The following is a 288,358-nucleotide window of genomic DNA, read 5'->3' on the forward strand; positions in this document are numbered from 1 at the left end:
AGTGCAAAAATGGAGGCTCTAGCCCCTTCCAGAGCTGAGATATCGAAACTCAAAAATTCGGCCCGAAAAAAAAAAACGACAGTGGTACCCCTTACGGTTTTTTTTTTTTGCGCGAAAAATTAAGTTTCTCCAATCTTCCCAAAACTCTGGATTCTGATAGAGGGCCATGAGACTTAGACCTGAGTGCAAAAATGGAGGCTCTAGCCCCTTCCAGAGCTGAGATATGGAAACTCAAAAATTCGGCCCGAAAAAAAAACGACAGTGGTACCCCTTACGTTTTTTTTTTTTGGGCGAAAAATTAAGTTTCTCCAATCTTACCAAAACTCTGGATTCTGATAGAGGGCCATGAGACTTAGACCTGAGTGCAAAAATGGAGGCTCTAGCCCCTTCCTGAGCTGAGATATGGAAACTCAAAAATTCGGCCCGAAAAAAAAACGACAGTGGTACCCCTTACGTTTTTTTTTTTTGGGCGAAAAATTAAGTTTCTCCAATCTTACCAAAACTCTGGATTCTGATAGAGGGCCATGAGACTTAGACCTGAGTGCAAAAATGGAGGCTTTAGCCCCTTCCAGAGCTGAGATATGGAAACTCAAAAATTCGGCCCGAAAAAAAAACGACAGTGGTACCCCTTACGTTTTTTTTTTCGGCGAAAAATTAAGTTTCTCCAATCTTCCCAAAACTCTGGATTCTGATAGAGGGCCATGAGACTTAGACCTGAGTGCAAAAATGGAGGCTCTAGCCCCTTCCAGAGCTGAGATATGGAAACTCAAAAGTTCGGCCTGAAAAAAAAAACGACAGTGGTACCCCTTACGTTTTTTTTTTGGGGCGAAAAATTAAGTTTCTCCAATCTTCCCAAAACTCTGGATTCGGATAGAGGGCCATGAGACTTAGACCTGAGTGCAAAAATGGAGGCTCTAGCCCCTTCCAGAGCTGAGATATCGAAACTCAAAAATTCGGCCCGAAAAAAAAACGACAGTGGTACCCCTTACGTTTTTTTTTTTTGGGCGAAAAATTAAGTTTCTCCAATCTTCCCAAAACTCTGGATTCTGATAGAGGGCCATGAGACTTAGACCTGAGTGCAAAAATGGAGGCTCTAGCCCCTTCCAGAGCTGAGATATGGAAACTCAAAAATTCGGCCCGAAAAAAAAAACGACAGTGGTACCCCTTACGTTTTTTTTTTTTTGGGCGAAAAATTAAGTTTCTCCAATCTTCCCAAAACTCTGGATTCTGATAGAGGGCCATGAGACTTAGACCTGAGTGCAAAAATGGAGGCTCTAGCTGAGATATGGAAACTCAAAAATTCGGCCTGAAAAAAAAACGACAGTGGTACCCCTTACGTTTTTTTTTGGGGCGAAAAATTACGTTTCTCCAATCTTCCCAAAACTCTGGATTCTGATAGAGGGCCATGAGACTTAGACCTGAGTGCAAAAATGGAGGCTCTAGCCCCTTCCAGAGCTGAGATATGGAAACTCAAAAATTCGGCCCGAAAAAAAAAACGACAGTGGTACCCCTTACGTTTTTTTTTTTCGGCGAAAAATTAAGTTTCTCCAATCTTCCCAAAACTCTGGATTCTGATAGAGGGCCATGAGACTTAGACCTGAGTGCAAAAATGGAGGCTCTAGCCCATTCCAGAGCTGAGATATGGAAACTCAAAAATTCGGCCCGAAAAAAAAAACGACAGTGGTACCCCTTACGTTTTTTTTTTTGGGAGAAAAATTAAGTTTCTCCAATCTTCCCAAAACTCTGGATTCTGATAGAGGGCCATGAGACTTAGACCTGAGTGCAAAAATGGAGGCTCTAGCCCCTTCCAGAGCTGAGATATGGAAACTCAAAAATTCGGCCCGAAAAAAAAACGACAGTGGTACCCCTTACGTTTTTTTTTTTTGGGCGAAAAATTAAGTTTCTCCAATCTTACCAAAACTCTGGATTCTGATAGAGGGCCATGAGACTTAGACCTGAGTGCAAAAATGGAGGCTCTAGCCCCTTCCTGAGCTGAGATATGGAAACTCAAAAATTCGGCCCGAAAAAAAAACGACAGTGGTACCCCTTACGTTTTTTTTTTTTGGGCGAAAAATTAAGTTTCTCGAATCTTACCAAAACTCTGGATTCTGATAGAGGGCCATGAGACTTAGACCTGAGTGCAAAAATGGAGGCTCTAGCCCCTTCCAGAGCTGAGATATGGAAACTCAAAAATTCGGCCCGAAAAAAAAAACGACAGTGGTACCCCTTACGTTTTTTTTTTTCGGCGAAAAATTAAGTTTCTCCAATCTTCCCAAAACTCTGGATTCTGATAGAGGGCCATGAGACTTAGACCTGAGTGCAAAAATGGAGGCTCTAGCCCCTTCCAGAGCTGAGATATGGAAACTCAAAAGTTCGGCCTGAAAAAAAAACGACAGTGGTACCCCTTACGTTTTTTTTTTGGGGCGAAAAATTAAGTTTCTCCAATCTTCCCAAAACTCTGGATTCGGATAGAGGGCCATGAGACTTAGACCTGAGTGCAAAAATGGAGGCTCTAGCCCCTTCCAGAGCTGAGATATCGAAACTCAAAAATTCGGCCCGAAAAAAAAACGACAGTGGTACCCCTGACGTTTTTTTTTTTGGGCGAAAAATTAAGTTTCTCCAATCTTCCCAAAACTCTGGATTCTGATAGAGGGCCATGAGACTTAGACCTGAGTGCAAAAATGGAGGCTCTAGCCCCTTCCAGAGCTGAGATATGGAAACTCAAAAATTCGGCCCGAAAAAAAAAACGACAGTGGTACCCCTTACGTTTTTTTTTTTTGGACGAAAAATTAAGTTTCTCCAATCTTCCCAAAACTCTGGATTCTGATAGAGGGCCATGAGACTTAGACCTGAGTGCAAAAATGGAGGCTCTAGCCCCTTCCAGAGCTGAGATATGGAAACTCAAAAATTCGGCCCGAAAAAAAAAACGACAGTGGTACCCCTTACGTTTTTTTTTTTTTTGGGGGGCGAAAAATTAAGTTTCTCCAATCTTCCCAAAACTCTGGATTCTGATAGAGGGCCATGAGACTTAGACCTGAGTGCAAAAATGGAGGCTCTAGCCCCTTCCAGAGCTGAGATATCGAAACTCAAAAATTCGGCCCGAAAAAGAATCGACAGTGGTACCCCTTGCGTTTTTTTTTTTGGGGCGAAAAATTAAGTTTCTCCAATCTTCCCAAAACTCTGGATTCGGATAGAGGGCCATGAGACTTAGACAGGAGTGCAAAAATGGAGGCTCTAGCCCCTTCCAGAGCTGAGATATCGAAACTCAAAAATTCGGCCCGAAAAAAAAACGACAGTGGTACCCCTTACGTTTTTTTTTTTTTGGGCGAAAAATTAAGTTTCTCCAATCTTCCCAAAACTCTGGATTCTGATAGAGGGCCATGAGACTTAGACCTGAGTGCAAAATGGAGGCTCTAGCCCCTTCCAGAGCTGAGATATGGAAACTCAAAAATTCGGCCCGAAAAAAAAAACGACAGTGGTACCCCTTACGTTTTTTTTTTTTTTGGGCGAAAAATTAAGTTTCTCCGATCTTCCCAAAAATCTGGATTCTGATAGAGGGCCATGAGACTTAGACCTGAGTGCAAAAATGGAGGATCTAGCCCCTTCCAGAGCTGAGATATGGAAACTCAAAAATTCGGCCCGGAAAAAAAAAACGACAGTGGTACCCCTTACGTTTTTTTTTTTGGGCGAAAAATTAAGTTTCTCCAATCTTCCCAAAACTCTGGATTCTGATAGAGGGCCATGAGACTTAGACCTGAGTGCAAAAATGGAGGCTCTAGCCCCTTCCAGAGCTGAGATATGGAAACTCAAAAATTCGGCCCGAAAAAAAAAACGACAGTGGTACCCCTTACGTTTTTTTTTTTCGGCGAAAAATTAAGTTTCTCCAATCTTCCCAAAACTCTGGATTCTGATAGAGGGCCATGAGACTTAGACCTGAGTGCAAAAATGGAGGCTCTAGCCCCTTCCAGAGCTGAGATATGGAAACTCAAAAGTTCGGCCTGAAAAAAAAACGACAGTGGTACCCCTTACGTTTTTTTTTTGGGGCGAAAAATTAAGTTTCTCCAATCTTCCCAAAACTCTGGATTCGGATAGAGGGCCATGAGACTTAGACCTGAGTGCAAAAATGGAGGCTCTAGCCCCTTCCAGAGCTGAGATATCGAAACTCAAAAGTTCGGCCCGAAAAAAAAACGACAGTGGTACCCCTGACGTTTTTTTTTTTTTGGGCGAAAAATTAAGTTTCTCCAATCTTCCCAAAACTCTGGATTCTGATAGAGGGCCATGAGACTTAGACCTGAGTGCAAAAATGGAGGCTCTAGCCCCTTCCAGAGCTGAGATATGGAAACTCAAAAATTCGGCCCGAAAAAAAAAACGACAGTGGTACCCCTTACGTTTTTTTTTTTTTGGACGAAAAATTAAGTTTCTCCAATCTTCCCAAAACTCTGGATTCTGATAGAGGGCCATGAGACTTAGACCTGAGTGCAAAAATGGAGGCTCTAGCCCCTTCCAGAGCTGAGATATGGAAACTCAAAAATTCGGCCCGAAAAAAAAAACGACAGTGGTACCCCTTACGTTTTTTTTTTTTTTTGGGGGGCGAAAAATTAAGTTTCTCCAATCTTCCCAAAACTCTGGATTCTGATAGAGGGCCATGAGACTTAGACCTGAGTGCAAAAATGGAGGCTCTAGCCCCTTCCAGAGCTGAGATATCGAAACTCAAAAATTCGGCCCGAAAAAGAATCGACAGTGGTACCCCTTGCGTTTTTTTTTTTGGGGCGAAAAATTAAGTTTCTCCAATCTTCCCAAAACTCTGGATTCGGATAGAGGGCCATGAGACTTAGACAGGAGTGCAAAAATGGAGGCTCTAGCCCCTTCCAGAGCTGAGATATCGAAACTCAAAAATTCGGCCCGAAGAAAAAACGACAGTGGTACCCCTTACGTTTTTTTCTTTTGGGCGAAAAATTAAGTTTCTCCAATCTTCCCAAAACTCTGGATTCTGATAGAGGGCCATGAGACTTAGACCTGAGTGCAAAATGGAGGCTCTAGCCCCTTCCAGAGCTGAGATATGGAAACTCAAAAATTCGGCCCGAAAAAAAAAAACGACAGTGGTACCCCTTACGTTTTTTTTTTTTTTGGGCGAAAAATTAAGTTTCTCCGATCTTCCCAAAAATCTGGATTCTGATAGAGGGCCATGAGACTTAGACCTGAGTGCAAAAATGGAGGCTCTAGCCCCTTCCAGAGCTGAGATATGGAAACTCAAAAATTCGGCCCGGAAAAAAAAAACGACAGTGGTACCCCTTACGTTTTTTTTTTTGGGCGAAAAATTAAGTTTCTCCAATCTTCCCAAAACTCTGGATTCGGATAGAGGGCCATGAGACTTAGACCTGAGTGCAAAAATGGAGGCTCTAGCCCCTTCCAGAGCTGAGATATCGAAACTCAAAAATTCGGCCCGAAAAAAAAACGACAGTGGTACCCCTTACGTTTTTTTTTTTGGGCGAAAAATTAAGTTTCTCCAATCTTCCCAAAACTCTGGATTCGGATAGCGGGCCATGAGACTTAGACCTGAGTGCAAAAATGGAGGCTCTAGCCCCTTCCAGAGCTGAGATATCGAAACTCAAAAATTCGGCCCGAAAAAAAAAACGACAGTGGTACCCCTTACGTTTTTTTTTTTTGGGCGAGAAATTAAGTTTCTCCAATCTTCCCAAAACTCTGGATTCTGATAGAGGGCCATGAGACTTAGACCTGAGTGCAAAAATGGAGGCTCTAGCCCCTTCCAGAGCTGAGATATGGAAACTCAAAAATTCGGCCCGAAAAAAAAAACGACAGTGGTACCCCTTACGTTTTTTTTTTTTGGGCGAAAAATTAAGTTTCTCCAATCTTCCCAAAACTCTGGATTCTGATAGAGGGCCATGAGACTTAGACCTGAGTGCAAAAATGGAGGCTCTAGCCCCTTCCAGAGCTGAGATATGGAAACTCAAAAATTCGGCCCGAAAAAAAAACGACAGTGGTACCCCTTACGTTTTTTTTTTTGGGCGAAAAATCAAGTTTCTCCAATCTTCCCAAAACTCTGGATTCAGATAGCGGGCCATGAGACTTAGACCTGAGTACAAAAATGGAGGCTCTAGCCCCTTCCAGAGCTGAGATATCGAAACTCAAAAATTCGGCCCGAAAAAAAAACGACAGTGGTACCCCTTACGTTTTTTTTTTTTGGTGAAAAATTAAGTTTCTCCAATCTTCCCAAAACTCTGGATTCTGATAGAGGGCCATGAGACTTAGACCTGAGTGCAAAAATGGAGGCTCTAGCCCCTTCCAGTGCTGAGATATGGAAACTCAAAAATTCGGCCCGAAAAAAAAACGACAGTGGTACCCCTTACGTTTTTTTTTTTGGGCGAAAAATTAAGTTTCTCCAATCTTCCCAAAAACTCTGGATTCTGATAGAGGGCCATGAGACTTAGACCTGATTGCAAAAATGGAGGCTCTAGCCCCTTCCAGTGCTGAGATATGGAAACTCAAAAATTCGGCCCGAAAAAAAAACGACAGTGGTACCCCTTACGTTTTTTTTTTTGGGACGAAAAATTAAGTTTCTCCAATCTTCCCAAAACTCTGGATTCTGATAGAGGGCCATGAGACTTAGACCTGAGTGCAAAAATGGAGGCTCTAGCCCCTTCCAGAGCTGAGATATCGAAACTCAAACATTCGGCCCGAAAAAAAATCGACAGTGGTACCCCTTGCGTTTTTTTTTTTGGGGCGAAAAATTAAGTTTCTCCAATCTTCCCAAAACTCTGGATTCGGATAGAGGGCCATGAGACTTAGACAGGAGTGCAAAAATGGAGGCTCTAGCCCCTTCCAGAGCTGAGATATCGAAACTCAAAAATTCGGCCCGAAAAAAAAACGACAGTGGTACCCCTTACGTTTTTTTTTTTGGGCGAAAAATTAAGTTTCTCCAATCTTCCCAAAACTCTGGATTCTGATAGAGGGCCATGAGACTTAGACCTGAGTGCAAAATGGAGGCTCTAGCCCCTTCCAGAGCTGAGATATGGAAACTCAAAAATTCGGCCCGAAAAAAAAACGACAGTGGTACCCCTTACGTTTTTTTTTTTGGGGGCGAAAAATCAAGTTTCTCCAATCTTCCCAAAACTCTGGATTCTGATAGAGGGCCATGAGACTTAGACCTGAGTGCAAAAATGGAGGCTCTAGCCCCTTCCAGAGCTGAGATATGGAAACTCAAAAATTCGGCCCGAAAAAAAAAAACGACAGTGGTACCCCTTACGTTTTTTTTTTTTGGGCGAAAAATTAAGTTTCTCCAATCTTCCCAAAACTCTGGATTCTGATAGAGGGCCATGAGACTTAGACCTGAGTGCAAAAATGGAGGCTCTAGCCCCTTCCAGAGCTGAGATATGGAAACTCAAAAATTCGGCCCGAAAAAAAAACGACAGTGGTACCCCTTACGTTTTTTTTTTTGGGCGAAAAATCAAGTTTCTCCAATCTTCCCAAAACTCTGGATTCAGATAGCGGGCCATGAGACTTAGACCTGAGTACAAAAATGGAGGCTCTAGCCCCTTCCAGAGCTGAGATATCGAAACTCAAAAATTCGGCCCGAAAAAAAAACGACAGTGGTACCCCTTACGTTTTTTTTTTTTGGTGAAAAATTAAGTTTCTCCAATCTTCCCAAAACTCTGGATTCTGATAGAGGGCCATGAGACTTAGACCTGAGTGCAAAAATGGAGGCTCTAGCCCCTTCCAGTGCTGAGATATGGAAACTCAAAAATTCGGCCCGAAAAAAAAACGACAGTGGTACCCCTTACGTTTTTTTTTTTTGGGCGAAAAATTAAGTTTCTCCAATCTTCCCAAAACTCTGGATTCTGATAGAGGGCCATGAGACTTAGACCTGAGTGCAAAATGGAGGCTCTAGCCCCTTCCAGAGCTGAGATATGGAAACTCAAAAATTCGGCCCGAAAAAAAAACGACAGTGGTACCCCTTACGTTTTTTTTTTTGGGGGCGAAAAATCAAGTTTCTCCAATCTTCCCAAAACTCTGGATTCTGATAGAGGGCCATGAGACTTAGACCTGAGTGCAAAAATGGAGGCTCTAGCCCCTTCCAGAGCTGAGATATGGAAACTCAAAAATTCGGCCCGAAAAAAAAAAACGACAGTGGTACCCCTTACGTTTTTTTTTTTTGGGCGAAAAATTAAGTTTCTCCAATCTTCCCAAAACTCTGGATTCTGATAGAGGGCCATGAGACTTAGACCTGAGTGCAAAAATGGAGGCTCTAGCCCCTTCCAGAGCTGAGATATGGAAACTCAAAAATTCGGCCCGAAAAAAAAACAACAGTGGTACCCCTTACGTTTTTTTTTTTGGGCGAAAAATCAAGTTTCTCCAATCTTCCCAAAACTCTGGATTCAGATAGCGGGCCATGAGACTTAGACCTGAGTACAAAAATGGAGGCTCTAGCCCCTTCCAGAGCTGAGATATCGAAACTCAAAAATTCGGCCCGAAAAAAAAACGACAGTGGTACCCCTTACGTTTTTTTTTTTTGGTGAAAAATTAAGTTTCTCCAATCTTCCCAAAACTCTGGATTCTGATAGAGGGCCATGAGACTTAGACCTGAGTGCAAAAATGGAGGCTCTAGCCCCTTCCAGTGCTGAGATATGGAAACTCAAAAATTCGGCCCGAAAAAAAAAACGACAGTGGTACCCCTTACGTTTTTTTTTTTGGGCGAAAAATTAAGTTTCTCCAATCTTCCCAAAAACTCTGGATTCTGATAGAGGGCCATGAGACTTAGACCTGATTGCAAAAATGGAGGCTCTAGCCCCTTCCAGTGCTGAGATATGGAAACTCAAAAATTCGGCCCGAAAAAAAAACGACAGTGGTACCCCTTACGTTTTTTTTTTTGGGACGAAAAATTAAGTTTCTCCAATCTTCCCAAAACTCTGGATTCTGATAGAGGGCCATGAGACTTAGACCTGAGTGCAAAAATGGAGGCTCTAGCCCCTTCCAGAGCTGAGATATCGAAACTCAAACATTCGGCCCGAAAAAAAATCGACAGTGGTACCCCTTGCGTTTTTTTTTTTGGGGCGAAAAATTAAGTTTCTCCAATCTTCCCAAAACTCTGGATTCGGATAGAGGGCCATGAGACTTAGACAGGAGTGCAAAAATGGAGGCTCTAGCCCCTTCCAGAGCTGAGATATCGAAACTCAAAAATTCGGCCCGAAAAAAAAAACGACAGTGGTACCCCTTACGTTTTTTTTTTTGGGCGAAAAATTAAGTTTCTCCAATCTTCCCAAAACTCTGGATTCTGATAGAGGGCCATGAGACTTAGACCTGAGTGCAAAATGGAGGCTCTAGCCCCTTCCAGAGCTGAGATATGGAAACTCAAAAATTCGGCCCGAAAAAAAAACGACAGTGGTACCCCTTACGTTTTTTTTTTTTGGGCGAAAAATCAAGTTTCTCCAATCTTCCCAAAACTCTGGATTCTGATAGAGGGCCATGAGACTTAGACCTGAGTGCAAAAATGGAGGCTCTAGCCCCTTCTAGAGCTGAGATATGGAAACTCAAAAATTCGGCCCGAAAAAAAAACGACAGTGGTACCCCTTACGTTTTTTTTTTTTGGGCGAAAAATCAAGTTTCTCCAATCTTCCCAAAACTCTGGATTCTGATAGAGGGCCATGAGACTTAGACCTGAGTGCAAAAATGGAGGCTCTAGCCCCTTCCAGAGCTGAAATTTGGAAACTCAAAAATTCGGCCCGAAAAAAAAAAACGACAGTGGTACCCCTTACGTTTTTTTTTTTGGGGCGAAAAATTAAGTTTCTCCAATCTTCCCAAAACTCTGGATTCTGATAGAGGGCCTTGAGACTTAGACCTGAGTGCAAAAATGGAGGCTCTAGCCCCTTCCAGAGCTGAGATATGGAAACTCAAAAATTCGGCCCGAAAAAAAAAACGACAGTGGTACCCCTCACGTTTTTTTTTTTTTGGGGCGAAAAATTAAGTTTCTCCAATCTTCCCAAAACTCTGGATTCTGATAGAGGGCCATGAGACTTAGACCTGAGTGCAAAAATGGAGGCTCTAGCCCCTTCTAGAGCTGAGATATGGAAACTCAAAAATTCGGCCCGAAAAAAAAACGACAGTGGTACCCCTTACGTTTTTTTTTTTTGGGGCGAAAAATTAAGTTTCTCCAATCTTCCCAAAAAACTCTGGATTCTGATAGAGGGCCATGAGACTTAAACCTGAGTGCAAATATGGAGGCTCTAGACCCTTCCAGAGCTGAGATATCGAAACTCAAAAATTCGCCCCGAAAAAAAAAAACGACAGTGGTACCCCTTACGTTTTTTTTTTTTTGGGCAAAAAAATTAAGTTTCCCCAATCTTCTCAAAATTCTGGATTCTGATAGAGGGCCATGAGACTTAGACCTGAGTGCAAAAATGGAGGCTCTAGCCCCTTCCTGAGCTGTGATATTGAGATCCCACGTAGCACTTATCCATTATAAAATTATTCGCGGACGGTGTAATTTCAGGATGGCCCTATACTACGTGGGATCTCAATATCTCAGCTCAGGAAGGGTCTACAGCAGGGGTGGGCAAACTACGGCCTGCGGGCCACATACGGCCCGTTAGGATGTTTAATCCGGCCCGTCGAGTATTTAAAATATTGTTTTAAAGATTGCATTCTGTGGCGAGGGGGGCGTGGTTCAGCGAGGTCTGTAGCGGGAGAGCGAGGGCGGAGCCGAGTGGTAAGCGGGCGTGCTGACAGAGTGGGGAGAGAGAGACTGGGAGCTCATGCACGCGCTGTCGAGACAGAGAAAACGCTGGGCTGCAAGCTGTATTCAGTGGAAAGAGTGTTGCTGCATTTGTGACCTGAGAAGCTGTATCCAGCGGGAAGAGTACTGTTTTATATGTGATTTATTTTGAAATATTCTGAATTAATTGTGTGAGCCCGAGCAAGCGCTGCGGGGAGAGAAAGTAACTCAATAAAGTGCACAAGCCCCAGTATTCGCCAACCCTGTGTCTCCTTCCATCACCCATTCACCAAACCAACACCTCTTTCACATATTCATTTTGCATTTTTCCTGCAATACTTGAATAAAGCAGATCATCTTTCTTTCAGAGCAGTTGTAGCTGTGCTGTGGTGTGTCATGTGACAAGCAATGACGCGTCACCATGGAAACCATACATTGAATAAATAATGGTTGCATTGCAAAGCTCATGCTGCAGTCAGACCGTTTTTTGTAATTTGTCATATGCAATTTATAACCAATATCCCAGGAAACAGAACGTTGGCACGATTGAATCATTGACATTGATTCTTTGCTCCTCTGTCTCTTGGACTGCTTCCGGTTACCGACCTTTATCGCCCGGCTTTCGACTACGCTCACGTCTCTGCCATGTACAGAAACCTGTTTTGTTCAATAAATTTTCTTATCTGCTTTTGATTTTTATGTTTTATTTATCATACTTAAAATAAATTGGTAAATTTGTTTATTTTTTTTTATTGTTTCACAAATGTATGATGTTTGTGTATTAAGTGCATTTTGATTACCATGTGGAGTTTTAATAAAGTTTAATTTATGTAACCTTCTCTGATTTTTACTCTACTAAGTGTACACTTGCTGGTGTTTTGTTTCTAATTTACTGTTAGGCTCATTAAATTATACTAAGGATAAGCAATATTTAAAAAGAATATAAATATATATAAAATTAAAATAAATATAAAATTAAACCAAAAAAATAACCCCAAAATATAACAATGTTAAATGGGGATATCTATAGCATATAAATTAATATACCACGTAAATTACATGATCCACGTAAATGTGATTGCTGGTATAATCTGCCACTGGGCCGGCCCTCTGTCAAACTTTAAAACCCAGTGTGGCCCTTGAGCCAAAAAGTTTCCCCACCCCTGGTCTAGAGACTCCATTTTTGCACTCAGGTCTAAGTCTCATGGCCCTCTATCAGAATCCAGAGTTTTGAGAAGATTGGAGAAACTCAAAATTTCACCCCCCGAAAAAAAAAACGACAGTGTTACCCCTTTTGTTTTTTTTCGGGGGGCGAAATTTTGAGTTTCTCCAATCTTCTCAAAACTCTGGATTCTGATAGAGGGCCATGAGACTTAGACCTGAGTGCAAAAATGGAGGCTCTAGCCCCTTCCAGAGCTGAGATATCGAAACTCAAAAATTCGGCCCGAAAAAAAACGACAGTGGTACCCCTTAAGTTTTTTTTTTTGGTGAAAAATTAAGTTTCTCCAATCTTCCCAAAACTCTGGATTCGGATAGAGGGCCATGAGACTTAGACCTGAGTGCAAAAATGGAGGCTCTAGCCCCTTCCAGAGCTGAGTTATGGAAACTCAAAAATTCGGCCCGAAAAAAAATCGACAGTGGTACCCCTTACATTTTTTTTTTTGGGCGAAAAATTACGTTTCTCCAATCTTCCCAAAACTCTGGATTCTGATAGAGGGCCATGAGACTTAGACCTGAGTGCAAAAATGGAGGCTCTAGCCCCTTCCAGAGCTGAGATATGGAAACTCAAAAATTCGGCCCGAAAAAAAAACGACAGTGGTACCCCTTACGTTTTTTTTTTTGGGCGAAAAATTAAGTTTCTCCAATCTTCCCAAAAACTCTGGATTCTGATAGAGGGCCATGAGACTTAGACCTGAGTGCAAAAATGGAGGCTCTAGCCCCTTCCAGAGCTGAGATATCGAAACTCAAAAATTCGGCCCGAAAAAAAAAATGACAGTGGTACCCCTTACGTTTTTTTTTTTGGGCAAAAAATTAAGTTTCTCCAATCTTCCCAAAACTCTGGATTCAGATAGAGGGCCATGAGACTTAGACCTGAGTGCAAAAATGGAGGCTCTAGCCCCTTCCAGAGCTGAGTTATGGAAACTCAAAAATTCGGCCCGAAAAAAAATCGACAGTGGTACCCCTTACATTTTTTTTTTTGGGCGAAAAATTAAGTTTCTCCAATCTTCCCAAAACTCTGGATTCTGATAGAGGGCCATGAGACTTAGACCTGAGTGCAAAAATGGAGGCTCTAGCCCCTTCCAGAACTGAGATATGGAAACTCAAAAATTCGGCCCGAAAAAAAAACGACAGTGGTACCCCTTACGTTTTTTTTTTGGGCGAAAAATTACGTTTCTCCAATCTTCCCAAAAACTCTGGATTCTGATAGAGGGCCATGAGACTTAGACCTGAGTGCAAAAATGGAGGCTCTAGCCCCTTCCAGAGCTGAGATATGGAAACTCAAAATGTCGGCCCGAAAAAAAAACGACAGTGGTACCCCTTACGTTTTTTTTGGGGGGGGCGAAAAATTAAGTTTCTCCAATCTTCCCAAAACTCTGGATTCGGATAGAGGGCCATGAGACTTAGACCTGAGTGCAAAAATGGAGGCTCTAGCCCCTTCCAGAGCTGAGTTATGGAAACTCAAAAATTCGGCCCGAAAAAAAAACGACAGTGGTACCCCTTACGTTTTTTTTTTTGGGCGAAAAATTAAGTTTCTCCAATCTTACCAAAACTCTGTATTCTGATAGAGGGCCATGAGACTTAGACCTGAGTGCAAAAATTGAGGCTCTAGCCCCTTCCAGAGCTGAGATATGGAAACTCAAAAATTCGGCCCGAAAAAAAATCGACAGTGGTACCCCTTACATTTTTTTTTTTGGGCGAAAAATTCAGTTTCTCCAATCTTCCCAAAACTCTGGATTCTGATAGAGGGCCATGAGACTTAGACCTGAGTGCAAAAATGGAGGCTCTAGCCCCTTCCACAGCTGAGATATGGAAACTCCAAACTTCGGCCCGAAAAAAAAACGACAGTGGTACCCCTTACGTTTTTTTTTTGGGCGAAAAATTAAGTTTCTCCAATCTTCCCAAAAACTCTGGAATCTGATAGAGGGCCATGAGACTTAGACCTGAGTGCAAAAATGGAGGCTCTAGCCCCTTCCAGAGCTGAGATATGGAAACTCAAAAATTCGGCCCGAAAAAAAATCGACAGTGGTACCCCTTACGTTTTTTTTTTTGGGCGAAAAATTAAGTTTCTCCAATCTTCCCAAAACTCTGGATTCTGATAGAGGGCCATGAGACTTAGACCTGAGTACAAAAATGGAGGCTCTAGCCCCTTCCAGAGCTGAGATATGGAAACTCAAAAATTCGGCCCGAAAAAAAATCGACAGTGGTACCCCTTACGTTTTTTTTTTTGGGCGAAAAATTAAGTTTCTCCAATCTTACCAAAACTCTGGATTCTGATAGAGGGCCATGAGACTTAGACCTGAGTGCAAAAATGGAGGCTCTAGCCCCTTCCAGAGCTGAGATATGGAAACTCAAAAATTCGGCCCGAAAAAAAAAACGACAGTGGTACCCCTTACGTTTTTTTTTTTGGGCGAAAAATTAAGTTTCTCCAATCTTCCCAAAACTCTGGATTCTGATAGAGGGCCATGAGACTTAGACCTGAGTGCAAAAATGGAGGCTCTAGCCCCTTCAAGAGCTGAGATATGGAAACTCAAAAATTCGGCCCGAAAAAAAAACGACAGTGGTACCCCTTACGTTTTTTTTTTGGGGCGAAAAATTAAGTTTCTCCAATCTTCCCAAAACTCTGGATTCGGATAGAGGGCCATGAGACTTAGACCTGAGTGCAAAAATGGAGGCTCTAGCCCCTTCCAGAGCTGAGATATGGAAACTCAAAAATTCGGCCCGAAAAAAAAAAACGACAGTGGTACCCCTTACGTTTTTTTTTTTGGGCGAAAAATTAAGTTTCTCCAATCTTCCCAAAACTCTGGATTCGGATAGAGGCCCATGAGACTTAGACCTGAGTGCAAAAATGGAGGCTCTAGCCCCTTCCAGAGCTGAGATATCGAAACTCAAAAATTCGGCCCGAAAAAAAAAAACGACAGTGGTACCCCTTACGTTTTTTTTTTTTGGGCGAAAAATCAAGTTTCTCCAATCTTCCCAAAACTCTGGATTCTGATAGAGGGCCATGAGACTTAGACCTGAGTGCAAAAATGGAGGCTCTAGCCCCTTCCAGAGCTGAGATATGGAAACTCAAAAATTCGGCCCGAAAAAAAAACGACAGTGGTACCCCTTACGTTTTTTTTTTTTGGGCGAAAAATTAAGTTTCTCCAATCTTACCAAAACTCTGGATTCTGATAGAGGGCCATGAGACTTAGACCTGAGTGCAAAAATGGAGGCTCTAGCCCCTTCCAGAGCTGAGATATGGAAACTCAAAAATTCGGCCTGAAAAAAAAACGACAGTGGTACCCCTTACGTTTTTTTTTTTTGGGCGAAAAATTAAGTTTCTCCAATCTTCCCAAAACTCTGGATTCTGATAGAGGGCCATGAGACTTAGACCTGAGTGCAAAAATGGAGGCTCTAGCCCCTTCCAGAGCTGAGATATGGAAACTCAAAAATTCGGCCCGAAAAAAAAACGACAGTGGTACCCCTTACGTTTTTTTTTTGGGGCGAAAAATTAAGTTTCTCCAATCTTCCCAAAAACTCTGGTTTCTGATAGAGGGCCATGAGACTTAGACCTGAGTGCAAAAATGGAGGCTCTAGCCCCTTCCAGAGCTGAGATATCGAAACTCAAAAATTCGGCCCGAAAAAAAAAAACGACAGTGGTACCCCTTACGTTTTTTTTTTTGGGCGAAAAATTAAGTTTCTCCAATCTTACCAAAACTCTGGATTCTGATAGAGGGCCATGAGACTTAGACCTGAGTGCAAAAATGGAGGCTCTAGCCCCTTCCAGAGCTGAGATATGGAAACTCAAAAATTCGGCCCGAAAAAAAAAACGACAGTGGTACCCCTTACGTTTTTTTTTTTGGGCGAAAAATTAAGTTTCTCCAATCTTCCCAAAACTCTGGATTCTGATAGAGGGCCATGAGACTTAGACCTGAGTGCAAAAATGGAGGCTCTAGCCCCTTCCAGAGCTGAGATATGGAAACTCAAAAATTCGGCCCGAAAAAAAAACGACAGTGGTACCCCTTACGTTTTTTTTTTTTGGGCGAAAAATTAAGTTTCTCCAATCTTCCCAAAACTCTGGATTCTGATAGAGGGCCATGAGACTTAGACCTGAGTGCAAAAATGGAGGCTCTAGCCCCTTCCAGAGCTGAGATATGGAAACTCAAAAATTCGGCCCGAAAAAAAAACGACAGTGGTACCCCTTACGTTTTTTTTTTTGGGCGAAAAATTAAGTTTCTCCAATCTTCCCAAAAACTCTGGTTTCTGATAGAGGGCCATGAGACTTAGACCTGAGTGCAAAAATGGAGGCTCTAGCCCCTTCCAGAGCTGAGATATCGAAACTCAAAAATTCGGCCCGAAAAAAAAACGACAGTGGTACCCCTTACGTTTTTTTTTTTGGGCGAAAAATTAAGTTTCTCCAATCTTACCAAAACTCTGGATTCTGATAGAGGGCCATGAGACTTAGACCTGAGTGCAAAAATGGAGGCTCCAGCCCCTTCCAGAGCTGAGATATGGAAACTCAAAAATTCGGCCCGAAAAAAAAAACGACAGTGGTACCCCTTACGTTTTTTTTTTTGGGCGAAAAATTAAGTTTCTCCAATCTTCCCAAAACTCTGGATTCTGATAGAGGGCCATGAGACTTAGACCTGAGTGCAAAAATGGAGGCTCTAGCCCCTTCAAGAGCTGAGATATGGAAACTCAAAAATTCGGCCTGAAAAAAAAACGACAGTGGTACCCCTTACGTTTTTTTTTTGGGGCGAAAAATAAAGTTTCTCCAATCTTCCCAAAACTCTGGATTCGGATAGAGGGCCATGAGACTTAGACCTGAGTGCAAAAATGGAGGCTCTAGCCCCTTCCAGAGCTGAGATATCGAAACTCAAAAATTCGGCCCGAAAAAAAAAAAACGACAGTGGTACCCCTTACGTTTTTTTTTTTTGGGCGAAAAATTAAGTTTCTCCAATCTTCCCAAAACTCTGGATTCTGATAGAGGGCCATGAGACTTAGACCTGAGTGCAAAAATGGAGGCTCTAGCCCCTTCCAGAGCTGAGATATCGAAACTCAAAAATTCGGCCCGAAAAAAAAACGACAGTGGTACCCCTTACGTTTTTTTTTTTGGGCGAAAAATTAAGTTTCTCCAATCTTCCCAAAACTCTGGATTCGGATAGCGGGCCATGAGACTTAGACCTGAGTGCAAAAATGGAGGCTCTAGCCCCTTCCAGAGCTGAGATATCGAAACTCAAAAATTCGGCCCGAAAAAAAAAACGACAGTGGTACCCCTTACGTTTTTTTTTTTTGGGCGAGAAATTAAGTTTCTCCAATCTTCCCAAAACTCTGGATTCTGATAGAGGGCCATGAGACTTAGACCTGAGTGCAAAAATGGAGGCTCTAGCCCCTTCCAGAGCTGAGATATGGAAACTCAAAAATTCGGCCCGAAAAAAAAAACGACAGTGGTACCCCTTACGTTTTTTTTTTTTGGGCGAAAAATTAAGTTTCTCCAATCTTCCCAAAACTCTGGATTCTGATAGAGGGCCATGAGACTTAGACCTGAGTGCAAAAATGGAGGCTCTAGCCCCTTCCAGAGCTGAGATATGGAAACTCAAAAATTCGGCCCGAAAAAAAAACGACAGTGGTACCCCTTACGTTTTTTTTTTTGGGCGAAAAATCAAGTTTCTCCAATCTTCCCAAAACTCTGGATTCAGATAGCGGGCCATGAGACTTAGACCTGAGTACAAAAATGGAGGCTCTAGCCCCTTCCAGAGCTGAGATATCGAAACTCAAAAATTCGGCCCGAAAAAAAAACGACAGTGGTACCCCTTACGTTTTTTTTTTTTGGTGAAAAATTAAGTTTCTCCAATCTTCCCAAAACTCTGGATTCTGATAGAGGGCCATGAGACTTAGACCTGAGTGCAAAAATGGAGGCTCTAGCCCCTTCCAGTGCTGAGATATGGAAACTCAAAAATTCGGCCCGAAAAAAAAACGACAGTGGTACCCCTTACGTTTTTTTTTTTGGGCGAAAAATTAAGTTTCTCCAATCTTCCCAAAAACTCTGGATTCTGATAGAGGGCCATGAGACTTAGACCTGATTGCAAAAATGGAGGCTCTAGCCCCTTCCAGTGCTGAGATATGGAAACTCAAAAATTCGGCCCGAAAAAAAAACGACAGTGGTACCCCTTACGTTTTTTTTTTTGGGACGAAAAATTAAGTTTCTCCAATCTTCCCAAAACTCTGGATTCTGATAGAGGGCCATGAGACTTAGACCTGAGTGCAAAAATGGAGGCTCTAGCCCCTTCCAGAGCTGAGATATCGAAACTCAAACATTCGGCCCGAAAAAAAATCGACAGTGGTACCCCTTGCGTTTTTTTTTTTTGGGGCGAAAAATTAAGTTTCTCCAATCTTCCCAAAACTCTGGATTCGGATAGAGGGCCATGAGACTTAGACAGGAGTGCAAAAATGGAGGCTCTAGCCCCTTCCAGAGCTGAGATATCGAAACTCAAAAATTCGGCCCGAAAAAAAAACGACAGTGGTACCCCTTACGTTTTTTTTTTTGGGCGAAAAATTAAGTTTCTCCAATCTTCCCAAAACTCTGGATTCTGATAGAGGGCCATGAGACTTAGACCTGAGTGCAAAATGGAGGCTCTAGCCCCTTCCAGAGCTGAGATATGGAAACTCAAAAATTCGGCCCGAAAAAAAAACGACAGTGGTACCCCTTACGTTTTTTTTTTTGGGGGCGAAAAATCAAGTTTCTCCAATCTTCCCAAAACTCTGGATTCTGATAGAGGGCCATGAGACTTAGACCTGAGTGCAAAAATGGAGGCTCTAGCCCCTTCCAGAGCTGAGATATGGAAACTCAAAAATTCGGCCCGAAAAAAAAAACGACAGTGGTACCCCTTACGTTTTTTTTTTTTGGGCGAAAAATTAAGTTTCTCCAATCTTCCCAAAACTCTGGATTCTGATAGAGGGCCATGAGACTTAGACCTGAGTGCAAAAATGGAGGCTCTAGCCCCTTCCAGAGCTGAGATATGGAAACTCAAAAATTCGGCCCGAAAAAAAAACGACAGTGGTACCCCTTACGTTTTTTTTTTTGGGCGAAAAATCAAGTTTCTCCAATCTTCCCAAAACTCTGGATTCAGATAGCGGGCCATGAGACTTAGACCTGAGTACAAAAATGGAGGCTCTAGCCCCTTCCAGAGCTGAGATATCGAAACTCAAAAATTCGGCCCGAAAAAAAAACGACAGTGGTACCCCTTACGTTTTTTTTTTTTGGTGAAAAATTAAGTTTCTCCAATCTTCCCAAAACTCTGGATTCTGATAGAGGGCCATGAGACTTAGACCTGAGTGCAAAAATGGAGGCTCTAGCCCCTTCCAGTGCTGAGATATGGAAACTCAAAAATTCGGCCCGAAAAAAAAACGACAGTGGTACCCCTTACGTTTTTTTTTTTGGGCGAAAAATTAAGTTTCTCCAATCTTCCCAAAAACTCTGGATTCTGATAGAGGGCCATGAGACTTAGACAGGAGTGCAAAAATGGAGGCTCTAGCCCCTTCCAGAGCTGAGATATGGAAACTCAAATATTCGGCCCGAAAAAAAAACGACAGTGGTACCCCTTACGTTTTTTTTTTGGGGGGCGAAAAATCAAGTTTCTCCAATCTTCCCAAAACTCTGGATTCTGATAGAGGGCCATGAGACTTAGACCTGAGTGCAAAAATGGAGGCTCTAGCCCCTTCCAGTGCTGAGATATGGAAACTCAAAAATTCGGCCCGAAAAAAAAACGACAGTGGTACCCCTTACGTTTTTTTTTTTGGGCGAAAAATTAAGTTTCTCCAATCTTCCCAAAAACTCTGGATTCTGATAGAGGGCCATGAGACTTAGACAGGAGTGCAAAAATGGAGGCTCTAGCCCCTTCCAGAGCTGAGATATGGAAACTCAAAAATTCGGCCCGAAAAAAAAACGACAGTGGTACCCCTTACGTTTTTTTTTTTGGGGGCGAAAAATCAAGTTTCTCCAATCTTCCCAAAACTCTGGATTCTGATAGAGGGCCATGAGACTTAGACCTGAGTGCAAAAATGGAGGCTCTAGCCCCTTCCAGAGCTGAGATATGGAAACTCAAAAATTCGGCCCGAAAAAAAAAAACGACAGTGGTACCCCTTACGTTTTTTTTTTTTGGGCGAAAAATTAAGTTTCTCCAATCTTCCCAAAACTCTGGATTCTGATAGAGGGCCATGAGACTTAGACCTGAGTGCAAAAATGGAGGCTCTAGCCCCTTCCAGTGCTGAGATATGGAAACTCAAAAATTCGGCCCGAAAAAAAAACGACAGTGGTACCCCTTACGTTTTTTTTTTTGGGCGAAAAATTAAGTTTCTCCAATCTTCCCAAAAACTCTGGATTCTGATAGAGGGCCATGAGACTTAGACAGGAGTGCAAAAATGGAGGCTCTAGCCCCTTCCAGAGCTGAGATATGGAAACTCAAAAATTCGGCCCGAAAAAAAAACGACAGTGGTACCCCTTACGTTTTTTTTTTTGGGGGCGAAAAATCAAGTTTCTCCAATCTTCCCAAAACTCTGGATTCTGATAGAGGGCCATGAGACTTAGACCTGAGTGCAAAAATGGAGGCTCTAGCCCCTTCCAGAGCTGAGATATGGAAACTCAAAAATTCGGCCCGAAAAAAAAAAACGACAGTGGTACCCCTTACGTTTTTTTTTTTTGGGCGAAAAATTAAGTTTCTCCAATCTTCCCAAAACTCTGGATTCTGATAGAGGGCCATGAGACTTAGACCTGAGTGCAAAAATGGAGGCTCTAGCCCCTTCCAGAGCTGAGATATGGAAACTCAAAAATTCGGCCCGAAAAAAAAACAACAGTGGTACCCCTTACGTTTTTTTTTTTGGGCGAAAAATCAAGTTTCTCCAATCTTCCCAAAACTCTGGATTCAGATAGCGGGCCATGAGACTTAGACCTGAGTACAAAAATGGAGGCTCTAGCCCCTTCCAGAGCTGAGATATCGAAACTCAAAAATTCGGCCCGAAAAAAAAACGACAGTGGTACCCCTTACGTTTTTTTTTTTTGGTGAAAAATTAAGTTTCTCCAATCTTCCCAAAACTCTGGATTCTGATAGAGGGCCATGAGACTTAGACCTGAGTGCAAAAATGGAGGCTCTAGCCCCTTCCAGTGCTGAGATATGGAAACTCAAAAATTCGGCCCGAAAAAAAAACGACAGTGGTACCCCTTACGTTTTTTTTTTTGGGCGAAAAATTAAGTTTCTCCAATCTTCCCAAAAACTCTGGATTCTGATAGAGGGCCATGAGACTTAGACCTGATTGCAAAAATGGAGGCTCTAGCCCCTTCCAGTGCTGAGATATGGAAACTCAAAAATTCGGCCCGAAAAAAAAACGACAGTGGTACCCCTTACGTTTTTTTTTTTGGGACGAAAAATTAAGTTTCTCCAATCTTCCCAAAACTCTGGATTCTGATAGAGGGCCATGAGACTTAGACCTGAGTGCAAAAATGGAGGCTCTAGCCCCTTCCAGAGCTGAGATATCGAAACTCAAACATTCGGCCCGAAAAAAAATCGACAGTGGTACCCCTTGCGTTTTTTTTTTTGGGGCGAAAAATTAAGTTTCTCCAATCTTCCCAAAACTCTGGATTCGGATAGAGGGCCATGAGACTTAGACAGGAGTGCAAAAATGGAGGCTCTAGCCCCTTCCAGAGCTGAGATATCGAAACTCAAAAATTCGGCCCGAAAAAAAAAACGACAGTGGTACCCCTTACGTTTTTTTTTTTGGGCGAAAAATTAAGTTTCTCCAATCTTCCCAAAACTCTGGATTCTGATAGAGGGCCATGAGACTTAGACCTGAGTGCAAAATGGAGGCTCTAGCCCCTTCCAGAGCTGAGATATGGAAACTCAAAAATTCGGCCCGAAAAAAAAACGACAGTGGTACCCCTTACGTTTTTTTTTTTTGGGCGAAAAATCAAGTTTCTCCAATCTTCCCAAAACTCTGGATTCTGATAGAGGGCCATGAGACTTAGACCTGAGTGCAAAAATGGAGGCTCTAGCCCCTTCTAGAGCTGAGATATGGAAACTCAAAAATTCGGCCCGAAAAAAAAACGACAGTGGTACCCCTTACGTTTTTTTTTTTTGGGCGAAAAATCAAGTTTCTCCAATCTTCCCAAAACTCTGGATTCTGATAGAGGGCCATGAGACTTAGACCTGAGTGCAAAAATGGAGGCTCTAGCCCCTTCCAGAGCTGAAATTTGGAAACTCAAAAATTCGGCCCGAAAAAAAAAAACGACAGTGGTACCCCTTACGTTTTTTTTTTTGGGGCGAAAAATTAAGTTTCTCCAATCTTCCCAAAACTCTGGATTCTGATAGAGGGCCTTGAGACTTAGACCTGAGTGCAAAAATGGAGGCTCTAGCCCCTTCCAGAGCTGAGATATGGAAACTCAAAAATTCGGCCCGAAAAAAAAAACGACAGTGGTACCCCTCACGTTTTTTTTTTTTTGGGGCGAAAAATTAAGTTTCTCCAATCTTCCCAAAACTCTGGATTCTGATAGAGGGCCATGAGACTTAGACCTGAGTGCAAAAATGGAGGCTCTAGCCCCTTCTAGAGCTGAGATATGGAAACTCAAAAATTCGGCCCGAAAAAAAAACGACAGTGGTACCCCTTACGTTTTTTTTTTTTTGGGGCGAAAAATTAAGTTTCTCCAATCTTCCCAAAAAACTCTGGATTCTGATAGAGGGCCATGAGACTTAAACCTGAGTGCAAATATGGAGGCTCTAGACCCTTCCAGAGCTGAGATATCGAAACTCAAAAATTCGCCCCGAAAAAAAAAAACGACAGTGGTACCCCTTACGTTTTTTTTTTTTTGGGCAAAAAAATTAAGTTTCCCCAATCTTCTCAAAATTCTGGATTCTGATAGAGGGCCATGAGACTTAGACCTGAGTGCAAAAATGGAGGCTCTAGCCCCTTCCTGAGCTGTGATATTGAGATCCCACGTAGCACTTATCCATTATAAAATTATTCGCGGACGGTGTAATTTCAGGATGGCCCTATACTACGTGGGATCTCAATATCTCAGCTCAGGAAGGGTCTACAGCAGGGGTGGGCAAACTACGGCCTGCGGGCCACATACGGCCCGTTAGGATGTTTAATCCGGCCCGTCGAGTATTTAAAATATTGTTTTAAAGATTGCATTCTGTGGCGAGGGGGGCGTGGTTCAGCGAGGTCTGTAGCGGGAGAGCGAGGGCGGAGCCGAGTGGTAAGCGGGCGTGCTGACAGAGTGGGGAGAGAGAGACTGGGAGCTCATGCACGCGCTGTCGAGACAGAGAAAACGCTGGGCTGCAAGCTGTATTCAGTGGAAAGAGTGTTGCTGCATTTGTGACCTGAGAAGCTGTATCCAGCGGGAAGAGTACTGTTTTATATGTGATTTATTTTGAAATATTCTGAATTAATTGTGTGAGCCCGAGCAAGCGCTGCGGGGAGAGAAAGTAACTCAATAAAGTGCACAAGCCCCAGTATTCGCCAACCCTGTGTCTCCTTCCATCACCCATTCACCAAACCAACACCTCTTTCACATATTCATTTTGCATTTTTCCTGCAATACTTGAATAAAGCAGATCATCTTTCTTTCAGAGCAGTTGTAGCTGTGCTGTGGTGTGTCATGTGACAAGCAATGACGCGTCACCATGGAAACCATACATTGAATAAATAATGGTTGCATTGCAAAGCTCATGCTGCAGTCAGACCGTTTTTTGTAATTTGTCATATGCAATTTATAACCAATATCCCAGGAAACAGAACGTTGGCACGATTGAATCATTGACATTGATTCTTTGCTCCTCTGTCTCTTGGACTGCTTCCGGTTACCGACCTTTATCGCCCGGCTTTCGACTACGCTCACGTCTCTGCCATGTACAGAAACCTGTTTTGTTCAATAAATTTTCTTATCTGCTTTTGATTTTTATGTTTTATTTATCATACTTAAAATAAATTGGTAAATTTGTTTATTTTTTTTTATTGTTTCACAAATGTATGATGTTTGTGTATTAAGTGCATTTTGATTACCATGTGGAGTTTTAATAAAGTTTAATTTATGTAACCTTCTCTGATTTTTACTCTACTAAGTGTACACTTGCTGGTGTTTTGTTTCTAATTTACTGTTAGGCTCATTAAATAATACTAAGGATAAGCAATATTTAAAAAGAATATAAATATATATAAAATTAAAATAAATATAAAATTAAACCAAAAAAATAACCCCAAAATATAACAATGTTAAATGGGGATATCTATAGCATATAAATTAATATACCACGTAAATTACATGATCCACGTAAATGTGATTGCTGGTATAATCTGCCACTGGGCCGGCCCTCTGTCAAACTTTAAAACCCAGTGTGGCCCTTGAGCCAAAAAGTTTCCCCACCCCTGGTCTAGAGACTCCATTTTTGCACTCAGGTCTAAGTCTCATGGCCCTCTATCAGAATCCAGAGTTTTGAGAAGATTGGAGAAACTCAAAATTTCACCCCCCGAAAAAAAAAACGACAGTGTTACCCCTTTTGTTTTTTTTCGGGGGGCGAAATTTTGAGTTTCTCCAATCTTCTCAAAACTCTGGATTCTGATAGAGGGCCATGAGACTTAGACCTGAGTGCAAAAATGGAGGCTCTAGCCCCTTCCAGAGCTGAGATATCGAAACTCAAAAATTCGGCCCGAAAAAAAACGACAGTGGTACCCCTTAAGTTTTTTTTTTTGGTGAAAAATTAAGTTTCTCCAATCTTCCCAAAACTCTGGATTCGGATAGAGGGCCATGAGACTTAGACCTGAGTGCAAAAATGGAGGCTCTAGCCCCTTCCAGAGCTGAGTTATGGAAACTCAAAAATTCGGCCCGAAAAAAAATCGACAGTGGTACCCCTTACATTTTTTTTTTTGGGCGAAAAATTACGTTTCTCCAATCTTCCCAAAACTCTGGATTCTGATAGAGGGCCATGAGACTTAGACCTGAGTGCAAAAATGGAGGCTCTAGCCCCTTCCAGAGCTGAGATATGGAAACTCAAAAATTCGGCCCGAAAAAAAAACGACAGTGGTACCCCTTACGTTTTTTTTTTTGGGCGAAAAATTAAGTTTCTCCAATCTTCCCAAAAACTCTGGATTCTGATAGAGGGCCATGAGACTTAGACCTGAGTGCAAAAATGGAGGCTCTAGCCCCTTCCAGAGCTGAGATATCGAAACTCAAAAATTCGGCCCGAAAAAAAAAATGACAGTGGTACCCCTTACGTTTTTTTTTTTGGGCAAAAAATTAAGTTTCTCCAATCTTCCCAAAACTCTGGATTCAGATAGAGGGCCATGAGACTTAGACCTGAGTGCAAAAATGGAGGCTCTAGCCCCTTCCAGAGCTGAGTTATGGAAACTCAAAAATTCGGCCCGAAAAAAAATCGACAGTGGTACCCCTTACATTTTTTTTTTTGGGCGAAAAATTAAGTTTCTCAAATCTTCCCAAAACTCTGGATTCTGATAGAGGGCCATGAGACTTAGACCTGAGTGCAAAAATGGAGGCTCTAGCCCCTTCCAGAACTGAGATATGGAAACTCAAAAATTCGGCCCGAAAAAAAAACGACAGTGGTACCCCTTACGTTTTTTTTTTGGGCGAAAAATTACGTTTCTCCAATCTTCCCAAAAACTCTGGATTCTGATAGAGGGCCATGAGACTTAGACCTGAGTGCAAAAATGGAGGCTCTAGCCCCTTCCAGAGCTGAGATATGGAAACTCAAAATGTCGGCCCGAAAAAAAAACGACAGTGGTACCCCTTACGTTTTTTTGGGGGGGGGCGAAAAATTAAGTTTCTCCAATCTTCCCAAAACTCTGGATTCGGATAGAGGGCCATGAGACTTAGACCTGAGTGCAAAAATGGAGGCTCTAGCCCCTTCCAGAGCTGAGTTATGGAAACTCAAAAATTCGGCCCGAAAAAAAAACGACAGTGGTACCCCTTACGTTTTTTTTTTGGGCGAAAAATTAAGTTTCTCCAATCTTACCAAAACTCTGTATTCTGATAGAGGGCCATGAGACTTAGACCTGAGTGCAAAAATTGAGGCTCTAGCCCCTTCCAGAGCTGAGATATGGAAACTCAAAAATTCGGCCCGAAAAAAAATCGACAGTGGTACCCCTTACATTTTTTTTTTTTGGGCGAAAAATTCAGTTTCTCCAATCTTCCCAAAACTCTGGATTCTGATAGAGGGCCATGAGACTTAGACCTGAGTGCAAAAATGGAGGCTCTAGCCCCTTCCACAGCTGAGATATGGAAACTCCAAACTTCGGCCCGAAAAAAAAACGACAGTGGTACCCCTTACGTTTTTTTTTTGGGCGAAAAATTAAGTTTCTCCAATCTTCCCAAAAACTCTGGAATCTGATAGAGGGCCATGAGACTTAGACCTGAGTGCAAAAATGGAGGCTCTAGCCCCTTCCAGAGCTGAGATATGGAAACTCAAAAATTCGGCCCGAAAAAAAATCGACAGTGGTACCCCTTACGTTTTTTTTTTTGGGCGAAAAATTAAGTTTCTCCAATCTTCCCAAAAACTCTGGATTCTGATAGAGGCCCATGAGACTTAGACCTGAGTGCAAAAATGGAGGCTCTAGCCCCTTCCAGAGCTGAGATATCGAAACTCAAAAATTCGGCCCGAAAAAAAAAAACGACAGTGGTACCCCTTACGTTTTTTTTTTTTGGGCGAAAAATCAAGTTTCTCCAATCTTCCCAAAACTCTGGATTCTGATAGAGGGCCATGAGACTTAGACCTGAGTGCAAAAATGGAGGCTCTAGCCCCTTCCAGAGCTGAGATATGGAAACTCAAAAATTCGGCCCGAAAAAAAAACGACAGTGGTACCCCTTACGTTTTTTTTTTTTGGGCGAAAAATTAAGTTTCTCCAATCTTACCAAAACTCTGGATTCTGATAGAGGGCCATGAGACTTAGACCTGAGTGCAAAAATGGAGGCTCTAGCCCCTTCCAGAGCTGAGATATGGAAACTCAAAAATTCGGCCTGAAAAAAAAACGACAGTGGTACCCCTTACGTTTTTTTTTTTTGGGCGAAAAATTAAGTTTCTCCAATCTTCCCAAAACTCTGGATTCTGATAGAGGGCCATGAGACTTAGACCTGAGTGCAAAAATGGAGGCTCTAGCCCCTTCCAGAGCTGAGATATGGAAACTCAAAAATTCGGCCCGAAAAAAAAACGACAGTGGTACCCCTTACGTTTTTTTTTTGGGGCGAAAAATTAAGTTTCTCCAATCTTCCCAAAAACTCTGGTTTCTGATAGAGGGCCATGAGACTTAGACCTGAGTGCAAAAATGGAGGCTCTAGCCCCTTCCAGAGCTGAGATATCGAAACTCAAAAATTCGGCCCGAAAAAAAAAACGACAGTGGTACCCCTTACGTTTTTTTTTTTGGGCGAAAAATTAAGTTTCTCCAATCTTACCAAAACTCTGGATTCTGATAGAGGGCCATGAGACTTAGACCTGAGTGCAAAAATGGAGGCTCTAGCCCCTTCCAGAGCTGAGATATGGAAACTCAAAAATTCGGCCCGAAAAAAAAAACGACAGTGGTACCCCTTACGTTTTTTTTTTTGGGCGAAAAATTAAGTTTCTCCAATCTTCCCAAAACTCTGGATTCTGATAGAGGGCCATGAGACTTAGACCTGAGTGCAAAAATGGAGGCTCTAGCCCCTTCCAGAGCTGAGATATGGAAACTCAAAAATTCGGCCCGAAAAAAAAACGACAGTGGTACCCCTTACGTTTTTTTTTTTTTGGGCGAAAAATTAAGTTTCTCCAATCTTCCCAAAACTCTGGATTCTGATAGAGGGCCATGAGACTTAGACCTGAGTGCAAAAATGGAGGCTCTAGCCCCTTCCAGAGCTGAGATATGGAAACTCAAAAATTCGGCCCGAAAAAAAAACGACAGTGGTACCCCTTACGTTTTTTTTTTTGGGCGAAAAATTAAGTTTCTCCAATCTTCCCAAAAACTCTGGTTTCTGATAGAGGGCCATGAGACTTAGACCTGAGTGCAAAAATGGAGGCTCTAGCCCCTTCCAGAGCTGAGATATCGAAACTCAAAAATTCGGCCCGAAAAAAAAACGACAGTGGTACCCCTTACGTTTTTTTTTTTGGGCGAAAAATTAAGTTTCTCCAATCTTACCAAAACTCTGGATTCTGATAGAGGGCCATGAGACTTAGACCTGAGTGCAAAAATGGAGGCTCCAGCCCCTTCCAGAGCTGAGATATGGAAACTCAAAAATTCGGCCCGAAAAAAAAAACGACAGTGGTACCCCTTACGTTTTTTTCTTTGGGCGAAAAATTAAGTTTCTCCAATCTTCCCAAAACTCTGGATTCTGATAGAGGGCCATGAGACTTAGACCTGAGTGCAAAAATGGAGGCTCTAGCCCCTTCAAGAGCTGAGATATGGAAACTCAAAAATTCGGCCTGAAAAAAAAACGACAGTGGTACCCCTTACGTTTTTTTTTTGGGGCGAAAAATTAAGTTTCTCCAATCTTCCCAAAACTCTGGATTCGGATAGAGGGCCATGAGACTTAGACCTGAGTGCAAAAATGGAGGCTCTAGCCCCTTCCAGAGCTGAGATATCGAAACTCAAAAATTCGGCCCGAAAAAAAAAAAACGACAGTGGTACCCCTTACGTTTTTTTTTTTTGGGCGAAAAATTAAGTTTCTCCAATCTTCCCAAAACTCTGGATTCTGATAGAGGGCCATGAGACTTAGACCTGAGTGCAAAAATGGAGGCTCTAGCCCCTTCCAGAGCTGAGATATCGAAACTCAAAAATTCGGCCCGAAAAAAAAACGACAGTGGTACCCCTTACGTTTTTTTTTTTGGGCGAAAAATTAAGTTTCTCCAATCTTCCCAAAACTCTGGATTCGGATAGCGGGCCATGAGACTTAGACCTGAGTGCAAAAATGGAGGCTCTAGCCCCTTCCAGAGCTGAGATATCGAAACTCAAAAATTCGGCCCGAAAAAAAAAACGACAGTGGTACCCCTTACGTTTTTTTTTTTTGGGCGAGAAATTAAGTTTCTCCAATCTTCCCAAAACTCTGGATTCTGATAGAGGGCCATGAGACTTAGACCTGAGTGCAAAAATGGAGGCTCTAGCCCCTTCCAGAGCTGAGATATGGAAACTCAAAAATTCGGCCCGAAAAAAAAAACGACAGTGGTACCCCTTACGTTTTTTTTTTTGGGCGAAAAATTAAGTTTCTCCAATCTTCCCAAAACTCTGGATTCTGATAGAGGGCCATGAGACTTAGACCTGAGTGCAAAAATGGAGGCTCTAGCCCCTTCCAGAGCTGAGATATGGAAACTCAAAAATTCGGCCTGAAAAAAAAACGACAGTGGTACCCCTTACGTTTTTTTTTTGGGGCGAAAAATTAAGTTTCTCCAATCTTCCCAAAACTCTGGATTCGGATAGAGGGCCATGAGACTTAGACCTGAGTGCAAAAATGGAGGCTCTAGCCCCTTCCAGAGCTGAGATATGGAAACTCAAAAATTCGGCCCGAAAAAAAAAAACGACAGTGGTACCCCTTACGTTTTTTTTTTTGGGCGAAAAATTAAGTTTCTCCAATCTTCCCAAAACTCTGGATTCGGATAGAGGCCCATGAGACTTAGACCTGAGTGCAAAAATGGAGGCTCTAGCCCCTTCCAGAGCTGAGATATCGAAACTCAAAAATTCGGCCCGAAAAAAAAAAACGACAGTGGTACCCCTTACGTTTTTTTTTTTTGGGCGAAAAATCAAGTTTCTCCAATCTTCCCAAAACTCTGGATTCTGATAGAGGGCCATGAGACTTAGACCTGAGTGCAAAAATGGAGGCTCTAGCCCCTTCCAGAGCTGAGATATGGAAACTCAAAAATTCGGCCCGAAAAAAAAACGACAGTGGTACCCCTTACGTTTTTTTTTTTTGGGCGAAAAATTAAGTTTCTCCAATCTTACCAAAACTCTGGATTCTGATAGAGGGCCATGAGACTTAGACCTGAGTGCAAAAATGGAGGCTCTAGCCCCTTCCAGAGCTGAGATATGGAAACTCAAAAATTCGGCCTGAAAAAAAAACGACAGTGGTACCCCTTACGTTTTTTTTTTTTGGGCGAAAAATTAAGTTTCTCCAATCTTCCCAAAACTCTGGATTCTGATAGAGGGCCATGAGACTTAGACCTGAGTGCAAAAATGGAGGCTCTAGCCCCTTCCAGAGCTGAGATATGGAAACTCAAAAATTCGGCCCGAAAAAAAAACGACAGTGGTACCCCTTACGTTTTTTTTTTGGGGCGAAAAATTAAGTTTCTCCAATCTTCCCAAAAACTCTGGTTTCTGATAGAGGGCCATGAGACTTAGACCTGAGTGCAAAAATGGAGGCTCTAGCCCCTTCCAGAGCTGAGATATCGAAACTCAAAAATTCGGCCCGAAAAAAAAAACGACAGTGGTACCCCTTACGTTTTTTTTTTTGGGCGAAAAATTAAGTTTCTCCAATCTTACCAAAACTCTGGATTCTGATAGAGGGCAATGAGACTTAGACCTGAGTGCAAAAATGGAGGCTCTAGCCCCTTCCAGAGCTGAGATATGGAAACTCAAAAATTCGGCCCGAAAAAAAAAACGACAGTGGTACCCCTTACGTTTTTTTTTTTGGGCGAAAAATTAAGTTTCTCCAATCTTCCCAAAACTCTGGATTCTGATAGAGGGCCATGAGACTTAGACCTGAGTGCAAAAATGGAGGCTCTAGCCCCTTCCAGAGCTGAGATATGGAAACTCAAAAATTCGGCCCGAAAAAAAAACGACAGTGGTACCCCTTACGTTTTTTTTTTTTGGGCGAAAAATTAAGTTTCTCCAATCTTCCCAAAACTCTGGATTCTGATAGAGGGCCATGAGACTTAGACCTGAGTGCAAAAATGGAGGCTCTAGCCCCTTCCAGAGCTGAGATATGGAAACTCAAAAATTCGGCCCGAAAAAAAAACGACAGTGGTACCCCTTACGTTTTTTTTTTTGGGCGAAAAATTAAGTTTCTCCAATCTTCCCAAAAACTCTGGTTTCTGATAGAGGGCCATGAGACTTAGACCTGAGTGCAAAAATGGAGGCTCTAGCCCCTTCCAGAGCTGAGATATCGAAACTCAAAAATTCGGCCCGAAAAAAAAACGACAGTGGTACCCCTTACGTTTTTTTTTTTGGGCGAAAAATTAAGTTTCTCCAATCTTACCAAAACTCTGGATTCTGATAGAGGGCCATGAGACTTAGACCTGAGTGCAAAAATGGAGGCTCCAGCCCCTTCCAGAGCTGAGATATGGAAACTCAAAAATTCGGCCCGAAAAAAAAAACGACAGTGGTACCCCTTACGTTTTTTTCTTTGGGCGAAAAATTAAGTTTCTCCAATCTTCCCAAAACTCTGGATTCTGATAGAGGGCCATGAGACTTAGACCTGAGTGCAAAAATGGAGGCTCTAGCCCCTTCAAGAGCTGAGATATGGAAACTCAAAAATTCGGCCTGAAAAAAAAACGACAGTGGTACCCCTTACGTTTTTTTTTTGGGGCGAAAAATTAAGTTTCTCCAATCTTCCCAAAACTCTGGATTCGGATAGAGGGCCATGAGACTTAGACCTGAGTGCAAAAATGGAGGCTCTAGCCCCTTCCAGAGCTGAGATATGGAAACTCAAAAATTCGGCCCGAAAAAAAAAACGACAGTGGTACCCCTTACGTTTTTTTTTTTTGGGCGAAAAATTAAGTTTCTCCAATCTTCCCAAAACTCTGGATTCTGATAGAGGGCCATGAGACTTAGACCTGAGTGCAAAAATGGAGGCTCTAGCCCCTTCCAGAGCTGAGATATGGAAACTCAAAAATTCGGCCCGAAAAAAAAACGACAGTGGTACCCCTTACGTTTTTTTTTTTGGGCGAAAAATCAAGTTTCTCCAATCTTCCCAAAACTCTGGATTCAGATAGCGGGCCATGAGACTTAGACCTGAGTACAAAAATGGAGGCTCTAGCCCCTTCCAGAGCTGAGATATCGAAACTCAAAAATTCGGCCCGAAAAAAAAACGACAGTGGTACCCCTTACGTTTTTTTTTTTTGGTGAAAAATTAAGTTTCTCCAATCTTCCCAAAACTCTGGATTCTGATAGAGGGCCATGAGACTTAGACCTGAGTGCAAAAATGGAGGCTCTAGCCCCTTCCAGTGCTGAGATATGGAAACTCAAAAATTCGGCCCGAAAAAAAAAACGACAGTGGTACCCCTTACGTTTTTTTTTTTGGGCGAAAAATTAAGTTTCTCCAATCTTCCCAAAAACTCTGGATTCTGATAGAGGGCCATGAGACTTAGACCTGATTGCAAAAATGGAGGCTCTAGCCCCTTCCAGTGCTGAGATATGGAAACTCAAAAATTCGGCCCGAAAAAAAAACGACAGTGGTACCCCTTACGTTTTTTTTTTTGGGACGAAAAATTAAGTTTCTCCAATCTTCCCAAAACTCTGGATTCTGATAGAGGGCCATGAGACTTAGACCTGAGTGCAAAAATGGAGGCTCTAGCCCCTTCCAGAGCTGAGATATCGAAACTCAAACATTCGGCCCGAAAAAAAATCGACAGTGGTACCCCTTGCGTTTTTTTTTTTGGGGCGAAAAATTAAGTTTCTCCAATCTTCCCAAAACTCTGGATTCGGATAGAGGGCCATGAGACTTAGACAGGAGTGCAAAAATGGAGGCTCTAGCCCCTTCCAGAGCTGAGATATCGAAACTCAAAAATTCGGCCCGAAAAAAAAACGACAGTGGTACCCCTTACGTTTTTTTTTTTGGGCGAAAAATTAAGTTTCTCCAATCTTCCCAAAACTCTGGATTCTGATAGAGGGCCATGAGACTTAGACCTGAGTGCAAAATGGAGGCTCTAGCCCCTTCCAGAGCTGAGATATGGAAACTCAAAAATTCGGCCCGAAAAAAAAACGACAGTGGTACCCCTTACGTTTTTTTTTTTGGGGGCGAAAAATCAAGTTTCTCCAATCTTCCCAAAACTCTGGATTCTGATAGAGGGCCATGAGACTTAGACCTGAGTGCAAAAATGGAGGCTCTAGCCCCTTCCAGAGCTGAGATATGGAAACTCAAAAATTCGGCCCGAAAAAAAAAACGACAGTGGTACCCCTTACGTTTTTTTTTTTTGGGCGAAAAATTAAGTTTCTCCAATCTTCCCAAAACTCTGGATTCTGATAGAGGGCCATGAGACTTAGACCTGAGTGCAAAAATGGAGGCTCTAGCCCCTTCCAGAGCTGAGATATGGAAACTCAAAAATTCGGCCCGAAAAAAAAACGACAGTGGTACCCCTTACGTTTTTTTTTTTGGGCGAAAAATCAAGTTTCTCCAATCTTCCCAAAACTCTGGATTCAGATAGCGGGCCATGAGACTTAGACCTGAGTACAAAAATGGAGGCTCTAGCCCCTTCCAGAGCTGAGATATCGAAACTCAAAAATTCGGCCCGAAAAAAAAACGACAGTGGTACCCCTTACGTTTTTTTTTTTTGGTGAAAAATTAAGTTTCTCCAATCTTCCCAAAACTCTGGATTCTGATAGAGGGCCATGAGACTTAGACCTGAGTGCAAAAATGGAGGCTCTAGCCCCTTCCAGTGCTGAGATATGGAAACTCAAAAATTCGGCCCGAAAAAAAAACGACAGTGGTACCCCTTACGTTTTTTTTTTTGGGCGAAAAATTAAGTTTCTCCAATCTTCCCAAAAACTCTGGATTCTGATAGAGGGCCATGAGACTTAGACCTGAGTGCAAAAATGGAGGCTCTAGCCCCTTCCAGAGCTGAGATATCGAAACTCAAAAATTCGGCCCGAAAAAAAAACGACAGTGGTACCCCTTACGTTTTTTTTTTTTGGGCGAAAAATTAAGTTTCTCCAATCTTCCCAAAACTCTGGATTCTGATAGAGGGCCATGAGACTTAGACCTGAGTGCAAAATGGAGGCTCTAGCCCCTTCCAGAGCTGAGATATGGAAACTCAAAAATTCGGCCCGAAAAAAAAACGACAGTGGTACCCCTTACGTTTTTTTTTTTGGGGGCGAAAAATCAAGTTTCTCCAATCTTCCCAAAACTCTGGATTCTGATAGAGGGCCATGAGACTTAGACCTGAGTGCAAAAATGGAGGCTCTAGCCCCTTCCAGAGCTGAGATATGGAAACTCAAAAATTCGGCCCGAAAAAAAAAAACGACAGTGGTACCCCTTACGTTTTTTTTTTTTGGGCGAAAAATTAAGTTTCTCCAATCTTCCCAAAACTCTGGATTCTGATAGAGGGCCATGAGACTTAGACCTGAGTGCAAAAATGGAGGCTCTAGCCCCTTCCAGAGCTGAGATATGGAAACTCAAAAATTCGGCCCGAAAAAAAAACAACAGTGGTACCCCTTACGTTTTTTTTTTTGGGCGAAAAATCAAGTTTCTCCAATCTTCCCAAAACTCTGGATTCAGATAGCGGGCCATGAGACTTAGACCTGAGTACAAAAATGGAGGCTCTAGCCCCTTCCAGAGCTGAGATATCGAAACTCAAAAATTCGGCCCGAAAAAAAAACGACAGTGGTACCCCTTACGTTTTTTTTTTTTGGTGAAAAATTAAGTTTCTCCAATCTTCCCAAAACTCTGGATTCTGATAGAGGGCCATGAGACTTAGACCTGAGTGCAAAAATGGAGGCTCTAGCCCCTTCCAGTGCTGAGATATGGAAACTCAAAAATTCGGCCCGAAAAAAAAACGACAGTGGTACCCCTTACGTTTTTTTTTTTGGGCGAAAAATTAAGTTTCTCCAATCTTCCCAAAAACTCTGGATTCTGATAGAGGGCCATGAGACTTAGACCTGATTGCAAAAATGGAGGCTCTAGCCCCTTCCAGTGCTGAGATATGGAAACTCAAAAATTCGGCCCGAAAAAAAAACGACAGTGGTACCCCTTACGTTTTTTTTTTTGGGACGAAAAATTAAGTTTCTCCAATCTTCCCAAAACTCTGGATTCTGATAGAGGGCCATGAGACTTAGACCTGAGTGCAAAAATGGAGGCTCTAGCCCCTTCCAGAGCTGAGATATGGAAACTCAAAAATTCGGCCCGAAAAAAAAACGACAGTGGTACCCCTTACGTTTTTTTTTTTTGGGCGAAAAATCAAGTTTCTCCAATCTTCCCAAAACTCTGGATTCTGATAGAGGGCCATGAGACTTAGACCTGAGTGCAAAAATGGAGGCTCTAGCCCCTTCCAGAGCTGAAATTTGGAAACTCAAAAATTCGGCCCGAAAAAAAAAAACGACAGTGGTACCCCTTACGTTTTTTTTTTTGGGGCGAAAAATTAAGTTTCTCCAATCTTCCCAAAACTCTGGATTCTGATAGAGGGCCTTGAGACTTAGACCTGAGTGCAAAAATGGAGGCTCTAGCCCCTTCCAGAGCTGAGATATGGAAACTCAAAAATTCGGCCCGAAAAAAAAAACGACAGTGGTACCCCTCACGTTTTTTTTTTTTTTGGGGCGAAAAATTAAGTTTCTCCAATCTTCCCAAAACTCTGGATTCTGATAGAGGGCCATGAGACTTAGACCTGAGTGCAAAAATGGAGGCTCTAGCCCCTTCTAGAGCTGAGATATGGAAACTCAAAAATTCGGCCCGAAAAAAAAACGACAGTGGTACCCCTTACGTTTTTTTTTTTTTGGGGCGAAAAATTAAGTTTCTCCAATCTTCCCAAAAAACTCTGGATTCTGATAGAGGGCCATGAGACTTAAACCTGAGTGCAAATATGGAGGCTCTAGACCCTTCCAGAGCTGAGATATCGAAACTCAAAAATTCGCCCCGAAAAAAAAAAACGACAGTGGTACCCCTTACGTTTTTTTTTTTTTGGGCAAAAAAATTAAGTTTCCCCAATCTTCTCAAAATTCTGGATTCTGATAGAGGGCCATGAGACTTAGACCTGAGTGCAAAAATGGAGGCTCTAGCCCCTTCCAGAGCTGTGATATTGAGATCCCACGTAGCACTTATCCATTATAAAATTATTCGCGGACGGTGTAATTTCAGGATGGCCCTATACTACGTGGGATCTCAATATCTCAGCTCAGGAAGGGTCTACAGCAGGGGTGGGCAAACTACGGCCTGCGGGCCACATACGGCCCGTTAGGATGTTTAATCCGGCCCGTCGAGTATTTAAAATATTGTTTTAAAGATTGCATTCTGTGGCGAGGGGGGCGTGGTTCAGCGAGGTCTGTAGCGGGAGAGCGAGGGCGGAGCCGAGTGGTAAGCGGGCGTGCTGACAGAGTGGGGAGAGAGAGACTGGGAGCTCATGCACGCGCTGTCGAGACAGAGAAAACGCTGGGCTGCAAGCTGTATTCAGTGGAAAGAGTGTTGCTGCATTTGTGACCTGAGAAGCTGTATCCAGCGGGAAGAGTACTGTTTTATATGTGATTTATTTTGAAATATTCTGAATTAATTGTGTGAGCCCGAGCAAGCGCTGCGGGGAGAGAAAGTAACTCAATAAAGTGCACAAGCCCCAGTATTCGCCAACCCTGTGTCTCCTTCCATCACCCATTCACCAAACCAACACCTCTTTCACATATTCATTTTGCATTTTTCCTGCAATACTTGAATAAAGCAGATCATCTTTCATTCAGAGCAGTTGTAGCTGTGCTGTGCTGTTTCATGTGACAAGCAATGACGCGTCACCATGGAAACCATACATTGAATAAATAATGGTTGCATTGCAAAGCTCATGCTGCAGTCAGACCGTTTTTTGTAATTTGTCATATGCAATTTATAACCAATATCCCAGGAAACAGAACGTTGGCACGATTGAATCATTGACATTGATTCTTTGCTCCTCTGTCTCTTGGACTGCTTCCGGTTACCGACCTTTATCGCCCGGCTTTCGACTACGCTCACGTCTCTGCCATGTACAGAAACCTGTTTTGTTCAATAAATTTTCTTATCTGCTTTTGATTTTTATGTTTTATTTATCATACTTAAAATAAATTGGTAAATTTGTTTATTTTTTTTTATTGTTTCACAAATGTATGATGTTTGTGTATTAAGTGCATTTTGATTACCATGTGGAGTTTTAATAAAGTTTAATTTATGTAACCTTCTCTGATTTTTACTCTACTAAGTGTACACTTGCTGGTGTTTTGTTTCTAATTTACTGTTAGGCTCATTAAATAATACTAAGGATAAGCAATATTTAAAAAGAATATAAATATATATAAAATTAAAATAAATATAAAATTAAACCAAAAAAATAACCCCAAAATATAACAATGTTAAATGGCGATATCTATAGCATATAAATTAATATACCACGTAAATTACATGATCCACGTAAATGTGATTGCTGGTATAATCTGCCACTGGGCCGGCCCTCTGTCAAACTTTAAAACCCAGTGTGGCCCTTGAGCCAAAAAGTTTCCCCACCCCTGGTCTAGAGACTCCATTTTTGCACTCAGGTCTAAGTCTCATGGCCCTCTATCAGAATCCAGAGTTTTGAGAAGATTGGAGAAACTCAAAATTTCGCCCCCCGAAAAAAAACGACAGTGTTACCCCTTTTGTTTTTTTTCGGGGGCCGAAATTTTGAGTTTCTCCAATCTTCTCAAAACTCTGGATTCTGATAGAGGGCCATGAGACTTAGACCTGAGTGCAAAAATGGAGTCTCTAGACCCTTCCTGAGCTGAGATATTGAGATCCCACGTAGCACTTATCCATTATAAAAATAGTGGGTTTGCGGACGGTGGAATTTCGGGACGGCCCTATATGGGATCTCAATATCTCAGCTCTGGAAGGGGCTAGAGCCTCCATTTTTGCACTCAGGTCTAAGTCTCATGACCCTCTATCAGAATCCAGAGTTTTGAGAAGATTGGAGAAACTCAAAATTTCGCCCCCCGAAAAAAAACGACAGTGTTACCCGTTTTAGTTTTTTTCGTGGGGCGAAATTTTGAGTTTCTCTGATCTTCTTGAAACTCTGGATTCTGATAGAGGGCCATGAGACTTAGACCTGAGTGCAAAAATGGAGTCTCTAGACCCTTCCAGAGCTGAGATATTGAGATCCCACGAAGGGCCGTCCCCAAATTTCACCGTCCGTGAACCCACTATTTTTATAATGGAGAAGTGCTACGTGGGATCTCAATATCTCAGCTCAGGAAGTCTGAGGAAGGGTCTAGAGACTCAATTTTTGCACTCAGGTCTAAGTCTCATGGCCCTCTATCAGAATCCAGAGTTTTGAGAAGATCAGAGAAACTCAAAATTTCGCCCCCCGAAAAAAAACGACAGTGTTACCCCTTTTAGTTTTTTTCGTGGGGCGAAATTTTGAGTTTCTCTGATCTTCTTGAAACTCTGGATTCTGATAGAGGGCCATGAGACTTAGACCTGAGTGCAAAAATGGAGGCTCTAGACCCTTCCTGAAGCGGTGGCTGGTCGACGAATAGTGGGTTTGTGGGACGTCTCGAGGGTGGCTCCACCGAGGGGGCTTTGGCGGAACTGCCTCCGGGGTCCCGAAACTTCGGGCCCCTCCCATCGGCCCCCCTTAAGTCCTTCTGAGATTCTGATGAAATGCACATTTTAAAGATGATCTTGAAGGTGAAGCTGGAGAATGCTGTAGTTCTTTCACAAAAACATTCACAACAGATCATCTTTAAGAAATACTCCAGGCGTTTCTCTCGAATACAAACATTTCAATACAAAATGTGAGCATCAGTTTAACTTTAGTAGGCTAATGTTAATTTCCATCATGTAAGTGTTTGTAAAATCCCATCATGCAACAGGAAGTTGCATCATTTTCACGGGAAAAGTAATAGAAATACACATTACGACACAAACATGTTCATTTTTCCAAGGTTGAGTCACTGTTCTTATAATCATCAGGTTCATACCATCATAAATATATATTTATAATCTAAAGTTCTTGATAAACCCTCGAATGTCCGTCTCTTCTGAAGTCAAACCTAATTTCTAAATGATTTATTTTGTTTCAGATAATGTTTATTTCAAAGAATGAATATGTTTTATTATTAGTTTTTCAGTTATGATAGCTCTGTTTCAGTGCAGTGCATTGTGGGACACAGATGCATCACAATCCCTGATCGCACAGAAAACACACACACAAACCAGGCAGCTTTGGCAGATATAGATATGTATTTATAGGTTTTGATTTTTTTTTCATACCAGATAAATAAAAAGTTACCAATACAATCTGGTCACTATTATATGTGGAGTCCGTGTGATAATAATGACCAAATCAAAGCATGATTGTCACTCAGTGTGCTTCACAAAAATCAGTCAATGAATAAATTATCTGGTGAACTTCAACTATTTACAGTATAAACAAGTGATCACGAACACAAGCTTTGGATCTTCGGACGATTTCAGCAGTTTTTCCATCATCGTTCATCACGAACACAGAATATGAGAATATGACTGGACTGTACATGCCTAGAGTTAATAAACCAAAGTACAAAAGCAAACCGACAGAAAAACAGTGAAGAAAATGAACATCCACGTGACGTCGCATTCCACACAAACACCGAGAGGAGACGCAGGAGAAGTGGAGGATGAGGCAGGTCTCTCTTCCTCAGGATCATCTTCATCAAGCGCTCGATCCCGTCGCAGACATCCGTGCGCTTCAGTGTCCAGGGAAAAGGGGAAGAACGGGACGCTTCCACACACTTTACCCAGAATTCAAGTATTCCAGAGCCACTTCATAGCAGAACTTGTACTGATCCTGCAGAACACACACACACCAGCAGAGGTCACTGTCTGCACACACACTGCAGATCGTTCACTCTGAGAAATACAGGCTTTTATTTCCACAAAGAACCTTTCAGTGATCAGTTGTTAAAGTCCCCCTGTGGTGCGTTTAATGTTGTTTATGTGTGTGTGTGGTGTGTTTAATCCGCTTTAACACACACACACACCGTGTGTGCGTTGATAAGTGGACAGCATTGCTGAGTATTTCCTCCTTAAAACTGCAGTGAACCAAAGACAGTCTCAAAAACACGCTTTGGTGTTTCTGACGTCACCTTGGAACCAATCAGATCAACGTGTGATCGACAACCGGTGGATCTCTGAGTGGAGGCGGGGCTCATTTGCATATTCATAGAACCGTGCATACTAAATGAGGCAAGGGTGTCGAGTTACACTCAAGATGTTTTAAGGCATGGAGTATGTAAGTATGTAATTTTGCTGATGAAAGATGAGTTAAAGGATAGAAGGATCGACTGCAGGACTTTAAGAGAACGAGTGTTTCGTAGTGCGAAGATGATGATGATGGTGGAAAGAAGATTTTGTAGGATGAGGGAATGTTAAAGGTTTTTTATGGAAATTGTCAATGCCAACAAACAAAGCTTTACAAATACAGACATGAAACAAACACTAATCTTATATTGACGAAACATGTTCAATGTTTCTGCTCTCATTGATTGATATCTCTTATGATTATGATGCAGTGCGAGTGTGTCCGACACTCACCAGGAGGTCCACCATGTTGGGTTTGTTGTTTCTCAGTGTTTTGACGGCGTGGAAAACGTCCACCGAGTGCTGGTGTCGTAACATCTCACACACGATGCTGATGGCACAGAAGGTCCCGCTGCGTCCGCCACCGTTCCTGAACAAACACACACTCTACAGTTATCAAGACCTTCAACACATGAACATAAGCAGCATTAAGAGCGTGATGATGTGTTTCAGGCTCGACTAGAACAAGTTTTCCTGCGTAAATGTTGATTATTCTCCTCGTATTCTCCATTGTTGCGGCTCCTCTCTTCCCAGTCTGTCAGTAACGCTCTGTTTACTTCCTGTCTCTATGAAGCCCCTCCTCCTGAAAGCACACTGTGCTCTGATTGGTCGGCTGGAGCAGTGTGTTGTTTGAGTGTGTTTGGGGAATGCCCCGCCCCTTTCCATAACCGCCAGTTTAACACACTCCTAACTAACTCACCCAGGCCCCGCCCCTTTATTCTGCGCATTAATTATTATAATGAGGAATATAGTGACGTGTTCACAACTCGAGAGTACAATGGAAGCGTTTCAGGAGTTCAGACACACTGACACTGATATAGAGGAGAACTGGAGCAGCAACATCATACACACACACACACTGATATAGAGGACATACTCTAATACTCTAATGGACTCTAATGGCTAGTGGACATGGAGTTGCAAAATTACTTGTAGTTACTAGAATGTGTGAAATGGACTATTGAAAGAAATGTTTCTGTGTGTGTGTGTGTGTCCTGTGTTGAATCTGGTCTGTGAACACTAGGTGTCGCTGCAGAACTGCTCATATACCCAGCAGAGCTCAATCACTCCAGTGTGTGTGTGTGTGTGAGACTCACAGGCAGTGAACGACGGTCCTCCCCTCTCCTCCATCGTACTCCTCCTGCCATTTGTCCACCTGTCGGATGAGTTTGAGGAAGGAGCGTTTGGACACCGGAGTGTCCCGGTACATCGGCCAGCCCAGAAACTGGAACTGCTGGACCATCCGGTACCCGTCCTGCGGCTGCGGGACAACAACATGCATCAGTGTGTGTGTGTGTGTGTGTGAGAGTCCTGAAGCTGTGGGAAAACACGCATCTGAGTGTGTGTGTGTGTGTGTGTACTCACCCTTGCCGCGTTATAAATGCGGAAGATCCTGCTGATAATGTCCTCCTCCAGATCCGCCGACACAAACTCCACCTGGATCGGGCCGTGCCGATGAACACCGTTCTCAGGCCAGTATTGAGGACACAACTGAGGAGAGAACACACACACAACTGAGCAGAGAACACACACAACTGAGGAGAGAACACACACAACTGAGGAGAGAACACACACAACTGAAGTCTGTCTGATGCTGGTGTGTGTGTGTGTGTGTGTCGCACCTGCGCAGGGTCCACGTCGTTCAGCATGACGATAGATGTGCAGTGATAGTCCAGCACCAGCCGCCAGAAGTCCTTGACGGTGTTGGGCAGAGGATGCTGGGTAACGATGAACGCCGACGGCTGCTTGTAGCTCTGATGATGATGATGAAGATGAGGAAGATGAAGAGAGGAAAACATCTTATTAACATCTTCAACATCTTATTTACACGCCAGCGTCTGCAGAAGTGTAGCGCTCCGTTGTTCACACACACAAAAACAAATGCCGTCGCCCGTTTAGCAAACAGACACACACACAAACAAACAAACACACAAACGCTTGTGTTCGTTCGCTGGTCGCTTTTAGACATTTTCCTGGCAGTGAAATGAATCAATGAATCTGGTTTTGAATATTTTCATTGATCACATGACGGCGGCGGCGATGTCGTTGCTGCTCTCCCCCTCGATGGAGATGATAACGAAACGTTATCGTAAAACGAAACTTTTTTTTTTTTATCGGAATGGTACGAAACTCGGTCATGGTTTTGGCACTTGCTGTGAGAACACAAGAAACATCATGTGCAGATCTGAGCAGGTTAGCCGTCTCACTCGCGCTCCTCTAGTGGAAGCGTGTGGAACTGCAGCCGAACACACTCTCACTGAGAGATCAGGGGAACATTTTTAACTTGTTTAGATTTATGGTTTTGATTTTCTTGCAGTTTTAGAGTAAAATATGTTTTTAAAAGTATGAATTTCATATAAAAATTGAAAATAATATTTTTGTGCATTTTTCGCCTGCTCGCTTGTTTTCGTTCGCCAGTGAAATGCACCCATTCCACCCGTGTTTGAGCGTGTTCGCTGAGCACATGTGGCGTGAGCTCGGGTGACGTACGTCCATGAGCGCGGCGTTGATGTAGTTGCTGCTCTCGCCGTCGATGGTGATGAGGAAGGGCAGGCATCGGTCAGGAGGAAGGACGTCCATGCATCGGTTCTTCTCGTGGTTCCGCGGCAGCAGAGCGATGCTACAGTCCTCCACGCGCAGCGTCGGCGTCACCATGTTCAACGTCTGCCGAGGGAAACACAACACATCTTTACATCAACTTATTCTACTCTATTACAGCGTTACCCTTCTGGTGCTCTTCGGTCATTTTTGATCGGAAAATTCTACATATTGTTTTTTTACTTGGTACAAAACTTGGTAAACACTTGCTATGTAAACTGAAATAAAATGATGGACATGATGTGAACAGGTTTATTGTTCCTGAAAGCAACAGTCACTCTTGTGTTCCTCGCGGTCAGAAATGACACATTGGAAATGACTGAGAGTTTCCTCTAGTGGAAGCCTGTGGGACTGCAGCTGAACACACACTCACTGAACGCTCGTTTACTGAGAGATCGGCTCACACGCGGAACACACACTTGTGTAGAGCTATGGCTTTAATTTTCTTGCAGTTTTAGAGTAAAATATTTTTTTAAGATTAACAGTTTTAAGTTGGAAATGTAATTTTCAGGTCTATGCTCAGAAAGTGAATAAATGGATTATAAATACAGCGCAAATATAAATTAATAACATAAAATGCCCTAAAAATACAAAATATTTTAAAAAAAAATATATTTTTTATCAAACTTATCAAAGTTTCTTTTATCTTCTATCTTCTAAGATTAGTTAAATTTCATTGACGAAGAAAAATAGAAAAAGAATTGGGTCATTTTTGACCGCGACGCGAAGAACACCAGAGAAAATGTTTTACTTCATTGTTCGATGTATTGCAGCTTATCATCTGTGTTTCTGTGGTTTACATGCTGAGCCACACTGACCCGGAACTCCTCCTTGATCTGGCTGGAGTTAGTCTGCGGGTCCAAGCGGTTCATGTCGTAATACACAGAGCGAAGCTGATTGGCCGGGATTGTGGTGTCGCCACAGAGACACGCCTCCAGGATGGCATCATGGATGAACACATACTGCTCCTGAAACAGCAATACACCAATGACAGATCAATACATCCATCAATACATCCATCAGATCAATACATCCATCAATTCACCCGTCAACACATCCATCAATACATCCATCAACACATCCATCAATACATCCATCAATGCATCCATCAATACATCCATCAATAAATCCATATATTCATCCATGAATGCATTCGTCAATACATCCATCAATGCATCCATCAATACAGCCATCAATGCATCCATCAGATCAATACATCCATCAATGCATCCGTCAATACATCCATCCATACATCCGTCAATGCATCCATCAACACATCCATCAATACAGCCATCAATGCATCCATCAGATCAATACATCCATCAATGCATCCATCAATCCATCAGATCAACACATCCATCAACACATCCATCAACACATCCATCAATACAGCCATCAATGCATCCATCAATACATCCATCAATGCATCCATCAATACATCCATCAACACATCCATCAATACATCCATCAATACAGCCATCAATGCATCCATCAACACATCCATCAATACAGCCATCAATGCATCCATCAATCCATCAGATCAACACATCCATCAACACATCCATCAACACATCCATCAATACAGCCATCAATACATCCATCAACACATCCATCAATACATCCATCAATGCATCCGTCAATACATCCATCAATACATCCGTCAATGCATCCATCAACACATCCATCAATACAGCCATCAATGCATCCATCAGATCAATACATCCATCAATGCATCCATCAATCCATCAGATCAACACATCCATCAACACATCCATCAATACATCCATCAATGCATCCATCAATACATCCATCAACACATCCATCAATACATCCATCAATGCATCCATATATTCATCCATGAATGCATTCGTCAATACATCCATCAATGCATCCATCAATACAGCCATCAATGCATCCATCAGATCAATACATCCATCAATGCATCCGTCAATACATCCATCAATACATCCGTCAATACAGCCATCAATGCATCCATCAACACATCCATCAATACAGCCATCAATGCATCCATCAGATCAATACATCCATCAATGCATCCATCAATCCATCAGATCAACACATCCATCAACACATCCATCAACACATCCATCAATACAGCCATCAATACATCCATCAACACATCCATCAATACATCCATCAATGCATCCGTCAATACATCCATCAATACATCCGTCAATGCATCCATCAACACATCCATCAATACAGCCATCAATGCATCCATCAGATCAATACATCCATCAATGCATCCATCAATCCATCAGATCAACACATCCATCAACACATCCATCAATACATCCATCAATGCATCCATCAATACATCCATCAACACATCCATCAATACATCCATCAATGCATCCATCAATACATCCATCAATAAATCCATATATTCATCCATGAATGCATTCGTCAATACATCCATCAATGCATCCATCAATACAGCCATCAATGCATCCATCAGATCAATACATCCATCAATGCATCCGTCAATACATCCATCAATACATCCGTCAATGCATCCATCAACACATCCATCAATACAGCCATCAATGCATCCATCAGATCAATACATCCATCAATGCATCCATCAATCCATCAGATCAACACATCCATCAACACATCCATCAATACAGCCATCAATACATCCATCAATACATCCATCAATGCATCCATCAATACATCCATCAACACATCCATCAACACATCCATCAACACATCCATCAATACATCCATCAATGCATCCATCAATACATCCATCAGATCAACACATCCATCAACACATCCATCAATACATCCATCAATACATCCATAAACACATCCATCAATGCATCCATCCATCAATGAAATCTCAGAAAATGTAATGTTTATGAAAACTTCAGATGGTCATATTTCTCTGGACGGACACACTCTTATATAACGGATCAGACTGACCGCTTGACGCAAATCATTCATGAAGTGACATTTGGAATATCCTCAGGTCGTGTCTCTCCATGCGACGGTCAGATCAAGTCTCCGGCTAGACATTCTTTACGGTTCTTTATTGTAACTTTATTTATAGACGCACAAGGTCTGATATCTCAGAGTGGGCGGAGCTTGAGTGAGAGGCAGCGTGTGATTGGCTCTGGCGGATGTGAGGTGTGTGTGATTGGTTGGTGTGAGGTGTGTGTGTGATTGGTCACCTCGGTCTGGACCATGTTAACCCTGCGAGAGCGCAGTTCTCTGACGCAGTTGTAAATGTCCACGACTCCTTCTCGCTCCGCCATGTCCAGCATGATGTCGATGACGATGAAGCATCCGGTGCGTCCGGCTCCAGCACTGAGGACACACACACACACACGAGTTTAACAGAAAACACACACACACAGGTGCTGTGCGGAGAGAGGGTCGAGCGTCACCTGCAGTGCACCACCATCGGCCCGGCGCTCGCAGGACTCTTGGCTTTGACCCGGCGGATGAATCCCAGCAGACCCGTGGAGTGATACGGCACTCCGTGATCCGGCCAGCCGGTGAAGTGGAACTGCCGGATCTCTCTGATCTCATGAGCTCCTCGCTGCAGTCAACACACACACACACACACACACACACACACACACACACACACACACACACACACACACACACACACACACACACACACACAGATTAAGTCATGGCATTGTGTTCATAGTCACTCACACTCTCTCTCACACAAACACACACACACACATACAGTTGAAATTATTCAACTATTTGAATATGTGTGCCCATTGCAAATCAGGTTTATTGGCAACATTTACGGACTTTCAGATGTTTGCAATTAACAAATTAAACAAAAGAAATGGAAATAGCTCAACAACAACAAATGTTTCAAGTGGTTTCCCCCACTTTCCCCAAGTGGTTTTATTATCGAAAGTAACAAAACACGGAGCTTGTTATTTGGTGTTAATGGTGGTTGGGCTACAAAACTGAATTCATTGTGTACTATATACTATAGACAGTCCCTCCAGAAAAACGCGATTATGCGATCGCTGAATTCAATGCAAAATCAGCCAAAGTCCGCATATTTATGCCGGGGCCGCATTTTTTCAAATACGCCGCACTTTCGCCGCATAAATTGCCGATTTCCGTGCAAAATATGCGGGGTTTGCATAATTTCATAATCCTTGCATTTTCGTTGCAAAAAAAGTCACATGTATCTTAGCAGAAAGTTGAAAAATGTTGCGTTTGCTTCACACAAGAGCAGCCATTTCCCCCTGTTTCCATGGGAACGTTATGAAGTGACGGAATTACGCGACGCCAGACAGACTCACGGAGGCGATTGACATCTCACAAATCGAACTCGTATAACTGTCTGTCACACGTTCTACCGTCACATCGTTACTTAATAAATAACATAAGATAAAAGAAGTAGCATCAAACAGAAATTACCCGCACACATGGGGCGTTCGAGGCGCACATATAACACTGCAGAGAGTTCAACAGGGAGCGCGCAGCTCTTAAAGGGGCCACGCCTTATTTACACTCGTTACAGTCTGAAATAAAACAAGATGAGAAATTAAATATTCCCAGCGCTTTCTATGATGTAGTATGCTTGCTTATCAAAGGAAGTAATAAGAAATGACTCTTACATTAGCCTAGTGAGAACAGGATGTTGGGGGAATCACTTTTTTTTTCTCTTTTTCATCAAACTTTTTGCAAATTCCTGCAATTTCATCGCATAAAATTGCATAAATATCCCGCATATTCCATTGCATTTTTAAAGAAAACGGGCCGCGTAATCAATCAATTTTTTGCCCACAACAATCACAAAAAAACTCAGTGTTTTTCTGGAAGGACTAAATACTATTATGGTAAATGTTATATATAAATCGCAAATTTTTTCACAAATTTTTGGAAATTACCACCACAAAATCGGTCATTTTGATCGCAAAAATCACAAAAAAAAAATCGTGAAATCCTGGAGGGACTGTATAGACATGAGGTCCATTGAGCCGGGCTGGTAGCAGGGGGCGGGGCGGGGCGGGGCGTGTTGGTACACAATGACAGTATCGCGATTCGAATCGTGAGTTCAGTATGGCGGTTTTTCGGTTCGGTTAGAAAATCGTTACACCCCTAGCGCTTACTCTCGCTGGACGGGCAGAAGGAGGAAGTTATCGACGGTTCGGTAAACCCCGAGTGACTGCAGAAGAGCTGGTGTCCACAAACACTGATGTACACACACCACTGACCTAAACACACGGCCACTCGACGCGGAGCCGAAGATGAAGGGGGTGAATAGATTTGAAACGGCAGAAGAAAGTTGCATTTTTAGTTGAATTTGGGGAAACCATTAGAAACATTTGTTGTGTTGAGCTGTTTCAATTACTTTAGATTGTAACTGTATATGAAATGATAGTGTGATGTCACTAATGTCGAACCTTTTCCACAGCGAAGGTCCGAATGACGTATTCCGAGAGAAGCTGCGTCTCGATGAGCGTCACCTTCATGTCCCTGTAGATCTCAGTGTCGTCGGGCCAGTACTTACAGCACTTCACCTGCACACACACACACACACACACACAGCCTCATGAGCAGCTGATGGTTCAAACACACACCAGTTTATAAACAACCTGCTTAAACACGAGATCATGTACAGACACATACACATCATTTAATCAGGAGTTTCCAGTGGGATCTGAAGTGTCCCGGATCCAGGAGATTATCCCAGACTAATTAACCAGGTTAACCCCTTCATAACCAGACCACACCTCCTGAGACACACACACTCGAATCAGTCAAACTCATTAATGAAGTCAAGCGCTCTCTCCCTTTATCTGTCCATCTGTTTGTCATCCGTTTATTAGCACCCATCCGTTCCTCATTATTATCCTGTTTTCTCTCTATGAGTCTATTAAGACGGCTCTAATTGGCGGGATAATTGCGCTCTAATGGCGGAGCATACTTCGCCTCAGTCGCCGCCAGGCCGGAAAAACAAAGGGCCGCGATGCTATCGGCTCCGTCCTAATTATCATCAGAGCATCTCCAAACGAGGGAGCATTAATCACGTAATGAGTTATTTACATATTCAGTCACACACATCCTGAAGCGACACACGGCATCCCGGGATAAAACAACAAACACACATTTTTATATTTGTCATCATTTGATAACAAACAAGTGTAAGCTCATTGTTTAAATCAGTACATTTTTAGGTAACTGTGATTTAGTATATATACATTTCTGAAATACATAACTCTATAATAATAACTGTAATATTTTGTCAAAACACTTCTGTTTAGCTGTGCATTTACTGAATGAGCACTGTGCCACTGTTTTAATTATGCTTATGATTATTTTAATTTCTTCTATGTAAACACTTTGAATTACCATTGTGTATGAAATGTGCTATATAAATGCCTAATTTGGACTCGTGCATTTTCTGTGAAGCTGCTTTGAAATGATGTGTACTGCTATACAAGCGCTATACAAATAGACGTGAATTGAACTGAAAAATACATCCAAACGTGTGTTCTAATGATTGAGGGCGAATGTCATCGGAGAAAACTAATGAAGTTTTACTAATGATGTATTTTTGCATAATGCCAGTATTTGTGACGAGTGATTGACAGGTTCGAGCCGCTGAACGGCGTGACTTTGTGAAGTTCAGGGTTTTTCTGGCCTACTTTTATCCCACTCTAATTTTAGCCGTCAGCGAGCAGCGAATCCAGCAGTTTTCCTCTCTTAATGGCTTATTAATGACTGGAATGTGATTCCAAACGAGACCCTTTTGTTCTCGTCAGATATTAAGATGGGGTTTTAAAATCCCATTAGTTGCGAGCGTCAGATTTCCGCTGAGATTTGATCCTGGTTCCGCCACAGGCTCTTCCGGCACAATGGTGTTGCTCGCTCGCCTCGTCCCTCTGCGAGTTTCTTCCCGACCCGACGCAGAGATTCGGAGATGATCACAGCGCTGCTGTCTCCAGATTACAGCGGATGAAGTCAGTGTTTTATCCGGGATAATCTCCCTCTAACAGGGCTAACTTTACCAGTCTGAGAACAGCAGTGCTGACGCTTCACACTCACACTAATCAGCTTACAGATGACCAGCATTATAGAGGAGTTAGCAGAACACACACACACATTATGGAGGAGTTAGCAGAACACAAAAAAACATACACACATGCATTATGGAGAAGTTGTCAGAACACACACGCATTATGGAGGACTTATCATAAAACACACACACACACACGCATTATGGAGAAGTTGTCAGAACACACAAACACACACATTGTAGTTAAAGGCAGGTGTGAGGCTCAACAGATGTCCAGAAGCCTCGGATACAGTGAGTGTTTTCCTGTTTACCGGCTGGAAAGAGTATTTTCCGACACACAGATCTGGTGTTGCTCTTAATTAGCAGCTCAATGAGATCAGGGTGAAACGAGATCACACACACCTTTCATGTCTGTTCTCAAACTAATCCTTTAATGTGGATCCATAGATTGACTTTGTCAGCAGAAATTAAATACACTGGCTTTGATTAGGATAAGCAGTGTGTGAGTGTATGTGTGTCTGTGTGTGTGTGTGTGTGTGTGAGTGTGATTGTGTTTGGACAGTGTCCCGGTCTTCTCCAGTTGTTGGTGGCATCTGTGAGTCCGGCTCATATGAATATGGGAGAATACGGGATAATATGGGAGAATACGGGATAATATGGGAGACTACGGGAGAATACGGGATAATATGGGAGACTACGGGAGAATACGGGATAATATGGGAGAATACGGGATAATATGGGAGAATACGGGATAATATGGGAGAATATGGCACAATATGGGAGACTACGGGAGAATACGGGATAATATGGGAGACTACGGGAGAATACGGGAGAATATGGGAGAATACGGGATAATATGGGAGAATACGGGATAATATGGGAGAATATGGGATAATATGGGAGAATACGGGAGAATACGGGATAATATGGGAGAATATGGCACAATATGGGAGACTACGGGAGAATACGGGATAATATGAGAGAATACGGGAGAATACGGGATAATATGGGAGAATACGGGATAATATGGGAGAATAAGGGGATAATATGGGAGAATATGGGAGACTACGGGAGAATATGGGATAATACGGGATAATATGGGAGAATACGGGAGAATACGGGAGAATACTGGATAATATAAGAGAATACGGGATAATATGGGAGAATACGGGATAACATGGGAGAATATGGGATTATATGGGAGAATACAGGATAATATGGGACAATACAAGAGAAAATGGGAGAATACCGGAGAATATGGGAGAATACAGGATAATATGGGAGAATATGGGAAAATATGGGAGCACACGGGATAATGTGTGAGAATATGAGTGCATTTGGGTGACTATGGGAGAATATGGGAGAATATGGGTGACTACAGGATAATGTGGAGAATTCCCAGAGTTCATCAGGAGCAGATGGTGGCGTTGATGAAGCAGCGGAAGCTTCACTCTCTCAGACACTCGAAAGCTGAGGCTGAGAATACAGCGGCCCGTCGGGAGGAATCGCACGTCTCCTGAACAATAGCAGTGACCAGGTGTGTGTGTGTGTGTGAGTACACCAGCACTGCGCTTTTAATTTGCTTTTAGCCAGAGATACTGTGAGTCAGTACGTCACCCGTCATACATTAATAAGCTTTTATCGTAGAACGTGGCATATATACAAAACAACATCATTATATGTTAATTACGTTTGTTAAAAACAACTCAAATGATAATAATTGAATACATATAACTATCTACAATAAGCTCTTGGTCAGTCAAACCAATAGCTCCGCCCAAAACTCGTGATTGGTTGAGTGAAATTGGCATCATACTGACATTGTTAAAGTGTCATTTCAATTCAAAGTTGTGGATTTAACCTGAAATTTGTAACAAAGTTGCAAAACTGGAATATGGCGTAAAACATCCCCAAATAAAGCAGCGTTTCAGACTCATCACTTCCTGACGCAAAATAATGGTCTCTTTCTGCATCATAAACGAGTCTGTCGAGCGTCAGACCAAACTCCGCTAACTCTGCTAACTATGCTAACGCTGTCGTGTTCTCTGGCGCTCGGATGCTGGTGTTCGGGAACACACTCGTGTGTGTGAAACGCTTCACACAATCACTCTGAACACACACTTCCACTCCGGCATTTCACGAACACCAAACCAACATTAGAGACGCTGCGACGCCATTGGTTACTCCAGTTATCCAATCACAGCCTGGCTGTCTTCTCATCAGTCAGGTTCATTGGTTAACATGAGTCATGTGTCACTAACATGAACTAACAGGAGTAATATATTACTGTATTACAGTATACTAATGTTAACTAATGAACCGCTGAAATCTTGCGCATGCGATTAAAATGCACATTTTTTGAATTTATCAATATCACATGTTGGTTTTCCATCCAGCGTTATTCATGCGACACACACACACATTTTCACGGAAGGCATCTGGAATCAGGCTTTCCTCCATCAGTGTGTTGCACTCTGAGTTCTCGGAGATTTCTTTCATTTGGTCTTTAATAAAATCACCAGAACCAGCAGATCTGAGATCAGGGAAACACCAAACTCAGGTTCACTCACCCGGCCGACCTCCACCAGATTGGTAACCATGACGATCGTCGCGGTGTTCTCCTGCCAGATCATCCTCCAGAAGTCGTAGACGGTCTCCTGCATCGGGCCTGTGTGTGTGTGTGTGTGTGTGTGTGAACACGACAAACACAAGAACAGAGACTCGTTTAACATTCAGCAATATTATTGATCTCCTGCATTATATGAGAACTGAGCTGGACGATGACATCACGGTTTACTCCAGAGCCACTGTATATATATATATATATATATATATATGAACTAAATTAATAACTCTTTTACAGCAGAAATGAGCCATCACTGAACTGACTTCAGCTGGACGGAGACGCTGTTCTCTTCGGGAAACACACTGTGTCATTATTGTCCGGTAAAACGGCTCTCACAAACTCTTATTATAAAGAAACATGACTTGACACAATATTCGGACTATTTATTCTGACTAAAATATTCAAAATTCATGTCAACATACTAATAAACATCATATTCCTAATGCAAAAACTAACATTTTTATACTTTTGATTTCTGGATGAAACGAGAGAAACGTCAGTCAGGACGTCAGGATTACGAGTCTGAGCCGCAGGAACACGAGTCTCAACCGCAGGAACACGAGTCTCAACCGCAGGAACACGAGTCTGAGCCGCAGGAACACGAGTCTGAGCCGCAGGAACACGAGTCTCAACCGCAGGAACACGAGTCTCAACCGCAGGAACACGAGTCTGAGCCGCAGGAACACGAGTCTCAACCACAGGAACACGAGTCTCAACCGCAGGAACACGAGTCTCAACCGCAGGAACACGAGTCTGAGCCGCAGGAACACGAGTCTGAGCCGCAGGAACACGAGTCTCAACCGCAGGAACACGAGTCTGAGCCGCAGGAACACGAGTCTCAACCGCAGGAACACGAGTCTGAGCCGCAGGAACACGAGTCTCAACCGCAGGAACACGAGTCTGAGCCGCAGGAACACGAGTCTCAACCGCAGGAACACGAGTCTGAGCCGCAGGAACACGAGTCTGAGCCGCAGGAACACGAGTCTCAACCGCAGGAACACAAGTCTGACCGCAGGAACACGAGTCTCAACCGCAGGAACACGAGTCTGAGCCGCAGGAACACGAGTCTGAGCCGCAGGAACACGAGTCTCAACCGCAGGAACACGAGTCTGAGCCGCAGGAACACGAGTCTCAACCGCAGGAACACGAGTCTGAGCCGCAGGAACACGAGTCTGAGCCGCAGGAACACGAGTCTCAACCGCAGGAACACGAGTCTGAGCCGCAGGAACACGAGTCTCAACCGCAGGAACACGAGTCTGAGCCGCAGGAACACGAGTCTCAACCGCAGGAACACGAGTCTGAGCCGCAGGAACACGAGTCTGAGCCGCAGGAACACGAGTCTGAGCCGCAGGAACACGAGTCTCAACCGCAGGAACACGAGTCTGAGCCGCAGGAACACGAGTCTGAGCCGCAGAGGAGCCCCCTTAACACCACTCCTTAATTCATTCTAATTAGCATTGTTTTTAATCAACACGCAAATTCCAAAATGACTTTTGACAAGCTAATTAGCTCATGCAAATCTGCACTCGTGTCTTGAAGCTCCGAGCCGCCGGAGAAACACCAGCTTACATATTCATACACACACACACACACACACACACACTCTCCCTCTCACACACACACACACACACACACACTCTCTCTCTCTCTCTCACACACACATTTGTGTGTCCGTGTGTCCGTGTCTGTGTGTGTGTGTGTGTGAGAGTGTGTGTGTGCTGATCCAGTGAGTGTATCAGCCGACAGCAATTATCACCAGAGCGATCGGAGTGTTCCCGCACCGATCTCGGAATAACACTTTCATCCTCTCCCGCTCAACTCAACGACGCCGCCGGGATTCGGGACATTAGACGAGTGCAGCTCTCGCTCACGCTCACTCGCGCACGTCACTTACACACATCATGCAGATTCCTAGTGTGTGTGTGTGACTGAGTGAGTGAGTGTGTGTGACTAAGTGTGAGAGAGAGAGAGAGAGAGAGAGATAGAGAGAGAGAGAGAGTGTGTGTGTGTGAGAGAGAGTGTGTGTGAGTGTAATGAGACACTCACACACAACAACACAAAGTAATGAGTGTGTGTGTCTCACCTTGTGTGGCGATGTAGTGGTTGGGTCGATGGTAGCCCTGCACAGGAAACAAGAACATCATATTATAGAATATGAAAAAATAACATTTTAGCAAGATTAAATAAATTATTCAATTATCTGATATTTAAATTATATTAACAATTATTTAAATATAATTATCAATAATGTAATATTATATATCTAATCATTCACACACACACACACACACACACACACACAGTATTCTCCTTCACTGCACATATCTACAGTAACGCCTCCAGCACAGATTGTGGGATTATGTTCGGGAATAATGGAGCAGAGGCTCAGAGTCTGTGGGATTCGGATAATCCACTCTTTCCATACGTCAAGAATCTCATTTCCCAGTGAAGCTCAGGAGGAAGAATCTCCACACTCTTCTTCATCATCATCTCCTCCTCTTCCTCATCTTATCTCTTCGAGGTGTCCATGAGCAGGACCCCTAACCTCGGCTGCTCCGACGGGTCTGTGAGAGCGCTGTATAAATGCAGTCCATGTACCATAGCTGATGGTTCTGACCCGCTTCTGCCTCTGCCTCCTCAAAGCCTGAGCAACACGAGCAACAGAAGCACACCGGGAATGCTGGGAACGCTGGGAACACTGGAAATGCTGGGAACGCCGGGAATGCCGGGAACACTGGAAACGCCGGGAATGCTGGACACGCTGGGAATGCCGGGAACGCTGGAAACGCTGGGAACACAGGGAATGCCGGGAACACAGGGAACGCCGGGAATGCTGGAAACGCTGGGAATGCCGGGAACACAGGGAATGCCGGGAATGCTGGGAACACGGGGAACGCCGGGAATGCTGGAAACGCTGGGAATGCCGGGAACGCTGGAAACACAGGGAACGCCGGGAATGCTGGGAACACGGGGAACGCTGGGAATGCCGGGAACACAGGGAACGCTGGTAACACGGGGAACGCCGGGAATGCTGGGAACGCCGGGAATGCCAGGAACGCTGGAAACACAGGGAACGCTGGGAATGCCGGGAACGCTGGAAACGCTGGGAACACAGGGAACGCTGGAAACACAGGGAACGTCGGGAATGCTGGGAACACGGGGAACGCCGGGAATGCTGGGAACGCCGGGAACACAGGGAACGCTGGTAACACGGGGAACGCCGGGAATGCTGGAAACGCTGGGAACGCCGGGAATGCCGGGGACACTGGAAACACAGGGAACGCTGGGAACACAGGGAATGCTGGGAACGCCGGGAACACAGGGAACGCTGGTAACACGGGGAACGCCAGGAACGCCGGGAACACAGGGAACGCTGGTAACACGGGGAATGCCAGGAATGCTGGGAACCCTGGGAACGCTGGGGACACGGGGAACGCCAGGAATGCTGGGAATGCCGGGAACGTTCACTCCACCATCACTGATTGATCATCATGTCAGACTTCATTTCTATGTGGATGTTCAAAGATATTTAAAACAATGTGTGTTTTTTAATCGATGTGTTGAGGAAGAACACACACACACACACACACACACTCGCTGGTGTCTGAGACTCTATAATGATGGGATTTTTTAAAACCATCAACTTTAACCGTTACCAGTTCCCAAAGGACACGAAATCTTCAGATGTCCCAGAGTGAAGTATCAGCAATCTCTAATACAAATATGTATTAACTATACAACACATCACATGATATAAAATAATCTAATATAACACACAGCCGTGTGTGTGCAAACCCACAGGTGTCGTGTGTGTTTACATCCGGGGCGGGAAAATCTGATCCTAAATCTGCTGACGTGCGTCTGGATTAACTCTCTGTGTGTGTGTGTGTGTGTTTGGTGAGACGAGACAAGAATAAGAGGAGCTGTGATCCTGATACTGACTGAGAGAGTTAAAACACACACACACACACACACTTTGACCTGTAATGTAAGCTCTGGCTGGTGTGTGTACTTGTACTTACATCAACATAATTAGCATTGATGTAATCGGAGCTCTGCTCTCCGTCCAGAGGCTGCAGTCGCACACGCGAGTGATCGTCTGAAAACACACACACACACACACACACACACACACATTACATTATATTACATTATATTACATTGGGACTGGTTGCCAGAAGGAAAGGTGTAAAAGTGGAGTGAGACCTGATCACAAAAAGTACCAGAAGTGCATTTGTAATCCCAGAGACGGTGAGATTGAACAGTGTTGCTTTTCTGTTCATGTCTAAGTTTGGTTCGTCTGGACACTGAAGTCACGCCGCTTCACACACACACACACACACACATCTCGCGGCTCCTGGGAAAACTCTTACAGCAACGTCCAGAAAAATCATCCTAATTATTATAGCTCATTTTCATAATGACCACTGACGCTGCGTGTGTGTGTGTGTGTGTGAATCTCTGCTGTAAGAGTGACTCTCATCACACACACACGCTCGGAGGAACACGCTTCTCTACGTACATGCGATGATGTTCCCGTAACGGTTCTTCATCCGGTTCTCGTCCTTCTTGGCCGAGTCCCACGGCGCCGCCTGTCCTTCGAAGAAGCTCTGAAACACAATCAGACAGAACCAGGGTCAGCAGAGAGAACGGACGACAGGTCAAAGGTCAACACAACAGATCCTGATGAAGTGTGTCAGGGGGAAAAGCCGATCCGAGTTCTCGTGCATCCGAACACAGTTTCAGCTTCGGCTCATTTTACCCCGAGTGTTCACCGGAGGGTCCGAGATTTGAACCACGAACACACACAAAATTGAATGGGGTTTTGAGGTTGATATTAAAAAGAGAAATAAATCTTCCCTCACGGCTCAATCTGAGAACGCTTCAGAACAGAGGCGAACCGGACATGCTCACAACGCTCAAACTTCACCTAAAATCTCCTTTTTAATAATGTCTACATGTGTATTTGAACACACACACACACACACACACACACAATGTAAGATATTTTAAACTGAATTAAAATGGTTATGCATGAAATTGTGAGCTATTTTGAATTTAAATTGAAAGAATGTGGTTAAATGACTATTTATTTATTATTTATTGACCAAATCTAGTCATTTAAAGGTAAATAAAATAAGAAATATGATCAAAATGAAATAAAATAAAATTTCTGGACAGAAAAGAAGAAATGTAATTGTAGGGCTCGAGGGACAGATGTGTTATAACAAAGGGTTAATATTTATTGCATCATCCACACATGAACATTACTCCACTAACGCGCTTAACGAGTTTAACTTCACAACATCTCTGCACATGATGTACATTGGAGGGAATTAAAGAGCGAGAAAGGCAGGAATGAAAGCAGACGTGTGTTCCTCCTGAACCGATGCTCATGAAACATTAATGAAGGCAGAGCAATTACAGATGATTATGAAAATAAACGTCAGCGCCGCTTCTGAAGGCCAGCCTTCCAGCGGATTCTCTCCAGATCCACACACTCGTCATCATGGTCTCGCAGCTGTGACGATGCCGACTCTGCGCATTTGTGTCGACGGAAAAAATTCAAGATCTCATCCTGGTGGAAAGGATTTTTAATGTTTTTCACAAAAAAATTGTGAAATATTATTGCACTGTTTTCTATGTGAATATACATCATCATTACTCCAGTCTTCAGTGTCACATGATCCTTCAGAAATCACTCTAATATGAGGATCAAGAAACATTTATGATTATTATCAGTGTTGTGGAAACGGTGAAGCATTGTATTTTTCGGGGTTCTTCGATGAATAGACACTTCAAAAGATGCATTCATGAGGGGTTCAGGCTCAAAGTGCTTCGTAAAACTGATCGTAAGAGCTAGAGACTTGAAGAATTTGGGGAGAACCTATCTAGTATGACCCGACTGGCCCATAGGTGGCGCTATACAACTCCTAGACCGTTTGTCGTAGAATCAAAGTTGGCTACAGTTTAGATTTAGGCAGTAAAAATGTTCTGCTCTGTCGAATTTTGTCCGAAACCTACTTTTGCGAACTAGTCGGGTTTATCACCCGATCGGAACCAGACCAGTCAAAGGCAAGATCAATAACTATCGGAAAAAAGTTAATCTTTTGCATCTGTGATAGGGTCATTTAGTGACAAAATACACCCAAAAGCCTATAAATCCTAAAGGAAAACTCACAAAAATAGATGAGCATGTGTGACATAACATGCAGAAGAAACACGCCAAATTTTATAGAGATCGGACCAAATGTGGCGCTATAACTGTCAAAAACCATTTATTTCCTGTGTAAATGGTCTTTTCCATCTATGATGTCAGTGGTTAAAAGCTTGCCGTATAAAACTTAAAGGATTAGTTCACTTTTGAAAAAACTTTTGCTGATAATTTACTCACCCCCATGTCATCCAAGATGTCCATGTCTTTCTTTCCTCAGTCGAAAAGAAATTAAGGTTTTTGATGAAAACATTCCAGGATTTTCTCCATATAATGGACTTCAATGGGGACCAGACAGTTCAAGGTCCAAATGAGAGTTTCAGTGCAAACTGTTCAAATGTCTTTAAACGACACCAGACGATGAATAAGGGTCTTATCATGCGAAACGATCGCTTATTTCAAAACTTAGTCCAAAAACGTAACTTTTCTAAGGACAAATGCTAGCCTTGCTCTATTCTGTGAGGCGCGTTTGTAACGTCACGTAATACGTAATTACGTTCAAAAGGTCACGGGCGACGTAGCCGGAAGTACAGAATCAAAATCGTCCGACATCGTTGTTTTACCTTTTAATTCCTTTTTTTGTAAACGGCGTTTGAGTTAGTTTGCACGTTCAACCGATGCGTTCAACTTGTAAACACTGACTCTGTACTTCCGGCTACGTCCCCGTGACCTTTTGAACGTAATTGCGTATTACGTGACGTTACAAACGCGCCTCACAGAATAGAGCAAGGCTAGCATTTGTCCTTAGAAAAGTTACATTTTTGGAATAAGCTTTGAAATCGCATGATAAGACCCTTATTCATCGTCTGGTGTCGTTTAAAGACATTTGAACAGTTTGCACTGAAACTGTCTTTTGGACCTTGGAGCGTCTGGTCCCCATTGAAGTCCATTATATGGAGAAAAATCCTGGAATGTTTTCATCAAAAACCTTAATTTCTTTTAGACTGAGGAAAGAAAGACATGGACATCTTGGATGACATGGGGGTGAGTAAATTATCAGCAAAAGTTTTTTCAAAAGTGAACTAATCCTTTAATGTTTTAAATGCTGGAACCCCGCTAAATGCTGCTCGCAGCTTTAATTTTGTTTGCATTTGCTCTCGCACATCAACAGAGACGTATTAAAAGCGATGTAATGCATGTTGACGCCTCTTCTCCAGCGTGTTTTGCTCTGCGCGGCCCGGTGTGTGCTGGTGTGTGTGTGTGGAGACGCTGCTCCTTTGACGTCTCGTAAGTGACAGTGTGTGGAAGCGGGCGAACGAGTGACAAGCACCTTCAGATAATGAGATGCGGGAGTCCGAGAATAATGACGACTGAGTCAAACTGCAGGAGACGGGTGTCAGACGCTGGAGTCAGCAGAACACACACATTTAAATATTCACACGCCTCGAGAGCGTTTACAAAGCCAAGGCGCGTTATGAAGTGCAGAATCTGTCAAACAAACCCTGGCGCCGCTTCCGTGAGGATATGTGGATGCAGAAACACACACACACACACACACACACACACACACACAGCAGAGAATAATGATGATTCTCAGACTGTGCGTGATGGAAAATAATCTTTTGAAATATAGAAATGTGGTGCTGAATAAATAAGCTTCATGGGTCGAGATGGAGCAATGGCTGATGGGAAGCTCCAGGCTGTTTCTGTCCCTCGAGGACACTCGCTGTGATTGGCTGAGCCTCCAAACCACAGCCAATCAGACGCAGGCCTGGAACTATGAGCTCAAACTCACAACTCTAAGAATCAGATCTGGATTCCTTTAGACTCAAACTCAATAACGTTAACCTTTCTCGTCCTTCGGTGGCGCTGCGGATGAAGGAGAACTCAAGTCAAATAAACAGTTGTGCCGAAACCGATGCCGATTAACACTCGCTCTCTGGAAGATGTCAAAACAAGCATGAATAAAACAAGCATCAGATTTAATAATGCATGTTGTTTCTAGGATGCAGTTGTCGATTCCCAGCTTCTCTGTATTGTTATGCATCATTACTGCGGATGGAGGAGAGAAGGAACCAGAGTCGACGGTGGTTCTAGTTCACCCAAAAATCAGTATTTAAAAATCAGTCAGTATTTACTCACCCTCATGTTGTTCCAACCCCGTAAGACCTTCGTTCATCTTCGCAACACAAATTAAGATATTTAAGATATTAAGATCGCTCCTGCATACTAGTCCATAGGCTTCTTGAGGGAATGACTCGAAAAGTCATTAAAGACATCGTTAAAATAGTCCAAGTGACTATTTTAAGTTTATCAAACGACGAGAACACTTTTTGTGCGCAAAAAAACAACAAAAATAACGATTTTATTTCAACTATTCGTCTATTTCTCCCTCTGCGCGAGTCAGGTTACTAGTTTAATAGCGTAAGCTTCTGTTATTGTACATCACACGCATCACACACACATGACCAGCGTCGCCCAATAGTGAGCCTACGTGTGACGTAGCTTTACGCAATCACACTACGTTAACTGACTACAGGCCCATGGAGAATTGAAATTGAAATAAAGTCGTTATTTTTGTTTGTTTTTGCGCACTAAAAGTGTTCTCGTCGTTTAATAAAGTTAAAATTGAGCCACTGTAGTCCCTTGGACTATTTTAACGATGTCTTTAATGACTTTTCGAGTCATTCCCTCAAGAAGCCTATGGACTAGTATGCAGGAGCGATCTTAATATCTTAAATATCTTAATTTGTGTTTCGAAGATGAACGAAGGTCTTACGGGGTTGGAACAACATGCGGGTGAGTAAATACTGACAGAATTTTCATTTTTGGGTGAACTAACCCTTTAAGCTCCGCCCCCACCCTTGGTTACAGTCGCTAACTTTAAATATGAGACACTGGACCACAAAACCAGTCATAACTCAATGAATAATATCCTTTGATGTGTGGTTTGTGGTCTGGAAATGAATCTGTGGAGCTCCCGTTTCATAATTGATAAAGTGTGTAACTCCGACACTGTTATTGACACTTCACTTCAGATGCGTATTAATCTGTCACTCGATGAACACGACGGTTCTGTATAAAGCTGTTACTCTTTAAGAAATAGTTCAATTATGCATTGGCTTGACTCAAACTTCTTACAGACAAAATAAGAGCCACTAAGTTTTATCCTTCTCTCCGTGTAACTCTGCAACTATATTTCCCATATGGTTTAAAATGTGCTGCTGAGGCGCAGATGCTGTATTCCCATTCAAATTACAAAAAAATCAATTAGCTATGATTGGTCAATGAGTGCTTTAAGGCTTAATCTTTCATATAAGCAACTAACAAGCAAGCAGAACATCTTACACACATCCAGAAAGGCTTGCTTACCTCGTTGATCTTTTCCAAAGTTAATGTATGGAATAACAAGAAGCATGGAAAGATAAGGAGGGAATATTTTAGTGCTGGTCATCTCAATCATTGTGCGACTGTCATTCAACATGGAGGGTAAAAACACAGTTAAGACAAGATGGAGTGAGTGCTGAACTCTACATCTACACAACTCTAAAACAATCTCTATCCATAATGAACGAGCCCTCGGGGCGGCTCCGAGCCACGGCTCGCCTGAAATATTTACTTCATTGAGATGTGAGGGATCAAGCTGTGAGTGAGAGGATGGCACATACACACACAGAGCCGTGGATCAGCGCATGTGTGTGTGTGTGTGTGTGTGAGGAGATCGGGCCGGGACAGAACCAACACTGGAGCGGGTCGGAGATCATGAGATCACGGTCTTCTGTCTCGTTTCCAGCACAAACATCTAAACATATTAAATCTTGTTTACTAATAAAGTGAGTTTGTGCTTAAAACAAGAACAGAAATCTGTCAGTGGAGTCGGAACAATAATCTTGTTTTCTCTCTGAATTAAGTTGATTGTTCTGTTCCTGTTTTAAGCACAAACTCACTTTATTTTGATAGATTTTACTAGTAAACGAGACTTCTTATCTTTAGTCATTGTGCTTCTCAAGGAAATGAATCTTGATTTAAGATTGTTTAGATGTTTGTGCTGGAAAATGAGGAACGCCGAGGAAGAACATACATTTTTGTTGTGAACATGAAAAGAAAAGTAGAATCATTTACTCATCCTCATGTCGTTTCAAACCTGTTTTACTTTTTTCACATTAAACACAAAGAAGTCCTTTTGTTGTATGCATAACAGAAGCTTAAACATTCTGCTAAACATCTCATTTTGTGTTTCCCAGAAGAAATAAAGTCAGGTTTGGAATGGCATTGTTTTAAAGTGCCCTATTAAAGTTTCCAAATGTTGTTTCTGAGTCTCCTACGACAGATTCACATTCACCCACGCTCAGAAACACTGTAATGTCCTCATAATCTCCACTGCAGCTTCAGCTCTGAAACGCTTCTGTGTAGATTCAGTCTCTCTAAGCCCCGCCTCTCTGAGCGCTGCTCTGCTGTGATTGGTCAGAAACACTGTAATGTCCTCATAATAGATTCAGTCTCTCTAAGCCCCGCCTCTCTGAGAGCTGCTCTGCTGTGATTGGTCAGAAACACTGTAATAGATTCAGTCTCTCTAAGCTCCGCCTCTCTGAGCGCTGCTCTGCTGTGATTGGTCAGAAACACTGTAATGTCCTCATAATCTCCACTCACACTGAACAACACGAGCAGCAGTCTCAGATACACTAGTGTTTGAGGGCGGGGCTAAAAGACGCTGCTCAGCCAATCAACACCAGAGGTGGGCGTTATGCTAATTACCTACATTGTAACAGGAAGTGGAATTATTAACTACTCGTTTTAGTTCAGAATCAGTTCTTTCTTTTAGTGAACAACGTTATCTGCACTTTGAGCTTTAAAACTTTGCAGACTTTTTACACACAAAAATGCATAATAGAGGCACTTTAAATGATTTTTCAGGATGAATTATTCATAATAAGCAAACAGCATGCAGTGATGCACAAACACGTGACAAAACAAATGATATTAACCCTTGTGCTGCATTAGATTTTTAACACCGTTGAGTGCATTAAGGACCAAAAATGGCCACATATTAAACATTGCCTAAAATATTATATATTATTATTATTTTCCACTTTTACCAAGTTAAATCTTTTAACCAGCATCAGTCCTCATCATAACTACCAAAAATGTATTCAATTTCAGGATTTTAACCCTTTAATTACCAGTTTTGTTTGCGAAACCATCGATTTGTATAAGAGGAAAAAACACAAAAATTCAATTATTTTCAATAAACTAAATGCAAAGAGAAAACTTTAGATTTGGATTATCACAGTCCCACTTTGCAAAAAATCCCACTTAGCGCGTTAGAGACCAAAAATGGCCACCTATTAAACATTGCCTATTGCCTAAAATAAGGTGCATTTCCACCCATAGGGAATAAATATGTAGTGACGTCATCTGGTGGAATACACTATATAATGCAAATATAATGCTTTTGCTTCAAAATGAAAGGATGTTTGTGCAAAAATCATGTTTCATGTATTACTGACAGCCTCAGATTTAAACAACGTTTTAATGGGTTTCAATGGGCCATTTTTGGTCTTTATGGTGCTGAGTGTTACTATTTGATCTACACAGTGTGTGTGTTATACATATTTTGCAAAATGGGATCACATTTTTTACATGTATCCAAAAAGTCACAATTTTGCCAAATTTCATACCATTTGCATTAAAACAGCCAAAATGGTCAAAGAAATTAAACTGCAAAAGACCAAAAATGTCCCTAATGCAGCATAAGGGTTAAGAGAGTACACTGCACAAAATGCTTTTCTTACTTAGTGTTTTTGCCTTGTTTCCAGTCTAAAACTTCTTAAATCACGAAGCATTTACAAGATGCGTAAAATGACATAAAAAATTCTACGTTTTCCTCTTTTATAGAAAACAAGATTCTGTTTCTAACCCCATTGGCAGATCAGTTAGCTTGTTTTACTTTTACTCATTTTACTCATCCAGTCAACGCATCTCGATTTAATATTTGGACTGGAATGCCCCGTGAGGAAAGCATGTTTTCAGTGTGTCCTGCAGAATCACCTCGTACTCCTCCTTGAAGCCGTAGCCCTCGGCACACTTCATCTGTGTGATGTGTTGCAGGAGATCGGCCACTCGGATGGCCGGGTGCAGCTGTCCGGTCTGGTACGGCACGTCCAGCGCCTCGCGCTTCTTATAGGAGTGTGTGTGTGACTGCACCAGGCTGCTGGTCTCGCTGGTCATCGTCTGGCTCTCATCTACACCAAAACCACAGAAAAACGGTCAGCAAACATGGGCGAACGAAGGGTTTCGGCTGCTAAACGACGACTACATGAAGAGATGAGCACAACAACAACATCTAATCCGACATGTGCATAAACAGAGCGCGCACCTCCAAGATACACACCAAAACAAAGCCGTCTGTTCTCATAAACTAGCTTGCTAGAGATCGCACGAATGGTGGAATGGTGTCCGAATGAAGGGTTACGTGATGTGTGGATGTGGACCTTCACAACAGGGTTGGGGACCAGAATCAAAAGCAAAAGAAGCACATGTGCACAGCCAAAACATGATCCAACCTAGGATTCTGCCTCGTTTCCGGGCCAAATATCGAGATGCATTTACTAGATGAGCATATTATGGGGTTTAAAACAAGGCGAATTATCTGCCAATGGGGTAAAAAATGATTTTAATTCAAACGGAAGCAAGATTGCCAGATAATTTAGCTTGATAGCTTTCCCCAAGAAATGAGACATAATATCTCTACTCATCTAGTAAATGCATCTTGATTTTTACATATTTGCATTGGAAACAAGACAGAAATGCTCCGTAAGGCATGTTCTGCTGTGTGAGGATGCAGGTGAGAGGAGGATGTGTGTATGACGAGGCCATGCTAGCTAATGTCTGCACAGGTGGACGGGGAGGGGCGTGCGACACCAGGCCATGCCAGAGAGAGAGAGAGGGAGAGAGAGAGAGAGAGAGGGGGAGAGAGAGAAAGAGAGAGACACGGTTTGAGGGGGGGCGGATCCCACTGACAGTAAACCCCCAAAAAACACAGGGCCGATTGGCGACTTACCATTAATGGGCACTTTTTAAGAGGATACATAACAGGTTAAATGTGAAGAAAGAAAACAGGAAGAGAGAGGAAAAAGGGTGTAAGCAACAAGATAGATTGAAGCAAGAGCAGCTACACATGAAGACTATCTGAGGCTCTGACTGACTACCGTCCGCATGAGAGAATGAGACGAGGCCGGAAGTAAAAATCCCATTCTAGACCCGACGTCTGTGTGGCGAAGACTCTCCGGAGGTTAGCCCGCGTCGTGAACCGGCTGCAGTTTGGGAAATCGAATCAACACTGATTCGGAAGTGTTTTGTTCACCACTTTACGTTAAAAGCCATTGTTTTCAGTGTCGAGGCAACAACTGACATTATTTCAACCATATTTCACCGCTAATTCATGAGTAAATCGAGTCAAGGTTGAAGTTTCAGATTAGCAGATCGAACGAACGTTGATATCGCAACATTGTTTCAACGTTCTATTTTCTGTGGAGATTTTCAATGTTGATTTACGGTGTTAATTTAGCGCTAAACGCTGAAACATCAACTTACATCATTTTTTAAACAGATTTTTTCACATCACAGTTGAATCAGGGTTAGAACTGCTTTCAATTCTGCAGATGGAATGAATGTTGATATTGCAACATTGTTTCAACATTCTATTTTCTTTCAGTGTTGATTTACAAGTGAATTAAACTAATCTATCACTAATAGAGCCAGACCGATATTAGGCATTTTCCATAATATCGCTATCGGCAGTTATAATGGCCGATAAATTAATATTTAAATAATAAAATAAAAATGGACGAAACACGCTTCAATCATCTCTCCTTGGCCTGTTTTACAATTTGCAGTATGATGTTATCTATTGCTAAATTATGGCTCATCATAGACTAGCTAACCACAAAGCCAGATAATGCCACTATCATCAGTGGAAGACCGCTAATGTTAACATTAATGAGCTTGGAAACCACAATGAACTTTTTCTGCCTAAATAAAGTAATGATTACTGTATTTATAACTAGCATATCTCTAGTTACAGTCCCTGCATTGTAAAATGTAAGTTATACTTGCGAGGAGTGAACATTTAGACATAGAGAAAAAGTATCAAACGTATCTTGTGCAGAAAAGTTCGCTTTTCTTTTACACGTGTGTGAAATCCAACAATATTTAAAAAAATATATATATATATCGGCCGATATATCGGAATATCGGATTTTAAAACCAAAAAATATTTGTATCGTATCGACCTTCAAAATCCTTTATCGGTCGAGCTCTAATCACTAAACACTTTTCCAACGCTGAAACATCAAATGACAGTATAATCAGTATTGAATTTCGCTAATTATATCAACGTTTTACTTCTCGTACACATCTTGCTGTAATTTAAAGCATTTTGTAATCTAACCTTTTTCTAACAATAAAACAACTGACATTTTTAAAGCACATTTCAATATTTATTAACGGGTGAATCAACGTCATGAATCACGGTTATAATTGATTTAAATTTTGCAACATTGTTTCTGCGTTACTTTTCATGTAGATCTTGCACTAAATGTCCATGTTATTTTGCTAACTTTTTCGTAAAACAGCTTTCATTATTTTGATCACCTTCAGAGAGTCGCGGGGATGAGATCTGCCTAAATCAGTGCGCTTAAAAAATAATCATGTTGTAATTAATGCAATTCAGAAAAAAATTAGAGACCGTTTTATAACTAAATAGCTGCCTACGTAAAGTCAGTTAAAGCAATCGTTCACTCTAAAATGGTCACCATGTGTGTTCTCTGAAGTCAATGGGGTCCAAAGTTATTTGGTTTCCAACGTTCTTCAAAATATCTTCTTTTGTGCTCCACAGAAGAAAGAAACGACACGAGGGAGAGTAAATAATGATAGAATGATCATTTTTGGGTGAACCGTCCTTTTAAGACAAAAAACCCAGTGCTTTATGGGACGAGTAGGTCATTAATTTCCTCGTTGGTACGCGGTCTTGAGTCTTTGAATTGAATGAATGGGAAATATACTTCCTGAACCCAATCTAATATATTCTACACTGCAAAAAAATGCTTTTCTTACTTAGTATTTTTGTCTTGTTTCCAGTCCAAATATCAAACATTTAACTCTTTAATAAACACTTAAATCAAGATGCATTTACTAAAGTAGTAAAATAAAGATATTAAGTTTGTTTTCTGGGGAAAACAAGCAAAATGATCTGCCAACGGGGTCAGAAAAAGAGCCGCGTTTCTGTTTAAAATAAGATTATGTTTCCACCCCATTGGCAGATCATTTTGCTTTTTTTCACTACATTTTGATGAATTCCTCCAGAAAACAAGACATAATATCTAATATAGTCTACTGCAGCCATTCCGAAATGATAGTAAAACTGAGTTCTGTTGTAAAAACACATGCACGTTATAATGAGAAAGTGTGTTTTAAAAACCATCACTAGCATAACGAACTAAGGAATGGAAATGATTGGTTTATTGTATCGTGCCACACTGTCACTCCCCCCTCATCCGGTCCACATTATCTGTCCATGCACATGAGAGGTCATAGACATACGTGACGTCACACGCACGACACCGAATGCGGATGGGATGGGGTGAAGCCTCGGCTCGGGAGGAATAACCTCAGATCTCACACACAAGAGAAAAGCAGGCAGGAATGAATGTGAGAAGCGTCAGATCTACCTCCTGTCTGTCTCTCAACAACACACACACACACACTGAACACACACGAGCGTCTTCCTCAAGGTTTCGGTCTCGCTTTCCAGCACAAACATCTAAAACATTCTTAAATCAAGATACGTTTACTGGAGAAGCAAGTCTTGTAAGTGAGTGTGTGTTGAAGTTGTTATCTCAGAATAAACCCGACGGGGTGTTCAGGATCAGGTCTTCATCAGCCTGAAGGGGTTTATTCTGAGATAACAACCGGCTAGATGTAGATTATCCCACTTATTACACGGCTACTTGCACATAATTCTGTTAGGACCATTATCGTCAAATATGATTGACAGTTAGCATAGGAATGGCGGTCTGGTTCTGTTCTGGGCAGCCTAGTAAACAAAACAGAACCAACACGAACGTATTGCAGATATCGTTCATTAATTTTAGTGCACAACATAATTCGAGACTTTAGTCTGATTCGGGGGATTGCCAAATCCTGACTGAGACAGGTGGAGCTGGGGATGGGCTCGACTAACACTACGTTTAATGTAAATAATTAGACATAAAATATTGATCTGAGTTGAAATACTTTATTGGCTCTTTAAAGCGTCCGTGGAGAGATCAGTTTCAGCGGCAAGATCAAACTACACTGTAAAAAAATATTGTTGGTTTAACTTAAAAAAGTAAGTAACCTGGGTTGCCTTAAAATTTTAAGTTGATTGAACTGGAAAAAGTGAGTTAATACAATGAAGGAGATTAATTTAACCATCAGAAACTCAAAATTATATGTTATCTGAACTAAATAAATTATTTAAGTTGATTTGACAAAATAAAAAATGGTGTGATTACTACACTGTAAAAAAATGTTTTTGGTTTAATTTAAAAAAGTAAGTAACCTGGTTGCCTTAAAATTTTAAGTTGATTGAACTGGAAAAAGTGAGTTAATACAATGAAAGAGAATGATTTAATCATCAGAAACTCAAAATTATAAGTTATCTCAACTAAGTAAATTATTATAAAGTTTATTTGACAAAATAAAATATGTTGTGATTACTACACTGTAAAAAAATATTGTTGGTTTAACTTAAAAAAGTAAGTAACCTGGGTTGCCTTAAAATTTTAAGTTGATTGAACTAGAAAAAGTGAGTCAATACAATGGAGGAGATTAATTTAATCATCAGAAACTCAAAATTATATGTTATCTGAACTAAAAAAAATATTTAAGTTGATTTGACAAAAGAAAAAATGTTGTGATAACTACACTTTAAAAAAATATTGATGGTTTAACTTAAAAAGTAAGTAACCTGGTTGTCTTAAAATTTTAAGTTGATTGAACTGGAAAAAGTGAGTCAATACAATGAAAGAGATTAATTTAACCATCAGAAACTCAAAATAATAAGTTATCTCAACTAAGTAAATTATTATAAAGTTGATTTGACAAAAGAAAATATGTTGTGATAACAAATCTTAAAAATATTTTTTTAAGAGATACGGTATTCAGTCATACGACGCATTACACAGCATTTCAACGCATAAATAATCTCGGAGATTAGCATAATTAAAAAACATGAATAAATAGTTTTAATATTTCCAAAAGCAAATCTTTCAGAAATAGCGTTTCTAGACTTCAGTGGCCCGGATGAGCCCGAGTTTCTGTTCTCTGTTGTTATCTGGGAATAATAAACCACTGGATGTGCCATTGACCAATCAGAATCGAGTATTCCACAGAGCCGTGTAATAAAACGGTATGAGAAGAGAATCGTCTTCAGTCTTTGTTCTTCTCCTGTTAATGTATCTGGATTTAAGAATGTTTAGATGTGTGTTCTGGAAAGCGAGACCGACACACTGAGGAAGACGCTCATGTTCTGGAGTGTATTCTCATCGTCATCGTGTGTGAAAGAGAGAGGAGGTTTCCTCACCTAAGATGGCGGTCGGCACAAACGGGTCTGTTCACCGGCCGAAGATGAGCAGAGTTTAGAGGAGAGAGAAGAGATCCAGCCACAGTTAGTTCTGCATTAGTGAAGTCAAACAGGAGACAGAACTCGTACACACACACACACACACACACATTAGAGATACAGACTGCAGGACACAGTTAGTTCAACCGATCACATGTTAATAGTTCGCTTCCTTGCCCATAATGGTCACACTACCATTCAAAAGTTTGGGGTCGGTATCAAAAATACAGTAAAAATGTGAAATATTGTTATAATATATATGTGAATATACAGTAAAGTGTAATTTAGCATCATTACTCCATCCTCCAGAAATCACTCTAATATGAGGATCTGACAGATCCTGAGACAACTGAGACAGTACAGGTCTTTTAATGCATGACCCCAAACCTCTCAAGCTTCAAGGGTCTCTTATTGTCATTCCACACACACATTTACATGAAGGAATGAAGCTAAGTACTAGTGTCCCGGTCAAAACACGAGATAAAAACATTAAAGGGTACATATCATGCTTTTAAATCATTCATTTTTACATATAAATCATACTGTTGTGGTCTATTTAAAACATAACTGCAATGCTTGGGTCTGAATTCCTCATTATTATAGCTCCACAAGCCCCTTTTCTGATGAGCGACCCGTTTCAAAGCGGCCCCTTTAAATAAAAAGGAGATGCGTCACACCCCGCCCGCTCTCCGGGTCGATGAGTTCACGGTCGGTTCAACCCCCCATTATTGTAGTTTGATTAGAGATATACGATTATATACGATACCTTCAAAGAACATTTTTATTCACACGTTAATAAAATGTCAACAACAGAAGACTTGTCCATCAAGCCAGAGCGAGCGAGTCGATAAAGACGACGACGAACCTGCATAACAACGTCTTCATCATATGGATGTATTGGTATGTGAGTTAACTGTTTTGTGTTATTAGTGAAAGTCGACTATTTCTCTTGTTAAAACAAGATAAATGACTACGGTCTAATCTTACCACAAACAATCTGTATTGATAATATGATACGTTTAGAAAAGCAGCTAAATGAGCATTGACGAAACTCAAGAACAATAATACTGCAGACGTGTAACGTTACTTCAAAACCAAAACAAAGAAAGACAAAGATACTGCTGAACCATGACCACCATGTGTTTTAAGAAAGTAAAGTACTTTATTTTTATTAACGATATTTACAGCTTATGGAAATGCTCTGTTCGTCGTCTCCAAAGATAGAAGAAATTTACCCCTCATTCAGACGAAGTCGATCGGCAAACCCTTCTGTATAACGTTACTGGCGGAGGTTGTTGAAGTGGGAATCCTTGAAGGTCACTACATCCAACAACCGAACATTTTGACTTGCCCTCTCGTAACTTCTGCATCATTGAGCTCGGACTACAAAATCGGAGCGAGAAATAATAATGGTCGGACCGGTAGTCGATGTCCTTATTCGTCAGTTCCGCTGCAAATACGGTGACGTGATAGTTCAAAAAACGTCATAGACGATCTGAACAAAATCTGAACAGGTTGAAAAATATGACCAACACAGAATATAAAGATATAAACGAAGCACCTGAAGAGAATAATTCCATCTTTTCTGTACTTATAAACACTCCAAATATACAACAAAATGCATTTAAGGGCTAAAAAAGTGGATTTTGCATGATATGTCCCCTTTAACCAATGAAAACATTAGAAACTAGGGTGTGTGTCTGAGCAGCTTCGTCAATAAATAGCATAATAGCAATAATAATAAAAACTCGAATAGGCATTGCAAGAATAAAAACAGTGCAATAATTAGTAATAAATAAGGACATAAATAGTCAAATATTATTGCACATAAAATGTCTAAATAATGCTGTTGAATGGTATTTGTTCTGAAAGAGATATTTTTATCCGTGTGTGTGTGTGTGACATTCAGAGGAGCTCAAAGCCAGAAGAACACACAAGAATACACACTCGGTGGATTCATGGGGTTTCAGAAGTGACCGAAGCGGAGCCGTTCCACACACACACACACACACACACAATCTGACGTGCTTTACCTGGATAGTAGGAGTTGGGCACGGATGTGCTCAGTGTGTTAGTCTTCACGGTGAACGAGGACGGCGACGACACAGCTTTCACAATAAACAAGCAGGCAAGACGTCATAAGCATATTTGAGTATATTTGAGTTCACGTCACTAACATTATTATATACAGTCAAACCACACATCATCCAGACACACTATAGATCATTGTGACATATTACACCCAAATATTCTTCAAACGTGTGTGTGACCAATAATGGTTCCTGATGATGTTCTGCTGAAGTGTGTTTTCTGTAATCGCTAATGCTCTTTTACACACACACTGAACAACATGAAGCATTGCTTGAGCTAAACTGCTATTATCTAATTTAACAGCTGACAGATATTCAACATAATTCAGACCAAACCAGTCAAATATCATATTTCCTGTCATATTTGATCACCGTTTTCTAAAGTATAGCGAATAAACTGTGATAATGTGAGATACTGAGTGATGTTGGTCTGACTGTATATCAAACATGAGCTTTGAGCTTAAAAACAGTGTTATGGACGCAGTATCATGGATGCACAACCCTGTAATGATCCACACACACTTGTGTTCACCGCTCACGTTCACTCTGGTAGTGTGTGTGAATGATGAAGCGTTTCTCTCGGTGTGTGACAGCAGTGACCCGTCTGTCACTCACACACACCGCAGGATAAGGTCACGCGTGAGCATAAGAGCCGTGTTGATTTATTTATCGCTGTTTGAGGCCACTTCACACCGTGTTTAACAATGCTGTCATGTGATCAAAGAGGCGTGGCTTCACTGGACACTGCACACGGCCCACAGTCCGGCGTTAAAGGAGTAGTTCACTTTTGAAAAAACTTTTGCTGATAATGTCCTCACCCCCATGTCATCCAAGATGTCCACGTCTTTCTTTCCTCAGTCGAAAAGAAATGAAGGTTTTTGATGAAAACATTCCAGGATTTTCTCCATATAATGGACTTCAATGGGGTCCAAACGGTCCGAGGTCCAAAAGACAGTTTCAGTGCAAACTGTTCAAAGGGCTTTAAACGACACCAGACGATGAATAAGGGTCTTATCATGCGAAACGATCGCTTATTTCAAAACTTATTCCAAAAATGTAACTTTTCTAAGGACAAATGCTAGCCTTGCTCTATTCTGTGAGGCGCGTTTGTAACGTCACGTAATACGTAATTACGTTCCGGAAGTACAGAGTCAGTGTTTACAAGTTGAACGCATAGGTTGAACGTGCAAACTAACTCAAACGCCGTTTACAAAAAAAGGAATTAAAAGGTAAAACAACGATGTCGGACGATTTTGACTCTGTACTTCCGGCTACGTCGCCCGTGACCTTTTGAGCGTAATTATGTATTACGTGACGTTACAAACGCGCCTCACAGAATAGAGCAAGGCTAGCATTTGTCCTTAGAAAAGTTACATTTTTGGAATAAGTTTTGAAATAAGCGATCGTTTCGCATGATAAGACCCTTATTCATCGTCTGGTGTCGTTTAAAGACATTTGAACAGTTTGCACTGAAACTCTCATTTGGACCTTGAACTGTCTGGTTCCCATTGAAATCCATTATATGGAGAAAATCCTGGAATGTTTTCATCAAAAACCTTAATTTCTTTTCGACTGAGGAAAGAAAGACATGGACATCTTGGATGACACGGGGGTGAGGGAATTATCAGCTTAAGTTTTTTCAAAAGTGAACTACTCCTTTAAGATCTCAACCAATCGTGATATCAACTCGTTTAGAACCTCGGGACTTCGGCCGTGTGGGAGAAAATGGAATAAAAATGGAATTGATTGTTTTAAGTAATTTTTGGTAAAAATATATTATAATAATACTAATAATATATAAATAAATAAATTGATCAGACATCATTTTTTGGAATAAAAACCACAACAAATTCCTTGTGTGTTCTAATAAAGCTCAATCAGATTTTTTACAAATTAAAATTTAATGACAAATAGAGAATAGAAAAAATGAAACAAAACAAAAATTGTTAAAAAGTCAAACGGATAAAGACGTCCTGAACCGGAGAGTTGACGACGCTAGAGTTGGCGGGAAAGAGAGAAGAGCTCTGATTGGCTGAGTTCAGCAGGTGGGCGGGGCAGAATCAAACACAAACACACTCTCTTCCTGAAACCTCATTCACGTTTATGTGTAATTCAGGATCGTACGCATCAGGTGTCTCACATCTGAATGAAATGTGAATGAGATCTTCAGTGAAAGATGACATTTGAAGGACTTTAGAGTGCTAAGATGGCAGATCGGGAGCGCTGTGATCATGTGACTCACGTCTGGCGTTGAGGTTGTGTGTGTCCATGAAGGAGATGGCCTCGTCGCAGCTGGTGCCCTGCTCCGCGTAGCTCTTGTCCATGGAGTTCACCATCACCGTCATCTCCTGCCTCGTGGTGCTCAGCGTCTCCTTGCGCTTCTTCGCCAGTTTCCTTCAACGACATCAGTGACACTCCGATCAAACAACGGCTTTATTGACAATATTGACAACGCTTGGAAAGAATAAAAATAAAAAAACATCAAAATTATAAAATATTTAAATAAACAGTGCACTCAGTCTTTCTCTGGTTTCTCCATTTTTTTTTTTCAATGAAAGGAATGTAATATATTTTAGTATCATAATGTTTAGTTTCATATTTAATATGTTTTTATATGTTTTTTTTATTGAAACATATTCAAAGAAAACAAACCAATAAACAGAAAAACAAACAAAAACAAAACAAAAAAAAGACTACAAGACAGGGGTATATAACTAATCAGAAAAACAAAATCAAAGGAAAAGATTAAAAAACTTGCATATTTCAACAGTTTTTAAAGCCTTCTTGTTACAAGAGTCAAAGATAGTCCCAAAGTAGTGTTGTATTTCAATAAGTAAAACATTGAAAAGTGGTATCTGACCTGTAAATGTACATTTATGCATATAAAATTTTGTCAACAAAGAAAGAAGATTAACGTTTTTTCCCCCGTTAACAAATCCAAACAAAACACTTTCCCAACGTAAAGAAAATTCCTTATCAATGTTCTCAATAACAAATCGGGAAAAGTCTTTCCACAATAAATTAGAATAATGGCAAAGCCAAAATAAATGCACTAGTATTTCTAATCCATTTATTCAGGCTGCAGTTCCACAGGCTTCCACTAGAGGAAACTCTCATTCATTTCCAATATGGCGTCTCTGACCGCGAGGAACACAACACACCATGTCACATCATGTCCATGATTTTTCTTTGTGTTCACACAGCAAGAGCCAAAACCTTTACCAAGTTTCGTTCCGTTCCGATGTGTGTTATCATAGAAGGCTTACGTTTATTTCATTAGTCACAGCCTTTTAATCAGATATGTGGAATAAGAAAGTTATTAGCATTAGTGTGTTGGTCAGAACAGGTTCATCAACAGGTCGTCCTCATCCTGACACTCAAGATGGCGACCCCATTACACCGCGTCAGGATGGCCCTTAAACACACGTCTCGTTCCCACTAATGCACACTCCTGAGAGCGGTTGTCACGGGGAACTGGAACTGACTGTCTCTTCCCCACGACACACACACACACACACACCATCTCTGGGAGCGTTTGCCTCAGGCGCCGGCACTTCTGGGACAGACCTGAGCTTCGACTGCTCAAACACACACACACACACACTCTCTCTCTTCAGCTCAAACACACACACACACTCTTCAGCATTAATTAAGGGAGTCTGCAGGCTGGATGTGGTGTGTTTGGTGATGATGACACTCAGTCATGGGAGGCTGATGCAACTTTAGTTTGTAATTGTGCTAACAGTGCTAAAGTAACAGATATACAGTACGTGATAATCTAGAACACTGTCTAACACCAAGTCTTCGTCCTCAGTTAGGAACCTGTGTGTGTGTGTGTGTGTGCTCTTTGATACTAGAGCCCGACCGATAAAGGATTTTGAAGTCCGATACCGATACAAATATTTATTGGTTTTAAAATCCGATATAGCGGCCGATATTTTTTCTATTATTATTTCAGAAACGCACAACAAATTGTAAAACATACATTTTCAATATAACAGGCCAAGGAGAGATGATGCGTCTCATTGCGATAACTGTCACGCGCTATTAAAGAAATACTTCAGTCACATTGGCAAAAGTTAAAATGACTACAGTGTAACAACATAATGTAACTATTACTAGCAAATTCTGCTTCATTCTCAGCTTATTTAACAGCACCAACTGGACATGATAGTCACAAATTGTGTTAAAATATTCATTATCAAAATATGATACAAAATATTCACTTATCGGCCAATATAACTGCCGATACCGATAATTTGGAAAATTCCTAATATCGGCCGGCCGATATATCGGTCTGGCTCTATCTGATACCAATCTCTCATTTGAAAGTCATGTGTCTAGTATCTGTAAAACTGCATTTTCCATCTTAAAAATATATCTAAATTACGCCATATGCTCTCATTGTCGAATGCAGAAAAGTTAGTTAGGCTTGATTACTGTAATGCTGTACTGGGTGGTCGCCCCGCACGCTTAACAAACAAACTCCAGCTAGTCCAAAACGCAGCCGCTCGAGCTCTTACCAGAACCAGGAAGTATGACCATATTAGCCCGGTTCTGTCAACCCTGCATCGGCTGCCTATTAAACATCGTATACATTTGAAAATATTGCTGATTACTTATAAAGCACTAGGGCTGGGTATTGACACAAATTTCACAATTCGATTCGATTTCGATTCACAAGCTTGCAATTCGATTTGATTCCAATTCCGATTCGATTCAATATCGATTATTTTGGATATCAGTTCCAATAAATGGCAAATTTTCTCAAGGAAATCAAATCTCTGAACTAATGCTGTAAACTATGGGAGTCTAGTTGTAGCCTATAGGCTTCATTAGCCTAATATGAAGGTAATAATGAACTGTTTTGTAGCTATACAAACACTTAAATTACACTTTTTTATTTTTTATAATAATAAGATTATATAAGATATAAACATTTATATGGTGGCTGTCATAAAAAACTTGCCAGATTTATTCAAATATGCATTAAATATTGAAGAACATTAAGATTATAATGCATATGTAATATGATGTATATATTTAGCAAAATGCTCCTCTCTAGAGCTATCTAGAGCGATTTTTTGGATGCGCGCAGCCGCGATACAATGATCCATTCATTCAAATGAAACAGGATGACTAATCGATTCATGAGATTTAAGAATCGATATCGGTTCGTAAAAATGAGAATCGATTAGTATCAAGAAATCGATATTTATTACCCAGCCCTATAAAGCTTTAAATGGTTTAGCTCCAGTACTTGAGCGAGCTCTTAACGCATTATAGTCCTTCACGTCTATTGCGACTATTGCAGTTGATAATACCTAGAATATCTAAATCGACTGCTGGCGGGAGATCCTTTTCCTATTTAGCACCAAAACTCTGGAACAATCTTCCTAACATTGTCCGGGAAGCAGACACACTCTGTCAGTTCAAATCTAGACCAAAAACACATCTCTTAGACCTAGCATACACTTAACACACTATATCAGGTCTTAAAGTGACAGCAGCCTAATATATTGACTGCCAAAATTCTGAGATAATATTAAAAATATCCCGACATTATCGGTCACAACTGTGGCCAGTGAAAACCTCTAGCCAGAGTGGCTGGTGGCAAACCTAATATATATATATATATATATATATATATATGTGTGTGTGTATATATATGAAGAGTTCAGATGCAAAAGCCTCTAAGTGCCATTTGAAATTTTCTTCTAAAATGATGATTTTTATCAAGCTTGTATATTTAAGTTCAGTAATTTCACCTAAATGGCAATGAAGATTACCTATTAATTGTCATTTAAGTGAAATTACTGAACTTAAATATGCAAGCTTGATAAAAATGAGTCATTTTAGAAGAAAATTTCAATTGGCATTTAGAGGCTTTTGCATCTGAACTCTTCATATATATATATATACACAAATTGCAATTTTTTTTTCATTATATCCTGAATCATACAGGGAAATGAAGGCGAGCGAGTGCCAGATTTCCGGCTCTGGCACAAACTCCTCGAGCCCATAATCAACACACCTGGCCGCGCGAGCGCAACACACACAGCCTGACAAATGTGTTTAATAGGAACTTTAATAGGCCATCTGCACACGGCCGTGAGTGTGTGAACCTCTCCCGAGTGTTGGGCTCTCGGCCCGTTTCAGCGGCTCTCAGGGGTCTGCCGGAGGGGACCGCATCTTTAATGGAGACCGGATGGATCGGGCCCAGCATTAAGTGGTCTAAAACAGAGCGCCGAACCCGCAGCCGCACATTAAACATAAATAAATGAAAGTGAAGCCATTTCTCTGCTCTCCGCTTCGCCCGCTCATCTGCAGAAGGTCACGGCCATCTGAGCTTTTACAAATGGAAAAAAGATGGATGCTCGCCATCAGTCCAGAGGGGATTTTGAGTGAACGCACACACACACACACACACACACACACACACTCTTATATATAATGGCTGATCGCTACTCAGACCACATGTCACAGGAGCGATACACTCGCCAACTTGAAGTAAAAATCACAAACATTACCCTGTGCACCTGTAACTGGCGTTGGTACATAATTTTCACTTATCAGAAGGATCTTTGTAGGGAGAATGTAATTTTTATATTACACATGTAATATTTTTCAATTCATATTATTTTAATTAATTTTTTTATTATTATAATATTTTTTTTATATTTTTATTTTACTTATTTCTTTTTTTTGGTATTGGATTGAGTAGGGAGATCATGTAAAGGGATAAATAATGGACAATATTTTACTGTCTACCATTTATGATGTGTTATTTTGCATTGTCATTTAACACCAATAAAAACATTTGGAGTAAAAAAAAAAAAAAAATCACAAACATTTTCTGCATAAAGGAAAATATTTGTGTGTGCTGGGACACAATTAATGAAAATATGTGTGTGCACTGTGTATATTTATTTTGTATATAGAAACACACACACATGCATTTATATACCTATTTAATATTTTATATATAAATAACACATTTGTCTTTAATGTATACATGCATGTGTGTAATTATATATACACAAAATAAACACACACATATATAATGTAAACACAAACTTTTATATTGGATGCGATTAATCGTTGCCCAGCCCTCATTTCTTTCTGATAAGCAGGCAAGTTTATTTATAAAGCACATTTCATACACAGTGGCAATTCAAAGTGCTTTACATGGAAGAAATTAAAATAATCAGAATAATTAAAACAGTTTAGAATAAAAAAATAAATCATAATAATAAAAATTAAATACAGTAAATAATTAAAACAATTTAGAATAAAAAATAAAATGAAGTACAGTAATAGTCAGTCATTTATTCATCATTTATTATGATAAATAATAATTGTATATCAGTTAATTTTTCCAATGTTCTTTATAGTGTAAAAAGGTCCTTTTTATTAATAAATGTTCCTCACAGCGGGTCGATGGATGGGATCAGTGTGAAAACCCTCTTCTGGAAGCTTTACGCACAAATATATTCAGGATTTATGCTATAAATCTTCAAATATTCCTGCAAATGAACTCGGTGCAAAAACACAAAGCAAGCCGTATATTTTACTCTGCGTGCATGCTAATAAGGCCGTTCCCGTATGCTAATTTATTTCCCCAATTATTGCGATCTGATTTACAACAATGGGATTTGTGAGTTAATAACACTTCAAAGTGCCGAGATCTGGAGAGGAATCTCTGGTGTGACTGAGCAAACAGCGCTTCAGATTTACAGCGCCTTGTCATCATCTAAATTGGCATACATTTCAGAGGCCGGTATCAGCAAAGATTTGTCTTCGAGCTGACGTTCTCACGCTACACTTAAAAACAAATTAGAGTCTGTACAGAAAGCCCTGGAACATGACAGAAGCGCAGCAATTACCCCGCGCTCGTGCTGTCGTATCAGTGTGTTCAGAGACACTCGTGAAACACTAATGACTCTGGAACACACACTCGGGTTACACACGCTCACACTCCCTGAACGACAACAATACTAGTGATGATGATGATGATGATGAAGAGTCACAATAACATCGTCATCTCTTCCGAGGGCCAGCCCGTTCTCATCCCAAGGCGTCATATACGACGCTTTTGCAAAAGCGTAAACATACAGCGCACATGGCACCCTTTAACGTCAAATGAGACGCAGATATATTTGGCCAGAAGGCGCCTCCTAGTGGTCTAACCCTACCCCATACCTAACTAGGGCTGGGTATTAAGACAAATTTCACAATTCGATTCGATTTCAATTTACAAGCTTGCAATTCGATTCGATTTCGATTCGATTCAATATTGATTATTTTGGATATCAGTTGCAATAAATGGCAAATTTTCTCAAGGGAATCTAATGTAAACTATGGGAGTCTATTTGTAGCCTATAGGCTTCATTAGTTTTGTAGCTACACAAACACTTAAATTACACTTTTATTTATAATAACACTTTTATTTTTTATTACTTTTATTACACTTGTATTTTTATAATTATATGATTATATGAAATAGCCTATAAACATTTAAATGGTGGCTGTCATAAAAAAAATGCCAGATTTATTCAAATATGCATTAAATGTTGAAAAACATTAAGATTATAATGCATATGTAATATGGTGTATATATTTAGCCAAATGCTCCTCTCTGGAGTTATTTTTTCTAGCTGACTAACGAGTTTATGTGGGTTTTCTGAGGTAAATATGACGATACATTGATTACAAGCTGTTTAACTGACGTCTTTCCACGGTTGAAACGCTGATTGAGCGAATCAATGTGACATGATCCGGATTTGGATAAGTTGTACTGTATCTTTAACACACTTTCAGATGCTCATTCATGTTTATTTGGCGCTGTGACTGGTATTATTAAGCCGGAAGAGAGATCAGCGCTGCTGCTTCTCCAGAGCGATCTCACGCCACAGCGACAAAACGCTATTTATGTTTTTGAATTTCTAAAGAAAATGGACGTAATCTGAAAATTGAGACTTTGTTTCATATCAATAGTAACAAAGAACAAAGATTATTGCGATGTTTTGGATGCGCGCAGCCGCTATACAATGTCCCATTCATTCAAATGAAACAGGATGACTAATCGATTCTTGAGATTTAAGAATTGATATCGGTTTGTTAAAATGAGAATCGATTAATATCGAGAAATCAATATTTATTACCCAGCCCCATACCTAAACTTAACCATAACCGAAGCGTCTCATTTGACGCTAAAGGGTGCCATGTGCGCTGTATGTTTACGCTTTTGCAAAAGTGTCATATATGACGCCTTGGGATGAGAATGCGTTGCGAGGGCGGGGCTAGAACCCGTCACTCACAGGAGATCAGCCAATAGCAAACCACAAAAGTCCTCGCTATTAAAGGCTGCACACATTGGAATAGTATGACAAAGGAAATTAGAGATAGCCCTAATTTTGTTTCATTAAGAAACAGCTTAAGAACAAAAATCAAAAATGTAATCATTTAGTATGAGGGTTAAATTTGATAGGTAGATTTATAATAAGCATTTTCGAATGTCTACGTATAGGCATTTTTGTAATGGGTATTACAATACATTCTCTATAAGATATAGGAACTTTTATGATTATTATTATTTTTTTAACTTCATATGGGTTTTGTTGATATGTATATTGTGTGGTTTTTTTTTTGGCTTGTATTTGTCTATGTTTGGGGACGACGGATGGAAATTAGCGGGCTAAATCCGACGTATTTACGTTTAACTATGCTTGTACGTTCATTAATATGCATTGTTCCATTTAAATAAAATAAAATAAATAAATAAATAAAACCCATTCAATCAATTCCCCACAGACACAATCAAGCCCCGCCCACATCGTCAAGCCCCGCCCTCCTGAAGCGTTTCACTCGATATACGACACAATAGAGGAGAAGAGACCAGCGCAACTTCCCTTTCATGCCGAATGTAAAGGCTAAACTACACAAACTACTACTAAAACACAGGTGTGTGTGTGCGTTAGACACCATAAACGACAACGCTGGCATCTGTTTATTTTAATAGTAGGAGAAAACTGGATAATTGTTGTAGTTTAAAATTTCATGAGGCTGCGTGTCCTCATCCAATGAGAGGACGCTTCTCTTAACGGCACATTCGCATAATACTTGCATGTAATGATGAACTGCATGTTTTTGGGGGGAAATCTGAGATGCTTTTAACTCAGCGAGAGCAAATGCAATCGGCAGCTGACCTTTGACCCCATGCTAACACGCTAACAAAGCTCCCCGTCGCGGATCCATCTTGTTTATTCAGTGGCGTTCCATATGGCGTTCCGCTCGACGGCTCTGCCCAACGGGACGCTAATCACTTCAGCGGTTCCTTCTAATCGCCTGCCACACCAGTCAAACGTAATGGATGTTGTCATCTAAAGTGTGTTCAAACGGCCTATTGAGAGCGCGTCTGCTAACCCTCTCGAGCGAACACCAGTCCCACACACTCATATCGCAAACATTAACATCACATTACAAACAGCAATACTAGGATTTGTGGAGCAGAATTGAAAAATCGAAGAGCAAATAACTCCCTCTGTGGGGAGAATCCAGCGTTTAATGTTGTTTATGTGTGTCAACCAGTGGATCTCTGAGTGAGGGAGTGAGTGGAGACGGGGCTCATTTGCATACTAAACGAGGCAAGGGTGTCGAGTTACATTCAAGATATTTTAAGGCATTTTTTCAAGGTAAAAAAGTTTCAATCATTTGGTGATTTGATGAGTTATAAGGGATAAAATGATCGACTGCAGGGGACTTTAAAGGGATAGTTCACTTTGAAAATAATTTTTGATATTTTTTATCTTAACTCAAGGCCATCCAAGATGTAGGTGTCTTTGTTTCCACAGTATTTTCAATTTTGACATTTTTCAGTCAAACCGTTGAGAAGTCCAAATTAACCAAAGAGAAGTCCAAATTAAACATGATTTAATGACTCGTAAATGTAAGTACACACTGATGGCCTAAGACACGAAACGAGCGGTTTGTGTGAGAAAACCAACAGTGTTTATATCGTTTTTACCTCTTGTAATCACAGCCACGACAAAATGATCTGACGGCACGGGCGCTTCGGTCTGGAAGTGATCGCTCGCGCGCCGACGTCACTCTTTGTTTATACAGAGATTTGGGAAGTTTTACCTTTCCCTAAACATATTTAGATATACGGGAAACCGCAATGGAAGACGATTTCGGTATATCTAAATATATTTAGTAAAAGGTAAAACTTCCGAAATCTCCGTGTAAATATTGAGTGACGTCACGCAAGCGATCACTTCCGGCGTAACATTGAACTGATTCAGATCACTATGATTACAAGAGGTAAAAACGATATAAACACTGTTGGTTTTCTCACACAAACCGCTCGTTTCGTGTCTTAGGCCATCAACGTGTACTTACATTTACGAGTCATTAAATCATGTTTAATTTGGACTTCTCTTTGGTGGACCCCCTTAGCCTCCAGTGTATGACTGATAGACAACAACGGTTTGACTTGAAAATACTGTGGAAACAAAGACACCTACATCTCGGATGCCCTTGAGGTAAGATAAAACATATCAAAAATTATTTTTTTATCGCATAACTATCAACACTAGTACTAGTGTGTTAGTTAAACACTACTAATAAATCACACTTATTATGATATAAAGTATTCATTACTTCAGTAAGCTCATTGTTTCTGCCTTAAACTATTACACATTTTTTGCATAAATTATTGAATTAATTAGTACATTTCTGAAATGCATAACTCAGACAGTCCCTGATCAGTGTTGTAGTCGAGACCACCTCACTCGAGTCCGAGTCGAGACCGAGACCAGTGAGGGTTGATTACCTAATTTACTTTTATTTACTTAGAGAAATCCTTTTTTTTTTTTTTTACTGAATTTACTTAGAGTTTAAAAAATATGATCCGTTTAGGGTAAAAAGGCCACATAGTGGCGTTACAAGAAATTTTATTACAATTTGTCATGCGCAGTTGCGCACTAGAAAATCACCAATCACTGGGCGTGTCAATCAATTTAAAGAAATATTTTATTCACATACATTAATAATCATGAAAAATATTTTTAATTGAACTCGAGTGGACTCGGGAATAATTCCGAGTCCTAAAAAAAAAATGTTCGAGTACGAGTCAATTCCGAGTCCAAATGCACACGAGTCCATGACAAGACCAAGACCATTAAAATATGGTCTCGAGACCGAGTCCGAGACGAGTCCGAGTCTCGAGTACTACAACACAGTCCCTGATAATAACAGATCACAGATGTGTGTTGTGAATAGTGCTACACAAATACATCTTTATTGAATTGAATGTACACTTGGGAGACTGTACGAGGTGTCAGATAATCTGTTTACGATGCAAACGCAGCTTCACACTGATTTCTATTTCGGCTGCTGACAGACTCATCACTCATGGGTTTCCCACTAACTCATGCCAGCCAGTCTTTGGTGGGATCGTGTCTATATTTTGTCAGACACTTGTCTACAACTCTTCTGGGTCTCAGAGTGGTTTGGATCCATCATATTTTCCATTACAAAGCAATGGAGTCAGGACACATCATGGTTATTTCACGGGCGCCTCGGCGCTGAAGTCTGACAGAATGGAAAAGCCGATTCCTCCTCATCCGACGTGTTCAGACTGTCTCTGTCGCTTATGCATCTGGGACCGAGAGGGATTGAACACCGGCAACAGCCTATTTCCTTGCAAATATCACTCTCGCAGTAAAACTAAGAGCGAACCGAGAGAAAATGGGAAATAAATGTGGAATTGTGTTACCGAGGTCATTCAATAAATGACAAAAACAAAAGAGCCAGAACCCAATCAATGAAAGTAGCAGCACACGCGGGAAAAGCAAGGAAACGTATTTACAATTAATAAATAACCCAAAAAAGCTGCTTAATGTTGTTTATCTACTTCAAATTTCACGTTTAATTCAATCCAATTCACAATTATTCATATAGCGCTTTTCACATCACAGCTTTACAGAGCGTGCACGACATTACAGTTTACACTGATCTGTTATGTATTTCAGAAATGTACATATGAAGAGTTCAGATGCAAAAGCCTCTAAATGCCATTTGAAATTTTCTTCTTTAATGATGATTTTTATCAAACTTGTATATTTAAGTTCAGTAATTTCACTTAAGTAACAATTAGTAGGTAATTATCATTGCCATTTAAGTGAAATCACTGAACTTAAATATACAAGCTTGACAAAAATGATCATTCTAGAAGAAAATTTCAAATGGCACTTAGAGGCTTTTGCATCCAAACTCTTCATATACAAAATCACAGTTAGTGAAAGATGAATTTATTTAATGCAGGAACAACTCACTGAAGTGACGAATGTTTGTTAACAGGCGATTATTCAATGTTGCCATTTCTTTTATTTGTGCAAATCTACCCCAAGTTTCTTCAGTCTTTAAATAACATTCGTGTCCATGAACTCCAGAAGTTCAGTTTTATATGGAGACGGTTTAAAAAGAAAGTTTTAGCAGATAATCTGTGTTATTCTTCAGGAATGGCCTCCAGTCATCGTAGGACAGAAGGAAGGACACGGCGGAGAACACAAGCACCTTCCCGCTGCGCTTCACACACACACACACACACTCGGTGATTCAGCGCTCATGCATATCTAACGCCGCTGGGCTACTTTAGTCACTGTCCCTGCAGACTCAATCCTCAGACCTTTCCATTTCTATTTTCTGGTTTTATTTCTTTCAAACATAACCCGAGACATTTTCTCTCTCTTTCCTCTCCACTTTTCCAGGCGTAAACACATCCATTTGAAGTTTAACCTGAACCCCTGCAGATAGAGCGAGTCTGCGCTGATAGCCCTGGAAAAAAGGCTCTTTTAGACACAAGTTTCTGCAGGAGAGAAGCGTAAATAAAAGCCCCCGCAGAGAACCATCCCGAGTCTCTGTCCCGAACAACAGAGGAAAGCCTTTCCGTTCCTCATCGACAGATTTAAATCTAACGCTAATGTGAGACCACAGTAATAACTCGAGACTATGATCTGTGTTTGATTACGTATAATCGGAATATTACAGATGTGACTGCACTGATCTGAATGAGGACACTTCTGTCTGTGTGCTTGCAAAGACCAACACAAACATGCTGGCTTAAAAACAACAAGTTAAGGGAAATAAGTAGAGTAGGAAATGTTTCATTTGGTTGTGAGAGCGTAATGCTGTTTATTAGTGTTACTAAGGCAACATCTTCACTAGTCACTATTGCATATTTGTACGACATTCATGAATGAAAACATACACAATAAACAAAACAGATTTGAGGGTGCAGGATACTTTTCAATCACCCGAACACTCTAGCAACCACCAAGATATTTCAGCATCCACATAGCAACACCCTAGCAACCACCCGAACACTCTAGCAACCACCAAGATATTTCAGCATCCACATAGCAACACCCTAGCAACCAACCAAACACTCTAGCAACCACCAAGATATTTCAGCAGCCACATAGCAACACCCTAGCAACCACCCGAACACTCTAGCAACCACCAGGATATTTCAGTAGCCACATAGCAAACCCTAGCAACCACTCATACACCCTAGCAACCACCAAGATATTTCAGCAGCCACATAGCAACACCCTAGCAACACCCGAACACTCTAGCAACCACCAGGATATTTCAGCATCCACATAGCAACACCCTAGCAACCACCAAAACACTCTAGCAACCACCAAGATATTTCAGCAGCCACATAGCAACACCCTAGCAACCACCCGAACACTCTAGCAACCACCAGGACATTTCAGCAGCCACATAGCAACACCCTAGCAACCACCCGAACACTCTAGCAACCACCAGGATATTTCAGTAGCCACATAGCAACACCCTAGCAACCACCCGAACACTCTAGCAACCACCAGGATATTTCAGTAGCCACATAGCAACACCCTAGCAACCACCCGAACACTCTAGCAACCACCAGGATATTTCAGTAGCCACATAGCAACACCCTAGCAACCACCCAAACACTCTAGCAACCACCAGGATATTTCAGTAGCCACATAGCAACACCCTAGCAACCACCCGAACAATCTAGCAACCACCAGGACATTTCAGCAGCCACATAGCAACACCCTAGCAACCACCCGAAAACTCTAGCAATCACCAGGATATTTCAGTAGCCACATAGCAAACCCTAGCAACCGCCCAATCACCCTAGCAACCACCAAGATATTTCAGCAGCCACATAGCAGCACCCTAGCAACAACCCGAACACTCTAGCAACCACCAGGACATTTCAGCAGCCAAACAGCAACACCCTAGCAACCACTCAAACACTCTAGCAACCACATAGCAACAACCTAGCAACAACCAGAACATTTTAGCAACCACATAGAAACACCCAATCAAGCACCTGAACACTTTAGCAAACACCAGACCACTTTTGCAACCACATAGCAACACCCTAGCAACAACCAAACAAGGGTTGGTGATGACTGAAGGGTGCCGCAGACACAAGAAGAATTTCTGAAAGGACAATAAACTAAACTAAACGAAGCTAAGCTAAACTAAGCTAAGCTAAACCAGAACATTTTAAACCACATAGCTAGCAACACCCAAGTAAGCAGCCTGAGCACTCTAGCAACTACACTGTAAAAAGTGAACAGTTGGATCAACTTAAAAAAATTACTTCAATTGGTAACACCTAAAAAAATTAAGTTCTCTCAACTTAAATTATTACATTTTCTCAACTTAATTTTACTAGGTCAATCACACTTAAATTATTTGAGTTCATTCAATCCTATTATTTACATTAGTCTGACTTAATTTCACTGCATTCCAACTTAAATTTATTAATTTTTCCTACAGTTGGATCAACTTAAAAAAATTACTTCAATTGGTAACACCTAAAAAAAATAAGTTAACTCAACTTAATTTCAGGTCAATCACAGAAGACTCAAATTGCTGGAGAAATATTTATTAACATTAATTCATTTTATACACCATCGGTATTTTTCATATTACAAACTTTGAGATTTTTTTTTACAAACATTTGTTGTGCCAATGAAATTCCATTTACTGACACACTTGTTCCATTAACAGTCTTTTTGCAAAGTTGCCTTTGCACTGAATTATGCTCAAAACTGCATAAGCCAACATATTTATAAAAATAAATATAAAAACATAGTGGTTATGCCCTTAAAGGGTTAGTTCACCCAAAAATGAAAATTAAGTCATTAATTACTCACCCCCATGCTGTACCAACCCCTTCGTTCATCTTCGGAGCACAAATGAAGATATTTTTGATTAAATTTGAGAGCTGTATAACTACCACATAGACTGCCGGAACTGGCTCTTGATGGCCCAGAAAGTCAATGAAGAAAATGTTTAAATATTCCATGTGACTACAGTGGCTCAACTATAAGTTTATCAAGCGACGAGAATACTTTTTGTGCGAAAAAACAAACAAAAATAACGACTTTATTCTACTATTCCTTTTCTTCCTTGTTGGCCTGAAATGACACTTCAATACGATTTCCACGACGCATGCGCGTGAACTGAACTGAAGTAGTTGAAGGAGATCGCAATTCTCGCGCATGCGTCGTGGAAATCGTATTGATTGGTAGTTATACAGCTCTCAAATTTAATCAAAAATATCTTCATTTGTGTTCCGAAGACGAACGAAGGTCTTACAGGGTTGGTACAGCATGGGGGTGAGTAATTAATGACTTAATTTTCATTTTTGGGTGAACTAACCCTTTAAATGAGCCACCTAAAAACAATTAAAGGGATAGTTCACCCAAAAATGGTTCAAGTTGCTCCAAACCTGCATGAGTTAGTTTCTTCTGCTGGACACAAAAGAAGATGTTTTGAAGAATGTTGGTAACCAGACAGTTGACTTCTGAATTGTTTGACTGTTGACTTCCAAAGATACAGGAAGTCAATGGGTGCCTTCAATTGCCAGGTCACCAACATTCTTCAACAAATCTTCTTTTGTGTCCAGCAGAAGAAACTAACTCATGCAGGTTTGGAACAACTTGAACCATTTTTGGGTGAACTTTCCCTTTAATCTTTCAAATAGAACCATACTGTATGAGAAGAGCTTTACAGGTAATGCCCTAAATTTAAAGTGAATCAATCAGATTCAAACAAACAACTACACATTCATACTAGACGTATGAATGTACAAATGGATAGTCTACAAACATAAGAAAACAAATTAAACATCCAACATTCTTTCAAACACAGACTAGACATATGCACATTCAAACATTACTGCAAGTTCACTGTTGTCTACTGAAAAGACTTTGAACTTTTAGTGACATCTTTCGCTGTTCAAGCTGCAAGAGAACTTTCTGGAATACCTCGAAAGTAAAACGAAGCGGTTTTGGGTAAGCCAGATTGATGATGTATATCATCCCGAGAAGCAAGGCACAAGCTGATGTGAACGAAGGCAGTTCATTCAAAACTTTAACACCCTCGATGACGACACCTATGTCAGCCGGTGGTTCGTGATGTTCTCCCCCCTCCTTCCGAATAACATACACCGCCATGGTGAACTGCTCCAGCTCACCCTCCCAATCGTCTCGCTGCTTATCCTAAAGAAATGTACATAAAAAAATAAAAAAATAAATAAACATCTTGCAGTCATAACTACAAAACACAAATTTAAACTTTCTGAAAAATCTAAATAGAACATGCAGAATTTCAACTCACAAGGTACTCCTTGATAAGGTCTTGAGGATTTTCGTTAACACTTTAAAATAATGGTCCGTAGTTAACAAGTAGCTATGCAGGAAGTAATAAGTAGTACTGCATTAAAGGGTTAGTTCACCCAAAAATGAAAATTCTGTCAGTATTTACTCAACCTCATGTTGTTCCAACCCCGCAAGACCTTCGTTCATCTTCGGAACACAAATTAAGATATTTAAGATATTAAGATCACTCCTGCATACAGTCCATAGGCTTCTTGAGGGACTGGCTCTTGCTGTCCCTGAAAAGTCATTAAAGACATCGTTAAAATAGTCCAAGTGACTACAGGGGCTCAATCTAAGGTTTATCAAACGACGAGAACACTTTTGTGCTCAAAAAAACAACAAAAATAACGACTTTATTTCAACTATTCACTTCCTTCTCCATGAGCCTGTAGTCAGTTAACGTAGTGTGATTACGTAGAGCTTCGTCACACGTAGGCTCACTATTGGCTGACGCTGGTCATGTGTGTGTGATGCGTGTGACGTACAATGACAGAAACTTACGCTATTAAACTAGTAACCTGACTCGCGCAGAGGGAGAAATAAACGAATAGTTGAAATAAAGTCGTTATTTTTGTTGTTTTTTTGCGCACAAAAGTGTTCTCGTCGTTTGATAAACTTAAGATTGAGCCACTGTAGTCACTTGGACTATTTTAACGATGTCTTTTATGACTTTTCGAGGACAGCAAGAGCCAGTCCCTCAAGAAGCCTATGGACTGTATGCAGGAGCGATCTTAATATCTTAAATATCTTAATTTGTGTTCCGATGATGAACGAAGGTCTTACGGGGTTGGAACAACATGAGGGTGAGTAAATACTGACAGAATTTTCATTTTTGGGTGAACTAACCCTTTAACACCGAAGTTAATACTATTAACTAATATGGAAGCAATATTAACTAAGCAGTAAGTAATAGGTAATTTAGTACAAAGGTAGTTCCTTGGTAGGTATTTGATCGTTACTAAAGAAATATATCCTCATTGAGAACTACTTGCGAACTAAGAATTAATAATCAATTAATTACTAAATCACAAAAGTAACATGTCTAAAAAGTGAACAATTGTGGGGGTTTTATACTCTTAACATGGTCATAACATTTCAGAAGCATGTGCCTCAAATGGGTTCTTTGTGGAAACCAGTTTATGAAGTTTATACATCCCCCCAAATACATTAGCTAGGTTGAGATTGTGACCACTACTCTTGCCAGGATGGACGCATGTTCTCTGTTTATTTAAAACTTAAACATAAAATAATACTAATAAAGACAGTTTTTAAAAAATAAACCTTAAATAACTAGGAAGTGATGCTGACACTCTCATGATTGGATTAGTTCACTATTATAACTATGTTACAGTAGCTGCCTGAGGAGGACTTCTCTTTAGGACATGAATATAAACATTGATGTTCACTTGTCAAAAACAATTTGTATCTTTAATGAAGAAATTGGCTGCATTTATGTTACAATAAGCGCAAAACCACATCTTCCAGATTACAGCGTTTGTTAGAATATTAGTGCCTCACAGAACCTGTACAGTATGTGTCAAATATAAAATTAAATAACTTGTGTAAACATTGTGGGATGACAAGGTAACGCTTGTAGTTAGTTAGGAGTTAACATGTTTTTCACTTTAAAATAATGGGCCACATCACTAGTAGTTCCTGCGGGATGACAAGGTAACGCTTAAGTAGTTATTGATGAGTTAACAGGTTTTTCACAAATGATACAAGTTATTTAATTTTATATTTGACACATACTGTACAGGTTCTGTGAGGCACTAATATTCTAACAAACACTGTAATCTGGAAGATGTGGTTTTGCGCTTATCGTAACATAAATGCAGCCAATTTCTTCATTAAAGATGCAAACTGTTTTTGACAAGTGAACATCAATGTTTATATTCATGTCCTAAAGAGAAGTCCTCCTCAGACAGCTACTGTAACATAAAGTTATAGGTCTTTGGAGTCTGAGATATATGTGACTGACATTCAATAGAGCTCATAATAGTGAACTAATCCAATCATGAGAGTGTCAGCATCACTTCCTAATTATTTAAGGTTTATTTTTAAAAACTGTCTTTATTAGTATTATTTTATGTTTAAGTTTTAAATAAACAGAGAACATGCGTCCATCCTGGCAAGAGTAGTAGTTCTCAATGAGGATATATTTCTTTAGTAATAATCAAATACCTACCAAGGAACTACCTTTGTACTAAATTACCTATTACTTAATGCTTAGTTAATATTGCTTCCATATTAGTTAATAGTATTAAGTTCGGTGTTAATGCAGTGCTACCTATTACTTCCTGCATAGCTACTTGTTAACTACGGACCATTATTTTAAAGAGTTACCGGATTTTTCCCCAGGAAAACGATGAGGGCCTTCAGGACACTCTTCTTTCCGTGTGAATGTTTTCAGTCTGTGAAAAAGCATTTGTGATTATTTTTCTTATTTTTAAAATTCGGAGTAATCTGTAATGGAGAATCAGATTTCCCCAAGGATAGCAAAGGACAAGAAAATATAAACAAAACTTAATTTACAAAACTATAAAAGGTTGTATTAATGACTGGACAAAGTATATACATCACAGAAGTATAAAAAAAATCATTATTCAGATATAAACACTGATGTCTACGTTACCGTTCAAAACAGAATTTTTTTTTAGGTTTTTTTAGAATCTTTAATAAGTCAAAAATTAAAGATGATTGAATGACTCATAAATGTAAGTACACATTGATGGCCTAAGAAACGAAACAAGCGGTTTGTGTGAGAAAACGAACAGTATTTATATCGTTTTTACCTCGTGTAACACAGCCATGTCAAACTGAACTGACGGCATGGGCGCTTCGGTCTGCGCACGCGCCGGAAGTGATCGCTTGCAAGTCAACGTCACTCATTGTTTACACAGAGATTTCAGAAGTTTTACCTTTCACTAAACATATTTAGATATATCGAAATAATCTTCCATTGCATTGCATGCTCTTTGAGGTGGTGACCATAGACCTGCATTATATGACTGATAGACAACGGTTTGACCGAAAAATATCAAAATTGAAAATACTGTGGAAACAAAGACATCTTGGATGCCCTGCCTTGAGGTAAGCTAAAACACACCAAAAATTAATTTCAAAGTGAACTATTCCCTTTAAATCAGCCAGTACTTGTGCACCTTTTACATGCACAATACATGTCACATCATAATCATTTTTAGCTTCAAAATTGGTTTACACTGTATAAACTAAAAAAAGTTATTTCTGAGAATCAAAAAAGGCACATGCATTCGGGATGTCATAAGGGTATTTGATGCCAATTTTAGTTCTTAATTCTTTTAGTTTTAGTTCAAAATTCTTAATTAGGATAAAATGCAAGTCAATAGCATTAGACAACGTTAGATGGAATTTACTCAAACATGTCCAACATTAGTAATTCATATTATCTATTATCAATAGAAGAAATTAGAAATTACTTAAATTAATAGAAAATACTTACCATGTAATGTTATAGCAAAGTGTCGTCCTCAATCGTCAAACTTGAAAAAGCTTTCAGTCATAAGGAGAGAAAAATGTTGTATCATTAGTATTTAACTTCAAGGTCAAGTAATTAATTAGTTCTGAAATACTACTATTTTCTACAAAAAAAAATCATAATTTTAAAGAAAACCCCGATTTGTTTTCCTGCATGAAACACCTCGAGCTAGGCAAATTAAGCTAGCGTTAAGCACAGGCCACAGATCAGGGAATCAGGTAACGTTAATGGGCTGACTCCCTGATCAGTGCCCTGGTTAACTTAATGAACTGATTGAGATGCACCCAATGGCGTTTATCACAGACTTTCAGCATCATTTTGGGCGAAAAAAGTCGATGAATAAGTCAGAGCTAACGTTTCAAAGACAAATAAAAGAACAGACAAAAAATAAAACTCAAATATTGTACTGCAGGAATTCAAATTCGAGCATTTTGTCCCGCTCCCCGAGCACTTCCCGCCCAAAGCATTTCCAATTTCTCACGCGGCACAGACGGTTATCCTTTTTTAAACTATTTAATAACTGTTACACAAGTCCCAAGATCCAAACTGAACACATTTTTATAAAACAAACGAGTTAAGTTAAAGATAACATCATGTTTAACGTTAACTTGCATAGAACTATTCAGTAATGCTAGTTTGCAAACGTACGTTTAAAAATGTGGTTAATTGCGATTTTGTTAGTATTCATGTTCACAAACAACATTCATTAACTCATAAACAACTAAAACAAACGTCCAAAAGTTGCATATTTGAGTATATTAATTAAAAAACAAAACTTCCAACCTACCTTATTCATCCGAGTGCGAAAAAGAAAATGGCGGTCGAGCAGAAAGTTCCAGACAGGCTTATGCGTCATGACGTCAGCAATAAAACGTCTGACGCGAGGGTCCTTAAAGGGAAATTACACTTTGGGTGAAAGCGAGATATCTGAGTGTCTGTGAATTTCTATGCGTTCAAGTTGAATGAGTGTACAATAATCAATTACGATTAGGAAAGCAGAAATACGAAGTAAATAGACTCAAATAGTTCTAGTAATCCAACTTACACCCATATTCACTTTTTACAGTGTACCAGAGCATTTCAACAACCACATAGCAACCACCCTGAACACTCTATCAACCATCAGAACACCTTAGCAACACTACACCCTATCATCGTAGCATAGGAGAACACCACTGAGATCAGGAACTCAGGAACGTGTGATAAACTATTTTACAGCATACTGATATAGATGTATATGATGTATCGTATTATCCAGAGTTTACACATGACTCTTCTGAAGCTGCACTTTGATTGACAGCTGATGCTGAGGTTTCTATTAGTATGTATGACTGCTGATTGTAGAGGGGTATTGAAACGAGCTGTCAGCGCGCCATCAAACACACTTCCCACAGATACAGAGGTCAAACACACATTCCCACTGACATTCCCCGAGGCCATGCACACTGGCTTCATACAGCCCCCATTTCTATATGCTTATTAATTATTACTTTTAATTTACCTCGAGTGAACTGGTCACTTCAGCTCCATCACGCTTTTAAAGTTGAACTCAATAATCAGATCCTTTCCATCAATTTGAATTTGGGGGAAAGCTTGTAATATGTAATATGATGTGATGTGTTTATGAATGTGCTCTTCAGGCATGAAGGGTTATATGACGACGAGAAATATTGAGACATAATGTGTTGACAGATTAATGAAACGGGTGCAGGTGAAGCTGAAATCTGCAAACATCTGCTGTCTGTCAGAGAGAGTCATATTAACTGCTTATGATATCACTCATCATAAACACAGAGCGCACAGTACTCACGCAGTGTGTGTGTCATTGTGTCCATTAAACTACCATCCGCCGCTTTCCTCCACTCCAACATCTCTGTTCAGCAAATAAATATTTTAAAGCTCTTACAAATGGAATAAATATCAGTGTGTGTCTTTAAATAGAGGCAGAAAAACAACTGTGTTTCTCACGTGGACTTTCTATTCACAAACTCCACAAAACAACACTTGAAAATCAGCCAATAAACACTCTGGAAATCTGGTTCAGTTAATTAATGATAATAAAGTTATAAATTACATAACTTATAACAGTTAATAATAATTTAGAATTATTCAATTATAACAAATAGTTCGTATTACAGTTATTGTGGCTATGCACATACAGAGCAGTACAATTTAATTGAAATGTGTTTTTTTCAGTGAATACACACACATATAATATTATATAATATTTAAATACATATTTAATAATAATAATGTATTTAATATACATCATATTTAATAATATACATATTTGTAAAACTTAATAAATATAAAAATTCTGCATTTCAGTGTGTATTTATATTAAACTATATGACGAATGAAAATGAGGCTCCATATTAGACACTTATATTCTGGATATGCTCTCTGAATATTGCGATCTGAAAACAGAGGCGGATTGGAGAATGAAGAAACTGGACTCAACCTCCAACACTAAACTCCCTTCAGTAGCGCTGACCTCTGACCTTGATCGACCTCTGACCCTGCTCGACCTCTCGGCTCCCCCCGTGAGCTGAATTAAACGAGGCTAGCGCTGATGTTTGACACGCATTTAAACATTAATGTTAATAAATCTGCTTCATGGTTGTCTTCTGCACAGAGCACAGTGTGTGATTCCTGCCTTCATCTCCTCCGGGAGGCTTTATGAGGATTTGCGCTCTAATCCCCAGGTGCGCTTCACACACACATTAATAGACGTTAATTAGACTGTAATTTAATTATGGAGTCTGATTGCTGTTGGAGACTCGTTTCCAAACTTTGCTCTTCTGATGCCATTAGCATTTAGAGTGAAGGTGTGAGGATTGTTCCTTGTGTGTTCCTGTTCTGCGTGAGCCGCCGCTGAAGGGTTAACGAAGCCTCGCGCTGGAGTTTAACGAGGCCTCGCGCTTGAGTTTAACGAAGCCTCACTCTGGAGTTTAACGAGGCCTCGCGCTTGAGTTTAACGAAGCCTCACGCTGGAGTTTAACGAGGCCTCGCGCTTGAGTTTAACGAGGCCTCGCGCTTGAGTTTAACGAAGCCTCGCGCTTGAGTTTAACGAAGCCTCACTCTGGAGTTTAACGAGGCCTCGCGCTTGAGTTTAACGAAGCCTCACGCTTGAGTTTAACGAAGCCTCGCGCTGGAGTTTAACGAGGCCTCGCGCTTGAGTTTAACGAAGCCTCACTCTGGAGTTTAACGAAGCCTCGCGCTTGAGTTTAACGAAGCCTCGCGCTGGAGTTTAACGAAGCCTCGCGCTGGAGTTTAACGAGGCCTCGCGCTGGAGTTTAACGAAGCCTCGCGCTGGAGTTTAACGAAGCCTCGCGCTGGAGTTTAACGAAGCCTCGCGCTGGAGTTTAACGAAGCCTCACGCTTGAGTTTAACGATGCCTCGCGCTTGAGTTTAACGAAGCCTCGCGCTTGAGTTTAACGAAGACTTCCGCTGGAGTTTAACGAAGCCTCGCGCTGGAGTTTAACGAAGCCTCACGCTTGAGTTTAACGAAGCCTCACGCTTGAGTTTAACGAAGCCTCACGCTTGAGTTTAACGAAGCCTCACGCTTGAGTTTAACGAAGCCTCACGCTTGAGTTTAACGAAGCCTCGCGCTTGAGTTTAACGAAGCCTCACGCTTGAGTTTAACGAAGCCTCACGCTTGAGTTTAACGAAGCCTCGCGCTTGAGTTTAACGAAGACTTCCGCTGGAGTTTAACGAAGCCTCGCGCTGGAGTTTAACGAAGCCTCACGCTTGAGTTTAACGAAGCCTCGCGCTTGAGTTTAACGATGCCTCGCGCTTGAGTTTAACGATGCCTCGCGCTGGAGTTTAACGAAGCCTCGCTCTGGAGTTTAACGAAGCCTCGCTCTGGAGTTTAACGAAGCCTCACGCTTGAGTTTAACGATGCCTCGCGCTTGAGTTTAACGATGCCTCGCGCTGGAGTTTAACGAAGCCTCACTCTGGAGTTTAACGAAGCCTCACTCTGGAGTTTAACGAAGCCTCACGCTTGAGTTTAACGATGCCTCGCGCTTGAGTTTAACGATGCCTCGCGCTGGAGTTTAACGAAGCCTCGCTCTGGAGTTTAACGAAGCCTCGCTCTGGAGTTTAACGAAGCCTCACTCTGGAGTTTAACGAAGCCTCACGCTTGAGTTTAACGATGCCTCGCGCTTGAGTTTAACGAAGCCTCGCGCTGGAGTTTAACGAAGCCTCACGCTTGAGTTTAACGAAGCCTCACTCTGGAGTTTAACGAAGCCTCACGCTTGAGTTTAACGATGCCTCGCGCTGGAGTTTAACGAAGCCTCGCTCTGGAGTTTAACGAAGCCTCACTCTGGAGTTTAACGAAGCCTCACTCTGGAGTTTAACGAAGCCTCACGCTTGAGTTTAACGAAGCCTCACTCTGGAGTTTAACGAAGCCTCACGCTTGAGTTTAACGAAGCCTCGCTCTGGAGTTTAACGAAGCCTCGCTCTGGAGTTTAACGAAGCCTCACTCTGGAGTTTAACGAAGCCTCACTCTGGAGTTTAACGAAGCCTCACGCTTGAGTTTAACGATGCCTCGCGCTGGAGTTTAACGAAGCCTCGCTCTGGAGTTTAACGAAGCCTCACTCTGGAGTTTAACGAAGCCTCACGCTTGAGTTTAACGATGCCTCGCGCTTGAGTTTAACGAAGCCTCGCGCTGGAGTTTAACGAAGCCTCACGCTTGAGTTTAACGAAGCCTCACTCTGGAGTTTAACGAAGCCTCACTCTGGAGTTTAACGAAGCCTCGCGCTTGAGTTTAACGAAGCCTCGCGCTGGAGTTTAACGAAGCCTCGCGCTGGAGTTTAACGAAGCCTCGCGCTGGAGTTTAACGAAGCCTCGCTCTGGAGTTTAACGAAGCCTCGCGCTGGAGTTTAACGAAGCCTCGCGCTGGAGTTTAACGAAGCCTCGCGCTGGAGTTTAACGAAGCCTCGCGCTGGAGTTTAACGAAGCCTCGCGCTTGAGTTTAACGAAGCCTCGCGCTGGAGTTTAACGAAGCCTCGCGCTTGAGTTTAACGAAGCCTCACGCTTGAGTTTAACGAAGCCTCACGCTTGAGTTTAACGAGGCCTCGCGCTTGAGTTTAACGAAGCCTCGCGCTGGAGTTTAACGAAGCCTCGCGCTGGAGTTTAACGAAGCCTCGCGCTGGAGTTTAACGAAGCCTCGCTCTGGAGTTTAACGAAGCCTCGCGCTGGAGTTTAACGAAGCCTCACGCTGGAGTTTAACGAAGCCTCACGCTTGAGTTTAACGAGGCCTCGCGCTTGAGTTTAACGAAGCCTCACGCTTGAGTTTAACGAAGCCTCACGCTTGAGTTTAACGAGGCCTCGCGCTTGAGTTTAACGAAGCCTCGCGCTGGAGTTTAACGAGGCCTCGCGCTTGAGTTTAACGAAGCCTCGCGCTGGAGTTTAACGAAGCCTCGCGCTGGAGTTTAACGAAGCCTCGCGCTGGAGTTTAACGAAGCCTCGCTCTGGAGTTTAACGAAGCCTCGCGCTTGAGTTTAACGAGGCCTCGCGCTTGAGTTTAACGAAGCCTCGCGCTGGAGTTTAACGAAGCCTCGCGCTTGAGTTTAACGAAGCCTCGCGCTGGAGTTTAACGAAGCCTCGCGCTGGAGTTTAACGAAGCCTCGCGCTGGAGTTTAACGAAGCCTCGCTCTGGAGTTTAACGAAGCCTCGCGCTGGAGTTTAACGAAGCCTCGCGCTGGAGTTTAACGAAGCCTCGCGCTGGAGTTTAACGAAGCCTCGCGCTTGAGTTTAACGAAGCCTCGCGCTGGAGTTTAACGAAGCCTCGCGCTTGAGTTTAACGAAGCCTCACGCTTGAGTTTAACGAAGCCTCACGCTTGAGTTTAACGAGGCCTCGCGCTTGAGTTTAACGAAGCCTCGCGCTTGAGTTTAACGAAGCCTCACGTTGGAGTTTAACGAAGCCTCGCGCTTGAGTTTAACAAAGCCTCGCGCTTGAGTTTAACGAAGCCTCAGGCTTGAGTTTAACGAAGCCTCAGGCTTGAGTTTAACGAAGCCTCACTCTGGAGTTTAACGAAGCCTCGGGCTTGAGTTTAACGAAGCCTCATGCTGGAGTTTAACGAAGCCTCGCGCTTGAGTTTAGCGAAGCCTCACGCTTGAGTTTAACGAAGCCTCACGCTGGAGTTTAACGAAGCCTGGCGCTTGAGTTTAACGAAGCCTCGCGCTGGAGTTTAACGAAGCCTCGCGCTTGAGTTTAACGAAGCCTCACGCTGGAGTTTAACGAAGCCTCGCGCTTGAGTTTAACAAAGCCTCGCGCTTGAGTTTAACGAAGCCTCACGCTTGAGTTTAACGAAGCCTCACTCTGGAGTTTAACGAAGCCTCGCGCTTGAGTTTAACGAAGCCTCACGCTTGAGTTTAACGAAGCCTCGCGCTTGAGTTTAACGAAGCCTCGCGCTTGAGTTTAACGAAGCTTTGCTCTTGAGTTTAACGAAGCCTCGCGCTGGAGTTTAACGAAGCCTCGCGCTTGAGTTTAACGAAGCCTCGCGCTTGAGTTTAACGAAGCTTTGCTCTCGAGTTTAACGAAGCCTCACGCTGGAGTTTAACGATGCCTCGCGCTGGAGTTTAACGAAGACTTCCGCTGGAGTTTAACGAAGCCTCACGCTGGAGTTTAACGAAGCCTCGCGCTTGAGTTTAACGAAGCCTCGCGCTGGAGTTTAACGAAGCCTCACGCTTGAGTTTAACGAAGCCTCGCGCTTGAGTTTAACGAAGCCTCGCGCTTGAGTTTAACGAAGCTTTGCTCTTGATTTAACGAAGCCTCGCGCTGGAGTTTAACGAAGACTTCCGCTGGAGTTTAACGAAGCCTCACGCTTGAGTTTAACGAAGCCTCGCGCTTGAGTTTAACGAAGCCTCGCGCTTGAGTTTAACGAAGCTTTGCTCTTGAGTTTAACGAAGCCTCGCGCTGGAGTTTAACGAAGACTTCCGCTGGAGTTTGATGAAGCCTCGCGCTTGAGTTTAACGAAGACTTCCGCTTGAGTTTAACGAAGTCTCGCGCCGGAGTTTGACAAAACCTCGCGCTGGAGTTTAACGAAGCCTCACTCTGGAGTTTAACAAAGACTTGCATCCTGCTTTAATCCTGCGAATCATTTTGACTGAGAGATAGTTCGATAGTTTGCCAAAAAAAGAAGGGCACATATTGGAGCTGAGTTCTCCTGCACTGATGCTCTTCTGTTCTTCAGAAACACGGTTCAGGCAAGAACTAGTGATGAATTATTAATACACTACAGTTTATATGTTAATACAACTGTTAATATGGACCTGAACTAACTATGAACAGTTAATATCAAGATGAATAAAAACTGCAACAAACAAATTGCTCATTGTTAGTTAATGTTAACTATTGTAAAGTGTTATCAGTAAGTGATGCAAATATTCCACGTTTCATCGCCAAATAATGCTAAACATAAACTCATAAACTCTGTATGAAATACACGTACAGACAGCCTCGAGATATGCGTTCACTTCAGTCAAAACTGTACATGTCCTTCATCAGATCGAGATTAAAACACCAGATCGATTGTGTTATTCTGCCTGTTAAATGTTCTGATTGTAAAATGTGTTTTGTGTATGTGTGTGAGTGTGCGTATGTGTGTGTGTGCATGATTGTGTGCGTGCGTGTGTGTGTTTGTGTGTGAGTGCGTGAGAGTATGCGTGTGCGTGTGTGTGTGTGTGTGTGTGTAAAACACATGATGATGACTAACATGCGCTCAACACTCATGCAAAAACGAACGAAACTGATCAAACATGGAGGGAAATGAACAGAAAGTCATCGTGCGTCGGTTCATTCCGATGGAAGAAACCCAGATTTCCCTTTCCCTTCGAAAGCAACTGGAAGAACTGGGAAAACTGGGCTCCTGCTACTCGTGATGATGTTTCTCTAAGGGACTCAGGGAATCAGTGAGTGATCAGATCCTCCCTTCAAACCACAGCACTCAATGATTCAAAATGGCAGAACTGTGGGCCGGATCATCATTGATCATCCGTCAGGAACAGCTCGGGATGAACCCGGATCTCAGGCTCGGTTTGAAGAGAGGAGGGAAGTCACTGGGTTGGAATCATGCATGGAATATCAAGCGAGGCGTGGAAGAGAAAGCACTGAAACTAGTTTCACAAAGTGGTTACTTACAGGTAGTAAGTGTAGGAGTGATAGGATCTTCTGCCGAGTGGGTGGAGGGGTGGGGGGATGGAAATGGAAGGAAAGAAAAAGTAAAAATATTAATGTCTGAAAATATAGAAAAATGAGCAAAACCTGATATGGTGACAAAAGTGACGAGTGCCTGTGTGTGAGAGAGAGAGAGGCGGGGCTGTGGGCGGAGCCTAGGGTGTGGGCGGGGCAACTGTTAATGCATCGTTAGGAGCGTCTCTAAGAAAACCACAGTTCTTTTTAATTAGAAGTCAACGATAACGAGGCTGTTTCTGCGAAATTCCTGTGTAAATCTTTCAAAGAAGCACTTACTTACATATTTATAAAACAAAGTTAATATTAATTTCAACATTTACTAATACATTATTAAAATCAAAGGTTGTATTTGTTAACATTAGTCAATGCACTGTGAACTAACATAGACAGCAGTATTTATATTAACTACATACTGTAACAAATGTTCATTTGCATCATTTGCATAATGCATCTTGAGAAAACAATCGATCTGCTCGTTTCGAAAGCAACATGCACGTCTGTTTAATGCAATATTTACCTGCAAACTTTCTTATAAAGAGAGAGAGAGAGAGAGAGAGAGAGAGAGAGCTCTAGCACTCATAGTGTATAGTTGTCTCTGTTAACAGTGAGTTCAGGCCTGACTCAATTACTGATGTCAGTGGATATGGATCCCATCAAATTACACTGAGATTTATCATGCCGTGCCAAGATCATTACGCCGAAACGGGCGATCCGAGGTAAAGCGGCCCGTCAGCAGGACGGAGAATCCTTCGGCAAATGTTTGGCCATTTCGAGGCTCAACAGCAAAATCAATAGAGACAAACACCCTTATTCTGCGAGCGTAATGACTCTCATTAAAAACATATTTACTCGCCCTGCCTTCAGTTTACACCTCAACCCTCCGGAACCGGGCCTGGATCTGAACATCCTGAACTCCCGCTGAGGACGGGATCTCGTGTAAACTCGGGAGGGAAAAAAAACGCCTTTCATTAATTTTTCTCTCTTATCTTGGCTTTTCTTTCATTCTTTTTTTCTTTTCTGCACAAGATAAGCTTGGAAAATATTTGTGCTGTTTCCCGTCGCCGGGTCATTAAAGCGCGCCGTTTGTTTGAGAGCAGAGAGAAAAAATTAATATTTCATCAGCCGGCGTGTATTGGTGCCACAAACCGTGTAATGGTGCTTATCAGAGCGATCAAATCAATTATTCTGTGTTGAGCCGACAAAAGGGGCGATCGAGAAGCAAACAGAAGCATTTGACTTTCATGTGTTCGAGGGCTCATGAAACATTGAGTGTGTGTGTTCACTCCCTGATCTTCACCTTCAGAGTCGAAACATCCTCAACCAATAGCGTGAGTTTGGGGGCGGGGCTATCCCTTTGACTGACAGCTGGTGGGAGTGCAGTGGTTCGTAAAACAATTTCAAATTTCTTGAATAATTATGGCTGTTTGTGTAATAATTTTGACTTTTTTCATGATTTTGACTTTTTATCTCAATTATTACTTAGTATGTCATAATATTGACTTGTTTCTCCCAATTATGGCTTTTATTTTATAATTATGACTTAGTATATCAATTGTGATTTTTTTATCTCATATATTTCAGAGTTTTTATTTCATAGTTATTTCAAAATATTGAGATTTATTACACAATTTCGATTTAGTTTATTAAACTAAATTATATTTATTATTATATTGTTATATATTTTATAATATTATATTATTATTATATTATAATATTATATTATTATAATATTATTATTAATAATATTATATTATTATATTTATATTTATTAATATTAAAGGCCATCCTTTTTTTCCTCATAATGGTAACTATTTATCTCATAATTATGAAATATATCTTCAGCTCCCTGCTGGAAAAACCAGCTCAGACCAGCTCAAGATGTTTAGGAACATGTCATCTGTATATCAGATAAAAACTAGTCATTTGTTTCCCACGTTTAAATACATTCTTGTATTTTTATGTTCAGAGTCACTGTAAGTTTGAATGAACACCTCATCCAATGACATGAGTTTGGGGGCGGGGCTATCGGTTTGACTGACAGCTGGTGGGCGTGCAGTGGTGCGTAAATGACACACGTCGGCTTTAAAGGAATTAAACATTGATGTTAATCAGATCACGGGTAATATAGCTGAGCGTAAGTGAAGCTCTTACCGTTTCTTCATGACCAGCACCACACCGAGGAAGATGATGACGAAGAGCAGGACTCCAGCGATGACTCCTGCGATCTTCACCGTGTGATCCGTGTGTTTCTCTGGCTCCACGGCGTCAGGCTTACGGGTCGCAGCACCTGCAACACCAAACCAGTCACTGACACACCAAACCAGTCACTGATACACCAAACTAGTCACTGATACACCAAACCAGTCACTGATACACCAAACCAGTCACTGACACACCAAACCAGTCACTGGTTTCTACTTCATTACACAATTTCTACATCATTACGCTATTTCAGCGTAACTACACTATTTCCACATAATTGCACAATTTCTAAGTCATTACCCTATTTCTGTCATTGCGCTTTCAACGTCATTATGCTATTGCTATTTCATTACGCTATTTCATTAGCTATTTCATTAGCTATTTTTACATAATTACGCTACTTCTGCATCATTACCCTATTTCTACATCATTACGCTCTTTATGTGATTATGCTATTTGTACCTCATTACGCTATTTCTGCATCATTACGCTATTTCTACATAATTACGCTATTTCTACACAATTACGCTATTTCTACATCATTGCGTTATTTCTACATCATTACGCTATTTCTACATAATTACGCTATTTCTACATCATTGCGTTATTTCTACATCATTACGCTATTTCTATATCATTGCGTTATTTCTACATCATTACGCTATTTCTACATCATTGCGCTATTTCTACATCATTACGCTATTTCCACATCATTACGCTATTTCTACATCATTGCGCTATTTCTACATCATTACGCTATTTCCACATCATTACGCTATTTCTACATCATTGCGTTATTTCTACATCATTACGCTATTTCTTCGTCATTATGCTATTTCAACATCATTGCGCTATTTCAGCGTCATTACGCTATTTCTACATCATTACGCTATTTCTACATTACGCTATTTCAACGTCATTACGCTATTTCTACATCATTACGCTATTTATGTGATTATGCTATTTCTACATTATGCTATTTCTACATCATTGCGCTATTTTTACATTACGCTATTTATATGTCATTACGCTATTTCTACATCATTACGCTATTTCTATATCATTACGTTATTTCTAAGTCATTACGCTATTTCTACATCATTACGTTATTTCTACATCATTACCTATTTTAGTGATTTACCGAGCTCAGTCGGATGGATTAAGGTGTTTTACATTATATGCTTCTCAGTGCGATTGAGCCGTCAGTCCCATTACTAGCGGATGATTGGGTTGCATGTAAACATAGTCACGTTGACAAACGAACATGTGACGCACAGAAAATCAGCAGCAGGAGGTGAACAATCTAGGTAGATCTATGTGAGGATGTGCCTGTTGTTAGTAAAACAGGTTAGTGCTGGTTATATATCCTAGAGAAAGACTTTAAGATCTGAGATGTTTCTCTGGAGAGATCACTGGAACTCCAGACGCTGTAATGGGACAAATATCAATTCCCAGCTCTAAATGGAAAACAACGCCTGACAGCATCCCTCAGCCGTTGCCATGGCGACGGCCCGACAGCATCCCTCAGCCGTTGCCAAGGTGACGCAGGACGGTTGCCGTGTTCGGGTTCCTGTTCCGCCGTAGGCGATTCTCAAGAAATCGACAACAGAAGCCCGAATTCATGCTTTGATAAATCATGATTACAAGATTTTAAATCTTATTTTAATGCCACAATTTTGAACTTTCCTCTTATAATTTCAACTTTTCATCTCATAATTATGACTTTTAATCTCATAATTATGACTTAGTATCTCATATTACGACTTAATATTTAATCACTGTCTTTTTATGCCATAATTATGACGGTCAATTCCAAACTTTGTCTCGAGATTATTATTATGTTATAATTTTGACTTTTTGTCCCATAAATATTACTTACTATCTCAGAATTATGGCCTTTCAATCATAATTATGACTTAGTTTTTTTTATCATTTTGATGTTCGTCTCATAATTTACTATTTAATCTCATAATTTGGACAGTATTTTATAATTTTGAAGTTTTTCTCATTAACTTTTATCTCATAATTGAGTGTTTAATCTCATAATTTTGACTCAATCTCACAATTATGATTAGCATGTCATCATCCGCTAGCATTTACGCGCTGCCTGACAGCGGCGGACTGAGAACATTGAAATGTGCTTTCCAGCGGATGAGCTTGTCATGCGCCGCGCTCTTTAGTTCAGGGTCTGCCGGGTCACATCGATTCCTTCAGCAGACATCAGCGCTGAATAAAAAGCAGCTAATTTAGTGACTCCTGCTCCGGCGTTTTTTTCCCGCAGTAAATGTGTGTATTCAGCGCGCAGATTGGGCTAATGGAAAGTGACCTTTTGCGGGAAGCAAAACAGCAGGATCAAACGAGGCTCATCAGACGAACGTAACCCTGAAAATCCTCAATTACCTTTTCAACCTGCATCCATTCACAGCTGAAAGCCATCAACACACACACACACACACCTAAACATGCAGCCGTAGGTCACACACACACACCAGACAGCACTACAAACCAGCAAGGGAAAACTTGCACAGACTTTATTCAACAACAAAAAAAAAACATTTCTAACTCATATTTTACTCAAAAAAAAAAAGAAATAAAAAAATGAAAGAATTATATTTGTCACAAGAACATTAGGAATAGTGATTGAAGAATAATATAGATTTTAAATGACGTTATTTTCAGACAATTAAACTCATGACTGTAATGCAGACGCTGTAGTTTAGAGATTTCTCAAAGTTGATTCTCATTACTACAAAATCAGGATTTATTAATTCAAATCTGCATACATTTAGGGCAGTGCGACATATTTTATTTGTATTTGTAGTATATATATATATATATATATATATATATATATTATTTTTATTATTATTTTTTTTAACTTTTGGAATGAAGTATGATCTGGGCATGAGCACACACACAAAGCAGAAACTGGACTGGTTAAACAATCACGCACGCATGCACTCAAACACACCCCTACACATATGTCTGCTTCACTATCTTTGTGGGGACTCTCCATAGCCAAAACACACCCATCAGACACACACACACACACACACACACACACACTCTAACCCTAAACCGATCTCCCACCCCTGACACACACTAACCATAAACCTACCCGTCACACACACACACTAACCCTAAACCTATCCGACACACACACACACACACACTAACCATAAACCCACCTGTTTACACACACACACACACACCCTAAACCCACCCATCACACAAAGCTTATAAACTTAAACTTAAGATTAGATTTTTTGAACTTGAGAAATGATTTATAGGCTGTTTTTCTCATAGGGACCATCAAATGTCCCCACAAGGACAAGGGTTTTAGATATTGGCATATTTTTGAAAACATTGTGTCCCCATATGTAGGGTTTACCAGGACACACACACACACACACACACACTGATGTGGACGGTGGGAGTTCTGACCTGTTAGTTGGCTGTCGCCGGCAGCGGGTGCGATTCGCACATATGGTGTGGTGAGCTGTGTCACAATAATGGCAGCTAGAAGAAGACAAGAGATCCAGCCAACATGCAGAGAGGGAGAGAGAGAGAGAGAGAGAGAGAGAGAGAGGGAGAGAGAGAGGGAGAGAGGGAGAGAGAGAGGGAGAGAGAGGCATTCCTTCATCTACAGGTTATTAATGCAGAGAGACAAACCCTCGCGAGCGGCCGCTTCACAGACAATCACATGATCAATCCTTCGCTAACATCAGAAGCATGGTATTGTTAGCGTAGCGACTGATCTACAGTGAGCGACTGTGATCGCCAAGCTTCAGTCCGAGCGGCGGCTCGCGAGGGCGCTCGAGAAAGACAGAAAGTTTTCGTCACATGCTCAGTGAGAATTAATAGCTTGATACTGAAGGTCAGTGAATTATTGCATGTGCGTGTGAACGTGTGTGTGGAAAACACAACTGAGTTCCTCAAAAAATCAAGACAAGACATTCGGTAACCAGCGGAGACAGAACAATCAACTTAATCAGAGAGAAAACAAGATTATTGTTCCGACTCCACTGACAGATTTCTGTTCTTGTTTTAAGCACAAACTCACTTTATTTTGATAGATCTTTCATTAAACAAGACTTAATATCTTGATTTAAGAACGTTTTGATGTTTGTGCTGGAAAACAAGACTCGTTTAATAAGTGTGTGTGTGTGATTGATGATTGACAGTGTTTAACAGTGTTTCTACACTCGTCCTTCTCACACAGTCGCAGGTTCAAGGATTGAATCCTCATCTAAAACATCTCAATGTGTCGATGAGCACGAGTTCCCTTTCAAGGTCGACTCCGCGCGATGACGTCGCTAAGCACATGTGAACGGCAGAGGCGGGTGACGATACAAACCAGGGAACTATAATGCCGCGGCAGCGCTAGCTTGTAACAGCCTGAAGTAGCGCTCATTGTGAAACTGTCCCTGGGTGGACACACACATTCTTTGTGTATCTTGTTTGGGTGAGGAGTCAGCGCTCGACGGAGACGTTATCAGTGTCAACGCCAGAGATGCTGAGGACTCGTGCGTTGGAGGAGCCGGTTGAGGTTGTGGCGAGAGCGTTAGCAGCGAGTGTGTTAGCCGCGAGAGCGTTAGCAGTGAGAGTGTTAGCAGCGAGAGCGTTAGCAGCGAGTGCGTTAGCAGCGAGTGTTAACAGTGAGAGTGTTAGCAGCGAGAGCGTTAGCAGCGAGAGCGTTAGCAGCGAGAACGTTAGCAGCGAGAGCGTTAGCAGCGAGAGCGTTAGCAGCGAGAGTGTTAGCAGCGAGAGTGTTAGCAGTGAGAGCGTTAGCAGCGAGAGCATTAGCAGCGAGAGCGTTAGCAGCGAGAACGTTAGCAGCGAGAACGTTAACAGCGAGAGCGTTAACAGCGAGTGCGTTAGCAGCGAGAGTGTTAGCAGCGAGAGTGTTAGCAGTGAGAGCGTTAGCAGCGAGAGCATTAGCAGCGAGAGTGTTAGCAGCGAGAGTGTTAGCAGTGAGAGCGTTAGCAGCGAGAGCGTTAGCAGCGAGAGTGTTAGCAGCGAGAGTGTTAGCAGTGAGAGCGTTAGCAGCGAGAGCATTAGCAGCGAGAGCGTTAGCAGCGAGAACGTTAGCAGCGAGAACGTTAACAGCGAGAGCGTTAACAGCGAGTGCGTTAGCAGCGAGAGTGTTAGCAGCGAGAGTGTTAGCAGTGAGAGCGTTAGCAGCGAGAGCATTAGCAGCGAGAGCGTTAGCAGCGAGAACGTTAGCAGCGAGAACGTTAACAGCGAGAGCGTTAGCAGCGAGAGCGTTAGCAGCGAGAGCGTTAGCAGCGAGTGCGTTAGCAGCGAGAGCGTTAGCAGCGAGAGTGTTAGCAGTGAGAGCGTTAACAGCGAGAGCGTTAGCAGCGAGAGCGTTAGCAGCGAGTGTTAACAGTGAGAGCGTTAGCAGCGAGAACGTTAACAGCGAGAGTGTTAGCAGTGAGAGCGTTAGCAGCGAGTGTTAACAGTGAGAGCGTTAGCAGCGAGAGCGTTAACAGCGAGAGCGTTAGCAGCGAGAGCGTTAGCAGCGAGAGCGTTAGCAACGAGAGCGTTAGCAGCGAGTGTTAACAGTGAGAGCGTTAGCAGCGAGAGTGTTAGCAGCGAGAGCGTTAGCAGTGAGAGCGTTAGCAGTGAGTGCGTTAACAGCGAGAGCGTTAGCAGCGAGAGCGTTAGCAACGAGAGCGTTAGCAGCGAGAGCGTTAGCAGCGAGAGTGTTAACAGCGAGAGCGTTAGCAGCGAGAGCGTTTGCAGCGAGAGTTTGAGCAGCAAGAGCGTTAGCAGCGAGAGCGTTAGCAGCGAGAGCGTTAGCAGCGAGAGCGTTAGCAGCGAGAGTTTGAGCAGCGAGAGCGTTAGCAGCGAGAGTTTGAGCAGCGAGAGTTTGAGCAGCGAGAGTGTTGCTGCAAGAGCGTTCAGTGTTGCCCACTGAAGCTCACCAGAGTTGAGTCTGGTTAGTACCTGGGTGGGAGACTCCTGAGAAAACCAGGTCGCTGCTGGAAGGGGAGTGAGTGAGGCCAGCAGGGGGCGCTCACCTGGGGTGTGTGTGGGTCTTAACGCCCCAGTGTAGTGAGCTGTCAGTGATGCAGCAGACTGGCCCTAAGGCTCGACTCTTTGACCCTGACTCTACAGCGGGTCGCAGGTGCCCTCGTCCTCGCGTCGCTCTTATCATTTCACACTGGATAGACACCTCTCGCTAAGGTGGCGTTGATATAGACGTTCCTTCAGCGTCAATCGAGTTCCATTGAAAGGGAACGCCTCGGATACATAGAGGCGCTTTATAGCGTCCTGGTTCGTGACGTCCCCCGCCTCGGGTGTTCCGCCACACCATTGGCTGATTTCACACAGCGTCAAACGGCGCAGCGTCTCCTTCGCTCTTCAGGGAACCGAGGGTACAGTCGTAATCGAGGCATTCAGAATTTATTTACAAAATTTGCAGTTTACGATAGAACACACTGTCAATCATTTTTCTGTGTGTGTAAGTGTGTGCATGAGTGTGTGTGTGTGTGTGTGCACCGTGAACGCTCAGCTAGTTTTCCATTCATTCCCGCAGGCATGCTGGAATCATTTAGGCAACATGTTTCAATCAGTCACTCGATTACTCTCACACAGACCCACCTTTAGTGGCCACACGAACACAATCGATCTTAGTTTCCTGAGAGAGAGAGAGAGAGAGAGAGAGAGAGAGAGACATTAGATTAGTGAAAATGAACATGATGATCCACTCAAACACATTCAGAGCATTTTCTTCAATATTACGGCTAGTTTTACGCTGTGATCTTGACAAGACAAAAATGTTTTTCTCTATTTTCACACGGCTTCACAGATAATCTTGATGTTAGTGTTTATTATATCCTCATAATATATTTCTCTCGTTTTCCTCTAAAAACACATAAAAGTCATTAAAACAAGATCAATTTACTTCAGAAGCAGAACTGCATGAGCTCAGGGAATATTTCTTAAATGAAGTTCATTTTTGTGCTGCGTTGTGAAAGAGCTTTTCCCGCTGTGAGACACGTAACGAGAGAACGACCGACAAACAAATGAACTTAATTCGAGAATTATTGTCTAAAAACAAGCGTGATGATGATCGGGCTCCTCGGAGTAAGCCGGTCTTGTTTATTAGGCGTTTATATGTTTACCCTGAGAATCAAGAACAGCTTCTCTGGAGAAGATTTAGCGATATTAAAGGCAGACAGTGAACATCTGCCGTATCAAATAATCATGATGTTTACCACTGAAAGATTTCTGCTCTTACTCGATGCTTTTCTCGTGTTTCCAGCACAAATATCTGGAGAATCTGCGATGACTGAGTCTGATCACATCATGAGAGAGATCAGACTGAGATCAACATCGAGATCAAGCCGTCGCCGGACACACACACTGCGCTTTTACACCAATATTTGGCCATACAGTACAGCTTTTATTGATTAGAGTTTTAATGTTCATGTATTAATACTCTGAGCCGGAGTGTGTGATCTGTGGAGTGTGTGATGAATGCGAGCGCACGCAGCGGCGCGAGTGCAGACATTAGATGCTCACGGATGCATTATTAACACTCCAGACTAATTGGAAATTAGAATTATCAGCCATCGCTCTTTTTTATATGCTAATTGACTCTAATGAAAAGACGATTCTTTATTTCAGCGGAGGAGAAGGAGACGAGCTCCACAATATATCATTCGCTGAGTCTGAGAGTGTGTGTGTGTGTGTGTGCAGGAGAAGGAGACGAGCTCGACATTATATCATTCACTGTGCAAGAGTGTGTGTGTCAGTGTGTGTGTGTGTGGCTGGTCTCCAGTAAGGTCAGGTAAAGGTGTTCAGAAGAGGTTATTAGAGAAAACAAGCTTCACTCCTGAGTCTCTGGGAAATCACTTCTCGTGGCCTTTCAGTGTTTATCAGCGTCGCGGTGAGAAGTGTCGACACACACACACACACACATTCAGGGTAACGTTTCCGCGCTCACGGAAAACACAACACCTGCTCTAAATGCTTCTATTTGCAGAGGAACGTTTATATGATCACTTCTGTGGGGTTTATTAATAAAGATAATCAGTAACACTTGAACATTGACGAACTAACATGATCAATGTGTCTGTTTAAAGGGATAGTTCAGTTTGAAATAAATTTTTGATATGTTTTATCTTACCTCAAGGCCATCCGAGATGTAGGTGTCTTTGTTTCTACAGTATTTTCAAGTCAAACCGTTGTTGTCTATCAGTCATACACTGGAGGCTAAGGGGGTCCACCAAAGAGCAGCACAGAGAAGTCCAAATTAAACATGATTTAATGACTCGTAAATGTAAGTACACATTGATGACCTAAGACACGAAACGAGCGGTTTGTGTGAGAAAACCAACAGTATTTATATCGTTTTTACCTCGTGTAATCACAGTGATCTGAATCAGTTGAACTGAACCGAACTGAATCAGTTCAATGTTACGCCGGAAGTGATCGCTTGCGTGTGACGTCACTCAATATTTACACGGAGATTTCGTGAGTTTTACCTTTTACTAAATATATTTAGATATACCGAAATCGTCTTCCATTGCGGTTTCCCGTATATCTAAATATGTTTAGTGAAAGTTCAAACTTCCCAAATCTCTGTATAAACAAAGAGTGACGTCGGCGCGCGAGCGATCACTTCCAGACCGAAGCGCCCGTGCCGTCAGATCATTTTGTCATGGCTGTGATTACACGAGGTAAAAACGATATAAATACTGCTTGTTTTGTGTCTTAGGCCATCAATGTGTACTTACATTTACGAGTCATTAAATCATGTTTAATTTGGACTTCTCTTTGGTGGACCCCCTTAGCCTCCAGTGTATGACTGATAGACAACAACGGTTTGACTGAAAAATGTCAAAATTGAAAATACTGTGGAAATAAAGACACCTACATCTCGGATGCCCTTGAGGTAAGATAAAACACATCAAAAATTAATTTCAAAGTGAACAATCCCTTTAACACTAGAACGGCCACAACGGTCATTTTGACCGTTTTGAATTTTATATCTATAATAACTTTGTTGAAAAAAATAATAAAATCCTGCTGGTACCTGACTTTTCCTAAAATTGTCTGTATTTTCATTTAAAATGCTTTTCATATAAATGAAGTTACGTAAACGTAAGGCAAAACAAAAAAAAATGAACATATTTACCTATTTCGGCCATAGACGGTCATATTGACCGCACTGAATTTTGCGGTATTTTTTGTTAAATATCCCGCGGTTGATCGTGTTCTCTCTCAACTGTCAACAGAATGGTCCGTCCGGTCACCTCTGTAGCGGTGTTTGCTATATAATAATTTCTACATTAGTTGTTGATCAGAAATAAGCAAATAAAACCGGACTACAGTTAGGCCTATCTATAATTCGGATGCAGGGGAACAATCGGAGGTGGAAAGTGACAGCGACGTTTCCTGGGTGCAAGTTAACATTTCCTCCTCATCAGAGAGTGATTCAGAGTCAGAGTCCACATCAAGCAAAAAGAGACGGCTGCTATCATCAGACACGGCGGATCCAGATGTTCTGCCCTGTCCTGCGCTGTTTGTTTTGCTGCATGGGCTGTTCACTAGTTCTGCGAGTTATAGCCTTGACCGCGTCGCAAATCGTCACTATCTAACATTTTGGTCATAGTTTTTGTCATTCAAACCTAGTTTTTATTTAGTTATCGTCTCGTTTTCGTCTTTGAAAAAATGTGGTTGAAAAAAATAATTACGAAAATTATTCATCAACACTGTTTTGAATCTAACGGTCAAAATGACCGTTTGTGGCCGTTCTAGTAGTTTTGGAATTCTGGCACTTCTAGTGTTAAAGTCATCAAAGATCATCTAAACTACTTAAACTTTCAAATATATTCATTAAATAAATTTGTGCGCATTTATGAACATAATATAAACTTCTTAAATATTCAAATAAATATTAAATAATGACATTAATTATTATTATTGGTTGTTTATTAAACCTGAGTCGGGTCTGTTTAACTACATAAACTGAAAAATACATTTACAATTACAAAATGACATCATTTCTTAATAAGCATCAATCAAGAGTGGGACTGTCTAGCGTTCTTTAGTTGCACTATTAAACGCACTGAAGCTTCTCCAGATCCTGCGGATAAGGATACACACACACACACACACACACACTCCGCTAATGAGCTGAAGTCCTCGCTCGACCTCGCCGAACACATGTGGAACTTCTTAAAGGAGATAATTGGAGGAGGAAGAGCGCTGGGCTGAAGGTCACCGGAGCACGCGCACTTTTGTTTTCCTGTAAACGAGTGTCACCGCGGAGAACAGAAGCGGCGTCCGGTGATCGCGCGCGCTCCGCTAATTGGGAGCAATTAAAGAACAGCATGAGGCGAGTGACGAGAAACACTGGAGGAGGACTCGACTTCAGCTGACCACGACGACTCAAACTCAGAGCTTTATTCTAATCTGAAGTCACAATAAATAACGATAAAACATGAAGCCGGCTTTCATCGCAAAGGGCAAAAACTGACGGCGTTTAAATTACTCTCGGCCCACTGCTAATTACCAGCGGGAGTTTCTCTCTAACAACGGCTGCTTTTCTCCTCTAGAGTCGCTGAACACTGATATACACCTGACAAAAAATGAACTAATCAATGTCCTCAGCTGATTAATCAAAGTTCATTAAGACTATGGTTTTGTATTACACGTTTAAATATGCAAATGAGCCACTGTCTATTTAAATATGCACTCATTTGCATACATTCCCAGAACAGAAATCTGAACATCGGATCAAGCCAGGCTCAAAACTCTTGTTTGATTTTGTTGAGATATTTAAGGCTTTTGGTTTTGGTTCGTGTGCTCTCACCCCATTGGCTGAGCTGACGGTCTGAGGCTAGTGATGTCATATGTTCGTGTGCTCTCACCCCATTGGCTGAGCTGACGGTCTAAGACTTGTGATGTCATGTGTTCGTGTGCTATCACCCCATTGGCTGAGCTGATGGTCTGAGGCTAGTGATGTCATGTGTTTGTGTGCTCTCACCCCATTGGCTGAGCTGATGGTCTGAGGCTAGTGATGTCATGTGTTTGTGTGCTCTCACCCCATTGGCTGAGCTGACGGTCTGAGGCTAGTGATATCATGTGTTCGTGTGCTCTCACCCCATTGGCTGAGCTGACGGTCTGAGGCTAGCGATGTCATGTGTTTGTGTGCTCTCACCCCATTGGCTGAGCTGACGGTCTGAGGCTAGTGATATCATGTGTTCGTGTGCTCTCACCCCATTGGCTGTGCTGACGGTCTGAGGCTAGTGATGTCATGTGTTCGTGTGCTCTCACCCCATTGGCTGAGCTGACGGTCTGAGACTCGTGATGTCATGTTTTCGTGTGCTATCACCCCATTGGCTGAGCTGACGGTCTGAGACTTGTGATGTCATGTGTTCATGTGCTCTCACCCCATTGGCTGAGCTGACGGTCTGAGGCTAGTGATGTCATGTTTTCGTGTGCTATCACCCCATTGGCTGAGCTGACGGTCTGAGGCTAGTGATGTCATGTTTTCGTGTGCTATCACCCCATTGGCTGAGCTGACGGTCTGAGGCTAGTGATGTCATGTGTTTGTGTGCTCTCACCCCATTGGCTGAGCTGACGGTCTGAGACTCGTGATGTCATGTGTTCGTGTGCTCTCACCCCATTGGCTGTGCTGACGGCCTGATAGTAGACGCTGTAGCTCTTGTGCGGGAGCAGCGGAAGGTTCCAGTATCCGCCATAGGTCCGGTTGTCCCCGACGGTGAAGGGCATCGGCGCCTGGATCCGGGCCGAGGGGAACTCAGCGCTGAAGTAGTACTGGGAGTTCAGGCCGGATGAGTTCTGGAAGTGGATGGGAATGGGATAACAGCGCAGGATCTCAGCAGCTCTCTGGGAACGACGGGGACGCTCCTCCTCCACCACCACCTGATACACACTGCAGGACAGACGTGTGTGTGTGAGAGTGTGTGTGGGTCACAGCTGACTGATGAGAGAGTTCACTGTTTCCAACACTGACAATAAATCATAAATGTTTCTTGCATCAGCATAGAATGATTTCCGAAGGATCATGTGACACTGAAGAAGGGCCGTAAAAGTTGATGCTACGGTGAAAAACTGTTAGTTGGTTAACAGAACGTTTCTGTATTATATACAGTGAATAACTGATAGATCTAACCGTACATTTAATGTACATTTACAGCAAGATACCGCATACGGTTTTTGGACCTGAAAAAGAACAAGTCATTGTATAATTTACAGTAAAAAAACCTAAATTGACATTCCCACAATTCCCGGCGTGACACGTCACATTTGATGTACTTTTGTTGAAATAACTGTTTCTTCATATATTTCTTAGTTTTTTTCTAATCAGTTATGTACATTAGGGTTTATGTTATATTGAATGTTGATAAATGAATGCTTATTGCATTTATAAAATGTCATGTGTTATCATGATGGTGATCAGTGTGTGTGTGTGACACTGTGAGCTTCTGTATATCAGTATTGTCTTTTTCAGCTTGTGGAGAAGCTGTTTGTGATGAGCTGTGATTGATCACGTGACTCATCTCCGCTATGATTGATCACGTGACTCATCTCCGCTATGATTCATCACGTGACTCATCTCGGCTGTGATTGATCATGTGACTCATCTCCACCATTATTGATCATGTGACTCATTTCCACTATGATTGATCACGCGACTCATCTCCGCTATGATTGATCACGTGACTCATCTCCACTGTAATTGATCACGTGACTCATCTCCGCTGTGATTGATCACGTGACTCATCTCCGCTATGATTGATCACGTGACTCATCTCCGCTGTGATTGATCACGTGACTCATCTCCGCTATGATTGATCACGTGACTCATCTCCGCTATGATTGATCACGTGACTCATCTCCGCTATGATTGATCACGTGACTCATCTCCGCTATGATTCATCACGTGACTCATCTCGGCTGTGATTGATCATGTGACTCATCTCCACTATTATTGATCATGTGACTCATCTCCACTATGATTGATCACGCGACTCATCTCCGCTATGATTGATCACGTGACTCATCTCCACTGTGATTGATCACGTGACTCATCTCCGCTGTGATTGATCACGTGACTCATCTCCGCTATGATTGATCACGTGACTCATCTCCGCTGTGATTGATCACGTGACTCATCTCCGCTATGATTGATCACGTGACTCATCTCCGCTATGATTGATCACGTGACTCATCTCCGCTATGATTGATCACGTGACTCATCTCCGCTATGATTCATCACGTGACTCATCTCGGCTGTGATTGATCATGTGACTCATCTCCACTATTATTGATCACGCGACTCATCTCCGCTATGATTGATCACGTGACTCATCTCCACTGTGATTGATCACGTGACTCATCTCCGCTGTGATTGATCACGTGACTCATCTCCGCTATGATTGATCACGTGACTCATCTCCGCTGTGATTGATCACGTGACTCATCTCCGCTGTGATTGATCACGTGACTCATCTCCGCTGTGATTGATCACGTGACTCATCTCCGCTATGATTGATCACGTGACTCATCTCCGCTGTGATTGATCACGTGACTCATCTCCGCTGTGATTGATCATGTGACTCATCTCCGCTATGATTGATCACGTGACTCATCTCCACTATGATTGATCACGCGACTCATCTCCGCTATGATTGATCACGTGACTCATCTCCACTGTGATTGATCACGTGACTCATCTCCGCTGTGATTGATCACGTGACTCATCTCCGCTATGATTGATCACGTGACTCATCTCCGCTGTGATTGATCACGTGACTCATCTCCGCTATGATTGATCACGTGACTCATCTCCGCTATGATTGATCACGTGACTCATCTCCGCTGTGATTGATCACGTGACTCATCTCCGCTATGATTGATCACGTGACTCATCTCCGCTATGATTGATCACGTGACTCATCTCTGCTATGATTGATCACGTGACTCATCTCCGCTACGATTGATCACATGACTCATCTCCGCTGTGATTGGTGGATATCAGTGCATTACAATGGTACAAAACCGATATAAGTACATCAATATGTCTGAAAATGAACATTATATCAAATAACAAAATTATTTTTTTACTCTAATTTAAGTCTGTAAAACCTAAAATGTTGCTACTGTATTTTTTTTTTACGGCAAATTTCTGGGAACCGCGTTATTTTCCTGTTCTCACTGTGAAGCTGCTTTGAAACGATCTGTATTTTAAAAAGCGCTGTAGAAATAAAGGTGACCCGACATAGAAAACAGCTGATTTACAGTTGAATAATATTTCAGAATATTGCATTTTTTACAGTAACAGGATCATCGGGTGGACCGGGCCGAGACTCTTCCTCTGAACACCTCATTAACTGGCTAAAGCAGGACCGGCTCATAAACCGGATCCTCGCTACGGCCGGATATTAAAACCCTGACCTTTGACACCAGGACGAGCTGAGCTTGGGTTCAGAAACAGCAGCGGACGCAGACGAGCTCCGGCACGAGTTCAGAGAGTTCAGTCTCGGCTCGCTTCATTTGTAAGAGGAATAATGGAATACGGAAAGACGGATGGGAAGCTTTTCCTCCAATTCTCCAGGAGGATCAAGAACGCCGAGCCCAGAGTCTTAGAGACGATCCTGCCGTCTGGGACTCGCCGACATCGACGGAATGAGGGTCGATTTATTATTACAGAGAAGACTCTAGATTCACAACTCTCTTCCTATCTATCTATCTATCTATCTATCTATCTATCTATCTATCTATCTATCTATCTATCTATCATCTGTCTGTCTATCTATCTATCTATCTATCTATCTATCTATCTATCATCTGTCTGTCTATCTATCAATCTATCAATTTTGTGTACTAGCAAACAAATCAGACAGAAGGCATTCACTGTGCATGTACAGAATACATATTAAAAATACCATGGTAAATGTCCAAAAACATGGTCCTTATTGGTTTCCCCCTTTCTGAGAAGCTCATATCTGCGTTTTCTGTTCATAGTGAAGAAGTGAAGTCAGAACTGCAGCTCGACCTCGTCAAACGAGCTCGCAATTAACATGTGAGATTTCTGCAATTAGCTGAACATTATTCCTGACTGATTAATAATTGAATTAGGAGGGTTTTAGGTTAATCAGTCACGGATGAATTATTTCACAAAGGTTAATAGAATCAATACATTCTGTTCTGGGATCATTTACTCTCTCGCTAATCGTCTACACGCTGTTCTGCTGTGAATCCTGTGAGCGCGCGGATCCTCCGTCGGATGAAGGTCAAACTCCGTCCCAAATACACACACCCTCTGGGATCTTAATGAGGTACAATATGATTTAAAATTATATATATATATTATTATATAAAATAAAGTACTCACTGGAAAAATGGTGTAAGCAGAACGCCCTACGAATTGTCATAAGACTTGAAATAAAATACAATTTAAAATTGCATTATATACAGCAATGAGAAATTTTATAATAATTTATAATTTAAAAAAAGTTATATATATATATATATATATATATATATATATACACACACATTTTTTTAAGATAGACCTAGGCCTCATTTTCTTTCTTTTTTTTGGGGGGGGGGGGTGAAAATGATCTGGATTTGGTCATAAATATTCTACCAATAAAGACAAAGCACTTGTTATTTCTGCAGAAGTTGATAAAAATGATCTTGAAGTTGAAAAAAATATATGAAAATAAAAAAGTCTTCAAAATAAATAATCGTCACACCTACAGCATGTCTCCATATATCTTTTTTCTTTGTTAATGAATGTATATAACGTTGCCCTTTTAGTGTGAGGAACCGCACAACTACACAGCAATAAGATCAGATGCATGAAATATTAATTCCAGACGGAAAGCGAGTGATAAAGCTGGTAAATCACGAGCCAGAGAAGAGGAGAAAGGCCAGAGCCGGAGCGCGTCAGCAGAGAATAATTCATAATCATAACTCATCTGCTAAAGAGAAGAACAGGCTTTTATGATGATTTACTGACGACTTAAAGGCCAGCCATTACTTTACAGATATATGACAGATCTGAGATCCTTCATCACTGAAACACACACACACACACACACACACACACACTCCTGCTGACTCGTTCTCCACATTCAGGCGAGACGCTACAGGCGAACTCTGTCCATCAATTTTGAGATTTGGGCTTTTCATAAAGTGTTTTTTTCAGACTAGTGGACATCTATCTATCTATCTATCTATCTATCTATCTATCTATCTATCTATCTATCTATCTATCTATCTATCTGTCTGTCTATCTATCTATCTGTCTATCCATCCATCCATCTATCTATCTATTTATCTATCTATCTATCTATCCATCCATCCATCCATCCATCCATCCATCCATCTATCCATCCATCTATCCATCTATCATCTATTCATCTATCTATCTTTCTATCTATCCATCTAGCCATCTATCCATCCATCCATCCATCTATCCATCTATTCATCCATCTATCTTTCTATCTTTCTATCTATCCATCTAGCCATCTGTGCATCCATCCATCCATCCATCCATCCATCTATCTATCTATCTATCTATCTATCTATCTATCTATCTATCTATCTATCTATCTATCTATCTATCTATCTATCTATCTATCTATCTATCTAGCTTTGATCATCAAATACAAAAGTGTTGTGACAGTAAGTCATTTTGTTTTCAGAAACGGAAATCAGTCTCTTTCCTTTCTTTTATTCCCTGTAAATCCTGCTATAATCTTCCTCATATCCTCCTCTCGTCTCACTCGCCGTCTTCGGACTCCGAGGATCAGCGACCTTGGAAACTCTTCCTTTAATTAATGTGAAGGAAAAGGGATCCATGGCAACAGGAATCCGACTGACGGATATGAACCCGGAGTCGTTATGATGGGATGTTTGGAGAGGAGATTGGCACACACACAACAACACACACCTTCAGATCCAGCACTAAAACCCCAATTAGAGCCCTAAACCAGTGATCCTTCAGGTCACGTGACCGTTGGCCAGTCCCAGCAGGCAACTGGGATGCGGAGACCTGAGACTGGGACTGATCTTCAGTTTGGGGTTGGGTGTCCGCCTTCAGTCCGTATCGATTAGTCTCCAGTGCTGTAAAAGACCTCTGAGACAGGACCACACCACGTGATTGGCTGATTAGATAATTGCATTCATGAAAAATTGAACAGGTGTTCCTGTTCATGATAAATTATATAATCATTCATGCATCTACTTTTTTTGTAAGATTAGATCTACTGGTTTTAAACCCGGCTGCATTTTCTTCATTTTTTGGAGTGAAATATGATCTGGATTTGAGCGTCACATAAATTTTCGACCTATAAAGACAAAACACTGTTGTTATTTCTGCAGAAGTTAATAAAAATGAACTTGGAATAAAACATCATAAACTGACAGAAAGCGTCATAAAAAGCCGATCGGGGCAATAAAAGCAGCACGAGGTGTTCCTCCGCCGTTCTTTAAGAGGAACGGGGGAAATCAAACTGGGATGAAGATCTGATCCAGCCCATAATAAAAGCTTTCTGAGACACACAGACATCTTCATCATCTTCGTCTTCATCAGTGACGTGGACCCTGAGATGAGGATAAGCGAGTCTAGTGCGGATGCTCTACTATTCCCAGTGTGGATCTGTGCTCACTATAGGAGGAACTACAAACACCAGAAAATAGTGTTAAAAAACTACAAACATGGCGGATATGTGTGAGATAAAGGTTTGAGTGACTTTAATTTGATTAACTTTACGTCTGCTCCTCTGATACACACTCACGAGCACGCACTTTTTCTTCAGGAGAGGAGGGCGTAGTGTAAGGAGAGTTCGAGAGACGGTGCTGCCCGTCTGAAACAACAGAAGCAGAAAAACGGAGGACGAGAAGAGGCAGATCATGACACCCCGAGGGAAGAGCGAGAGAACGAGCGATTGTCTCCAGGAATAGAGGAGAGCGGGTGCTTTTCCATTACACTTGGCTTCAGCGGAGCAGAAAACACAAAAGCAGAGCAGCGCTTTACATGAAACCAGTGTGTGTGTGTGTGTGTGTGTGGGCGGTGGCAGGCCCGGCGTGGGCGACAGAAACACACCGAATCTGACGAACACTGATCCTTCACCAGCGCCTCTATTGTGCCGTGAAGCAAAACACACACACACACACGCGCGCGTGCTCCAGTGTTTCACGATCTGAAGACACATCTGCGGGATAATCTCGGATCAGCCTCGCACTCGTATTCATATCACCACGTTTAAAAGCATGTACAACACACACTCTATTTTCATCCGGCCTTTCAGATCCGCCGGATCAGCCACACAAAGACCCATCGTGATATCTGTTTATAACACACACTCGCTGGCAGAGAACACACACTCGCCGGCGGGAAACACACCACGGCGTTCCCTGGTAATTAACCACACTGTGTTTCATTAAGAGCTGCCGGTGCTGATTAAGATGAGCCGCTGACGGGACATGTGATGTGTGATGCTTTTAAAGGTTTTAATGGTTTTATCACCTGTCATCACCTGTGGACGTGGCTCTGAATCACACACACACACACACACACTCCTATCTGTCTACCTCCATTAAAACGCCCTCAGACAACAATAGATTCTGAATGTTTTATCATACACCCAAAAGTGCTAAAACACTGTGTGATTTATTTATTTATTCCTGCTAAAGTGCAGAAGCTTCCCATCATTCTTTCATCAGTCCGTCGGCTTCTGCTGAAATAAAGCAAAGCTCCGAGACTCACTGACACACACTCATTAATGACGTCAACCTGACGATCCGGTGATCATGTGACTGAGTCCGCTCAATCCAGTGATCATGTGATTGAATACGCTCGATCCAGTGATCATGTGACTGATTCCGCTCGATCCAGTGATCATGTGATTGAATACGGTCGATCCGGTGATCATGTGACTAGTTACGCTCGATCCAGTGATCATGTGACTAGTTACGCTCGATCCAGTGATCATGTGACTGATTCCGCTCGATCCAGTGATCATGTGATTGAATACGCTCGATCCGGTGATCATGTGACTAGTTACGCTCGATCCAGTGATCATGTGACTGAATACGCTCGATCCGGTGATCATGTGACTAGTTACGCTCGATCCAGTGATCATGTGACTGAATACGCTCGATCCAGTGATCATGTGACTGAATACGCTCGATCCAGTGATCATGTGACTAGTTACGCTCGATCCAGTGATCATGTGACTAGTTACGCTCGATCCAGTGATCATGTGACTGATTCCGCTCGATACAGTGATCATGTGACTAGTTACGCTTGATCCAGTGATCATGTGACTGATTCCGCTCGATCCAGTGATCATGTGATTGAATACGCTCGATCCGGTGATCATGTGACTGATTCCGCTCGATCCAGTGATCATGTGACTGATTCCGCTCGATCCAGTGATCATGTGACTGAATACGCTCGATCCAGTCATCATGTGATTGAATACGCTCGATCCAGTGATCATGTGACTAGTTACGCTCGATCCAGTGATCATGTGACTGAATACGCTCGATCCAGTGATCATGTGACTGATTCCGCTCGATACAGTGATCATGTGACTAGTTACGCTCGATCCAGTGATCATGTGACTGATTCCGCTCGATACAGTGATCATGTGACTAGTTACGCTTGATCCAGTGATCATGTGACTGATTCCGCTCGATCCAGTGATCATGTGATTGAATACGCTCGATCCGGTGATCATGTGACTGATTCCGCTCGATCCAGTGATCATGTGACTGATTCCGCTCGATCCAGTGATCATGTGACTGAATACGCTCGATCCAGTCATCATGTGATTGAATACGCTCGATCCAGTGATCATGTGACTGAATACGCTCGATCCAGTGATCATGTGACTAGTTACGCTCGATCCAGTGATCATGTGACTAGTTACGCTCGATCCAGTGATCATGTGACTAGTTACGCTCGATCCAGTGATCATGTGACTGATTCCGCTCGATACAGTGATCAAGTGACTAGTTACGCTTGATCCAGTGATCATGTGACTGATTCCGCTCGACCCAGTGGTCATGTGACTGAATACGCTCGATCCAGTGATCATGTGACTGATTCCGCTCGATACAGTGATCAAGTGACTAGTTACGCTTGATCCAGTGATCATGTGACTGAATACGTTCGATCCAGTGATCATGTGACTAGTTACGCTCGATCCAGTGATCATGTGACTGATTCCGCTCGATACAGTGATCATGTGACGATTCCGCTCAATCCAGTGATCATGTGACTAGTTACGCTCGATCCAGTGATCATGTGACTGATTCCGCTCGATCATGTGACTGATTCCGCTCGATCCAGTGATCATGTGACTGAATACGCTCGATCCAGTGATCATGTGACTGAATACGCTCGATCCAGTGATCATGTGACTGATTCCGCTCGATCCAGTGATCATGTGACTAGTTACGATCGATCCAGTGATCATGTGACTGATTCCGCTCGATCCAGTGATCATGTGACTGAATACGCTCGATCCAGTCATCATGTGATTGAATACGCTCGATCCGGTGATCATGTGACTAGTTACGCTCGATCCAGTGATCATGTGACTGAATACGCTCGATCCAGTGATCATGTGACTGAATACGCTCGATCCAGTGATCATGTGACTAGTTACGCTCGATCCGGTGATCATGTGACTAGTTACGCTCGATCCAGTGATCATGTGACTGAATACGCTCGATCCAGTGATCATGTGACTGAATACGCTCGATCCAGTGATCATGTGACTAGTTACGATCGATTAAACCGGTCTAAACGGGATTATAATCGACGATCTTTATAAACATTACACTGAACTTTTCCCCTCTCTCCTGAACTGAGGCCTTTCCAAACGTAGTGTACATGACTTCACGTCTCCCGAACTCCTCTTCCACGCTGCCGGACTCCTAATGGAGGCTTTCAGACCCGCAGGAACAGATTAAGCTGAACAGGAGCGTTTCCGAGCCATTAGATCCGCGCGCGGGTCTGAGAGACGCACAGTAAGTGCAGGTCCGGTTTCACAGCATCCCGACGCAGCGCTGAGTGTTTCCAATAACACTCACATTTACATTTATTCATTCTGCAGATGCTTTTATCTTCACTCGTACGCCGACCCGTGACCAGAACGATCTGCTGAATTATGGATCATTATCATCACAAGCGCACGTTTACCTGCGCATCGCTCGGGCGGACAGTGAGACGATGCTCGTTTCAGAACGGCCTCGTTTCAGGACCACACACACACACACACTACAAACTGTGAGATTCTCATGCTTTTACACCACCTGTCGAAGTTTGGGATCGGTTTGAATGTGTTTATAAAAGAGTCTCTTCTGCTCACCAAGCCTGTGTTTATTTGATTTAAAAAAATATTGTTAAATATTGTGACAATTTGTGAATATACACAAATTGTTTGGCCAGGGCTCACTTGTAAATGAGATATTTATCTCAATGTAAATAAAAATAAAGGTTAAATAAAAAATACAGTAAAGTGTAATTTATTCCTGATGTTCAGCATCATTACGCCAGTCTTCAGTGTCACATGACCCTTCAGAAATCACTCTAATATGAGGATCTGATGCTCAGTTATGATTATTATCAGTGTTGAAAACAGTTGTGTACATTTGCATTCATCAAAGAATCCTGAAATAAAAATATGTACAGTTTTTGGACGTGAAAAATAACAAATCACTGTATAATTTACAGTGAAAAACTGTAAATTGACATTCCCACAATTCCCGTTATTGTTACTTTTGCTGAAATAACTGTCATAGATTTCAAATTTTTTCTCATCGGTTATGTACATTAAGGTCTGTGTTACATTTAATGTTCTTGAATTAACGTTTATTGTTTTTTGTTGTTACCATTATGGTGATCAGTGTGTGTGTGTGTTCTGCATATTATGAGCTGTGATTAATCATGTGACTCATATCCACTGTGATTGGTGGATGTCAAAACAGATATCAGTACTTTAATATGTTGGTAAATTAACATTACATCAAATAATAAAATACATTTTTTACTGTAAATTTAAGTTAAGTCTGTAAAACCTCAAATGTTTTTTTACGTGACATTTCTGGTAACCACATTATTTTGAATTATTTTAAAAACATCAAGTTTCGAAACACTTCTGATTATATAACGTATATAATGCAGTTCTTCTATTCCAGCAAAATAACTAGTTTAATTAATTTAAATTACTCAATGAAAGGCTGCAAACTGAATCAACATGTATATTTCTGTACATTTTTATTTATAAATCTAGTTCTATATTTCCTATAATATGTTTATCATATTTTTTTTATATTCATTCATTTGTTTGTTTCATTTTATTGTTTTAATGTTCAAGCAAATGCAATAACTCTATTTAATAATGATAATGGCAGTGCACCTGACGGGCGCTCCTCGACTCCGGGCCGGCTTCAGCAGAACCGTCACTGTGCTGTCGCTCTGGTTCAGCGGACTCTCCTGCTCGTATCCCGGCATACGCGGAGCTGTGTGAGTGACAGACGACATATGAGCGCACACACACACACACACGCACACACTCTCACACACACACGGCTCTTACGTGAGATCTTGGTGGTGAACTGCGTGATGACGGGCGGCCCGTATCCCTTCACCGTGCTGGCTCTGATGGTGAAGGAGTACGTGGATCCGGGATAGAGGCCCGGGAACACGTGTGACGTCTCGTTGCTGGACTTCAGGACCTTCCCGCTCTGATTGGTCAAGTTGAACTCGGGGTCGAAGGAGCTGACGGCCTTGTAGAAGATCTGCCGACACCAACACAACACACGTTACAGGAGCCGCTGACGGACAGAAGCTCCGCCCACCGCAAGTCCCATTGGCCCACAGCCATCTTCGCTACGAATATTTAACATGCAATCAAAACTGACTCTATTTTCATGTCTTATCGTGACCGATTCATCGTGACGTGAACATTTCAGTATTTTCAACATTTGTGTGGACAGTATTATAGAATTTCACCAGTTTTCCAGCACAGATTTGAAATATTAAAATTTGAGGGTTTCAATGTGAATTGTTTAAGACATACATTTAGGTATTGTAACTTGTAGTGTGAAATAAAATTATTAATAAATAATAAAAAAAAAGTCTTAATTTTTATAATTAGAGTTAAACAATAATAATAATCATAGCACAGAAACACTGTTAAAAACCCATCTTTTTAAGAATGTGTTTGTGTCTTAATTGGTGTTAATGTATCTTAATTGTTAATGTGTTTTACTTTTGTACTGTGATTGTAGCGCTTTGGGTAGAAGAAAAGCGCAATATAAATAAAATGTATTATTATTATTATTATTATAATTACAAAATATATAACAAAATAATACATTAAATATTATTCATTTATTCTTAATATTTAAAAAAAAAATATTTGTGTTAATAATAATAATTTATTCATTTGTTATTTATTTTATTTTTACAATTATTATTATTAGTAGTAATACACATTTTAAATATACTGGTATATATAAATAAATAATAATAATAAAAAATTGTCAAGTCGACTAAGGTCAAGCTACTAATTCAGAATAAAAATAATCTAATATTTCATGTTTGCTTGCATGTGATGTTGCCAATAACCATCATCAGAGAACCATGATGTTAAATAATTCCTAAATATCACCTTCTAGTAAAGTTTTGAAGTGTAAAGGTTCGTTTGAAAGAAAGCGAGTGTGTGTGTGTGTGTGAAAGCCTCCCCGCAGACACACGAGATCCAGAGCCGTTATGATCATAATTCTCCTGGATGATGCAGGAAGCGTTTCTGAATATAATCTTTCATTATGATGGAGAGCAGACGGGGAGCTCCACTTTTGTTCTCTTTCGTTCTCTTCAGGAGACGAGACGCCCTGCGCTTCTAATACAACGTAATGAAAAGTAGCTGAGGGGCTTCATTTGCATAAATCATTCAGTTGCTAATGTGCGCCGCTAACGCCACTCCGTCCTGATCCGGTGTGAGAGCGCAGGGACTCTCTGCCGTTAGACCTGAAGCCCTGATCCCTCAGCATATTCCTGATCAACAAACACTGGCATTAATGTGCAGCGGGAATGATGAATTATGCATGCAAGCATCTTTATTCTGGATGAGCAGAAATACACTCGATCAGGACGCATCAGCTGATGCCAGAGCGAAGAATTCCAGCTCGCGAAGAGGACACTCGTCTGCCATTGGTTGGACAAACAGATGTCCCCACCCCCAAACGCACACTATTGGTCGAGACATTGAAAAAAATCAGCATTAAAACGTTTTTTTTAATTAAAACTATTAAAAAGTGTATTAAAATAATAGATAATAGAGATTCTTAAAAACCTTAAAGTGCCCTATTCTGCTGTTTTAAAGTTTCCTAATGTTGTTTCTGAGTCTCCTACGACAGATTCACATTCACCCACGCTCAGAAACACTGTAATGTCCTCATAATCTCCACTGCAGCTTCAGCTCTGAAACGCTTCTGTGTAGATTCAGTCTCTCTAAGCTCCGCCTCTCTGAGAGCTGCTCTGCTGTGATTGGTCAGAAACACTGTAATGTCCTCATAATCTCCACTGCAGCTTCAGCTCTGAAACGCTTCTGTGTAGATTCAGTCTCTCTAAGCTCCGCCTCTCTGAGCGCTGCTCTGCTGTGATTGGTCAGAAACACTGTAATGTCCTCATAATAGATTCAGTCTCTCTAAGCTCCGCCTCTCTGAGTGCTGCTCTGCTGTGATTGGTCAGAAACACTGTAATGTCCTCATAATCTCCACTCACACTGAACAACACGAGCCGAACTCTCCAGTCTCAGATACACTAGTGTTTGAGGGCGGGGCTAAGAGATGCTGCTCAGCCAATCAACACCAGAGGCAGGCGTTATGCTAATTAGTTACATTATTACACTCTGGATGAAAGATAATATCCAGAAAATACATAATAGGGGCGCTTAAAGAAAAAAGACACGTGAAATAGGAAAAACATCATGTGTAGTTGATAAAGTCAAATCCAGAACAGGCCATTTACCGGGATCTCATCATTCCTGTGTTCCTGAGCATGAGCAGAGCCCTTTACCCAGAATGCTCTGGGCCGACCGCACCAAATGACAAGCAGCAGAAGCTCACGAGTGCGACAGAACACACACCCCATCACTGCATGGGGCGAATCACACACACACGCCGAGCGCTCGGGTCCTCCAGATCGCGGCCTGACACGTCCACACACACACACACACACACACACCGTGCGCACTGTCATCAGCACAGGAACGTGACAGCTTAATTGCTCAAATTTCCACAAATGAAGTTCTGCAACAATGAGTCTTTTGAGCGGCGCTTTGTTCAGAGCTTCTCGGCACACAATGAGTCACACGCTTCTGGAATAATCAAAACGACACACAATGTCCCGTCACACACACACACACACCGTGAGCTTCAACAATGGACACGCACACACCTCGCTGTTCTTTCAAAATAATATTAGGAAGTCATATTTACTCAAAGAAATGTGTTTTTTGTGGAGCATTAAGATGTTTTGTACTGTGACATCATTCTCATGACCTTTTTTTATTTTAATGAAAATGACTTTTTCACAAATGCTAATCTTTTGCACGAGGTATTGTGCAATCAAATATGATCTTTTTTTGTTTGGGCGAGATTCATCTTTATGGTAAAGAAATCAGTTCTGTATAACAACATTAAAAATACAGATTATTCATTGGCATCGACGGGTACATGAACGGGATCTCGTCTTTATAGCGGAAACGCTGCTTTAGATTATTAATATGGTCTTCACACTGCGAGGTTCTCCGGGGAACCGGATCTGGTTCTGGAGCGAAACCTGTTTCAGATCCTGGAGAGATTCAGCAGCGGTTCACATTCAGGAACGATTTATATTATGATTAAATATGAAAACGTTTTCCCTGAACATCCTCCAGGGTATTTTATTTATTTATTTATTTATTTATTTATTTTATTTGACAGGGACCGTGTACATTAATTAGCATTACTGCAAATGTACTAGAATTAGCCAAAAGGCTATTTTTCATCCGTTGGACAGATGTTGATATTGTCTACCTTAAAAAAAACAGCAGTTAAAACTTTACAAAGAAAATACAAAATATAAAAACAATAAAAATAGCTAAATCCTTTAGGTAAATACAGTGTACAAATAAACATTTTGGCAAAATATAAATGTTGAAAACAGCATGTGTTCATGACCGACATTCAGAGCCGAGTGAGGAAGTGGAGGCGGGGCTCATTTGCATATTCATAGAAGCGCGCATACTAATGAGGCGAGGGTGTCGAGTTACATTCAAGATATTTTAAGTACCTTGTTTTTTAAATATGTCATTTTGGTGATAATAGGGATAACATGATCGACTACAGAAATGATCAAAGTTTGCTAAAATGTTGTTCAGTTTTCTACGGTGGCCGAGAGGTGCAAAACAAATCACAATTATGAAAACAAAAAAACAAGTCAGAAAACACAACGACAAATCTGAAAACAAATTAACAAGTCAGAAAACACAACGACAAGTCAGACAAAACGGAAAAGGTAGGTATATGTGGCGAATGGAATACTGATCGCTGATTGGACGAGACATCTGTCAATCAAGACATACAGAAAGTACAGCAGACTGCGCCTGCGGCAGAAGAAAGATTGATTCGCATGTGTATGTGTAAATATTAGCTGTCTATTTAGCCGGCTAATTTAGTGATATTATGGAGAACAAAACTTTTCAAATTAAAATCTTCCTACCACTATTAGTAAACGCGACTCCTTTAAGCTTGCGTTCGGTTATCCACTGGACCGTGCTGCCTAGTTCAAAGTAAACTAGTGAAACAACTGAAACCAGCGCTGTTTTGTTCTCTATTTGTTCTTACTGACCGAGAAACCGCTTCAGATGATTCAGTGACGAACGAATCCGACTGTTATGCACGCGCGTTTGGCCAATTCATGAAAAGGAGATAAGAATCGAACCAACGAATGATTAATATCGCAATTTGTTTTCAGATTTGTTGTTGTGTTTTCTGAATTGTTATTTTGTTTTCTGAATTGTCGTTGTGTTTTCTGGCTTGTTTTTTTGTTTTCATAATTGTGATTTGTTTTGCACCTCTCGCCCACCGTAGTTTTCCGATCAGAGATGACACATATTTCCATGTGGTTCTGGCTCAGACTCTCTTCAGTTGAGGATCATGTTCAGTTGCCGTAACATGTTTCCTCTCGCCTGTGATTCCCACATTCCCGTGAGGCCATCGCTCCGGCATGTGCTCTGTTTGTTATTCCAGTGCCCTACAAATCCAGGAGTCGTCCTCAAACACGGAGAACAAGAGCTCGGCGTTCAGATCGTCCTCTGAGAAACACGAGAACGAGTCGAGACACAGTCGAGACGTAAGTGGTGATACTCAGGTCTCAGATCAGTGGATATCTGACTGGTTTTGTCCGTCATGAATCATGTTGAATATCTGTCAGCTGTTAAATTAGATAATAGCAGTTTAGCTCAAGCAATGCGAATGTTGTTCAGTGTGTGTTTAGCGATTACAGAAAACACACTTCAGCAGAACATGATCAGGAACCCTTATTGGTCACACACACGTTTGAAGAATATTTGGGTGTAATATGTCTCAGTTTACTTTATTTTGCTCTTCTGTCTCTCCAGCGTGTCTCAGATCGACAGTCAGTGTGTGTGTGTGTGTGTGTGACTCACCTCGTACTGCGTGATGACCCCGTAGGTCTGCAGCGGCTCTCTCCAGCGGAGGCCGATCTTCTCCTCAAACGAGCTTCCCTGGACCGACTCCAGCGGGACGGCGCCGGGCACTGGACACACACGGGTCGATCACACACACATTGATTTAAAGAGACACTGACTTATTTCAAATCAATATTCTCTTGCGTTCAATACAGAACTTATTTCCAAACGCCTTCAAGCGTGAGGAGGATCATTCATCAGTTCAGGAATCAGGAAGCGCTTGACTTCGGCCGGACAGCTCGCGTCTCCTCGCGTTTACACAGAACAAACCGTTCATGATGTAGAAGAGCGACACGAACGGCCTCCTCCCTGACGAACACTGTGTTTTCAATGGTTTCAAATCTAATTAAACTTTTTTTAAATAAAAGCCAGTGTTGTAGTCGAGACCACCTCACTCGAGTCTGAGTCAAGACCGAGACCAGAGAGAGTCGAGTCCGAGACCAGAGACGGTCGAGTCCGAGTTGAGACCGAGACCAGTGAGGGTTGATTACCTAATTTACTCTTATTTACTTAGAGAAATCCTTTTTTTTTTTTTTTACTTAATTTACTTAGAGTTTAAAAAATATGATCAGTTTAGGGTAAAAAGGCCACATAGTAGGTGGTGTTAAAAGTAATTTTATTAAAATTTGTCATGCGCAGTTGCACACTAGAAAATCACCAATCACTGGGCATGTCAATCAATTTAAAGAAATATTTTATTAACATACATTAATAATCATGAAAAATATTTTTAATTGAACTCGAGTGGACTCGGGAATAATTCCGAGTCCTAAAAAAAAAAATGTTCGAGTACGAGTCAATTCCGAGTCCAAATGCACACGAGTCCATGACAAGACCAAGACCATTAAAATATGGTCTCGAGACCGAGTCCGAGACGAGTCCGAGTCTCGAGTACTACAACACTGATAAAAGATGTCAATGTTTATCATATGAACTCTTAATATAACTTCATCTCCAGTGCCACCATTTCATTGGTTTTCCTGTTGTATTATGTATTTGTGTATTTGGACCCTCTTGAAAATGAGATGTTGCATCTCAAGTCTATCCATTAATAAATTTAATTAAATTGAATTGAAACGAAATGTGAGGAAAGTATCAGCAGAAACACAAAACACACCAAAATAAAAGCTTGGCTTAGCTTGAAGAAATTATGACAGAAATATATTATTATTTGTACAGTAGAATGTGCTTCTCAAAATAATATATATTTTTCTGTTTTAACTTCAACAGTAAAAAAAAACAATTTCATAAAGCCTTTTTACAGTAACACTTCATTCATTTGTTCAGGTAATTTTGTATGAATTAAACTGATTTGAAGTGACATGATTTTTGAATATTACAATTTAAGATTAATATCCAGGACAATTAAAACAGATAACACAGAAATTGGGAAAACTAAAACAAAAACACTTTTTTAAAGGGTATTAATTTTTTTTCCCGCTTAAACCTTTAATAATGATTGTTAAACTTAGACTTAATTAGACATGTTTTTGATAGAAAACTTGTTTTACCATTAAAATAGAACGAAGACAAATTGGAATTTGTGAAAAATTAGAAAAGTAAAAATATACAACAAATAAATAATTAAGGTGTTAATGTTTAACGAAGTAAAAACGAAGTAGAACTACTTAAGTACTAAAATGCTGTATCTGTCCTCTACTAGAGTATTGTTTTTTCTCATACTTCTACTTTTACTTCAGTCGATATTTTCGATGAATTTAATACTTTTACTTCGATATTTTTTTAATGTTCCGCTAGTTACTCGTTACAATTATAAAAATTTTACGAATCATTCGTTGCAAGTTGGCTTTCATGCTGCCTAAATCACACGCCAGTTGTATAGGGTAATGGTATTGATTGACACACACATTGACAACTAAAGCAGGGGTTGTCCTGCAATGACATTTTTTTGGCGGCCGCCAAAGCGCCTTATTTGATTACTAGTTCAAACTTTTGACTGCTTTCTTTAATAATTGCATGACACAATACTTGTACTTTTACTTTTAGTACTTAAGTAGTGAATTTTAAAATAAACTACTTGCATTACTAAAGTACAGAAAATGTTGAATTCTTTAGTCCTTCTACTTAAGTGTGGTGCTTAAAGAGCACTTGAACTTTTACTCAAGTCCGGGTTTCTAGTACTTTATATCTCGGAATTAAATTGATTAGACGATAAGAAAGTTAAATATTTAAAAAAATCCCGAAACACAGAATCTGTAGGAAAATACACGATTTCATCGGGACATAAAAGGCTATATATGAAGAGTTCAGATGCAAAAGCCTCTAAGTGCCATTTGAAATTTTGTTCTAGAATGACCATTTTTATCAAGCTTGTATATTTAAGTTCAGTGATTTCACTTGAATGGCAATGATAATTACCTATTAATTGTTATTTAAGTGAAATTACTGAACTTAAATATACAAGTTTGATAAAAATCATCATTAAAGAAGAAAATTTCAAATGGCATTTAGAGGCTTTTGCATCTGAACTCTTCATATATAATTGTATAAGTGTCATGATGTGTTTGATTGCTAATGTTCTCTATGAGCATGTAAACAGGAAGGTGTGTGTGAGTGTGTCGTACCGTCCTCGTCGGTCAGCACGCGCAGCGCCTCGCTCTCCTTCACGCCCTCGCGGTTGCGCAGGAGCAGTCGCACGCTCACGTTGGTGTACGGCGGGAGGCTGCGGATGGTGTGTTGCGGCGGCACACTCGGCGTATCGTAACACACCTCCTCGCGCGTCTCCTCTTTAGCGCTGGCCGTGTAGCGGTACTGCACCGTCAGGTTGTAGCTGTAGCAGCGCGTCACGTTGTATCCGAACGGCTCCCAGCGGATGGTGAACTGCCGGGACTTGATGTCCACGACCTGGAGTCTGCGAGGCCCGTGCATGGGATCTGAAGCAGGAGCGGGGCTTTAGTAACAGCGTACTCAAATACAGACAAAATTATAAAGTAAATCTGCCGTTCTCAATGTGAATATACAGTGTTCCTGCGATGTACAGCGTCACGTGATCCTCCAGAAATCACTCGAATATTCGGATCTGACGCTCAGTTATGATTATTATCAGTTGTGCTGAAGCTCGAGTCTCTAGGGTCACATGACACCTGAGTGACGTCACAGAGTTGCATTGTGATGACCTCAGAGGATCTCCTTCAGAATAGAGTGCCGAAGTGATGACGTCACTTTGTAGGACAACCCGGAAGCTAGCGGCGCATGGGTTCCCTCGGTCGAAAAGCAATGCATTTTCCCCATAGACTTTTGGAAAATCGCAAAAAATAAGGTCTGTGTTCAACAAAGAGTTGAGACCCTTACACGTTTTGTCTAGCAAGATAATCTTTACAAGTTAATCCAAAATTTATGTAAAGATTTTAAAAAACACAATCAGACACAATAAAGTTTAAAAAACCATAAGCAGGTTATAACTGTGTGTTCTGTGTCATAGATCAAAACGTGAAAATATTTAGAGGTTTTGTTCACCACAGACCTTATTTCAGGCCATTTAGCAAAAACCCATTCAAAAATCCCATAGGCTTTAGAGCGAGGGAACCGTAGTGCTAAAATGCTAACTCACTTCCGCGTTTTGGCCTACAGAGTGACGTCGTAACTTCGGCACTCTATAGAGAGCCTAAGTCCCTCCCCTTCCGGTCGACCACCATGGGACCTTATTTGGAAAAAGTCAATGGCGAGAGACAACAAATATTTTGATCTGGTTTGAATTGTGCCCTGAATTACACATGTGATGTTTGGCAATTTAAAAGATACATTTTAAAGTAAATAAAGTCGCAGTTTGATGTAAAACCGTTGAGGTATAAGACGTAATTACAAAGACTACAAACCCCAAAGGCGCACATTTTCTCTCAATGAATGAAGCTAACTTTACTGAGGCTAATGTCTATCATTGTTTCTACAGTCTTACGTTATAATCGTAACGTTACGAGTGTTTTGTACCAGACTGCACACACACACACACACGAGCAGCGGATCAAACTCGTTGTTTCGCTTCCTGGGAGATGTAGTTCACAGAGCGATTTTCACATAAAACTAAATGTTACTCTTCTGTTTTATGACAAACTGTGACGTTTTTGACTTTCAGAATTATCTTTTAAATTGACAAACATCATATGTGTAATTGAGGGCACAGTTCAGACGGAATAAAAAGATAAGTCGTCTCTCGCCATTGACTACCATTCATATTTTTTTTTTTTTCCGAAATAAGGTCCCATGAGCCGGAAGCGGAGGGGCGGGACTTAGGCTCTCTATGACATACAACTTGAATGAGATATAAAGTGTTTTGAGATCTGACAGAAGCAACAGGAGGAATAATTGCATGTTGGTTAAAAAAAAATGAATATTAAGAAATGATATTTTGCTTAAAACAGATGAAGGAGCATTAGATATTTGTGACATTCTTTTCATGACAATGTGTTTCTATCTGAATAAGAATTCAAACTTTTGTTAAATCAATTGCTATAAACTCCATCGATGTTTTGGTGAGATTCCCGCAGTAACAGAATAAAGCATGTTCTGTAAGCGTGTGCGAATGCGAGCTGACGTGTTCCGGCGCGCTCGACTCCCTCGGGAACGCAGCGCTGGTAATGGGATCAATTTCCATTCCGCCTCGATCCGAGAACCATTTCTGTGGGATTTGGCTGCACAGCTCTCGTGTTCACGGCGCCGAGGCAATCTGCTGTTCCTGATGAGGAACCGAGGAGCTTAACCTGCTTCTCCTCTTCACACACACACACACACACCTGTTCACGCGGAGCGGGTGTATTACTGCACAGGGAAATGAAGCGAGCTCATCTTTATTCTGTGCATGTGTGGCTGAAGATTAAAACAAGGGTTTGGAAACAGCGTTTAATCAGGAGTGTGTGCGGATCCACTCCAGGAGAGAGTTTAACACACACACACACACACACACACATTAATCATTAACACCGGCCCTCCATCCCTGCAGTCGACACACACTCGCCTTCAACAAGACAAAGACTGAGAACAGACTGTTCGTGTGTGTGTGTGTGTGTGTGCATCGTCCTGAGGGAAACACACTGCATTTCATCTTTAACAGGCCTGAGATCAGATTCTAATGTCAGATGAAGGACTCCATTAACAGCAGATCATGAACACACACTCATGTTCATCATCATCATCGCATCAGATGAAGCGCTGCTCGTTTCCCTGTCGGTCTGTGTGAAAGTGAGCAGTCACACACACACAATAACCAGAGCGTGGATCTTTGGGCTCACGGCTTTCTCCATCACACACACACTGAAGCATTATGGGATACGTGTAACTGAAGACTGACACCAATACATCAGATATATTATTGCAAAATAAACACCGAATTCCCTGTAATCTGTATTGCATATTTAAAAAAAAAAATGAAATATGATATGAAATATTAATTTGAGTGTAGTACTGTGAAAGATTATTCCAATGTGAATCTACAGTAAGTCTGACCCTCCAGAAATCACTCAAATATGAGGATCTGACGCTCAGTTATGAGTATGGTCAGTGTTGGACACGTGTGTGTTATAAAGGTTATAAACGCGTCACGCTCGCTGTTCTCGGCTCGTTCCCTCAGGAGTGAGACTGCGGATGAAAGACTTCGACAGCGAGAACAATCGAGCACTTCGGCGCTGCGCTATTGTACAATATCCGAATTTAAAACTTTTAAATGAGAGCTTGATATTCTGCAAAGACGGAAACCTGGTGATTTTCTCTTTCACTTCCATCTCAGGCTGTTTCTAAAGTGGTGTGTGAGAGAGAGAGAGAGAGAGAGAGAGAGAGAGAGAGAGAGAGAGAGAGAGAGAGAGAGAGAGATGAAATGGCCGGATGGAGGACAGCGTCTCTGATTGAGAGAGAAGTGCTGCCGTAACAGAGGAGGGAAACCCTGCTGATCCTGAAGGGGAATAATGAGACTCTGAGCATTAGAGCCCGAATAACAGAGAGAGAGAGAGAGAGAGAGAGAGAGACTGGTTTCTCTTTTGACTTTTAAAACTCTTTTAATCAAACAGCTAGTTAAAAAGCATTATTTTCACCACACAGACAAGACAAAAAAATGATATATATATATATATATATATATGAAAAAAAAAATATATATATATATATATATATATATATATGAAGAGTTCAGATGCAAAAGCCTCTAAATGCCATTTGAAATTTTCTTCTAGAATGGTCATTTTTATCAAGCTTGTATATTTAAGTTCAGTAATTTCACTTGAATGGCAATGATAATCACCTATTAATTGTAATTTAAGTGAAATTACTGAACTTAAATATACAAGTTTGATAAAAATCATCATTAAAGAAGAAAATTTCAAATGGCATTTAGAGGCTTTTGCATCTGAACTCTTCATATATAATAAAATAAAATACATCAAAATAATAATATAAATGAAAACTCTGAGAGAGAGAGAGACACACACACAATGACCGGGACCAGAGCCTTTCCATCTCAACACAATCATGTCATCAATAAAGATTTTCACTTATTCACACCATTATGACTGACTTAAAGGTGACATTATGCCTCTTTTCACCTGATGTATAAATCTCTCACGTCCCAGAATGTGTGTGTGAAATATCAGCTCAAGATTTCTAGACTGAGAAAAGATAGAAAATGTATTTTTGGCTTATGTGGATGAAAGACTACAACTCCCAGAATGCACTTGCTTCACTGCTCTAAGAGGCCACGCCCACCGGTAAAAGAGCGCGAGGCTGTGAGACGCAGCGGTCTCGTATCTCTCACGGAGGAGCGGGGATTTTCTTAGCGGTGTTGAAACGCACATCGACTTGCGATCACTCGTTTAGTGTTCATGTAAACACGACATTCAGATCCACCAATCGGAATCAATTCAGTTAGATTGAAACAAAAGCTGTGCATGTAAACAATGAATGGCGAATCCCGGACATCGACGGCCGTACATGTCGGTGACCCCGACTACTCAGCTTTCTCCACAGAACAAGAGCCTGCTAGCTTAGCTTCCAAAACAAGATGGCCGACACTATCACTATACGTCCCAATTCGCTTACTTATACTACGCCCTAAAAGTATGTACTCTTTTTGTGAGGAAAAAGTACTTACTTTTGAGTGTGTAGCAAAAAAGTAGGCAAGCTTAAATTGGGACATACTATCGCATCATCTTTAACGGACGGCTCTGTCGCGTGTCAATCATCTCGTCCCAGTTAAAATCCTCCATTCAATCTAATTTGATTTCTTACGGTATCGGAGCACGTTAGTCTGCCAGTCGTGGGTCTTTCATGTGTATACTTTCCTCGTGTTTTGCAATTAGAATATAATGATGCATTTAAAAAGTAATGGCTAAACGTATCCTTACAAAAGTTCACAATGATGCGGCAGATGCAATATAATGTGGAGAACAGAGAATAAATTAATTTTCGTCAGGTCAGATCGTGTTAATTAATCACTCAAACCTCTTTATCTAAACCTCTCGACATAACCGCGGGACTCGCGCGTCCTCCGTGTCTGTAGTTTTTTTTAACACTTTTTACTCGTGTTTGTAGTTCTAACCGAATCCTCGTTCAACGCGCAAAGGGTTGTGGGCTATATTAGCCGTTAGAGTGTGCATCGATCTACACTTCGGATTCTGACCGGAAAAAGTAGACCATCCGGGTATCTTTGAAACACTCATTTCAACATACTACGGTTTGGGACGCACTAATTCTATTTTCGACGGATAGTATGCGAATTGGGACGCAGCTATAGTGTTCATTCTGTAAGTGAGATCGCCCTCTATGGGCGGGTTGAGGACATGCGGGACTGACTGGAGTCTTTAGCCTCTGGACAAAACAACGTCCGATCAGGCAAAACGACGATTTTGATGTCATCCGTAGGGTTGGGTATCGAGAATCGAGTATCGATTTGGAACCGAGACTAACCTTTAGTTTTTCCCGGAATCGTTCAAAAGTTAAAATTTCGATTCCTAGTTTCGATATTCACAGTCCGCCGAGCGGAAGAAGAAACCGCTGAACAACACCAACGAAGAAGCGGAAGTGTTGGCATAACCGCGCGAGTCGAACATGATTACCTTACGTCGGCGATCCAAAGTGTGGCTTCACTTTTCTAAAAATAACGAAATCTTGGCAAAATGCTAAATTTGTGACAGAAGGAGTATTTCCTTCAGAAAGGCCGTTGGTTAGCAAGGTTAGCTAACCTTTTTTGACCCTGCCTCTTAAAAGAATCGGAATCGAGAATCGTTAGGAACCGGAATCGAAACAAGGAATCGGAATCAGAATCGTTCAAATTCAAATGATACCCAACCCTAGTCATCAGAGGATTTTTTCCAGATAAAACATACATAAATCTCTCGTCTCAGGGGGATATGAGGGGGGGAAACATGGTAATTCGAAAATACTACAGGTTTCTTACTAATACAAAGTTTAATGCTAAAGTATTCCTTTGAGAGATATGGCTGTATGAACAGTGTTGTGAATAAAAGTGTTATTAGTGTGTTCTCTGCCCTTCAGACTCCAGCTTTATCTCACAGATTCCCTGCTGACACTCACTGAAACACTATTAACAATCTATTGATTAACCGGAGCGGAGAGGAAAACTCCAGCAGACAAATCACTCGTATTCACACACACACACACACACACTCTCTCTGTGTTTATGTGCTGATAAAGCAGACAGTTCTTGTGTTTCACTCACACTATAAACAACATAACCCCGAGCAGACTGAGAGGGAGATAAGACACACACACACACACACACACACACTTTCAAAAATAAATCAACCACATATTTGAAGTTTAAACATCTACATTCTGTGACACAACAACAGTGGCATTTGTAAAATGAAGTGAGAGACGCTGCATCCTCTCACACACTCGTCCTCCATTAATCTTCATATAACCGAGACTCGCTGTAGTTGTGTGTGTCAGCCGTTTCTGAGGCGCGGTCTCCACACACTCTGGTCTCTGAGCTTCGGTGGGACGTCCCGGCTTGAGACGCGTCGCAGTTAAACTCTATCGAACACTGTATTCGTCCGTGACCTTCCTCACACACACTGGAAACAGAAGCACCTCTATAACCGCTATAAGGAGCGGATCAGTCAGGGACACAGGGGTCAAAGGTCAAGGTCGACCCTCAAAGTGAGATGGATGACTTTCATTAGTGTGTAAATCCGAGGATGAGGCTACGCTCCATAAACTCCACACGCTTTTACCCAGAACTCCTTGCTCATGGGAAACGAGTGTGTGCTAAAAAATAATAGCCTCTAAAGTTAAACTCAAGATAGATGTGAGCAGATCCTAATAAAAAACGGTGTGTGTGTGTGTGTGGTCAGCAGCTTTGACCGTCAGTAATAAGATTTGGTCCGGCTGGGATCATTGATATTCCCTGCACTGGTCCATTCCCCACGAGTCCCGCTTTAAAGCGCTCAAATAACTCTAATTGACATTTAGATCAACGCCTGACATTTAAATAACGCCAGCGTTATCATTGTCACATTATTGCCTTTCACTGCTCATCTGTCCTCGGCTCACCTGGACACGCACAGCACTGTATGCAAAACAATAATCATATCTCTGACGTCTCCATGTCCGACGAGAGCCGGATGGGGAGAATAAAAGCATTAGTCCCGCATGAAGGAGAACAAATTGAGCGAAGCTGAAGAGAAATGCTTTTCCTTCTGGAGAAGAGAGAGTGTGTGTGTGTGTGAGTGAGAGAGAGAGAGTGTGTTTTCCATTAACTCTTTTCCATTAAACTGCTCTCTGTACTTATTGTATATATATATTTTTTTTTTATTGTGATATATTTATGCATAATATGGAAATGTTTGTTTTTTTTGTTGCTTTTATTTATCTACATATATGTTTGTATATTACTATTGCTTTGGCAATATTGTGCTATTTTGCACAGTCATGCCAATAAAGCTCAATTGAACTGAATTGATTTGAGTGTGTGTGTGTGAGAGAGAGAGAGAGAGAGAGAGAGAGAGAGAGAGAGAGTGTGTGTGTGTGTGTGTGTGTGTGTGTATTATAAATACTAGAAGGTAGTTCAGGGGGAAACTGAAAACATGACTGGACAACTAGATTTCTTTCCTTGCTCTGATTGCGAGTTTGATGTGAAGGTCAACAGACACACACTCGACACTCTCACCTGTGTTACACACTTAACACTCTACACACTCTGTACTATGATGGGGATGTTAGACCGTACCATAGTACCGAGACAGCTCTCATTCTGCTCTTATCATCCGATCGTGGTTGTATCTCTCTATTAGTGTTACTCGATCATAGTGCTGCATTTGATCACAACATTCTTTGAAATAGTCTAGAAAACTATGTTGGCATTAGTGGAACTGCATTAGCATGGTTTAAATCACACTTATCTGACCGTTATCAGTTTGTATCAGTAAATGAAGAGATGTTTTATCGATCACAAGTTCAGTATGGCGTACCACAAGGCTCAGTACTAGGACCGCTGCTGTTCGCTCTGTACATGCTGCCATTAGGAGATATCATTAGGAAACATGTCATTAGCTTTCACTGTTATGCTGATGATACCCAGCTGTATATTTCTTCAAAACCTAACGAAACTTACCAACTCACAAAATTAACGGAATGCATAGCTGATATAAAAAAGTGGATGACTAATAATTTCCTACTACTAAATTCTGAAAAATCATAGATTCTAATTATTGGACAAAAACTTCCACACGTTACAGCCTGGAATACTGTCTAAAGGTGCGTTCCATTCGACCGTAAGTGGACTGCGAAGTGGACTTCACAGGGTATTTCGCCATCTTAAATGAGATTCCAATTCGAAGGGAACGAACATGTTCAGTTCAAAGGGCACTGCAAACGGCATAGGGAATAAGGGAACATCGATACATCACTTCACAGGAAGTCAGTGAAGTCCACTTGAACTGATATACCGTGTTCAGGGAGTAGGGAGCAGTGGACACTGCATAGGGACCCTGTCGAATGGAACGCACCTTAACACTCGATGGCTGCTCTGTTAAGTCTTCGTCATCGGTAAGGAACCTGTGTGTGTGTGTGTGTGCTCTTTAATACCAATCTCTCATTTGAAAGTCATGTGTCTAGTATCTGTAGAACCGCATTTTACCATCTTAATTACGCCATATGCTCTCATTGACAAATGAAGAACAGTTAGTTCATGCGTTCATGACCTCAAGGCTAGATTACTGTAATAGATTACTCTACTGGGTGGTCGCCCTGCACGCTTAATAAACAAACTCCAGCTAGTCCAAAACGCAGCCGCTCCAGTTCTTACCAGAACCAGGAAGTATGACCATCAGTGTTGGGTGTAACTAATTACTAAGTAATTAGTTACTGTAATTTAATTACTTTTCCCTTGAAAATGTAAAGTAAGGGATTACTCTTCATTTATCTGTAATTTAATAACAGTTACTTCTGACGTAATTGAGGTAAATACTGTGTATAGATCAATCTGATCTCACATTGATTCGTATGCATTTTATGAGGTGTCTAAATATTATGACCGCACTCGTACAAATTTGTGTAAAATATGTATGAAAAAAGTGTGAAATGTCTTGAGATCAGACATAAAACAATAGTGGGTTTAACATCAAAATGTATTGTCTGATGCTAAAAAGTATGTTTTTATAATGTAACCTTCTCCACCTTGGTCAGTTTAAGGATAATTCATGCAATTTTATAGTATTTATTTGAGAGAATTAAAACAGATTCATGTCTATCCTTGTATTATTCAGCTGGTTGAGATTGATATGGGATTTTGAAAGTAATTAGTAATTAAAAGTAATTAAATACTTTTTAGAGAGAGTAATTAGTACAGTAATCTAACTACACTGTTAAAGAGGTAATTAGTAACTTGTAATTAATTACTTTTTTAGAGTAACTAACCCAACACTGATGACCATATTAGCCCGGTTCGGTCAACCCTGCATTGGCTGCCTATTAAACATCGTATACATTTTTAAAAATTGCTGATTACGTATAGACCTTATGTAGCCCCGCCCCTTTTCAGTGCTACGCTCGTAGTCTTTTGACTTCCGGTCTGTATTTCCACAGCAATCTTGCATACGTACGAATGAACTGCTCGTAAAAAAATTTGACATTTGTTAAAGGTGCCTTCTGGAACTAAAAATCAAAAAATATTCCATATTCCATAACAGATGGGGGCAGTATACCTCCAGAAAATGTGTTGTGCCGCTGCCGCACGCACTCACGTCTTCAAACAACACAAACGAGCGCCGTTTTGCTCTCTTTCTCCGCATATTATTCAAATCATTTGACACGATAGTAAAAGGTGGGAAGACCGCAGTTTCACGTGGAGCATTTGGAGATTTTTAGAGATCAGAGACTAAATGAACAACATCTCAACACTAAATGATGAAGACCGACTCATAGACGCCTGTCTCAAAAACAAGCTGTTGCATTTCGACGATATGGGAAAATAAAAGCCTGCAGGCTATTATTTTAAGTTTACGGTATTCGTTTTGTTCATATTACACTTTTATTGTTAGTTTGAATTAATTTGACAGACAGCATTCGCTGATGTTGATCAACCTAGCGCCATTCAAAGCTGCCAACTCTCACGAATTCACCGTGAGACACATGCAATTAACACTTAGCAAGCAGGTTAGTTAAGTTCTCAGATTCTGTCAATTTTATTATGCAATTCAAACAATAAATACCGTTTTGGCGCTTGTACATGTTACACCACAGATCCCTAGCGCACGTGAACCGATCGTCTCTACTAGCTAATGGAAAAAAAACCCGAACACTGTTGAAAGATACCGTATGCTACAACTTACCAAAATGTATTCCTCATGCATAATGTCAACCAATCATTTTTTGAACTCTTCCCTGAACTGAAATGTAGTAATGGGCTGTATTTCCACACGACTGACATCAGGTTCAAGTACACACAAGCCGGCGCGAGCGCGACTCACTCGTGTACTGCAGTTTGGCTGGTCGTAATGTTGCCCGGCCGCATACCGCCTCCCATGGCCGGAACTGGTATTACGACACCTACCGGGCCGGGGCTAGTCATTTAGCATGCTAATTTAGGTTTATATCTCGGCAGCACTATAACTTGTCAGTTTTTTAATTACATCATTGCACTTATTTCTTCTCATTCTTTTGATGCGTGTAGCTCATTTTTTGGATATTTTTACCTCAATTATTACATAATGCCACCTTTAAGACATCTGCTTTACAATGCTTATGATAAACATTACAATGCTCATGATAACTTTTGTTAACTCTACAATAGGTAAATCCACTTCACCAGCTAATTACTCCTGGACAGCGATGGCATAGAAATATACAGAGCGAAAAACGGAAGTTCAAAGATAATATTCTAAAGATGACTGCGCCCAAGTTTCTCTGGTGCAGAAGGTCTATAAAGCACTAAATGGTTTCGCTCCGCAGTACTTGATTATTTAAATTTTGGTCTGAAAGTACCTTTACATTGAACCAAAAATTGAAAAACTGAAGAAAATCAACAACATAAAAGTGGTGCATACAACTAATGCAGCTCTTAGGCTGCATAGTTTAGATCAGCCGGAACCGGGAACACGTCCCGTAAATCCTGATGTACTTGGTACATCAAAAGATGACGGATGGCATCTACGCTAATATCAGTTTCTCTGTTTATCCCGAGGGACCCTTTATGGTGGACCTGCGTCTGGACCCATCCCGCCTCATCCTTAAAGGTGGAATACCTAAGATTTTTGCATTAAAATATCCCAAAATCACAAGGCCAGTGTTATATATTTAGTTAAGATGATAACTTACAATATTCCAAATGTTTCAAACATTGTTTAAATCGCGAGAAAATTTTGATTTTAACCAAGGAAACGGGACGTGTGAGCAGGGGTGAGCTGGGAGTCGCCAGTCAATCGCGTCATACCTCGGTTTCCGCTCGTACTGCGTGTAGTCCTAAACAAATGCGGAAGTTGTAGTTGTGCGTTAGCGTCTATCAAGCAACAAACGGCAGCTTGTTTCGCGCATTTGTTATGGAATGGAGCACAATTATTCTTTTCATTTATTCTCGGAATGTGAACTGTTGGCTGTAAAGGGGCTCACACCTGAAAAATCTAATAACATCAGCTATTGTTATTCAAGCAGCTGATTTCTGTAAATAAATGCAAAACTAATGCATATTGCAGCATAGGGCGAAGTCAGGATCCATTAGCAACGATTTGAGACAAAAATAAGTCACTTCATCCAGTGACTCGTACATTAACATCTGTGATAACTAATTTACTTTTAAACCTGACTTTTCTTGCGGTTGTTTCAGTTTAATGAAAAACAAGCATGTCATTAAACGCAACGTTTATAGAAATCGAACTTTACCTCATCCATGACAACTAATTTTCGATTCCCGTCTGACTGATTTATCCACGGTGGAGTTGAAAACAACAGTTCCCATCATTCCGCGTTCCTCCACGGCGTCATCAAGCAAAGCCGTTGTTGTTGTTTTGAATGTAGCGCCCTCTAGCGGCATCTAAATCTTAGGTATTGCAGCTTTAAGTGCCGACCTCATCGACACGACTGATCCTCAACATCTCGTCTCCAAACCGCCGTGATTACTTCGACTTCCAAACAGATGGAAATGGACAATTCTCTTAATGTTTCGATCCAATTTGTTTTGTAATCACTGTTCTTTCGTTTAAGCCTGGGTTCTCCCAAGGTTTTGTTCTCCATTCAATCACCTGATGGAGTTTGGTTGCCTTGGCTTTGGCTTCCTCAGTCGGGGCCATTTAATATTCAACAATATTATTGATCTGTGTTGTATTATCTTCATGTTATCACTGTGAAGCTGCTTTGATACAATCTGTATTGTAAAAAGTGCTATATAAATAAATGTGACTTGACTCGACACTCGACATTCTCACTTGTGTGTATCCACTCGACAACATTCAGTCCAACTCTTTCAGAAACATACAGGAATAAAGAGATACACTATAAAAGAGCAATATCAAAAGCAATGCAGAGCTGGAGAGAGTGTTTGATGTGTGTGTGTGTGTCCCTGGTGTGCCATTCACGTGTGTTTCAGAGAACATAAAGGCAGAGCGCCAAAGAACAACTTGAAGAATCAACGCTTTATTGTTTTTGAAAAATCCCTCGACGATAAGAAGCGAGACGGACGGATTCCTGCAATATCAACAAACCCATCTGGGTAACGCACTGCTTTCATCCTTATCAAAGCTCTTTCATATCGCCGGCAAGCGGAGCAATAATGACAGCTTTTGAAAACCCACAATCAAAACTCAATTACTCTACCCAGAGTGCACTTGTGCACAAAAGATGGCGCTCGCCGGGCGTCTCTGGAATAAAGCGAGATCCGCTCTTGCCTTTCCGTCGGGAAAAACTCGCGCATCTGCATCCGATCCGTCTCAATGTCTCATTCACCGCTCCTCATGATGTCATCGGCCGAGAGGAGAATAGAGCGATGACATCACTTCATTACAGCGACCATCGAGGTCAGATGGAGTGTGTGTGTGTTCAATCCATGTGTGTAGTGTGTATGACGTCAAAAAGAGCGTTTTTGAAGCCCAAAAGTGGGCGGTGCGGACGTCGCCATCTTGGATGAGCTGGATGAGTCCCAGCTGAGGACCCGAGCAATCCGATTGGTTCAAAGCTTTTTATTGGGAAATCGCTTTAGTGCCTGCTTACAAATACAGATATCACTGTATTATATAAGTTTTTTTGAACTACGTTATAACGACCATTAATGTTTTTTAACGTATGTTTCATATATTAGTATATTACCGAAGCTGTAGATTGTGAAATGAAACATTTCTCGTTCTTAGTGTTTTATTAGTTAGCTTAGATAGTAGCATAGCATATCGCTATCCGAAATGATTAGAGATAACGTTTTTTTTTCACCATCTACGATATTTTTCGATAAAAAAAATTAATTCTCAAGCTTAATTCTGTTTATATTATGCCTTATTGCTTAATGACAATGTCGCAAAACATAACTATATAACTTTAACGATATAAATAATCAGGATAAAAATAAAAGATTGTTACATGAATTAAAGTTTGATTGATTGCATTAAGAATCGCGAGAACTAGATCAGGCATATTACCGGGGTCCTAAACTGGGACTCAACACTTCACCACACCAGACAACCGAACATGTGCAGCGAGGCGGATTAGCGAAGGTGACGCGACGCTAACGCTAACAGTGACATCAGTGGAAATCCACCTGTCACTCAAGTGGCCACGCCCTTATTTAAGAAGAACTTTAAGTTTGAGTTCACCCGCCTCACAGTCGTCATGAAGAGCAAAGTTAGTGATATAGACCAAAACCACGTTTAACACCAGACTGTAAACATGTTTATTTCTGCTGTACAGTTGGGCCTTTTAACATGCGGGTCTATGGGAGTGAGTTTCTTCTGCAGCGCCTCTAGTGGCCAGAGGAGGAACTGCAGGTTAACTCACTCAGTGCTGGATTAAAGAGAGAGACGGGAAGGTTAACGCTTGGTTCAGTCGTACTAGTAGTGAACCTCAGCAGCTGAGCGTAAGTGTGTGACACAGTCATGTGACACTCCTGCGGTCAGTGACGCGAGCGGGCGGACGTCGGGTAACATGATGTCTGACCAACACACACTATATATCAGATTATGAACATCTGAATAGTCAACATAATAATAATACAAAAAAGTATACAATTAAATAAAAAAATAAAATAATAATAAAAAATATTATAAAATAATAAAATGAAAACAATAAAAAGAAAAAAAAAGAAAATAATAAAATAAAAATAAAATATCTAATGTGAGTAAATGGTGACAGAATTTACATTTTTGGCCGAACTTTGTGGAACACCAGTATGGATTGAAAACTTTTCCCAGTAACCACAGTCACTCTAGGATTTTAATTGCACTCAAGAACACGTTAGTTTACGTTGGTTTTAAGAACACTAACGTAGTTCGTTTAGGGAGCGAGGCGCATTCCTTCGTTCCTCTGGTGTGAAGTGTGTGTGTGTGTGTGTGTGTGTGAAGTTGCCCGGAGCACTGGCTCTTCCCATAGGGATCGGAAGAGAGTAACTCCGGAGTAATGCCCTACTTCAGGGATGCAGCTCCAGTTAGAACATCACACACACACACACACACACTCAGTCTCGCACAAAATCAAAACTAGTTTCAAAACTTATGGAGACTAATTGAAAGGACAAACTGAAAATAAAAAACAGAAGCTAAATTAAAAATTCACAACGAGATAAAAACAATGGACATCATGACAGAGTGTGTGTGTGTGTGCAGCGAATGAACGCTGGCGGATGGGAACGTCGTGCGACTGTGTGTGCAAAAACACAAACAATCTGTTTAAGAGTTTCGTCTCATTTTGACTCCGTCTATTTATCCGTATCTGGGGCTTTTTGTCAGGATAAATAATGGCAGAACGCTCAAGTCACAAGTGCAGGAGATGAGTTTGTCAGACTTCATTTGTTCACATTGTGTCTCAGACGCACACACACACACTGGCAGAAGGAACAGGAAATTGCATCGCCTGTTCAATAGGCCAATGAGATTAGACAGAGAGAGAGAGAATTACCATAGAAATGATGTTTCAGGCCTAAAACTGAGGCCTTCTGGGAGAAAAACACAACTGGGAAAGAAATAGAAAAACGCATTTCTACTCTATTAACGAAATGCAGAGCTTCTTTACACACGTCTGCCATCCGCGCTTCTCTTCACGCTCAGCTTTCCCATTCCGGCACAGATTTGACACCTCACACACACGAATTATGGAAAACAAGAAAGCAGCGAGTCTTACGAGACGCGCTCACGTCAGCTTTCCCGACAGAAACCAGCTCCGTCTTCCAGTCGCATTCACATGCGCTTGTATCGCAAAGTTTAACTCATATTTTTTGGGTGATGCATATTTGTCCATCGTTCAGATTTCTGCATCGTATTCATGTTTTTCATATTGAATTTATTCAAATCATCATAAATCTGTCCTGAAAATATATTCAGTACAAAAGTGTGAACTTGTTAATTATCGATTAATTGATTATAAAAATATAATGCTGGTTAAACGCATTAGAGAAATCTGACCCGTTTCGTTTATGATACAGATTAAGTTTGTTAGTTAGTTTGTGTTAAATCTGTGTGATACTAATAAATGGAAAGGTATGGAAGCTTGTGGAAGCCGACCACAGGATAAATCAATTAAAACTCAATTAAAAGACAATTCTGACTTTAACTCGCAATTCTGAATTTATATCTTGTGATTTCTGACTTTATATCTTGCGATTTTTTACTTTATCTTGCAATTCAGACTTTATATCTCGCAATTCTGACTTTATATCTCGCAATTCTGACTTTATATCTCGCAATTCAGACTTTATATCTCGCAATTCAGACTTTATCTCGCAATTCAGACTTTATATCTCGCAATTCTGACTTTATATCTCGCAATTCAGACTTTATCTCGCAATTCAGACTTTATCTTGCAATTCAGACTTTATCTCGCAATTCTGACTTTATATCTCGCAATTCAGACTTTATCTCAATTCAGACTTTATATCTCGCAATTCTGACTTTATATCTCGCAATTCAGACTTTATATCTCGCAATTCTGACTTTATCTCGCAATTCTGACTTTAGATCTCGCAATTCAGACTTTATATCTCGCTATTCAGACTTTATATCTCGCAATTCAGACTTTATATCTCGCAATTCAGACTTTATCTCGCAATTCTGACTTTATATCTCGCAATTCAGACTTTATCTCGCAATTCTGACTTTATATCTCGCAATTCAGACTTTATATCTCACAATTCTGACTTTATATCTCGCAATTCAGACTTTATATCTCGCAATTCAGACTTTATATCTCGCAATTCAGACTTTATCTCGCAATTCTGACTTTATATCTCACAATTCTGACTTTATATCTCGCAATTCTGACTTTATATCTCGCAATTCTGACTTTATATCTCGCAATTCTGACTTTATATCTCGCAATTCTGACTTTATATCTCGCAATTCTGACTTTATATCTCGCAATTCAGACTTTATATCTCACAATTCTGACTTTATATCTCGCAATTCAGACTTTATATCTCGCAATTCAGACTTTATATCTCACAATTCTGACTTTATATCTCACAATTCAGACTTTATATCTCGCAATTCAGACTTTATCTCGCAATTCTGACTTTATATCTCGCAATTCTGACTTTATATCTCGCAATTCTGACTTTATATCTCGCAATTCTGACTTTATATCTCGCAATTCTGACTTTATATCTCGCAATTCTGACTTTATATCTCGCAATTCTGACTTTATATCTCGCAATTCAGACTTTATATCTCACAATTCTGACTTTATATCTCGCAATTCAGACTTTATATCTCGCAATTCAGACTTTATATCTCACAATTCAGACTTTATATCTCACAATTCTGACTTTATATCTCGCAATTCAGACTTTATATCTCGCAATTCAGACTTTATATCTCGCAATTCAGACTTTATCTCGCAATTCTGACTTTATATCTCACAATTCTGACTTTATATCTCGCAATTCTGACTTAATATCTCGCGATTCTGACTTTATATCTCGCAATTCTGACTTTATATCTCGCAATTCTGACTTTATATCTCGCAATTCTGACTTTATATCTCGCAATTCTGACTTTATATCTCGCAATTCTGACTTTATAGCAATTCAGACTTTATATCTCGCAATTCTGACTTTATAGCAATTCAGCTCTGAAAGCTTGAAGTGTCTACACCTGAATGAACAGATTCCAATGGGAAATAAAGATTCTCAGTTTACGTAATCCGTATGAAACGACTCAGCATCGTCGACTTAACCTCTTCAGGCCAAAACCTCACCAAATAAATCATTACGAATATTTTTTTACGACACATTCATTATCATTATGTTTGCCGTCTGCTTACTATAGGCAATTTAAGGCTCATTATTATGATTTAATGTTTATTAATATAAATTAGTCGATTAGTTGACTAATGGCTTAAATTAGCGACTACTAGTCGACTGGAAACAAAGCAGCGCTAGTGAATATCCATATGCAGAACATATGCGATATACCCGACAGAAGCCGTGAGCTAGCGTGAGACTCAGCCGAGGAGAAGCCGGAGTTCCTGAGGAGGACGAGGAACTGTGTGTGACAGACAGAAGAGGAGGAAGAGAGAGAGTGTCAGTCAGATCTTCCGTCATCTCTCTCGCTCTCTCAGGTTTGTGTGTCAGAAACACTTGGCTAGCAGAGCATGCGAACGATTGACAAACTCATGCGATCCCACAGCGCCGGATGCCATCGCCACAGAAGTGACAAGTGTGTGACAGGCCTATAAACTGAAGCAAGCTCTTCCTCGTCTCTAACGCCCTTCGTCATCTCTGAACCCTGAACACACTACTCTCTCTGCACTGCAAGTCACTCACTCTCTCACACACACACTTGCACACTCACTCACCCACTCACCCACTCACACACACACACACACAGTCTACAGACTCTCTGCACTCTAATCTATGGAAGTTTTCTGATAAGTGTTGCTCGTCGTTCCTCCTCCTCCACCGGGATGGGTTTCTTCTGTCGTTCTGAAGGTGACTTTCAAGAGTGTGTGTGTTTCACCTCCGTACAGTCGGACTGGGAGAGATTTAGATTTTCATTTCCAGCGGGATCAGCGCGTTTAACTTTCCTGCAGGGAGAAGCGAAGCTCAGAGGAGGAGAGAACGCTTACGACGCTCGTCCTTCAAACACTCCAACACACACCAGACCAGACGGGGAATTACACTTCTTTATGACTCAAACACACTAAAGACAGAAAACCTCTCACTGTCACACACACACTCTGAAGAAGACATCTTACTAGACTTGAAGAGCCCCTATCAGGGATTTTTGAAAATGTTCATATAGTGTGGAATATGGCCAGTGGTGGAGGAAGTACTGAATCTCAGTACTTAAGTAAAAGTACAAATAACCAGATAAATATTTACTTTAGTAAAAGTAGAAGTAACACAATGACAACCATACTTAAGTAAAAAGTACCTGATTTTAAATGTACTTTAAGTATTAAAAGTAAAAGTAGGCCTACTTGCATAACAATTGATTCTCTTAACGACTATTTTCTAATGATTAATAAAACATTTAATTCTAACTCATTCAACCTACAGTAATACTCCTAAAATGATGTTAAATAATGATGGAAAAAAATTGTTGTCACCATTTCTGAAACAAGCTTGCAATTAGGCAATATAAGCCATATCCTTACTATATGTTAATAACTATGTTCGGCAGTAAACGCGATTAATTTATGGTGTAATTCTGAACCTCTTGGCTTGCCATAATCCTAACCAAACGTATCTGATATTACACACGGTGTGTTTCCTATGCACGTAAAAACTAATTTTCGGGTATAAATTGCACGATAAACACACTGCGTGCGAGACGCGTTTAGTTGATGTATCTATGGCAACCAAACGTCACTGGTGAGACAAACGTGCAACGAACGGACGGTCAGATTACATTTTGTCAGGGGAAAAACTGATCAGAAAATGTAACAGAAGTTGTAGAAATGTAGTGGAGTAGAAAGTATAATAATTGCTGCAAAATGTAGCAAAGTAAAAGTAAAAAGTATGCACTATTTATTCTACTTAAGTAAAGTAAAGATACGTGAAAAATGTACTTCAGTAAAGTAACGAAGTATTTGTACTGAATGAAAAGGGAATGAAAAACATCCTGCAAAGATTTATATCTGAAAGTGGGTCCTTTGACCAATCGCCGCAGATTCGCGTCACTCAAAGGAGCTGTTAAATCGTCGAACGAATCATTTGGGAGTCGTTGAGCAAATCTGGTAAAAATAAATGCATATTATAAGACAAATAAAGTGTTTTTTATCCTTGCATGCACGTTAAACTGTTTTATGGGAACTCCCAAAACAAAAATAGGAACATTTCAAATGCTATGATAGGGACTCATTAACTAAATAGAAATGTAATATACAGAAAATATATATATAAAATGTCTATTTATAATGTATTGAGAATTTATATATAATTTAAACTTGTATATATAAATAAATAATGCATAATTGAAAAGCTGAGAGGCCACTCAGAGGAGAACCGAGCGTGAAAATCAGACGTGAAAAGAGAAGAAAGTGAACAAAGAGGAAGAGATGAAGGAGTTCAGTGAAGAAGAAGAAGAAGCTGTTAGAGAGATCAGATCCCGAGAAACACACAGACGGATGAGTGTGTGAGTGTGTGTGTGGACCAAATGTCCCCACAGGTATAGTAAAACCTGAAATCACCTACATTGTGGGATCCAGCCAGCGGTCCCCATGAGAAAAACAGCATAATATAACCAGAGCCCGTCTAACGGAGAGCCTTGGCACTTCCTATTAACCCCGTTGTGTATCATCTTGGTTGCAGTACCATTAGAATTCCACTGGGGGTGATCATGAGCGAGTGCAGAATGAATGGGAGTCTATGGGGCTAAACGGCTAAATGTGTCTCTTTCACCTGCTTGTCATTAAATTAACATCGATTTTATTGTTGATTCCGCAAGTTCAATATAGATTATAGGCCAAAAGTCGAATGAACGAGTACTTATGTCCTTTTGATTTCTTACAGGTTAGGCCGTTGTTGGCCGGGACACGCTAGCATTCTGCTATTGTGTGACGTCATCACATTTTTAGAACAGATAAGTGAACTTAAAAATGCAATTTTCAGCTGAGTGTATTTTCTTTGCCCTCCCTTTTGAATGCAACTTTCAAATTACTTGACAAAAAATTACATCCTGAGAAAAGTGGATTTCTGGGGGTGAAACCCCATTGACTCCCATTCATTCTGCACTCGACCGCGAGCGCCCCCGCATGGACAGAGACGCGTTACTGCAGCCAGTCCACAACCCGGAAGTAACCAGCCAGTGCCAATTCTCTTCAATTAGACATTCTCTGGTATAAATCACACTAAGTAATGTTTTGAAATGTAAAAATGCAGAATGTTTCCTGTGAGGGGTAGCTTTAGGGGTAAGGGGATGGAATATACAGTTAGTACAGTATAAAACCCATTAGACCTATGGAGAGTCCCCACAAAGATGTGTGAAGGACTAACATGTGTGTGTGTGTGTGTGTGTGTGATCAACAGGTGGCGCTGCTGCAGGAATCACTGTGTGTGTGTGTTACGCTAAGGTCACCAGAGTTTAAGCTGAGACGTATCAACGCTTCTCTTTCAACAGAAGATTTACACTCGCTGACATCTGAAGATTCCTGAAGTTTCTGTTCGCTCACAGTCAAAACACACACACACAAACATACAAGAACACTCCCACAGGGATACTACGGTACACTATAATTTCTTGAGCATCAGATCCTCATATTAAAGTGATTTCTGTCATGCTATTTCACAATATTACTGTCTTTTGTTTGTTTGTAATTTGAATCCAATAAACATACATGTGACCAGAACAAACACACAATCTGGTGTCGAGCACAATATCACTGATCTCCAGTCCTGTTCCGCGCATGCTAATGACCGGACAAGTGATTTAATGAAATGATAATTTATGCAAATGCAATTTTGCAGTTCCACTCTTCATCGCCCCGAGCGTCTCTCAGCTGATTGGCTGATGAATGCTGTGATGCGCTAATGGGCAGTTAGAGTGCAGGCTAATGGAAAAGCGATTAGCTTGGCGTGGGAGCGTCACGCCGCGACCTGCGTGCTTCTACAATCACAACAGCCATTGAAATAAGAGTCATTGCACCTGTTTAATTACTGTGATAATTGCATGTCGTTTGCTCAGGGCCCGGGGGGGGTCCTGCACCGTGTTGCTAATGTGCCCGGCGCTCTGACAAACTCTTAATAACGCTAATGCTAATGCTTCCAGCGCCATTAGAAGAGAAACACGTCTCCCTCCAGGTGCGACACGCGGCCGGGCCTGAATCATGTAAACAACAACAAACAACAGCGCTAATTTAGCTTTAGCCTCCTGGAGAGACCTGCATCGCAACAGAAGACGACCCCTGATGTCAACGGTTTGAGCTTTTACTGTCAATATGTGACCTTAAGGTTATGAATAAGCTGGTGTGGTCCAAAAACAATGACAAAATTTACTCAAAACTTACACTGAAAAAAATAATATGCTTTATCTAATCAATAAAATTGTGGCAACATATTACAAGAAATATTATTCATTAAATTGTACAAATTAGAATTAATTAGAATATTAATTTGATTAACTATTACTCAATTGCAATTTGTTCAATTTAATAAATAATATTGCTTGTAATCTGTTGCCACAATTTTATTGATTAGATAAAGCATATTCATTTTTATAGATCTTTGTGACTTCTCGTCACATCTTGTCCAATCAAATGCTCTCTAGCATCTAAAGCTCCGCCCCCTCTGCTATAAACACCACCTGGCCGAAGCGACTGTTGACACGTCATGAGCAACATGTGTGTGTGTGTGTTCGGTTTACCCATCGCTAAACTAGCAAAAGTGTATTCGGACTCGCCATAAGTGTGCCCGCCCCCTGGTCACATGACTCACGTGAAAGAATCTCAACGCACTGAAAAATAAGGCTGTAGTCAACCAAAGAAATCCTTAGTCGACCAAGGTCTTGTCCTGCGCAACGATTAGTCGACTAAAAAAAAACAAAAAACGGATGTTTTGATTGAACATTTTTTAGACAATTGTCATTGAGCATTTATAAAACAACAACGAAAAAACATCAAAAATAAATAAAACTATAATAATAATGAAATTCTTAAATTCTTAAAAATTAAGTGATTTTTTTACTGCAAAAAGTGAGGAGCTCTGTCCTAGGTCACAATCGCGCACCTGACGCTGCAAAAAATATAACTGCTATCTGTCACATAATGAAAAATCTTAACAAAAGCTCTCGTTTATACAGGCTGTATTCTTCTTTACTTACAAAGTTATGGGTTAACTTTTGTCCGGCCGATCTAGGCGTTTTAAAACAAACACAAAAAAAAACAAAATAGCCTTAAAATCAATCTGAAATAGGCTGTGTTGTAAGAAGGCATATAGGTTTATTTTCGTTTTGTTACATTAGGCTATTTTCAAATGCGTCAAGTGTAAATAAAAACGAAAACATATTTAGAAAACACAATCTGAGTCAGCATGATAAAGCCCCCAGATAGCAAACTGACATTGAATCAACGTGGAAACATGACATCGAAACAACGTTGATCTGACATTGTTTTGCTCATCGAATTAACGTTGAACCAACGTCAGACGCGTCATTCTTTCAAAACTAACGGAAAATCAACTTGAAATCAACGCGTTGTTTCAACGTTATGAAAGCAAACCAATTTTCGATTTTCATTTAGCTTTGAAGAATGCCGCGTCTGACGTTGGTTCAACGTTAATTCGATGAGCAAAATCAACGTTGTTTCAATGTCATGAGAGACGTCGTTTCCACGTTGATTCAATGTCAGTTTGCTGTCTGGGCCGTTAAAAGGGCTGCTCACGTCTTTTGCGCGCTCAAGTTCGATTTCAAATGTAGGCGCGCGACGTGCGCGCTCATAATGGAGCAACGCGATCGCGGTCGCCTACCTCCACAAAAATGTAGCCAGACAAAAGATTTGGATTTCTTGGACATTTTGTCGACTAAACAAGTAGCGTGAACTGAATGAACACAGCATCCCTTACCGAGCGCGAGCAGCGGCGTAGCCAGACACAGGTGCGGTTCCCGAGTGTATTATGTGTGTGCGCTAAACTCCCAGATAGCAAACTGACATTGAATCAACGTGGAAATATGACATCGAAACAACGTTGATCTGACATTGTTTTGCTCATCGAATTAACGTTGAACCAACGTCAGACGCGTCATTCTTTCAAAACTAACGGAAAATCAATTTGAAATCAACGCGCGTTTTCAACGTTATGAAAGCAAACCAATTTTCGATTTCATTTAGCTTTGAAGAATGCCGCGTCTGACGTTGGTTCAACGTTAATTCGATGAGCAAAATCAACGTCGTTTCAATGTCATGAGAGACGTCGTTTCCACGTTGATTCAATGTCAGTTTGCTGTCTGGGCTGTGGCGCAGTTACAAAAATAGCCTAAATTAAAGCATTTAAAGTTGGGGATAAAACATAGGCTAATTATATTTAGAATACAGTAATAAATAACTGCTTTATAATGGAATAAATATGAAGGAGTAAATCAGTGAAAATGTATTTCTATTGGCTAAAAAAAAAAAAAAAAAAAAAATGCGACTGGTCAACCAATAAGAATGTCAGTCGACCAAGACGGCATCGACTGATTAGTCGACTAAACGACTAAAGTTGACAGCCCTACCGAAAAACTCAATGGTTGTAGACAGATATCTGAGATGTGGCATGCGCTGACCTGCACACTTGGTTCTGGCCCTGAGCGGGGGTCCTGGCGCGCCGGTGCCGCCCTCGTTCGGTCTGGTGAGCAGGACGCTGATCTCGTACTCGGTGTCGGGGTCCAGGTGGCCGATCTTGTGGTTGGGTTTGTCCACGGGCTGGTTGTCGATCAGGCTCCCGGAGAGAGTGCGGTACTCCACCTCTTTCTCCACGATGGGCCCGTCTCCGTTGATGGAGTTGGCGTTGAGCTGGATCCACAGGTAGGTGGCGCCGACGGCCGTCAGCTGAGGAGGAGCGATGGGGATCGGAGGCTCTGGACACACGGATCAGAACTGTGTTAATCAGTCGATTATGCTGTGGTGGAAAACTTTAGTAAAGTCAGTACGTTTCAACATTTTCGTGCTGATAAAAGACGTAAAATTATATATAATTTTCAAATTTTACATTTCAAGTCAGCTTTATTTATATAGCGCTTTTCACAACACGTCAGTTCAGTGATGCTTCATTAGTTGTAAAAATTTGGTCCAATTATATATATATATAGCCGCTCTGGTGTAAACCGTGACGTCATCGTCCAGCTCAGTTCAGTTCTCATATAATCCAGGAGATCAATAATACAGCTGAATATTTAATCAAATGATTTAAAGGGATAGTTGACTTTGAAATTAATTTTTGATATGTTTTATCTTCCCTCAAGGGCATCCAAGATGTAGGTGTGTTTGCTTCCACTGTATTTTCAATTTTGTCATTTTTCAGTCAAACCGTTGTTGTCTATCAGTCATACACTGGAGGCTAAGGGGGTCCACCAAAGAGCAGCACAGAGAAGTCCAAATTAAACATGATTTAATCACTCGTAAATGTAAGTACACACTGATGGCCTAAGACACGAAACGAGCGGTTTGTGTGAGAAAACCAACAGTGTTTATATCGTTTTTACCTCTTGTAATCACAGCCACGACAAAATGATCTGACGGCACGGGCGCTTCGGTCTGGAAGTGATCGACGTCACTCTTTGTTTATACAGAGATTTGGGAAGTTTTACCTTTCACTAAACATATTTAGATATACGGGAAACCGCAATGGAAGACGATTTCGGTATATCTAAATATGTTTAGTAAAAGGTAAAACCGAAATCTCCGTGTAAATATTGAGTGACGTCACACGCAAGCGATCACTTCCGGCGTAACATTGAACTGATTCAGTTCGGTTCAGTTCAACTGATTCAGATCACTATGATTACACGAGGTAAAACGATATAAATACTGTTGGTTTTCTCACACAAACCGCTCGTTTCGTGTCTTAGGCCATCAGTGTGTACTTACATGTACGAGTCATTAAATCATGTTTAATTTGGACTTCTCTTTGGTGGACCCCCTTAGCCTCCAGTGTATGACTGATAGACAACAACGGTTTGACTGAAAAATGTCAAAATTGAAAATACTGTGGAAACAAAGACACCTACATCTCGGATGCCCTTGAGGGAAGATAAAACATATCAAAAATTAATTTCAAAGTGAATCCTTCTAACTCAGGAAGGGAATAAGACCCAATGAAGTTCCCCGACATGCGATCTGCATCTGGATCAAATGTTGTGCTAATAGCCAAAAGAAATCAAAACAGCATTTGGAACCAATGTAGCTTTTTTGTTTAGCCCTTGACGCCCCCTATTGGGCATTTTTAAAATCTTGTCATTATATATATATAGTATTTTGGACTAATTTCAATCGAGAGCATCCACTGTGACTAAGATCTGTGCATGTTTAATGAAGTTACGAGCGAAAACGCCACGTCAACACTACATCAGTCTTCAGTTAGCGTCTGTGGAGTTGTGTGTGTCGTACCTCCGTGAGGAATATTCTCGTGAATGGATCAACTCATTTTAATAGTGAATCTGCTGTAAATAATTATGTTTTCAATAACATGAATTCATGTTTCATGAAGTTACGAACGAAAGCGAGAGCGGAAAAAAGTTTGACAGCAAAGCGACTGTGTAGTTGTACAAGTGTGTTTCAACTTAGTGACGTCACATCCAGGTCACGGCCATGGAAGCCCCATTGGCCCAAAAGTCAGTGCTTCGCAACACAGACGGGTGAATATACTAATGAAAATGTGAAAGTTGTGTCACAAAACCATGTTGTTCCATATCCTCGCACTTGTTTAAGTGTGTACACCTGCGTAACACGACTGCACCACTGGTTTAATTAGTGAGAGTGAGAGCGCTGATGTCGGATTGCTCTGATCTTCATGCTCTAAACTGAAGCACGTCCTCATGGCACTCCAAGGCCTAGTAATTCTGTTAATGAAATGGTAAGATCAGCGAGAGCTGTTTAATTCCGCCCCGCGTCTCTGGCTTTAATCTTAAGTGGGCACAATTAAGCGACCGTGCAGAAAAGCCACGACTCCCAATCTGGAGTGTAATCTTGTGACGGGGCGGAGTGATTCCTCTGAGGTAATGACTTAAACCAATTAATTTCCTGACCTTCATTGTTTTAGATGAGCCCAATTTCATTAGTCACCACCCCTACGGTCCTGCTCCAATTCACCCGTGATCCCGTTCCAGAAATGCCCCAAACGCCACACGCTTACACACACACACTAACACTAAAATACACACACATAGGCTCATATATACAAACACACACACTCACAAACACAAATGCACACGCACACGATCAACTCACAAACACAAAATTCCTCAAAGTTTCACGTGTCTACGACTTACGGTTTGATCCGTCTGATCACTTTGAAAATCCTAATAATAATACAATAGTGTTTCAGCAGCACACGATACAACCCCTAAATATATGGAGAACAGGCCAACTCTTTATTGTGATGGTCCCCCAACACACATCCAACTGACTATAAGTAACTTTACAACTACATGTCAACTTACTCTAACCCTAACACTCTACTAACACTCTACTTATACTCTACTAATAACTAATACTCTACTAACTCTCTACTAATAACTAATATTATACTAATACTCTACTAACACTATACTAATACTGTACAAATAACTAATACTCTACTAATAACTTATACTCTACTAATACTCTACTACCACTCTATTAATACTCTACTAATACTCTACTAACACTCTACTAATACTCTACTAATAACTAACACTCTACTAATACACTACCAACACTCTACTAATACTCTAATAACACTCTACTAATACTCTACTAATAACTATACTCTACTAACATTCTACTAATACTCTACTAATAACTAATACTCTACTAATACTCTACTAATAACACTCTACTAATACAATACCAACACTCTACTAATACTCTACTAACACTCTACTAATACTCTACTAATAACTAATACTCTACTAATACACTACTAACACTCTACTAATAACTAATATTCTACTAATACACTACCAACACTCTACTAATACTCTAACACTCTACTAATACTCTACTAATAACTACTACTCAGCTAATACTCTACTAATAACTACTACTCTGGTAATACTCTAATAACATTCTACTAATACTGTACTAATAACTAATACTCTACTAACACTCTACTAATACTCTACTAATAACTAACACTCAGCTAATACTCTACTAATAACTACTACTCGACTAATACTCTACTAATAACACTACTAATACACTACCAATACTCTACTAATACTCTACTAACACTCTACTAATAACTAATACTCTACTAATACTCTACTAACACTCTACTAATAACTAATACTCTACTAACATTCTACTAATACTCTACTAATAACTACTACTCTGCTAATACTCTAATAACACTCTACTAATACTGTACTAATAACTAATACTCTACTAATACTTTACTAACACTCTACTAATAACTAACACTCAGCTAATACTCTACTAATAACTACTACTCTACTAATACACTACCAACACTCTACTAATACTCTACTAATAACTAACACTCTACTAATACACTACCAACACTCTACTAATACTCTTCTAACATTCTACTAATACTCTACTACTCTGCTAATACTCTAATAACACTCTACTAATACTCTACTAACACTCTACAAATAACTAATACTCTACTAATACTCTACTAACACTCTACTAATAACTAATACACTACCAACACTCTACTAATACTCTACTAATAACTAACACTCTACTAATACACTACCAACACTCTACTAATACTCTTCTAACATTCTACTAATACTCTACTACTCTGCTAATACTCTAATAACACTCTACTAATATTCTACTAACACTCTACAAATAACTAATACTCTACTAATACTCTACTAACACTCTACTAATAACTAACACTCTACTAACATTCTACTAATACTCTACTAATAACTAATACTCTGCTAATACTCTAATAACACTCTACTAATACTGTACTAATAACTAATACTCTACTAACACTCTACTAGCTCTCTACTAATAACTAATACTCTTCAAACACTCTACGAATACTCTACTAATACTCTACTAACACTCTACTAATAACTAATACTCTACTAATACTGTAATGAGAGTTAATAGACGTGAAGGTGCTACACTACTTATTATCAACAGAATGTGTAAAAGAGACCATCAAAATAAAGTGAAACTGAGAAAATTAAGATGGAAAACTTACACCTGACATGAACAACATCACACACACACACACACACACAGACCTCAGATTGAGAGCTCAGGTCTGTGTACAGGAACCGCACAACAGCGTATCGATCTGAAGCGTGGAGAACGCCAATTACAACTGTGGTAATGGAGCATCCATCATCCTGGCAGATGTGTGTGTGTGTTTGTGTATGTGTGTGTGTGTGTGTGACCAGAGACACACTCCACTACACCAACATCTCTCCATCCGTCTGCTGCTCACATACACACACACACACACTCCATCCATCCGTCTCCTGCTCACACACACACACACACACACACACACACTCCATCCATCCGTCTGCTGCTCACATACACACACACACACACACTCCATCCATCCGTCTGCTGCTCACACTCACTCGGGACACGAGTCCTGTACCGGGATTATAATAGAGTCAATCATCACTAGTGCTAGTGCTCAGAGCGAAGAGATGAAGCATCACCGTTCCCCTGCCGACACGAGCAGATGTTGAGCTGATGTTCACACTGCGTTTACATGCAACCAATTAATCCGCTAGTAATGGGACTGACGGCTCAATCGCACTACACCTTAAACACATGTAAAACACCTTAATCGATCCGACTGAGCTCGCCCCCACTGAGACTTCGATTCGATTGAAAGGAGTGCTTATACCCTTTTATAATCCGATCGAGAGAAAATTAAAGGCTGTGCATGTGCAATGACGAGGAAATAGCGTAATGATGTAGAATTAGCGTAATGTAGAAATAGCGTAATGATGTAGAAATAGCGTAATGTAGAGATAGTGTAATGTAGAAATAGCGTAACGATGTAGAAATAGCGTAATGTAGAAATAGCGTAACGATGTAGAAATAGCGTAATGTAGAAATAGCGTAATGATGTAGAAATAGCGTAATGATGTAGAAATAGCGTAATGAGGTAGAAATAGCGTAATGTAGAAATAGCATAATGTAGAAATAGCGTAACGATGTAGAAATAGCGTAATGATGTAGAAATAGCGTAATGAGGTAGAAATAGCGTAATGATGTAGAAATAGCGTAATGATGTAGAAATAGCGTAATGTAGAAATAGCGTAATGAGGTAGAAATAGCGTAATGTAGAAATAGCATAATGTAGAAATAGCGTAATGATGTAGAAATAGCGTAATGATGTAGAAATAGCGTAATGATGTAGAAATAGCGTAATGTAGAAATAGCTTAATGAGGTAGAAATAGCGTAATGTAGAAATAGCATAATGTAGAAATAGCGTAATGATGTAGAAATAGCGTAATGTAGAAATAGCGTAATGATGTAGAAATAGCGTAATGTAGAAATAGCATAATGTAGAAATAGCGTAATGATGTAGAAATAGCGTAACGATGTAGAAATAGCGTAATGATGTAGAAATAGCTTAATGATGTAGAGATAGCGTAATGTAGAAATAGCGTAATGATGTAGAAATAGCGTAATGTAGAAATAGCATAATGTAGAAATAGCGTAATGATGTAGAAATAGCGTAACGATGTAGAAATAGCGTAATGATGTAGAAATAGCATAATGATGTAGAAATAGCGTAATGTAGAAATAGCATAATGTAGAAATAGCGTAATGATGTAGAAATAGCGTAACGATGTAGAAATAGCGTAATGATGTAGAAATAGCGTAATGAGGTAGAAATAGCGTAATGTAGAAATAGCGCAATGATGTAGAAATAGCGTAATGTAGAAATAGCATAATGTAGAAATAGCGTAATGATGTAGAAATAGCGTAACGATGTAGAAATAGCGTAACGATGTAGAAATAGCGTAATGATGTAGAAATAGCTTAATGATGTAGAAATAGCGTAATGAGGTAGAAATAGCGTAATGTAGAAATAGGGCAATGATGTAGAAATTCAGTTTGAGATTCGGTTTTACAGGCTCATGTCAGGACTTTTGTTCCATCAACACCAACGAATCCAACTTTCTTTAATCATGTCATTTTGCTCTTCTCAAAACCAATGTAACAATTACAGGAAACATCGTCCATCTTTCTGATGAGAGTCTCCATCATGTGTGCACTAACATGAACTGGTGTGTGTGTGTGTGTGTGTGTGACGCTTCAACGCCTGTTGCTCAGAGGAACTCAGAACGTCTCAGTCATTAACTCTCCGGCAGCTGAAGGGATTAAAGGTCATGTGACATCAGTGTCAGTACAAAGACCCTTCGGTCGCCAGAGGTCAGAGGTCACAGAGTGTCAGCATTCAGCTGTGTGTCACCTGTGAGAGTGTGTGTGTGTGTGTGTGTGTGTGCGCTACTGTAATGTGAGCGGAACATCACAGCTATGTGTGTGTGTGTGTGTGTGTGAGAGAGACAGAAAGTGTGTGTGTGTGAGTGTGTGTGCTACTATAATGTGAGCGGAACATCACAGCTGTGTGTGTGTGTGTGTGTGTGTGTGTGTGTGTGTGTGTGTGTGAGTGCGCTACTGTAATGTGAGCGGAACATCACAGCTGTGTGTGTGTGTGTGTGTGTGTGTGTGTGTGTGTGTGTGTGAGAGAGAGACAGAAAGTGTGTGTGTGTGTGTGTGTGTGTGTGTGAGTGTGTGTGCTACTGTAATGCGAGCGGAACATCACAGCTGTGTGTGTGTGTGTGTGTGTGTGTGTGTGTGTGTGTGTGTGTGTGTGTGTGTGTGTGTGTGTGTGAGAGTGTGTGTGAGTTACTGTAATGCGAGCGGAACATCACAGCTGTGTGTGTGTGTGTGTGTGTGTGTGTGTGTGATATATCAGTCTTGTCATTCTAAAGTGTGTTCATGTGTAAATGATGTTCATGAGCAGCGGAGGTCTGATCCTCTCGTTCGTCCCTCGTCGTTTATTAGCCCAAAGTGGCTCAGGAATCGTATTACTTTACATTTTGCCCCTTTAGATTAAATACCACCCTGTTCTGTTGTAGAGACGCGTTGTAAAGGGTGTGTGTGTGTGTGTGTGTGTGTGTGAAGGGCAGCGACGGGCGTCACAACGCTCTGGTTCCTCCAGGAGAGAGAGACGCCGCGGGTTAACAAGACTGACCCGCTCCCCTGACAACACAATGAGAGTCATAAATCATTTACAGCACGCTTGCTTTCTGTTTTCACACACACACACACACACACACACACACACACACACACACACACACGAGATGCCAGTCTGCTGCAGGTGCCCAAAAGGAGGTCCAGAATGAACTTCTGCCAAACCTAACAATTAATTTACCCCCTAAAAATATTTAGAAATATTTGTTTATACGTAAATTAATTTTTTTAAAAGAATTTCAATTTAAAAATGTACGAATATGATCTCTTGTTTTCTTGTGTATGATTTCTTCAAACTTCCTGTGCACGTCGCGTCTGATAAGTGTTCACTTCTGGATGTGTGAGTGTGTGAGTGTGTGAGATACTGTGTGACGAACGAACAGTGAAAGAGAACGAGAAGGAAAAACAGATCCGAGGGGAAGTTGTGTCACTCGACCTTCAGCGGAGGAAGTGTGCCTGTAGAGAGAGAGTCAGAGACGACGAGGAGTTCCTGTCGCGTCACATCAGCTCGCGTCCTGTGTGTGTGTGTGTGTGTGTGTTGCTGCAGGAATCAGTGCGGCTCCACACACACTTCTAATAATACCAGACCACGGACAGGTGCACACACACACACACACCCTGCGCTGATCCACACACTCTTACTGTGATCATGTTGTCTCTTCTTCTATCCTCTGGTCAGTGGGAATCAACAGAGACTTAAAGACTTTGACCACCAGCGCCCCACACACACACACACACTCACGTTTGACCACCAGCACCCCGTAACTGGACACTCCCACACCCCTCTCTGAGTGGACGATGCACCGGTATTGGCCCGAGTCGCTCTTCGTGGTGTTGAGGATGTCGAAGGTGCCGGTGTAGCGTCTGGAGTTCACGGGTTTCGTGTCCTTCATAGGAGCCTCGCGACCTCCGATGCCCTGAGGAACAACAACACACATCAACACACATACACACACATACACACTCCTTCATAGGAGCCTCGCGGACCCCGATACCGTGAGGAGCAACATCAACACGCAGATTTGTGTGGAACAAATCTTTTTCCGAGTCGTTTGGTTCATTTAACGAACGAAATGACTCGGAAAAAGATTTGTTCATTTTGATGTAGCGAACGCGCGTCACAGAACAGAGCAAGGCGAGCATTTGAGCTTATAAAAATTAAACTTTGATATTTATTTATTAAATGAGCGATCGTTTCGCTTGATAAGACCCTTATTCATCGTCCGGGAATCGTTTAAAGCCCTTTGAACAGTTTGTAGTTTGCACTGAAACTGTCTTTTGGACCCCATTGAAGTCCATTATATGGAGAAAATGCTGGAAAAACCTTCATTTCTTTTCGACTGAAGAAAGAAAGACATGGACATCTTGGATGACACTGGGGTTAGTAAATTATCAGCAAAAGTTTTTTTTTTAAAAGTCAACTACTCCTTTAATAAATGGATTATATATACAGTGGTGTGAATAAGTGTTGGCACCCATGCTAAAGTTGCCTAAAAAGAGGAATAAAAAATCATCTTTTGGATATTGATCTTAATGCCTTAATTAGAAAAATGAGGAAAACTCCAACCTTTAAGGACACCAATTTGCTTTGTGAATGAATAATGTATCATAAATAAATAAATGTTTTTCCTTAAAATACAGGGTGCATAAGTCAGGGCACCCCTATGTTAAATTCCCATAGAGTCAGGCAGATTTTTATTTTTAAAAGCCAGTTATTTCATGGATCCAGGATAATATGCATCCTGATAAAGTTCCCTTGGCCTTTGGGATTAAAATATCCCCACATCATCACACACCTTCACCACACCTAGAGATTGGCATGGTTTTACTTCAGTTAGCCTAATAGCTGGTTTGATTTGCATTGAAAGATGATCTTATGGAAAGTACCCCATGCCAATCTCAAGGCATGGTGAATGGTGTGTGATGATGTGGGGATATTTTATCCCAAAGGCCAAGGGAACTTCATCAGGATGCATATTATCCTGGATCCATGAAATAACTGGCTTTTAAAAATAAAAATCTGCCTGACTCTATGGGAATTTAACATAGGGGTGCCCTGACTTATGCACCCTGTATTTTAAGGAAAAACATTTATTTATTTATAATACATTATTCATTCACAAAGAAAATTGGTGTCCTTAAAGGTTGGAGTTTTCCTCATTTTTCTAATTAAGGCATTAAGATCAATATCCAAAAGATGATTTTTTATTCCTCTTTTTAGGCAACTTTAGCATGGGGGCCAAAACTTATTCACACCACTGTATATCATAAATATAATTTAGTACCATAAAATCTCCTAAAAACACAAAATATTGAATAAAAAACATTATCAAACTAAAATATAGAACATTAATTTCACTGAAATAAAAGTTTCAGTCATTTTTTGGACGAATCTGTCAACAAAACTTCATTATCATCAACTAAGATGTGGAGTTGTGTCATAAATGAGTGAGTGATGAGTGTCGTCACCTGTAACCAGAGCTTGTAGTGGACGTGATCTTTGGGCTGTCCGTTAATCGTGCAGTGGAACGTGGCCGTCTGTCTGGCGTTGACCTCCACACCTTTAATGTGCAGGAAATGAGGCGTGTTCACTGACACACACAGAGAGAGAGAGAGAGACATTAGTGAGTGTTCATCAACTCAAATGACTCAATGAATCATGTTTGGATGCCTTTCGCCCGGCTGCCTGTCAATCAATCATCAAATGCATCCCCACACACTCCCATCAGGATATAACAGGATCACAGTCTCCGGCTCAAGGGCAGCAAGACGGAGAGGTTACGGAAATACATCAGAATGAGCTTCAGGACGCAGAAACACAGCGCAAGAAACCAAGGTGAGCCGATACTAGAAGATTCACGATCTCTGATTCACGAGCTTGTGATGCTTTCAACCAGAAAGACTGTGATTCATGTGTGAGGAAGAACGAGGGATGAGAAATGGAGGGAAAGAGTGAAGGTCAAACATCATTCAAAACCATTTATCAGCAGATGAATCACATTATATGAGGCATTCACAGACGATTATTAAACGTGATGCTGTGCGACTTTACATCCGCCATAATCGGCTCCTGTTCATCAAAACTGACACTTACAGCAGTGCCAAAAGCCATTCAATCAAAATAGATTAAATCGCCTTTTGAAAGTAACTTGGCGCTTCAAACAACGATTATGATGATTGCATCGTTACGCCAGTAGGTGGCGACAAGTGACCGTTAAAAAATGTATTAATCTGTGAATCAGTTATTAAAGAGATATCAAAGTGAGTCATTGAATCATTCACACTTACTAATTCAAATCTGCAACTAATAAAGTGAAAAAAGCAACTCGTTCAATATGGGTTTATTTCAATGATGCTCACTAAAAAATCGTTTTTTGTCAATTGAAATAAAGCTGAAATGAAATTTGGGAGAGCTGACCCGTGGAAGAGGGAAGAAGCGAACTCAACATGAGCGTCCGACCTGTTCTCTGAGCTGTGTGTGATCGGCTGTAACGTGTGTCGGTGAACGATGAGCTAAAGAGCAGAGGATTGTGGGTATCTGAGTGTCGATCACACACACTTACTGCACTGATGACCCTGACGGGAGATTCCTCTGACGGCCAGCAGACCTCGTTCCCCAGACGCCACCATCTCGAACACCAGCTGCAACACACACACAGTCCCAAACATACACTTCAGTATCATTACACACACAAATGTTTTTATTTCACCCCTAAAAACATGGTGGAAATGTAATCAAATTCTGTCCGTTGACTGTATTTTCTGTCCAAAACTCTAAAAACCTTTCAATCAAACAAGAGTTTCCAAGAGAATCCAGCGTTTAATGTTGTTTAAGTGTGTATGTGGTGTGTTTAATCCGCTTTAACACACACACACCATGTGTGCGTTGATAAGTGGACAGCATTGCTGAGTATTTCCTCCTTAAAACTGCAGTGTCAATCAGATCAACGTGTGATCGCCACTCTGAGTGAGGGAGCCAGTGGAGGCGGGGCTCATTTGCATATTCATAGAACCACGCATACTCAATAAGGCAATGGTGTCGAGTTACATTCAAGATATTTTAAGACATGGAAAACATTTAATATATCGTTTTGGTGATCTACTTTACTGGTACTGCTACCATGATATTTCCAAAAGTAAAACCATGTTAGATCTTATACAATATTGCATGGCAATACAATGTTACCATGTGAAAATCGCAGCAGGTTCTGTCATGTAGACCATTTTGCAAGATGTAAACACTGGTCCAGAAGCACTTCCTGTTTCAGTTTTTTAACACTACATAAAAGCTGGGATAAAATACAACCAACAGAACATTTAAAACTGAATCAAAAAAGTTAAACAAACATCTTTAAGATTTTTTTCTTTACATGTAAAATAAAGAAAACAGTTACAAACTGAAACAGGAAGTGCTTCTGGACCAGTATTGTTTACATTTTGCAAAATGGTCTATATATATATATATATATATATATATTAGGGCTGTGCAAAAATTAATTGCGATTAATCGCATCCAAAATAAAAGTCTGTGTTTACATAATATATTTGTGTGTGCTGTATATAATTATTTTGTATATTTAAATACACACACTAAATGTATACATTTAAGAAAATGTGTTATTCATATATAAAATATTTATATTTATATAATATAGATTATGTATTTATAAATATATACAAAATTTAAGCGCAAATAATTCTTAAATATATACATGCATGCATAGGTATTTATATATACAAAATAATTATATACAGCACACACAAATATATTATGTAAACACAGACTTTTATTTTGGATGCGATTAATCGCAATTAACTTTTGCACAGCCCTAATATATATATATATATATATATGAAGAGTTCAGATGCAAAAGCCTCTAAATGCCATTTGAAATTTTCTTCTTTAATGATGATTTTTATCAAGCTTGTATATTTAAGTTCAGTAATTTCACTTAAATAACAATTAATAGGTAATTATCATTGCCATTTAAGTGAAATCACTGAACTTAAATATACAAGCTTGATAAAAATCATCATTAAAGAAGAAAATTTCAAATGGCATTTAGAGGCTTTTGCATCTGAACTCTTCATATATATATATATATACCAAGCTACCCAATAATGACCATCTTCATGTGATATTAGTGAGGAATGTCTGTAGTGATGCCGTGGTCCGTTCTGGCACGTTTGCAGTGATCGTCACGTTGCTCAGGAGAACCTGAAGGAGACACTGTCAATGCGGCCCGAACAACAGGAGCGTTAGCAGCTTCATTAGACCAATCAGATCGATCCTTTAGCAGACGAGCGCTGAGCTCGTTAACACACCCGTGATTTCTGTCATCAAACCGAGTCATTCAGCTGCCATTAAACAAGATTTGTTTATTCTTATATTTGTTATTATGGGCTACTGTCTCTTTAAGAGCGAATGTGCAGATCCAGTATCCTCACACACATCTCACTAATACACACATGCAACAATCGCCCAGGATATTTATGATATTTATGATATTATGAATTTAGAAAACTTTCTGAATAAATTAAAGCCTGCTCGCGATCTTCTCTCAGTCTCATGATAGCTGTGTTTGTTTCGTTGGGTTTTGTGATGTTAATGACCGTAACTCTAACGACAGTGTTTGTCGAGTCTCTTTTGTTCCGGCATTTATGCGCGAGTTGCGTCAGCTTGTCCATCAACTTCATTCTGAGCCGCTAAACACACGTTTCCTCGCGGGAACAAAGCAGAGGTCAGAGGTCACACACTAACCCTACAGCGTGAGATGCGGGTCGCGGAGGACCAGAGACTCACACACACACTCACGCTACAGAGGAACATCAATTAAACGAGAGACGCAATTAGCGGCAGCGCGTTCCCTCGGTGAGACGAGAAGAAGAGCGCAGGACACACACACACACACACACACACACCCTGTCATTACACAATAAGAGATCAGAGTAATTTCTGTGTACCAGGTGGTTTCATCTTGACAAACTCTTAAGATACACTGCAATTACACAGACCTGTAATTAGCCAGGCATCGCTAATTAGCCACAGCGCTGAAGAAGTGGAGATCGCATCGTTAATCTCCGCTAGTATTAGAAAGTCACAATCGCATTCTTCATCAATTACGCCGCGTGTGTGTGTGTGTCTCAGCAGAGGTGTGTGTGTGTATGTTAAAGCTACACTGTGTAACTCTTTTAGTTTATTCTTAGCTAAAAACACTTAGTTCTTTCAAAAATGTATGTGCTCATTAATGTATATTTACTTCGTTCAAGTAATAAAGTATTCTCGTGAGTGTATAATATGCCATTGAAAATACATACGGGGTCGACATGTTGCCCCTCCATCTTGAAAGTACATTAGCCAAAGAGGGACATACCCGTTAATTCAAGCTTCGCATTTCGCGTTTACGTTTGAGTTAACACTCATGGACGAGGTCGAACTGGAAGCCGTGTTAATCTTGGACTACATTGGCCACCGTAGGAGTTAAAACGAAATGAAACAGAAACTAATATTCACTGGATGGTCATATACCTTTTCACCACTAGATGGGGGTAAAAATCACACAGTGTAGCTTTAAGTAAAGGGGGAGAATACTTGTATCTGTACAGTCAAACCAAAAATGATACAGACACCAGATAACATTTTTGATATTTTTTTTACTACTTTAGTAAGTGCATCTCGATTTCAGAATTTTATATATTTGGGCTGGACTGGTTTTATAAGAAAAGCCTTGTGGGACGTGCCGAACGGGATCATGTGATCACCTGGTAGTAGTTGGGCCAGAAGGTGCTGACGGCGAGCTCCACCTGGGTCCACTTCTGCAGGGCGGGACCGGACGCGTTCCACACCGGCATTCCCAGAGGACCGTTGTTCTCCCGGACGTAGATGTAGAGCTGGCCGGGGCTGGACGCCTCTCGACCCGCGCTGTAATACTGGAATATGACGCAGTGGGTGTCGTTCTCCTTAAACTGGGGCATGAAGAGCTGAGCTTTCTGTCCCGAGAACCTTCCGGAGGCGTTGGCCATCATGAACACAGAGTCTGTGGAGAGGGAACGACAGGAACAAGGTATAAACACTGAGACTGGCTACGTTTGCAAACAACCCAATCAGCCGCTAGTAACGGGACTGACGGCTCAATCACACTGACAGCTTCATGTAAAACACCGTAATCCATCCGACTGAGCTGCCAATGAGATTTGAATCAGATTGAAAGGAGTGTTCATTCCTTTTCTAATCCGATCGAAATAGCGTAATCACGTAGAAATAGCGTGGAAATAGCGTAATAATGTAGAATAGCGTAATGACGTAGAAATAACGTGGAAATAGCGTAATAATGTAGAAGAGTGTAATGACGTAGAAATAACGTAATGATGTAGAAATAGCGTAATGTAGAAATAGCGTAATGACGTTGAAATAGCGTAATGACGTGGAAATAGCGTAATGACGTTGAAATAGCGTAATGACGTTGAAATAACGTAATGATGTAGAAATAGCGTAATGTAGAAATAACGTAATGATGTAGAAACAATGCAATGATGTAGAAATAGCGTAATGACGTTGAAATAGCGTAATGACGTGGAAATAGCGTAATGACGTTGAAATAGCGTAATGTAGAAATAGCGTAATGATGCAGAAATAGCATAATGACGTAGAAATAACGTGGAAATAGCGTAATAATGTAGAAGAGTGTAATGACGTAGAAATAACGTAATGATGTAGAAATAGCGTAATGTAGAAATAACGTAATGATGTAGAAACAATGCAATGATGTAGAAATAGCGTAATGACGTTGAAATAGCGTAATGACGTTGAAATAGCGTAATGACGTTGAAATAGCGTAATGACGTGGAAATAGCGTAATGACATGGAAATAGCGTAATGACGTTGAAATAGCGTAATGACGTTGAAATAGCGTAATGACGTTGAAATAGCGTAATGTAGAAATAACGTAATGATGTAGAAATAGCGTAATGATGCAGAAATAGCGTAATGACGTAGAAATAACGTGGAAATAGCGTAATAATGTAGAAGAGTGTAATGACGTAGAAATAACGTAATGATGTAGAAATAGCGTAATGTAGAAATAGCGTAATGATGTAGAAACAATGCAATGATGTAGAAATAGCGTAATGACGTTGAAATAGCGTAATGACGTTGAAATAGCGTAATGACGTTGAAATAGCGTAATGACGTTGAAATAGCGTAATGATGTGGAAATAGCGTAATGACGTGGAAATAGCGTAATGACGTTGAAATAACGTAATGATGTAGAAATAGCGTAATGATGTTGAAATAGCGTAATGTAGAAATAGCGTAATGATGTAGAAACAGCGTAATGATGTAGAAACAATGTAATGATGTAGAAATAGCGTAATGATGTAGAAATAGCGTAATGTATAAATAACGTAATGACGTGGAAATAGCGTAATGTAGAAATAGCGTAATGTAGAAATAGCGTAATGACGTTGAAATAGCGTAATGATGTAGAAATAGCGTAATGATGTAGAAACAATGTAATGATGTAGAAATAGCGTAATGATGTAGAAATAGCGTAATGATGTAGAAATAGCGTAATGATGTAGAAATAGCGTAATGATGTATAAATAGCGTAATGATGTAGAAATAGCGTAATGATGTAGAAATAGCGTAATGAGGTAGAAATAGCGTAATGATGTATAAATAGCGTAATGACGTTGAAATAGCGTAATGATGTAGAAATAGCGTAATGATGTAGAAATAGCGTAATGTATAAATAACGTAATGACGTGGAAATAGCGTAATGTAGAAATAGCGTAATGTAGAAATAGCGTAATGACGTTGAAATAGCGTAATGATGTAGAAATAGCGTAATGATGTAGAAACAATGTAATGATGTAGAAATAGCGTAATGATGTAGAAATAGCGTAATGATGTAGAAATAGCGTAATGATGTAGAAATAGCGTAATGATGTATAAATAGCGTAATGATGTAGAAATAGCGTAATGATGTAGAAATAGCGTAATGAGGTAGAAATAGCGTAATGATGTATAAATAGCGTAATGATGTAGAAATAGCGTAATGATGTATAAATAGCGTAATGATGTAGAAATAGCGTAATGATGTAGAAATAGCGTAATGATGTAGAAATAGCGTAATGATGTAGAAATAGCGTAATGATGTAGAAATAGCGTAATGATGTAGAAATAGCGTAATGATGTATAAATAGCGTAATGATGTAGAAATAGCGTAATGATGTAGAAATAGCGTAATGAGGTAGAAATAGCGTAATGATGTATAAATAGCGTAATGATGTAGAAATAGCGTAATGATGTATAAATAGCGTAATGATGTAGAAATAGCGTAATGATGTAGAAATAGCGTAATGATGTAGAAATAGCGTAATGATGTAGAAATAGCGTAATGATGTAGAAATAGCGTAATGATGTATAAATAGCGTAATGATGTAGAAATAGCGTAATGAGGTAGAAATAGCGTAATGATGTAGAAATAGCGTAATGAGGTAGAAATAGCGTAATGATGTAGAAATAGCGTAATGATGTAGAAATAGCGTAATGTATAAATAACGTAATGACGTGGAAATAGCGTAATGTAGAAATAGCGTAATGTAGAAATAGCGTAATGATGTAGAAATAGCGTAATGAGGTAGAAATAGCGTAATGATGTAGAAATAGCGTAATGACGTTGAAATAGCGTAATGATGTAGAAATAGCGTAATGATGTAGAAACAATGTAATGATGTAGAAATAGCGTAATGTATAAATAGCGTAATGATGTAGAAATAGCGTAATGTATAAATAGCGTAATGATGTAGAAATAGCGTAATGATGTAGAAATAGCGTAATGATGTAGAAATAGCGTAATGATGTAGAAATAGCGTAATGATGTAGAAATAGCGTAATGATGTAGAAATAGCGTAATGTATAAATAGCGTAATGACGTGGAAATAGCGTAATGTAGAAATAGCGTAATGTAGAAATAGCGTAATGACGTTGAAATAGCGTAATGATGTAGAAATAGCGTAATGATGTTGAAATAGCGTAATGTAGAAATAGCGTAATGATGTAGAAATAGCGTAATGATGTAGAAACAATGTAATGATGTAGAAATAGCGTAATGATGTAGAAATAGCGTAATGACGTGGAAATAGCGTAATGTAGAAATAGCGTAATGTAGAAATAGCGTAATGACGTTGAAATAGCGTAATGATGTAGAAATAGCGTAATGATGTAGAAACAATGTAATGATGTAGAAATAGCGTAATGATGTAGAAATAGCGTAATGATGTAGAAATAGCGTAATGATGTAGAAATAGCGTAATGATGTATAAATAGCGTAATGATGTAGAAATAGCGTAATGATGTAGAAATAGCGTAATGAGGTAGAAATAGCGTAATGATGTATAAATAGCGTAATGACGTTGAAATAGCGTAATGATGTAGAAATAGCGTAATGATGTAGAAACAATGTAATGATGTAGAAATAGCGTAATGTATAAATAGCGTAATGATGTAGAAATAGCGTAATGTATAAATAGCGTAATGATGTAGAAATAGCGTAATGATGTATAAATAGCGTAATGATGTAGAAATAGCGTAATGATGTAGAAATAGCGTAATGATGTAGAAATAGCGTAATGATGTAGAAATAGCGTAATGATGTAGAAATAGCGTAATGACGTGGAAATAGCGTAATGTAGAAATAGCGTAATGTAGAAATAGCGTAATGACGTTGAAATAGCGTAATGATGTAGAAATAGCGTAATGATGTAGAAACAATGTAATGATGTAGAAATAGCGTAATGATGTAGAAATAGCGTAATGATGTAGAAATAGCGTAATGATGTAGAAATAGCGTAATGATGTATAAATAGCGTAATGATGTAGAAATAGCGTAATGATGTAGAAATAGCGTAATGAGGTAGAAATAGCGTAATGATGTATAAATAGCGTAATGACGTTGAAATAGCGTAATGATGTAGAAATAGCGTAATGATGTAGAAACAATGTAATGATGTAGAAATAGCGTAATGTATAAATAGCGTAATGATGTAGAAATAGCGTAATGTATAAATAGCGTAATGATGTAGAAATAGCGTAATGATGTAGAAATAGCGTAATGATGTAGAAATAGCGTAATGATGTAGAAATAGCGTAATGATGTAGAAATAGCGTAATGACGTAGAAATAACGTAATGATGTAGAAATAGCGTAATGACGTGGAAATAGCGTAATGTAGAAATAGCGTAATGTAGAAATAGCGTAATGTAGAAATAGCGTAATGTAGAAATAGCGTAATGACGTTGAAATAGCGTAATGATGTAGAAATAGTGTAATGATGTAGAAATAGCGTAATGATGTAGAAACAGCGTAATGATGTAGAAACAGCGTAATGATGTAGAAATAGCGTAATGATGTAGAAATAGTGTAATGACGTGGAAATAGTGTGCATATGAACGAAGCCACTGAAAAGTCATCACTTCAATCCGCTAACATCAGCCCTGTTTCAAACACACGTCATGTGAGGAATGTGTCAGTACACAGGAAGTGACCTCAACAGGAAAGGGAAAAGGAAAGCCTGACCCTCGCGCAGACAGACCAAGGTCTCTGGACATACGCCCAGTAATGTGTGTGTGTGTGTGTGTGTGTGTGTGTGTGTCAGCGCGCTCAAAGGACTTGTGTGTGTGAAGTGTTTGCTCGACTAACACAGCTGTGGAGAAACAGGTAAAGAGAGGAAGTGAGTTTCTAAAACGGTTCATGAGAAGCTTCTCTGTGATGTTGATGAAACGCAGATGTTGTGATGTGTGTGTGTGTGTGTGTGTGTGTGTGTATACAGCAACATTAACCTTGAATGCAACGGATCGCACCGAGTCAACTTCAGCATTTCATCATGAGTGAAACACCAAGAACATGATCCTCGTCGTCACAGAACATGCAAACGCTTCGTCGAGGGGTCACGAGACAAACTACTGTCACACTGAGCTCATTACTGACACACACACACACACACACACACTGCTCTTTATGCACTACAATCAAAGTTCCCTTCCATACAAACAAAAACATTGCATGCATACAGTATATATATAAATAATGATATTAATTAATATACAAGTCTTTTATTTGATGGATTTAGTACCCGGAGTGAAGCACAGAATGAACCATTAACACACACTTCTGACGACACCATTAACACACACTTCTGACGACATCATTAACACACACTTCTGACGACACCATTTAGTCGAGTCATGTTTATTTACCCAGCACAGAGTGTGTGAGAGCCGCTTTACAGAGATAACAGCAGGACAATAATGACACAGTGTGTTTCCCGAAGAGAACAGCGTCTCCGTCCAGCTCAAGTCAGTTCAGTGATGCTTCATTTCTGCTGTAAAAGGTTATTTATTTAGTTCATTTCTATATAGCCGCTGTATATTAAATATGATAGAGCAACAGAATGAGCAGTGAGAGGAACAGAAGATCATACAATGTGTTTTAGCAGGCTTAATTAAGCATGAAAATAACTGAAGGAGATACATATTTGATGAACAAATTAAGTAGTAATTATGATTTAAAAACTCATTCAGCCAGAATTTCCATGAGGGACTTTATATATTTCATTATTACTATCTATAATATCATTTCATTTAATATTCAGCTGTATTATTGATCTCCTGCACTGACAGCATTATATGAGAACTGAGCTGGGCCGGGTTTCCCGATAACGATGTATCTTATCTTAACGATCGCAGCAATTCCACGTGAGTTTCCCAAAAACGCACTTAACGTGAACACGCGAGAACGCGTTCTACGTGCTACTTAAGCGTCGCTATCCATTCGCCAATTGCTGAAATATAACCTTATGGAGTCGTATTCTGAACGTTTAACCTAATAATCGTCATTTGTTGTGGATTACAAATCAAGACAAGTCTATATGGATATAAAACACCGATACAGGCTGACAAAATGGCTGAAACAAAAAAAAAAAAAAAAAAAAAAAAAAACAAGAGAAGATAGGCCAACTTCAAAAAAGATCAAATTAATGTCCTTCCAGAGGATTTTATTTTTAACAGATTTAAAGGACACCATACAAATAAGGAAAAACAAAACATCTGGAAGGACATGTCACATTGCAAACCGTGTTCAAAGATCAGGGAAGGAGGTCCGCGAGAAATGCCCAATACACCCTATTTTGCCTGGTCTTTAAAGCATATTTCCCAGATTACTTATTTTATGATTTTTTTTTGTTCATTCGTTTAATTTAGATGTGTATTTTTATTTTTTTTCTTCCCTTTTTAATTACTTAATTTATTCATTTAAACAAAACCCGAGTACAACAAAGTGTACAATCAAAACATATATATTATAGGCTACTCGCGTTGCAGTGTAATCTATTGAATCTAGATAAAAGTGTAATCTGCCGGTTGCCCTGCAGGTGACCTCTAAATCATAAGTGCTTAAGTGCTACTTAAAGGGTTAGTTCACCCAAAAATGAAAATTCTGTCAGTTTTTACTCACCCTCATGTTGTTCCAACCCCGTAAGACCTTCGTTCATCTTCGCAACACAAATTAAGATATTTAAGATATTAAGATCGCTCCTGCATACTAGTCCATAGGCTTCTTGAGGGAATGACTCGAAAAGTCATTAAAGACATCGTTAAAATAGTCCAAGTGACTACAATGGCTCAATCTTAAGTTTATCAAATAACGAGAACACTTTTGTGCGCAAAACAACAACAAAAATAACGACTTTATTTCAACTATTGGTTTATTTCTCCCTCTGCGCGAGTCAGGTTACTAGTTTAATAGCGTAAGCTTCTGTTATTGTACGTCACACGCATCATCACACACATGACCAGCGTCGGCCAATAGTGAGCCTTCGTGTGACGTAGCTTTACGCAATCACACTACGTTAACTGACTACAGGCTCATGGAGAAGGAAGTGAATAGTTGAAATAAAGTCGTTATTTTTGTTGTTTTTTTGCGCACAAAAGTGTTCTCGTCGTTTGATAAAGTTAAAATTGAGCCACTGTAGTCACTTGGACTATTTTAACGATGTCTTTAATGACTTTTCGAGTCATTCCCTCAAGAAGCCTATGGACTAGTATGCAGGAGCGATCTTAATATCTTAAATATCTTAATTTGTGTTGTGAAGATGAACGAAGGTCTTACGGGGTTGGAACAACATGAGGGTGAGTAAATACTGACAGAATTTTCATTTTTGGGTGAACTAACCCTTTAAGTCACGATGCTTTTGGGAAACAGAACACAATATTAAGATCATTCGTACGATCGTTTTTACGATCAACTTAGGCTTACGATGCTTTTGGGAAACGCAGCCCAGGACGATGACATATATATATGTAAAAAATTAACTAAATTAATAACTTTTTTACAACAAAATGACGTCACTTAAGCTGGACTTAAGGTTTTATTTTGATAGAAACGATCTGTGTGTGTTGTGTTCCTGTATCTCAGTAAACACTCTGTGCTGTGTAAATAAAGCTCTTCACTATAGATGTCAAACTTCAGATACTACAAACTCGTGTTTCCCAAACCCCAGGCCTCACATTCCCGAGTCCCGACCGAACCTGTCTGGACCGGCTGTGTGTAATTACACACACACACACACACACACTTCACATGCGCCGCTGTTGTCTGGCGTGTTCGCTCCTGTCTGGTGTGTGTCGAGTGGAGATTGGAGGTTTCAGATCTCCCGCTGTTTCCGGCACCTTTCATATCCCGAGGAGAGAATCCTTCATTCTCACACACACACACACACACACACTATTGTCTGCGAGCTCCAGACACTCACCGCCTGAGGAACAGGAAGACTCTGCGTTTATGAACGGGATCGTTCAGCCAAAGAATAACAATTCTGTCATTATTTACTCATTTCAAAAGCTGTTTAAAAGCAAATTTTTCAACAGCTCTCGCGCCTCAGGACTGCCTCTCCTCTTTCTCCCCGCTCAATACAGCTCAAGTTTTTGAGCTAGTATCAAAAGCAAAGGCCACAACCTGCAAACATGATCCTATGCCGACAGCCTTGGTTAAGGCATGTCTTCCAACTTTGGGTCCAACACTGGTCAACATCATTAACACCTCGCTGTCATCTGGGATGGTCCCCACCAGCCTCAAAACTGCTGTGGTGATCCCTAAACTTAAAAAACCGGGCCTGAACCAAGACGATTTAAACCATTACCGTCCTATCTCAAACCTACCTTTCATATCTAAGTTATTGGAAAGGGCTGTGGCTTCCCAACTTAACCATCACATGCTACAGCACAATCTCTACGAGCCTTTTCAATCTGGTTTCAGGACACATCACAGCACAGAAACTGCCCTCATCAAAATCACAAATGACCTTCACATGGCAGCTGACTCTGGCCATGTCAGCATCCTGATACTCCTTGACCTCTCTGCAGCCTTCGATACAGTCTCCCACCCCATTCTTCTTACACGTCTCTCTGAACTCATTGGCCTTACTGGTACAGTGTATTCCTGGTTTAAATCGTATCTCACTGACAGGCAACAATACGTCGCCCTCAAGGGGATCTGCTCTAATCTGGCGCCGGTCCTGCATGGCGTGCCACAGGGATCGGTCCTAGGCCCACTGCTATTTAATATTTACATGCTGCCATTTGGGATGATCGTCCGAAAGCATGGATTACACTTCCACTGCTATGCTGACGACACTCAGCTCTACATCAGCACTAAGCCTTCTACTTCGCTTCCACCAGTGCCACTTACTAACTGCCTGAAGGACATAAAGCACTGGCTGGACAATAACCTCCTCAAACTGAACAAAGACAAAACAGAACTCATGGTGTTCGCCCCGCTGTCACTTCTTAAAAAAGTTGATGACTTCACATTGGATGTGGATGGCTGTTCAATCTCTGCATCTCCTCAAGTACGCAACCTGGGCGTCATCATGGACTCCACTCTCTCCTTCCAACAACACATCAAAAACGTCACTAAAATTGCTTTCTACCATCTCAAGAACATCTCCAGACTCCGACAGTGCCTCACCAATTCTGTAGCTGAGGCCCTCATCCACTCATTCATCACCTCTAGACTTGACTACTGTAATGGTATCCTGCTCGGTCTACCCAGCAAAGCCACTGATAGACTTCAGTATGTGCAGAATTCTGCGGCTAGGATGCTCACACGCACAAAACTTGGTCTTCACATTACTCCTATCCTTACGAAGCTACATTGGCTGCCAGTAAAGTACCGCATCAAATATAAAATCCTCCTCCTGACATACAAGTCCCTACATGGACTTGCACCCCAGTACATTATTGATCTTCTCCATTCCTACACTCCATCACGGTCCCTGCGTTCTTCTGACAAGAACCTGCTTGCTGTCCCTAAGTCCAGGCTTAAGACATTTGGTGATAGAGCTTTCTGCGTTGGTGCTCCGTCACTCTGGAACAAACTTCCCCACGAGATCCGCTCTGCCTCATCACTCTCAACATTCAAAAATCAACTCAAAACACACCTCTTCACTGAGGCCTTTGGGCTCTAGCTGCCTCGGCCCCGTGCCTCCTCCTTAACTCCCCCCTCCCATTTCATGTCCTTTGTTAAGCGTCCTTGGGTACTTTGAAAGGCGCTATATAAATTAAAGTTATTATTATTATTATTATTATTTAAAGGAGTCGTTCACTTCAGAATTAACATCTCCTGATAGTTCACTCCAAGATGCCTTTCTTCAGTCGAAAAGAAATTACATTTTTTTTAAGGGAACCGTTCTCCCCATAGACTTCAATGGGGTCCAACGGGTCGAAGGTCAGATGTGAGTTTCAGTGCAGCTTCAAAGTCTCGACACGATCTACACACCAGCGATATTTACAACACAATACACACTAATACACTTTATCCACTAATGCTGGTTTTGATCGTTGAAAGGTCAAGCGTGACGTAGGTGCAAGAGCCGACCCAGAGTTTACAAACTCCATTTAAAAAAATTAAATAAAATGTAAAATAACGATGTCGGACGATACTTTCCAACCTCTAATCCACGACCAGGAAAGGTGCGATCAATCCTGATTTCTAACTAATCCTTCATTTCTTTTCCACTGAAGAAAGACAGACGTGAACATCATGGAGGACGTGTAGAAGAGTAAGTGAATTACTCCTTTAACTTTCATTCGTCCTTGAAACACAAAAGGACATCTACTGTATATATGAAGAGTTCAGATGCAAAAGCCTCTAAATGCCATTTGAAATTTTCTTCTTTAATGATGATTTTTATCAAAGTTGCATATTAAGTTCAGTAATTTCACTTAAATAACAATTAATAGGTAATTATCATTGCCATTTAAGTGAAATCACTGAACTTAAATATACAAGTTTGATAAAAATGATCATTTTAGAAATGAAAATTTCAAATGGCACTTAGAGGCTTTTGCATCTGAACTCTTCATATGTAGTGAGTAAATAACAGGATTTTTCCTTGTCATAGTTTGGTCCGACAGCATCTCTGTAGTGTCATCGGCTCAGAGATACCGTCCTGATCAGCAGATCTTTCATCAGCAACAGTTTCTCTGTAGAGTTCAAGAAGAAGCAGCAGTTGTACAAAATCACATGTGTGACGGGAGACGGATATCAGCACAGATTCTCTGATAAACGACACGAGAGGGAGAGAAACCTTTCCCAGAAATCACAGCATTCCCACGATTCACTAAATCATGAGACACTAAACTCATAAAACATGTCAGAAGGAAGAACAAGCATCAGATAAATCAGCCGCAGTGATTCCTGGATGAGTTTCCTTGTGATTCATTATCAGAATAAAATCATGTTTTACAGTGATGCCAAAAATCCTTAATAGCTGATGTCAATCATTACATCAAATATCAAAGAAACTGTCAAAAAAACATATTTCAGTCCCTGTAGTCGATCACTCTACGCCTCAACTCATCTCTGATCACCGAAATGACATTAAACGGGGTTTTTTTCATCATTTCCAGAATGTAACTCGACACCCTTGCCTCATTTAGTACGCGCAGTTCTATGAATATGCAAATGAGCCCCGCCTCCACTCACTCACTCGATCACACATTGATCTGATTGGTTACAAAGTCGTTTTATTTACCCATAATGCTCTGACACGCGTAAATATCATCTTACTACGACATATTATTGGCAGATATTGATATTCATATGCATTTTATGTCAGTATCTGCAATACTCATCTAAACATCAGCATCTGCATACGTTTGCTCAGTTTAAGATGTTTTGTCCTCTGTATTCTCACTATATCAGATTATATAACACATAAATAAATGGCCCGATGAATCAAATATCAACAGACCTCCATCCTCCAGCTCTGATATGGTGGACGAGCTCACGACTGTGAACATTAACAATATTCATATATCCAACCCGATCTCACGAGAATTCGTACGAATTTTACGAGGTGGCTAATTCGTAACAATGCGTACGACCTCACTCGTACGAATTAGTACGTTTTTGCTAAATCGTACATATTTTACGAATTGGCCAATTCGTATGAATTCGTACGAATGACCTACCCCTGACCCCGCCCCTAAACCTACCCATCACGTGGGTTTAGACAAATCGTACGAATTCGTAAGAGTGAGGTCATATGAATTCGTACGAATGACCTACCCCTGACCCCGCCCCTAAACCTACCCATCACGTGGGTTTAGACAAATCGTACTAATTAGCCACTTTTTAATCACTCGTACGAATTTGTACGAATTGGTCGTGAGTGCTATCTCACGACCAATTCGTACGAGTGATTAAAAAGTGACTAATTCGTACTAATTCATATGACCTCACTTGTACGAATTCATACGATTTGTCTAAACCCACGTGATGGGTAGGTTTAGGGGCGGGGTCAGGGGTAGGTCATTCGTACAAATTCATACGAATTGGCCAATTCGAAGAATTAGTAAGTTTAGCAAAAACTTACTAATTCGTACGAGTTAGGTCGTAGAATTCGTACGAATTTTACGAGGTGGCTAATTCGTAACAATGCGTACGACCTCACTCGTACAAATTAGTACGTTTTTGCTGAATCGTACATATTTTACGAATTGGCCAATTCGTATGAAATCGTACGAATGACCTACCCCTGACCCCGCCCCTAAACCTACCCATCACGTGGGTTTAGACAAATCGTACGAATTAGCCACTTTTTAATCACTCGTACGAATTTGTACGAATTGGTCGTGAGTGCTATCTCACGACCAATTCGTACGAGTGATTAAAAAGTGACTAATTCGTACTAATTCATATGACCTCACTTGTACGAATTCATACGATTTGTCTAAACCCACGTGATGGGTAGGTTTAGGGGCGGGGTCAGGGGTAGGTCATTCGTACAAATTCATACGAATTGGCCAATTCGAAGAATTAGTAAGTTTAGCAAAAACTTACTAATTCGTACGAGTTAGGTCGTAGAATTCGTACGAATTTTACGAGGTGGCTAATTCGTAACAATGCGTACGACCTCACTCGTACAAATTAGTACGTTTTTGCTGAATCGTACATATTTTACGAATTGGCCAATTCGTATGAAATCGTACGAATGACCTACCCCTGACCCCGCCCCTAAACCTACCCATCACGTGGGTTTAGACAAATCGTACGAATTAGCCACTTTTTAATCACTCGTACGAATTTGTACGAATTGGTCGTGAGTGCTATCTCACGACCAATTCGTACGAGTGATTAAAAAGTGACTAATTCGTACTAATTCATATGACCTCACTTGTACGAATTCATACGATTTGTCTAAACCCACGTGATGGGTAGGTTTAGGGGCGGGGTCAGGGGTAGGTCATTCGTACAAATTCATACGAATTGGCCAATTCGAAGAATTAGTAAGTTTAGCAAAAACTTACTAATTCGTACGAGTTAGGTCGTAGAATTCGTACGAATTTTACGAGGTGGCTAATTCGTAACAATGCGTACGACCTCACTCGTACAAATTAGTACGTTTTTGCTGAATCGTACATATTTTACGAATTGGCCAATTCGTATGAAATCGTACGAATGACCTACCCCTGACCCCGCCCCTAAACCTACCCATCACGTGGGTTTAGACAAATCGTACGAATTAGCCACTTTTTAATCACTCGTACGAATTTGTACGAATTGGTCGTGAGTGCTATCTCACGACCAATTCGTACGAGTGATTAAAAAGTGACTAATTCGTACTAATTCATATGACTTCACTCGTACGAATTCATACGATGTGTCTAAACCCACGTGATGGGTAGGTTTAGGGGCGGGGTCAGGGGTAGGTCATTCGTACGAATTCATACGAATTGGCCAATTCGAAGAATTAGTGCGTTTAGCAAAAACTTACTAATTCGTACGAGTTAGGTCGTACGCATTGTTACGAATTAGCCACCTCGTAAAATTCGTACGAATTCCCGTGAGATCGGGTTGGATATCTATAAACGCCTGTGATTCTGCTGAATATAAGAGCGTATCTGAGCAAACGATAAACTCTCGGCTGCTCATTTCATCGGCATTGATCTCGGGGAGTTATGGGCTGGCAGATCTTGTTATGTTTGGCCGACTGTACAAAGTTACAAGCTGGAATTGAGTTTGTGTGTCAGATCTGTCCATGTTAACAACATTTCTGCTTCATTACGGCTAATGCACTGCGCTCGCGCTGGATCAGATATCCGGTGTCGGTTTCAGGAGACGCGGAGTGGAGGAAGCGCTGTGAGGTAATCACTCTCGCGTGGCGAATAATGGGTGTGTGTGAGACGCACCTGGTGTGTGTGTGTGTGTGTGTGTGTGTGCGTGTCGCTCCTGTAACTAAACGCTTCTTCCTTCATCCGAGGAGGAACGGCTGCAATCTGGTGTGGATTCGCCCGCGACGTGTGTGTGTGCTGACACTTTCTCTAACACACTCGCCACTCTCTAAAAAAAACACTGGGTTAAAAACAACCCAAACTATTTAGGACAGAACACATGTTGGGTTAATTTGACCCAGCAAATTGTGTTGTTTATTTAATCCAGCATAACGGGTTGATTTGACCCAGCTAACTGGTTCATATGTTCAGATGAACTTTAATCCTCGAAACTAAAGAGAAGACCCCACACCCGTCCAGAGACCGCTTCATCACACGACGCGACACTCGTTGACCCAAGATCTGGGTTACCCAAACACTGAACAAATAACCCCAGCGAGCTCCATCAGATGAACGGTGTGACCTTTGACCCGAGAGGAAACATCACCGGCGGCGGGATGCTTAATGCGATCTGCGGCGGCAATTTGCAAACTATTTTGAAAGCATATTATAATGGGATTGTTTTAGTGCCATCTATAATTCAGTCGGCGGGAAAATGTGTTTTTTTTACCCTCAACAATGTGGCGTTCAGGAGCAATTAAGAGGAACAGGCTTTTAACAGCGACGGCTGCATTTCCATAAAGGGCAAAGCTCTGAAACGGCATAAAACACAAGCTAAATGGTTTTTACTGTTGAATGCCGGGGAGAACACGGCGACACACACATCAGTTCATCACACACTCGACGGACGCTGTTGCTGCTCTGCGTGTTTACAGCCATATAATGCTTGTTCGCGTCAATATTTAAAGCGGATGCATGATTTAAGAGGTGTGAAGCACACACACACACACACACACACACACACACACACTGAGCCGCTGTAATCGCTAATGAGATTTCAGAGCTTTCTCTTAACACACGGATCAGTGGATCTCTGATTACACACACGCTTGAGCTCAGCTGGACTTCCTCACGTTTACATCGGAGAACTTGTGTGTGCAGTTTGCATCTTTTTGTTTCCAGAATGTTATTTCAACACTAGATATCAGCCGTTTAATCTAAGCGGTCAGAATCAGATGCTGGTCTCTTCCGGTTAAACCCGGATCTGAGCTGGACCCGGATTGAATTAAACTCCACTCATGGGAATGGATGTCTGATTTATCCGCTGACGGGTGGCCCGGGTTCCAGGCGTCCGTAATGACCTCGGTGCGACCCATAATGCAGTGTGTCTCTCTGGCCTCATCGAGTGTGAATAACGTGGAAGAAACACAATCAATGGCTTTGAGTTATTAATGTACCGGCTGCAGCAATAAACACTGCTGTAGCACACACACACACACACACACACACAGCCAATCAAGCCCAGTTCCCCAGGCGAGGGCTGATGAACACGTTTGTTTGGGATGGTGTGTGTGCGCGGTCCAGTAAAGGAGGGCCGCGGGAACGGGACGTCGAGATGACACACAGTCCTGGATCCGCCTCTCTCAGCTATTGGCCGACTGTTTAAAAACAGCCAATGATCAGGGCCGATTCAATCCTGTCAATCAAAAGGGGGCGGGACCCGTGTCCGACTGTGTGGGCCAGACGAAGTTAGTGACAGTAACACTTATCAGTTTAAAGAGACATTAACCTTTACAATTTACTTTGCTCAACCAATCAGAATCAAGGACCGGAACTATCCGTTCTATAATACTTCATTTACACAACGTTATTAATTACATTCAAATTGTTTTATGTAAATTACATTACTATTAATAATGCTATTGCACATAATTATTAATTTATCAAAAACTCACACGCTGATCAATATTACTAATTATATAATATAAATTGTATTATGAATCTACTATATTATATTAAATTATTAATTATGATTAATGTTAACACCCTCTATGTTAATATGAGCGGATGAAGTAATCCTGTGTTCCTCTTCATCATCCTCATCTTCATCAGTGCTTCACCTGTAAACCTGTGCTCTTCTTTAGCAGTAGAGCATGATGGGACTGAGATGAGGATTGCTGTGATCATCAGGTCGTCTGAGGCTGAAGATGATGATGATGATGATGATTAGCGAGCGTTCACTGCTAATCATCGCAGACGAAACGACATTACTGTACGAGACGCGCCACACACACACACACCTCACCACATCGAGATAAAGGGACTGATGCAGATGTGCTGAGAAACAGCGTAATTCTAGTATTTTACTGTTCCTTCGCCACTTACCAAGAAAAATACCTGCAATTCAGTCTTTTGTGCATGAATAGCTCATCTGAGGCGTTTGTGTGAGCCACACTCCGGCCTTTATTTCATATTCACAGCGATTTCATTCCACGACGTGTGTGTCCCTGTCCAGCAGCACATCTACATCTATAACATCTAAATCTACAACATCAACATCACCTACATCATCTACAACATCTCCATCTACATTTAACACTACAACATCAACATCATCTACAATATCTACATCTACAACAACTACAATATCTACATCTACAACATCAACATAATCTACAATATCTACAACATCTACATCTACAATATCTACATTTACAACATCAACATCCTCTACAATATCTACATCTAACATCTTCATCTACATCATCTACAATATCTACATCTACAACATCATCTACGTCTACAATATCTACATCTACAACATCAAGATATTCCAATAGTATCCAGCTGCAGACCCACAGCACACCAGTTCCAGAACCCCAACGCCAGAACCGGAAGTAAGGGGCGGGGTTACGTTCTAACCAACACCAGCGCGAGGAACGTAAGTGAGGGGCGGAGCTTAGGTTTGAAACCTAATAACGCCACCTAACGTAATTTGGAGGGTATTTTACACATGAAACAGCTTTTATTGAACAAGAAACGTCCTATGTATGTTATGATACTACATTACAGTACAATAAGCATTTTAAAACATTGGTTTTGTGTAATATAATTGTTTATAGTTTCAGTTATTCGTTTCATTGTATTATAAGTTACTTCCTGATCATGATGGTGAAAAAATAATACTTGAAACTTATGGGCATTTTAATGTATAACAGTTTAATAATTTTAGCTAAGCAGTTTATACATTTGTGTAGATGTAGGAAGGTAAGACCTTTGTTTTTTATGAAGGAGTTAACTTTGTATAATAAAGCTTTGAAAGATATAAAACAAGACAAGCATTTGAGGTTTTCAAAATTATACACAATTTGATAACTCATTAGACCTCTGTGATATTTTATGTTCTATTTATTTATTTATTGTGTTTACAAAAATCTTAAATTGTTTTGATATATATGTATTTGTTAGATGATTTTGATTGTTAAATAATAAAAAACGCATTTGTATTTTTTATAAAATATACTTTATTTCACAAGAACATGTGCAGCATGCATTTTTCGTGTAAAATAATGTCAACGTCTAAAAACGAGAGAAAATTCGGCATTGTTTTGTTAAAAATCTATACAAAATGACCAATTCAACCCAAGCTAGGCCTGTTTTATCACAACAATTTTGTTTAAATTTAACTTACAATGTATCAAATGAGGAACCCAAGGCCCGTTTTGTCCTTACATGCTTGCTAAAATGATTATAATGCAATAATAATAATTCCGCCCCTCCCTCACTTCCGGTTCTGGCGCTGGGGTTCTGAAACTGGTGGTGCTGCGGGTCTGCAGCTGGATATATCTCAGATATTCTACAATAACTACTTCTACAACATTGTCTACAATATCTACATCTACAACATCATCTACATCTACTATATCTACAACATCCTCTACAATATCTACATCTACAACATCAACATCTTCTGCAATAACTACATCTACAACATTTTCTACAATATCTACATCTGCAATATCTACATCTACAACATCAACATCATCTACAATATCTACATCTGCAACATCAAAATAATCTACAATATCTACATCTACAACATCAACATCATCTACAACATAATCTACAATATCTACATCTACAACATAAACTACAATATCTACATCTACAACATCATCTACATCTACAACATCAACATCATCTACTACAATATCTACCTCTACATCAACATCATCTACAAGGTGGAGAAAGTGGATGATGATCATCTTGAATGTGAACGTGTGTTTATATATATATATGAATATATAGTAAAGTCAAGTGTAATTTATTCCTGTGATCAAAGCTGAATTTTTCATCATTAATCCAGGCTTCAGTGTCACATGATCCTTCACAAATCAAGAAACATTTATGATTATTATCAGTGTTGGACACAGTTGAGCTGCTTCATATTTCTGTGGGAGTTGATGAAGACTGGAGTAATGATGCTAAATTCAGCTTTGATCACAGGAATAAATTACACTTTACTGTATATTCACATAGAAAACAGATGATTCGCATTATAATAATATTTCACTTTTTTTTACAGTATTTTTGACCAAGAAAACGCAGAAGAGACTCTTTCAAAAACACTAAAAATCGAAATGATCCCGAAGGTTTGAGGCGCTCCGGCTGAAGGTTCAGACTCTGTCCTACAAGCGTTTCCTGCTAAAGTGAATGAAGAAAGTAATTCTCTAAAAGGGTCACACAGCGACCTCTGACCTCTGAGGAGGACCTCTTACTCGACCCCCGCTTCTGTGATCGGATTCCCGTGGGCGTCTCCTCTCTGCGGGACTAAGTGGATCTTCCGGCTTTCAGAAGCTTTCGGACACACACACACACACACACACACACACACACACAAGTTGGGCTTACTTCGCTCTTTGATTTGTTGTATTTGAGCCGCTGATAATGAGATGTTTTTTAAACCACTGAAGTTTGAGAGTGGATTCTGGCGCAGGAGTCCGTCTCTCTTTCAACTATCTGAACTCTGACTGTGTGTGTGTGTGTGTGTGTGGTCCGGCTGTAACGACACCTCATTAGTACCAGCGGATAAAAGCCTCTCCGTACGGATACAGTTATTATCACTAAAACAATCAGACTCTTCAAAGCGATTAGAAATAATTGCCTGGAGATGTTCGCCCTCAGCAGAGAAGAGGCCGAAGACTCGCGTCACTCATCAGAGCGTCAGTGAACGCTGCGGTTCACACACACAGGGGATTATCACAGGAGACGTCCAGCTAAATAACATTCCTGAGTGTGTACTCAATTCAAATTTAGGTAAATATAACTGTATTCATAGTAGTATTAGTATTCATATTTTATATTATAAATTTCAAATTTTAAATGAATTTAAATATTTAAATAAGTATAACGAAAACTGTGCAAAAATTAATCGCATCCAAAATAAAAGTCTGTGTTTACATAATATATTTGTGTGTGCTGTTGTATATAATTATTTTGTATATATAAATACACACACATGCATGTATATATTTAAGAAAATGTGTTATTCATATATAAAATATTTATATTTGTATAATTTAGATTATGTATTTAAATATTTAAATTAAATACAGTTTATACATGCATGCATAGGTATTTATATATACAAAATAATTATATACAGCACACACAAATATATTATGTAAACACAGACTTTTACTTTGGATGCGATTAATCGCAATTAATTTTTGCACAGCCCTAGTATAAACACTTACATAAAATAAAATATTGAAATATTACTATTAAAAATAATATCAATTATCATTATTTATATACACGTTTATGTTAGTTAATTTAATATAATATAAAATAAAAGATTGTATTGACAATATTAACAATATATCATTATAAATAATAATAGTATTGTTAATTGTGTAATAATCATAATACATGAAGTAATGTGTTATTTGTGTGATCATACATAATTGAACCCTCCCAGAATGCCATTACCTCTTTCAAATTCAATAAAATCCCATTCAAAGCGGTTTATGAGCCGAGCTGGTCCAGCAGGAGATGTGTGTGAGCTTTATAACCCGGCGCAGGAACACGAGTCTCTCCGACACATGACGATTTACAAGCTACGTGACCCTGCAACAAATCAGCTCTCAACGGGTCGTCCCAGCATGCACTGCTTCGACTCCACGCTCCTTTAGCTTCATTCTGCTCTCATCAATCCCAGCATGCACTGCTTCGACTCCACGCTCCTTTAGCTTCATCCTGCTCTCATCAATCCTGCAAACAGCATCTCACGCTGAGCCCCATAAACACATGATGTGAGTCAGAGCCTGTTCCAGGTGTAGCGGGTCTGCTTCGCCACAGCAGATACCAGCCATAAATTGATACAGCGCCATAAATGGATATTTAATTAATACGCGCGGGTAACAGGGTGAGCGGGATGAAATAGCGCCGCGTGTGTGTGAGTTTCATTACACTCGTGTCGAGAGCGTTCCCTGCCGGCCATAATTCTCCAGAGCCGCTAAACTGAACCATTCAGAGACACACAAACACAGAAATCACACGCATTTACCCGGGAACGCCGCATTTAATCGGGATTATGGGGAACGACGCATTTAACTGTGATCACAGGGAACGTTGCATTTAAACAGGAACGCCGCATTTAACTGGTATCACGGGGAGCGTTGCATTTAAACAGGAACGGCGCATTTAACTGGTATGACAGGGAACGCCGCATTTACCCGGGAACGCCGCATTTAATCGGGATTATGGGGAACGACACATTTAACTGTGATCACGGGGAACGTTGCATTTAAACAGGAACGCCGCATTTAACTGGTATCACGGGGAACGGCACATTTAACTGGGAATGCCGCATTTAACCGGGATCACAAGGAATGATGCATTTAACCGGGAACGCTGCATTTAACCAGGATCACTAGAATGACGCATTTAACCGGTATGACAGGGAACGTCGCATTTAACCGGGATCACGAGGAATGACGCATTTAACCGGGAACGCTGCATTTAACCAGGATCTCGAGGAATGACGCATTTAACCGGGATGACAGGGAACGCCGCATTTAACCGGGATCATGAGGAACGACGCATTAAACCAGGAATGCCGCGTTTAACTAGGATCACCGGGAACGCCGCATTTAATCGGGATCACAGGAAACAATGCATTTAACCGGGATCATGAGGAACGACACATTTAACCGGGATGACAGGGAACGCCTCATTTAACCGGGATGACAGGGAACGCCGCATTTAACCGGTATGACAGGGAACACCGCATTTAACCGGGAAACGTGGCATTTAACCGGGATCATGAGGAACGACGCATTTAACCGGGATGACAGGGAACGCCGCCTTTAACCGGGATCATTAGGAACGACGCATTAAACCGGGAATGTCGTATTTAACAGGGATCACGAGGAATGACGCATTTAACCGGGATGACAGGGAACGCCACATTTAACCGGGATGACAGGGAACGCCGCAATTAACCGGGATGACAGGGAACGCCGCATTTAACCGGGATGACAGGGAACGCCGCATTTAACCGGGATGACAGGGAACGCCGCATTTAACCGGGATGACAGGGAACGCCGCATTTAACCGGTATGACAGGGAACACCGCATTTAACTGGGATCACCAGGAATGCCACATTTAATCGGGATTATAGGGAACGACGCATTTAACTGTGATCACGGGGAATGTTGCATTTAAACAGGAACGCCGCATTTAACTGGGAATGCTACATTTAACCAGGATCATTAGAATGACGCATTTAACCGGTATGACAGGGAACGCGGCATTTAACCGGGATCATGAGGAACGACGCATTAAACTGGGAATGCCGTATTTAACCGGGATCACGAGGAATGACGCATTTAACCGGGAATGCCACATTTAACTGGGAATGCTACATTTAACCAGGATCATTAGAATGATGCATTTAACCGGTATGACAGGGTACGCCGCATTTAACCGGGATCATGAGGAACGACGCATTAAACCGGGAACGCCGCATTTAATCGAGATTATGGGGAACGACGCATTTAACTGGGATGACGGGGAACGATGCATTTAACTGGAATTTAAGCCTCTAATTTAATTTGGAACATTCTTACTAACGGAGATACAGCTGATCCATTACACTGATGCAGGAGATTATCATTATAATATACAGTATATAGAGATATTCTGTGAATGAAACGAGTGGAAACATCTGGACAGAGACCATGAGGGGAGTGTCCTGTACATGATGGCCCGCCCACACACACATCAGGCTCCGCCCCCTTGGACACATCAGGAAACAGGCAAGAGTTCAGTGCCAGTGTAGAAAGACTCTAATGCTTCTGTGGAAACTCTTCTGATCATGAGTTACTTACTGATGTTACATTTAATGCCCGTTTCATTCGCATGAAGTCAAAAGGTGCATTGTGTTTCAATACAATCCATTTGAAGCTTATTATAAGTGCAAACAAAAGAAGGAAAATGTTTGTTCGGTTCGTCTGGTTCTCGGATCAGATCCACACACTGTTCACACAGCCAGGGGCCAGAACTGTCACGGTAACCGCGGGTTACGGGGAGAACTGTGACAGTAACCGTGGGTTACGGCTTCCCTGTCGGGAGGCGCCCGGTGAGGAATCAGTGGGAGGGGCTTTAATTAGAGCTGCTCACTGATAGGTGTGTTAGTTAATCCTCACGTCATGTGACCCGCTGATAACACACCCTGACACGGGAAATTACCCGCGTGCTCCTGGCATCCCGCGACACACACTCGCAAATAGCTTTTTAATGTTGTGCGAATGATCCAGTATTTGGAGACACTGCCCTCAGGATTGATGGGATAATATAATCCAAATAAGACGCTATCGCGGGGCATAAACAGCATTCGTCAGGGTTAAGCCTCTTTGATCACATTAGCTCAATATATTCCATATTTAATAAAGCAGACGGTCAAGGTCGTTTAAAGGGAAGCTGACAATGTAAACACTCTCGGGTTAAAAAACAGCGATGAAAGAACTGGAACTAAAGAGAGAAACACTGGATAATGCAGCATTACACATTCGGGACTGAAGACTGTCACTGTCACATGACTCACTAATTCTCCAATCACATGTTTATTCTAATTAAATGTTGTGCTGGCTTTAAATACATCTGTTAAAGTTACATATATATATATTAATTAAAATGTGTGTGTGTTTAAGAGAGAGTGTGTGTGTATTTGTTCAGCTCTGTAAAAGGAAATGATGTCATTTCTCTCCTGGCTTGTTTTCCCACACACTCCCAGACGGCAGGTTTTGGCTGAACACACGGTGAAGTGAATGTGTGTTTATGTGTGTGTTATCAGTCCTACGGTACGGCGTTCTCGGATTACAGCGGCTCTACACACTCAAATATAGGTTATGAATTACCGTTTGAATCAGAGTGTTGACAGACACACACAACTGGACGACAGCGGATGGTTATCAGCTATCAGTTTCTCTCTCTCTCTCAATTAAATTCAATTCAAATGTGCTTTATTGGCATGACAATTGTTTCAATGTAAATGTATTCTTTTGTACGTTCTATATGTACCGGTACGTGAAAAGTCCATCTGGGGACGGACGTTGTAAATTAGCCTTGGCTATGAATGTTGTAGTGTGGTGCATGCTGATTGTTCCCACTTGTCCCTATCAAATAAATAAATAAAAATAAGTATTGCCAAAGCATTTCCAATCATCATACATATACAAACATAAAAACAAAATAATACAAAAATTAAAAAGGTATATAGAACAATTAGTTAACATTTCTATGAACAATTTAGAATTCAGTGTGTGTGCGTGTGTGTTAGTTGACTCTTCCCTCTTTTTGTGACAGGCATCAGTATATCTGCTGCTAGTAGATACAATCTGTTTTTTTGTTTAATTTTATGAAGTTAGGGCAAAGAGTTTCAAATTTTGTATATAAAAAAAAAATCTCTCAAATCTCTCTCTCCCTCTCTCCTCAGTCAGTGCGGGTCTCTCTCTCGTCAGTGCGGGTCTCTCTCTCTCTCCTTCTCTCCTCAGTCAGTACATGTCTCTCTCTCTCCCTCTCTCTTCAGTCAGTGCGGGTCTCTCTCTCTCCCTCTCTCTTCAGTCAGTGCGGGTCTCTCTCTCGTCAGTGCGGGTCTCTCTCTCTCTCCCTCTCTCCTCAGTCAGTGCGGGTCTCTCTCTCGTCAGTGCGGGTCTCTCTCTCTCTCCCTCTCTCTTCAGTCAGTGCGGGTCTCTCTCTCTCTCCCTCTCTCTTCAGTCAGTGCGGGTCTCTCTCTCTCTCCCTCTCTCTTCAGTCAGTGCGGGTCTCTCTCTCTCCTTCTCTCCTCAGTCAGTACATGTCTCTCGCTCTCCCTCTCTCTTCAGTCAGTGCGGGTCTCTCTCTCCCCCTCTCTTCAGTCAGTGCGGGTCTCTCTCTCTCTTCAGTCAGTGCGGGTCTCTCTCTCTCTCTCTCTGCGGGTCTCTCTCGGCCACGGCTGGGTTTCACTCGCCCGCTGTCGGCTGGTAAAGGTCGCTGACGGAGCGTGGCTATGCGGCGTCTTTATCACGCGAGACACATGAAAGCGCCGGCGTGTCAGACTGATGAACTGTATCCTGGGCTTTATTTATTTGGGAGCAGCTGTGTTTGCCCTGATAACGCCGCGTATTTGAAATATTAATAAGCGCATGAAGCTCTGAACTGCCCGCGGAGGTTTAGTGTCGTATAGCGGGTCTCAGCGCTAATATTCACTGACGCTAACGTGTGTCCGGGTCAGTGTGACGAACAGACCTGCTCGCATCATCAGCTTTCACACGCCGTTTTAATGTCAACGACCTGTTGCTGTGTGAACCTATGCTGGGATCGGATTTACTACAGGAACAATTGCATATGCAATATATATATATATATATATATATATAGACCATTTCACAAGATGTAAACAACACTGTCCAGAAACACTTCCTGTTTCAGTTTGTAACTGTTTTCTTTATTTTACATGTAAAGAAAAAATCTTAAAGATGTTTGTTTAACTTTTTTGATTCAGTTTTATATGTTCTGTTGGTTGTATTTTATCCCAGCTTTTATGTAGTGTTAAAAAACTGAAACAGGAAGTGCTTCTGGACCAGTTTTGTTTACATCTTGCAAAATGGTCTATATATATATATATATATATATATATATATATATATATATAAACAGTAATAATATTTGCATTAAAGTGAATTTTGTTAAAGGGATACTCCACTTTTTTGGGAAATAGGCTCATTTTACCACTCCCCCAGAGTGAAACAGTTGGGTTTTTAGCGTTTTCCAATGTATTCAGCCGATTTTCTGATATTTAGAAGAATATCAGTAACCAGACAGTTTCTGGTCTCATTGACCATAGTATATATTTTTTCCTACTATGGAAGACCACAAACTGTCTGGTTACTGATATTCTTCTAAATATCAGAAAATCGGCTGAATGGATTGGATAACGGTAAAACTCAACTGTTTAATTCTGGGGGAGTGGTAAAATGAGCCTATTTCTAAAAAAAAAAAAAAGTGGAGTATCCCTTTAACAAAATTCACTTTAATACAAATGAAAAGTTCAGATGCAAAAGCCTCTAAATGCCATTTGAAATTTTCTTCTAAAATGACCATGTTTATCAAGCTTGCATATTTAAGTTCAGTAATTTCACTTAAATGACATGCCATTTAAGTGAAATTACTGAACTTAAATATACAAGCTTGATAAAAATGATCATTTTAGAAGAAAATTCCAAATGGCACTATATATATATAAAGTGGAGTATCCCTTTAAAGGGGACACATTATGCCCCTTTTGAATGTGAAATTTCAGCTCAATCCCCTCTCTCTTCTTATTAGTAGAGAAGGCTCACCCGAATGAAGTGACTGTGTTTCCCTTCACACGATTACAGCAGTACACACGGGAAATCGGATAATGTCCCATTTAATGTCAGATAATTCTATAGTTCACTTTCATGCAGTATTTTAATGCACTCATTGATGCTAAACACTACATTTACATTTTCACACCAAACTGTAAGAAGCAAAAGTTTGGAACGGTTAATTGTGCGGTTTGCAGTAAAAGACTGTATTTAATCTTCAGAAATATGAACACATCAGAAATATGAGCAAAACTGGAGCCGAGCGAAGTGGAAAGAACGGCAGCGGTTTCTCTCTCTGGCACCTTTATAATAATCCTGCAGTTTATGAGGCGGTGGGTGTGCTCGAGAAGAACCAATCAGAAGCCAGAACTCTAGTGGGAATAGACGTCCAGGGTCTAAAGCACATGACCAGCAGAATTACATTAGGACATTTGAAGACTGAGATTCCTGCAAATAAAAGCTGAAACTCGAGCGAATCCTGCAGGCCTGACAGAACCGTCTCTGATACCGGGATACTTCATCAGAGGTCAGAGGTCAGAATCACCATTAATCAGATCGACAGCGACTCTGAGCCATCTCCAGAATGATTCCTGATTACTGTCGGTCTGAAGGAGAGGTCGGAGGTCAACAGTCTGTGAATGAGTGTGTGGCATCGCAGATATGAACTGAATGGATGAAGATACTGGACGACACCACGACCCCAGAAACATCTCCTCACATATTCATAAACAGTACAAGAGAACATTATTTATATATCATATATATAAGTAAATATTTAAAAATGTTTTAACATTCCCTTTGGTGTGTGTGTGTGTGTGTGTGTGATCCGCGGCAGGACTCGCGAGTGACGCGTTTCCCGTGTTCCTGATCTCGGATCTGTCCGCGAGCGTAATGCTATTATCCAGACGCTAATGAGAACCGCGAGAGAGTCGCAGCGCATTCGGACCTGCCGCCATCTATCCTGACGGAGAGCGGCTCAGGCTCGACACACATCTATCCCAGAAGCCTCGACCTCCCGGCGAGAGCAATAGAATTAAAGAGATAAGAGCTGTCATAGAGTGCGCAGGGTGAACTATTGCAGACCGACTGTCACGCTTATATGAGCTTCACATATCGATCGCCAGCCCAAACCTGTGAGGACCGTCACGCTCACCGAACACACACACTGGGGGAGAAGATGGACGACACACACACACTCACAGACTGGGGGAGAAGATGGACGACACACACACACTCTTTCTTCCAGTGGAGAACAGTGAAGCGCCACGGTCATGATATGCTGAAATCTTGCACTGTTTTGGGACCTCATTTTGTGCAGTAATGAACGAGAAGTGGAGCCACGATATCAAGGTCCAGCTCACACACACTCACTCACACACACACACACTCAAACTCACACTCTCTTTCACTCTCACTCAATTCAATATAGCTTTATTAGCATGACTGTGTAACACAATGTTGCCAATGCATCAACATATTATATATCAATAATAGAACAAACACACATATATGTATAGATCATGTCATATAGATCCTCTCACTCTCTCACTCACACTCAAACTCACACTCACTTTCACTTTCACACTCACTCTAAGGGTATGTTTACACGGAAACGATTCTGAAGAGAAAACGCAAAAGTGGCGTTGCGTCATCACTTTTTATTTTGCGATTTTAAGCCTCAAAAATGCCGTCGCCAGTTTATTTTTACGTGAACGATTCACCCGGAATCGTTCTCGTGTAAACGGGGCCTAACTCTCACGCTCTCTCTCGATTCAATTCAATTCAAATGAGCTTTATTGGCATGACTTATACAGTATTGCCAAAGCATTGGCCATTACATACGCAATGAACAAATAATCAGTAAATGAATCAGTAAACAAATGCATGAAATGCATGTATATATCAGAAAACAAACAAACAAACAAAAAACACAGTTTTGGACCAACATTCTGACTTTAGAGAAGGAGAGAGAGAGGTTGAACCCTCTCTCTCTCTCTTTCCTATACTCTCTACCTCTCTCTCTCCTACTCTCTACCTCTCTCTCATAATCTCTCACTCTCTCACACTTTCACACTCACACTCTCACTCTCTCACACTTTCACTCTCTCACACTCTCTCACACTCACACTTTCACTCTCACACTCTCTCACTCTCTCACTCTCACACTCTCACACTCTCACACACTCACACTCTCACTCTCTCACACTTTCACTCTCACACTCTCACACACTCACACTCTCACTCTCTCACACTCTCTCACACTCACACTTTCACTCTCACACTCTCTCACTCTCTCACTCTCACACTCTCACACTCTCACACACTCACACTCTCACTCTCTCTCACACTCACACTTTCACTCTCTCACTCTCACACTCACTCTCTTACACTCTCACTCTCTTACACTCTCACTCTCACTCTCTTACACTCTCACTCTCTCACTCTCACTCTCTTACACTCTCACTCTCACACTCTCACTCTCTCACTCTCACTCTCTTACACTCTCACTCTCACACACTCACACTCTCACTCTCACTCTCTCACACTCACACTTTCACTCTCACACTCTCACTCTCTCACACTCTCACACTCTCACACTCTCTCACTCTCACACTCTCACTCTCTCACTCACACACACTCACTCTCACTCACACTCTCACTCTCACTCTCTTACACTCTCACACTCTCAATTCAATTCAATTCAGAAAGCTTTATTGGCATGACAAAAATACATTTTGTATTGCCAAAGCGTCAAAACAACATAGAAAATTATTTGGAACATTTAGTACACAAAATATTAAAACTGATATCATAAAACAATAATAATAAAATGAACAGATTAATAAATAAAATAAAATGGATTTAGAAATCATCTATATATATATATATATATATATATATATACATAAAAAAGAAAAATATTGAACATTATATACATGTGTGTAGGTCTTAGGCTGTGAGTGAGTGTGTGTTTAGTGTATGTTCTCACACTCTCACTCTCTCACACTCACTCTCTCACACTCACACACACACACACACTCAAACTCACTCTCACACTCTAACTCTCACTCACTCTCACACTTATGAGCGGGGCTTATGAGCTGTACTGGGACCAATTCAATTCAATTGTGCTTTATTGGCACAACAATTGTTTCAATATATTGCTAAAGCATTTCCAACCAACTGAATGCAATCCGTTTACCTGGACCGATACTTTCCCATGCTGGTTTCTTACGCTTCACCGAACTCATCTCGCGTTCACGGGTTCGACGTTTCTCGAGGAAACCGGCAGCTTGACTAATCGCTGTCAGTTCATCAGAGAGAACAGCATTACCCAGCAGGAGCCGTGCGCGTGTGTGTGTGTGTGTGTGTGTGTTTCTCGCTGTCAGGAGGTTCCGTTCTTACGAATTCTAATGGGAAAATGTATTAGTGTGTGACAAAGAGCCTCGTTTCCAGGCGTCACATGAGTGTGTGTAACGCGTGTCTTAATAACCATTATAAAATTGCCAGATTTAGAATTCATCCAGCATAAATCTGATTATACACAGAACACACACACACTTTCTGCTGATCGCCTGTACAGAACTATGGCATCATTCATATCTCTGAAGAGTTTCCAGTTTTATCAGATTTATAAAAGACAGAAGGACACCAGAGCTGATGATAACGACGGAACTTGCGAAAGTAGTTGGCTAACGATGCTTTGGGGAAACACACACCTGATTTATATGTGTGTGTGTGTGTAATCTAAAGTGCCCATACAAGGAATTCCACCCTTTATTATGACTCAAAATACTAAAAACAACTTTCAGAAACGTTACTCTGTGTGTGGGAATGGATCGGATCTGACCTGTGGGGAGCCAGGGGTCCGGCGTGGGCTTCTGCCGGGTGTTCATCTGCTCCCAGTTGAAGTCGTCGTCTTTGCCTTGGGTGTATCCGCACTCGCTGAAGGACTTCTGCAGGAGACAGTCATCTGGGGGAGAGCAGAGCCACACATTAACACACACACACACTTACATAGCAGAGAGGCGCTTTAATCCTCTAATACGATACTAATAAAAGCGTGCCGTTCTGCCAATATCAACATCTTTGGAAGGCAGAAACACATTCTCAGTGTTGTGAAGTTTTTATGGAAATACATCTCGAGGAAACCAGCCTGAGCTCAGTGTATTTCTGAATCTGTCATCTCTACTCTTTCATCCTCACGCAGACGCCACATTTACACCATCAACTACATCACATCCACAGACCAGCCTCGGTTTCTGGCATGACGGTTTGCTGAGGGATTTCTCTTGATCTGAGTGTGTCGCTGTCAGGAGGATGATCGCTCGACTTCATACGGTGTTCTGACACACACATCGTGACACCTCTGCACTGCAATTCCCATGTACGCATGTCATGATCACACACACAGCCTGAGCAAATGAACAGTAACACACACAGATCCTGTTAGAGTCTCCAAACGTCACGTTTACATTAGGATCATGAAACCCGACATGTCCATGAGTTTGGTTTAAAGACCATTAGAAAAACTGTTGCATCATTGTGGCGTTATTTTCATGACAATTATTATATTACACTCGTGGAAATGAAGCTTCCAGATGTTTGTCTTACTCTTTTGTTCCCTTGAGAAATTATGAAAACAACCTTTTTTCATTTTAATAATCTAAAGAGCATTTATCTGATCTTGATTTAAATAAGTTATTGCATTAGAGTATTTTCTCTTGCAAAAATGGCAGATATGAAAATGATTAAAGAATCTGGATTGAGAGACAAAAACAATATTTAAAGAGTAATCCAAGAGTAATTTAGTAAAATGTACTTTTATTTTCTATTATGTATTTTATTAATATTTACAATGATCTATAAATAAAATTATAAAATAAAATATTACCGAAAATTGATTTGTAATGCCTTACACTACTGTGTTACAGCAAAAAGTGATGTGTTACTGTAATGTATTACTTTTGTAACACGTTACTCCCAACACTGGTCGCTCTAATATATGTGTGTGTGTGTGTGTGTGTCTGCCTCAAACGGGTCCAATTTGTCCAAACCTCGCCAGAAAAGACCCGGAGGAACAGCCGGCGCTCCAGAAACCGGAGTGTTTCCGTTTGATCTGGGAATCAGGGAGGAAAACAACAGCACTAATGAGCTTTAGTACTGCAGGAACGGCTCAACAACTAACTTTCACCGTTAAAACCAAAGTTCTTCAGGCTTCAAACGAGATTGTTTTCTCAATTATTTGGCGCATACATTTTAATTACTTTTAATCATTTTAATTTCATTTAATTATGCAAGACAAACATCTAGTGCTGTTTGAGGCCGCCGCTGTCATTCTTGATTAGCTTTTAAAAGCTGCGTGTTCTCCATAATATACTGAACCAAAGGAGAGAATATTACACGAAAAAGTGGAAAATATAAGCACTTTTTATCAAATATATACATACTATACTATAGTTTGGAATGCTTCAAAATACGTCTCTTCTGCACACAAAGTCTGTTTTTATTTTTTGAAAAATACATCAATTATGAAATATTATTGCAGTGCTCATCTGTTTTCTGTGAATATACAGTAAAGTGTAATTTATATCCTGTGATCAAAGCTGAATTTATCATCATTACTCCAGTCTTCAGTGTCACATGATCCTTCAGAAATCACTATTATATTGATATTAAATGATATATTGATATATAATATCAAGTCATATTAATAAACATTTTCAACATTTACAAAGCAGCATTCGTATTCATCTAATAGGCTAAACCATTTTTTTTTTTAGACCCCCCACCCACAAATATGTCTTGACATGCTGGAAGTGCCCATTTTGTGGCGCTACTGTTTGTATATTTTTCACACAAGTTGCACTTCCGGTAACGTTAACGTTAGCCGAGACTACTGTTGTCTCCTTCTGCAATTACTCATGAGAACCGATCCCAAACATTAGAAATAGCAGCCTGACCTTTATTTTCTTTTAATCGTGTATATTCCCAAGCTCAATTTCTCCCGCACCTCGTCTTCCATCTTCACTTATATTTCTCCGTTGTTGTTGTTGTCCCGGCTGGCGGCGGGAGCTGCTTGGCGCGCCGCTTTCGTGACGTGTCACGTGACACCAAAGGTTTAGGAGCCTCACCTCACGGAAGTTACAATGCTACGGCAATCGTATTGTAACCTTATCAAATAACCTTATCAAATATGAAAATAGATATTCCCAAATATTTAATATAGGCTGGAAATTGCAAGCAACATAAATGGATAAAAAAAAAAATTAGGCTAATGACCCGCCCCGCAAATAAAGTGACAATTTCTTTACCCGCCCCAATATTTTTCCATTGTTTCATGAGCAGAACAATCCGAAAACACATTAAATAACAGTACAGCCCATTAAAGAGATGCAAGTCTATCCCTTACAGCCTCGCTTTCATTCTCATTAAAAATCAAAGATGGCGCTGCCGTGAATAAAGCATAGGCTCTCGGCACGGCGGTATTTCCGGTGAAGGTGTAAGGATGCTCGATAACTTCCGCCGATCGTAGAGTCCAATGCAATACCGAGAATTTATATTGAATTTTATACTCCATGGTTATAAAGAAACGTTAGTCACAAAAACAGATAAAACATACACCCCTCGTTGTGTTTATGCTTATTTTTAAAATTATATTAAATAAATAGGCTATAACTATATATAAAATTACATCTAAACGTATGTACGTTTCATTTGGAGAACAGTAAATTTTAAAGACTCTGCCATAATCCCGTTTTCCTCGGTTTACCTCCTCTTTAATCTCCACAACCGGAAATGGACGAGCATCCTTGCGTCAAATGCGGAATTTATGCGTGCATATAGCCCATTGGATGCCAGCCCGAACCCCGCCCACAACATTTTTTGGTCGGGAAGTTCAGACTAGAATATGAGTATGACGAAGTCAGGCTAGCATTGGTCAATAAAGTGAGATTAAATGCTATATTTGTTTTGTTTGAACTATTTAATTATGGAGGTTTTCGCAGTATTCTGATTTCGCATTTCACTGATTTTATTCATTTTGAGGAATACTGAATCTGTTTTTTTTTTCCAGTGAGATGAGTAAATGCTCACATTTAGTCTATAACTACAATAACCATCATGTGAACAAACAGCACACACACACTCACACGCCTCTACACTTCGATATGTCTCAACACGAAGCCGAGAGATCTGTCAGTGAGGCAATAAATGGGAAAACAAAGTGACTTGTGTTACTTATTTTTAAAAAAAAGAAACCAAGATGTTTTGTTGCAAGTATTAAAAGTAATGCGTTACTTTACTAGTTACTTGAAAAACGTAAATCTAATTACGCAACTCAAGTTAGTTGTAATGCGAGTCACACAACACTGTTGTTCTCCGTCCGTAACCCCGCACCCGTGTCTGACCGCAGGACGTCCCGTGACCCGCTTATCCTCTGAGGAGAGGAAATGATGTCGTTTGAGTAGCCATCTGTTTTTGCCAGGCATATTTAATAGAATTCTGTTCCTCGTCTCGGTCTTCAATCAGGAGTTTAAGCCGCCGGCAACATTTTGGCGATTTGGGAGGATTATCATGGGGATTTATGGAAAAGAAGCTGTTTTCTCTGAAATATAATTATTATGGCTGAAGAGCCGTCGTGTAAATTATGAATTGGTAAAGTTTAGAGTCAGCCTGTTTTATCCAATGAGACTCAATCAGGATCTTCATGCGCTCAATGTTGAAAGCAATTATTCAAAACTTCATTTAGATATACAGTCAAACAAAAAATATGTTCACTAGTGTGATCAGGACACTATGGAGTGAGTGAGGAGAGCAAAATAAAGTAAACTGTGACATATTACACACAAATATTCTTCAAACGTGTGTGTGACCAATAATGATTCCTCCACTTTGAGCTGATGATGTTCTGCTGAAGTGTGTTTTCTGTTTTCTCACACACACTGAACAACATGAAGCATTGCTTGAGCTAAACTGGTATTATCTAATTGTGTAGTTGAATTTAACAGCTGACAGATATTCAACATAATTCATGTGTGAGAGTCCAACAGAAGGACGGACCAAACCAGTCAAATATCCACTGATCTGAGACCTGAGTTCTGCTCATATGTCTAAACTAATGGGAATAAACAGATAAAGTGAGGCGTGTTGAAGGAGTCCGAGTGAACGCCGGTCAGGAATAAGAGTGGCTGTAAACAGACTGAAGTTGCTTACGAAATAAAGTCGCTGTTTATCCGAACAAACCTGAGGACAAGCACAGCGGCTCAGTAATATTTACACAGCGCATCTGTCCCTGCTGTCCTCACACGGCCCTGCTATACACACACCTCTCCTAAACGTTCAAGGCTTTTAAAAGACGGGAATAATGAGAATTCCAAGAGTTGTGTCAGTCCTTCCCGAGAGGATTGGCCTCAGCGGGACACGGCTCTTCAGAAGCTCCCGAGACCACGGTTCTGCAGATCCACGCTCAGAGAGTAAAACCTCAGTGTTTCCAACAGTGCTCAACAATCTCAGATCTCAATGTGGAATCTGGGTCTGTTGTAAATGCTCCTCAGGAAACATCTGAACAATTGAAAAGTTTAAGAACTGACCGTTTCCCCGAGACGACCCGATGGACAGCTGGAGGTTTGGTGTCAGATGTTTGAGATTCTGAGTCGGATCACTAACGAGCCAACAGTTTGCCAATGTCATGATAATTCTCACACAAAACTCTGAACTTCTGCTGCACTCGAAAAAATCTTGGGTTATTTTTTCTACCCAAATCCTGGGTTGAGACTTTTGGGTCAATTGTTTAAGTTTTTGCTTTATAGTCGGGAGGTTAAGTGACTTTTGAAATCAAGGCATGATGGAAAGGTCCCCTTAGTGCCATAGACATACACTTATCCTAAGATACAAGTGAGATCACATTTTGTATCTTATATACGCACATTTTTTAAAATGCTTGAGAGGCCCATATCTTTGCTTCTGTTATTGCTATAATGACAAATTTGGTATCATATCCTGGGTCAGACAACAACCCAGTTTTTTGGTAGTTTTTGTGTTACCCAGATCCTGGGTCAGATGTAACAACCCAGTGTTTGGGTAGTTTTTGTGTAACCCAGATCCTGGGTCAGATGTAACAACCCAGTGTTTGGGTAGTTTTTGTGTTATACAGATCCTGGGTCAGATGTAACAACCCAGTGTTTGGGTAGTTTTTGTGTAACCCAGATCCTGGGTCAGATGTAACAACCCAGTGTTTGGGTAGTTTTTGTGTAACCCAGATCCTGGGTCAGACGTAACAACCCAGTGTTTGGGTAGTTTTTGTGTAACCCAGATCCTGGGTCAGACGTAACAACCCAGTGTTTGGGTAGTTTTTGTGTAACCCAGATCCTGGGTCAGACGTAACAACCCAGTGTTTGGGTAGTTTTTGTGTTACCCAGGTCCTGGGTCAGACGTAACAACCCAGTGTTTGGGTAGTTTTTGTGTTATACAGATCCTGGGTCAGGCATAACAACCCAGTTTTTTGTGTAACCCAGATCCTGGGTCAGATGTAACAACCCAGTGATTGTAAACAAACTTAAATTGATGCAATATGTATTAAAACTATAAAAAAATATATATATATACTATGGAAAATAAAGGAATTTTCATGCAAGCCAGTGGGTGTATGGAGTGTTTTTAAAAAATGTTCAGAGGATTTAAGTGAATTTGTAAACATCAATTCATGTATGAAGTAAAAAAAAAAGATAAAAAGAAAAAGGAAAATAAAAGCTAGAACTAAAATGAGAAAATAAACAACCCAGTTTGCTGGGTAAAACCCGGGCCTGTTTTTAACCCAGAGTGTGTTAATTCAGCGAGTATTTCTATGTGAAGCGATGGTTTTTAAAGTGCACGAGTGGAAGATTAGCCAGAAACTGCTGCACTGGCTCGAGTTCTCCATCTTCGGCCTCATGTGACTGAATTGCAAATTCAATGCTAATCTGGAGTGTCATGAAAGGCTCTCTGTTCCTCGGCTCGAACATGAGGACGATCGCCCTGGAGAACGCCGGAACTGATCGATGCTCAATGAAATGATTGCAGAGTAATAAGAAAATTGCAGGGAAACGCAATGCATTTCTTCCTCAAACCTGCGTCCGCTTGAACAATAGAGGCTCTGTGGGTTTGCCGTTGATGCTTCACTTTGTTCTTGTGTGTCTGTATGAGCGAGATGATGCACAGATATTGTCTGTAAAACAGCTAAAGGAACACGAGTGTGCTCATTCTTATCAGAGAATAGACGCGGCGGCACTGATTCAATGACTCCTCCCACGTTCACAGATCACTTCTCAAACCTTTCCTTAATTCACTCGTTTAGTTCATGATATTACAAACCTGCACGCTGTTATTAAATTGCAAGAAGCTTGTAGCTTGAGTATCTAGTTTCACAGGAGCTTCCATTAGCTCATCTTGTAATCTTTCCCACAGCGCCAGTGTTTGACGGTTCAGTATCCAGACGATAAGAGCTGAGCGCGCCACACCCGGGAAACTACACTTCTGTAGAGCTGATAGTGCGTGTGTGTGTGTGTGTGTGTCTGAGCGCTGATTTACTCCACAAACATCACCCTGTCCTTCCTCTGCACTGCTCTCCACGGGCCAGAGCACACACACACACACAGGGCTTGTGATGACGGGCTCATACCACTGACAAGATCGTTTAAAATCTCAGTTCTTTCTCCTGCACAGTAATGAGATTAAATAGAGATCAAACAGGAAAATCTGTGAGCAGAAAAAGAGCGACTTCTGAGCAAGAAAATGTTTCTTATTACAGTTAATAAAGTTATAAAAAACTAATTATGTTACTTGAAATCACCCAGAACCACCCTAGCAACCTCCTAGCAATGACCCAAACCACCCTGGCAACCACCCAAAACACCCTAGCAACCACCCAAACCACCCTGGCAACCACCCAAAAAACCCTAGCAACCACCCAAAACACTCTAGCAACCAACCAAACCACCCTGGCAACCACCCAAAACAGCCTAGCAACCACCCAAAACACCCTAGCAACCAACCAAACCACCCTGGCAACCACCCAAAACACCCTAGCAACCACCCAGAACACCTTCATATCCAAGCAACCACCTAGAACACCTTTGCCTCCAATTTCTCATTTTCATTTAGTGTAACTTGATGTACTAAAATAACTAATACGGAACTGAAAATAAATAAAAACTATTTAGACAGATTAAAAAACAAATAGAAATGAAAAAACAATGAAATAAAATATGTTATTTTCAATTAGCTGCCTAGGCAAGATTTCTCATTTTAATTTAGTGTAACTGGGCGCACTAACTATTACAATTAAATTATTAAATTATTAATTATAAAAAATATACAAATTATGTACTTAAAAAAAACTAATAAAAATGACAAAACCAACAAAATTACCAAATCTTTAACAAAACTTACACACACACTAATTAAAACTCTAATTGCATCTCGGTGACAGTGTTTCTGCGGGGCTGGACGTGTCTGGCTGGTCGTTGGGTCATTTCTGGTCATTATCTGGGATCGTTCCCTCGGGACAGGGCGACACCCCTCCCTTCTCCTTTACACATTCTTCCCTGTTTCCTGAAGATACGCTCCGGGAAAAAGGGAACGGAAAAGGAAAAGCCTGGTGCAGCCGAGCGGAAAACACCAGGCTTGACAAACGGGGCCACAACATTTGTCATCCTCCACCACAAAAACAAAAGTGCACAAAGAAAAAAGTGCTGCATAAACACAAAGTTAATGAAATTAAAAGTTGGAGCTGAATAATTAACCGTTTCATCGTCTAACGGTGCTTAATTAATTCCAGGAGCTTGCAGAGGGAACTGGAGTAATAAAGACTGCCAGTGTAATGGACAGACCACAGCGCTGTGATTTACGACCACAGACCACAACTGCGAACAATGGCCTGAGCGGATGAATATGTCCTCGCCGTGTTTTCTGATTAAATCTCAGCGCTGTCGGAGTCATCGAGTCGGGATTAAATTTCCCTAAATCCAGATGATCTTTAAGTGAGAGCATAAATTTGAGTGAATAAGACGATCTGGCTGGACATCTGCACAGAGAATAGGAGCTTATATTCATCTGATGGATATAAGGAACAGATCCTGATTTTGAGTTAATCACGATATATATCACAAAGAGGGCAAGAACCTGGACTCGAGCCAGCGGAGACGCACTGAGCAAACTAACGTTACAGTAATGCATTTACTGAAGACTGACTTCTGGAACTGGTACTATTACTGAACTGGAAATACATTTTGAAATAAATTATGACAGATAGACAGACAGACGGATAGATATGACAGACAGACAGATGAATAGATAGATAGATAGATAGATAGATAGATAGATAGATAGATAGATAGATAGATAGATAGATAGATAGATAGATAGATAGATAGATAGATAGATAGATAGATAGATGGACAGGAATGAGTGTAAGCAGCAGATAATGAGTTCACTGAAGTGTGTCGATGTCTCACTCGCCAGGATCCTCACGACACCAGCGGCGGGAACCGATGAGAAGTGACAGCGAATCAGAAGAGAGCCATAGGGTCACATGACTCAACCGGCCTGGCCACCATGCACACACACACATACAGGCCCTACAGGCCACCATTCACACACACAGACCCTACAGGCCACCATTCACACACACACAAACACACACACCACTGGTGAGAAACACTGTCGAACAGACAGCAGGATTTAGAGCTTCACACTCTCTCTCTCCCTGAGTGTGTTTCCTCTCTCTCTTCTTAACACACACCGTGTTTCTAAAGGCTCGTGTTTCCCTGAACATTTGCCCTCGCATTGATTTCTATAAACGGAACATTGATTGTGCACAAAGTTCAGGAATCGCAGCCAGAACTCCTCCCTGAACACACTCGCAGCCGAAGCTCATGTCCAGCGCTCACACACACACTCCTCACAACACTGACATGTTTTACTCACACACACTCCTCACAACACTGACATGTTTTACTCACACACACTCCTCACAACACTGACATGTTTTACTCACACACACTCCTCACAACACTGACATGTTTTGATGTTGATAACGACTTTACTCATTGAAACTCAGGCCTTTTCCACACTAACACACTTTGGTTTGACAGGGAGTGTTTTAATATTTCTATTGTCTCCGACTCTCCGTATTAATGTAGACGTCGCCTGAGGCACATCTCTGTCACACTCGGGTCTGCACGACTCATCTTCGGCTCATGTACACAATATTACTGAACATGGACACAGTCATGACTAGTTGTAGTTTCTCCAAATATGCATAAAGTAAAATAGCGTTGATTTTACACCCACAGTCCCTCAGATTGGTGTGTGTGTGTGTGTGTGTGTGTGTGTGTGTGTGTGTGTGTGTGTGTGTGTGTGTGTGTGTGTGTGTGTGTAAGTCATGTGCTTTGATCTGTTCCCGCTCTGATCCTGCAGTGTGAAGGGCACAGGAGACGTGGAGAGATCAGCGAGTCGATATAATCGCCGCAAACAAACACAATTGGAAGCTAGCGTTGTTAGCATTCGCGGCTGATTCACGGCCTCCAGGCGGCTGCATAAATCTCCGCTGGACGCTGGTGACGATTAGAAGATGCAAAATTGCAAACTGATCTAGAAAACACGAGTGCTGTTTACACAGAGACAAACACACTGAAGAAATCAGCTTTAAACGGCAGAGCTCGGTTACAAGAAAACACAACCCCGTGTTTAATGTCGCTTGCTTTTCCTAATTCTTTGTCACGGTTTGCGAAATTTACTGAATAAAGTAAATCTTACAGACTTTTGGATATGTACGTAGGCCTACCCTAAAATAAAACAAAAAATATTTAAAAAGAAAAATCAGAAATTATTTTTATTGACTATTTTATCTTTATAAAAAAGACCCGGCCCCGGATGATGTATGTATGTATGTATGTAAAAAAGATTCACTGTAATAATAATGAATACAAAGATAGATTATTGAAGAATGGCTTACAAGAATATTTCTGAGTAAATCCAACAGCGTGAATTTACTTCCCTGAAAACTGAGAAATTATTTTATTCACTCTATTAATCTAAAAATAAATATAAAATCAATAGCAAATAAAAATAATTGGCATAAAAATATAGATATTCAAAGTGTGAATAATCTTTAACACATCAATTAGTATGTATATACAAAACAGTATTTTTGAATATTAATCAATATATCTACTAATGCTGGGCATCCAGAATCACATCCAAAATTAAAGTTTGTGATTACATAACACATGCATGTGTCTAGTATAAGTAAACACACACATGCATGTATATAAGAAAAATGTGTTATTTTTTTTATATAAAATATTTGTATTTATATATATTATATATAAATACATATACATGCATATGTGTGTATTTATATTTACAAAATAAGTCTTCACACCACACACACACATCTTCACACCACAAACACACACTTTAATTGTGGATGATGATTCGCTGCATTAGGAAACTCTTCTTCCTCACATCAGTAAGAGTTCGGCAGAGAAAGGCAGATTGGAGGAAGACGAGGTGGAGATCTCGAAGGGCCACTTGGCATTTGGCTGGTGTGCGTGTGTGTGATTGAGGGCAGCGCCTGGAGTCGGAGAATGTCAGACTGTCCACTAGATCTTCTCCCCCTGTTCTGGAGAAACATGCAAAACGACAACCCGGGTCACAACAGCGGCGGCCGGGGGATCCGGCACAGCGAGACCATCGCCCGACACGACAGCATCCGCTCGCACACGTTCATATTTCATGAGGACAAACCTGCCGAGCAGAACTCACGGCCCACGTCTGCATATTTCATCTGGTGTCGCGCTGCGCTCGCGCTCATGGACTCCACACGCCGGTTATTAGAGCAGAAATAAAGAGACACACACACACACCTGACGACAGACGACAGGACGCTTTATCGGCCATTCATATTTCATACAGCCGATCACACACTGCTTCTGGCCATTAGAGGACGCAAACAGCCGATGTTTTTCGAAACAAAGAAGCTGAACTTCTGAACTCACGTCTCGTCAAAATATTAAAATATCAGTTTCCACAAAAATAAGTCTCCAACTCTGATGATAATCAGAAATCAGAGTGATTTCTGGAGGATCATGTGACACTGAAGAAATTATAATAAATGACACTTTACTGATGATTTACATTAGAATAATATTTCACTGTATTTCTGATCAAATGAACACATCATCTGTATGCATGTATATATCCACCACCATACATATTGATGCATTTCCCCCAGGGTCAGGGTCACTGGATGGACAGGTGGAGAGAGGGATGACAGAAACGGAGAGCGGGATGACAGAAATGTCAGTGGTTAAATGGCAGCGAGTGCCCGGCGGTGTTCATCCTCATACGACGCTTGTCTTCTCGGATCCGTCAGCGCTTCAGAGACCAACACCTCAGGACACGAGCTCCACCTCGCCTGGAGCTTCTGCTTATCGCAGACCTTCATTACCGTCATGATCATCATCATTTCTTGCATATTTCTATTGAGATGGGGGTGAAATATGACCTAGTATGTATTGATGAGAATTAACAATGATTACAGTTTTTTCCAGTTGCTAACACACTAAAATGACACGCACAGCACAATTCTTTAAACGGACACACAGAGAGCAAAACTTCTTCTCAAGTTTCCAAAAGTCTAAACACATTTTCTGCTTTACACACATTTTGCATTTCAAAATGCCACTTTTTTAAATGCACTGAGCACAGTTCTCTGCATAAGACACAACAATCTGACATAAAGTCACATGTTTGCCATTTCAAAACACTACCATTCAAAATGACACTACATGAGCTAATTGGCCAATTACATGTGCCATCTGGCCATATTTAACACTTCAATCAGGATGTAAGCACTATAAAACTATAAAAAATTATTTTTCTTGCCACTTTTTTTTTTACTGTAATATATTTAATGGAAGTTTCTTTTTCAGTTTACTGGTTTTTTTTTTCAGTCCCATGTAAATATTTCTGCTGTGCATACGTTGCACTGACTTGTTTACTGTAGTGAAAAAATACATTAATGTAAAATGAAGTTTCAACAGCATGTGTGTGTCTGCAAATGAACAATCTGATGCATATTTGAGTATTATGGCAAAGCATAGTAAAGATAGGAGTGCTTTTCATTATGCCCAACAGTGTGTAGTTGTTCAGGCAAAAATCTGGTAATATGAATGAAGTGTGTGCCAGTTCATGCAAAAGTTTGATTTTGATAATGCTTCAGTGCTTCATTTTGCAGGATATATGAGGTATTTTGTGGTTTTGTAATTTGATAAAACCAGACTAGTTTGCAAAATTGTGTGTTAGCAATTGGAAAAAACTGTAACAATGTTTTTGGGGTAAAAAAACAACTAAAAGTTATGTCACAGTGGCCTCGTGTTGATGCACAATCGAATGAGCTGTGACCTGGACGTGTTCTTCATGAGGTTCAGAATCCCCTCCTGACCTCACGCCAATTCTCCTGCCACCTGTCAATCATCTCAGTCGTGAGGATTAAGACGTATCATAAATGCAAAGATGGAAGAGAAGATTTAGAGAGATGTTTAAGAGGATAAGCAGACCCGGGTCACGTCTTAATCTCCAAAGCAGAAACTCCTCCAATAAACTTCCATCTGGGCCTCCGAGATGATATTAATGTTCAGATAATACGCAAGCAGCCGTCGGAGAGCGTCTAATCCTGACCTGCTTTCAGAGGAGCCCGAGGAGCAGGGGAACAGCGGCTCATGAATAGCAGACGATTATTCAAAGAGAGAATCTCCATCTCATTTCCACTCTACATGCTTTAAACAGGGTTTATTATCATACAGCCTTTCCTAATGGATCAGAACGCGCCGCACTCGAGTTGACCGGATCGCATCATCACGCTCGGGATTGCTCTGAACATCACTACAGTTTTACATTGCTGAATAAAACAAAAGTCAATATGGAATAGGTTCGGCAATAATAGCTCAAAAAGCATTTCGATCTGTAAAACATGGCGACAGCTACATTTGCTGGAAAACGCCTCCAGAAGAATCTCAAAAACGAGCTTTCGGGCAGAAACACACAGTTATAGTTTTAAAGTGCCCTTTTAAAGTTTCCTAATGTTGTTTCTGAGTCTCCTACAACAGATTCACATTCACCAACGCTCAGAAACACTGTAATGTCCTCATAATCTCCACTGCAGCTTCAGCTCTGAAACGCTTCTGTGTAGATTCAGTCTCTCTAAGCTCCGCCTCTCTGAGCGCTGCTCTGCTGTGATTGGTCAGAAAGTAAAGTGAGATTGGAATTACTAACTACTCGTTTCAGTTCAGAATAACTTTTTTCTTTTAGTGAACAATAAAGGTTTAAAACTTTGCAGACATTTTATATTCACAAACCGCTTTATTACACACTGAGTGAAAGTTCCAAGTTACAAAGCATAATAGTCGCACTTTACTAATACTTCACGGTAACAATAGTTTGTGGGTAAAATTAACATTTTAAAAATGAATTTGAATGAAAACAACGTGCACAAACTCTACAACAGGCACCATTGTCTTGCAAACTGCAAAGTTGAAATGCAAAATGGACATCCCAAAATATCATGATACTCCCAATAGCAGGAGTGTCTCCATGGCGACACAGAAATCTCCTGGAAAACTCCCGAAGAATCTCACAACCAGTATTTCAGGGCAGTAACACATCTGAAACACTGAGTACTACACACACACACACACACACTGCTGACTGCATGTTTCCTCAGTGAAGTTTATTATTAAAAAGAGCTGTGCAGTCAAAGCCAAGATCCCGACGGGAACGGACAGCAAAACTCCTGAGATGAGGCAATGCTTCCCCGGAGAAACATGAGGAAATCTCCCTCACACACACACACACACACACACACACACTTCACCCAGTTCGACCACACACACATAGTTCACCCAGTTTGGCCACACACTCTCTCACTCACACACACACACACACACACACACACTCTCTGGTGCGAGCGCTGTAATCAATATGGCGACAAATGAACCTGCACAATTGACTTCAGCTTGTTCATTCATTATTAACGGCTCACACTAAATGAACTTAAATTGAAGTACCAGCGTTTGACAGCCCTAAGCTTCTCATTTAGCATTCAGCAACAAATCTCAATGTGAAACACACACACACACGACTCCCGAGACGCTTATCAACCGGGGTTCGACACACTCTCCTCTCAGGGGAAAATAACTCCAGAAGTTGAGTTTTCTTGAGCTTTCACTCCTGATCACAACAGTTTAACATCGATTATCGTTAGTATTCTCGCTTCTAATCATAACGGTTGAGGGTTATTTTAGTCCCATTGAGATGTTTTTGCTTCTAATTTTAGCTGTAGTCATTGTTATTGTGTCGTCTATATCCCGGCGAGGACTCATGGATGTCGAGCTGTAATATCCCAGCGCTGGAGAGTTTAGGAGAAATCTGACCTGCTTATTCTCCGATGTTCAGCTCACAGAAATCAGGCCAGCCGAAGGTTTTCCGATGCATCCGACGCAATAATTGGAGCTTTCAGCGAAACATCAAAAGAAATCCCTGTGGAACTGCAACTGATTCAAGGTTCGTCTAATTAAGATCAGAGCTGCGATTCAAAGGGACACTCCAGTGTTTAGGTGTCACACTAAAGAGGAACTCACAATTATGATTTAAACAGGCCATATATATATATATATATATCTGTTCCTCATCTTCATCTCTTCAGTGTGTGATCATGGAAAGCTCCAGTTCTCCTCTGTATCAGTGTTTCTGAACTCCTGAAACGCCTCCATTGTAGTCTTGAGTTTGAACACATCACAATATTCCTCATTATAATAATTAATGCATAGAATAAAGGGGCGGGGCCTGGTTGAGTTAGTTAGTAGTGTGTTAAACTGGCGGTTATGGAAAGGGGCGGGACTTTCCTAAACACACTAGAAGCGCTCGACCAATCACAACGCACTGCTCCAGCCGACCAATCAGAGCACAGTGTGCTTTTCAGGAGGAGGGGCTTCATAAAGACAGGAAGTAAACAGAGCGTTACTGACAGACTGGGAAGAGAGGAGCCGCAACAATGGAGAATATGAGGAGAATAATCAACATTCAAGCAGGAAAACCTGTTCTAAACACATCAAGACTGTAAAAGGGCAGAATATGCACACGAGCGGCTGGGAACCCGAGGTAAACACGCACAGATGACGGATCTGAGGGTCTGCACTGAAAAGATCAGAAGCTGTGGACCCGGAGAAACACGCAGCAGGTGGTTGACAGCGTGCCACTAAAACACACACACACACACACGTCTGCGAAAGGTCAGCGCTGACACGCCGTCCCCCTGACGGAGACATGATCTAGTGGCGTGTGGATCTGTGTGTTGTGGCGGAGTGATATTCCCACAGCTCTCCTGCAGAGAGAAGGTCACGCTCGGCCCGAAGCTCCACCGAAGTCCTGCTCACCGGCTCTCGCAAAGGTCTCGTCCCGCGAGCGCGAATCTGCCTCAGTATCGCCCGACTGTGTCACCGATAAACCAACCATCTGTGAACAGCGTTGGCCGTGAAAAGTTTCACACACACACTTATAGTCGGGCTGTACAACGATTAATCGCATCCAAAATAAAAGTTTGTTTACATAATATATGTGTGTGTACTGTGTATAATTATTTTGCATGCATGCATATTTATACATAATTTATATTACATCAAATATTTTATATATAAATAACCAGTGTTGGGTGTAACTAATCACTAAGTAATTAGTTAATGTAGTTTAATCACTTTTCCCTTGAAAATGTAACGTAAGGGATTACTCTTCATTTATCTGTAATTTAATTACTGATGTAATTGATGTAAATACTGTGTATAGATCAATCCGATCTCACATTGATTCATAAGCATTTTATGAGGTGTCTAAATATTACGGCCGCACTCGTACAAATTCGAATGAATTCGTGTAAAATATGATAAAAGTGTGAAATGTCTTGAGATCAGACATAAAACAATAGTGGGTTTAACATCAAAATGTATTGTCTGATGCTAAAAAGTATGTTTTTATAATGTAACCTTCTCCACCTTGGTCAGTTTAAGGATAATTCATGCAATTTTATAGTATTTATTTGAAAAAATTAAAACAGATTCATGTCTATCCTTGTATTATCCGGCTGGTTGAGATTGATGTGGGATTTTGAAAGTAATTAGTAATTTAAAGTAATTAAACACTTTTTAGAGAGAGTAATTAGTACAGTAATCTAACTACACTGTTGAAGAGGTAATTAGTAACTAGTAATTAATTACTTTTTTAGAGTAACTAACACAACACTGTAAATAACACATTTTTCTTTTTCAAGCACACATATACATATGTAACAAAATAATTGAAGGACTTTTACTGTTTTGCGGACCCCAAACTATTGTGCTCTCACATATACTGGTCCCATAATTACAACAAGACTAACTTCCCATTCCGTCCTGGGATGAAGCTCAGTGTGTAAAAAGTGCTGACGGTTGATTTTCAGGAGGATAAACAGCTGTGTGTTCAGCAATCCGTGCCATGTGGCCTCAGCAAAACTACACGTAATCGCACATCTTACCAACTCCAAATGTCCCACTGTCTGTATAATCACAGGCCTGTCGCCGAGACCCGATGGGAAATGATCTCTGATGAGGGTTCGTCCCGCGCCGTGGCATCTTGAACACTATCTGTTGAGCTCTGCGTCTGTCACACACAACCCTCTTTGCAATTTAAGTGTCAGAGAGACGGCGAGCGAGTGCAAGGGCCGTGGAAACGGATTGCTCAGGTTTGGGAACAGCGAGAACACACACTCACTGCTGCCAGAAACACACGCGTCCTCCCTTTGACAGCAATTAGCAGTGTCACAGTTTCATTAAAGCGTCAGCTTTCGGCTTAACCCGGTTCTTTAGAGCGGAGATAATAGGACGTCTATAATAGGACGTGATGTTACAGGCAGGCTTTGTTCACCAAGCGGCATGAAGTTGATCTCATGGATACAGAAGCAAAAACACAGAAAACAGAGGGGAAAGATACTTTAATAAGTAATGCTTTACACGCTTAAAAAGTGACTAATTGCGTTACTTTGTTACTTTTAAAGAAAATAAATGTGTTACAATGTTGCGTTAATTGCTTAAAAAGTGACCAATTGCATTACTTTGTTACTTTTAAAGAAAAGAAATGCATTACGAAGATGCGTTAATCGATTAAAAAGTGACCAATTGCGTTACTTTGTTATTTTTAAAGAAAATAAATGCATTACAATGTTGCGTTACTCGCTTAAAAAGTGACTAATTGCATTACTTCGTTACTTTTAAAGAAAAGAAATGCGTTACAATGTTGCGTTAATCGCTTAAAAAGTGACTAATGTCATTACTTCGTTACTTTTAAAGAAAAGAAATGCGTTGCAATGTTGCGTTAATCGCTTAAAAAGTGACTAATTGCATAGTTACTTTTAAAGAAAATAAATGCGTTACAATGTTGCTTTAATCGCTTAAAAAGTGACTAATGTCATTACTTCGTTACTTTTAAAGAAAAGAAATGCATTACAGTGTTGCGTTAATCGCTTAAAAAGTGACTAATTGCATTACTTTGTTACTTTTAAAGAAAAGAAATGCATTACAATGTTGCGTTAATCGCTTAAAAAGTGACTAATTGCATTACTTTGTTACTTTTAAAGAAAAGAAATGCGTTACAATGTTGCGTTAATCGCTTAAAAAGTGACTAATTGCATTACTTCGTTACTTTTAAAGAAAAGAAATGCGTTACAATGTTGCGTTAATCGCTTAAAAAGTGACTAATGTCATTACTTCGTTACTTTTAAAGAAAAGAAATGCATTACAGTGTTGCGTTAATCGCTTAAAAAGTGACTAATTGCATTACTTTGTTACTTTTAAAGAAAAGAAATGCATTACAGTGTTGCGTTAATCGCTTAAAAAGTGACTAATTGCGTAGTTACTTTTAAAGAAAAGAAATGCGTTACAATGTTGCGTTAATCGCTTAAAAAGTGACTAATGTCATTACTTCGTTACTTTTAAAGAAAAGAAATGCATTACAATGTTGCGTTAATCGCTTAAAAGTGACTAATTGCGATACTTTGTTACTTTTAAAGAAAAGAAATGCGTTGCAATGTTGCGTTAATCGCTTAAAAAGTGACTAATTGCATAGTTACTTTTAAAGAAAATAAATGCGTTACAATGTTGCTTTAATCGCTTAAAAAGTGACTAATGTCATTACTTCGTTACTTTTAAAGAAAAGAAATGCATTACAGTGTTGCGTTAATCGCTTAAAAAGTGACTAATTGCATTACTTTGTTACTTTTAAAGAAAAGAAATGCATTACAATGTTGCGTTAATCGCTTAAAAAGTGACCAATTGCGATACTTTGTTACTTTTAAAGAAAAGAAATGCATTACAATGTTGCGTTAATCGCTTAAAAAGTGACTAATTGCATAGTTACTTTTAAAGAAAATAAATGCGTTACAATGTTGCTTTAATCGCTTAAAAAGTGACTATGTCATTACTTCGTTACTTTTAAAGAAAAGAAATGCATTACAGTGTTGCGTTAATCGCTTAAAAAGTGACTAATTGCGATACTTTGTTACTTTTAAAGAAAAGAAATGCGTTACAATGTTGCGTTAATCGCTTAAAAAGTGACCAATTGCGATACTTTGTTACTTTTAAAGAAAATAAATGCGTTACAATGTTGCGTTAATCGCTTAAAAAGTGACTAATGTCATTACTTCGTTACTTTTAAAGAAAAGAAATGCAATATTACTTCCTTAGATACTTTGTTACTCCCTAAAAGATACTTTAAAAAGTAATGCGTTACAATATTGCCTTACTAGCTTAAAAAGTGACTAATTGCGTTACTTAGTTACTTTTAAAGAACAGTATGCATTACAATATTGCGTTATCGTACCGTGACATGAGGGGATCGCTACACTCCTAGTATAGACAGATTCATGCCCATCTTCTTAAACCCTCATGTGTTCTCTGCCTCAGGGGTCAGCGGTTCGTTTAGGACAATGGTTCCTGAGTGTCCTCTTATCGCCCGTGTGTCGTGTGAGTCTGCGGGTGTGTATGCAATCAGCTCTGCTTGCAGACGTTGATGTTGCGTCCTGCTGTTCGCGATTACTGAAGCCAGACTGAGAGAGACCCGTGGCTGGACTCGATTAAACCTCCCCGTTCACTAAAGCCTCCGCGGGGGCCCGGGGCCGGTTCACGCTCGAAAGCAACACTTAACAATCTGACAACAAACCAAACCGCTTCAATTTAATCCGTCTCCCACGGTGAGCGGAGTTAGAGGTAAACATATGCCCTCATTATTTGCACGGCTGCGTCGAGAGACTGCGGCGTCTCTGTGGATCACACTCCTCACACCGCAAACTATGCTCTCAGTCTTTCCGTCTCCACAAATCCTTACATCCAGATGCATTTACTACAGTAGGAAAAGATATCATGTCTTGTTTTCTAGGGAAAAAAAACCGAAATGTTCTAACAATGGGGTCAGAAAAATAATCTTGTTTGAATTCCCTTACGAAAAAGAAGTTTATTCAAGTGTGCCATTAGTATACTTCTTTTAAACTAAAAATAAGAAAGTATACTTTCAGTTTATTTTTCCTGTACTTCTCAGAAATATACTTCAAATTACACTTGACTTATACTGAGAGAAAAGCAAGTATATTTGTCCTGTTCTTGTACTCAATCTTTTGATCCAGAAATACTTAAAAGTATAATTAAGTATTCAAAGTATACTTGTATAAGTATTACAGTAAAAAAGAAAACTACTAGAAATTCACTTGCAGTACACATGAGATACATAATTATGAACTAGTTGTGCACTTACCGTTACACTTATAGTACACTTAAACATATACTTTTATCTACTAAAAGTGGGCCAATTTAGTCCCAAGCGGTATTAAAATAGTACACTTACAAGTTTACTACTAGTACATAGTGACATTAGTATACTTACTACATAATGTATACACTTGAACATTACTTAAGTAAAATGAACTTGAAATATACTTCTTTTTCGTAAGGGTTAAGATTATTCTGCTTTTTGATTTATCTCTCCAGAAAACAAGACATGATATCTGATGGACTTTTTCTATTCTAATCTAATCTAGGTCTAGTAAATGCATCTTGATTTAATCATTTGTAGATATTTGGATTGGAAACAAGACAGAAAAGCATTTTTTGCAGTGTCTCTTCAGGTCTTCAGTAGGAAAAGGTGCCTGACATCGACTACACTGATTCACAGTCACATTACGGCAGTACATGTTCTGTTTCTTGTCAACTTAATGTTGGCTAGATCATGAAGTTTGCCAAAGACAGAAATAAAGGGAGTTGGGGAGCTGGAATATTTGGACGAGGCCGTCAGGATTGGGCAGACGCCAATGACCCACTTATTCATTCGTTTTAAGGCGAGCCTTACAAAACACCCACCCGAGAGAGAGTCGAGCAAATTAGCCATGATGGGACGAAACCACTCTGTACTGGTGCATGCTGGGAAACATTAGGGCTGAACCCGAGAGAAGGGCGTCTCCTTCCACGAACACAACTCGACCGCCCCGGTTTAATAATGGAAAGCGAGAGAGAGAATCATCATTCATCCACAGAATCTGCTCCAACCGAATTATAAAAGCACAACAGGACTGACCTGACTGATTGAGCTGAACAACAGAATAGAGACTACTCTCGACTGTAGATTAAGAAGAACGAGCAGACGCCAGAATATCAGAGTGATTTCTGAAGGATCATTCTCGAGTAATGAGGAATAATATTACACTGTTTCACTGTATTTCTGATCAGATGAATGCAGCCTTTTCTGTGGGGGTTGTGGGGGTCACTTCTGCTCGTCTTCGACTTCAGCAAACAGATCCGGTGGTTTGGGAAGGTGAAGCACGGCTCCGGATGAGTTTCTGTTCTTCGGGGATCTAAACAGGGATTTGCTTAATTTGGCATCTATAGGATTTCCCCAGCAGAGACTCGCCTCGTTCATCATCGGAGGCTCATTTCATGCCTCGGGCTCTCCTGACGCCTTACCGGCCACCAAAACTAATTCTGTGCTCGTCGTCCAACAAATCCTCATCAGTCTTTACACTGGCACAGAAATCACGGCCTTTACTCAATCGGACTTTGTTGCACATAATGTTGTAAACACACAAATCCATCCAATTTCCCCACATCCGATCTGAGCCACTTCCAAATGTGATTTTAAATCAGACACACGTCCGATATCAGGACTAATATACCAGCATAACGTCGAGGACGACACGTTCATTCAGAAAGATAGTGTTTTAGTGTTGTGTAATGAGGCAGACGCTCGCCTCGGCTTTATATCGAGATGGGAACTTTATATTTAAATTACTCAAACCTGTCTGCACTTGCTCTTAACGTTTAATCTTGTTTTATTTGTATATGTGTGTGTTGTGTAATCTGTTTTGTAGAGCCCGACCGATAAAGAATTTTGAAGGCCGATTCCGATACAAATATTTTTGGGTTTTAAAATCCGATATTCCGATATATCGGCCGATATTTTATTCATTTTTTTAAGACTGGACATGATAGTCACAAATGTTGTCATGCTTATTTGACTTAAGAGAACTGATGGGGAATTGTTATTCAAGCGATGTATGTCTCGTGCCCAACTCAACGAGTGTTGCCAACAGGAACGGTGTAGAGCGCCCTCTGGTGGACACACTATACAACTCCAACACTCGTGACATGGTTCAAGCGTGTTTCGTCCGTTTTTATTTTATTTTTTAAATATTCATTTATCGGCCATTATAACTGCCAATACGGATAGTTTGGAAAATGCCTAATATCGTCCGATAATATCGGTCTGGCTCTAGTATATTGTGTGCTGCTATTTTGGCCAGGGCTCACTTGTAAATGAGATATTTATCTCAATGTGATTATTTCCCTGGTTAAATAAAGGTTTAATTAAAAAAAAATCTCTGTAAAGAAAAGAAACTGCGCGAACACAGAAACACTCTGGTTTTCAACCCCGTGACTTCTGTACAAAAAAACGAGTTTCCTCTAGTGGAAGCGTTCGGTACTGCAAGATCTCACTGAGAGATCAGGCTCAGTTTTAAAACGATTTTGATTTTGAATATGCGTATGTATATATATATATATACACACACATTTCATTTAAAATTTTAATTCGTATTTTTGTGCATTTTTCAAGTTTTCAACCTTTTTTCACTTCAGCAATAATCTGCCAAGTGTCGTCTTTAAAAAGATATCAAACTTAAACTGTCGTAAATCTTGAATGTTTTAAAAGCACCTAAGTTGGAAATCACATTTTCAGGTCTATGCTCAAAAAGTGAATATAAATACAGCACGATTATAATTTAGTAATCCTCCAATAAAATATAGTGCATTCATTTCATTGACAAGAAAAAAAATCATTTTTGAGCGGCGGGCGAAGAGCACCCGAGGGGTTTAAGACTTTCATCCAATCAATTCCCGAAGGATAAACCAGTTCCCGCCCAGCATTGTTTAAGTCAAATCTTGTGTTTCACATGAAAAGCAGAACGGGTTTCATGTTGACTTAACGAACCATCTCAAACCTGAAGCCCTGACGCCTGGCTAGCTCTTATGAAGATCTCTCTCTCCCGCTAGCACGAGTTCAGACCCTAAAAAGCTCAGCTGCTCTAATTTTGAAGAGCGTTCTTAACCTCACTTAACTTTACCCACGCCACAAGAGATTCCCCCTTCAGTTCCTTGAAAAAGGATGACATACATACAGGGTTTCATCCATCAAGAGCAGATGAAATATGAGGTGTTGAGGAGCGGACCATGTCCTGGGGCGCTTCATAAATCCATATATCCTTCCCGCTCGAGAACGGTGACAATGACCCAAAAACAGGCTCAGAAGAAAAGCATTCAGGACAACTGATACAGCCGTCAAACCAGACCACAGCTCACACACACATCCATGCAGTCAACAAACCAACGTTTATTCACACACGACAACATTTCTCAGTTTAAAATGGTTTGACAGGAAATATGATATTTGACTGGTTTGGTTCGTCCTTCTGTTGGACTCTCACACGACACATCAGCTGTTAAATTGAACTACACAATTAGAGAATACCAGTTTAGCTCAACCAGTGACCAAGCAATGCGAATGTTGTTCAGTGTGTGTGTGAAACATTATAGGATTGCTACTTTTGAACATTCCGAAACAAGTTGCAACATTTAAAAAACGCAAAGGAAAATCTATTAATAATGTTCTTGTGCTAAAGTAGTATTTAAGGAGTAGTTCACTTTTGAAAAAACTTTTGCTGATAATTTACTCGCCCCCATGTCATCCAAGATGTCCATGTCTTTCTTTCCTCAGTCGAAAAGAAATGAAGGTTTTTGATGAAAACATTCCAGGATTTTCTCCATATAATGGACTTCAATGGGGACCAAACGGTTCAAGGTCCAAAAGACAGTTAATAACAGTTTCAGATGCAGCTTCAAATGTCTTTAAACGACACCAGACGATGAATAAGGGTCTTATCATGCGAAACGATCGCTTACGAACGATCGTTTGTAACGTCACGTAATACGTAATTACGTTCAAAAGGTCACGGGCGACGTAGCCGGAAGTACAGAGTCAAAATCGTCCGACATCGTTGTTTTACCTTTTAATTCATTTTTTTGTAAACAGCGTTTGAGTTAGTTTGCACGTTCAACCTATGCGTTCAACTTGTAAACACTGACTCTGTACTTCCGGCTACGTCGCCCGTGACCTTTTGAACGTAATTACATATTACGTGACGTTACAAACGATCGTTCGTAAGCGATCGTTTCGCATGATAAGACCCTTATTCATCGTCTGGTGTCGTTTAAAGACATTTGAAGCTGCATCTGAAACTGTTATTAACTGTCTTTTGGACCTTGAACCGTTTGGTCCCCATTGAAGTCCATTATATGGAGAAAATCCTGGAATGTTTTCATCAAAAACCTTAATTTCTTTTCGACTGAGGAAAGAAAGACGTGGACATCTTGGATGACATGGGGGTGAGTAAATTATCAGCAAAAGTTTTTTCAAAAGTGAACTACTCCTTTAAAGACAAGGCGAGGCCAGTTTCTTTATTTCATTCACTATGGTAACACTAAAACAGATATAAAAGGAATTGGTGTATTCTATCTCTCATGTGTCAGACCTGATAACTTTGAAGGATATTCTGTTATTGTTGAAGAACAGATGTTTATAACTTTGAGAACGCTATATATATATATATGTTTAACATTAAAGGCAGTGATATAGAAGTAAAGCATCTTTTATTTGTATCTCATTCTTACTCTGAAAAACTGAATAATGGCCAATGAAATATTTACAGGCATTTGCCTTCGGCTGAAGATGATTGTGCTGATTGTGATCTCATATTCCCTTTGCCGTCTCGGCACACGCCGCCGGATCCGCTGAAAGCACCGACGCGAGGTTAGGGGAGCATTACTTCAATGAGAAATACTAATGCTGCAGTTTTATTTCGGTTCAATATTAATTTTACAAATTACATAGATATTTTGCATAATGTTTATTAATGGCCTGGCTCCCTTTGGTGTGTGTTTCCGCAGCGAATGCTTGCATCAGCAGCATCTGTGCTCCAGTGTTCCTCAACACACACCAATCCTGCAGACGCACAATTAAAACCACGCTTCTGTTTAATCTTCAACACAACACACTGGTTTACTCAGCACCCGCTACACTGGCTTATTAACATCGAGCATGAAATGACCATTCACATGATCTATTTTCTAAAAAAAGCCTTTGCATTAATAGATTTTTCCATTAAAAAAAAAAAATAAAAAAAAACCTTGTGATGTCACAAGTGGACTATCCAATCATTTATTCCGCTTAAACCCCGCCCCTGCAAGCTCAGCTCCGCCCACATCTCAACAACGACGCACAGAACCAAGTCCCGCCCTCCGTTTTTCTTTTTCCGATAATCTGTTTTGATGAAAGTCATGTCGGTGTTTCCATTTCACACAACTTTAATTTACATTTAAACATTAGGCAGACTCTATTAATCAAAGCAACTTAAAGTTTAGATTTTAATGTTGTTTTTATGTCTATGTGGTGTTTTTAATATGCATAAACAATGTAACCAATCAGATCAAGGTGTGATCGCCAACCAACCAGTGGATCTCTGAGTTGAGTGAGTGGAGGCGGGGCTCATTTACATATTCATAGAACCGCGCATACTAAATGAGGCAAGGGTGTCGAGTTACATTAACATTTTTTTTTCCCAAGGAGAAAACATTTAAATATGTAATTCTGCTCAAAGATGAGTGTTAAGAAATAAAATTATTGTCTACAGATTAAGTATGCATTTATGCAAATGGGCTGGTTATGGTTAAAAACAAATTCTATATCAATACCGATCCTGATAGCTTGACTTCGAGACCGGTTTCAGAACAATATTGTTTTGAATGCACATATTGCTCAGTGAGGATGGACTGTATATATTTAAAGTTGGAAATAATCTGAACCTTAGATCTGATCTGCTGATATCCACAAAGCAAACTGATGAAGACTAACGAGCATTATGAGCAGTACAGCACATTCCTCTAATGCATTAATTACTCAATCACAACAATAAAATCATCGCATTGGTCTGGATTTAAACAGACACAGACTGATAGCATTTTTACTTCGCAATGCATATTTAAGACAACATGCACAAAAGCACTGGTTACGGTTTAAAAATAGCCGTTTGGTTCCTGTGTTCATCTAAAGTTGTAGTGGAAACTAATTACTGATGCACAATGGTAAGGCTGTGAGCTGAATACACACACCGGTTTCCTCGTGTTTCACTGAGACGGCATTCATGCAGCGGCACGGGAGTCGAAACAAGATGTGCCATTATTACATGGAAAAGGCCTCCATTTCGGCTCAAAACGGCTCTGGCATTTCCTGCGCTCCCGCTTCAATGTCAACACTCACTGATTGGATTATTAATGCAATTAAATCTGCACTCGCACACACACACACACACACACACAGGACTCAGTGTGAAACGCCTGTTGTTGTTCGTGTCAAAATAAGAGCAGAATCACACAGCCGGCTGGGTTTACCTTGAGCTCGTGACGGAGCGATGCTAACAGGATCTGCCCTCGCTCGTCACTCGTCACTCGTTAACGTTAAACGTTCAAATGGATTCTTGAAACAATATATATTGTGAAAAGCACTATACAACACACACTCACTCACTCTCACACACTCTCTCACACACTCACTCTCATTCTCACACACTCACTCTCTTAAACAAACACTCACTCACTCACACACTCACTCTCTCGCACTCTCTCACACACTCACACACACACTCACTCACACACTCACTCACACACTCACACACTCACTCTCTCGCACACTGTCACTCACTCACTCACTCACTCACACACTCACTCACACACTCACACACTCACTCTCTCGCACACTGTCACTCACTCACTCACTCACTCACACACTCACTCACTCACTCACTCACTCACACACTCACACACTCACTCACTCACACACTCACACACTCACTCACTCACTCACTCACTCACACACTCACTCTCATTCTCACACACTCACTCTCTTAAACAAACACTCACTCACTCACACACTCACTCTCTCGCACTCTCTCACACACTCACACACACACACTCACTCTCTCGCACACTGTCACTCACTCACTCACTCACTCACACACTCACTCACACACTCACACACTCACTCTCTCGCACACTGTCACTCACTCACTCACTCACTCACACACTCACTCACTCTCTCACACACTCACTCTCTCGCACTCTCTCACACACACTCACTCTCTCGCACACTCACTCACTCACTCACTCTCTCACTCACTCTCTCGCACACTCACTCTCTCACTCACTCTCTCACTCACTCTCTCGCACTCTCACACACTCACTGGCTTGCACACTCACTCTCTCGCACACTCACTCTCTCACACACTCACACTCTCGCACACTCACTCTCTCGCACTCTCACACACTCACTCTCTCACACACACTCACTCTCTCGCACACTCACTCACTCACTCTCTCGCACACTCACTCTCTCGCACACTCACTCTCTCACACACACTCACTCTCTCGCACACTCACTCACTCTCTCGCACTCTCACACACTCACTCGCACACTCACTCTCTCGCACTCTCTCACACACTCACTCTCTCGCACACTCACTCTCTCGCACTCTCACACACTCACTCTCTCACACACACTCACTCTCTCGCACACTCACTCACTCTCTCGCACTCTCACACACTCACTCGCACACTCACTCTCTCGCACTCTCTCACTCGCTTGCACACTCACTCTCTCACACACTTACTCTCTCGCACACTCACTCACTCTCTCACTCACTCACTCTCTCACACACTCACTCTCTCGCACTCTCTCACACACTCACTCGCTTGCACACTCACTTTCTCTGACACACTGTCACTCACACTCACTCTCTCACACACACTCTCTCACACTCACTCTCTCACACACACTCTCTCACACTCACTCTCTCACACACACTCTCTCACACTCACTCTTTCGCACACTCACTCTCTCGCACACTCCCTCACTCTCTCACTCACTCATCAGAAGAGTAAACATGACCCGCTCGATGAGAAAGATACACACATGCAATAAACACCAGAAACGACGTGTGAGAAATAATTAGAGTGTCATTAAAAAAACAATTTGGCCCGACACGGTTCTCGCGTGCAGCTCAAATATTTACGCCTCCTCTATTTAGCGTCGGCGTAAATAAATCTGTGGGATTGGCGCCGGGCATCGATGCTTGGCAGCAATTAGCGCGTCAGTGAACGCGCGAGACGAACACACGGCGGCCGCTTCCCTCAACTCGTGTTCACATCATCAGTGTAAATGTGGAGAGGGGGATTCCTGTGGCCGCCTCCACTCCTGAACACACACACACACACACACTGCGCGATCATAATCAGGTCAGGAACATGAAGAGGAACATCAGGCCTGCCGTGTTAATGAGTCTAACGAGGGCCATTAAAACTCAGCACACGCAGGTGGACAGTAATGGAGACATTCGCCTGTGGTCAAACACACACACACACACTCGCAGTGTTGGAGACATTCGCCTGTGGTCACACACACTCGCTGAAGTCCGCACCCGAGAGGATCAAACAAGGCTTTGAAATCGGCAGCTTCGTCCCGCCGTGGATTAATTAACGAGTTTCAGTCGCTTATAACGAGGCTTCGCTGAACTGAACACATTATCAGGGCATGATCATCAGCCAGCGAACCCAAGCATGAGGTTCGAGCCGCTGGCAGAACACCTGTCCACACACACACACACACACACACACACCTGTCCACCTCGTGCGTCCCTGTTGGAGGAAGCGGCTGATTCATTTGCTTTTATGCTCGTTTGTTGCCCATCTGAGAACGAGCTTTCATTACACAGCGCTGTTTACTCAGCAACTTACACACCGCTAACCAACAGCCCTACACACACACACACACACACAGAGAGAGAGAGAGAGAGAGAGAGAGAGAGAGAGAGAGAGAGAGAGAGAGAGTAAGGGAGTGTGTGTGTGTGTGTGTGTGTGTGTGTGTGTTCAGTGAGTGTGTGTGTGTGTATGTGTGTGTGTGTGTGTGTTCAGTGAGTGAGTGAGTGAGTGTGTGTGTGTGTGTGTGTGTGTGTTCAGTTCAGTGAGTGAGAGAATGAGTGAGTGTGTATGTGTGTGTGTTCAGTGACTGAGAGTGTATGTGTGTGTGTGTTCAGTGAGTGAATGAGTGTGTATGTGTGTGTGTTCAGTGACTGAGAGTATATGTGTGTGTTCAGTGAGTGAATGAGTGAGTATGTGTGTGTGTGTGTGTGTGTGTGTGTTCTGTTCAGTGAGTGAGAGAATGAGTGAGTGTGTATGTGTGTGTTCAGTGAGTGAGAGTGTATGTGTGTGTGTGTTCAGTGAGTGAATGAGTCAGTGTGTGTTTGTGTGTGTGTGTGTGTGTGTGTGTGTGTGTGTGTGTGTGTGTGTGTGTGTGTGTTCAGTGACTGAGAGTGTATGTGTGTGTGTGTGTGTGTGTGTGTGTGTGTGTGTTCAGTGAGTGAGTGAGTGAGTGAGTGAGTGAGTGTGTGAATTGTTCATCAGAATGGTTGCAGAACTCAGAAACACACACACACACACACACACACACAGAGAGAGAGAGGCCGCACTGGAATTCAGCAGAACAGCACACATTTGGCAGACGCTGGTAAACTATGGAGAATTCCTGGAGATGAAGTGTTTGTCTCTCTCTCTCTCTCTCTCTCTCACACACACACACACACACACACACACCCACACACACACACACACACACACACAATCAGCAGTGAACCACTTGGCAACGATCCCACGTGACTTCTCAAACATGCATGTCTGTTTCGTGTTCATTCTGGCCTCGTTCAATTAAAACGTAAATCTACTTTCAAACCCCACGAGTCTTAAAAAACCAATGAATATGATTTAGACTAATTAAAACAACTAAAGGAAGCAATAAAAAACTAATAACCATCAAGTCTTAGCCTACTTTAAATATCTGTTTTTATTTTCAAATTATTTTAGTAGACATTTATGAAAGCATTTGCTAAAAATAACATGTTAGAGCCGTTAATATAGATGTCGTCTCTCGCCGGTGCAGGAGATCCCGACGGGGTGAATGTGGGCTTGTTAAACAGAACAATGAGAATCAAACACACACACACACACACACACACACACTGCGAGTCTGAATCCACGGAAGAGGCTCAGGATATCCTCTGCGTCAGTCACAATAATCAAAACATAATCATCAAAACATCTTAAATTAATAAACACCGACACCTTCTCTCTCCATCCACGACGGAAAGGCCCCGTTCACTTACTGGATTTGGGGATCCGATACCTTTATGAAAACAGTTTCGTCACGGCTAATTAAATGATTTATAATATCTCTGACTTTTCATAAATAAAATTCCCAGCAGGACTAATTATTGTGTGTCAAACAAACATCTGAGCGTCTCGTTTATCGGATTTTTGTGGGATTTGTGTGATAGTGGGAATCTGGAGTTAATCTGTCATCATGTGTGATCACTGCTGCCCCCTTCAGGACACACACACACACACACACACACACACACACACACACAGGAACATCTGCAGAAATCATTCATCTGACTGAGATCAAAGCCACTTCAGGTTAAACATCGACATTACTTCAATATCCATAAACATAAAGTTTAATTCAGTCAGATTTATTACCCGCTGCCTCATCACACACACACACACACACACACACTGCACCGAGTTTCGGCCAATCCTCCTAAAGCGACACTAAAGTCGTGCATGAAAACTAATTAAAGTGCCTTAATAAAATGCACAAGTGAGGTGTGTAAAAGTGTGCATTGAAAACATTTCGCTGTTTATTAAACACACAGATGTGTGTTCAGAAACACACATGAAGACCAACATTAGAGTCCAACACACACACACACACACACACACTGAAACAATGTAACAGCCGAGAAGGAACGAGCTACTGTTCGGCATCAAATATTTGACTGTTTTGCATTAAGATTAAAAAGCTGAAAGGCACGTCTCTGTCTGTGTGTGTGTGTTATCTGGTTAAACACCGCTGGCACACACACACACACACACTCGGAATCTAACGGCTCACTTCTGAGAACAGAACATATTTTAGAGAGCTTTATGCGATGAATATACGGGACTAAAGAATCACCATTCGTGTTTATCCGCACCACGAACACATAATCATATCCATGTCATCGACTCACACACGGTACTTTGCGTCAGTTTGTGCGGAACACCAAAGCGCAACACAAAGACGGATTTTCCCAATCTTCATCATCGGGTGTTCATCAGAGAGAGTCTCGAGAGGAAACGAGCTCATTTATATTAACAGACATTCGTGCGTTTGGAAAGTTTGGTCTCAGTCCGACATCGCACAGCAGAGGCGCGTTCGCGGAGTCACTCCGGTAACTTTATAAACTTGACTCGATCCGCTAGATTGAGCGCGCGAGGAGAATCTCAGGCAAACTTCCGCCGATAATTCACGGATGACGAACTTTCTGAATCTCTCTGGAAATATATACCGATGGTCTTACCTTGGGATTCTGGAACTGTTCCGGAGGAGATCAAAAGAATAGCGGCGAAAAAGAGAAACCCCGTTAAAAGTCTCCGGTCCATCGCGCGAGCCTCGCAAACGCCTCCGCGCGCTCCTCTCGTGCTCCTCCGCGACACACCGAGAGTATTCCCGTTCGTCTGAGCCGTTACACCCCCGTCCGCGTGTTTGCACTAGTTTAACCGAGTCCGTTCGCCGTTACTGAGTTTAGGAGCGCCGCCGGAGGAGCGTGACGTCACAGCAACGCACGCACGGACGCGCGCGCCCTCTCTCTCTCTCTCTCTCTCTCTCTCTCTCTCTCTCTCCTCTCTCTCTCTCTCTCTCTCTCTCTCTCTCTCTCTCTCTCTCTCTCTCTCTCTCTAGATTCAAATGGCTTTGTTGACATCGTGAAATAAATCTTTCTTCGCATTGCTAAAGCATTACACTATAGCATAGCCTACAATACAAATTAATTCATTATAATAAAATAATAAAAATGAATAGTACAATTTGTACATGAAATATAACATTTTCGAATATTCTACTATTTATAGCCTAACAGTGTCTCTATTTTTTCCTAAATCCAGTTGCGTAGTTTCAATGAGAGATGCGCGTGCACATCATCATCAGAGCTGGATAATAGGATGACCTATTCCCAAAAGTCACACACGGAAATGCTGCCTCTGTGTGTGTGTGAGTGAGAGAGAGAGGGGGAGAGAGTGAGGAGTCAGTGTGTGTGTGTGTGTGTGTGTGTGTGTGTGTGTGTAAGGAAACTTTAAAGCAGGGGTTTTCAGTTGGGGTCCGCAAGGGAGTGCTATAGAGGGCCCGGTATACACGAATAAAGAGAAAAGCCTATATAAAAAAATAAAATAAAAAATAAACAACTAAATTTGATTGGTATAAATAAACTATGTAGATTAAAATAAATATTTTGCTGGAATAACACATTCATTTAAGTCGTAATAGTCTGCAATATTTAAAATGTAACATGTAAATTTAATATTTTAAATATGTAGTAAAAAAAAAAAAAAACAGTAATATTTTCCAAAATGCTATTTTAGATATATAAATATACAATTTATCATTTGGTCTTTATACAGGAAAACATATAGATGACTTTTAAAATGTATTTATTATATAGCCTATTCTTTATTTATTCCTTGAAATAGGTCCACTGCTCTGGGAAAAATAATTCCTTTCTGTATTGTTTATGGTTTTTAAATCATTATGATAATAATGAACATCTGCATTAAAGCATCACATTTTGGTTCGATTAGGCTGCGGATTTCTCATGGTTTATTTAAATCTATTTTAATATTCATTTAACAGAGGGGGCATGTTGTCACACCATGAAACTGCTGCTTTCGGACACTGAATGTTTTTAAAGAATGAAATACTGTTTAAAGTAAACACAAAAAGTGTGTGAATAGCCTATCATTCACGATGGCACACTCTTCACCGCTATTCGACTGAACACGTGACACGCGTGACGTCACTGTTTTTATTGTTTACACGAGAGCGGTATCGCTTTCAAGTACTTCAATTAGTTACATTGTTAATTTTTTTATTTTGTTTGGGAAAAATTTTATTCACAAGTAAAAATTCTCTACATCGCAACCTTCCACATTTCTTAATCGAAATCGATACATTTCTGAAGTCTCTAAGATTGAAATAAAAACAAGAAAAGTGACAGATTCTTGAAATATTATGATGATATTTTCAATACCACGGATGCATAAGGTTTCCTCTATGTATGTCTTTTATTTTATTTATTTATTTTCTTCTTTTTTTCTTTATATATGTGAAACTTTATATATACTTGATGTCAGAGTTCTATGTGTTTTGTGCTTTGTACGTGCTTGTTATTTGATGCATAGGCCTATTCAATAAAAAAAAAAGTTTTTGTGCAAATGAAAGTTTTTCAAAGTTTTCGTGTAAATGAACAGCCAGTGATCTTCTGTAAGTTTAGATTATTTAAATAATGACTAATTTTGTCTACCACACACACCACAACTGACAAAAGTAGGCTAAAAGTATCATTCAGGGACTCGTGGACATCATTGCAATCATTTCAATCAATAAAAAATAGATCCAGAGTTTTTTTTTAGAGAATAGTCTCTGAGTTTTTCAAATGAATCTTTAGTCCAATGAGAGGATCAGTCCTTTTTAGCATCTGTCTGTATTTAGGAAGGAGGTGGATGACATTGTGATCTGAACGACCTAATGGTGGGTGCAAAGCATCACCAGCCACATTACCGAAACATTTGTCCAGGGTTTTGCTCCTTCTCGTCGGACAAGTTATGTAGGCCTAGCCTACTGTTCCAAATTCACCAAAAACACAGATAGTTCACATTTGTTAAAGTCCCCCAAAAGAAACACAGGACCATCTGATGAGTTACGTAGTGCCATGTTGTATGGCAGCAATGCCCTCGGCTGCAAATGCAAAATTTGGCCCATGCAGGTACATAAAATCACTGTTATTTGTCCGAACTCACGGGGCGGGCAGATATGGGATGCGCGTGCACGTTCATTCTCAATTACCATAAATCAAAAATCCATCATATCCGCCTGACATCTAGGCCTATATATAGGCATATAATAACAACATTAATGTGAATTTAATTTGATTTGATTAACTTTATTGTCTGTTCAGATACTGGACAGATTCATCTTTGACACTGGCACAACAACCACTTTACAAACAAACACATAAGAAATAAATAATTAATACATAGGCCTACATAAGTTAAATTAATACAGTATGTGCAAATTCACACACCTATAAAAATCACCTCAATTGAGAATTGAGTTTAAAACAGTCACCGCCAGTGGAACAAATGATCTCTTATAAATATTCCTCTTGGCAAGCGGCGTCCCGAAGGAAGGATCTCGAAGCAGGAAGGGGATGAGTCTGGTCTGAATATATTGATAATGCCCCTTTCTCCAAAAAAAAAATTGTGAATAGCTCTTGTAATGTGCTCTCTTTTTGGCCGATGATCTTATTTGCTTCGTTGATTACTCGTGTTAGTTTATTCTTGTTTCACTGTAAGATTACCATACCATGAAACAATATTATAAGTTAAAACACTTTTAATCATTGATCTATAAACAATGGTTAACCCTTGTGCTGCATTAGATTTTTAACACCGTTGAGTGCATTAAGGACCAAAAATGGCCACATATTAAACATTGCCTAAAATATTATATATTATTATTATTTTCCACTTTTACCAAGTTAAATCTTTTAACCAGCATCAGTCCTCATCATAACTACCAAAAATGTATTCAATTTCAGGATTTTAACCCTTTAATTACCAGTTTTGTTTGCGAAACCATCGATTTGTATAAGAGGAAAAAACACAAAAATTCAATTATTTTCAATAAACTAAATGCAAAGAGAAAACTTTAGATTTGGATTATCACAGTCCCACTTTGCAAAAAATCCCACTTAGCGCGTTAGAGACCAAAAATGGCCACCTATTAAACATTGCCTATTGCCTAAAATAAGGTGCATTTCCACCCATAGGGAATAAATATGTAGTGACGTCATCTGGTGGAATACACTATATAATGCAAATATAATGCTTTTGCTTCAAAATGAAAGGATGTTTGTGCAAAAATCATATTTCATGTATTACTGACAGCCTCAGATTTAAACAACGTTTTAATGGGTTTCAATGGGCCATTTTTGGTCTTTATGGTGCTGAGTGTTACTATTTGATCTACACAGTGTGTGTTATACATATTTTGCAAAATGGGATCACATTTTTTACATGTATCCAAAAAGTCACAATTTTGCCAAATTTCATACCATTTGCATTAAAACAGCCAAAATGGTCAAAGAAATTAAACTGCAAAAGACCAAAAATGTCCCTAATGCAGCATAAGGGTTAAGATCCTCCTTTCAATGTCAAAATTTCTTAACTTCCTAAGTAGACTTAAACGCCGTCTAGTTTTCTCATGTATAAAATCCACATTGTCTTGGAAGGAAAGTTTATCATCAATTTATCTTCGTATTTTCGACTCTGAATGTATGCTTTCACTGTCTTCACTCTTCATTGATATGTTTGTCTGGAAGACAGAATTCCCCGCAGGTTTTCCTATTGAACTGTAGTTTATGCGACTGGACGTTTGACCCGAAACCTCATACGCCCCGTGGGACGACTTGCCCCGCTCTCTTGTTTGTAGTCACGGCTGACATGTTTGTTGTGTGTGAATCAATAACAATTAAAGAGGCAAGTATTCCCCAAAGTGTCCTCGTATAACACGGATCAGTTTCAACACATTCATCCTGGAAAACGAGGCAGTTCCACACATCCGGTCTTCCCCTGACCCCTGACCCCGAAGTCTTGAGTCGACAGGTTTATCCGTATGCGATATGTATATATCAGCACAGATCTTGCTGAGTTGCATGTGCATCTGCTGACCACCACAGTCTGATTTATGAAGCTCCAGCACTTCTGGACACCCCTCTTGATACACACGCGTGCCGGACGCCGTGAACACACACACACACACGTGCAGTTCTCAGACCTGGTCATCTCGCCGTATGAGGAGTTCAAAACCAGATGTTCATCGTTTCTGCTGCATTTACTCGCAGAAGATCCTGATGACCAGCAGATTCTTAAAGACACAGACACACATTTATGTGCCGAATATGTATTTTACAGTAACTCTATATTTATACATGAATTTTTAAGACTTTTTAAAGATAAAAATGATCTGACAAACCCGTCGAACACACTCTCTGATGGAGAGTTTAGACTCTTTTATCTGTCGGTGTAATTGCACAATCGCTCTCCTTTTCTGTGGCAAATCTGCTCTGATTTATCAAGAAAACGCAAGAATAACTTTGATATTGTTAGATATATTTCAACTTGACTGAACGACTGAGATTTACATGATTATGATCATGCAATATTAGTATGATCATCAGGCTTTTGAGGAAGGTTTATTATCTCAATAATCATTGTATTGCATTGCATTATATTTTCATCACTAAATATCATATTGCTAAGAACTATTAATATTATTTACAGATATTGACATGTATATGCATTTTAAGTTTCTGCGATAATGTTATAAAGATCTCATTGCTTTACATTACAAGCATCAGAATTTCATTTATATTTATATATTTATATTCATATATGAGCATCTTCTTGAAAATGCTAATTTTTGCAGTATGTTTTGCATTCCATTTTTGCACCATAAAAGCCTGATACAAATATAAATATGATACTCAACAACAAATAAGCCTCAACAAAGGCTTTACAGCTTTGAACATAAAAGTAAGCATTTAAATATCATCTTACAAGCAGATATTGATATGCATTTTATGTATAAGTATCTGCTGTGCTGTTATAAAGATCTTGTTTATTTACATTCCAAGCATCAGAATTTGATATAAATATTCTAAAATTTTCACAATTTCACACTATATGACCCATTAAAGCTTAAAAATATTTAGTCTAAAATTTCAAGAAACTGTTCCACTAATTCTGGCTTTGCAGGGTTAATTAAAATAGTGTTTCACTTTAAAAAAAACTTTGATAATTTACTCACCCCCATGTCATCCAAGATGTCTTTCTTTCCTCAGTCGAAACGAAATTAAGGTTTTTGATGAAAACATTCCAGGATTTTTCTCCATATAATGGACTTCATTGGGAACCAAACGGTTCAAGGTCCAAATGAGAGTTTCAGTGCAGCTTCAAAAGGCTTTAAACGACACCAGACGATGAATAAAGGTCTTATCTAGGACCCTTCGGGTCATGACTCGAAAAAAGATTTGTTCATTTTGATGAACGAGTTCGAACAGGAGAGTCACGAACGCGCATCACAGAACAGAGCAAGGTGAGCATTTGAGCTTATATAGGCCTATATATCTTCTGCCCACCAAGCCTTCATTTCTTTGATCCAAGAAAAAACTGTAATATTGTGACTATTATTATTATTATTTTAACAACTATTTTCTATTTTAATATATTTTAGGATGCAATTTAAAAGTTTTGGGTAAAAAATAAATAATAAAGTGAAATGCTTTATTGTGTGTGATTTGCATGTTTAATTTATTTTAAGACATGTAAGCTGAAGATCTAAAATAAGTTAAAATGGTTGGTTCAACCGATTTAATTGTCTTATTTTTATATATAAATGAGCTTAAATGTTAAGTAAACAGAACTAAGATTTGTTTTGATCTCACATGGCCTGCACTGTGTTGGATTTACTTAAAACATATATGCACCATTTTTGCGTCATACTTTTTAAGTAATCCGTAATCATTTAATTAAGTAAATTTTTAACTTGGAATAATTTTACATAAAATAAACTTAAATATTTTAGTTCACGTGACATTCTTTACTTAAAAATATATGTAACGTGATGCATACATTTTTAAATAAAGAATGTTGCGTGAACTCAAATAATTAAGTACATATAACAAAGATTTTCTTGTTAATTTTAAGTAAAATTATTCCAAGTTGGGATTACTTAAAAAGTATGATGCAAAAATGGTGCATATATATTTTAAGTAAATCCAACACATCATTTTTTAAAGTGTATAAAACTTAAACAAATTTATGTATTTTTGAAACGGCCGATCGTTTCGCTAGATAAGACCCTTATTCATCGTCTGGAATCGTTTAAAGCCCTTTGAAGCTGCACTGAAACTCTCATTTTGACCTTGAACCGTTTGGTTCCCATTGAAGTCCATTATGAGGAGAAAATCCTGGAATGTTTTCATCAAAAACCTTAATTTCTTTTCGATTGAGGAAAGAAAGACGTGGACATCTTGGATGACATGGGGGCGAGTAAATTATCAGCAAAAGTTTTTTTAAAAGTGAACTTATCCTTTAACGGTCTCTGTTTGAGTCCTGAGTCACGTGGCTGAAGTGTGCGGCAGAAACGAACGCTACGGCACTATAATGTTTTAAAGCAGGACTGATGTGGTGAGAACGAGAGTAACGCCACATAAATGCCTCTATATTTAGTGACGGGCGAGTGGAACAACAAGAAGCTCTCAGCCGTAAACATCCACATCGAGACGAACACAACACAGAGCCTGAAAGCTTCCAGCTGTATGTGGTCTCGGGACAGATCAGGAACGTTTTCTGTTAAACGAGGTTATTAAATCTGAAGCTGACAGAGCCAGTGTGGAGCGCAACACAGTAATTGGATTCCGTCTGTATTTGTATGTCAAAGACCTCAGGAACATCTGCTACGAGGAAGAGCGCGTTCTGATCAAACATGCTAAAAGCTAATGTTTGTAAAGGCAGTTTCTCGTAGATTAGATTAGCTCGCTGAACAGGAACCTGCAGATATATCGTGGCATTTGATAGATCACTTCTTACAGCGTTTCCTTAACAAGGTCATGGTGACATACAGTCTCCAAACAAACTTAAACAAACTACAGAATCGGCTCGAGTGAACTGGGATTCGAGGCATATTGACATTCTCCAGTGTGATTATTCACTCCGTGACTTCCTGGGAATATGAAAACAAGATATCATCATCATCACATATACTCTTATAAGAGGAACAGGTGCTATACAAAGAGATATCTTATAGTACTCATTTTATCCCTTAAAACTAATGTTTGATCCCCCAAATTATATATTTAAACGTTTTGTTTTTGCCTCGTTTAGTATGCGCGGTTCTATGAATATGCAAATGAGCCCCGCCTCCACTCACTCACTGGTTGACGATCACACGTTGATCTGATTGGTTCCAAGGTGGTTTGTGACGTCAGAAACACCAAAGCGTGTTTTTGAGACTGTCTTTGGTTCACTGCAGTTTTAAGGAGGAAATACTCTTATTAATTTACACATGGTGTGTGTGTGTGTGTGTTAAAGCGGATTAAACACACCACATACACACATAAACAACATTAAACGCTGGATTCTCACCACAGGAGGACTTTAAATGATAATACTTCAATGTTTCAGTTGAAATAAAAAAATGATTGAAAACAAAATAAATTCATTGAAACTATAAACCGATCTGGTTTACCGATCCTAAATCTTTTAAGAGTGTATATGTATACATATATGAACAAGAAAGACAAACTGGACAAAAATACACACGCCAGGGTTTTTAAGCTGTGTGTCAGATGTGCAACAGACTTTGTGGAAATATATTGTATATATGGAGCAGAAGTTGCTCAAGGCTGTTGTGCACATCAACATCTCTCTCACATATTCATAAAACCAATTCATATACATAAAACCAATGGGAGGACAGCCATTCACTGCGCTAATCTCCTTTATGCCGTTCAAAAAGCATTTTCCTTTCAAAATGATATGAATTTCCATTCAGAGAAGGATTGGGTTCAGAAAGGCAGATGTTTTGATGGAGAACACAGATATTCAATTAAGATTTCCTTTCTTTCCTCCACATCAGTGGAAGTTCAACTTGTTTCTGCTTTAGAAACGCAGGATTTTATATTGATTTCAACCGTGTCACTCATGAGTACAAAGGACAATCAGAGAAAGGGCTCATGGGAAATCAATGTCTGCCATTTATCAAGCTTTTCAACATGCACTCATAGAGAATAACTGGCTCATGGTCGCACTTCTCTTCATCTAAAACGCTCCTGATTGAACTGGCAAATGTCATGCAAGTAAAAATGTATAAAAGCAGAATGTTTCAATTTGGCAAAAGCTTTACAATCATTGTTCTGTGGATTAATGAATGCTTTTCATGAATTGATTGCAGCTTGTGCTCGTCGTGATTGCAATGTAAAGATAATTTTTAACAGTTCAACACATTGAGAGCAGTTGTTCGACAATCCTTTCTGTTCGTACTTAATTATTGAGTTGAATATTGTTGATTCTGTCTTTTAAATGTGATTATTGAGTTGAATATCGCTGAGTCTCTGTCTTTAAATGTGATTATTGAGTTGAATATCACTGAGTTTGTCTTTAGATGTGATTATTGAGTTGAATATTGTTGAGTCTGTCTTTAAATGTGATTATTGAGTTGAATATCGTTGGGTCTCTGCCTTTAGATGTGATTATTGAGTTGAATATCACTGAGTTTGTCTTTAGATGTGATTATTGAGTTGAATATCGTTGAGTTTCTGTCTTTAGATGTGATTATTGAGTTGAATATCGTTGAGTTTCTGTCTTTAGATGTGATTATTGAGTTGAATATCGTTGAGTTTCTGTCTTTAGATGTGATTATTGAGTTGAATATCGTTGAGTTTCTGTCTTTAGATGTGATTATTGAGTTGAATATCGTTGAGTTTCTGTATTTAGATGTGATTATTGAGTTGAATATCATTAAGTTTCTGTCTTTAAATGTGATTATTGAGTTGAATATCGCTGAGTTTGTCTTTAGATGTGATTATTGAGTTGAACATCGTTGAGTTTCTGTCTTTAGATGTGATTATTGAGTTGAATATCGCTGAGTTTGTCTTTAGATGTGATTATTGAGTTGAACATCGTTGAGTCTCTGTCTTTAGATGTGATTATTGAGTTGAATATCGCTGAGTTTGTCTTTAGATGTGATTACTGAGTTGAATATCGCTGAGTTTGTCTTTAGATGTGATTATTGAGTTGAATATCGCTGAGTTTCTGTCTTTAAATGTGATTATTGAGTTGAATATCGCTGAGTTTGTCTTTAGATGTGATTATTGAGTTGAATATCGCTGAGTTTGTCTTTAGATGTGATTATTGAGTTGAATATCGCTGAGTTTGTCTTTAGATGTGATTATTGAGTTGAATATCGTTGGGTCTCTGCCTTTAGATGTGATTATTGAGTTGAATATCGCTGAGTTTGTCTTTAGATGTGATTATTGAGTTGAATATCGTTGAGTTTCTGTCTTTAGATGTGATTATTGACTTGAATATCGTTGAGTTTCTGTCTTTAGATGTGATTATTGAGTTGAATATCGCTGAGTTTATGTCTTTAGAAGTGATTATTGAGTTGAATATCATTGAGTCTCTATCTTTAGATGTGATTATTGAGTTGAATATCATTAAGTTTCTGTCTTTACATGTGATTATTGAGTTGAATATCGTTGAGTTTCTGTCTTTAGATGTGATTATTGAGTTGAATATTGTTGAGTTTCTGTCTTTAGATCTGATTGAGTTGAATATCATTAAGTTTCTGTCTTCAAATGTGATTATTGAGTTGAATATCGCTGAGTTTGTCTTTAGATGTGATTATTGAGTTGAATATCGCTGAGTTTGTCTTTAAATGTGATTATTGAGTTGAATATCGTTGGGTCTCTGTCTTTAAATGTGATTATTGAGTTGAATATTGTTAGTCTAAAAATAAATAAAATTTTATTTATGACAAACAATTTGTGAATTTATAAGTCAACATATGGCTTAGTCTAAAAAACATGGTTTTGTGTGATCGTCGTCTCTGAGCTGAGTGAGTGAGTGGAGGCGGGGCTCATTTGCATATTCACAGAACCGCGCATACTAAATGAGGCAAGGTTGTCGAGTTACATTCAAGATATTTTAAGGCATGAAGAAATTTTTTCAGGGAAAAAACGTTTACATACATAATTTTGCTGATCAAAGATGAGTGTTAAATGATGAAGTGATTGACTACAGAGGGACTTTAATGGCCCGTTCAGATTACACGATTTTAGCCCGACAGACCCTTCCCAGTTTAATCTAGTTAATCTAGATCACTTTGTTTTAGGTACAGGAATGGCTTTCGGGGAACTAAATTAGCTCATACGGTTAAACACACACTTTACAGTTACTTACTCCAGAACATAAAATCTGCATTTATCTTGTATTTTCCTCCTGCATCAGGAAGAGCTGCTAAAATGACCCTGAAGACGCAGAGAAACAAAAGGCCACAGGTCCGAAACCCAGAACCAGTGTGACAGAGACGAAGCAGTTTAATCAGCATCCGAGAACAACGAGAAGAAGGAGAAGGAGAAGAGGAAATTGAAAAAGCATCTCCGTCCTCCAGAAAGCGGGAATGACCCGAGAGAGGGTCACTGATTCACACACACACACACACACACATCATCCAACATCTCCCTTTATGCTTTCATATTGAGAACAGCCTATTATAGAGCAGCTCAAGGTGAGCATTATCTACACACACACGCACACACAGATATACTCACACCTCATTAGTTAAACTGTCATCATCACAAGTCCAATTAATGCAACAGTTGCAGGATCATCGTGTGTTTTATACTCACCTCGAGTGTGTGTTTGAGATTCCTCTGAGGGGCAGGACGGGTCTGAGCATGCTCACACACACACACACATGTTTGTTTTGCTATACTTCTGAGGACCTTCATAGGTGTAATGTTTTTTTATATATTGAACAAACTATATATTCTTGTCCCCTTCCACTAACCCTCCTAAACCTACCCATCACACACACACAGCTTTATTCTGTCAAAACTCTTGGAAAATTATGTAAGTGAAATGAACAACTGATATGGTATTCAAATATTCATTAAATTGTCTATCAATCAATCGATCAGGATTCTATAAAAAGCATAATTTTGACTGTTTTAAAAGTTTTAAATAATATTGTGAAGTCTTTACACTCTCAGAAAAAAAGGTACAAAAGCTGTCACTGGGGCTGTACCTTTTCAAAAGGTACACTTTTGTACCCAAAGGCTGCATATTGGTACCTTAGTGGTACATATTACCACCTAAAATGTACATATTACCACCTAAAATGGACATATTAGTACCCAAAATGTACATATTAACACTTAAAATGTACATATTACCACTTAAAATGTACATATTACCACCTAAAATGTACATATTAGCACCCAAAATGGACATATTAGCACCCAAAATGTACATATTACCACTTAAAATGTACATATTACCACCTAAAATGTACATATTACCACCTAAAATGGACATATTAACACTTAAAATGTACATATTACCACCTAAAATGTACATATTACCACCTAAAATGGACATATTAGCACCCAAAATGTACATATTAACACTTAAAATGTACATATTACCACCTAAAATGGACATATTACCACCTAAAATGTACATATTAGCACCCAAAATGGACATATTAGCACCCAAAATGTACATATTACCACTTAAAATGTACATATTACCACCTAAAATGTACATATTACCACCTAAAATGGACATATTAACACTTAAAATGTACATATTACCACCTAAAATGTACATATTACCACCTAAAATGGACATATTAGCACCCAAAATGTACATATTAACACTTAAAATGTACATATTACCACCTAAAATGGACATATTACCACCTAAAATGGACATATTAGTACCCAAAATGTACATATTAACACTTAAAATGTACATATTACCACCTAAAATGGACATATTACCACCTAAAATGGACATATTAGCACCCAAAATGTACATATTAACACTTAAAATGTACATATTACCACCTAAAATGTACATATTACCACCTAAAATGGACATATTAGTACCCAAAATGTACATATTAACACTTAAAATGTACATATTACCACCTAAAATGGACATATTAGCACCCAAAATGTACATATTAACACTTAAAATGTACATATTAGCACCCAAAATGTACATATTAACACTTAAAATGTACATATTAGCACCCGAAATGTACATATTAACACTTAAAATGTACATATTAGCACCCATAATGTGCATAACACCTAAAATGTACTTATTAGCTCATGAAATGGACAAAAGTTTACCTTTTGAAAAGGTACAGCCCCAGTGACAACTTTTGTACCTGTTTTTCTGAGAGCGTAGATGAAAATAATCATTGTGCATGTCTCTATATTGATTTAACTAAGGCTTTAGATCATGATATAGACAGGTGTTGTGTTATCAGATCATGTAGTCCTGTGGTTTGCTGCTCATTTAAAGGCCAGAACTGCGAGTGTTTGTCAGATTTAGTGGAGGTGGTTGAGGGAGTCCCACAAGGGTCTGTGTTGGGGCCGTTATCATTTACTTCATACATAAATTGTCTTAATTCAGGTACCCACGGTTTAATTTCTACACAGACGAGACTGTTATGTACAGTTCGGAGCGACATTCATTGAGCTGATGTCTGTGTAACCGAGAGCAGAGCATGTCTGGAAGTGTGTTGATCCCCATACAGGCTGTAAAATATGATTTACTGATACAGATGCATCACTTCATCATGTCTGATGGATGTCGAGATCCTCAGAGAAAGAGCTCATGATAATCGTGACATTCATTCCAGTGGATTTACTGAATATGAGTAAATTAATCACATTTAATTTCTCTAATCATGACTGAAAACATCTTTAGTTTAATAACCTTCACAAATGAACAGAATGCGTTACTTTACAAATCAATGATAAGGTTTTTTAATATATGAACCTTGGACGTTTCTTAGGTATTAAGAGGGCAGGTTTATAGAGAGCTAAAATGCATTTCTAAAACACTCCAAGGCTGCTTTTAATATATGTCCTCATATGTTTAATAAGTGGAGATACTTGAGCAGAAATATAAAATTATGGCCTTGTAATGATAAAGCATTTTTTTTCAGGTTATGAACCGCAGGTTTCTATTGGGATGGGAATAAAATGCTCAGTTTGGGCCTGAGCTGTTTTTCCTCCATATTCTCACTATATCAGACTAATAATTATATACTTCTGAGTGACAGTCATGAGCTGCACTGCAGAGCTTGTACAGACAGGGGGCGCTAGAGCAACAGCGCTCGAGTCTCATTCACACACTGAAAGAGAGAGAGAAGCTCTTACAGAGACATTGATATAAATAAATATTAAGATGTCTCCTTTTATACATTGTAAAAAAATGACAATCAATAAGTCTTAACAAAAAATTAAACTTCATTTTTAAGTTATTAAAACTAGTCAATATATTAGTTGAAATTACAAAACAATTTGATTATACTTAAACTGTACATTTACCAGACGCTTTTTATCCAAAGTGACTTACATTCTTATCAACTGTTGCTTTCCCTGGGAATCGAACCCATGACCATGGCGTTGCAAGCACTCTACTGTTTTTAGATAAACTGTAAAAGTATCTGTTTTCAAGTTGTAAAAAAACATTAACAGTCACCAACCAGTTACTATACTGACAAAAAATAATATATACACACACACACACACACACACACACATATATCCAAAGAATTCAGCTTCATTTTAAGTTATTAAAACTAGTAAATATTTTAGTTGAAATTACAAAACAATCTGATTATACTTAAATTGTACATTTACCAGATGCTTTTTATCCAAAGTGACTTACATTCTTATCAACTGTTGCTTTCCCTGGGAATCGAACCCATGACCATGGCGTTGCAAGCGCTCTACTGTTTGAGATAAACTGTAAAAGTAACTGTAACATTAACAGTCACCAACCAGTTACTATACTGTAAAAAAATTATATATATATATATGGCTTTTGCACAATGGTAATTACACCTTAACACAAAAATTTTATATCGAGCATTTTCAGTATTTTTAATATTGAGCATTAGTTAGCCACATGGATTTCTATGTGTGTGTGTGTGTGTGTTAAGCTGAAGAAACCCACAGCGCTGAGGTCTCCAGGCTGACCTTCTCTCAGTAATGGATGTGTGTGTTTGTTCTCGTGTGTTTGCCTTCAGTCGAGGAGAACGAGGTGAGAAACATGATCAGCGAGTCAAAGGCCGAGGAATCGAGTGCTTGTTTAGCAGGTTTAACAAGCCTCATCTCACACACACACACACACACACACACATAACCAGCGGAAGATTTCAGTACGACTGACCTTCACCGGCTCAGAGACGCTGCTGACCTTCGACCTTTGACCCTCTCCACACATCCGTTCACTGCAGTGTCTCTGAGCTTGAGTTATTTTGAGGAAACACACAACTCTTCCACCACTCACTACACACACACACACACTGTGTTTATGGATGAACACACATTCTTCTACTCTTACTTCTGCTGTTTATCATGAGTTGAAACATTGAATACAAACAAAAATCACTTAATTTCTGAGATTGCAACGACCAGTGGTGGGTGTGACTAATTACTAAGTAAGTAGTTACTGTAATTTAATTACTTTTTCCTTGAAAATGTAAAGTAAGGGATTACTCTTCATTTATCTGTAATTTAATTACAGTTACTTCTGATGTAATTGAGGTAAATACTGTGTATAGATCAATCCGATCTCACAGCGATTCGTATGCATTTTATGAGGTGTCTAAATATTACGTACAAATTCGTGTAAAATATGTATAATATGATAAAAGTGTGAAATGTCATGAGATCAGACATAAAACAATAGTGGGTTTAACATCAAAATGTATTGTCTGATGCTAAAAAGTATGTTTTTATAATGTAACCTTCTCCATCTTGGCCAGTTTAAGGATAATTCATGCAATTTTATAGTATTTATTTGAAAGAATTAATACAGATTCATGTCTATCCTTGAATTATTCAGCTGGTTGAGATTGATATGGGATTTTGAAAATAATTAGTAATTAAAAGTAATTAAATACTTTTTAGAGAGAGTAATTAGTACAGTAATCTAATTACACTGTTGAAGAGGTAATTAGAAAGTAGTAATTAATTACTTTTTTAAAGTAACTTACCCAACACTGGCAACGACGGGATTCATTTAAATAAACATGGTAGAGTGTGTGTGTGTGTGTGTGTGTTATGAGTTCCTCAGGTAACTGTAGAGCGCTTGCAGACCCCCGTCCAGAACCTCTTTGATGGGTTTCAGCAGGGGATTGTGCACAATGTGAAGGCCTTTATCCAGCGGATGGCACGCTAACTTCTCCAGGCGTCTCAGCCGGTGCATCTCCGCCGGGACGCTCTGGATGTCGTTAAAGTCCACATTCAGGAGCTCCAGCTTGGTCAGGCAGCAGAGCATCTTGGGAAGCGAGTGGATGCAGTTTCCCTCGACGATGAGGATCTTTAAATGGAACATATCATAAAAATCAGACTTTTTCCGTGTATAAAGGGTTAGTTCACCCAAAAATGAAAATTCTGTCAGTATTTACTCACCCTCATGTTGTTCCAAACCCCGCAAGACCTTCGTTCATCTTCGCAACACAAATTAAGATATTTAAGATATTAAGATCGCTCCTGCATACTAGTCCATAGGCTTCTTGAGGGAATGACTCGAAAAGTCATTAAAGACATCGTTAAAATAGTCCAAGTGACTATTTTAAGTTTATCAAACGACGAGAACACTTTTTGTGCGCAAAAAACCCCAACAAAAAAACGACTTTATTTCAATTATTGGTTTATTTCTCCCTCTGCGCGAGTCAGGTTACTAGTTTAATAGCGTAAGCTTCTGTTATTGTACGTCACATGCATCACACACACATGACCAATAGTGAGCCTTCGTGTGACGTAGCTTTACGCAGTGTTGTAGTACTCGAGACTCGGACTCGTCTCGGACTCGGTCTCGAGACCATACTTTAATGGTCTTGGTCTCGTCATGGACTCGTGTGCATTTGGACTCGGAATTGACTCGTACTCGAACATTTTTTTTTTAGGACTCGGAATTATTCCCGAGTCCACTCGAGTTCAATTAAAAATATTTTTCATGATTATTAATGTATGTTAATAAAATATTTCTTTAAATTGATTGACACGCCCAGTGATTGGTGATTTTCTAGTGTGCAACTGCGCATGACCAATTGTAATAAAATTACTTTTAACACCACCTACAATGTGGCCTTTTTACCCTAAACTGATCATATTTTTTAAACTCTAAGTAAATTCAGTAAAAAAAAAAAAAAAAGGATTTCTCTAAGTCAGGGGTCCCCAACTAAATTGGCAAGAGGTCCACTAACCCGATGAGCCCAGTAAACGAGGGTCCGGACATGCAAAAACACCCGGCAAAATAAGTTTTCTTTCGTTTTATTAAATTGTAACCATGTCAACAAATTGACAAAATCTTTGACAATAAAATCTTTATCTTTAAATGTATTCAACTGATTTTGTTGAAATTCATTCATGTATTTATTACTTCATTTTAGTCCAAATATTCAAATGTCAAACCTTTCAACATCAATAACAGCAAAAGGAAGCATAATTTTTATTGGCGGATAATTTTAATTGAAAGTTGTGTGTCTTGTCTCGATATGCCACTTGATGTTTCCACTTTTAACAACAGCAACAGACTCCAAACAAATAAGACACACGGGCCTCGTAGAGCTCGATGACGGCAAAAATGAACATGTACACTTCAGTCCACTCATCTCGAAAGATGCGGTTTTCAGAGTCCACTTTTCTAATTTTTGACAAAGCCATAATAATCAATTCTCGAATATCATAGTAATGTGTGTACAAGCCAAAGTTTGTGATCTCTCCAGACCCCGGCTCTTGCAAAGGACCTGACACAGACATAGCTGCCCGCGCGCACACCTGTTCAAAAATTACTTTCGGTAAAAATTCATTTGATTTTTTTTTCTAAAACTTTTTAACGAAAATGTTTAAAGGTCCGGATAAAAAGGTATTGGGGTCCATAGGTCCAGTTGGGGACCCCTGCTCTAAGTAAATAAAAGTAAATTAGGTAATCAACCCTCACTGGTCTCGGTCTCGACTCGGACTCGACTCTCTCTGGTCTCGGACTCGACTCGGACTCGACTCTCTATGGACTCGGTCTTGACTCGGACTCGACTCTCTCTGGTCTCGGTGTCGACTCGGACTCAAGTGAGGTGGTCTCGACTACAACACTGGCTTTACGCAATCACACTACGTTAACTGACTACAGGCCCATGGAGAAGGAAGTGAATAGTTGAAATAAAGTCGTTATTTTTGTTGTTTTTTTGCGCACAAAAGTGTTCTCGTCGTTTGATAAAGTTAAAATTGAGCCACTGTAGTCACTTGGACTATTTTAACGATGTCTTTAATGACGTTTCGAGTCATTCCCTCAAGAAGCCGATGGACTAGTATGCAGGAGCGATCTTAATATCTTAAATATCTTAATTTGTGTTGCGAAGATGAACGAAGGTCTTACGGGGTTGGAACAACATGAGGGTGAGTAAATACTGACAGAATTTTCATTTTTGGGTGAACTAACCCTTTAAGTGCTATAATCAGACCGCAGAGAACGTGACAAATGAAACCCAGTTTGTTTTGAAGAGCCTTTCTCTGCAAGCATGTAAAAAAATAAATCAGATTTAGCAGATTTCCTTCTGAAGAGGATCTTATTATGATATCCCCGGCCCTTAATCTGCACGTTCACACACACACACACACACACACACACACACACACACACACACCAGCGACATTGGGTTCAGAGCCCAGTTCTAACGCACTGGAGACGATCCAGCTGAGCCTGAAACTGTTCTGTGGTCAGCACAGACGACACTGAACACTATTCCACTATAACACTAATATTGACCAGTGGACACCAGTTCAACGTGATGATAAGATGATCAGTGTAACTCCACAAACGTCTCCGCTAACATTCAGAAGTGCGTAAAAGTGAAGCTCTCCCTGAGTCTCTCCGTAAAGCTGCTGTTACTCCTGATCCTGGATCAGTGAGATCCGCCTGTGCTGTTATTGCCGGAGTCTCTGAAGCTTGTGTGAAGGCCCCGCCCTCTTCTGAACAGAGGCGGGGCTAACGCTCATTTGCATTTAAAGGGACACACACAAAAACGGTGCAAATTTGACAAGCGATAATAACTGATCTGGGGGCATTTCAGAAACACATTCTGGGACACCATAGATTGATAATATGTCACCTTTAAGTCGGCCAGCGCTTGGATCTGATCCGCGATGTTTTCCAATCTGTTGCAGGCCAGCTGCAGGAACACCAGGCTCTTCATGGCGTAAACGCATCCGGGGATGTGGCTGATGTGATTGTGGCTCAGGTTGAGCTTCTTGAGTCCGTCGAGGGATGAAAGTGTCGACGGGAGGCCGGTGAGAAGGTTATTAGCCAGACTTAAAACTTCCAGTTTAGCGCAGCATCCCAGTTCCTCGGGAACGTCACTTAACCGATTGCGATACGCGAAGAGCACCTTCAGGTTTCGGAGACGCCCGATCTCAGGCGGTAAACTGGTCAGCTGGTTCCCCCACAGATTCAACACCACTAGGTTTTCCAGCGATCCCAGAGACGAGGGAATGGATCGTAGAGAGTTGAGTGACAGGTTGAGCTTCTGTAGATCCGTCAGATCCCACAGACCCTCCGGAGGATCCCGAATCCCACGCCGAGCCAGGCTGAGGACGCTGTAGCCGAAGTGTGTGGTCATGTGTTTGCGAATGCGTTCGGCGCTGGGAAGGTTTTCCTCGGGGGTCTTTCTTGCCGATTGCGTCTCGTCGTTGTCGTCTGCCGAGACCTTGGATTTCTTTCCGCCCATGTCGTCTTCTCATCTGCTAGAGACCCCGAAGCACATTTCCTTCACGTCACTCACAAACACAGTCCGGAGACACACTGAGGATTGGAAACTTATCTTGGCAACTCCTACTGAGTTTCACGACCCTCTGGTCCAGTTGCTGCTGTCACTTGCGGGCGAGCGTTGGCGATAACTACCCTTGATTGTGGGCAGAAAGACGAGGACAGACATTTCTGGGGTGAAATATGATGGCGTTGAACTTTCATGCCTCCCGTGACCCGAAATACAGTCAAGCGTGTAATGGACAACTGTTAATGATAAAGTTAGACTCCTTTCAGGGTTAACTAACACTAAAACATTCTCTCACACAAACACACACATACACATCTTTGGGTTAACTAAAACTAAAATACTTAAACATGCATGCTTTCAGCAGACGCTCTTACAAGAGAGGAACAATATAAGAGCCGGAATTGAATAAATCTTTAAAGACTCCAGTAATCTTTTTATTTACGACTTCTAATAATTTTTTACGGTGTAGTATATCGACGATACTAAAATAACCCTGCCTGCGTCACTACTACTCTTTATCAGCACAAACGGAGGAGCTTTGACAGATATTAATAGATCAGATGAACACACTTCTATCCGGAGCTTCATCTTGCGTATGTAAACAAACACTCCAATGGCTGGTCAGAACTACGTGAAACGCCATGCTTGTTATTTAAAGATTTAAAGCTAAAGTTCAGTTGAAGCCTGTAACTTTCCTCATCTTCTCTCAGCATAGTAAATAGCCACAGATGTTGATTAACGGGTTATAAATGGTGTCGAGGTTCAATATTAAGTGGGACATCTGTCGGAGGATCTTGGCTTTGTTTCTCGGCATCTCTGCCAAATAATCGGAAATGGGCAACGTTCCACCCTGAATAGAAATGCACGGAGAGGGAAATCAGTAATGCATCTCATTCAGTGGCTAAAGTGTGTTTATTTCAAGTGGAAATCTCTCAAGAACTCGTATCGTTTGGATGATCCATCATTAAGGGCATCAAACATGAGTTTAGTAGTCTACGTGTTTGCGTTTCACCACCTGCTCAGACTGGGTTTCATAACGTCATCCTCAGGGTGTTAGAGAGAAGGATATTAGAGAATTAAAGCATATTGAGATTGATGATCAAGACATATTTATGGAAGCTTGTTTCTGACACTGAATAAAACAAATATAATAATTGAGGCTTTCATTACGACTTTATATCTCAGAGTTGTGAGAGAAAAGTCCATCATGTCACATTTATTTTTATCACTTCCATCAAAATCATGTTAAAATGTACATTTAATTTCTAAATGAAGCTCTTCACCACCCATTTTTTACTCTCATACTGTTCTTTCTGTGTGAAAACGGGATATTTGATTAGAAATTTGCTCATTTAAGTAATTCCCTCCTTTTTCAGTCACTTTTTAACCAGAAATGCAACAGAATACCGTTTGATATGGTTACTAACTAACTTGTGAGAGTCTGGCCCGTTTCATGCAGCTCTTTGAGTGTGATTTGTAAGCGCTTGTGGGCAAGCGTTGCGTAATGGATGAAGTGTTCACCAGAGACAGTTTAATATCGCAGCTATAATTTCTTCATCGAGTTCTCCAGCGAGAGGGAAAGTGGAAGTGTGTGAGAGTAAAGGGAGATAAAATGGGAGATGAAGTGGCTAAGGATGATGAATCGATGGGGAGGAAACACACTATTACACACTATAAAGAAGCCATTTGTAATGTGTGGGGAATGAGAGCGCGACAGAAGAACTACTAATGCATTTACACATGCTAATAACCAGAGCATATGCTAACCAGCAGAACGCACGCTAATAACCAGAGCACATGCTAATAACCAGAGCACATGCTAACCAGCAGAGTATATGCTAATAACCAGAGCACATGCTAACCAGAGCACATGCTAATAACCAGAGCACACGCTAATAACCAGAGCACATGCTAACCAGAGCACATGCTAACCAGAGCACATGCTAATAACCAGAGCACATGCTAACCAGCAGAGTATATGCTAATAACCAGAGCACATGCTAACCAGAGCACATGCTAATAACCAGAGCACATGCTAACCAGCAGAGCACACGCTAATAACCAGAGCACATGCTAACCAGAGCACATGCTAACCAGAGCACATGCTAATAACCAGAGCACATGCTAACCAGCAGAGTATATGCTAATAACCAGAGCACATGCTAACCAGAGCACACGCTAATAACCAGACCACATGCTAATAACCAAAGCACACGCTAACCTGCAGAGCGCACACTAATAACCAGAGCACATGCTAACCAGAGCACATGCAAATAACCAGAGCACATGCTAACCAGCAGAGCGCACGCTAATAACCAGAGCACATGCTAACCAGAGCACATGCTAATAACCAGAGCACATGCTAACCAGAGCACATGCTAATAACCAAAGCACACGCTAACCTGCAGAGCGCACACTAATAACCAGAGCACATGCTAAGAGCACATGCAAATAACCAGAGCACATGCTAACCAGCAGAGCGCACGCTAATAACCAGAGCACATGCTAATAACCCGAGCACATGCTAATAACCAGAGCACATGCTAACCTGCAGAGCGCACGCTAATAACCAGAGCACATGCTAATAACCCAAGCACATGCTAACCAGAGCACATGCTAATAACCAGAGCACATGTTAACCAGCAGAGCGCACGCTAATAACCAGAGCACATGCTAACCAGAGCACATGCTAACCAGCAGAGCGCATGCTAATAACCAGAGCACATGCTAACCAGAGCACACGCTAATAACCAGACCACACGCTAATAACCAGACCACACGCTAATAACAAGAGCACATGCTAACCAGCAGAGCGCACACTAATAACCAGAGCACATGCTAACCAGAGCACATGCTAACCAGCAGAGCGCACGCTAATAACCAGATCACATGCTAACCAGAGCACACGCTAATAACCAGACCACACGCTAATAACCAGACCACACGCTAATAACAAGAGCACATGCTAACCAGCAGAGCGCACACTAATAACCAGAGCACATGCTAACCAGAGCACATGCTAACCAGCAGAGCGCACACTAATAACCAGAGCACATGCTAACCAGAGCACACGCTAATAACCAGAGCACATGCTAACCAGAGCACACACTAATAACCAGACCACACGCTAATAACCAGACCACACGCTAATAACAAGAGCACATGCTAACCAGCAGAGCGCACACTAATAACCAGAGCACATGCTAACCAGAGCACATGCTAACCAGCAGAGCGCACGCTAATAACCAGAGCACATGCTAACCAGAGCACACGCTAATAACCAGACCACACGCTAATAACCAGACCACACGCTAATAACAAGAGCACATGCTAACCAGCAGAGCGCACACTAATAACCAGAGCACATGCTAACCAGACCACACGCTAATAACCAGAGCACATGCTAATAACAAGAGCACAAGCTAATAACAAGAGCACATGCTAATAACCAGAGCACATGCTAACCAGAGCACACGCTAATAACCAGAACACACGATAATAACAAGAGCACATGCTAACCACAGCACACGCTAATATTGAGGCACCGAACCACTGACATAACAAGACCTGCAGAACAACATCACAAAACCTGTTCTAGACTACAACTACAGAGAGTTGAGTATACAGAGAGTATAATAGACAGACAGACAGACAGACAGACAGACAGACAAACAGAGAGATAGATAGATAGATAGATAGATAGATAGATAGATAGATAGATAGATAGATAGATAGATAGATAGATTGATTGATTCACTGAAGCCAAACCCGATGAAGAGGAGGAGGAGGAGGAGAAATGGGGCCAAAACAGTTCGATCTTCATCTAATCAGCTGGTCTGGAGTGCTCAAATTTATTCTGAGAGGGAATGAACCTCCCAGCCTAATCGGAGTCAGATCCTGCTATAATGATGCTTGCAAACAAAAAGCATTATATTTTTATAGCTGTATGTTCCCGGCTAGCAGACAGTAATGGACATGGCACAAATGGCAGGATGTTTATCATTCATTAGAGACTCTTTTCTTCCAAATGTAAACGACTGGCCATGAAAACACTTAATGTGCATCATGTGTCTCAGTGCAGCGTTTAGTCTGTTAGTGGAGCAGTCATAACATTCCTCTCAGCGTTGCTAAGCACTGAAACACAAACTACGAACATCTCAGTGAGTGTGTGAGACATCACTGACCCCTGCTGGACAAACCCTCACACTGACCCCTGCTGGATACACTCTCACACTGACCCCTGCTGGACACACTGACCCCTGCTGGACAAACCCTCACACTGACCCCTGCTGGACACACTCTCACACTGACCCCTGCTGGATACACTCTCACACTGACCCCTGCTGGATACACTCTCACACTGACCCCTGCTGGATACACTCTCACACTGACCCCTGCTGGACACACTATCACACTGACCCCTGCTGGACACACTCTCACACTGACCCCTGCTGGACACACTCTCACACTGACCCCTGCTGGATACACTCTCACACTGACCCCTGCTGGATACACTCTCACACTGACCCCTGCTGGACACACTGACCCCTGCTGGACAAACCCTCACACTGACCCCTGCTGGACACACTCTCACACTGACCCCTGCTGGATACACTCTCACACTGACCCCTGCTGGACACACTATCACACTGACCCCTGCTGGACACACTCTCACACTGACCCCTGCTGGACACACTCTCACACTGACCCCTGCTGGATACACTCTCACACTGACCCCTGCTGGATACACTCTCACACTGACCCCTGCTGGACACACTGACCCCTGCTGGACAAACCCTCACACTGACCCCTGCTGGACACACTCTCACACTGACCCCTGCTGGATACACTCTCACACTGACCCCTGCTGGATACACTCTCACACTGACCCCTGCTGGATACACTCTCACACTGACCCCTGCTGGACACACTGACCCCTGCTGGACAAACCCTCACACTGACCCCTGCTGGACACACTGACCCCTGCTGGACAAACCCTCACACTGACCCCTGCTGGACACACTCTCACACTGACCCCTGCTGGACACACTCTCACACTGACCCCTGCTGGACACACTCTCACACTGACCCCTGCTGGACACACTGTGGCTTCACAGAATAAAACATAAAATAGGTAATTGCGACTTTTTGTCTCACAATTGTGAGTTTACATTTGGCAATTCTGATTTTTTATTTAAAACTTTTTATATAGTCACAATTGTGCGTAATAAACTCAGAGTTGATTGATATAAAGTCAGAATTGTGTGTTATCCAACTTAATGAAAAAAAATCTGAAATTACACTATTTGGTCCACAAATCGCAAAGAGAAGATAGCCAATATCCTTGCTCCACTAGAAATGACGGTAAAGGATAGTGTGAGAAATCTCGGCGTAATAGTCGACTCATCGCTTAGCTTTAACAAACAGATAAACTCTGTAATAAAGAGTAGCTTTTATCAGCTTAGAGTGATTTCTAAGATAAAACCCCTTCTCACTTTTAAAGATCTGGAGGGCGTCGTCCAAGATTTCATCACATCAAATTCTCTTTATTTAGGGATCTGCCAACGTCAACTGCACTGTCTGACAACTACGTTGTCCTCATTGGCTACCGGGAGAGTAAGATTTTATTAATGGTTTTTAAAGCTATGCATAACATGTCCCCAAACTACATTGTTGACCTTTTAGGAGCGTACAAAATAGGCAGGACATTAAGATCAACAAATCAACTTTTGCTGACAGTCCAAAAAGTAAGACAAAGGGTAAGCTCACACAATACAAATACATATAATTACATATAATATAATTTTAATTTAATTAATTTTAAGTGACTTGTGTAGTTGCTCTTTCAAAGCACACGCACACACACACCTTAAATGAGGTTCAGCTTCAAGAGTTCATTTGAGGTGAGATCTCAACACATCCAGAAGATGGCAGCAAAGCACACACAAAGAGCACAAATGATGATCATTCATGAGGTTCATATATTCATATTTGACTTTCCTTAAAGACCTTAGAAGTGTTAAACCACGAGATGTAACGATGTAGGAATGTAGTAATGTAATGTAATGAAAGATATTATAGAAACTACATGGGGCGTAGAATTTAGTAGGGATCCCAGGGAGGTGTCTCAAAATATCCAGTGACACTATATCCCTGCAATAATTTATATCAAAACTTAAAATATATTTATATATTGATGTCCCAGTCCCCACCGATTTCAAAATCAAACCTACGCCATGTTCAAGCTACGAGATAGTTAGAGAAGTACAACATGAAAGGACAGAAACCAATGATAATAGTGATAATATGATTTCATTGCAATAACCAATAAAACTCGTTGTATAAAGTATCCAATCGTCATACTTGAGAAAACAGTAAAGTTTTGATTATGGAAATTTCCTCAAGTAGCTCATGAGGAGTCTATAAGTAAAGGTATTAAGGAAACAGATATTAAACTGGGTGGGCTGATTTTTAACAACCTTTTGGCCAGAATGTCACAACCTAGCAACACCCTACCAACAGGATAGCAACACGCTGAAACACAGAAAACAACAATTAAAGAGCAACTCCCTAGAAACCACCTAGAACGCACTAGCAACAAAACTAGCGTGAAGCTGGGAAAACCACAAATAGCAACTGCATAGCAACGCCTTGGCAACCCCTGTCATTTCCTTCCGAAATAACATTATTTCATTAAGATACTGTTAATAATGTTTTAAGTGCATCTGATTATTAATGGTTTATAAATGGCACTTTGATGAAATGCTAACGACAGATTAGTTGACTTGTTTGTATACTCATTAAATACAAACGACTCTGGGAAAGACGGGATTGTTCGCATACAAAACTCCACACATCGTAAATAATTCTTAAGCCAAAACGCATTACAGTATTAAAATCCATAACTTGTTTTAAATTAATAAACAAGGAATGGAACTTACACGAGCTTGTCTTAACATTTCGCAGTGGAGATTAATTGCACCTGGTCATCATGATTCACGAAATGAGGATTCGACTCAGTCGCGAATCGGATCACTCACTCGCGGCACTTTCCCTCAGATCTTTCTTGTTATTTTTTTTTGCGGGTTCCAGTCGCAAATGTTACGAAACGACCTGCAGAAATTATTCGAAATAAAAGTGTTTATTAAAAATCAACAGAAATATACTCGAGTAAAGTATAAACATCGCTAAAGGTAGGCTAAAGTAACGATTCAAGGCAGGTGTGCAGATGTAAATGTCTGATATCATAACAACTAACGTTAATAATAATAATACTTACTTTATATATTATTTATACTGTGGCGTTGATTATTAAAATACAGTCATAGCTGAAAGCAAGCAGTGACTTTTAGTGCGTTGCTATGGAGTCGCTAGTGGGGCCTGCTAGGCTATTTCGCGCCACGGCTTTTAATGTTGTTGTGATAAGTTATTTACTAGAATATCTGTAGGATTATTTCACCCTGTTTTCGTCCAGCAGATAAAATAGTCTCATAGCGAAACTTTCCTTAACAAAGTTTGAGGCGAAAATAGGTTAAACCGAAATGACCCCTCGCATGAACACATGGTACATTCCAGCGGGACCCCCTCCTCCCCCTTTTAAACTCATGGTACATTCCAGTGGAATACAATGCAGCGGGACTGAATGAAAGAGGCTAAAGTTTGAATGAGAGAGAGAGAGAGAGGGGAGCAGAACCAATGTACATCTAAACAAAACTCTGATGATTTCAGTTCGATATAATAGTTTATTAGTTGAGTTATTTTAGATAAAATGAAGATGAAGATGCTGTGTCCGTTGGCTGTGGTTTTCGCATCACTGATCTGCGGTCAGGCTCAGCAGAGAGGTGAGCTCAACAATACCAGTTTACATTCATCTACAGATAAAACTGAGTAAATAACAATGCTGAAAACATACGATTTTAGATTTGAGCATAGACCAATTTATACTGCTGCTCGAATGTGTTCAGATTTAGTATTAATGTCCTTTAAAATATTTTACTTTTTGGTGAAATGGTAAAATGATGGTAATACCGTGAAATTTCCAGAATAGATGTGCAAAACAGTATTTCCATCGTACATGTCCATGAAATGCTGGTAAAGCTATAGTATTGTTTGGTTAGTGGTAGTAAAGGTTACAGGGGTCGTGACTCGTGAGTGTTTTACTTGTGTTATAGATATGTGAACGTGGTTACTGATGAATTAAATGGGCTTAAGTGTTAATAGTTGTATTAGTAGCAAAAGCCAGCACTTAATTATACAGTGTGTTGCATATATATTACACTTATTTACCATTGTAATAACATTAGATCATGCATGGATGCACCGATATGACAATTTTGGCCGATACCGATAACCGATAATTCTTTATATTTGAAAGCCGATAACCGATATATTGGCCGATAAATCTAAATTGAAATTTTTAGACAATATTTGAGAGCCTGATTATAAAAAAACTCTCCTCATTAAAAGTTAAGATACAAACACAATTATGATGTTCTTATTTTAATATTGTGTAGCCGATATGACAGACTTGCGCTGCACATTTTGCACTTTAACTGGATAAAAAGTGATTTCAATCATATTTCAAGCAATTTAAAAGCATCATGTTGAACAGTGCACATCTAAAGTGCCTCAGCTGAAGGAAATAATACATTAGTCATCAGCTTTTAGATATCGGCTAAATGTTCTTGTTGGGGTGATAACGATAACATTAAAAATGATCATGTGATCAAACGATACCGATAATGTGGCCGATATATCGTGCATCCCTAATAATTATGTATCTAATCATCAACCAAACCCTATAGTACTGTAAGTAGTTAATTAATATTACACAGTACTTAAATATAATTACACTGTAATGAAACCTCCACTGATTACATTAGTAACACACATTCAGTGTTCAGCTGTTCCTTGATGAACGTTTGCATTAGTTTGGCATGGTCACGTTAACGAGATCTCTCGCCCGCAGGTTTGTCTAACACGTCGAGGTCAGGAAGCCACTAATGAAGTTTATCTGTGAGCCGTATAGCAGCGAGTGTCTGCTTACACCTCAGTCCTGTGAACCATTACGACTGCATGTGTGTGTGTGTGTTCTTTGTGCTAATGTATGGGTCACATGAGACTTCTGTCCCGGTCCATTAACGGCTAATCCTGGGGGTTTTCGTCCTAGTGAGCGCGTTAGTCAACTGGTCATGAAAGCCTCTCAGTGGGACTTTACTCTCATGAATAACATGTGGCCATTTGTGTAATTTAAACTTTAATAGACTTCTAGTTCCAGAGGTGATGTGTGTCTGTGTAGATTGTATTGCTTTTTATTTTAGGTTTATGTATTTCAGTATAACTCAACTAAAAAAATTAGTAGTTTTATAGTTTTTCCGTTAACTATAATAACCTTGGTTTGCAACATCTTATCAAAGACAATAGAAATGAAGGTCTTTTGATTTTGCCTTTATTTATAGTAAGTAAACATAATTTAATATCGGCTAACAATATGTTTTTAGTTTTATTCTAAGTGTTTATGGTGTAAAAAGCCACCATTTTGTGTTATGTCTGAAGAAAATATGTTGGTTTTGATCATTAATAATCTTTGTATGAATCGTTTTGTCTTTTGGTAAAATATTTAAAATCAAAACTTAATGATGTATTTTATTTATCATCAGGATACTTACAGTTTGAATAAGTTTGAACCAAAACAAATTTTGAGAACAACTGATACATTTGGCTGTTTTTTCTTTTTAAAAAGTTTTGTATCATTTGTTTCCAGAATCATTTGTTCAAACATTTAGAAATGTACCATATCTATTGTGTCTGCATCTGATGTGTTTATCTGCTCGGATCGCTCTGCAAGTGTGAGATGTCTAATCAGTCGGCCTTTCGCGCTGAATTGACTGAATCACATTGTGAGGCTCTTATCAGTCGCATCTGATTACAGTCTCTGTTCTCATGCAAATCTGTCCCGGAGCTCTTCTCCCAGACGCTGGGATTCGCAGTCTCTGCTGATCTCGTCACCAATGCATGACTTCAATGCTTTCTTCTAGACATGATTCAGGAGATCAGCTCTTTCTGCCACTTTAAATATTCCCAGATCTAATCTTGCTTTCCAAACACGGCCGAAAGTTGAGCTTTAGGAGTCGTTTGAGTCTGTGGTGTCGTTTAAACTCACACCAAACGAGCCGCCGACGACGGGCTGAGATGCTTGAAAAGCAATTATCCTGTCGTCTTCTTCAGCTAAAATAATTCCTCTGAAGCGTACGGAGAAATCTGAGCCCTGTGTGGAGCTCACTTCACTTCAAAAACTCACTTCATTTTGATTTTTATCCCCAGAAAACAACACATACTCTCTTAAAGGATTAGTTCACTTTTAAAAGAACTTTAGCTGATAATTTACTCACCCCCATGTCATCCAAGATGTCCATGTCTTTCTTTCCTCAGTCGAAAAGAAATTAAGGTTTTTGATGAAAACATTCCAGGATTTTTCTCCATATAATGGACTTCAATGGGGTCCAAACGTTCCAAGGTCCAAAAGACAGTTTCAGTGCAGCTTTAAATGTCTTTAAACGACACCAGACGATGAATAAGGGTCTTATCATGCGAAACGATCGCTTATTTCAAAACTTAGTCCAAAAATGTAACTTTTCTAAGGACAAATGCTAGCCTTCCTCTATTTTGTGAGGCGCGTTTGTAACGTCACGTAATACGTAATTACGTTCAAAAGGTCACGGGCGACGTAGCCGGAAGTACAGAATCAAAATCGTCCGACATCGTTGTTTTACCTTTTAATTATTTTTTTGTAAACGCCGTTTGAGTTAGTTTTCACGTTCAACCTATGCGTTCAACTTGTAAACACTGACTCTGTACTTCCGGCTACGTCGCCCGTGACCTTTTGAATGTAATTACGTATTACGTGACGTTGCAAACGCGCCTCACAGAATAGATCAAGGCTAGCATTTGTCCTTAGAAAAGTTACATTTTTGGAATAAGCGATCGTTTCGCATGATAAGACCCTTATTCATCGTCTGGTGTCGTTTAAAGACATTTGAAGCTGCATCTGAAACTGTTATTAACTGTCTTTTGGACCTTGAACCGTCTGGTTCCCATTGAAGTCCATTATATGGAGAAAAATCCTGGAATGTTTCCATCAAAAAACTTAATTTCTTTTCGACTGAGGAAAGAAAGACATGGACATCTTGGATGACACGGGGGTGAGTAAATTATCAGCTAAAGTTTTTTCAAAAGTGAACTACTCCTTTAAGGCATGTCACTCATCTAGCAAATGCATCTTGATTTAAGAATTTTTAGATATTTGTACTGGAAACAAGACAGAAATACTGAGTAAGTAAAGCATTGTTTGCTGTGTGATGTGATCGTTGAGTTGTGTACAGCAGATGTTGAGGAGTTATCAGCAGACAGATGTGTTTTGGCTCTCAGTGTGTGTGTGTCACATGCAAACACAGGCCAGATGTGCCGTAATGACTTCAGTCGTCAGCGTCTCTTTATCTGCCGAGTGTTTGAAGTGTGTGTGTGTTCAGCACCACTGGGGTCCATTCAAAACCACGACTCCCCCGAGACACACACCGTCTGCCGGGGACTCAACACACACCAGCTGATATCAGCGTCAATGAGATCGTTTGGTGATCCACAGAAATGACCAGCACTGAAGGCCCTAAACCCTTAGCTACGGTTAGCTACAGTTAGCTACGGTTAGCTACGGTCACATCAGTGTACTGTAAAACACCGCCTCGAGGGCTTGTTGCCGGTATAAACCAGTGATTATACACTATATCTTCATCTTCTTGATCTTCCCTCTCATTGAACTCTTTGCTGTCAGGAATGATCGGTCAGCAGAGGATGATGGTTATCTCCTCATGAGAATTGACTGCTTTTGTCTAGTGTCCAGAATGTAGTTATTTGTGTCATGAATGGCGGCACACAGACACGTGGGCAGATGATTGGTCGAGAACGGGAAGGTTGAGCAGTTCTGAGCAATTATTAAAAAGCTCTATGATGTTTTTTCCTCATCTTCATCTCTTCAGTGTGTGATCATGGAAAGCTCCAGTTCTCCTCTATATCAGTGTCAGTGTTTCTGAACTCCTGAAACGCCTCCACTGTAGTCTTGAGTTTGAACACGTCACAATATTCCTCATTATAATAATTAATGTGTAGAATAAAGGGGCGGGGCCTGGTTGAGTTAGTTAGTAGTGTGTAAAACTGGCGGTTATGGAAAGGGGCGGGGCATTCCCCAAACACACTCAAACAACACACTGCTCCAGCCGACCAATCAGAGCACAGTGTGCTTTCAGGAGGAGGGGCTTCATAGAGACAGGAAGTAAACAGAGCGTTACTGACAGACTGGGAAGAGAGGAGCCGCAACAATGGAGAATATGAGGAGAATAATCAACATTCAAGCAGGAAAACCTGTTCTAGGAGAGCCTGAAACACATCAAGACTTTGAGTGCATTATAGTTTCTCTTTAAACATTTTCCATTTGTCATTCCAGGTCTGTTTCCTGCTATCCTGAACCTCGCCAGCAATGCGGAGATCTCCACCAACGCGACCTGTGGCGAACCCCTTCCCGAGATGTACTGTAAACTAGTGGAGCACGTTCCCGGAAGACGAATCCGTAACCCTCAGTGTCGGCTGTGTGACGCTAACAGCCAGAATCCCAAAGGTACAGAATCCCAAAGGCTAAACCAGATCAATCAGTAACACTTTACACTCACAGTCCCTTTAGTTTATGCATGAGCTAACAATAAGTAACAAAGAGTAATACATTTGTTGGAGTGTTTATTAATCTTTGTTAAAGGGACAGTTCACCCTTACTCTCTTTCATCCTAGGTGTATATGACTTTCTTCTTTTAGACGAATACAATCAGAGTTATATTAAAAAAATGTCCTGGCTCTTCCAAGCTTTATAATGGCAGTGAATCTGTTTTGAAATTCGTATAAGTGCATCTGTCCATCATAAAAGTGCATCTGTCCGTCATAAAAGTGCATTTATCCATCATAAAAGTGCATCTATCCATCATAAAAGTGCATCTATTCATCATAAAAGTGCATCTATCCATCTTAAAAGTGCATCTGTCCGTCATAAAAGTGCATCTATTCATCATAAAAGTGCATCTATTCATCATAAAAGTGCATCTATCATCATAAAAGTGCATCTATCCATCATAAAAGTGCATCTATCCATCATAAAAGTGCATCTGTCCGTCATAAAAGTGCATCTATTCATCATAAAAGTGCATCTGTCCATCATAAAAGTTCATCTATCCATCATAAAAGTGCATCTGTCCACCATAAAAGTGCATAAAAGTGCATCTGTCCATCATAAAAGTGCATCTATCCATCATAAAAGTGCATCTGTCCATCATAAAAGTGCATCTGTCCATCATAAAAGTGCATAAAAGTGCATCTGTCCATCATAAAAGCGCATCTATCCATTATAAAAGTGCATCTATCCATCATAAAAGTGCATCCGTCCATCATAAAAGTGCATCTGTCCATCATATAAGTGCATCTGTCCATCATAAAAGCGCATCTATCCATCATAAAAGTGCATCTGTCCATCATAAAAGTGCATCCGTCCATCATAAAAGTGCATCTGTCCATCATAAAAGTGCATCTACCCATCATAAAAGTGCATCTGTCCATCATAAAAGTGCATCTATCCATCATAAAAGTGCATCTATCCATCATAAAAGTGCATCTATCCATCATAAAAGTGCATCTGTCCATCATAAAAGTGCATCCGTCCATCATAAAAGTGCATCTGTCCATCATAAAAGTGCATCTGTCCATCATAAAAGTGCATCTATCCATCATAAAAGTGCATCTATCCATCATAAAAGTGCATCTGTCCATCATAAAAGTGCATCTGTCCATCATAAAAGTGCATCTATCCATCATAAAAGTGCATCTGTCCATCATAAAAGTGCATCTGTCCATCATAAAAGTGCATAAAAGTGCATCTGTCCATCATAAAAGCGCATCTATCCATTATAAAAGTGCATCTATCCATCATAAAAGTGCATCCGTCCATCATAAAAGTGCATCTGTCCATCATATAAGTGCATCTGTCCATCATAAAAGCGCATCTATCCATCATAAAAGTGCATCTATCCATCATAAAAGTGCATCTGTCCATCATAAAAGTGCATCCGTCCATCATAAAAGTGCATCTGTCCATCATAAAAGTGCATCTACCCATCATAAAAGTGCATCTGTCCATCATAAAAGTGCATCTATCCATCATAAAAGTGCATCTATCCATCATAAAAGTGCATCTATCCATCATAAAAGTGCATCTGTCCATCATAAAAGTGCATCCGTCCATCATAAAAGTGCATCTGTCCATCATAAAAGTGCATCTATCCATCATAAAAGTGCATCTATCCATCATAAAAGTGCATCTATCCATCATAAAAGTGCATCTGTCCATCATAAAAGTGCATCTATCCATCATAAAAGTGCATCTATCCATCATAAAAGTGCATCTGTCCATCATAAAAGTGCATCTATCCATCATAAAAGTGCATCTGTCCATCATAAAAGTGCATCTATCCATCATAAAAGTGCATCTATCCATCATAAAAGTGCATCTGTCCATCATAAAAGTGCATCTGTCCATCATAAAAGTGCATCTATCCATCATAAAAGTGCATCTGTCCATCATAAAAGTGCATCTGTCCATCATAAAAGTGCATCTATCATCACAAAAGTGCTTCATTGGCTATTATTCGTTAGTGAACAATCGCTTTAATGTGCCGGGACTAGTTAACTCATGGTGTTTATGTAGTCTTGCACATCCGTGGTGTTTTTTCCTGTTAACCGTAGATCATGTTTATTTCTGTCCACACAGAGCAACATCCCATCACGAACGCCATCGACGGCACTAACCAGTGGTGGCAGAGCCCGAGCATCAAGAACGGGCGTCAGTTCCACTGGGTCACCATCACCCTGGACTTACGACAGGTACACGAGGAAAATAAAATCAAATTTACTCTTCATGCATTTCACCGTCACAGTTTTACTCGTGTAACATTTGCCGTTTTGATTTGGGAGAGATTTTTTTAAGAAACAAAGTAAAATGAAGCTGTTTTTACACCCCTCCTCCCTCAGAGTAGATCAGCCATTACGTTGTGTGTGTGTGTGTGTGTGTGAATGGAGGAGTAGTTGTGGTGTTGTGAAGCGGTTCCAGGCCCCCAGGGGCCGTCGAACACAAGAGTGTTTGTCTAGAGAGGTCGAGAGACACACTAATCCCAAAACTAGAAACAATCCGCAACATTCCAGCGCTGATAATACTCACAACTATCCCATGCAACCCAGAAACCGGGATCTGACACACACATTCCAGCCACAATACCAGTTATGAATGTGATTATGATGGATCTTGTGTTCATGTCTGGTTGACGATCACCCGTTGATCTGATTGGTCACAAGGTGGTTTGTGACGTCAGAAACACCAAAGCGTGTTTTTGAGACTGTCTTTGGTTCACTGCAGATTTAAGGAGGAAATACTCAGCAATGCTGTCCACTTATCAACGCACACATGGTGTGTGTGTTACAGCGGATTAAAAACACCACATACACACATAAACAACATTAAACACTTTAACTTTAAATGATTGAATTATTAACACTCGCTCAGCACTGCAAAAACCTCTTCCTCAGTGTTTCTGACTCAATCATGTAAATATTCTTATATCGAGACGAATGACTGAAGACACCAAGACTTGATTACCGAAACAGGATTGGAATGACGTGAGAAAAATAAACTCGTTATTGGGAGATATTTGCTCTTATTTTATGCATACATTTCCCATCATTTCGCTTCTCCAGTAAGTGTGTCTCGGTTTGACAATGTTCAGGAATTTGTGCTGAAAACTCTTCTCACAGAAATCTGAATCACCACACGCTTCCCCGTCGGAAAAACACCAAAGAGTCCTGTGATGTGGTTCAGTGGAAGCAGACGAGTGTGTGTGTGTGTGTGTGTGTGTGTGTGTGTGTTTTTCTCTTCGTCTGCAATGAGGATGAGTCAGGCCTTTGTCTGCGTTCAGTGAGGCCATGGGGGAGGGGCGCGACACACACACACTCAGACACTCACTCACTCTCTCTCTCTCTCACACACACACACACATACACACACACACACCTGAGGGGACGGGTGGGTCCAGGTGAGCTTTAAAGCTTTACAGCCACCATTTGGTGGTCATTCATTAGATGAAAGGAAGAATTTTGACAAAAAAAGAAGTTAAAGGAGTAGAATTAACATCTACTCGCACGTCCTCCATGATGTCAGGAACAGAAATGAAGGATTAGAAATCAGGATTGATCTCCATATAGTGTCTTCAATGGGGTCCAACGGGTCGACGATCAGATGTGAGTTTCAGTGCAGCTTTAAAGTCTCGTCACGATCCAGCCGAGGAATAAGAGTCTGATCTAGACAAACCAATCTGACCTTTGACCCGTTGGACCACATTGAAGTCTATATGGAGAAACCACAAAAACCTTCATTTCTGGCCTCTGTGGAAATGCAGAAATGACTGTGTTCAAACAGGTTTCCTGATCATTCTTTATCGCCTGTGATTGGTCAGTTAAACAGATAGCCCCGCCCTAAACTCACGTCATTGGTTGAGGCAGAAGTCGAGTCGCGATGCTCAAACTGGGCGAGTTTATGTTCGTAATAAATGATTTTGCAAAGGTCAGAGTTCAGAGATGTTTACGTTTCTCTGACTCGCAACACAAAGCAAACGCCAGCACACGTTTGATCGAGCAGCAGTGTTTACGACGTCTTCACAGCTGTGTGTGTGTGTGTGTGATTAAGAGAGTGTGTCCAACACAGCTGTTGAAGATCCTCCAGAGGTGTTTGGACAGCAGACCGTGTGTGTGTGTGTGTGTGTGTGTTTACGGTCTGATAGTGACACTGCCTGGGGGGCCAAACGTCTCCTTGGCTGGTGTTTGTTTGGCCAGATTGTGTTTCGCTGAAGACGAGACGGCAGTGTGTGAATCTGCTGGGATTTATCCAGTTTTGTGAGATTTTACTAATAAGTTCAAGATTCCAGTCGCCTTGTTAACACGAGGAAGTCTTTACTTCAAAATCAAAAAAGATAGTTTGATAAAACTTGATCCAGATTGTTGATAAAAATTAGAGCCAGACCGATATATCGGCCAATATTAGACATTTTCTAAAATATCGGTATCGGCAGTTATAATGGCCGATAAATTAATATTTCAAAAATAAAGATAAAAAAGGGACGAATCACACTTGAACCATGTCATGAGTGTTGGAGTTGTATAGTTTGTCCACCAGAGGGCGCTCTACACCGTCCCTGTTGGCAACACTCGTGTATAACGCACCACATCCTGATCCAGCCAGAGTCGGGCAGAGAACCAGTTATGCATTATCATTTTATCATTTCAGTTATGCATTTTTTTTTTTTTGAAGGGTATTACTGAATATATATATTTTTTACTGATTTCTTAAGTTGTCAAATTGATATATTCCATGTCACTTTTGTCTTTATTCTTCTTTATTTATGTTTATTTTATGTTTTTTGTGGTTATGTTTATTATGGTTCCCATGAGTGTAAAACAAATTCCCCTTTGGGGCAATAAAGGTTTCATTCATATTTTAGTTAAAACTCATAATTAACTACAAATAACTAACGTTAGGGAAATCTGTCAATATTTTGTCGCGCGTTTCTGAAAAAAAAAAAAAAATACTAATACTATCGGCCGATATATCGGAATATCGGATTTTAAAACCAACAAATATTTGTATCGTTATCGGCCTTCAAAATCCTTTATCGGTCGGGCTCTAATAAAAATAGCAATGAAAACAAAAAAGTGCACAATAATGTTTGGTTATCTACATGTTCTTCTGCTGTCGGCCTTGAGTTTGTTCCAGACAACACAGTGTGTTTACATCTTCAGGAAACACTGATTATTGTGTCTAACGTGAAGGTCAGTGAAACTCAACCAGTGAAAAACACTCTCTCTGTACACTCACTCACAGGTACATTCATTATACATGTTGTCTTCGAGCAGTTGTTGTTTCCCCTAGCAACCATCCCATAATTCTACAGTGAGCAGCCTGTGATTATCATCCCCGCTGAATGAAAGTGGGTAATCACCCTGTAATCCGTGATATCCGGCGTCTTCACAAGCGTTTTATTCTCAAATCTCATGAACGATCAAATGCAGAGACGCTCGAACGCTGTCATTACAGTCGACGAGAGGAAGACGCGCGCTGGTGTTTGTCTTCGTCTTTACATTGCTAAGCATCCAGTAAACACACACACACACACACATACAAGCTCTCCCTGAGTCTCTCCGTAAAGCTGCTGTTACTCCTGATCCTGGATCAGGCAGATCCGCCTGTGCTGTTATTGCCAGAGTCTCTGAAGCTCGTGTGAAGGCCCCGCCCTCTTCTGAACAGAGGCGGAGCTAAAGCTCATTTGCATTTAAAGGGACACACACACATATAATAAATGATCTTGTATTTTGAGCTGATATTTCACACACACACACATTCTGGGACGCGAGAGAGTTTTACATCTGGTGAAATGAGGCATAATGTCACCTTGCTCTTCCTCCCGCAGGTCTTCCAGGTCGCCTACGTCATCATCAAGGCGGCGAACTCCCCGCGACCCGGGAACTGGGTTCTGGAGCGCTCTCTGGACGGGCGGGACTTCCAGCCGTGGCAATACTACGCCATCAGCGACACCGAGTGTCTGACCCGCTACAACGTCACGCCGCGCCTCGGCCCGCCCACGTACAAGAGGGACGACGAGGTCATCTGCACATCTTATTACTCGCGACTGGTGCCGCTGGAGCACGGAGAGGTGAGTGTGTGTGTGTGTTTTACACATTTACTAAACGAGTAAAATAAAGCCTTTCCCCAGATGCGTGTGTGTCTGAGTGTGTGTGGTCTCTCCACAGATCCACACGTCTCTGATTAACGGGCGTCCCAGCGCTGACGATCTGACCCCAGAACTGCTGGACTTCACCTCGGCTCGGTTCATTCGCCTGCGCCTGCAGAGGATCCGGACGCTCAACGCCGACCTCATGACCCTCAGCTACCGCGACCCCCGAGACGTCGACCCCATCGTCACGCGCCGGGTTTGATACTCGTTTATACACTCTTAGTGTTTTTTTTAGGTGGACAGATTACAGTTTTTTTCCAGTTGCTAACACACTAAAATGACACGCACAGCACAATTCTTTAAACGGACACACAGAGAGCAAAACTTCTTCTCAAGTTTCCAAAAGTCTAAACACATTTTCTGCTTTACACACATTTTGCATTTCAAATGCCACTTTTTTAAATGCACTGAACACAGTTCTCTGGATAAGACACAACAATCTGACATAAAGTCACATGTTTGCCTTTTCAAAACACTACCATTCAAAATGACACTAAAGAGCTGATTGGCCGATTACATGTGCCATCTGGCCATTGTTAACACTTCAATCAGGATGTAAGCACTATAAAAACTATAGAACTATAAAAAATTATTTTTCTTGCCACTTTTTTTTTTACTGTAATATATTTTCTGGAAGTTTCTTTTTCAGTTTACTGTTTTTTGTAAGTATTTTTTTTCCAGTCTGCTGTGCATACGTTGCACTGACCTGTTTACTGTAGTGAAAAAATACATTACTGTAAAATGAAGTTTCAACAGCATGTGTGTGTCTGCAAATATTTCTGTGCATGTGAACAATCTGATGCATATTTGAGTATTATGGCAAAGCATACTAAAGATAGGAGTGCTTTTCATTATGCCCAACAGTGTGGAGTTGTTTAGGCACAAATCTGGTAATATGAATGAAGTGTGTGCCAGTTCATGCAAAAGTTTGATTTTGAGAATGCTTCAGTGCTTCATTTTGCAGGATATATGAGGTATTTTGTGGTTTTGTGAATTGTGTTAAGTATTTTGATAAAACCAGACTAGTTTGCAAAATTGTGTGTTAGCAATTGGAAAAAAACTGTAATACAGTATTATCTGCATTTGGTGGGATTCAGATCAGAGATATCTCTATGAGGACTCTGGTAGGTGTGTGTTCATGCAGTAACAACTGTGTCTCATCTGGTTTTCAGTATTATTACTCCATCAAGGACGTCTCGGTGGGCGGGATGTGCATCTGTTATGGCCACGCCCAGAGCTGCCCATGGGACCCCGTTACCAAGGTAACTGACAACAAACTCCACCCCCTTGAGGAGGAAGCTGTCAATCAAATGATAGTGTGAACTTTGGCTCCGCCTCTCTGAAGTCACTGATTGCAGTTTACACCTTTACAATAAGGTCATTTGTGGGTGTTGAGTGTGTGTGTGTGTGTGTGTGTGTGTGTGTGTGTGTGTGTGTACATGTTTATATTACATTGCGGAGACCAGCCAGCGGTTCCCCACGAGGGAAATAGGTTAATAAACACACTAAATTATATATTTTTTGAAAATTTAAAAATTTAAAAAAGTTTTCTGTGATGGGTAGGTTTAGGGGTCGGTTAGTGTGTGTGTGTGTGTGTGTGTGGTCTTTCTGTTGGTCTCAGTGTTTACTGTGGCGTCTCACTTTAGCCTTTCTCTGTCCCTCTGCTGTTTGTTATGCGTGTCTCACTCTCTTTTCTCTCATGTTTCCATAGAAACTGAAGTGTGTGTGTGAGCACAACACTTGTGGTGAGAGCTGTAATGAGTGTTGCCCTGGATACCATCAGGAGCCGTGGCAACCAGGAACGCTTTCTAAAGGAAACACATGCGAGAGTAAGACAATAACTAACGTCACCTATCTGACATACAGTATTTCGTGAGATTCACTCAAACACAAACCTTCGTTTATAAGCGATCGCGCCCCTCCCGATCTGTGTGTTTTCTCTCTCGTTGATCAGAGTGTAATTGTCACAACAAGGCCGACGACTGTTTCTACAACCAGACGGTGGCGGATCTGAGGCTGAGCTTGAACACGCAGGGCCGGTTTGCGGGTGGAGGAGTGTGTGTGAACTGCTCCCAGAACACAGCGGGAGTGAACTGCCAAACCTGTGCCGACGGATACTACAGACCACACCAGGTGTGTGTGTGAGTGTGGTGGGTGTATGTGTGTGATTCAGTGAGTGAGTGAGTGAGTGAGTGAGTGAGTCAGTGAGTGAGTCAGTGAGTGAGTGAGTGAGTCAGTGAGTGAGTGAGTCAGTGAGTGAGTGAGTCAGTGAGTGAGTGAGTCAGTGAGTGAGTGAGTGAGTGAGTGAGTCAGTGAGTGAGTCAGTGAGTGAGTGAGTGAGTCAGTGAGTGAGTGAGTCAGTGAGTGAGTGAGTCAGTCAGTGAGTGAGTCAGTCAGTGAGTGAGTCAGTGAGTGAGTGAGTCAGTGAGTGAGTGAGTTAGTCAGTGAATGAGTCAGTGAGTGAGTAAGTCAGTGAGTGAGTGAGTGAGTGAGTCAGTGAGTGAGTGAGTCAGTGAGTCAGTGAGTCAGTGAGTGAGTCAGTGAGTGAGTGAGTTAGTCAGTGAATGAGTCAGTGAGTGAGTGAGTGAGTAAGTCAGTGAGTGAGTGAGTGAGTCAGTGAGTGAGTGAGTCAGTGAGTGAGTGAGTCAGTCAGTAAGTGAGTCAGTGAGTGAGTGAGTGAGTCAGTGAGTCAGTGAGTGAGTGAGTGAGTCAGTGAGTGAGTGAGTTAGTCAGTCAGTAAGTGAGTCAGTGAGTGAGCCAGTGAGTGAGTGAGTGAGTTAGTCAGTCAGTAAGTGAGTCAGTGATTGAGTGAGTGAGTCAGTGAGTGAGTGAGTCAGTCAGTCAGTCAGTGAGTGAGTCAGTGAGTCAGTGAGTGAGTGAGTCAGTGAGTGAGTGAGTCAGTGAGTGAGTGAGTGAGTGAGTCAGTGAGTGAGTGTTATCTGTGTTATCCATTAGAGCTCCAGAAGAGATTCTGAAAGTCTGTGAATGTTAAACCCTTTGACGTGTGTGTGTTTCAGGTGTCTCCGTACTCCGACAGCCCGTGTGTTGAGTGTGAGTGTGACGCGAGAGGTTCAGCGACCCCCGTGTGCATCAGAGACGATGATCACGCGAACCTCGACACAGGTGAAACATCTTCAGTTTGCCATGAAATATCTCTGAATCACAATCTCTCGGGCGTGTCTGAGCTGCTGGTGTGTGTCGTGTAGGTCTGTCTGCAGGTCAGTGTGTGTGTAAGGAGGGTTTTGCGGGCGAGAAGTGTGACCGCTGTGCGTTCGGCTTCAGAGATTTCCCACAATGCACTCGCTGCGAGTGTAACCTGGATGGAAGCCACAACAGCGACCCCTGCAGGGAGTGTGTGTGCAAGGTACCGCTACACACACACATACACACACATCAAATATGATACTCAACAAAATGTCACTTTTTTAAATATAATGATTTTGTATTATTTCATATGTCAGGCTTTATATTGTTTTATCGAATTACACTTGCGTAACCCCCCCCCCCCCCCCTCTCTCTCTCTCTGCAGGATAACGTGATGGGCTCGAACTGTGATCTGTGTAAACAGGGTTACTATAACCTGCAGGCCAGTAATCCCGAGGGCTGCACCGAGTGTTTCTGCTTCGGCGTGTCAGACGTGTGCGAGAGCTCGACCTGGTTCACCAGCTCGGTATGTTTAACATCACACCAAAAACAACAAAACTACATCATCGTAACAGCTTGACTGAGGTAAAGACTTAGAACTAATCTGAGGGCTTAAACAGGGTAAAATAAACTAAACAAGAAACAGGTGTGCAAAGCAATCAGTAACCATAGCAACTAATGAGGGTATGATCAGTGGGGAAATTGTGAAAAACAGAAGCAGTTACAGAACACAGGGAAACAATGAAATACAAAATATAAAATCCCATAAAACAGAACATGAATCATTCACTCACACTGTCGGTTTAAATAATTCATTCAAATTAATTAAACATTTGTAAATAGACGGCAGCAAATGACGGCCTCGACTCGACTGTGGTTTGAAACAGAGCTTGTGTTGTTGATTGTCAGGTGGTTCACCGAGACGCGCTCCTCCTTCGGTCTCCTCAGAGCTCCAGCATCTTCACATCTCAGATCTCAGACGAGAACATGATCGTGTCCAACGGCTCGGTGTCCGCAGGCGTCCCGTCGCTGTGGTCGTGGGCCGCGCCGGAGCCGTTCCTCAACAACAAGGTGACTCTCTCTCTCCCTCTCCTCTGTGTGTGTGTGTGTGTGTGTGTGTGTGTTTCTCGCTGGCCTGTCATATCACTCACTCTCATTAACACATGTACAGCTAATTAGCTTACACTCGTCCACAGCGTCTGTCCGCAGGGGATTCATGAAATTAAAACATCTAATAATAGCATTCATTTCCATCAGCTCCGATCTCCATTAAACATGATGGATATTAACACTGTTATTTTTACTAATTTTAATACACTTATTGTTTGCACTTGACATAGCATTTTAAAGTCCCCCTGTAGTCCATAATTTTATCCCTTAAAACTCATCTTTGATCACCAAAATGACATAATATCTTATATATATATAATATAATATCTTGAGTGTAACTCGACACCCTTGCCTCATTTAGTATGCGCGGTTCTATGAATATGCAAATGAGCCCCGCCCCCACTCACTCAGAGATCCACTGGTTGTCGATCACACGTTGATCTGATTGGTTACAAGGTGGTTTGTGACGTCAGAAACACCAAAGTGTGTTTTTGAGACTGTCTTTGGTTCACTGCAGTTTTAAGGAGGAAATACTCAGCAATGCTGTCCACTTATCAACGCACACATGGTGTGTGTGTTGAAGCGGATTAAACACACCACATACACACATAAACAACATTAAACGCACCACAGGGGAATAGTAATATTGTCAACTTATCTAAGATCGAATACTGTCAGATGAGAGCTAAACTTGAGCTAAATAATCTTCCTCATTTCTCTGTACAGCTGACGTCGTACGGCGGCTTCTTGAACTACAGCGTTGCGTACGACACATCTGAGGAGAACGTGGTCAAAACGCTGAGCTCAGATTTCAGTGTAATAATTGAGGTAAGATGATGTGTACAGTATATATCAGATGTATAATTGTTTATTCTCCTCCCTCCCCAGCTCCTCCTGTCTCAGGCGGGATTTGGCTTCCTGAATCCCCTTTGAATCAGACTAAATTCTCCAATTGTGTTGTACATTAAAATCTTGAATTAAAGGAGTAGTTCACTTTTAAAAAAACGTTTGCTGATAATTTACGCACCTCCGTGTCATCCAAGATGTCCATGTCTTTCTTTCTTCAGTAGAAAAGAAATTAAGGTTTTTAATGAAAACATTCCAGGATTTTTCTCCATATAATGGACTTCAATGGGAACCAAACGGTTCAAGGTCCAAAAGACAGTTTCAGTGCAAACTGTTCAAAAGCTTTAAACAATTCCAGACGATGAATAAGGGTCTTATCAAGTGAAACGATCGCTCATTTAATAAATAAATAACAAAGTTTAAGTTTTATAAGCACAAATTCTCGCCTTGCTCTGTTCTGTGATGCGCGTTCGTGACTCTCCTGTTCGAACTCGTTCATCAAAATGAACGAATCTTTTTTCGAGTCATTTGGTTCATTCAACGAACGAAATGAACGAGTTGACTCTTGAAAAGGTTTGTTCATTTTGATGAACAAGTTCGAACAGGAGGGCCACGAACGGGCATCACAGAACAGAGCAAGGCGAGCATTTGTGCTTATAAAACTTAAACTTTGTTTTTTTTTTATTAAATGAGCGATCGTTTCACTTGATAAGACCCTTATTCATCGCCTGAAATCGTTTAAAGCCCTTTGAACAGTTTGTAGTTTGCACTGAAACTGTCTTTTGGACCTTGAACCGTTTGGTTCCCATTGAAGTCCATTATATGGAGAAAAATACTGGAATGTTTTCATCAAAAACCTTAATTTCTTTTCGACTGAAGAAAGAAAGACATGGACATCTTGGATGACATGGGGGCGAGTAAATTATCAGCAAATGTTTTTAAAAGTGAACTACTCCTTTAATGAAATCTGCAATAGATTCATGTTGGTTCAGTTAACCCTGAGGCTGCCCAGAACAGAACCAGACCCCCAATCCTAACTATATGCTAATGGTCAGTCGTATTTAACGATAGTGGTCCTGACAGAAATGTGAACGCAGCAGTAGCGCGTGTGATGAGTGTGTGTGTGTGTGTGTCAGGGTAACGGGCGAACGCTGAGACAGACGCCGTCCTCTCGCCTGCTTCTGAACGCTCACACCGAGCAGCTGGTCTCGATGCGCATTCTCCCGCACGCGTTCACCGACGCCCACAGCGGCAGGAGCGTTCAGCGGGACGAGCTAATGACGCTGCTAGCGGATGTCGCCGCGCTACGGGTTCAAGCTCAGCTGGAGGCTAGCGCTGAGGGAACGCTACGGTCAGAACACAAACAAGACGAAATTAACCTAATTAATGAATGAATTCATTAAAAAGTATATATTTATTTTGTATGTTATATTTATTTTATATTTTTATATTTATTATTTATATAAATATATATAAAGTATATATTTATTTTGTATTTTATATTTATTTATTTATACATAAACACATATACATACTTTTGTTAGATGTAATTAATTGCAATTATACTATATACAGATATATATATATATTAGTTAGTAATTTTAGTGCTCACTATAAGTTATTTCAGTTTAGTTTATTTCCGAGACAACATTTCTAGAGTTTTTCTGTAGAGTTTTTCAAGTGATATTATTTTATCTTTATTATTTTATTATTATGTATATATAGGCCCTGTCAAATCGATTAATTGCATCTAACAAAACTATGTATATATGTGTGTATGTGTTTATATAAATACACACATTTATATTTGTAAACTTTTTACGTTTGTGATTCATCACGATTAATTGATTTGACAGTGCTTATATATAAATATATATTAGGGCTGTGCAAAAATTAATTGCGATTAATCTCATCCAAAAAAAAAGTCTGTGTTTACAATACATAATATATTTGTGTGTGCTGTATATAATTATTTTGTATATATAAATACACACACATGCATGTATAAATTTAAGAAAATGTGTTATTCATATATAAAATATTAATATTTATATAATATAGATTATGTATTTATATATATATACAGAATTTAAGCGCAAATAATTCTTAAATATATACATGCATGGATAGGTATTTATATATACAAAATAATTATACACAACACACACAAATATATTATGTAAACACAGACTTTTATTTTGGATGCGATTAATCGCAATACATTTTTGCACAGCCCTAATATATATATATATAAAATTCTAAAATCAAAATTCTAAAATGCACATTTGTGTGTGTGTCTGTGTGTGTGTGTATGTCATGAATCGGCCTGTCTAATATTTTGCTTCTTGTGTAATTGAATGGTTTACTCTGAACATGTGTGTGTGTGTGTGTGGTGCGCAGGTTGAGTGGCGTGTCTCTAGGAGTTGCGGACACACACTCCGGTCCGGCTAAACTCCCTCTGGATGTGGAGCAGTGCGAGTGTCCGTGGGGATATTCAGGATCTTCCTGCGAGGTGACGAACACACATGCGTTACACATGAGCTGAACATGCACATATACACCAGTTTCTCACAGCAGTGTGTGTGTGTGTGTGTGTGTGTGTGTCCAGTACTGTATTCCCGGGTTTTATCGGGTCGGTGGGATTCTGTTCGGAGGAAACTGTCTTCAGTGTGAGTGTAACGATCACGCCAGCGAGTGCGACATCAACGGAGAGTGTCTGGTAGGTGTTTTATATAAAGTGTTTTATTTATTAGGGTTAGGGTTAGCCGCGCCCGACTGTAACGGTGCCGGTGTGTGTGTGTGTGTGGTGTTCTCAGGACTGCAAACACAACACCCGCGGGCCGCACTGCGACCTCTGCGATCCGGGCTTCTATGGAGACGCCAGTGAGGGAACGCCAGACGACTGCCGGAGATGCTCCTGTCCACTCACACTGGAGTCTAACAAGTGAGTGTGTGTGTGTGTGTGTGTGTGTGTGTGTGCCGGAGATGCTCCTGTCAACTCACACTGTGGTCTTAACAAGTGTGTGTGTGTGCCAGAGATGCTCCTGCCCACTGACTCTGGCGTCTAACTATGTTAGTGACTGTGTGTGTGTGTGTGTGTGTGTGTGAGTGAGTGACTGTGCCGAATCCGCCCGGATCCTTCCCGAGGGAGGGGGGCTTTTGTGTGTCTGGATGTCTGAGCGTTTCTCACAGTAACACAAACTGTGTCTTTATTCATGATCACACACTTACAATGAAAGTGGCTTTAACACTCTGAGTTAGCATTAGCACACGGAAGAGATGTTCACAAGTCATTTTTTGGAAGCTCAAGTCAAGTCTCAAGTCTTAAATTATTAGGCATTGCCTAATTAAATATGTGCGAATTTGCATATATATATATTAAAAAAAAACGAAGTCTCAGGAGCCTATTAGATAAAGCCAGGTTTAAAATATTTTTTTCATTGTGTTCACATACAGTAATAGATAAGGTTGGGTATCGTTTGAATTTGAACAATTCTGATTCCGATTCCGATTCCTTGTTTCGATTCCGGTTCCTAACGATTCTTGATTCTGATTCTTTTAAGAGGCAGGGTCAAAAAAGTTTAGCTAACCTTGCTAACCAACGGTCTTTCTGAAGGAAATACTCCTTCTGTCACAAATTTTGCATTTTGCCGAGATTTCGTTATTTTTAGAAAAGTGAAGCCACACTTTGGACCGCCGACGTAAGCTACTCATGTTCGACTCGCGCGGTTATGCCAACACTTCCGGTAGACGCTTCTTCGTTGGTGTTGTTCAGCGGTTTCTTCTTCCGCTCGGCGGACTGTGAATATCGAAACTAGGAATCGAATTTTTAACTTTTGAACGATTCCGGGAAAAACGAAAAGTTAGTCCCGGTTCCAATCGATACTCGATTCTCGATACCCAACCCTAGTAATAGACGGGAGAAAATAGATATTTATGGGTATCTACTTTTGTTATCCTGTCATCAGATAGCCTTAAATAGATTTTCGCCATGTTTTTAGAAAAACAATGTTATATAAATCAAGCTAGGAATAATATATTTACAAATCCATCTGTAATAGTGTTCATAATAAAACTAGGTACAAGACTGGACAGTTTGGTGTATTAGGTTTGGTATATACTGTAGGTGCAACTGAAGTGGAGATTTCAGAATTGGAGTTTGAGAGAAAAGTCATTTGAGAAAACGCAAAACGGATTTCCATCAGGCCAATGAGATTGCTCATTTAGAGTTAAATCCCCCTTTTACTTTCGCGATTGGTTGCTGATTAAAAGGAAATGACCATATTTGGATCCGACAACATTGAACTGGAGAGAGAGCGAGAGAGAGCGCTTTCTAGCGATGTCTGTGATGACGGTGCAGATCGGGATGATTTACAATACCAACTTTTGTTGAATTTATGAGAAATCTACAGACGCAAAGTCAATGGAGACGGTTGGATTGTTTCCCCCGCTGTGGGCGTGGCCTAAATACGCTCTGTCTCATGCACAGTATGACAAAGGGCGGGGGACATGCAGCTAATCATACGCTTCCCCAACATATGCGCCAATAAAAGAAAATAGAAATAGATTAAAATTAATTTAGATTTAAAAAGCAATAATTGCATGAAAACAGGTTGTTGACGAGTCTTTTGGGTCGAGTCACGAGTGTTTGTGTGACTCAAGTGCGACTCGAGTCCCCATCTCGGCTACACTTCATGTGGTGATTAGATAGTTTTAGTGATAAATGTGTATTAGTGTATTGAGTGGATGTTTAGTTGTGATTGTAAACTGTGGTAATTGTGTGTGTAAATAGATTCCGTATGTAATGAAATCTAGATTCTGTTGAATATCCTGTAATATCTTGCAGTTTCAGCCCCACGTGTGTGCTTCAGCGTCCCGGAGAGGTCGTGTGTGATCAGTGTCCGCTGGGATACGCCGGACACAAGTGTGAGAGGTACGAGACCCCTGATATTCCTCACGGTTAAACACTTCAGGGTCTGAGAGAATGTTTCACACACACACACTTCTCTCTCATGGTCAGGTGTGCGGACGGTTACTACGGCGACCCGACGGTCCCGGGCCAGCGCTGCTCGGTGTGTGAGTGCAACGGGAACGTGGACCGGTCTGAAGCGGGCCACTGCGACGGGCTCACGGGCGAGTGTGTGAAGTGTGTGTTCAACACGGCGGGCCGGCACTGCGAGCGCTGCCAGGACGGGTTCTACGGGGACGCCGTCACACACAAAAACTGCCAGGGTGAGACGCTCGTTTGTTCAATATCTTGTGTGTGTGAGTGTGAGTGAGCTTATTTGTTCATTTATAATCAGTGTGCAATGGATTATGAGCATGCACACTGAAAAAGCTAATGCACGACTTATGAGTAATTATTAGGGCTGTGCAAAAATTAATTGCGATTAATCGCATCCAAAATAAAAGTCTGTGTTTACATAATATTATTAATTATTTTGTATATATAAATACCTATGCATGCATGTATATATTTAAGAATTATTTGCGCTTAAATTCTGTATATATATAAATACATAATCTATATTATACAAATATAAATATTTTATATATGAATAACACATTTTCTTAAATATATACATGCATGTGTGTTTATTAATACAAAATAATTATATACAGCACACACAAATATATTATATAAACACAGACTTTTATTTTGGATGCGATTAATCGCAATTAATTTTTGCACAGCCCTAGTAATTATAAACATAATATAAATGCAAATGCAAATTTATTGATTGATTGATTGATTTACTTTATTAATCCCCGGGGGGAAATTTATATGTCCCAGCAGCACAAAAATACAATAAAAATAACAACATACACAACAACAACAAGTCTTGTACTCAAATATCAATTTTTCAAAGCATTATGACTATGATTATATATATGACCATCATCTTATATAGCACTGATTGTAAAATCTAATTGCAGTTGGAAAACAAGATTTTCTAAAACGCTTTTTGTAACAACGTGGATTAATTAATCTTGAGCTGTGGAGCTGTTTATAAAATAGTAATACTTCCTTATAAATTAGTATAAAAGGAGCTGTAATTCATCATAATGGTCTTTATAGAAAGTGTTACCAAAATGTTTTTTAACCACTGAAGCTCTAGTGACGCCCAGTGGACAAACACGGTACTGATCGTCAGTTTTACTGTAGTGTGTGTGTCTGAAATCGCGTTCTCTCTCTGTATGTGTGTGTGTAGCCTGCGGTTGCTATGGTAACGGGTCTCTGTCCGCCGTCTGTAACGTCATCACGGGTCAGTGTGAGTGTAAAGCCAACGTCGTCGGACAAACGTGTGACCGCTGTCAGGTACGTCTGCTGTGTTTTTGATTATTTATTTACCATAATGTTTCATTGCTTCATTCGCTCATGAACGAGCAGAGTTTCACACTGCAAAAATAATTTCTTGCTCAGTATTTTTGTCTTGTTTCCAGTCCAAACATCAAATAATTCTTAAATCAAGATGCATTTACTTTTACATTTACTAAAATGCCATAAGATATCATTGTCTTGTTTTCTATTTTTTTAATTTGTATTTATTTCCCCAGAAAATAAAACAATAATATCTTACTTTTAAGATATTTATTTATTATTTATTTACAAGTCTTTGTTTTATTTACAAATTTATTTAAAATTTACAAATGTATTTATTTATTAAATATTTATTTATTTACAAATCTCATTGATTTATGTGTGAGTAAATGCATCTCGATTTAAGAATTATTTGATATTTGGACTGGAAACAACACAGAAATACTGATTAAGAAAAGCATTTTTGCAGTGTGATGATTGGCAGCTGTTCATATAATGTGTGTGTGTGTGTGTGTGTGTTTCAGGCTGGTTATTATGGTATTAACAGTGGCGATGGCTGCAGACTGTGTGAATGTAACCAATCGGGCTCTGTGTCTGGGTCATGTGACGAGGAGGGGCGGTGCCGATGCATCACTGGAGTGACAGGTGACAAATGTGATCGATGTCAGCGCGGATATTACAACTTTAGAGAGAACGGATGCACACGTAAGAACTCACATTATTCTCATTGATTTATGTGTGTGTGTGTGTGTGTGTGTGTTTTGCAGTGTGATGGGCTCATGTAATCTCGGCTGTTTTGTGTCTCTAGCGTGTGACTGCGCACACACACACGGGAACTGTAACGCAGAGACGGGCGAGTGTATCTGCCCTCCACACACACACGGGCCGAAGTGTGAAGAGTGTGAGGAAGGTCACTGGGGTCACGACGGCGTGTCCGGCTGTAAGGTGCGACACATCACTCCCCAACTGACGATAACGCCGCGGTATTGTGATAAGCGTTTAATACGGTATGTGTGTGTGTGTGTGTGCAGGCGTGTGACTGCAGTCCTGTCGGCTCGAACTCGTCTCAGTGTGATCTGCTGTCGGCTCAGTGTCGCTGCAACACACACTTCTCCGGCCTCAAGTGTGACCGCTGCGCTTTGGGCTTCAGAAACTTCCCAGAATGCACCGCCTGCGACTGCGACCCGGCCGGCACGCGCGAGGAGTTCTGCGACGGCTCGCTGGGAGTGTGTGGGTGTGAGGATCACGGACAGTGTTCCTGCAAGGTGACGATAGCGCCGTATCCATACACTGTTAGAAGTTTTTAATATTTAATATGTTTTAAATGCAATTAATACGGTATTAGAGCACACTGTGCTCTGATTGGTCGGCTGGAGCAGTGTGTTGTGATTGGTCGAGCACTTCGAGTGTGTTTGGGAAATGCCCCGCCCCTTTCCATAACCGCCAGTTTAACACACTCCTAACTAACTCAACCAGGCCCCGCCCCTTTATTCTACACATTAATTATTATAATGAGGAATATTATGACGTGTTCAAACTCAAGACTACAATGGAGGCGTTTCAGGAGTTCAGACACACTGACACTGATATAGAGGAGAACTGGAGCTTTCCATGATCACACACGTGGAGTAACTCTTGATAACTGTGTGTTCAGGAGAATGTGGGCGGCAGGGGATGTGACGAGTGCAAGAGCGGGACGTTCGGTCTGACGGCGGAGAACCCGTCCGGCTGCAGTCCGTGCTTCTGCTTCGGGGTGTCCAGTGTGTGTGAGGAGCTGAGCGGCCTGATCCGAGTGCCGGTGAGTAGGGACCACACACACACACACACACACATCTTCATGAATCCTGCATGTATTTAACTAGGGCTGGGTATTGACACAAATTTCACAATTCGATTCGATTTCGATTCACAAGCGATTCAATTCGACTTGATTCAATATTGATTATTTTGGATATCAGTTCCAATAAATGGCAAATTTTCTCAAGGAAATCAAATCTCTGAACTAATGCTGTAAACTATGGGAGTCTAGTTGGGCTTCATTAGCCTAATATGAAGGTAATAATCAACTGTTTTGTAGCTATACAAACACTTTTATTTATTTTTGTAATAAGAAGATTATATGAAATATAAACATTTAAATGGTGGCTGTCATAAAAACTTTCCAGATTTATTCATATGCATTAAATATTGAAGAACATTAAGATTATAATGCATATGTAATATGGTGTATATATTTAGCAGAATGCTCCTCTCTGGAGTTATTTTTTCTAGCTGACTAACGAGTTTATGTGGGTTTTCTGAGGTAAATATGACGATGACATTGATTACAAGCTGTTTAACTGACGTCTTTCCACGGTTGAAACGCTGATTGAGCGAATCAATGTGACATGATCCGGATTTGGATAAGTTGTACTGTATCTTTAACACACTTTCAGATGCTCATTCATGTTTATTTGGCGCTGTGACTGGTATTATTGAGCCGGAAGAGAGATCAGCGCTGCTGCTTCTCCAGAGCGATCTCACGCCACAGCGACAAAACGCTATTTATGTTTTTGAATTTCTAAAGAAAATGGACGTAATTTGAAAATTGAGACTTTGTTTCATATCAATAGTAACAAACGACAAAGATTATTGTGATTTTTTGGATGCGCGCAGCCGCTATACAATGTCCCATTCATTCAAATGAAACAGGATGACTAATCGATTCTTGAGATTTAAGAATCGATATCGGTTTGTAAAAATGAGAATCGATTAATATCGAGAAATCAATATTTATTACCCAGCCCTATATTTAACCCATTGCTCTGTCTGTGTGTGTGTGTGTGTTTTAGGTGGCGCTGGGTCCTGCCCCGCCGTTGCTGCGTGTCGTGTCTCAGAGTGACCAGCAGGGGACGCTGGAGGGCGTTTATTACTCGCAGGAGGAGATGCTGTTGGACGCGGCTCACCTGCACAGTCTGTCTGTGCTCACCGGACCCTTCTACTGGAGACTGCCGCCCAAATACCACGGTAACAAGGTACAAACCCCGCCCAAATACCACGGTAACAAGGTACAAACAGAGAACGTCTAATTGAAGAGAATTGGCACTGGCTGGTTACTGGCTGCAGTAACGCGTCTCTGTCCATGCGGGGGCGCTCACGGTCGAGTGCAGAATGAATGGGAGTCAATGGGGTTTCACCCCCAGAAATCCACTTTTCTCAGAATGTAATTTTTTGTCAAGTAATTTGAAAGTTGCATTCAAAAGGGAGGGCTTAAGAAAATACACTCAGCTGAAAATTGCATTTTTAAGTTCACTTATCTGTTCTAAAAATGTGATGACGTCACACAATAGCAGAATGCTAGCGTGTCCCGGCCAACAACATCGAAAGGACATAAGTACTCGTTCATTCAACTTTTGGCCTATAATCTATATTGAACTTGCGGAATCAACAATAAAATCGATGTTGATTTAACGACAAGCAGGTGAAAGAGACACATTTAGCCGTTTAGCCCCATAGACTCCCATTCATTCTGCACTCGCTCATGATCACCTCCAGTGGAATTCTAATGGAACTGCAACCAGGATGATACACAACGGGGCTAATAGGAAGTGCCAAGGCTGTACAAACCCCGCCCAAATACCACGGTAACAAAGTACAAACCCCACGGATTCTTTGCATACCATCTATGCAATATATGTGTTACAGTATTTCTTAATCTTTTTAAAAAATAAAACAGTTTATTGTTAGTTTATGTTAGTTAACAGGTCTTAATAATGCATTAGTAAATGTTGAAATGAACTGGGATTAAAGTCAGCTGAGTGTGTGTGTGTGTCCTCGTGTCTCGCAGCTGCTGTCGTACGGAGGAAGACTCTCCTTCACCATCGCCTTCTTCGCTCTCGATGGCGTCGGGCTGGCCAATCACGAGCCTCAGGTTCTGATGAGGGGCGGACACCTGCGCAAGCTAGTCATCTACACCGACGCTCCCGCGCCGCAGAACGGCGTCCGCACCGAACAGGAAGTTCCTCTGACCGAGGTGAGTCTGATCACATGACTTCTGTGTCGTAAAGCCCAGGGTGGAAAACTCTTGAAAACGGCCATTTTTATGAAGCAGAACTTGAATTATTGAAAGGAAAATATTTATGGGAATTTTGATTTTGATGAAATAATCTTTTCACACAATATTTAATCTGCAGCTCATCTGATATAGAGGCGTTTCTCATGTCTATGAGTGTGATATTACTCATATAAATATGTCAATCATAAATTCACAGCAGAAAAAAAACATATTTAATAAGGAAAGCGATATTTTTGTCATCGTATTCTTTCAGTGGTTAAAATTACTAGTCATTGCGTCTGCTGCACTTTTATTTCTGCCATTTTGTTTTATGTTTATATTTATTTATTTAACTATTTTTGAATTTAAAAGACTATAAAGATTGATGAATGAGTTGTAGTGCTGTGTGTGACCCTGTGTGAGCGTGTCTCGGTGTGTGTGCAGCACAAGTGGAAGTATTTCAACTCCGTGTCGGATGAAGCCGTGAGCCGCGCCGACTTCATGTCTGTGCTGAGTAACGTGGAGTACGTCCTCATCAAAGCCTCGTACGGATCCGGACTGCAGCAGAGCCGGTCAGTGTGTGTGTGTGCAATTATACTTAAAGGGATAGTTCACTTTGAAATGAATTTTTGATATGTTTTATCTTTCCTCAAGGGCATCCGAGATGTAGGTGTCTTTGTTTCCACAGTATTTTCAATTTTGTCATTTTTCAGTCAAACCGTTGTTGTCTATCAGTCATACACTGGAGGCTAAGGGGGTCCACCAAAGAGCAGCACAGAGAAGTCCAAATTAAACATGATTTAATGACTCGTAAATGTAAGTACACACTGATGGCCTAAGACACGAAACGAGCGGTTTGTGTGAGAAAACCAACAGTATTTATATCATTTTTACCTCGTGTAATCATAGTGATCTGAATCAGTTGAACTGAACCGAACTGAATCAGTTCAATGTTACGCCGGAAGTGATCGCTTGCATGTGACGTCACTCAATATTTACACGGAGATTTCGGAAGTTTTACCTTTTACTAAACATATTTAGATATACCGAAATCGTCTTCCATTGCGGTTTCCCGTATATCTAAATATGTTTAGTGAAAGGTAAAACTTCCCAAATCTCTGTATAAACAAAGAGTGACGTCGATCACTTCCAGACCGAAGCGCCCGTGCCGTCAGATCATTTTGTCGTGGCTATGATTACAAGAGGTAAAAACGATATAAATACTGTTGGTTTTCTCACACAAACCGCTCG

At 40.7% G+C, this 288,358-nt stretch overlaps 3 protein-coding genes and 2 long non-coding RNA genes across 14 annotated transcripts in view; 1 reads left to right on the forward strand and 4 right to left on the reverse strand.

Annotated features, from left to right (window-relative positions):
• Positions 1-39,025: 39,025 nt before the first annotated feature.
• ptprma (protein tyrosine phosphatase receptor type Ma) lies at positions 39,026-233,668 on the reverse strand. 10 transcript variants are annotated; one of them, XM_089125520.1, is made up of 35 exons: positions 233,387-233,668; positions 202,073-202,195; positions 172,477-172,751; positions 169,278-169,356; positions 168,184-168,305; positions 166,457-166,631; positions 158,081-158,374; positions 134,318-134,626; positions 131,691-131,800; positions 126,570-126,771; positions 126,390-126,492; positions 115,603-115,876; positions 110,569-110,605; positions 107,404-107,478; positions 103,909-104,044; positions 101,704-101,733; positions 74,545-74,696; positions 72,246-72,320; positions 70,174-70,200; positions 65,611-65,622; positions 64,599-64,792; positions 56,919-57,006; positions 56,419-56,495; positions 54,480-54,516; positions 52,341-52,438; positions 48,155-48,271; positions 46,154-46,308; positions 45,938-46,073; positions 43,559-43,708; positions 42,633-42,806; positions 41,765-41,896; positions 41,508-41,633; positions 41,240-41,403; positions 40,377-40,512; positions 39,026-39,630 (listed from the first exon to the last, which is right to left on the reverse strand). In XM_089125520.1, the coding sequence occupies exons 1-35, from the start codon at positions 233,466-233,468 to the stop codon at positions 39,577-39,579; spliced, it is 4,530 nt and encodes a 1,509-aa protein (XP_088981646.1). In that variant the 5' UTR covers positions 233,469-233,668; the 3' UTR covers positions 39,026-39,576. The 10 variants fall into 10 exon arrangements, with proteins under 10 accessions (XP_088981646.1, XP_088981651.1, XP_088981648.1 ...); XM_089125525.1 differs by lacking the exon at positions 107,404-107,478; XM_089125522.1 differs by lacking the exon at positions 101,704-101,733.
• LOC148969650 (uncharacterized) lies at positions 88,242-90,243 on the reverse strand. The gene is made up of 2 exons (XR_016149139.1): positions 89,997-90,243; positions 88,242-89,878 (listed from the first exon to the last, which is right to left on the reverse strand). It is a non-coding gene; the product is annotated as an uncharacterized LOC148969650 (long non-coding RNA).
• LOC148969651 (uncharacterized) lies at positions 92,361-94,435 on the reverse strand. The gene is made up of 3 exons (XR_016149138.1): positions 94,345-94,435; positions 93,522-93,571; positions 92,361-92,451 (listed from the first exon to the last, which is right to left on the reverse strand). It is a non-coding gene; the product is annotated as an uncharacterized LOC148969651 (long non-coding RNA).
• Positions 233,669-248,963: 15,295 nt separating the features above from the next.
• Positions 248,964-252,798, reverse strand: lrrc30a (leucine rich repeat containing 30a). Its single transcript, XM_039656382.2, has 2 exons — positions 252,067-252,798; positions 248,964-249,275 (listed from the first exon to the last, which is right to left on the reverse strand). Exons 1-2 carry the CDS (start codon positions 252,679-252,681, stop codon positions 249,015-249,017), a joined length of 876 nt encoding a protein of 291 aa, XP_039512316.2. The 5' UTR covers positions 252,682-252,798; the 3' UTR covers positions 248,964-249,014.
• Positions 252,799-260,369: 7,571 nt separating this feature from the next.
• Positions 260,370-288,358, forward strand: part of lama1 (laminin, alpha 1) — a 50,936-nt gene continuing 22,947 nt past the window's right edge. Inside the window, exons 1-27 of the mRNA XM_039656325.2 lie at positions 260,370-260,570; positions 265,226-265,396; positions 267,587-267,699; positions 271,329-271,571; positions 271,669-271,848; positions 272,825-272,914; positions 273,364-273,481; positions 273,607-273,785; positions 274,670-274,775; positions 274,859-275,016; positions 275,182-275,322; positions 275,706-275,867; positions 276,633-276,734; positions 277,889-278,103; positions 279,153-279,264; positions 279,361-279,471; positions 279,569-279,696; positions 281,599-281,685; positions 281,773-281,984; positions 282,965-283,071; positions 283,599-283,779; positions 283,883-284,019; positions 284,106-284,339; positions 284,729-284,872; positions 285,906-286,088; positions 286,901-287,086; positions 287,552-287,679. Of these exons, the coding sequence (XP_039512259.2) occupies positions 260,498-260,570; positions 265,226-265,396; positions 267,587-267,699; positions 271,329-271,571; positions 271,669-271,848; positions 272,825-272,914; positions 273,364-273,481; positions 273,607-273,785; positions 274,670-274,775; positions 274,859-275,016; positions 275,182-275,322; positions 275,706-275,867; positions 276,633-276,734; positions 277,889-278,103; positions 279,153-279,264; positions 279,361-279,471; positions 279,569-279,696; positions 281,599-281,685; positions 281,773-281,984; positions 282,965-283,071; positions 283,599-283,779; positions 283,883-284,019; positions 284,106-284,339; positions 284,729-284,872; positions 285,906-286,088; positions 286,901-287,086; positions 287,552-287,679 (4,001 nt within the window). The 5' untranslated portion in view covers positions 260,370-260,497. The remainder of the gene's footprint in view (positions 260,571-265,225; positions 265,397-267,586; positions 267,700-271,328; positions 271,572-271,668; positions 271,849-272,824; positions 272,915-273,363; positions 273,482-273,606; positions 273,786-274,669; positions 274,776-274,858; positions 275,017-275,181; positions 275,323-275,705; positions 275,868-276,632; positions 276,735-277,888; positions 278,104-279,152; positions 279,265-279,360; positions 279,472-279,568; positions 279,697-281,598; positions 281,686-281,772; positions 281,985-282,964; positions 283,072-283,598; positions 283,780-283,882; positions 284,020-284,105; positions 284,340-284,728; positions 284,873-285,905; positions 286,089-286,900; positions 287,087-287,551; positions 287,680-288,358) is intronic.

This window comes from Pimephales promelas, chromosome 22, assembly GCF_988280905.1.
Source record: "Pimephales promelas chromosome 22, fPimPro1.hap1.1, whole genome shotgun sequence".
Taxonomy (NCBI): domain Eukaryota; kingdom Metazoa; phylum Chordata; class Actinopteri; order Cypriniformes; family Leuciscidae; genus Pimephales; species Pimephales promelas.

Coding starts and splice junctions, on each gene's coding strand:
- ptprma (XM_089125520.1), bottom strand. CDS start 233,468: ATGGACCGGAGACTTTTAACGGGGTTTCTCTTTTTCGCCGCTATTCTT. Junction 107,479..110,568: donor TGTTCGTGTGGCCACTAAAG/GTGGGTCTGTGT, acceptor GTCTTCTTCTAG/CTGCCATTATTGTGACACAG. Junction 54,517..56,418: donor TCAATGCTAATTATGTTGAT/GTAAGTACAAGT, acceptor TTTCCTGTGCAG/GGCTACCATCGACCCAACCA.
- lrrc30a (XM_039656382.2), bottom strand. CDS start 252,681: ATGGGCGGAAAGAAATCCAAGGTCTCGGCAGACGACAACGACGAGACG. Junction 249,276..252,066: donor AAGCGCTGGCCGACTTAAAG/GTGACATATTAT, acceptor TTCCATTTAAAG/ATCCTCATCGTCGAGGGAAA.